Here is a 288,358-nt window from a genome sequence, read left to right on the forward strand (position 1 = left end):
CCTTCATGTATTTGTAAAACTCCACATATGATCAAAGTAACAAAACTCGCCTGTGATACTGCAAGGCAAATAATGACAACCTAATCAAATCCTGTTAATTCAACTTAGGCAAAATCTCTGCTGAAATACACAGGAGAAATGTGGATTCTCCTGGTACACAAATCATAGATTTGGATTTTCTTATCCATGTTAATTCATGTTCCTTGCATAAAGAGAACACCTGAAGCCTTTTGTCAGGTATAAAGACAGAGGTGATAAGAAGTCTTATTTTCTTTCAACGAGTTAAAGGTATTACTTATCTTCAGATTATTTAACACATTTTGCCTGAGTAAAAATTTATTGATGAAGGGTATCATATAATTATTTAATCATATAATTATTTGGATCAGAAGGGACCTTAAAGATCACCTAGTTCCAACACCCCTGCATGGGCAGGGACACCTTCCACTAGATCAGGTTGCCCAAAGCCCCATCTAACCTGATATTGAACACTTCCAGAGATGGGGCAGCCACAACTTCCCTGGGCAACATGTGCCAGTGTCCAATCACATTCATAGTGCAGAATTTCTCCCTAATGTCTAACCTAAATTGACTCTCATACAATTTAAAACCATCACCCCTCGTCCTATCACTACACAGCCTTGCAAAAAGGCCCTCCCCAGCTTTCCTGTAGGCCCCCTTCAGGTACCAGAAGGCTGCTATGAGGTTTCTCTGGAGCCTTCTTTTCTCCAGGCTGAACAACCACGTTTCTCTCAGCCCCCGTCTTCATAGGAGAGGTGTTCTCAGCCCTTGTATCATCATTGTGGCCCTTCTTTGGCCTTGCTCCAAGAGCTCCATATCCTTACTGTGTTGGGGAATTCAGAACTGGACACAACACTCCAGGTGGGGTCTCACAAGAGCAGAGAGAGGGACAGAATCACCTCCCTTGACCTGCTGGCCATGCTTCTTTTGATGCAGCCCATAGCTCAGGGAACAGCAGCTTTCTGGGCTGCAAGCACACATTGTCTGCACATATTGAGGTTTTAATCAACCAATATTATGAAGTCCTTCTCCTCAGTGTTGTTATTGATCCATTCTCCCCTCAGCCTGCATTTCTGCTTGGGATTGCCCCGACCCAGGTGCAGAACCTTACACTTGGCCTTGCTGGACTTCATGAGGTTTGCATGGGCCCACCTGCCAAGCCTGTCAAGGTCCCTCTGGATGGTCTTCCCTCCCTCCAGCACATCACTCAGCTTGCTGTCGTCAGCAAGCTTGCTGAAGGTGCACTGAATTCCACTGTCCATTTAACCAACAAAGATGTTAAACAGCACTGGTTCCAGTACCGACCCTTGAGGAACTCCATTCATGACTGATTTCCACTTGGCCACTGAGCTGTTGACCACTATTTATTGAGTGTGACTAGCCAGCCGGTTCCTTATCCACTGAGTGGTCCATCCATCAAATCCATATCTTTCCATTTTAGACACAAGGATGTTGTGTGGAACATTGTCAAATGCTTTGCACAAGTTCAGGTAGACGATGTCAGCTACTCTCCCCTTGTCTGCCAACGCTGTGACCCAATCATAAAAGGCCACCAAATTCATCAGGCAGGATTTGCCCTTGGTGAAGTCATGTTGGATGCAACCAACCACCTCTCCATTTCCGTGTGCCTTAGCAGAGCCTTCAGGAGGATTTTCTCCATGATCTTGTTGGGCACAGAGGTGAGACTGTCTGGTCTGCAGTTCCCCAGGTCTCCTTTTTTCCACTTTTTGAAAATGTGGGTTATGTTTCCTCTTTCAATTCAGTAGGAACATCACTAGACTGCTTTGACTTTTCAAATATGATGGATAGGGGCTTAGCAGCTTTATCCCCCACTTCACTCAGGAGCTACAAATGCATTTCATCATGTCTCATGGACTTGTGCACTTTTAGTCTGGTGTTAACTATTGTATATTACAAATGACAAGTAAGAGTGTGCCTCACTGTTGCACTCATATTCAGTAATAAGATAATTTACCAGCTGTGCTCTTCTGTGGACCTCACACTATAATTAACCTGTGCATCGGAAATCAGACCACACCTCTTGCCCTTTAATTTCAAAATCTCAGAGTTCTGTTCAAGTAACTAATACCTCAGTGGGCCAGCTACTGACATTTCATCCATGGGTATAACGGAAGGAAAAAATCCATCTTTGCAGCCTATGCAATAGCACAGGTCTGAAGGACAAAGATTTGGTCTCCTTTACTCTGGCAGGAGAGAGAATTATTCTTCTCAACAAGATGAGGTGAACATTATGAAGTTCTAGAGTTCACATTTCAGGTAATGGCTGTTTTTTAAAAGCCATCTACATGGAATTTCAGCCTGTTTTCTATTCCCTGGGTGAGTATGCTGCCTTATGTATAAAATAACTGCAGTCCAACACAGCCTACCACTGGGATTTCGTGTTATATCCTTACCTGTTCTCACACAGTCAAAATCCTACAGCCTTTGCTTCAGGCTTTGGAAATTTTCCTAGGGTAAGGACAGTGAGTTTGGTGAGCAATGGCCCATCAGACACTGAACTAGAACTTGAACAAAAATTTTAATTCCTTTTCCATGAGCTCTGACACTTTCGTTCATGTTAGATCAGATCAAAAAGCTGAAAGAGCAAAATAAGGGCTGAAAACAGATCTAAACACTGTCTCAAGTTTTGGTGGGTTTTTTTTAAACGTTCAAATTAAAGGTTTTGCTGTCTCCAAATTGAAAGGTTTTATTTAAAAGTAAGAGGACACTGAAGTGCATCTGCCCAAGGAGCCAGGGCACACATTACAGTTGTTACTGCAATGACTGAGATCCTCATTCTCCCCTTGGATGAGGTTACTTGACGGATTATGAGAGCCCTATGTACTAAGATGAGACACGGTGTTCAGTTAAAAATAAGATTTACACCTTGTTTTAACTTCAAACTGCTTGTCTCAGAATATTTCAGTGGATCACAATGCTTTATTTTTTAATAAAATCAGTTTTGACTAAATGCAATATATCTGGGATGTACTTTTTTCAGAAGAAAATCAGGAAGATAGAAAGGTGTAGCAAGACAAGCCAGACTTTCTCACAAAATTATTTATTTCACTGAAACAGAATTATCTCTAGAAAAACCCTTTCAGCGGAAAATTTACAATATGCAGAATGAGGTAGATTTTTTTTTATGCTTCCTTCCCTCAAAGAAATGACAGACTGATTCATTCCCGAGAGAACTGAAGAGATTTGTTGTTTTGTTTCAAAAGGAGGATATATATACTTAGTCCCCCTGGAATTGAAATAGCATCCCAGACCTGAATAAAGAGGAAAGCTTTTGCAGCACCTGCCTCTTCAAGAGCTTGTTACAGGCAGTGCTTTCAACCAATAACTTTAGTAATAGCTGATTTTATACACAAACATTAGAAAGCAAATAAATAAATAAATGGAGGGTGGGGGGGATACGAAGAGACCTTCTCAGCATTTAGTATAATATTATGAGCACAGCATTACAGAAAACCATGCACTTGTTTTATAGTTGGTTTATATTCTTCTCTCATGTGTGTATTTTATGCACATAAAAATTAACAACCTTTGACTATCCATTTGTATTTATAACATCTGCAGTACCAATGGGTATAGTTCTAGTTTCCTTGTTCCAATCTTTCTAAGTATCCTAATTTGGAAAGAAAATGCCAGATAACTCTTCAGGGGAACATTTGCAATGTCAACGTTTCTTGATTCCTAGACATCCTAATGCCACCAATGGGAAGTTTATAATGAAGGAAATCTCACTGGCAGTGAAGCAGGGTACATATAGAAATGCTGGTCTTTGCTTTTTCTGTTTGAATGAATCGAGGTATCACTAATTGCAGACTGAGATTGGAGAGGTCTTTCTGCTTTGGGGTAAAGAATATTTTTGACTATGTAAATAAAGAAGGCAATTGAACTGTATTCAGGCTATGACTGCTCCCCCAAAGGTCCTAATCAGAGCTGATTGGATTACCTCAGAGACCTGTTGTTCATGGGCACCTGAACAGTAAGGGCTCTCAACTCCAATTCTTTCTCTAGGCACACTGGAGTTCACCTCTGCCTTACAGAAAAAGAAACAAACAAGCAACACAGAAAAAAAAAAAAAAAAAAAAAAAAAAAAAAAAAAAAAAAAAAAGCCTCCAGAGAACTGCTGGTGCAAATCCCTGAAATCAGCTAGTGGAAATATTATTTTGATATTTTTAAGAGAGACAAGAAAATGATAATTTTCTCCTCCTCTACACATTGCTGCAGTGAAAGTGTTCCAGGTGATGTGATGTGCAGCTGGTTCAATTCAACTGTTTCCATTTGCAGATAGATTCTTTAGCTGTGAGGAATTCGCTAGCAGTTTTGCTGATAAATTCAAGATTTCTTTTGAGCCTGCTGTCCTGGGGGGGGAGCAGAGGAGTGTCTCCAGACGGAAAATGAAAAATTTCTGATGAGCTGCATCCAGTAATACAGTGCAACTGCATCTGTTTGGGATTGCCAGCAAGTGCTTTTGACATTAGCCCTTCCTCACCAGGAACAGGCAGAAGCAAGTTAGTGGGTCAGGATGGAAAGCTGTTTTCAGGAAAACAGTGGCCAGGAAGAGGTCATGTCATGAACTTCAGGTGAACATTGAGCCAGTTGAGCTGGGAAACCCTCTTTCTAGTCTGTGGGGAAAAGTCCCATATATCCCAAAAGGGCATTGTACAAACCAGAACATTTGATAAGGGTGTCTTTTAGACAGATGTTGAGACTGGCTGTGCCCAATCCCTGTGCCTCAGGCTCTGGGGAGCATGCTGGGGCCGTCCATGAAGCATAGAAGGTCTCAGAACACTCCAGAGGAAAAGCCAAACTGAAGGCAGACCTTCATAAGTAATGAGGAAATAGCCAAGGCATCCCTGTGACAGAGAAAAATGAATTTGGGCAGAATTTCTTTCACTTCAGTCCTTTTTGTCAGCCGAGAAAACCCTGCAGGTCTACTAAGTTGTTACAGAAACTCTCCTCCACAAGATCAATGTTGCCTTTGAAGATTTTACATTAGAGAAATAAGAACTATATTTCAGCTTCAAAATGTGTTTTGCCAAGCAATGATTTCTGTTTGTTATTTGTTTGTTTCAGAAAGATAATGGCACCTAACTTAAGGGAAAAAGCAAAAAAAATAAAAAGGAAAAAAAAGCAAAAAAAAAAAGCACCTTAAGCTTCATAAATTTATTTTGTGCATGTTTGCTGCACTGTGGAGTGAGTTTACATCAGCTAAGACATGCTCACAGGAAATGAAATAAAAACTCCAAAATGAGCAGAGCAATAGAGATTGCTCTCAGCAATCAACACTAGTTGTATGTAACTGTAGAAAGCAACTAGGGCTTGGTGCTACTGTGTAGCTTCTTGCCTTGGTCTGACTTAACAGTTACTAAGTTACAGGAAAAAATACTAAAAGAAAGAAATAAAGGCATTTTTCTCACAAAGAATGCAAATGGCTTGTTCGATAGAGGTTGAATCTCCCATATTATTAAGTAGCAAAGAGAAATGGCTGGCAAAGGGACAGAGCCAACAGATGAATTGTCAGTAGCCAAAGTCAGAAGTCACAGATGCATTCTGAGGGTGCTGTCACTAAAAGCTGGAGTCTCATCTCACCTACCAAGCCTCTTGTTCTCTTCCCTTCAATTCCTCATACCAAAGTATACTCCCTTTTTTCTTTCTATTTCACCACGTTAGTTTTACATTGGAGGAGATCCTTCCACCCCTCTTGGACCCAGACTGTTGCAGGGGAAGAGGGATTGCAGGGCTATAAGCGAGCAGCAAATCTTGTTTTAGGCTGGACTCATCTACACTGGCTTAAAGTGTTTGGCAAGCAGAGCCTTACTTCCAAAGTTTTGCAGGCTTGGACTCTGACTCCTAATTAGCCTGTGTTCCCTTCAGATATCTCTGGCAGTGCAGGGCTCCTTTGCAGAGTCAGGAAGTCATCAATGGCAGTTTATTCAATGACAGAGATAGAGAAGTATATCTTTTCCCCAGTACTGGAGAATTCAGGTTTTTCATTATAACAGCATTTTCCAGATAACATTAGTGCAGTAATTTGTGTTTCTAGGAACATTAGTTTCTGACTAGGCCTTAGAGAATACTAAATGTGTTACTGTATAACAGTCTTCAGGAAGCAGGAAACAGTTGCTGAGACAGTACTTCATATTTTATGAGGAGCTTAGTAGCTTGCAAAATGTATACATTTATAAAATTATAGATCAGTTACCAAAAAGAGCAATTGTCAGAGTTGACCTTCTCTGTGTTACAAAATACATCTTTGGAGGGTGCTAGTTAAATAACTTCAGAGAAATCCCACGTTCATATTTCTAGTGTAGCAAATGAGGTCAGACTCTATCTGATATGATTTTCATTGCAGTATTCTAGGAGTCCCCTTGAGAAAACTTTTCCAACTCTGCAGAATTCTTACACACAATTACAAGGCATAACAGCTCTGCTTTTTGCACTCACTGTGTTTCTGAAACTATTACAGAATTACAAAGTTGCATGCGTTAACCAGCAAATTTGGTCACATGCATACAGCTATTTCACTGTAATTTTCACCTGTTGTCCTCAAAATATTTTCTTTAGATTGTAATATGTTGTATTCTGGTCACTGATCCAACCAGTCAACCAAAGTCTGCTTTCAGTTCCCAATTTTAAATGACTGAGATCTTTCTTTTTAGCCCTTTGATATCAGTTTTAGCTTCTTGACAATGAACTTGAAAAGACTAAAAGAAGTTGCTCATTTTTAGAGAACTATCTAACTTTTTGCAATGTGCCCTTTCCATGCTAAGCCAGGATTTGGGGTCTGTAGTCAGCAAAACATAAAAGCATTTGCAGGGCAATTCAGTGCCACTAAAATTTGTTTCTTGACTTGCTACTCATACACAACAGAATAAGAAGAAATGACAGCTCTATATTTCTCTTTCTATCCTGATATTCTGACTTCATTTTAGTTAACAAATATTTCAGTAGTCTGAGATGAATACTTAAAACATGGGCAAAAGTTCTTGAAAGGAGAACCAGCATCTTGTTCAAAACAAACAAGCTTCAAAAAATCTTTTTTGGAAAAAAAATAACTTATGTTAGTCTTTCTTATATACTCGCCCATGCTTTTGAAAAGCTGTGTTGGATTTTCTCTCTCCAGTGCAAAGCTGGTTAACTTTGCCTGGCTGGAGTCATAGAACTTTGCCAGCACAGAATCATAGAACAGTTAAGGTTGCAAGGGACATTAAATATCTTCAGGTCCCAACCTCCTTGCTATGAGCAGGGTCATCTCCCACTAGACCAGGCTGCACAAGCCTCATCCAACCTGGCCTTAAACACCTCCAGGGAGGGGGCTTCCACAACCTCCCTGGGCAACCTCTTCCAGCACCTTACTACCTTCACAATGAATACTTTCTTCCAGTGTAAAACCATTACCCTTTGTCCTATCACTACCCTCTCTGGTAAAAATCCCCTCCCCAGCTTTCCTGTAGGCCTCTTCAGGTACTGGAAGGCTGCTGTAAGGTCTCCTCACAGAATCACAGAATATTAGGGATTGGAAAGGACCTCTGAAGAACATCAAGTCCAACCCCCCTGCCAGAGCAGGACCAAAAAAACCTAGGGCAGATCACTCAGAAAGGCACCCAGACAGGTCTTGAGAATGTCCAAAGAAGGAGAACCCACAATCTCTCTGGGAAGCCTGTTCCAGTGCTATGTAACCCTCACAGTAAAGAAGTTCTTCCTCATGTTGAGGTGGAACTTCCTATGCTCAAGTTTGAGTCCATTGCCCCTTGTCCTGTCACACAGCACAAGTGAAAAGAGCTTGTCCCTGTCTTTTTTATATCCAGCCCTCATGTATTTATAGACATTAATTAGATGCCCCCTCAGTCTTCTCCTCTCTAGACTGAAAAGTCCCAGGTCTCTTAGCCTTTCCTCGTAAGGCATCGTTCACTTCTCTAGGCTGACTAGTCCCAGCACTCTCAGCCTGTCTTCATATCAGAGATGCTCTAGGCCTTTGATCATCTTTGTGGCCCTTCTCTGGACCATCTCCAACAGCTCCATGTCTTTCCTGTGCTGAGGGCTCCAGAGCCCTCAGGTGGGGGTCTCACCAGAGCAGAGTAGAGGGGCAGAATCACCTCCCTGACCCTGCTGGCCACATTTCTTTTGATGCAGCCCAGGACAAGGTTGGCATTAGCCCACCTCTCCAGCCTGTCAAGGGCCCTCTGGATGGCATCCCTTCCCTCTAGGGTGTCAGCTACCCTACACAGCTTGGTATTGTCATCAAACTTGCTGAGAATACACTCATTCCCACTACCCATGTCTCCAACAAAGATGTTGAGAAACACTGGTCCCAGTTCTGATCTGTGAGGAAAACCATTTGTCACTTGACGCCGCTTGGACACTGAACCAATGACCACAACTCTCTGGGTGTGACCATCCAGCCAATCTCTTATCCACTGAGTGATCCATCTGTCAAATCCATGCCTTGTCAGTTTGGAGACCAGGATGTCACATAGGACAGTGTCAAATGCCTTGCACAAATCCAGGTAGATGACATCAGTTGCTCTGCCACCATCCACCATCTCTGTACCCTTGTTGTAGAAGGCCACCAGATTGGTCAGGCCTGACTTGCCCTTAGTGAAGCCCTGTTGGCTCTCACCAATCACCTCTTTATTTTCCATGTGCCTTAGCAGACTTTCCAGGAGGATGTGCTCCATGACCTTGCCAGGCACAGAGGTGAGACTGACCAGCCTATAGTCCCCTGGGTCTTCCTTTTTCCCCTTTTAAAAAGTAGGGGCTATGTTCCCTTCTTTCCAATCAGCAGTAACCTCACCAGACTGCCATGACCTCTCAAATATGATGGACAGAGGCTTAGCAACTGCATCTGCCAGCTCCCTCAGGACCTGTGGATGGACCCCATTAGGTCCCACAGACTTGTGCACCTTCTGGGTCTTTAGATGGTCCCAAACCTATTCTTCTCCTATAGTGGGGGTGCTTTGTTCTCCCAGTCCCTGCTAGGACTGCAGTGGATTCAGCTAGACTCTTTGAAAAGACAAAACTGATATGCTTTAAACAAAGAGGCTCAGCCCAAAGGTTGAAATTTTGCTGGAATATATGCCTGGTGTTGACTGAGATTCTGATTCCATGCAATTTGGAAGAAACTTTTATGATGTTTCAAAGGTCTTCTCTGTTCTGGCAGCACACTAGATAAGAGAGTGCATTAAAATGAGTGTGAAGTTCTGTGCATGTTCTGCAACATGCAACAAGTATAGTTGGCTTTTGGTTTACCAAAAATGATTTTAAAAAGTCATTAAAAGTGTTTTAAATCTAATCCTTTTCAATACTAAAGTCAAGGGAAGGTCCTTTGAAGCAAATCACCTTTTTCTAGAGGAATGAAAAATAAGCAAGTAAAGCCCTTTTAAACAGAAAAAAAAGTACTGTAAACAGGGGCTAGCCTGACAGGGTGGGATAAGGCACTGGTGGGTATCCCAGCTTCAAGGGCTGCTCTTACACTTGCCATCAGATCCAAGGCATGCTTCACCCATGCTAGGCCCAAGTAAACTCATCGTTCTTTACCTGATCCTGGCTGTGCTTTCAGCTCCATCACCTGAGAAATGTAAGTAGTTTCTCTATATTCCCTAAGAATAATTATAATTTTGAATTAAATTCAAGTGTGGACACAAACTACCTGCTGGTTGTACTCCCTTTCCATTTGCCTTCCAGGCCCCTGTCCACTTTTGAGCTCATAGGGGTTTTTTTCGTCATAGTTTTATGTCATAGTTTTAGTCATAGTTTATAGTCATAGTTTTGTGGGTTTTTTTGCAGTCATCATCCTAGTGTCACTTCAGCCTCAGCTTTGTTTATCTAGGACTCTCAGATTCTTCTGCAAGGACAACTGCCTGTGGTTCCTCTCCAAGGATTTGTCCCTTTTATTGCTTGAGGAAAGCTCGTCCTTCCTACAATCCATCAGTTCTATTTGTTTTATCTCTTTGAACCCATTTTTAAAGATTTTTTGAATGTTAATCTTCTCTTCCAAAAAAAACCTGCAGTCTTTCTCAGCTCATCTACAAAATGTCACAGTCCTGCTTTATAGTCCGTTATACAGGATACCAGTGAAACTTTTAAACAGATTCTGGGATGTTTCATTGCAGAGCCCTGATCATCCTGCCTGACAGTGAACTATTAAAAATACTGTCTCATGTTCATAGTACACTTTTACTCCCAACCTGCTGGAGGATCTTGCAGGCTATATTCATTAGCTTTTTTTTTAGAGTTGAGAACCCAGAGCTTTGGTATCTCAGTTTGATTTTCTTTTGGCTGATCTGTGACCACAATAAAGCCTCTACTTATATCTGTCTCACTCATTGTAAAAGAAAAGTGGGTAATGCTGTTTTCTCATGTGCCTCACAGTTGTGCTGCAGGGCTTCATCATGTGAATGAAAGATGCTCTGAAGAGAACTTCAGCAGTAAGCGCTCTAAATTGATATAGGTCCTGGTGGAGAGCATCCATCTCTACAGAGGGAAAGAAGATTCCCCTTTCAACTCGTATGAAAGATGAACTCTTTAATTTCATTTCTTCAGGGAGTACCAGCAAGAAAACAAACACTAAAAAAATTCTTAAATCAAGGCAAGATGCATGCCCTCCTTTCCAGCCACAACTCAGTTCAATTGTTGAGTTTGCAGAAATCCTAAATGCTTTCCTTTGACTCAAAACACCACTTCTTTATCAATTTTATCTCTCAGAACTTTAAGGTACTCCCCCTCAGTGCACTTCCAAATGGTTTGCACTGGACTCCTCTGCCGCCCTCTGTGTCTGATTCAAAGCATAATTTCATGAATGACAAGCAATGACCTCTCTCTTGCTTCCTGTGTGGGCTGCTCTCAGCTGCCTTGTTCAGTACAGTAATGGTCTTTATTGCCTAGTGCTTCATCTTTATAGCTGTTTTCAGACATTTATATCACTTCCCTTGTATGCTGGGTAGTATTGGCAGAGGGTCCATTGTACAGTGCATCAAACATATTCTGGAGAATTGCTTTTGGGAAAGGTTCTGGCTTTTATTTTTGGTTCAGCAGTCAGGCTGTAGCACACGTGATTTATACTTGTTGCTTTGCATCTGCTTGGGACTCAAACTGCAGAAAGAGAACCATGCTCTTCAAAACAGAAGTCTGGAATTACTCCTCAGTATTCCAGTCTTAGACTGGTACGATTCAGAATGGGATGGTATGACTCAGAATGGGATCAGATGTGTCATGTAAACATCTGATACCTCCCAAAATATCTGCTGTATAGATGACAATTTTAATACACATAAGGAAACATTCTTTAAGTACACATCCTCATCCTCTTGTAAATCAAGAACAAAACCACTGAAATTATACCTGATCCTTCAGCACATCTATCACCTGCACAAAAGAATTTGTTGTCCTGTTTCTTCTTGCTCCCTTTGACACACTGAGGATGAGAAGAACATGTACATAATATCACCTTGAACACCGTGGACACATGAACACACTTTCACAACAGATTGGACTCCTTTTCTACCAGAAAGGCTCTACCAGAGCCTTAGACTATGACTTTGGAGGGAACTTAGTAGATGACGTGGCTAAACCTTCTGAGTAAGGCACAAATTGTCCCTCACTTCCCCTCCTATGTGAAGTCCTTCACACAGTCTTACTGAAGCTTGCTTTGGACCGAAACACCTTTGGAAAAGTCAAAAGCAGACTTTCCCATGTATGTTTTTTCTAGCAATTAACAATCTTGGCTGCTGAAAAATTGTGTTTTACTCCTAACTTGAATTTGATTTGCATTAACAGCCATACATTGGTTTTTATTGTGTCTTTCTCTGACAGGTTAAGAAAAATAATAATAATTTGAGTATTTGCTTGTCATATTAGAATGTAGGTTGCTTCTTGGTATTGTCTGCAAGGAGCAAAGGGATGTCTTAGCATCTCTCATTAAAAGGGATTTCTCTATTCCTCAAAAGTTGTCACTATTCTCTGCATTGTTTCCAAGTTTTCACAGCATCTTTAATGCATGAGCTACTTATATGGCTATTTGGTTTTTAAAAGCATTGTTTGCAACTCAGGCACTGTTACCTATTTTCTGTCATCACCACCATCCTCATTGCTGTTGACTGAAGACTCCTAACTATTAAGAAGTAGGTCATAACTTAGTTTGGGGATTTCATTAATCTAGGCTTTATGGACTGCCCAGATGAATTAGGAGGGACAAGGATTTCCTTCCATAGGTCTCCATCATCTTCCTCTTCTAACAGGTTAGGCACACAGGAAGAAATTAGCCACTTATTTTCCCCTACTCTCTGCCCTTTCCTCAGAAGGGAATGAGCTTTGTATCCCTGTCCCACCTGGGAAGGAGACTAGCTCCCATGTCTACAAGGTAGAGAGTCATAAACCACAATCACAAAAGATCAGTACCTACCTAGACGGAGAAATGACAGACAATAATGCCTGTTTTCCCAGTACTGCACTCTACCGAAGTCAAAGAATATAACAGAATTTGGCTTCACACACTGCAATACAAAAAGTTAACAAAAGCAATACACCTAAAATATTCTACTAAGTTGTGTCTCAAGCTGCTCACTGTTGCTTTTTCTCTGTCCTTAACCTGGTCATTCCATTACTTGGCCTACTCTAAATTCTGGTCATAAAGTCTTTGGGAGAGTTGCTTTTTATGTCTTTGTAGAGTAACCAGCACAATAGATCTGTCTGATCTAAACAAGACCTTTAAGTGATACTGCAAGGCTCATGAATAGTGATTATCACTTCCAACCACTGGAGAACTCAGCAGCTCTTTCAGAGAAGATGACCTAGTTAAATTGTATATTCAGGTGGTGCTTGCAGCATTTTATTGAATTGCTCTAACAATCAAAGAGAAAACTGTGGAGGATACCCAGCTATCCTGCAGGTCAAGATGTGTACCAAGAAATGAAAGTCCACAAATACAGCACAGGATTTGTACTGAGACACAGTACTGATGGACTAAAATAGCTGGGAAGTAAACTATTCAGGGCATGTCTATCTTGTCAAGCATTGTGAGTTATGACCCAGATTTAGCAAAGACCCACATAGTTTGACGAGGATTTGGCTTCAGCTCAGTATTTCTCTGACTCTCTGTCACTCATTTCAAAAATTTCAGACTCCTAGTTCATCTTCAAGGCCCTGGAAGGAGCTTCTGAGATTTTTGGAAAAATTACACAGTGGTCCAGATCAAGGGTTTTAAAATGCTGCTAGACAGCAAATCTACTTACAGTCTTTCTACCTGCCTTTCTATTCCTGTATCAGAAGACATGGAAAAAAAGGATAAATAGTAACCAGTAAAAAACCCTTTTATGAGCAAGAAAATTTTCAGAAAGGCGGAGGTAAAGAACAAACATGAAAAAGAATAGTCAAACACTTGCTTTCCCTCAAAGCAAAGAATATATATTAATCATTCTTGTGCATACTTTATGTAAATTCAATGGAAGAAAGAAATGAGACAGATGTCATACGGAAAAATAAACCACTAGGGTGCTTATCAAAAGTGACAATACTCCTACAGAAAAATACTGCTGCTCCACTGCAACAGACATTAGACAGTGTTTCATAAGCAAAAATAATTGTCTTGGCATTTAATGTCAACAATTTACCACCTCCTACAGAAATGTCAGCAAATATATACCTAATCCAAAACATTTTACATATGAAAACAGAAAGCCAAGTTAGGAAAATAAGTATTTAGCCAGCTGAAATGCAATAGATAAACACTGTTAGAAAAGAGCTGTTGTTGAACCAAACAACTATATTTGAACTCACAGGAGGAGATGCATGGGCTACATCTATGCTAGAGAATAAAACAGGTTAAGAAGACAGGGGGACAAGGGGGATGACACCCTTAGCATTCATGTGACAGTAATCTCTTCCTCTCCTCAACCAAAAGGTCCCATCCACTCGACCTGTTGGCAAGACTCCTTGGTCTGTGCTGATTCCTGAAATGTGTCTCAACACTGCCTGGGACAGTCTGGGTTGGTGTGGCCAAAGATGGGCCAGGAAGTGTGATACCCATCAACAGCACAGATGTCCATATGCAGATTTTCTGACCTGTTAAACTTAATATTGAAGCCGCAATAAAGGTAGGGCTGCCTTCTTCTTTGTTTCAATCTTCTCTGGCAAGTGCTCCAGCCTCAACAGAAAGGCCACGACAGGTGAAAGCAGGGACTGGGAGAGTGAATTACCTCCCATCGTAGGTGTAGAGCAGGTTCATGACCATCTAAAAAACCTGAAGGTGCATAGATTTATGGGACCTGATGGGATTCACCCACAGGTCCTGAGGGAGCTGGCAGATGCAGTTGCTAAGCCTCTGTCCATCATATTTGAGAGGTCATGGCAGTCTGGTGAGGTTCCTGCTCATTGGAGAAAAGGGAACATAGCCCCTATTTTTTAAAAGGGGAAAAAGGAAGACCCAGGGGACTAAAGGCTCGTCAGTCTCACCTCTGTGCCTGGCAAGGTCATGGAGCACATCCTCCTGGAAAGTCTGCTAAGGCACATGGAAAATAAGGAGGTGATTGGTGACAGCCAACAGGGCTTCATTAAAGGCAAGTCTTGCCTGACCAATCTGGTGGCCTTCTACAGCAAGGCTACAGAGATGGTGGATGGTGGCAGAGCAACTGATGTCATCTATCTGGACTTGTGCAAGGCATTTGACACTGTCCCACATGACATCCTGGTCTGCAAACTGACAAGGCATGGATTTGACAGATGGGCCACTCAGTGGATAAGAGATTGGCTCGATGGCCACATCCAGAGAGTTGTGGTCAATGGCTCAATGTCCAAATGGAAGCAGGTGATGAGTGGTGTGCCTCAGGAGTCAGTACTGGGTCCAGTGCTGTATAACATCTTTGCTGGAGACATGGACAGTGAGACTGAGTGTATTCTCAGCAAGTTTGCTGATGATACCAAGCTGTGTGGTGTGGCTGACAGCCAAGAGGGAAGGGAGGCCATCCAGAGGGACCTTGAGAGGCTGGAGAGGTGGGCCAGTGCCAACCTCTTGAAGTTCAACAAGGCCAAGTGCAGGGTCCTGCACAAGGGTTAGTGCAACCCCAGACATAAATACAGGCTGGGGGAGAATGGGTGGAGAGCAGCCCTGAGGAGAAGGACTTGGGGGTGGTAGTGGATGAGAAGCTCGACATGAGCTGCCAGTGTGTGCTGGAGCCCAGAGAGCAACTGCATCCTGGGCTGCATCAAAAGAAGTGTGGCCAGCAGGGCCAGGGAGGTGATTCTGCCCCCTGCTCTGCTCTGGTGAGTCCCTACCTGGAGTGCTCTGTACAGTTCTGGTGCCCTCAGCACAAGAAAGACATGGACCTGTCGGATAGGGTCCAGAGAAGGGCTATCAAGATGATCCAAGGCCTGGAGCACCTCTGCTATGAAGACAGGCTGAGAGAGTTGGGGCTGTTCAGCCTACAGAAGAGGAGGCTCCGGGGAGATGTTATAGCACCTTCCAGTACTTGAAGGGGGCCTACAGGAAAGCTGGGGAGGGGCTTTTCATTAGAGAAGATAGTGATAGGACAAGGGGTAATGGTTTTAAACTGAAAAGAGGGAGATTTAGGTTAGATATTAGGAAGAAATTCTTCACTAAAAGGGTGATGAGGAACTGCAATGGGTTGCCCAGGGAGGTTGTTGATGCCCCATCTCTGGAGGTTTATGAGGCCAGGTTGGACAAGGTTTTTTGCAACCTGATCTAGTGGTAGGGTTCCCTGCTCATGGCAGAGGGGTTGGAACTTGATGATCTTTAAGATCCTTTCCAACCTTAATGATTCTATGATTCTGTGATAATGAGCATTATTCTGTGTTTCACCAACAGAAGAAACCACACACAATGTTAAGGAGGTTTACTCTAAAATAACATAGTGTCCCAAATATATTGAGTCTCCTCCCTCTCAAAAAGTGAACTATGGCAGGCCACAAACAGTTTGAGCATAAATTTTTCACAAGGTAATAGTAATTTTCTATGTCTTCAGGATAAAAGAATATAAAAATAATATCTGCATTTTATTAAAGGTTGAGAGACGAGGGGTGCTTCAGTCTGGGGAAGAGAAGACTGAGAGAGGATCTTATGAATGTATACAAATACCTGAGGGGTGGCGGTCAAGAAGGAAGGTCCAGTCTTTTCAGTGTTGCCCTGTGACAGGATGAGGGGCAACAGGCACAAACTAGAACACAAGAAGTTCCACCGGAACATGAGGAAAAACTTCTTTACCATAACGGTGACAGAGCACTGGAACAGGCTGCCCAGAAAGGCCGATCTACTTCTCTGGAGACTTTCAGTACCCATCTGAACATGTTTCTGTGTGACCTGCCCTAGGTGATCCTGCTTTGAAACAGGGGTTCGACTCGATGCTCTCCAGAGGTCCCTTCCAACCTCTACCATTCTACTATTCTGTGACCAAGATGGAGCACAGGTTTAAGTGGTTAGCACTTTGGTCCATGGACTGTGTGCATATACCTGCAAGGCAAGGTCAGGTTTTGTTCTAGTGGTAACTGGAGCTACTGGTAACAATTACATGGTACTACATGTTCAGCTACAGATCTGAGTTTATGGTGTAATAAAAAAGGGTAAAAACAGGCCTCTGAGAAGTCAGGCTAGATACCCATGGTAATGATTTTGGTTCCCTCACTTCTTTAGTGTCCAATGCTTGATTTTACGGGAGTGGGAATTTTAAAGAGTTTTTGGTCGTTAGCAAAAACCTGAGAGATGAAACATGGAAAAATTGTTGCTTGTTTCTGAAAATCTTATTTCAAAGCTGTAAGTGAAATGCCTCTCTTGTGCATAACAGGGCTCCTGAGTTTCCGTAATGTGACAAAATGTCGGACCTATATTTATACTTACAATAATTTGGCTGTATTGCATGTATGGTGATATGTCAGAACGTTTTTTGGTCTTGTTTTTGTTACAGAAAGAAGGAAAACCATACTCAGCAGCAAGAGATAGAAAATATTAATGGCAGCAAGTGTTCAAGCTCAACAGAAGGGTACTTTTCTACCTTCTAAATATGCAGTTAACATACTAATCACAAGGCTATGTGGCCTTTGGCCAGGTTCCAAGGATGGAAGATGCATTACTTCAGCCAAGAGGAACATCTCCACTTCCCCTGGACAGGAATGCTACAAAAAGATGCTAAGGATGGTTCTAAGAGTATTAAAAGCACCATGGTTATAACAGATTTAACATGAAGTTCAATGTGGTAATTTATAGAAATTTCAAATGATGCTCCAGGAAGATCTCCACATTTTCTTCTATTTTATTATTAAATCATATTAAAATATATATATATACACATATACATATATATATATCTAGGTTTTCACTGAGGACTACAGATTTTATGAGAAAAGCTGTTCATTTTTATGTTTTAGAATCCCATGTTCAACTCTGATCAGTATTAATTTAATTGTAATTGGTTTTAGGTTTCATTAAGAAACAAAGCAAAGCCAACACTGGTCTAAAAGCTCTGCAGATTTATCCTTCTACTCAGGTCAATACCCATTTTCCTCCAGAGACATCAAGGTCCGTGGGAGAAAGCCAGATCTGTGCCTCTGCAGTCCTAGAATTTCTCAGCTTTAGCTTCTGATTAAAATCCCTCAGGTCCACTTCTAGGCCTTGTTTGAAGGAACTGAAGTATGCAAAACTGCTGGTTGCCAGCCAGTGATTTCTCTAAGCTCTTCTTTCTGCTTCTATCCAGGGCTTGACTTCTATAGGAGCAGACTTTCTCCAGAAAACCAGACACAAGATACACTCTTGAATTGTGTGAGGTAATAGAGGGAAGAGGGGAAGAATTTCCTTCTTGGGCTTGGACACTAGTCTCTCCCGCCTATTTGTGATGTTTGCTACCCAAAACTAGAGAGAGGGGAGGCAGGGAAGGAAGGGAGGAAATAGAGAGGGATCCTGCTGGGCCCTTGGCCAGTTCCTTCAGCTGAGTATAATTGTTATGCATATCCTGTTAACTGTGGCATCTATCCTAGGAACCGCCTACTGGAGCATTACAGAAAATTTAAAGTCAAACATTTAAAATATATTGACCAGATCTGGCTCTAAAACTCTTTTGAAAGGGATCTGGATGGCAATGTGATGTGACACCATCTGGGTTTTTCTCCTGTTTGGACACAGAGTGGGTGGATGCTTTGGCACTGACAAAATAAGAATGTTATTGGAGCAGTCCATGTTGACACTTCCCCAGTGGAAGCCAATGCCAAATTTCTCCGGGTGCAATCCTGGCCCTCTTGACATCAACAGAACCTTTGCCATCAACTTCAAGATGGCACACATTTTCCTTCTATTTTGAGTTAACATAAGCTCAAACCTCATATCTGGAATAATCTCACAGGACAGAACCTACAAGGAAGGGGTCATGGTACAGCTTATTACATGGTCTTCTAACACAGATAAGACATCAAGGAGCACTATTCTCTAAAACTACACAAGTGTAAAACACTTACTTGAAATCAACTTACTGTATAGTCCTTCTGCCAAGCAGTTCATTGTGTGCACTAGCTTAAGAAGAATTGAAAAGCACCACAAATACCTGAAATGCAAATATTTGGGTTAAAGCCTTTCACAACATCAGAACTGGTGAGTCCACAAAATGTACTTACTTAGCACGACTGCTGACAGAGTAATCTCCAAAAAAAGATGTAACCACCCAATATTGCAGTGTGTTCTGCTTCTCTAGTTACATTTTCTGTTTACTTTGGTTATAGTCACTTAGCACCAATGAACTTGTGACAGAGAAACAGTGATGACTAATGGATGCTATGGCAGGTGGAACACATTTGAACTTTCCAGACATCAGGCAATAATCGCTCATATAGAGCTGTGAAAAATACAATAAAAGAGACAATCTGGAATGTCCAAAGATCTTATATTCAAAGAAAAACAATCAAAAACACACACCAAAAAATTAAGATTCATGTGGCTTTCATACTGGTAATAAAGCTGCAGATGTGATCTCTGAATACGTCAACAGCTAATTAGCTACACCATGGCAACACAAATCGTCTGCTGCAAAGTAATGCATGAGAAATCTCTTGCAGTATTGTGGGAGTTGTTAAAAGTATATATATCTTGAGAAGGCAATATCAGATTTCTGTTCCTCAGTGACTCCTCTTGTCAATAAGAACACACCATTAATGCAAGCATAAAAGCAAGGGAAAAGAAGACTTTAAAATAGAGGAGCATATTCTTCTAACACCAAACCTTAGTCAGATTTTTAAATCAAAATCTTCGTGTACCACACTTCATTTTACACAGCACTTTTCATCCTGGAGGATGCAAAGTGCTTTCTGCATGAGGCTTGTAGCCACAACACAAGCCCAGCAAAAATTCTAGCAAGTGTACAAATCTAATCCAAATAAAGCCAGTAAACAGAAGCATAAATTGGAGTATGAAATCCAAGGTGGTGTTCAAAGAACAAACACTGTGTAAAAAGAAAGAGTAAACATCAATAGGAGACAAATTAATTATAAGTGAAGCAAGAAGCCCATGTAAAATCTGTGAGTCTAGTGGCTAGGAAGGAGCCACTAATTAAAAGGAGTAGATTGATGAGAATCTGGATGCACACCTCAAGTTTAACCACCAGAACAGTGAGTGGTTCCCTGCCTCTCCTCCCGGACAACCAAGATGAGATACTCCCGAGGAATGAGACGACAGAAGAACAGGTGCTGGCATAAGCACAATACGTACTCTGCACTACCAGGTGTATGTGATTTACCCTTCAGACCCCTTCTACAGATGTTCATGCATGAACTAGCTGAGTTGCTGACTGCATTTGTCACAAAATGCAGCCACTTTTCCAGAAGACTGGAAAGCAGTAGGCATTGCATACAATTTAAAACTGATTCCAGAAGTGATCCAAGAAACCACAGTTACTGATTTAGATGTGAGAGTTTGGTTGAGCTGATCATGAAGCACAGAAGGCCACAGGCTTATGGACTTGGCCACCAATTCTGCACTGTCAATACAAAAGGTGGGAGCAGGTCATGGCTTACAGCTCTTGTTGATCCCAAAACAGTGTCCCAGCATTGGATAAAAGAGGTACAATATCATGACTAACACAGAACCAGAGCTTCTGTTCCTAGTCCCTCATGATCCAAGGATGAGAGATCAAGGAAAATAACAGGTGAGAAATTCAAGTGTTATTCTTTGCACATCTTTGAAAAGGCTGCCCTGGGAATTTGCAGAGCTCAGGACTCCTGAAAGGATCCAGCATACTCAAAGAGCAGGAACACCCAGAGCATTCCAAATTAACAACACTGCAATATTTGTAAGGTGTATTAAGTATCATCCTTCAGAACTGAAGCTGATAGCTGATCCTGAAAGTCAAATGCAAGTGAGATTTATGTTGGCAGACAGTGTTCATTTGCCTCTTTCAAGGATTTAATGCCACCTGCTGAAGGCACCAATTGTTTTCCATGTCAAAGCCAGGGCTAGAGACTGATCAAGGGAGAGCAATGGTCAGATCCACTGCAGTGCTGCATCTGTGTGCCATACACACTCAGAAAAGCTATGGGATGCCACCTGCCAACATCTGCACTCCACATTGCTCAGGTGATAGGGAGTTAAGGAGAGGATTGTGGGTCACCATTTTTCTTGGACAAACCAGTGGCATGGTCAGAAAGACCCACACAAAGGGATGCAGAGTTCAGTGTGTCCAACCTCATCAGATGGAGGGCTGCTACAATTTTATCTGTGTTTTCAATAAATCTAAGCACATAAGGAGCCATTTCTAGGCCCAACCACCAGCATCTCCTCCTCCAGCACAGCTCCTCTCCCTTAAGTGCTTCTCTGCTCCGGTGTTATATCAGTTCTTTTGTATGTTAATTGCTAAGGCACATCTATTGTCCCTCTAATGGCTCCTTGGCTGGGTTTGGAGCAAGGGGAGCTTCTCAGCTTCTTATGGAGCCACTCCTAATCTCATCCTATGGTAAGGACCTAAATTAGGATCAAGCCCTTGGAAAGCCTATTTCTCTTCACTCGTGTAAAAGAAAATTAGCTCAAAAGTAAAACATCTGTAACTCAGACACTTAGAGTTAAGTGACATGAATCTGACTGTAATAATCAAAAGTTTGTGATTTTCAGAACTGGCTCCAGTGCTGATATTGCCTCCTACTACTCATTGCTTTGTCAGTTTACCTATCTGCAGCTGGTAGGGCTAGGCAGGGTTACATCCTTCTGCAGCATTGGACCATAACAAAAATCAGTTAGTGCATGTGGCTAACAACAGTTTTGCAGAGCAAAGAGGTTATTAATCAAGTATGATACCTAAACCAGGTCTCTCTATTGTGGTTTAATGATAAGAAAGTACATAAGCAACAAAAGGTAGGGGAGTTGCAGACATGCCATCAGCAGCTACCAGTACACATCTGCTCAACATGCTCTCTTAGTGTCACTGCCTCTATCCTTAATATGTGCTCCTGTTTTAAAGGTTTACCTTGTCACCACATTGTATTACCAAGCTTTGGGCTTCTGCCTCTAACTGAAGGCATCCACTCTTTTTAACCTGACGTCCCCCATCCACGTACTTGTTGGCTCTTCCTAATGAACCCATGCATTTTTCCCTTGTAACAGTTCAAACATGCCAGTTCTTTGAATAGGAGGAAAGATCTTTAAAACATTTAGGAGTGATTTCAAAGCACTATGATATCTTCACTGAGCTAATAATTACCAGGCTAGTTTTACAAAAGAATCAAAGGAAAAGGAAATGTACATTTGCAGACAATAATATCTCAAATTTTTTACATCTTTGGGTAGGAATGTTTTGGGTTTTTTTTTTCTTATTTTAGTTAAAATTAAGAATTATTCTAAAACATTTCCTGCTATTGGAAAGAGTGAGTAATCCTTAAGAAAAATATATGGAATATAGATGTATTTGTGTACCTCTTGTCACGTATGGCCCATGAGTATGAAGAAGGTGGTAACATTTGGGAGGAGTGGCAGAGGCACTGCATTTTTCAGTTCCACTGAAAGGTCCAGCTGCTTGGTTTTGGAGGGCATTTGCTCTCGACTATTCGCAGAACGCTACCATTTGTCCCGTGAGGATTTGGCTGCCTTTTCAGAAAATAGCCTCAGTCAGAAAGCAGAGAAGAAATGGGCCCGGTGTAATGCGAATAAAATTTTTGGAAAGACTTCACTGGGAAAAGGCAGAAGATGGACAGACAGCTGATGTTTTAAGAGGTGATACAGGAAGAACACTTTGCACATGAAATTGTTAGAACAAGTTATTTAGCAGCACTGGCTAAGAAGTTCAATAAACAAGATTTAGTGTTTTGTTTTGAGCATGGGTCAGTCAGGTGCAAGTCTCCAGGAGATTCAGCTTGTCCAGAAAAAGGAGGTCTAACTATAGTGATTACAATATGGATATGTACTTCCATAGGTTGCTTACACTGCCAGTGAAACTTCTGTGCCAAGAGTTTCCTCCTATAAGGCCTCTAATACACTGCATTATTAAGAGATGTTTTCCTCTGCAGCATAATATGTTAATGTACAGAATCTTCAACAAAATGAAAAATACAAATCTAATTACCTCTTCTCATACAGAAGCAATCTGATGGCTTAGAAGAAAATGTGATTTTCTGTCTTAAAATACTGTAGGACTCTGTAAACTTTACTGATATTTCTGAAGTCATAAAGAATAAAGACAATATTTTATTAAGTCTTTTAAAAGCTAAAAATACCTTTTTATTATCAAGTACTTGCAGAGAGGAGGAATCTCAATGGATATAATAATATTTTATCTATTCATTATTATTATTGCTGCTGTGTTTATTGCTATTACTGCTGTATTCTTATTCCTGTGTCTATTTTAAACGACAGTCAGGACTGAGGTTTCACTGTAATTTGTATAAGTGATCCATAAAATCTACATAGTAGATTACTGGTACTGCAATACATTAGAGTTTGCACTAAGAGAGGTGGGGGGAGCTTTTTGCAGCTAATGTTCTCTCAAAGGATTATGAAAAAGATCCCATTAATAAAGTGTGAGCAAGCCTCCTGCTCCCATTGCACAGCTCTGAGGCTGCACAGTGGTCGTGTGGGACAGCTTGTTGGGCAGTGCTTTCTTCCCAAGTTTTCCAGTCATTAAAAAGGCTGTGTTTCATGTACACTTGTACTAAGGTGGAAAAGACAGACATCTTCTCTGCCTGCCTGAACACACACCAAGGTACTAGTGCCTGGGCTTTCAGTGAGAGCAGGGTCTTCTCTATGGCTTAACTCTTTTTTGTACTGGCTATAAAACCTGCTTTCATCAAGATCTGTCAGCCTGAGCTGCTGCCACACACACCCAAGTCCTCCTGTCTCAGCCTAGTCTGGCACCTGGTCAGTGTGCTGTGGCTCCTGTTTGAAGGTTTGTGTGAGTTCATTTAGTGTGGAAGTTAAAATACTTTGGAGCAGGGGAAGGGTGGGAACATGCCTGTACTTGCCCCAGTATGAGGTCAAGACACAGCTGGGATATCTACATGGAAGGGAAGGTGCTCCCAGGTACTGCAGTGCAGGCAGCCACTTCACTGCCAGTTATTCACCAAAAACGTTAAGATAGAGGACTTCTTCCACAAATCACTTTCTCTCTATGCAAATCAAACCACACCAAAGCAAAGCACAGCAAAGCACTTGTCTCTTACCTTGCTGCCAAAATTTTGGTGCCTGTGCGCTGAGCATGTTGTATTCTCCAGTAGGAGGCTACGGAACAACCAAACTTTTTGCTCAGGTGTAGGCTGGGGCCATGGCCCCTGCAGCAAGAAAAAAATGAAGAGGGGAAAAAACAATTTGCTTCCAAAACATCTTGACTCTGATGCCAATATTTCAAATGGGAACATATAGTAAGACCAGTTTCATTTTGTGTATCACTCAGCCTTAAGTCATGTAAAAACCCTTGCACCTAGGTCATGTAAAAGCCCCAAATCCCTGTTAAGTCTAATGAAAACTTCTCTGAGACAGGTGAATCATATTTCTAGTTCCTAGGTGAAAAAGCTGTAGTATGGAGATTAATTTCTAACCATGCAAACAGAGTGAGGAAAGATTAAAACTGAGAGACTTAGCCAGCCTACTCATCTCTTTGAAGTCCAGAATCCCCAGGCTAGCTTCTGCCATGAATCCAAACATCTGCAGCATTGGTTTAGCTCCTTTTGACCTCCTAAGGGTGGCAAATGAATCACCACTCCTGTGTGATGTTTCTGAATGAGAATCTGTGTCCGTTTTATTTCCAACATAGTACAGATGCCTCCATGGCACTCCTTTTGGTTACTCGCTTAGTCCAGATTTCCCTCCCCTCTGTGTGCATCAAAAGACTGGCAGAAAACCCTGAGACAAACAGAGGCCCTCACTGACTTGCCAGGGCAGGAGATCAGCCCATCCTGGAGATGAATCCCACCTGCAGCTGCAGGGCTGCACACAGAGGCAGGACTTGCCCTGCCATGGCCACACAGACTCCAAAGCATGGTGGAGAGCACATGGTCCTCTCCAAGCACAAGCCCATGTGTGATCACAAAGGGAGCTGTTGTTCTTTTCTTGAGTGACCAGGGACAGAAAGGAAACAAAACATTGAGAAATGACAATCATTGTCCATAGGAGTTTTTTAACAATGAGTTCTTCACACTGCTTCAGCAAATTCATGTTGAAGCTGGAGACACAGATGTGTTTCCTGACAAATACAGAGAAAATATTCAGAGCACAGCCCAGTGTCCAGCTGGTATATTGGAAATGTTTAACAGATGTCACTGTCACATTTTTCTGGTTTCATCATAAGGCCTTAGCAACTCTGTCACTGTCTGAAATACTGCCTGTGTCCTCAAAGAAAAAGGCCCTGGGGAATGACAGTTCCCTACTCCAGCCATTGTTATAGGCATTTCATTTTTCAGTTCCTTGGACACTAACCCCAGAGCAGACACCAAAAGCTCTCTGTTAATAGCTACAACCCCACAGTCTTTCCAGGTCCTCAACTCACCTCTCTGTTCCTCTCTCCTCAGTGGTCCTCTTCCAGTATTTTTCCCTCCTGAGTGTTCAGACAGTTTCTGACAGAGAAGAAATTCCAGGAGATCCAGTCTGATGATGCAGCTCTGCTGACTTGGGAGCACTCACCTCAACCAGCAGCACAAAAAAGATCCGGTAAAATACCCACAAATCCATTGCTGACAGTGTAGGTCATACCACAGGCATAGCACTCACTGCTCACAAAGACAGTGCTGGCTCTGATCCTTACCAGACCCTGAGGCAAAGAAACATGATCAACAGCGATGACACAAAGCTAAGTAAACATATCAGCTGAGGGTTGACCAGAAGGACTTGCCTTCACTTGGGAGGCAAACACCAGGAAAGAGAACTCTATGAACCTGTTTCTTACTTACATGGAACTCTTTCTGTCATGTGAAGAAAAGCTAGTTTATAATATTCATAGAATCATGGAATGGTTTGGATTGGAAGGGACCTTAAAGGTTGTCTCCTTCCAAACCCACTGCATGGGCAGGCACACAACATGAATCAATAAACACTCAGCAATAAATTTTTGCTCTGTTTGAAACTTGGCTAGACCAGACATGGGAAATAGTTGCCAGTGGCACCTGAATTGCAGTGAATTCTGAGCGAAAAAATGATCTGAGAAAGAGCTGACAGTGGATGGTTGAAAGGCAAAGAAACACAATCCTTGTATTTGCTGGCAGCTGAAAAGGCAGCAGGAGTCTTCATAAAACAGCTTTCCCCCTCCTGAGTTGACGCAGCGCTGTCGGATCCAAAGGGCACAAGCACTGACTGCGCTGCCTGACGTGCTTCAGCAGGGAGAAATGCTGCAGCCTGGGCTTGGCAGGGTGATTTGCTGTCAGAGAATTTCATAGCCTTGGGGTGCAATTACCAGAAACTCTAGTGCCTGCTGTGTTCAATCTGTGTTTAGGTACAGTTGAAAGGCAGGTACACAAGGGGTGCCCAGTGAGAGGCAGGAGGGCAGAATGGCAAGAGGACAGGGTAACTCTCCTGCCCCACACAGGGGGACTGAAGTCAGCACCAGGATTTGGACACAGGGCTTGTGGAGAAGGACTTTTTACAAGTAATGCTAGGATGAGGGGTAATGGTTTTAGGCTGAAAGAGGGAAGATTTAGGTTAGACATTTGGAATAAATCCTTTAGTGTGAGGGTGGTGAGACACTGGCACAGGTTTCCCAGGGAAGTTGTGGATGCCCCATCCCTGGAAATGTTCAAGGCCAGGTTGGATGGGCCTTTGAGCAACTTGATCTAGTGCGAGGTGTCCCAGCCCACGGCAGGGGGCACTGGAACTAGATGATCTTTAAGGTCCCTTCCAACCCAAACCATTCTATGATTCTATGATTCTGTGACTCAGTGGTGCAGGGGCCATGAAGCAGGCAGGGGAAGCCATGGGTCGGGTTTTGCCCAGGTGGCTGATAAGCCTCAGCAGCTGCATGAAGGGCTGGGAGAGAGGGGCTGAGCAATGAACATATGGAAAAAAGGCCAGCCTGAAGGTAAAAGAGGAATGGGGGAGCAGAGCAGGGACTGGCCACCTTCCAAGAGAACAGGGTTTAATCTGGGGCTTTTGTTTTTTTCAAAGGGCTTTGATCCTCTGGTGGAAAACAGATAAGGAGACTGCAAGGTTTCCCAGGCGTGCTAGGCACCTGGAAGTACATTGTCAGCCCATCTATCTCAGCTGTTGGGCTTTTTAACTGCTGCCCACCATTGGAATGGAAAGGCTGCAATGGAATTAAGAGGCTGGAGCTGTGCTTGCCATAAACTGGGTTATCACTGTGTTGTAACCATAACATGAGGCTTATCAAAGTGTCTCTACTTTAAGCTGGTTAGATACAGCTGATCCACTGAGGTCCTATGAGCTACCTTGGCCTTTCACAGGTGTAAGGACTCCCAGGAAGACATGAACAAAATGCAGTTTACTTTGTAAAGCTAAAATAAATCTTGGCTTTCTTTTACACCCTGCTAGGTGGCCTCAGGATAAAACCAGTGCTCTGTCCTGTGTTCACATTCTCAGTTCCACTGCACACAATCCTAGGTTTATTTAAAATCAGAAATAATATATCAGAATATTTCAGTTATTTTTTCATCTGGGGTTCAGGAAAATGTATGCAAAATCAAAATTAAAAAAGTAAAAATGAAAATAAATCATCACTTGCTTATGAAAACTCAGTAGACTATTTTTCTCTGCAGTCTATGCATAGAAAAAAACATAGGAACAGCTGACAATCATTTTTAGACTTCCTTTACTGAACAAATCCTGCACTGATTAGTGATGTTACTAAATATAAAAGTGGATCTCTAAACTGGCCACATTAACAGATTGCTAAGTATTATGAAGCAAAAGTGTCAGAGTTTCAAAGAGCAGAAGATAATGGAAGCTTTGGAATCAGATAGAAGTGACCAGTGGGACCATGAGTCAGTAGTCACAGTACGTGGAGTCAGAGCCAGCACAATCTGGAGGAACCAAAACAAACACTGCAGTATTTCTGGAAGGGGAAGGCTGGCAAGCACAGCTTTACCTGGGCAAGATGAAATGCAGCAGATGGGAAGATCCGGAGGCAGAGAGAAACTCAAAGGTGGGAAATTAAGCCCCATGCTCTTTGCCAGTTAACCAGGACGGTGAGAAAATTCAATTGAAACCACAGGACAACAGCAGCAGTTTCCCCCCATACATGCACACTCCAAAGCCGTGCCCTGAGCCAATGCCACCGTGTGCAGATGCAAGGGACCCGCCTCAGTGGACCAGTAGCCACCATGTTGCTCACAGGACTTGCTGGCAGCAGTGCTGGGCAGGCATCCCTCTCCTCCTTGGCACCGGGAAGCTTCTGAGAAGCTCTGCTCACTGTGATAAATTGAGGAAGTCACAGTCCAGAAATGACAGTCATGGGAGATACTTATGTTCTTTCCAAGATCCACCCAGCTTGCCAGGAGTTAGGCAGAAAGATACTTGCACAGCTGACTGTTTATTTGCAGGGCAAAGCTGTAGTTTTGGAGGGGTCAGTTTTGTCTTATGGTTTCTGGAAAGGATAGAAGTGGGTGAATAATTGTTTCTACTGTTGGTCGTTATCTCAGCTGACTTCCTCAGTAAAGACAGGCTGAGATCTACCCTGAAAGTTAATTTCTGTTGACAGTGGGGTGGGTAGAGTTACAGAACTGGGGAGTCATGAAAGTGCAGGGATGAGCAAAACATAAATGAGCAGGCAAGGTACCTGAGTCAGATACTCAAAACCAGGGACCTGGGAAGAGAAGATTAGCAAAATGGTGTCCTTTGCACCGTGGTGGTCATTCAAAGCATCCAAGGAGATAGTCAGCTTTGCACAATGTGGCTTTGCCCAGAGACATGGCAATTGTAATGAGAGCAAATGGTCACTAGAGTCACCAGGATGAATTCCCTGCTCTGCTGCATCCATCTTGCATCAGTTTCCTCCCCTTGCTGTGAGTTGAGGGCAAAGAACTGAGTCAAAATCACTATGGAGAGCAAAACAAGCAGAGGGTAGAACAAACTGACTGAAGGAAGGAAAGTTATTAACATGCAAATCAATGTAGATAAGCTGGGGGGCAAGGGGATCTGAGTTTAATTCATTTAATAGAGCAGAGATGTAAGTACCAGATCTGAAAAGAATTTAACACAGAGAGAAGCCTGTGTGAGTGTTGTGTGTGTTTGTGGGCTTTAAAATGGCAACAGGGGCTGGTGAAATAATATATATCCCTGTGGACTATAACATTTGCTAAAATGACTTCTCTCAACATCTCTGAGTGCCCACTCCTGCACATGCATGAATTTTCCCAGCCCATCCAGCACCCTAGTTCACATCATCAGATAATTACCCAGCAGATTTTTTAGGAGAAAGGTTTATTGTAACTAATTCCAGGTAACAGCACTTAAGCTACATTTATTTGCCAAGTAACACTGACTTCCTGATTTTTATGTGAAGGAGTTTTTATTTCAAAGGCAAGCCATAAAAGTAGATTCCCCAGTCTCTCTTCTTAGCAGCCCAAGCAGTACAGCACTCCAAATCAGTCATAGACTGAGGTGGGAATATATTTTCTGAAAACCTGTTGTTAAAATATTGGCAGCACAAGGCTGTTTTAACATCACTGATTCCAAACAAAAGGAGACACAGACATGAGAAGATTAAAAGACTAAAAATAGAAGCATATTTTGATTTCCCAGAGAATACCAGACATGCAAGAGTTGTGTTTGTGGAGGACTGGCAGGACGAGGATCCACCAAACTGGGAGCAGCTGTCATAGCAACCCCATCCAAGTGGAGAACTGGCATCAAGTCAGACATCACCTGGAAGGAAATTTCCCCACTGAAAGGAACACTGTTACAGAAGGAAAACTTTGGAAGCTGTAAGCTAAGGCATTCAAAAAACCTTTAAGATGGAGGTCCCTACCAGAACATAGTGATGCTTCTTGGGAAGGGTAGTGATTAGAAAAGGAAACCTGACTTACAGACCTGGTTCTGCCTTTGACTTGCACAGGCAGCTCTTTGCAAGAGTATAGAAATATCTTCCTCATTTTCCCTATCTCTCAAATGATTAGAGTCATTCATCACCTTAGCAAAGCCCCTTGAGATCTGCTCATAGAAAAATGCTGTATATACTGACATGAGCACCAGCAAAGACAACACTCAAGGTTCATTAATAACTTCTGTTTTTTTACCAGGTGTATATGAGGACATATATTCAGCAGGCTCCTTTGTCTCCCTGATGAGATGACTTTTGGACTGTCCCACAGGGTAGTGACCCTAAGAGCTGCTCAGCAGTGACTGCAACGTGGGTTGCCTTGCAGCACATCTGCTCTCTGTTTAATGGCATAGGGCATTTCTACAGCCTCAGCAGGCCTGTTTTCAGCATGGACTGGCTGGGCTAAGTGACACAGAAGGAAAGCCATGAGCTGGACACCACTTCCCAGCACCCATCTGCACCAAACCCACCAGAGTCCCATGCCCTGCAAGAGAGGAGGGCAGAGGCTGGTTGGCTCTGATGACACCCACTGTAATGAAGTTTTCCTCATGGCATGGGAGGCTGGCACTGTGCTCAACAAGAGAGGGACAGAACATGCTGGGCATGCCTGGCTACCCTGGGAACAAAATCAGCCTCAAATCAGCTCCAGCCATGCGAGGTACCATGTTTGTGCATGCTGCCCTGGCTGTGCTTGCAGTGGTGCCTAGATCCTGACACTGGTGTGGGTTGTATCAGCCCAGACTCATAGACTGACTTTCAGTTTGCATGCTGTTGACCTCTTGCAATGCCAAACAATAAATACATACCTGAATGGTGCTTCATCCAGGCTAGTTTATCTCACTTCTCAGAGTGCACACATCCAAGGCCTAGAGTCACTGTTCAGAGATGTCTTGGTAATGTTCATTTAGTATTTTTAGTTTAGCATAGCTGAGTGCATTAGATAAATTATTATGAGGAATCTGGTTGCTTGCATTTAAATTCAGCCCTTTCACATTGAGAACAAAAATGTTTTCACAGCACTGAACTGTAGGATGCTAAGAATAAGTGGGTACTTTGTCACCAGCAGTAACACTGTGGAAGGCAGTCCAATTTTCCTCTTGCCTCCTTCAGGTTGCTCCTCCACTGCTAAAGCTCCCCAGTGTGCCCCTTCATCATGTTCTGCTATTTTTAGAAGCTACTTCACAGGCAGTTGATCCACAAATCAAACATAGCTATGGAGGCTCCTAGTGTTATGGAGCTTTTCAGAGGTTTAGTCCTGAACTGAGATCAGACAGTTGAGAATTCCCTGACTTTTTTTTCATTAGGCATGGCTCACAAGAGGAAGCCCATGCTGTGCCTGTAATCCAAAGCTGTCTTAAGAAACCTCAAGTTCTGTCAGGTCCCAGAAAAGAAACCTTCTCAGACCTAAGGAGTAATAATGCAACGGGGCCAATCTTCCTAAAGCCAGCTCTTATATTCTGTGCAAAAAGTATGCAAAGAGTCTACCAGATTCTGAGTTTGATACTGGTGAAGACAACAGCTACATCCTTGAAACACAATGGCATGTTTAACACATTTGCAGCAATTTTCAGTTTCCCTCATACTAATTTTCAATACAGCAGTGTACTAATAAGGAGCCAAGGTACACAATGGGACACTGACAATGTGGGAAAGTCATTCTGATATCCTTCAGCTACTTGAGGTGACATTGTTTTCCTACAAAACAAATTGCTTATCACAGACTTCATTACTCAGGAGACAGTAAACAGATTCCACGATGCATGCCTCTTAGGCACTAAAAGGATCTTCAGGACATTTGTCAGTTTGACTTGATCTTTTGGGGGACTTTTTATTTTATTTTTTTTTGCAGATAAGTCTAACTTCATGGAATATGCTGAGCAACATAGATGTGTTTCTTCTTCCTATTTTAACTCACCAAGAAAACATAGGTGGCTGTGGATACTAATATGGATACAGACAATTGAATTAGTAAGGAGATTTGTGAGGGGTAGATAAGGGCAAAGCTAGACTTCAGTAGACTGGGAAAAAAAACAGTGCTAATATGGAAAACATAGCCTACGTATTTGGAAGATGATCTCATTTTGCTGTGTCCTGGAGGTCAAGTGGTACACAGGGAAGTTTAGGGTGACAGTCAAGGTCCAAGTCTTTTGCCTTAGCAGCTTAGCTGCTGGCACTGGTAGAAATGCTGTTCAAGATGTGCAGAAAAGTTCTGAATCACCTATTTTATTTGCTTATCTCATATGTGACACAGTTTAATGGTCTATAATCACTAGGTGTCAGGGACTTGGTCTCTCTTCAAGCCCATCATGTAAAGCAGAAAAAGATCTCAAATTTACCACTGTTCCTGAGATCTCTCCCCATCCACAGTGTTACAGCTGATTAAAGCATCATCAAAAGGTCAGCACGAAGGAGAAATACCTGTGCTACCTAAAATACTGGACAGCTTAAAACCACCTGTCCCAGAAGCTGGGTTGTGAATTGCTGTATTTCTTGAGCAATGCAGTTAAGGTCTCTCAGCACCTTCACTCTGCACTGCTATGAAAGGAAATATATGTTCAGTTTGACTGAAACGGTTCCAAGCAGCTCAGAATATTTTATAATTGTGCTGAAGGCAGCTCTGAATGGTCCTGCTGTCCTAGTGGCAATGAAAAAGGAAGAGCATGCTTTGCTACTGAGTACATTTGCTACTTGACTGTTGAAATAATCTGTCTGAATAAGGCTCAGGCAGCAATGTTTCCTAATTATGAAGGCCAGTGAAGTACCCTGCACTGAGTGTTGCATTCACAGGAGTTTTACTGTGGCTCCCAAAGGAAACTGTATATGAACTAATCAGCTGAGTCTTTCAAAAATACAGCCCTGGAATACCCATGTAGGGAGCAAGGGTATTTACACCAGTGAATATGATGGCTTCCAGCAGGAAGATCAATGTCTTGTAGGAGCAGAATTAGGGGAAAAGAGAAAAAGGGAGAAATGTGAAGCTTAAAAACGTTTAATTATACCTCAGTCTTGTTAATATTGGATAAGTGGATGACAAAACCTACTCAACTGCCTGGAATAGAAGTCATGGAAAAAACGAGCAGCAACCATCTACTTATGTAGATAAGTCTTCTGAAACAGCACTGGGGATTTCAATACCAATAATTTTCATTCAAGTGTATTGTCAATATTACTTAAAAACAGGTTTTCAGCTTATCTTATTAACAGGACCCAATCATTTTTCAGCATTTTCTATCTAGTAATTTGTTAGGTGTCTCTGATTGCATTTTTGATAGCTGCATCTTAAGCATAGCTACCCAGCAAGCCACAGGTCACATAAAATCAGCTCCTGAAAAGGTATGCTTCAGTGATCTGACATCATTAGCTAAAATCTCTTTCAGATTCCCCTTGAGAGACAGACTGGCCTAGAAAGCTGGCCTATAATTCACATTACTTGATGTTGACAGTATGTGCAGGCAAAACAACCTACAGACTGAGGGGCCATGAAACTGCTCACCTGTACATGACAAAACAGGTCAGAGAGAGATGAATACCACTTCTACACATTGACAACAAATGCAGATTGCTCAGTATTTCATTACACATCTAAAGAGTTCCTGTGCTTCTTCTTTGAAATGTCACTGCCCATCTGGGCATGGCTGGCTTCATTTTCTATATGCTGCTGCCTTGTGGTCAATGGGACAGAATCTAGTTGGAGGTCAGTGACTAGTGGAGACTAGTCCCCTTCTCAGGGGTCAGTACTTGGACCGGTAATAATATATTCATCAACGACCTGGATGAGGGAACACAGTGTGCCCTCAGCAAGTTTGCTGATGACACTAAACTGGGAGGACTGGCTGACACACCAGAAGGCTGTGCTGCCATTCACAGAGACAGGCTGGAGACTTGGGCGGGGAGAAACTTACTGAAATTCAACAAGGGCAAGTGTAGAGTCTTGCATCTGGGGAAGAACAACCCCATATGCCAGTACAGGTTGGGGGCTGCCCTGCTGGAGAGCAGTGTAGGAGAAAGGGACCTGGGGGTCCTGGTGGACAGGAGGATGACCATGAGCCAGCAATGTGCCCTTGTAGTCAAGAAGGCCAATGGCATCCTGGGGTGCATTAGAAAGGGTGTGGTTAGTAGGTCAAGGGAGGTTCTCCTCCCCCTCTATTCTGCATTGGTGAGGCCGCATCTGGAATATTGTGTCCAGTTCTGGCCCCCTCAGTTCAAGAAGGACAGGGAACTGCTTGAAAGAGTCCAGCGCAGAGCCACAAAGATGATGAAGGGAGTGGAACATCTCCCTTATGAGGAAAGGCTGAGTGAGCTGGGTCTCTTTAGCTTGGAGCAGACTGAGGGGCGACCTCATCAATGTTTACAAATATGTTAAGGGTGAGTGTCAGGAGGACAGAGCCAGGCTTTTTTCAGTGATGTTCAGTGGTAGGACAAGGGGCAATGGGTACAAACTTGAACACAGGAGGTTCCACGTAAACATCAGAAAAAACTTCTTTACTGTGAGGCTGACAGAGCACTGGAACAGGCTGCCCAGAGAGGTTGTGGAGTCTCCTTCTCTGGAGACATTCAAAACCCACCTGGACATGTTCCTGTGTGATGTGCTCTGGATGATCCTGCTCTGGCAGGGGGGGTTGGACTAGATGATCTTTCGAGGTCCCTTCCAACTCCTAAGATTCTGTGTGATTCTGTGATTCTGTTGTAAAAATGTAACTTCTTCCCTCTTACCATAGATGGGTCTGTCACATGTGGTGTGACTCCTTCTGGTATTGTGGCTCCCAGGACCTGAAAGAAAAAATCAGGAAAGGTATTAGTCATGACTACTGCTACATTAACGTTGTTGCATGATCTCCAAGAGAGCAGGATGTAACAACAAGGCTGCAAATTAAACAGTTTACTGTGATGTACTGTGGTATTGGTAATAGATTATCCTGAAATGAGGTATTCTGATGGCTCAAGTGAGAAACAGCTTGAAACCTTCCAGAAGTGACTGCCATGCTCTGCAGCAGGGAGTTGTAGCAAAGGGCTGGAAAGTGTGTTGTGGAGAACAGTGGCAGATATCCCACTTGCAACAGACTTTTGAGATCAGGCAGGGTCAGGAACTTCCTAGGGTGGCTGTAGGGCACACAGACTTGCTGAAGTCAACATGCAGGAGTAGAGTGAAACAGTGTCTGTGCAAAAGGAGTTCTTATTTTAGCCAGAGAGGGAGGTGTAGTAATGCACTCCATCTTTTTAATTCCCTTGTCACCATAATTAGGTATTAATCCCAGAAGTGTAAAAAACAGATGATATGTTGACAGCTACTTGAAAACAAGTATCTCACACTGTAATTCTTAATGTGGCCACTGAGGTCCAGGAAAGAAGTATTTTATCCTTCAAATGTATTGTCCTAATTATAGCTTGTGTTTTAAATGAGATTTCCATTCTCTGCTTCACCATTAAATGATATAACCATTCAGTAAAATCCTTTACTAATACTTTTGCTGTGAAGTGGAGTTACTTTAGGATAGGACCCAGGAGCCCTACTGGGAGGTCTGGAATTATTTGTCCTAGATGCTGTACAATCAGAAAGCTTTCTGATACTCTCAGAGGTGTAACATGGAGGGGAATAAGCCAGATGTTTCATATAGAGAGGTACTGAGCCACTGTGAGTGATAGGTGCAGAGCATCAACTACCACCCTGTAGTAGGATACTCAGCAACCCCCAAGTATGAGGCCACATTTGTACTTTCTGTCCTTTGTCCTTTCTATTAGGTAGTGGAAAGAGTCCCTTTGGACCCACCCAGCCTCGTAATATCTGCTAAGAAACTCAGCCTTACATCGTAAAACAGACTTTACTTTATATCCTTTGAAACGTTCATTATACTGGTTAATCCACTTTTCATTTTCTTCCTGTGGAACAGGCAAGATAAGGACACACAGCTGCCTTGTTTCACAAAAAAAGGTGCTTTATTATCCAAATCTAGCTGCTTTTTTGTCTGCAAAGTCAATACAAAATACTATTTTTTTTTAAGCTTCTGATAGTTGAAGACGTAACTTCTAAACAAACACTAAATGCCAGCATTACGTGCAACATAGATTTTGGATTTGTAGGATGTTACTTTAGTGAATTCTCAGATGACAAGGAACATTTAGTTAAATACAAAACCAAGAAAGATATAGGTTGTTTTTCCACTTATAAAATGTGTGTGTGTGTGCATTTTTTCCATAGGAAAAAAGGAGGACAGTTTACTGGAATATAGTACAAAGCCAGATATAGAATAGTTATGGCATTTTGCCCATTGAATCTGTGCCTGAGTTAAGCCAGTGGACTTTTTGCCATTGGCTCCTATAATTTTTGGATCAGGGTCATGGAGTTTGGTCCAAGCCCACTGAAGTGACTGGAATCCGTAATAGAAAAAAAATATATGTATACATTCACATGAACTGCTTACTTTCCCTTTAGCAGCTACCACGTTTTGAAAGGCCCAAGGTTTTGAAAAGTGGCCACATCTGACAAAGACTCAGGGAACAGAATAAAATTATTTGGTTTAGGGGCAGGAGAATGTTTAGAAAACCACCCATTCAGAAGTTCTGTGTAGGAAGATGCCATCCATTATTTAATGAAACATTTGATCCTTTGGTGATGAACTGGAGCAAAAGTGCTTTGCAGCATGACTGTCTACACAGCCCAGCAACATTTATTTATTTATTAAGTATACATAAATATTCATTTTTCTGGCTGGTGTAAAGAGAGTTAAAGTTACCTGTAGCTCCTGGAGAATGAAAAGAGGATGGAGACATTGACATATGCAGAGCAGGGGTGCATGTTGTTTTCAAAAGCACATGGAGGCCACTGTCTTTACTGGCTGCTCCTGGAGCTGAGGCATAGTGCAGGGGTCACACACCAGGGATGCTGCAGGAGCTGGACATGAGTATTTACCTCTGCCCCAACAAGCAAGTCTCTGTCTTTAATGTGTTCTCTTGGGAGCTCAGGCAGAGGCTTCCATATGTGTCCTAAAAGAAAAATGTCTGGAAAATTAGCTGAGTGTTTACAGACTTACAGACTCACTCGAACTGCTAAGTCTTGCTGCAGACAGGAGCTAACATCTGCATTCTATGGTGACAGCAAACTTTCCTCCCATTCCTATATAGTGTGAGGCAACAGCTTTCTGCCTGCTAACATAGACCTGCACTTGGTTTAGGCTTTAGGGGAGAGATGTTTGTTCTTTACTTTAGAATTGCTTTACCATTCCCACTCTGACTAATTTATAATCACTGGGGTAACAGTCATGCTTGGGGTATGCCTGGAGATGATCATACTTCTAGTGATGCTCAGTATGGCCCACAGTGCCCATTGAGGAGGTATGTGAGTACCACGAGATATCCCCGTATGATGGAGGATGTTTTAAAGCAGATTAATACATAATTTATCTGCTCTTATGCATCCAGGAAAGCAGGCAACAACGTGCTTGGCCCTGGTGTTGTAGATACATATAATTAAGTTGTGCCACATGTTCAAATTATCATTTTCCATGTGATGGCTTAATTTAATATGCTCAGCATAACATACAATACCCCTAACATACTGATATTCTTAGCATATACTTCTAGCAGAATAAAAGGTCACAAAATTGTTCACAAAAGGAGGCAGCTACAATATCCATACAAATTTAAATGAACATTCTTTCTTGGTGAGAAACATGAAAAAAGGCCCCTATTTACATTTAACCTAACAAACATCACTCCTGCTACTAAGACAACTGAACATGAAACTGTTTCAAAATTTACCTCATTTTCTCTGATCCATCATTATTTAAATAATACTACTAATAAAACCACTTATACTTACTTGGAAGCATATATTTAAAATCTTGTCTGCTTAACAGATTACACTAAAATGTCACTTCTAAAAAAAGACTTATCTAATTTCACCATTGTCTCTCTGAAAGTTTAAGTACGTAGATTAGAATTAATGCTTATGTTGATGTAGAGATTACCTGTCTTGTCATTCCATTTGATATTTTTCATAGACTATTTCAAACTCTAATGACAGACAAATTGCATTTGCAACTGATTTCTGAATTTTCTATCAAGAAAAAGGAAATAGAGAGGTTAAACCACCTCAGGAGCTACCTAATCCTCATTTCAAAACATTTTTAAAGTGTTGGGGTTTTTTTTCTAGACATATGAATTTGTATTGTGGGGAGGGAGCAAACTCTACAGCATGTAGTGAAAATCGGAGTCATTTGTTAACATGTAAGTCTTGAAAAGTAATTACTTTTTTTTTTTTTTTTTTTTTACAGAAATAGCATAATGCCTTCTCATACTCGAGACAGGGCCTTCACATGTCTCATATTTATGCAGAAAAGCTTCTCTCTGACTTACTGCTTGAATGACAGAATTTGCATTTTCCTTCTCAGGTAATACCGTGTTACTTCTCAGAAGAGCCCTGGCACTGCACATTGCTGCAGAGGCAAAGAAAGTCCACAGCTCTCTGGGGTTTGGGTGGGAGAATTTCCTCCTTAAAACATGTTCTCCTGAAGTCAATCCCAAAGACTAACTTTACATAAATAAAGTATAGCACCAAGTTCTTTGACCTCTACTTGCCTCACTCAGACTTCTATATGAAGTAAATTCCCAGCTTCCAGAGCTCATTTTTTTCCCTACCTTTCATATTTCTAGATTTGTTGACAATCCCTTTTTTTCTCTATTTAGCCATGTAAAGCAAAAGTTAAGCACAAAAAGGTAACAGGATCCCAACACCTTATTTCCAATGGTAGACCCATACAACATGGTTTAAATGACTGGGAGCAGAATGCATTTATCAAGAACAAACCATGCCTGATGCATTAGGTGGCCTTCCATGGTAAAATCATTGATTTGTGGTTGAGGGAAGAGCAGTGGTTGTCATTTGCATGGATTTTGGCAAGGCTTTTGACACAGGTTTCCACATGTTTTTGTTTGTACCCAGGTTGGGATATTATGGTCTGATTGGATAGGCAACTAGATGGGGAAAAGCCTGGCTGGATGATGAGGTTCAGCAGGTCATGGCTCCTAGTGAAATCACTCCTGGATTCCTGTAGTGACTAAGGTATGGCAGGTCTATCCTGCAACCTGTCCTGTTTCATGGTTTTCAGTGACCTGTAAGAGATGGAGGAGTGTGTTTTCATCAAGTTTGCAGATGACACCACACTGGAGGGACCAGTCAATATGCTGCAGAGTAGAGCTGCCATTCAGAGAGACTGATATAGGCTGGAGGAACAGGATTACAGGAACCTTGTGAAATTCTACAAGGACAAATGCCACGTCCTGCACCAGTGAAAGAAGAAGCCCTGCAGTGACATAGGTCAGGAGCTGCCTGGCAAGGAAGCAGCTGTGTGGAAAGGACCTGGGGGCTGGAGGGCTTGTCTTGTGCAAGAAGAATGAGGGTCAGGGCTCATTCAGCCTGGTGAAAACATGGTTTTGGGGGGACAGGATGTTAACTCAATAGTAGCCACCCACTACCTATGGAAAAGTGACAGAAGATGGAGATGAGCTCTTCTCAGTGATTCTTTGTGGGAGAATGACAGTGGTCATTAGTTGGAACAAGAGATCAGTTATAGGGAAAACTGTTTCCCCATGAAGAAAGTCAAGCAGTGGCTCAGGCTGCCCAGAGGTGTTGTGCATCTTCATTCTTGGAGGTTTTCAAGATCAGAACCATGGAGTACTGTGTCTAGTTCTAGAGCCCCAGCACAGGAGGGACATCAAGACCTTGAAGCAAGTCCAGAGGAGGCCCATGAAGATGATGAGAGGGCTGGAACACCTCTGATATGAAGACAGGCTGAGAGAGTTGGGTTTGTTGAGCCCAGAGAAGAGAAGGCTCTGGGGAGACCTTATAGCAGCCTTCCAGTACTTGAAGAGGGGCTACAGAAAAGCTGGGGAGGGACTTTTTATAAGGGTTGGTAGTGATAGTACAAGGGGGGATAGTTTCAAACTGAAAGAGGGTGGATTTACATTAGGTATTAAGAAGAAATTCTTCACTATAAGGGTTGTGAGACACTGGCACATGTTGCCCAGGGAAGCTGTGGATGCCCCCTCTGTGGAAGCGTTCAAGGGCAGGTTGGATGGGGCTTGCAGCAACCTGCTTTAGGGGAAGGTGTTCCTGCATGTACAGGAGGTTTGGAATTAGATGATCTTTGAGGTCCCTTCCAACCCAAACTATTCTATGATTCTGTGATCCAGTGATTTGTTTCTGTATAGCTCCTGTATTTGGAGTGATGGATGAAACTTGCTGCTCCCAGAAGATTAGCCTGAAGTGGACTGTGACCTCTGACATCTCTGTTGACAAGGAGCTCTAGGATACAGAGTGTTCTGGAACTTAGAAAGTATCTAATCATCCAAAGAGTGGGATTTTTAAACAAATTTTCAAAGGTAGTTGTGAGGGGGAGAACTGCTTAAGTAGTTTTAAAATACAGCTTGATGAATTTATGAACAGGATTATGTGATATGATTGCCAGCAATGGCAAGGACAGAATTCAGTCACCTAGGAGTCTGTGTAAGCTTATGTCTTTTGTTTTGACAAATGCAAGGCCAAGCTCCTCATCTTCAAGAATAAATAAATAGAAAATTAAACGTAGCAAATATTGTAAATATTTAATTTAAAAGTTCATACTGTGAAATGGAAAGCAAGCTTTTGCTCAGTCCAAAGTTATTAAAGTTTGTAGCTGTGAGGCTTGATAACCATGATAATAAATGGTATTTATATACTAGTGGAAAATAGATATCAGAACCAAAATGTAAATATATGGATAAACCTAATTAAGCTGAGATTGGTTAATTCATATGACAGCAGCTGAAGGCTATATGATAAACAGCCACAAGGCAGGTGCAGCATATATCATTGGCTTGATTTTTTTTTTTAAATGGCATTTTATTCAATTCAAAATTTAAAAAAGACATTCTATGCAAATTTAGTGAATGTCAGTCATGTTATAATTGCTTGCATAGTAACAAAAAAACTAATTTTCTTCATTAAGTAATTGTGTGGTTCCAGTTTGTCATGGTAAATCAAGCCCAAACCTCAGAAGAGAAAGACCTAAAAAAATTCATAATGTTCTCCATGATGCATGGGCCAGGATATAGGCTAGAGCATGTCAAATTTAGAATAATAGCATTTATATTTTTACAGCCAACTCACTGAAACTCTATACAGCAAACTACAGTTTCAGTGGAAGGAAAGGCATGTTTCCACAGTAACATACTACACAAAGGCAGCATTTTTCTGTTGAGATTCCTGCCATAGATCTTACTGGAGTCAGGGGAATCACTGCCAAAGTTGTGTTTATGTCTCCTTCAGTATTAATAAAACAGCAATCCACAACTCTAACAGTCATGTTCATACGTACTGTGAAGGTGTATATGGAATGTCACAGACCTTCTGCAGCAGGTTTGGGTATGGCCCTGAGTACTCATGAGAAGGAACAAGCCCTGGTACCTGGAAGCAAGAGGGAAGAGTTCTGTGTCCCACTGCTGTTGGTGCCACTGGAAGAGCATGCAGGGAGGCAAACTTCCACAGTATGCTTGGTGTGCTTCTCAGCAGAGCTGCAGTCAGGTGTGATAGGGCTGTTATGGACCATCTGCGAGGGGTAAGGTACAATTTTGTTTTCACTGCACAGCACTATAAAGCAAATAAATAGTGCTTAGCCTATAATGAGACTCAATAAAATTCAGTTCAGTGATTTCAGGATTGATCACTGTAAATTGACATTGCTATTCCCACGTACCTCCAAAAAAGCTGCCCAGTGTAATGGGTACAAAGCAACTGCACGATTTCAGAGTTCCAGCAGCTCTAAGTGTTGTGGACCAGCAGAACCACAACTAGAACAGAGATGGTAACTTAGAAATACATGACAGGAATATCATATCGGGAAAACAAAAGCAGAAAAACAAATCTGAAAGAGAACAACTTCAGTTAATCTCATGATTGAAAACTCCTTACAAGGTTCCATGCTCCGAGTTCACTTTTTGTTTCTTGAAGAAAATAAAAGACTGTCTTTTGAGCTGTGTGTGCACAGAGCCAGTGCTCTGTGCAGGGCATACTGTCTAGTAGGCATTTGATCAGTATTGATGCTATTAAGAAAGTAAGAGCTTGATTCAGTTGCCTAAACAGGGATATGCAGCACTGTTTGAGATGCTGAGTCTGCAGTGGCCAGGCCAGAATGGAGAAGGTCTCCCTGAAGTCCTGCAGGACACCACAAAAGTGTGGGATACATGAGAATGCCTCAAATGGCATTAGATATCTATCTTCAGGCAATGTAACCAAACCCTAAATGTATGTGTTTTACAGGGAGAAAGGATACAGCATGGTTATAAAAGACATCATTGTTTCTGAGGGTTTTTCCAACGGGGATTTGGAAAGGAACTTTTCCAACCGGGCATTGCAAGTATTGATCAAGGAAAAATTTATTTACAGAGATTTTTCAAATACAAACATAAAATAGCACATATTATATATATTTTTTACAAAAATGAGTATTGAAATAATAAACATGGTACAGCACAATACAACATCAATGAGCTAAACATAACAGCAACAGAAATCTATGTCTGGAATAAGTTTCCTGTTAGTTGTACATAACCAACAGAGCTCTACAGTACCATGAGTGGAATTTCCAGTGGACAGAAAAACGTCCATTGACTGCACTTCATAAAAGTACTATAGGGAAAGGCTACATATGCCAAGTAATTATGTTGCATTTTTGTAATAATGCTGAAAACACAGAGGCTTAATAAAAGTTATATAGGGCTGAATAAGCAGTGGGTAAATGTTTGGGGAAGAAAAATGTGTAGAGATTATACAAAATACTGATAAAGTGGCTTATTGGTCCTTTTATTAAGTTCAATGTATAGATTAAAAAGTGTTGCAACACTGAATTTTAAACCACCGGAGAGAAGTAAAAAAAAAAAAAAAAAAGGAAAAGCAAGAAGAAAATGTTTCCTCTCTACTCATTTTGTGCCATGGTCAACACCTGTGTGTGCGTGTGCTTTCGGGAGCGCCGCGCTGAGGGGCTGCCAGGTACTGCCCCAGCCCCCTGGCACAGCCACCCCCTCATCAACCTCTCAATTAACAGGTGCACGCAGGATTTCACCACTTGCCAAAGCAGAGTTTTTCTTGCTTACATTTTTGCAGAGCAGACCACGGGTGGGCTTGGCTGAGAAAGTCTATCCCTGTCCAGCCTGCCCTGGTGGCTTTGCACCACCGTTCACATCCCTGCCCACCCCGGGGCCACCCGCGGTCCCACCCCACACCCGCTCCAGAAAGAAAGCACTTTAAGAGTTCTCATTCATCATGGTTATCCAGAAGATGTCGGCAAGTCCCTCGGGTGTCTGGCAGTGCCCGCGCCCGGGGGCTGGCTCAGTACGGGTACTGCTTCTGCTTCTTGCCAGAGAAGCAGGCCAGCCAGGTGCACACCAGCATGGCAGCCGCCGCGCCCCCGCCCGTGCAGTAGTAGGCCCAGCCGATGTGGCAGGTCCCTGCAAGAGAAACAGAGACACGGCCCAGCATTAGCCAGGGGAGGAAGCGTCGCCCCCACCATCCTTCCTGCTCACCGAGGAAAAAGCACTCTTCTAGGTTTCCGTCCACACGTCCGTCCACCGCAGGCAGTGAACATGGGGTGCAACTCAGTGTAACTCCAGCAATTAAAGAGGGCAAACTGTTCAAATGCCTCCTCTTAATTTTCTATTAGAGCTCAGCAGACAGGATCCCCAGCTCACTTGCTTGGCCAGTTTCTATTTTCTACACAGGGGAAATGCCACGAGGGAGCAGAAGCAGAGGCTGCTGGCACCACAAGCATGCCAGCCATGGGGTGGATGTCCCTCTGACCCCCAGCTCAGGGAGTGCCCACCATACTGCTCTCCACAGCAGCTGCCATCAGAAGAGGGTTTTTTCCACCCTTTTCTTTCTTCTCCTCCTCCAGGCAGCATCTGAGGATTTTTAAATTTTTTTTTTACAGAGATTTGAGGGTTTGCATAAAACGTGGGCTAGGGCCTGCTCCCTCCAGACAGTGCTGGGTGGGTCCACCTCTACTATCACAGTGACAGGGCTCGAAACTGGACCTGGCAGGAAGCCACCAGGTAATTATAATCCAGGACACGAGTGCAGGGAACTCATTCATCTCTCTCACACACAGGCATCAGTCCTGCCTGACCAGGAGGCTTCTGGTGGCAATGGATAATGGCTTTGGGGATCCACCTGCATGGGGGCTGCTGTGGGATTGGAGCCCACAGATGCAAAAATAGAGGAATTTCCCTATCCTCACCCAAGGTCATAACTGATTGCTTAAACTTCACTGACCTTTTGTCTAATGAGTTTAATCATGTCATATTATGGACTTGAATACATATAATGGCCACAGTATTGTTATATAGCCAAACTCATCAGCAACAAGTGGTGCTGGGGAATCCCATGGTGGACCATAAAGTGACTGCTCCCCTTCAAGGCACCACCCTGCCTGCAGCAGTGGAAGAGATCAGGAAAACAGCAGTTGCAGCTGGGAGGAAGCCTCCTCACAGAAATCTCTGAGAACAAGAAGATGGCTACTGTTACTCTTCAGTGTCTCCTTCACTTGGGCTGCAATATCTTGCTCATTATAATCTGGAGTGCTTGGGACTCATTACAACTGAGTTTCTCCCTGTGTTGCTACTTTAGGTGATACATCCTTGCTCTAAGCAATGAGTACTCTCAGTAAGACACAAGCAGCACTACAACACTTCCATCCCACCCTCTGAAAAAAAGTAACAGAAATCATTCTCCCCTCCAGAGAACAGAAGGTAACCACACAGTTTCCATCTAGAAAGACAGAGCTGAAACAGATGGCATGTCCATACTCTGTCCCAATGGCATACTTGAAGGCCAGGCTTCTGGTTAACAGCAATTACCAACTTGCCTAGTCCTGTCTTAGGCACAAGACACAAAAAATGTCTGTACATCTCAACATGTCCAAAGCATTAGCATTTCTCAAGGCAGACAGCATGTCCATCGACTGTCTGCAGGATATTATCAGGCCAGCTTTGTGAGGAAACATCAGTGGGAGGCAACACTTTCGCTTTTGGTCGCTCTAAAGGTCTGAGGTTGACACCACAGCAGGAAGCATAGTACTTGTTTCAACTTTTCTTAATAACTCTCAAAACTTTCTTATTTTAAAAAATGTCTAGTGAAACAAAGATCCTGATCTGAGCAGAGGACTTGAGGAACTGTGGCTTTGGCTTGATCTTATTAGCCTGTCACCTTAATGTGCTGGAGCAGAGAGACTTGGTTTTGTAACCTCGTTATGCTCTGTAAGTTAACACCATTCTTGGCTTCCTCACACAAGACTACACAGAGAGTCTGACTGCCTAAAGAGAAGAACATCAGAAACCATGGAGAGCCGCCAAGTGCCTGGCAATGTCACCAGTGCTGATTTTTGCCCAATTGCACAGCAGACCCTAGACAGACCTGTCTCTGGACCATCTATTGCTTGCTTTGCCTTTGTACACACACTGTCTATAGCTTCTGCTGGGCATTTCAAACCAGACTCAAGCATACACCAGGTGTCTGAATCCGCTAGGTTGCTTTGAAAATTGTGTATACGCCAGGGTGTGCATGTGTGCTAAAGCACTTCTAGTGATAACATGGACACCAACTGATAAGTCTTCTTAAACTGCTAGGTATTCCTAAAATTACTAGAGAATTGTAGTTGCAGCTTGAAAAATCTCATCATTATGTTTCCAGGTAGAGAAAGTGGATGTAAAAATACTACTTTAAAAAGAGTTTAAAGAATCACATGGTAGCACTGCCCAAAGCTGTGACCTAAGTGGGACAGAATGAAGTTAATTTAAACTTTTGCATGGTGTGATTTCAACTTTCATGCATTGGCACTGGGAGAGGGGGAGAGCATATCTGATACGTATTAAGAAAAAAGAACTGTTTAATCAGTGTCAGAGATGTGCTCAAGAGATACAACATGCACATTCAGTCTTGGCAGAAGATAATAACATTTATTTCTCCACATCATGCTCCATTTATCCCAAGGACCACTGCCCTACTTAATGCTCTGAGGCACGGCAGGCAGGCTCTTGATCTAACAAATCCACTGTAGTTCACAAGTGTGAGCTGGGTCAAGATGAACAAATGAAAGAATGGGAGAGTGCAGGAGAACGGATGAAAGAGCCGGGAGTCTGACCTTAGAGCAATAATAACACAGCAATAAACCTGGCCATTATTTCCAGTCTGTGTCAGGAGCAGCGGGAGGCCTTGGATAAAATAGCTTGATCTGTACTTGGATGATGCTGAGCAGAACTGCCTTGCCTGCTATTGTGCTGAAGAAGAGCCTGCAGCAGGGAAGGAATCTGAGGGTATAGGAATTAACTATATTTTTCATTGTAAATACAGGTAAGTTCTAGATCCATAGCTAAGTATAGCTATTATATCCATCCCAAAGCTTGCTGGTGCAATGAATGATTGCCTACACCACATAGCCATGCTACTCCTTTTATAATCCTGCATTGCACAAGGAAGAAAACATTTTGGAGTTAATGTTTCTGCTCCGGTTTTCTCATTTTACTATATGTACGAGCTATTTTAATCCACTGCACCCTAAAGAAAGATTCTTGGTTGTCAATAATAGGGTAATTTAGTTGCAGTTTAAACTGTAAAATTACTTCTGCTTCACTTTGATATTAAACACTCATTTTACAAGGAACAGGAAGCTTTAAAATAAAGCAAAGTTGATGAGTAATTAAATTTAACACCAAATGAAAAGAAATAAATGCATAGAAATGTTATATGCTAGAGACTTTGCTTTTCATTTTCTCTTCTTTTTCTTTCCTTTATATTTTTTGTATTATAAGGGGTACCATAGAAAGACTCTTTGTCGTGGTCAAATTTTATTGCACTGACAGCAATGGGACTAGTCACATATTCAGAGGTAAGAAAATGGTTAAGAGCTTTGCTGAACTGGGATTTAAATTAAACGACCAAGCAGAGCAGTTTGCCTTCATGGAGCCCATCACATTAAAGATGCAAAAGGCTGCATTGCAGTTTCCCTTTTTTTTTTTTTTTTTCGGTCAAAAATCTAAAATGAAGAGCAATACCACCTAATTACTTGACAGAATTACAACAACTAGTGAAACCATGTCAGTTTTCACACACACACAAAGACACAAAAGCTGTTCTTTTCCTTATGGATGCACAGGAACACATGTATACAAGTAGAAGTGTGCCAGCCCATCGAGGGCATGGAGACATGCACAAGAACAAGTATGTGCTCTTGTGCGTAAGATGGCCTGGAGCTGGTTTCTTGTCAAAGCAAATTCCCCAGAAGCTGAAGTACTCTTCCAGCTGATAGGGATGACATGCATTACAGCAGCTCCTTCTCTGCACAGAACTGGTGTTGCTGTTAACAAATCAGTCTTTATGCAACAGGTCAGTATGGGCAGAGAAGCTGTGCCTTCAGTGTTTTGTTAGCTCTGGATCCATTGGCTTTTTAGTGTGTGTCAAGGAGAGGATAAATAACTGGAGCTCTTGATTGCTTAGTGAAGCAGGACTGTCCAAGTTGGCTCAGATAGGTTTGTAGCCAGCCATTAAGAATTTAGTTTTCTCATTTGTTTCACTGGGATTGGCAGCAAGAGAGTGTCAGCATGAACTCTGAAATCATAGAATAACAGACCTTGCAGCTATAGGGATGGATGGCCATTTTCCAAGCAAATAAAAGACCAAAGAGTGGAAACATTACACTCCTCTCTTTTGTAAAAGGATTTAAGGAAATTACAGTCCCTGAGGACAAAGGACAAATGCAAGGTGAGTGAGGGCACTATCAAAAGAACATTCAGCAGAAAAGAGTCCCATAGAACATAAGACAATATTTGCCAAAGCAAAAGAAATCAAAGAATGTGGAAGGCTAGTTTTGCAGTGACAGATGAGCTTATTAGAAAACACTTCCACGCCTTTTCCTGATTTCAAACGTGATCCTCACGGCCATGATACGTGTCCCCTAGCTCCCTGCTTCTCTTGAATATGTAAGGCAAATAAAAATGAAGACAAATTTGTGAGTGAGTGAAATCTGGCAACAGAAAATGTGAGGATACTTGATCTACTGTGGAGCTGTGCCAGGATCCAGTTGCCAAAATGGGGTTTCACCAAGATTTCTACTCCTTATATCTTATAAATAATTATCACATATAGCTATCAAGGTCCTGGAAATAACATATGAGTTTCATATAAAATAACCAATAATTGACACTTACTAAAAAATATCCAGAATAAGAAAGTGTCTTGGATGCAAACTTATTAATTGCAAGACTTAGTATCTTAAATATTTGTACCTTCTTTGCTGTTAATGTTAAGACTATCCTGGGCTTGCAGCCTGGAGCATTTGGCAAATTCCAATCATTTAAGCTCAAGTACAGCCTATTTTCCAAGAAGGAAAAAAGGTTTCAGAATTAGCTGAGCTGAAGGATAAAAATTATATATCTTCAAAAATTAAAACTGTGATTTCTACCTGCAGGAAGTTTTGCAGGAACTCTAATTAACAGCTTCACATGAGAGTCCAGTACTACAGGGAATGTGAATTCAAATAATCAATCAGGGCGCTGGAAATATAATAAGAGAAAAAAGTAACGAGTGTGATGTTAAGGGATATACAGGGATTTGAAGATATTAAAACCACAAATGAATATAAAAGATAACTGGCTAATTAATAGAAGGAATTATTTTGAAGCAAAACCAAGATATATTATAAATAGCTGAAGATTTTTTTTTTCTTTACACAGTTACAATGAAAAACCATCATATGAAGTCAGCTACAAAACCAGGAAAAGAAGTTAAAACTTGGAATGAATCCAGAAAGGATTCAAGCAGTTATGGGAAAAAAAAAAAAAAAAGAAAGAACACTATATAAGGTAAAATTGCAGCCAAACAAATAGCTTGAAACAAAATAATTAATTTAGTGGTTTGTTTGTCTGTTGCATGGATATCTTGGAGTGCATTAAGAGGACTGTCTCCAGCAGATCAAGGGAGGTTCTCCTCCCCCTCTACTCAGCCCTGGTGAGACCTCACTTGGAGTACTGTGTCCAGTTCTGGGCTCCCCAGTTCAAGAGGGGCAGGGATCTACTTGAGGAGTCCAACGGAGGGCTACAAGGATGACTAAGGGACTGGAACACCTGCCTTACAAGGAAAGGCTGAGAGACCTGGGGCTTTTCAGTCTAGAGAAGAGAAGACTGGAGGGGATCTAATTAATGTCTATAAATACATGAGGGCTGGGAATCAAGAAGACAGGGACAAGCTTTTCCACTTGTGCCCTGTGACAGGAAGAGGGGCAATGGGTTAAAACTTGAGCACAAGAGAACTTTACTGTGAGGGTTACAGAGCACTGGAACAGTCTCCCCAGAGACTTTGTGGAGTCTCCCTCTCTGGAGACTTTCAAGACCTGTCTGGATGCCTTTCTGAGTGATCTGCCCTAGGACTTTTTTGGTCCTGCTCTGGCAGAGGGTTGGACTCGATGATCTTCGGAGGTCCCTTCCAACCCCTAATATTCTGTGATTCTGTGATATGACTTTCTCAAAGCATTTTTCTTTTATAAAATATATATTATTCCTTATGCATGCACAGATGAGGCTATTTTGGATCCTTAATATTGGACAAAGAAATTGTATAGATATTTTGCCCTGTAACTAAATGCATAACATCTCATAAAGTTCAGAAGTGTAAAAAAGTGGAAAAAGAAGTGCCAACAAATTATTCAGTTCTGCTGAATACAGACACTTATATGATTGAATTGTTCTTTCTTTGGAGGATCACATAATTCTGTTTAATCAAACTTCAGATTTGCTATAGGTGTACATTTGTCATGGAACAATGAAGGAGAAACCAATAGTTTGTGCCAATTACAATGCTCACATTCCCAAAAGCAAATAGCTTATATCTGGCTAATGAGGAACTCTCCCAGCCTCCTGGAAGAAGTCAGCAGAAACCTCACGTATTGCAGGAAGGGATGATAATTTCATCTCTCTTTGGACATCCACAGTGCAGAGATCCACACTGGACTAGTCCCTCAAACTCTCTCTGGAGATAATGAGGAGAAAAAGCTTTTTTAATATCCACTGCTTTCTGTGGGGGTTTTATGTTGTTGTTTTAGTGACTGCACTGTTAGCTTTTAAAGTGCTTTAAAGACCATTTACTTGAATATTTCTACAGTAAAAGTGATTATCAAGTCAACAGTTCTCTTAAAAGATATTTCAAGCCCTCTAAAAGTGGCTAAGGGGAACCTGAATAATAATGATCTTTTGAAACAAATATCCCCCAACACAGGACTTTCTGAGAGCTTTTGAGAGCATTTCAGCTGCATGTTTAGTTCAGGATGGAATTCAGCTTTTTAAGTTTGTCCTCCAGACAGCCACTTAGGCCAGGAGAGTCCTGTCACAGTGGTTCACAGATGGATGGACCACCACAGAGGACAAGTGAAGGTGTGCATTTGGAGCCATCTGCTTTGGTTGCTGCTGCAGCTGTGCCCCCAGACCTAGGATGTCTCTGTGTGTGACAGGTAGTGATAGAGTGTGACAGCCAGGGAACACAAAACAACTGGAGAGGATCTAAGAGAACCTGTGGAAAAAACAGGGCAGGAAGCTGTTTCCAGGCTTGTAAGGATGGCACACAATCAAACAAGCACAGAATGCATTTAGACAGGCTGCAGCAGCAGCTGCCAGGGCACAGTGTGCCAATGGCCACACCTGAGCCATGCATGCCCTTGCTGACAGACCTGTGATTTTCACTGCTTTTAATAGCAAAGAAAAGCACAATGGAACCAAAAAATGAACTGTATAGTTGTATACAGCAAACATTGAGTCATGTTTGTAGGATGCTTCTTAGCACAGATGATGGCCCAGGAGAATAAAAAAAGTAGGTTCTAGGGAGGAAACGTATGACATAAAAAGTAATCTCTCACAAAAAGGGGTAGGACTAAAAAATTCTGGAACATTGATCATCCAGGTTGAGCCCTGACTGTCTAAACACACCCTATTTTCTCAAAGGAAGACAATGTTTTTCCAAGTAGTTCAACTTAAAAATTGGAGTTTATCTTAAATCTAGTGTTCTCATTCTTCCAGGTTAATGAGGTAAGTACACAATATAATTTCATACATCTGGTGTCAGGGAAGTAGCAGCTGGAGGCCAGATGACATTTCCTAGGGTACCTCCAATGGCATGAGTTATCTACATTTAGAAAAACTAATCTTAATCATAACCATTTTGCTGTTCGGTCTCTTATAGTGCTGTTTCAACAGAAGCCAACTGAAGCTTGACTTTTTAAGTTAAACTGAACATTCTCTGTCTTCTCTGGAACCTTCTGTGGGATTTAGCTGCCACCACACCCATCGCATCAGAAATGAACACACAATAACTGGGCGGCCTCTACATGCACATCTAGGGACATCAGTGGCCTAAAATGAAGGTTCTTATTGGTTTTAGACATTCAAAACAATTGTACTCACATGTATATACCCACATAGAAATTAAAAAAAGACACAAGTTCAGAAGGTTTCTTTACACAATGTAAGTTTTAGAAAATGCACAAGTTTTTGCAAATGTCCGGTGCAGTCTACACTTTAACGCACACTTGCATTTTAATGAAAGGTCGTTCACTTAAATTTCCTTCTAAATCCCTCATTTTTCAGCTGTTATTCTTGTGTGGTATATTTAGAAATGAAAATAAAATGGTATTAGTGCCCCTAGCTCAGCAAAACTGAATGTGTGCTACATGATATGCTATAAAGATACTTGCTTTTGGCAAATGGCCTGTTAATTCCTTTTGCAGACCTTGGGATTGTGTAGCTCTTACTTTCACACCCTTCAGTCAGCAGCTCTGTACTGCTGTGCCATGCCTGTACTGCTGTGCTATGCCAGGGCCATCATGAGTGGCCCACAGGCAACTCCAGGGTGTAAATAATGCAGCATAACAATAACAGCTTGTGTGGTGACAGCAGATTAAGATGCTTTTGATCCATCCTCAGATATTTGGTAAAAGTGAAAGGCAGCCCCTTCGAGCACTGATAATTTATAACTCCAGTCTCCATCTCAGGCATTAGCCTGTGGCTAAATGCTAACTAGATGAAGGACTTTGACTTGGTCACTTGGGCAAAGAAATATGCTAGTTTAAAACATAAGCATCTCTTCTCTTCTACCATCATTTATTTATATTGCCCTACTTCTAGGAGTTACGACCATAAAAACAGCAGCATAAGATTGCTCCAGCTCATAGTCTGGTGTTCTGGTGGGAACTCTGTTCCATCTGTGATCTGAGACGGGATTTGGAGCAGGGTCTCGAGGCCTCCATGCAGATCCTGCTGACTGCCAGGGAGCTGGGAACAGCAAGTGGAGGTACACGGCAGAGACCTGTCATGGCCTTAACCCTCTAACAAGACTTGCCAGTTGTTTGTCAAAGCCCTAATCTATCACACTGTTTTATTTTTCATGGTGGCAAAACCTGACTGCTTAGAGAAAAGCAGACAGCAGGCCCCTCTACAGGTGCACCAGTCTCCCTCTGTCTATTTATGGAGGTTACTCCCCATCTTCTCTAGTAAAACAGCTCATCTATTGAATGCAACTTAATCAACAAATGGGGTTGTCCTTGGCAGGGTATCTTCAGTTGAAGAATGATTCCTCTTTGTAGAGATGGAGTTGTACAAAAGCTTTCATTTGATTGAAAAAAAATTAGTCCCATTAAAGACATAAATGTTTAAGTAAACCCTCTGGATATAGCTCACTTAATAAAAAGAAAAATAAATATCCAATTTAAAGGAAAGCAGCAAACTGCTGGGCATTTCACAATGTCAGCTCCGGTTTTCTATAAAAGAATACCCAAATCTACTTATACGTAAATTAAAGGCACAGTTGTTTTTCCTGCAGCCTTTAAAAAGATTGCTTTAGAATGTAAAGAGAAATGTGTGTGTTTGGTGGGGACAGAGGGAGGGGGTCTCATCTTCACAATATGGGCTATCTCAGCACTATTTGGAGTGCCTATTAGTCTAATGCCTTTTCAGAGTGCTTGAAGACATAGAGAAACACTCCTTATCTAGCACAGCCACTACGGATTAGGCTTTTTAAATGGGTTCCTAGCATTGCTATTTATTTATTCCATCCAGTTATAAGCATGTTATGGGCTGGAGATTTCTCTTGTTTCAGTAAAGCAACAATTTTCATTTAATTGCTAATTCTGGAACACTTCTGGTTAACATTACATTTCACAGTGCACAATTCAGCTGCTTCTCAAGTGAGTTTCTGCAGGCCCTCCTCTGCACCTGCCTCTTGTCTTTCTCATCTCAATGCAGATTGTAGTTCCTGGCTTATCTTTTCTACGCCAACCTTACAATTTCCCCCCCTTACATTTTATAAGTTCAGAACGAATCACAGTGCTGAACCTCCACCTCTGCTGGCTCTGTGGTCAAACCTAGTGTGCTTTGATCTTCCTTTCTTAACCACACATCCAAGTTCCCTGTGGTCCAAGTTGCAGCAGTTGCTCTGCCATTCTTGAAGAGTCTGAATGCTGCCTGCTGGTCAGCATCCCTTTGAACACCCTCTCGTTTGCAAGCAACCATAGTTCATCATGTGCTGACTTCAGGCTCTCAGTGTCACCCTCACTAGCACCCACAGAAGCAGGAGGTGCAGGACCAGGACTCCCGCCACCACCGTTTCACCCATGAGCAAGCCAGTGCAGGGCTCATTTCAGCTCAGCTTTTCTGTGAGAGTCAGAAATAGAGAGCGTATCATTGTGGCTTAATCAAATTAAATATTCAAATGAAAGCAATCATTATTTAAATTTGTCTTGAGACTCAGTGGATTAAGTCTTTGAAAGATCATTTTTGGCCTGTAGGCTATAATGAGTAAGCTAGTCTCTAATGATTCGGAAAAGACTAGAGGGTTTGGCTTATCAATGACCAAGAGGTATTTACGAGAGACAATGAGCAGTGTGGTTATTAAACGGCCTTTGGACAGCACCTCTTCTGTGCAGATGATTTAGCTAACGCAGCATCAAACAGGCAGCGACATTAAGTTAAAAAAAAAAGTAACCCTAGCCAAGCATTTACATTCACTGCCAATGTATGTGGAAAATAGATGTTTAGTGGCAGAACAGCCTGGTAGAAATCACTACAGCAAATTTCAGCTCTCATTATAACCTGTTAATTAATGTGCTAGCATACGATTGCAGCAGATCGGCGAGACCAGCTCTCCTGTCAAGTCTAGACATGCACAACACATGCCCTGCATGCTCCACATCCAGAAAATACATGAAGAGTCCATGCCTTCACAGATAATGTGATACATCTCAGGGTCCTTATGTGTACCTGGAAAGAAAGCTGCCAGCTGAAATTTTTCATATTGCTTTCTTAACTGACTTTAAGGGCAGAGTGATTCAATTCATGCACATATCTGACTCATGACTCAAGACTGAGATGGTGAAGGTGGTCTCAGAGATTCTGCTCTGACTCTGGGTATGACTGTGTTTAAGGTCACAGTTTGCAGCTAAATGCTGTCTTCAAAGCGCTCAGACTGGCACAACACCTACCTTCTTGTGAGTTTGCAGGGAAGTAACCTTGAAAGGTAACAGTTTCTACACTCTGGGGAGAGCAACAGCTGTAGCTTGGAAACATGCAGGCTGTCAGGAGACACAAACAGGAGTCACAGAAGCAGAGCTGCTCACATGCTTAAATGGTAGAGCAGGTAGCAGCATGCACCAGCAAGGGCAAGCTGGCCTTTCAAACAGGGGTGCTGCTAAATGTCTGACTAGGAACTACTTCAGGCTTCAGCACAGGATTGACCATGGGCAGCAATGAACCCAGCTACTCCCTGCAACAGTTACTGCAGTGTTTTGCCTTGTCCTTCTACTACATCCTTTGAGACACCTTTCCATACAACCGGGAATCTCAGTTCTGGGACATTTTTCTTTTTTTCCTGATAGTTAACTATGCATTTCTGTTCTCATTGCTATCTCTCCTTGTTGTTCACATCTTCTAATTATTAGGTGAATTTATCAGTTGCTGGAAATTTTTATACTTCATTGAAAAGAAAATCTAGTATCAATAGCACAGAAGGGTATTAGAGATCAAAACAAGAAGTTAAAGTTTCCACAGCATGTCAAACATTCCTTCGGCAACACCCTTAGTGGCTGCTGATAACAACATCAGTAGCAGTGATAGAGATGGGTGCTGATACTGGTAATGAGAATGTCTGGTCCCATGCCAGATTAAATGCACTCCAAAACACCACAGGAATGGTGGAAGGGAGGGTAACCTGGAGTATCTCTGCCAAACCAATATTTTTTTACCTTTCAACCTCAATTAATTTGCATAGCTTCACAAGAAGCATCTCTGAGATGGAAACAGAACTCCTTTCTCCTGAAGCCTGACAGAATGATCATTGTAAAATTAAAAGATAATGCAGTAGGCTTGTGTTTAACCCTAGGAAACCATTTTGTCCACTGTTATTTGCACAGGGATTACTGCTAGGCTACCACAAGTCCTGCACACACAGCTATGGAAAGGGCTTCTTGCACTAACCATAAGGTTTATCTTGCAGGGGCTGGAAATGGGGAGCTCTGTGTGTCCATGCTTTGGAGTGAGAGCTCTCAAACCTGGTTGGGCTCCTTTCAAGAGGGTCAGAATGCTCAGTCTCTCCTTCAGAAGGATTCCAGATCCCCCTCTTCCTCAGGTGAAACAGGATCAGAGAGAACTTACAGAATAGGGTATCAGCAGCTGCATCGATCCTTCTAGAAAAACAAGGACCTGGATGTGCATTCAAACATCAGATCCTGATCATTTGCATTACTTAATCCTCAGGTCACTGCTGGGCCCTTGTATTCTAGAGCCCTCCCTAGAGGTGGTTCACCCCATACTGCATGGGTGTGAGCCCAGCCCAGCCACATCTCTGGCTCTCAGTGCTCAGCACAGTCATCAACAGTAGAACCAGTAGCTTGTTTGGAAGAAGGCTGACGTAGAGAGTAAGTGTTATCAACCAGCTTCCCAAGGATGTGAGTAACCAAAACCATACTCTTTAGGCTTGAGTTAGAAAGCCATAAACATGCCAGATTTCAGAGACAACTAATTGTACTCATTGTGAATTACACCCACCTGTGCTGTGATGCCTCTGCCTACCCTGTAAAGATCTCCAGAAGTGTTACTGCAAGACTATTAAATCTGATGTCTTAAATACATACACATATACATACATACGTACATACCTTTATTTTCTAATGTTCTTCTGGAAAATATTTCCAGCAGATCTATCTGAAATCCCCTGCCTTAGCACCATACCAGAATGATGCAAGATGAATACCATACACAACTGGGTCGCTTCTCCAAGCCTATGTTCATGTCCTTGTTTGCTTTTATGGACAACACATAGAAGAGTCTAATGTGGCTGAAATGCCCTGTTGATGACTCACCCAATTCAAACTGGCTTGAAAGGTTACCACAGGTTTGTCTGACTTCTTCACTGTCCCAGCCAAGAGGATAGAGGGCACAACCAGAGCCAATCAGCAAACCTATGGAGAGAAAAGGAAACAGAATTTTATACCAGCAATTGCCATTAGTTTAAACACCGGCTGCCACTCAGGAATTAGTGTCAAATTGACAGTTGGGAACTTCAGAGAAAAAAATAAGTATCTTCTCCTAAAAACAGTAGCAAATCATTTGGACTTCAACTGCTGCAGTCTGCTACACTGTTTTACAGCTGCTCTGTGGGCTGGAGGCAGCCTCCGTGGTTCAGCAACAGAAGCCATCCTCAGCTTCTGGAGCTTCTACTTGAGAGCTTTTAGCCTCCCCTTCTACTCTGCAGAACTGCTACATACACTTGTTTCAGAAAGCTCAACGTGGGGTTAAATAGAAGCTGTGTTAATCACAGCATTTACGAGCTGATTGCTTCTGATTAATTAAAACAACAATCAACCAGCATGTGTTAAGGTTCTAGCAGGAAAAGTAAATTGACAGTTGTGCTAATATGTTGCCATTTTCCCGGTTTTTCACACTTTCAAAAGCCAGGTAAGAATGGTTTTGTGTCACCTGATCAGTTCATACCATAGGTACACACTCTACAAAGTTTTCTCAAATCATTTCAGCTAAAAGAACCAAGGTCTTGAAACACTGACCTATTACAACGCTTGGCTTAACATTCACATTGTGCTTTACTTTCTCCAACCCCTATGCTGCCCCAAACAGATGTATTTTGGCTAAGTCTTTCTCTTCACAAGATCTTTCTGGGAAGCACTCAATGGGCCATGATTATTTTGTAGAAGTGGCATTTTTATCATATTGCATTCTCAGCTGTCACAGCAGCAGCTGCCAAAAAGCGGGTGTAGCTGGCAAAGCTTCTTACATGAGCAGTCTGGAGAGAACATTTCAATGCATGCTACAGCATTTAAATGTTACCTCCTTTGTGTCAGAACTTATTGATGAGATTGGAAACGAATCACTATGTAGATAATGAGCTGGGCATGCCTGACACTTTACAGCCTGTAAAGGCAAGCAAGTCTTCAAAAAGTTTGCAGCATGGATTTGCAGTGGAGTCTTTTAACTGTTAGGTAGAGCACAGGACTGGGACATGGTTTCAAGCCCTACAGCTGTCACTGGCTGATTTTGGGCAAGTCTCTTGACCTCACAACACCTTGCTTTTCCTCTCTTGACAACAACAATAAGGACTATCTACTGCCTGGCAAAGCACTTCTGCTGCCATGCTCCTAGTGCAGAAAAACCCTGGGTGTGGTGACAGAGGAGGTGTGGACATCACACCTGTCTAACAGGAGTCCTGACAATGATTCTGACTCAGAGCCTGGAGCTAGCTGTGAATTTCTGCTGTCTCTATCCTCAAGATGCCTAAGCTTCTTCTATTTCTGATGGCCCTGTAAGACACAGAAATCACTCTATTACGCTTTTGACTTACTCAAAGACACACCTGAACAAGGCACTTAAGTCTAGAAGCTGTATCTCATCTTTCTCCAAAAGATGTTTAATGCTTTTATCATCTTAGCTCAGTAACTCCTTTGCTGCTCCTGCAAGCACGTCTGCCCCTGTTTAGGCCCAATATTAGCTCCTTAGACCTTCCTCCACTAAGTTCAAATTTCTTCTTCCTGCTCGAGTAACCTTCATCCTTTCCTTGTTGAGCAGTCAACGCCTGCTCCTCTCTCCATATCTACATCACGTAATGGAAAAGAAATCCCTGAGGCAAAACCCCTCTCAGATGACACATTCATCCAACAGCTGTAAAAGGAGAAAAGCAATTAAGGACACATGAATGCTAGGTATTTTCAGAATTTTGCTGGACCTGGATATGGTTTCTTCTAATGTCCTTGCTAATGGCCTTCTCAGTTCATCTGAGTTTTTCCCCTCGGGTCTCAGAGCTGATGGCAGCTGGTAGAATTCATGTAAATGAGAGCTGCTTCTAATTAAATTATCAGAAAAGATGTTTCTCAGACAAGAGAAAGAGGCAGAAACTGGGTCTACATTTGTTAAAGGCAGCTTAAGACTCTGAAAAGAACCTTACTGATTCTTACTTGAATTTTTAAAGGAAGAAGGGCATTGTAAAGCACTGACAGCACAGCTGATGTGCTAGGAATGGGCAGGTCCCAATGGGGCAAGGAGGAACATCACCCCTGATGATGAGAACAACTGGTGAATGGAGGAAGAGCACCTAGGTGCCCGAGAGAGCTTCACAGACTGGCAGACTGTGGCAGCTCCAGCCTGCTCTGCTGTGGTGCTGACCCCTTCCCACACTGGCTGTGTTGTCCATGACCTGCCTGGTGCCAGCCCGGTCAGACCACAGATCCCAAGCTGCTCTGCTCAGATGTGAACCTCCCCGGCTGGGCTGGTTTCAATCAACTTGTGTCTTTGAACAGACTCTCTGGGAGACCTCAGAAATGCTCAAAGAGCTCCACTGCGAGGGGCAGGGAGATGTGTGCGGGGGGTAGGAGGGAAGGCAGGCTTGCAGCCACCTGCATTGGACCAGATGAAACAGCAGTGAGCCCTTCCTCACAGATAGGTCCTGGGAAAGTCTCCTGCCCCATTCTTCCAGGAGAGTACAACAGCAGCACCGCAGGCAAGGGAAAGGACTATTAGCATAACAATGCTGCTCCTCCAAACCCAGAACAAGCTCTTACTCAGCACTTCCCAATTGCTTTCCTCAGGTGGCAAGAGTGTCTAATGCTCAGTGCCTTCACTGAGGGCTGTTTGATTTCAGCTCTCATTAGGTTTTGGTGCAGTAACAAGTTGTTGTTGGGTTTTTTTCCCCCAAAGTATTGCTTACAGCACTTTCCACTGCTACCCTCCAAACACAGCTCATCCTCTTCCAAACGCATCTGCCTGTTCACACTTTCTGCCTCTGAAGCTACACTGGATACAGTGGCTGCAAACCTTAGCAACTTACTGCATTCCTTAGCCAGACCTCTTCATTCCCCTTCTTTCCCATTTCTGTACATTCAGCTTGTAAGTCCAAAGTTTCAGTGAAAATAAATTCTGGCATTCAGACGAAAATTCATTAGCAATGAATATACTGTGATGTTAAATTGCTCCAAAGAAGCAGCTGCCTTACTCATACGTGGATGCTTGTCTTTAAAGCCAGTCCACAATTCCTGTTATCCAGGTCTCAGCACCCACTGCTGTGCCCCACCATTAGCTGTGTCTCCTATAAAGAAATAAACCAAATAAGGGAAAACTAGTGTGCTATGTCAGAAAACCTTCCTGCCCGGTGACAGCTGGCTTTCCAGTTGGGTATGGTCTTTAGCAGCACTTAGTTTCTTTTATGTAGTACCAGCCATGAGCACTACAGTGTCATCTCTGCTCGCAGCCTGCGCTGACTGCGACAATGAGATTAAACAGGACACTGCTGCCTAGCACTGGTGCCACCACATGGTCCCAAAGCACAAGCAGCAGGATGTTTACATGTGAAGGACATGGTATAAAGCCATGGGAAAGCTCACACACTTACTTAGTAAACACAAAACCTGCCAGAGACCAAAGGTGCTGCCAGGAGCATGGGGCTACATTCCCATCTGGCAAAAAAGGCTTATGCCTATAAATTCCAATTTTTTCACAGGTACCAACTGGCCACAAGTCTTGGAGCTGTTGTTTTGACATCTCCTTTGCTATCTCTGGTTTTCTGCTGGTTTTGATCACCCTTCAAACATTTCACTGTAGTGGTGAATATATGTTTGTTGTGGATTTAGATCTATTGACAAAGCAGGTGTGTTCCTCAGTACTTCTTTGCAAGAAAGGTGTGGGCCAAACTCAGGGATTTCCCTTCAGTGTAAGACTTCCACAAAGACATAGAGCCTGCTACTCAGAAATAAAAAAATCTCATAAGTTTTGCTTTATGCTCTGAGGTGTGTACATATGTATGAGTCGGTGTATGTAATGTCCCATTGCTTTCAGCAGTATTCTGCATGACTGCAACAGGATTGATACTGCCTCGGTCTGCATGAGCAGTGAAGTTGGGAACTGGCATTTAAGCTCCCTTATTTTATGCACTAGAAGTGTGGAGTATGCCTCAAAGTCCATGGTGTTAAGAAGACTTGGACACAAGCCCCTCAGTCCCTTCCTTCCCTTCTAATCAATCCACCTTTGCAAGAAACTATATGTGGATCAGACCTTGCAAAAGCAAAACCACAGCATACTGTTACCACTAATAATTCATACATGCTCACAGCCAAATTGCTTAATCACAGAGAATGTAGATCCTGCCAAACAGCTGTAACCTCCATTTAAACACCTAAGATAAGTCCAAGGGCTGCAAACCTAACCGAAGTCCTTAAGATAATTTTGCAGCTTCGGTAGAGAGTAGTTACTGCTTGAGCTCAAGAGTCACATCCTGGGCTGCCCTGTAGTTACTGTGTTTAGCCAGATGCTACACAGGGCACCACAGCCATCTTAACAGCTGCTTAAAATGCTTAAGATGCCTAGAACATCTCTTAAGAAAGCAAAACAAGGAAACAAACAAACAAAAAACCCCAAAACTCATCACCCTGTAACTACTATAATCTGTCATCTTCCATTATCCACTACAGTTGTTAAAAGAAACAGTAAGTGGAAGGAAATGTGCAGGTCCATAAATGGCAGTATCACAAAAGGGGCTGCAGCTTGGAGGTGCAAGGAAGCCTGTCAGTGAGACGGGTCCAGCCAGCCGTGGAGGTGCTGGTGGCACTTGGCTGCTGTTTCGGATGGTGTGCCATGAACCCGTGGAGATGGTAGCACTACCAGAGAACAGCTCTTCTGGAGAAGTTCTGCTTTTGGGAATGAGAGGGGCTTCTTGCCCTGACTGTGAAACATTGCTGCTGCAAGTGCTGCAGCTGGCTGGATGCACCTGCGGAGCATGGGGGAGGGAGTCACAGGGCTGACTGATTTTATGCAGCCAGCTTCAGCAACACAAAGTGGGAATCAAGTGCTTGGCTATGGTATTTAACAGGGTCTCATTTAACCACTAGGCTCTTTGCATAGTACGTGCAGAGATCTGGACACCTTCAAAAAGTGACCTAAAACCAGCACGTGTGCTAAGAGAGGAGCTGCCCTGACCTACAGGTTTCAAAACTACTAACGTGCAGGTTGCAAAATTACAAACCTGCAGGTTGCAAAATTACAAACCAGAGAGTCAGAGGGTGGATGCCTCAGTAGTAAACTACCCAGAGGAATCTCGTCCCTGCCAGAATGCCTTCCTGTCACTCTTGCTAAGGGTACAATGTGTGATCATATTTTAGTAACATTTAGCACTTGAAAGATGATCTTGCCTGTCTGGAGTGGAGCTTGTGATTGAAGTAATTGCATATAACAGGTTCTGCATATGGTGTATGTGGCAGGGAAGGGACAGTAATTACATCAGTGGCTTGGCACAAATCTAGGTTTCATCTTTGAGGTGATAAATAAATTATTTGTGGCATGCAGCAATCAGCTTAGTCCAAGAGGTAAAACATTAACCATTATTAATATTTCCAAGAACAGGAGATATTCTGGATATATCTCCTTGGATATAGGCAAGTCTCAAACAAGAAATACAGAAGGATTAATAAACCAAGATATATTGACCAGATTTTTCTGTAGGCAAAATAACTGCACTCAGAACGACCAAGATGAATCAGCAAAAGTCAATGCACAAAAAAGAAAGCTTGCAAATCCCCGTGGTGGGCAGTCCTGAGACTGCTGCTGTGGCTTCAGTGGGAGGCACCACCCAAAGATCTGATATGCATTAAATAACTCATGTAGACATCACACCATAAATTAATCGTAACGGTCCTGACAGTTCATAGCTAGTAAGCCCTGTTGTATGGACTCAGTTCTTCCTCTCCCTTGTTGAGGTCACAGCATGCCCCTGATTGCTACATGGCTCATTCTTCATTTGTTGTCAGCCCATTTGATCATTGCATCCTCAGATGTATGTTAAAAAAAGCCAAACCTTCCCTAATGTCACCCTTCTCCCTTGCATAGGGTAAACATAAGCCCATAATTCAGATATATTCAATGAGGAAGATCATCGCTTTGATCAATAAAGTGAGGTAGTGGTGGCAGTAAATGAGACACTCTAGCTTTGGGTTCAGCCTCTGAATCTTGCTTCTAGAAAATGCATTCTCAAATGGGAACCAAACCAATGGTGGCTTTCCTTGATTATAGGCTTTTTAAGAGCCTTCTACATGGGCACTGGAAATTACATTCCTTTTTTTTATACAAATTCAGCTCCAGCCAGTTAGGCCCTATGAACAAACTAAACCACTGCCTGGGCACCACAAAGGGCCTCCTTGGACAGCAGTTAGAGGGGGGCTGTAGTGTGAGAAGGGCTAGGAAGCCTCTCAAGCAGGAAGGAGCCCAGTGTCACTGTGAAAAAACAATTTGTACTTCTACTTGGAAAAACAAAAAAAATGGAAAAATAAAAGGAATGGGTCTGGCATGATATCACTGCAGAGAGAAAATAAAGCCAGAACTGAATACTGCCTTTTGTACAGTCACTTTTTAGTAAGAAAAATCTTAAAAATATCATCCTTGTTTCTCTCCTCCCCATCTACTGTTTCTTCCCCTTTCATTTTTGGACTTGACGAAAAAGAAACCTTGTTTTTGCTAGGCATTTCTAATGAATACTGCTCATCTGACAGATATTCAGGCCATCTGGAGAAGCTGACAGACAATGATTTGGAAGTCATCTCTTGCAAGACCATTTAAATGATGATTTTTTTCCTTTCATGTTTTTTCTCTATTAGCCTGTCTGAATCTTCAAGGATGATAGAAAGTGTTCACATTCCCATCTGTCAGTTGAAGGTACAGTAATCTCTACAAGCAAAACAAAACCAGGTTTTAAACGCAGCATGGACTTCAACTCTCCAGTTCTTGTGATTTAAAAACTCTCCTTGCTGGATTGGTTTTAAAGCATTTACCTGCTACAAAAGTGACCCTGCAGTGTGAAAGTAAAATGGACCTGGCTGCTTTCAGACATACCTTAGCCAAGAAACAATGGGGTTGAAGAAGAATTGATTAAATACCATCATGTGAAATACTTCAGCAAACACAGGTTCTTAAGTCCCTGTTCAAGAAACTCTCCAGGAGCTGCAACCAAGCAGCAACTGCAGAGTGATAGAAGCGGGTCAGAACAGGTTGAGACAAACTCCAGGGCCTTGGCAAACCAGCAGGACCCAAGGGAGCGAAGAGAGGAGTGGGAGGAGCAGGGTCGTGCCAGCCTCAGGCAGCCTGGCTCCCATGCCCATGGGAGTCCAGCCTCAACTCAGTTAGTGAGGGACAATGTCTTTATACTGACAGCTCCCAGCCATTTATCCAGAAGCATCTCTTCTTTAGGGTCACACTCCTACTGCTTCTCTTGATCTCATTGCTCTGGTTTTTTGGTTTCTCAGTTGTTCTTTTGTTAGAGAAACATTATCACACTAGTCCCTTCCATTGCTGTTAGCACCTAACCCTCAGGAAACACAGACATGCACCTGACCTTGGCTTTCATCAGGCTTAAACATGAGATCAGCACTTTTGGCAACAGTTCTCTGTTCAATTAGTGGTCACTGAACATGGGGCATTTGACTGGTTCCTTACTGACCTGAACTGAAAGTGCATCATTTGAGAGAGGGTACAATTGCCTACAATTTGAATGAAGGCAATTGTCTGAGAGACTAGCTAGTGGTCTCCAGAAACACACAGAAATTGCATTTAAGCAGTGCCAAATTTCCTTTCACTCCTCCTCTCAAGGGTCATGGCATAGGAGAGACCAAGTCAGTTCAGGGCTCCACTCAAGGTAAAGGTGTTTGTGTCACAGACTTTTCTACAGGAGGAGAAGTTAGAGGGACTCTAGATAAAAAGCAAAATGAAACCTAAGAACAGCAACAGAAAACAGAGAGGAAAAAAATGCTAAAACCTTCAACTTTGCAGATCTTGCCTCCAATAATGCTGCTTCATCTTCTCATGGGGTTTCAGCCCCACAGCCCTTGACCTTCTGGTTCTGATTTCCAGGTTTTAATTCAATGCATTTGGCTTTGCTTCGTTCCTTTCCTTCTATCAAGCCCCACCTCTCAAATGAGAGATTTTGTATTATTTTGAGTTACTCCACACCATGAGCACTCACTGCTTGGCAGCTGCTCAGCTCTGAACCTCAGTGAAAAGTCACAGTGCTGAGCTGCCACATGCCTGCTACTGCTTCTCAGAGCTCTCAGAAAGCAGGGCTGGTGGCAAAGGAAGCCTAAAAGAGGCATTACAAATATCTGCCAGCATCCAGCATGGTAAAGTGCTGTGTCACAGGAGAGTCACAGCCCTCAGCTTCCCCCTGACTGTGGGGAAGGGGCAGTGGATGAAGTAGATGGGATTTAGCCACCCAAATAATCATAGAATCACTTAGGTTGGAAAAGACCCATAAGATCATTGAGACTCTACCAAGTCCAGCACTAAGCTATAATCCCAAGCACCACATCTAGATGACTTTTAAACATATCCAGGATGGTGACTCAACCACCTCCCTTGGCAGCAAGTTCCAATATCTGACAATGCTTTCAGTGAAAAATTTCTTCCTAATGTCTAGTCAAAAATTTCCCTGGGGCAGCTTGAGGCCATTCCCTCTTGATCTACCATCAGCTACTTGTGAGAAGAGACCTGCACCTACCTCTTTACAACGTCCTTTCACGTAGTTGTAGAGGGCAATGAGGTCTCCCCTCAGCCTCCTTTTCTTTAGACTAAATAGCCCTAGTTCCCTCAGCTGCTCCTTGTAAGACTTCTTCTCAAGGCCCTTCACCAGGTTCGTTGTCCTTCTCTGGACATGCTCCAGCACCTTGATGTTCTTCTTGTACTGAGATGCCCCACACTGGATACAGTATTCAAGGTGTGGCCTCACCAACGCCAAGTACAGACGGACGATCACACTCCTGGTCCTATTTGCCACACTATTTCTCACAAAAGCCAGGATGCCATTGGCTTTCTTGGCCACCTGGGTGCCCTGCTGACTCATATTTAGCTACCTATCATTCAGAACCCACTTTCTGCTGGGCAGCTTTCCAGACATTCTTACCCCCAGCCTGTAGCGTTGCCTGGGGTTGTTGTGGCCAATGTGCAGGACCCAGCACTTGGTTTTATTGATGCTTATACAACTGACTTCAGCCCATCATCCAGTCTGTCTGAGTCTCTCTGTAGAGCCTCCCTACCCCCAGGGAGACCAACACTCCTTCCCATCTTGGTGTTTGCAAACTTACTGAGGGTGCATTCCCTGGTAACAACCAGTCTGACTGCTAAAGACTGAGGCAAAGAAAGCACTTAGCACCTCAGCCTTTTCCTCATCTTTTGTCACTATGTTTCCCCTGCGCCTAATAAAGGATGGAGATTCTCCCTAGTCCTCCTTTTGTTAATAATGTGTTTATTGAAAGATTTTTTAATTGTCTTTGACAGCAATAGCTATGTTGTGTTAAAGCTGGGCTTTAGCCCTCCTAATTTTCTCCTTGCATTGCCTTACTACATCTTGGTATTCTTCATGAGAGGTCTGTCCTGTCTTTCCAGAGGCAATAAACTCTTCCTTTCTTCCTGAGCTCCAGACAAATCTTTCTATGCCGCCAGGCTGATCTTCTTCCAAGTTGTTCTGGTTTGGTTTGGTGGGTTTCTTGGTAGTGGGGAAAGGGCCACAGGAGTGGCTCTGGTAAGACACTGAGAAGATCCCCCTGCTTCCAAAACTAACCAAGGAGCCATTAGAGGGACAATAGATGAGCCTCAGAGATTAACATACAAAAGAACTGATACAACACCTGAGTAGAGAGGCACTTGAGGGGAGAAGAGCTGTGCTGCAGGAGCAGAGCAGTGCTGATAGTTAGTGAGGAAGAAGGGGAAGAAGGTGCCCAAGCAGAAATTTCCCTGCAACCCATGGCGAGATGGCAGCTGTCCCCCTGCACTCATGAAGGAACATAGTAGAACATTCCCTGAAGCTGCCAGGAGGGGTGAACTTGGCCAGTGGACTTGGATTTTGTGGCCAGAGGATTTGCTGCCTGTGGACTCTGATTATACAGCTTTGGAAGACCCCAGCACCAGGGGAGTTTGTTCCCGAAGCAGCCTGTGACTCTGTGGGAAGCCCAGGCTGGAGCAGCTCCGGACCTCGTGGGAAGGACTCATGAAGGAGAGGTTCGTGGAGGACTCTCTCCCATGGGAGGGACCCCGTGGGGAAGCAGGGAAGGACTGTAAGGAATCCTTCTTCCTGAGGAGGAAGCAGCAGCAGGAACCACCAGCCTGTGAACTGACTCTAAACCCCATCCCCTGTCCCCCTGTGCCGCTGGGGGGAAGGAGGGAGAGAAACTGGGAACAAAGTGATTTGGGCCCGGGAAGAAGGGAGGGGTGGGGTAACATATGCAAGCCCTGCTCTGTGTGTTGTGTGTGTCCTGTGTGTGTTTAGTGTGAAACTAAATTTTTTTTTTTTTTCCCCAAGTTGAGTCTGTTTTGCCCAGGACCATAATTGGTGAAGAACCCTCCTTGTCCTTTGTCTCAACCCATGAGCTTTGTCCTCCTCATCCCAGAGCTGGGGGGGGGGGGGGGGGGAGATGAGTGAGAGGCCACGGGGCTGTTCCTTTCTTGTCGTGTTAGGTCCAAAACCATGACACCAGTCACCTTCTGTCAGTTTAAGTGCTGTTCAGTATCTTGCTTGGCCTCCAGCTGCTTCTCCAGAGCACTGCAAGTTTCCCCTAAGTCCTCTGTCATACCTGTCAGCCCACACAGAGGTCTTGCAGACCCTAGGGCATCTCTAACAGTGCAAAGCAACTACATTTAGGCTAGTGAGTTTCACCCGAGTTATCTTAATGTAAGTTTAGAAACCTACCTCAAGGGAAAATAATGTATTGTAAACACCTTGAAAAAGTGTATGAATCCATAATTTAATCTGGCCCAAAGTTGCCTACAGTTCATTTTATCTCTTATCTTCTACCCTCCTGCCCTCATTCAGCCCTTAAGATGCTAACGTCTCAATTTCTGTCATGAATTCTGCATTCCTTTATGGGAAATTACCTGAATGTTAGGGAAGAAAACAAGACTAAAGGAAAAACTGTCTTTCTCCTGAGTGTAGACCTGTATGCTCTACCTTAATAGGAAGTTATTTCTATGGAAAAAAGCTGCTGCTTCCAAATGACATTGTTCTGCCCCAATTGCTACCACAGGACCAGTCAGGACTACCTTTGGTGAGTCTCTGTGTCATTCCTCTCAGAGTTTGTCACACAATAAAATGATTGACACCACTTGTTCTGAAAAGGATGTGACATAGTCCAGTTGAAGGCAGAGTGAATCTGCAGAGTGGAACTGAAATGCTTGAAAAACTCCAGAAAACACTCTGCAGTTTGACTGTCAGCTCATTTTTGTTTGGCAAGCCACAATCACTGCTCATAATGTATAAGCTTTAAGGGGGGGGAAAAAAAAAGCAAGTCTGAGTGTTATCACATGCCATCAGACTTCTTTATGTGACAACCCATCTGTGTGCTCACCCCATCATTTTGTGGCTCAGAAGCAAATGCTTGACAGTTCAAAGAGTCTAGAGCAGCATATGGCATATGACATAGTGTATTTAAATAGAAATCACTCCATTAGAAACACAAGAGTGCCTACTGTAATTAATAAAAGGTAGCTTAATAACTAACTTCCCAAAATACATAATTCTCCATGTAGTTATAGTAGATAAGGCATATTCCTTTTCGTTAGTATGTATTTGAATAGCAACTGGAGAATGGATAAAACTAGCTAGAGCCTTTGCAGAAGCTCCATGCTTGAAGGATTTCCCAGTATGTGAACTGATTTCACCGAGGACCATGAGGAGGAAATGAAAGAAATACATTCTATTAGTAAAGAGTCTAAGCAGAAAAATGGAGAAAAAGGATAGTCATTGCCATATTTTTTCAATACAAACAGACATACTAAGGTTCTGATAGGCCTTAAGGAACAGTCTGCAGCAGCCTGACTCCTGATCATCACTCCAGTGATTTTGCCTCTAGATTGTCCCAGCCTTTGGAAATATTCAGACATGGATTAAATACAAAAAAATTTGCTTTTCTATTGTCTGTTAGTTCACTGATCTGTGAAAAACAATAGTTTGTAGATGCTGGATAGAGGAATGAAGATGTCCAGCCAATTCCTTCGCTTTGGTGGCATATCCCCAAGTGACAGGGGAACTGGAACATCTGAAACATACATCCAGTGGGGGAATCCTATCCTGCATATAAGGCTTTTGACTTTTTTGGTTTTGTTTTGGTTTGTTGGTGGTTGCTATTTTTAATGATTGGGTGTTTATCTGTTGTTGTTGTTGTTTTGGGTTTTGTGGGTTTTTTTTAGTTTGTTTTATTTAAGTTGAGCTGTTCAGAGATTAATAGATCAGCCACTGCACGTCTCAGTAAAACTTAGCCATACTCAAGACTTCAAAACAGACTTCAAAGACTTCAGGACATAGTCTGCAGACAGTCCAGTAAACCAAGGAGTGCTTCCAAGCAACTACATGCACAGTATTAGGCAAGCTATACTTGGAAAAAGATAGAAGGGTCAGCATTTCTACTGGCGAGACTGTAAGACCCCTCAAAACAAATTAGTTTGGAAACCACTTCTTTAGATAGGAAATATAGTAAGATAAACTGCTATAATGCTGTAAAAGTCAGTGGCAGTTACCAAACACAGCTGAGGATCACTTTTCCCCTTGTACTATTTTCCCTGATGCTTCACAGGTTTGAGCCTCCCCCTGCTCCACAAAAATGTAACATACCAGCTTAGTTGATACACAGCCCTGCAGCCTCTCTCCATACAGCACAGAGCACTCTGATGGTTAAGACAGATAAGTATTGTGAAATACAGAGGAACTGATGAAGGAAAGGCCAGTTTAATTTACTGCTTGCTGCTATAGCAGCAGCACTTTTTAGCAGCTTTTAAAATACCCTTTGCATCCGCAGGGCTATTTGCAGACCATGCACATTAATCTATGCATGAACAAAGTTGTACTCAGTGCAGCTTCCCTTTGTGCTGAATTACAGAGTAAAATCAAAAGAAATGGAGTAAAATCTAAGCAATAATAGACTCCATGTGAAATCAATTGTTTGTATGGCTTCCTCAGTGAAAATAAAAACTATTATTACCCGATTCCTGGTTACTTTATTTGCAGTAGGACAGATAAGGCTCAGCACAGCTCCAGTGAGAACTGTGACATTCAAAATACTGTTTCCATATTGTTGGACTGTCTGTTTTGTTTTGCATGATTTTTACATGATCTAAGGTTTGCTTCATGTGGTATTTAATAAAAAATATTTTAAAACTAAATTTACAAAAATGAATTTTCTGTGCTTTCTATCCAAAGGTATTCAAACTCAATAACTGACCCAAGTTGTAGAGGAAAAAATACTCTGTCAAGTCAATTTCACTCAAATAGGACCCATTTTTCAGTTTGCCGCACAGTGTGATAAATCATAATTTTGGATAGGAGCTGCAGTTTGTTACAAATATATTGCACATCTGCAGCTCAGAAAAATTTGGCACTGTTGCTTATCCTCTCCAGAGAGAATCCATATGGACAACCTTACCAAAATCTCAAACATACTTAACCCTTTCTGGTAATGAAGACTAGTGTGAGAGAGGGAAGAACTGAGTAGAAGGTTTGCTTATCCCATGATGAGCTCATGAGCCCACCTTTCATCTCATTTTTAAATCCTTCTCTCCTCAACCACTTGTGTGTTACCCCAAAGCAATGGGATAATACCTCAGCACTGTCCAGCTTTTTATGATAAGAGTCTTTGTCTTTTAAACTTCTTTCTGTATCATTTTGTAATTCTTTTTTTTTTTTTTTTAATGCAGAAAGCACAGTTAAAAGACAAAAAGAAGTATCGGATACCTGGGTTGGAAGGGACCTCAGGAAGTCACTTAATCTGTCCTTCAGCCTCAAAATCAGGATAAGCTCTATTTGTACCTTCCAAGATAAATATTTGTTTAATCTGTTCTTCAAAAGCCTCTCACAATAAAGATCCCACCACCTTCTAAGCCAATCTGTTCTTGTGGCTCTGCTTTTCCTGTTGTCTGACCTGTACCTTCCTGGTGGTAATTTAAATTCACTCCTTAAACCATGGGCTTTGCTAAACTCCTACTAGGGCAATCCCAAGCACAAATACAGGCTGGGTGGAGAATGGATCGAAAACAGTCCAGAGGAGAAGGACTTGGGAGTGGCAGTGGATGAGAAGCTCAGCATGAGCTGGCAATGTGTTCTTTCAGCCCAGAAAGCCAACCATGTCCCGGGCTGCACCTAAAGAAGAGTGCCCAGCAGGGCCAAGGAGGTGATTCTCCTCTTTTACTTGGCTCTTGTGAGACCCCACCTGGGGTACTGTGTCCAATTCTGGAGCCCCCAACACAAGAAGGACATGGAGCTCATGGAGAAAATCCAGAGAATGGCCACAAAGATGACCCAAGGGCTGGAGAACCTCTCCTACGAGGACAGGCTAACGAAGCGTCACTAGCAGGGTTCAAAGGGATCCATCTTAGGGCCATAACTCTTTAATATATTCATAAATTACTTAGATGCAGGACTTGAAGGCCTACTTACTTATTAAGTTCACGGATGACATCAAACTGGGGGGAGCAGTTGACACTCTCGAGGGCAGAGAGGCCCAGCAGAGGGATCTGGACAAACTAGAGAGCTGGGCAATCATCAATTGCATGATGTTTAACAAGGAGAAATGCTGAATTTTGCACCTGGGACATGGTAACCCTGGGATATACATATAGTCTGGGGAGCGAGAGGCTGAAGAGCAACCCCGTGGAGAGGGATCTGGAGGTTCTGGTTGATGGCAAGTTGAACATGAGCCAAGAGTGTGCCCTGGCAGCCAGGAGGGCCAACCGAGTCCTGGGCTGCATCAAGCATGACATAGCTAGCCAGTCAAGGGAGGTGACTGTCCCACTTTACTCTGCACTGGTGCAGCCCCATCTTGAGCACTGTGTGCAGTTTTGGGCGCCACTGTACAAAAAGGATATAACTGGAGAGTGTTCAGAGGAGGGCCACAAGGTTGGTGAAGGGTTTAGAGGGGAAGCTGTATGAGGAGCAGCTACAGGCACTTGGTCTGTTCAGCCTGGAGAAGAGGAGACTGAGGGGACACCTCATCACAGTTTACTGCTTCCTCATTAGGGAAGGAGGAATCACAGAATCACAGAATCACAGAATTACCAAGGCTGGAAAAGACCTTTAAGATCATCAAGTCCAGCCTATGATCAACACCACCACATTGGCTAGACCATAGCACTAAGAGCCACATCCAGCCTTTCCTTGAACACATCCAGGAACGGTGCCTCCACCACTTTCCTGGGAGGTCCATTCCAATGTCTAATCACCCTCTCCGTGAGGAAGTACTTCCTAATATCCAACCTAAACCTCCCCTGGAGCAGCTTGAGGCCATGCCCTCTTGTCTTGTTGCTAGTTGCCTGGAAAAAGACCCCAGCCCCCACCTGACTACAACCTCCCTTCAGATAGTTGAAGAAAGTGATAAGGTTCACTTAAGAGGAGGAGCAGGCACTGACCTCTTCTCTCCAGTGACCAATGATAGGACCCAAGGGAATGGTAGGAAGATGTGCAGGGGGAGGTTTAGGTTGGACATTAGGAAGAGATTCTTCATCCAGAGGGTTGTGGAGCACTGGAATACGCTCCCCAGGAAAGCAGTAATGGTACAGAGCCTGACAATATTCAAGAAATACTTGGACAATGCCCTCAGGGACATGGTGTGAACTTTGGGATTGTCTTGTTCTGGGGTGGGAGTTGAACTTGGTGATCTAGGCTGTCTGAGGAGGTTGTTGAGCCACCATCCCTGGAGACATCTAAAAAGAAAGATGTGGTGTCAGGGGATGGGGTTTGGTGGTGGATGTTGCAGAGTTAGGGTAGTGGTTGGACTTGATGTTCTTGAAGGTCTTTTCCAAGCACAACAATACTATGATACTATGAGAGAATTGGGGCTGTTCAGTCTGGAGAAGAAAAGGCTCTGGGAAGACCTTACAGTGGCCTTACTGTACCTGAAGGGGCCTCCAGGAAAGCTGGGGAGGGGCTTTTCACCAGAGGATAGTGATATGAGAAGGGGTAATGGATCGAAACTGGCAGTGGGAAGATTTAGATTAGACATCAGGAAGAAATTCTTTCATGTGAGGATGGTGAGACACTGGAACAGGTTGCCCAGGGAAGCTGTGGAAGCCCCATTCCCGGAAGTGTTCATGACTAGGTTGGATGGGGCTCTGAGCAACCTGATCTAGTGGGAGGTTTCCTTGCTCATGCAGGGGTGCTGGAACTAGACAATCTTTAAGGTCCCTTCCAACCCAAACCATTCTATGATTCTATGATTTCCTTCCCTTTTCTCTCCAATGGATTAGCACCTTTCTCTCAAATGGGTTAAGCAGTCCAAATTTATTCAGTTTTTCCTGCTAGAATTGGACATTCTATACAGTCTTCCCTTCCAGAGGATTTCTGCAACTGCTGGCTTCAACAGTCTGTTGGATTTTTTCCTTTAAAAAAACAAAAAAATGCCAAAATACTACCAGAGCAGCTGAATAATTAATCAGCTGAATAATTAATCAAATTCGCTGCTTTCACTTGAGAGAAAACTAAAGGAGAGTTAAATCAAGTTAAATGAAGACCTTGAAGGTGGTGGCAACACCAACCAGCAAAACCCTAAAGTGAACTGTGTGACTCTTGGAGCTCATCACTGTTGTTTCTTCCTAAACACTTTTCAGACATTATGCTTCATGAGCAGCAGAAGAGTCTTCAGGTACATCTTTGCTATAAAGGCTGTCCTTGATAAATGCCTATCAGTGCCGTGACACCTTCCCCAGCACTTAATATTTCTGCTCCAGTTTACAAGATCATTGGCTTAATGGATTAATACTTGGTGACTGGAGCATGCAAGTGCTAGATACAAGAACGCATTCTTATTTGGACCTTGCAAAGAGCAATAGTAGCATTGGCTGGACCTCCTGCAAGGACTGAGAGAGAAAGTAAGAAGAAATGGAAACAAACAGAAAATGGACAAGCTATGAGATGAATGTCATACGGCTGCAGAAGTAACTAACAGTGGCACTCAGACTATTTATAAACTCTTCAAGGAAGAAGACGAGAAGTCCCTTTTTTTCAACTCTCCTGGTATACTAACCATTATTATTTACAATCTTAATTCAGAACCAGATGACTGCTGTGACACATCCAGCCCCTCATTGGCCACTTTTACCACTGATCCTTGCTTGAATCCCCTCAACTTATACTTTAGATATTATATGAGAGACTTGTGTTTGCTGTGATGCAAATAAAACCATCTGCAAGTGTTCCCAAGCCAAACACATTTGATGGAGTTTTGCATTTAGTGAGCAGCCCAAGACTGGAGCTGGGGTGAGGTTCATGGTGTGCAGGCTGGCCTGAATTCCTGACAGAGGCTGCAATCCCTCCGCTGCTCTTGGTCCCTGCAGTTGGCTCACAAAACATGAATCACAGAATCACAGTTCACTTTATGGCTTGGACAGGGGTCAGTGCAACTATGGCACCATAAGGGCCATGGGACGTATTTTTACACTTATGGAAGTATCACACTTCATATGCAAAAGCCCATGTGATCTTGCAGGCCCAGTCTTGTAACCTTACCCATTCGAGCAGATCTACTGGGGGACAACTGGCCCCTCTGAAATCAGTCAGTTTTGCCACTGATTTCAGTGAAGCCAGAGCTTTAGCCACAGTCTTAAGCTTGCTGTTTCTACAGGTAATTTCCACTGCTGGAAATGGTTCAAAACCAAGCTTATTGTACCACAAAAAAACCTCTGTCCTTTCTTGGCTTTCTCTTTGAAACTAGAATAACACCCAATAACTGTTTTAAGGTAAGGGATATTACCTCCCTCCAGGATCTGACAAGACATTTTCTTGTCTGACTTATCTACTCCAGGGGCACATCCACTGGAGTACAATTTATATCCAGAAGCATTAGAAGACCCCTATAACTAAGTCAGAAACACAGAGATCCCTTTCATCGTGGCTTTTCTGAAATGTAAATGTTCATTAAAAAATGATACTATCACAGTTTCCAGGACCAGCTGTTTATCCTTTTATCTATCTATCCATCTATCTATCTATCTATCTATCTGTCTATCTATCTATCTATCTATCTATCTATCTATCTATCTATCTGTCTGTCTGTCTGTCTGTCTATCTATCTATCAATTATTTTTAAATTTTACTGCCACTGAATCCTTGTTCTGAATTACAAGAACAACAATTAGATTTGGGAAAGGGAGGGCCAGGCATTCATATCCCCCTGAGAAGAGATAAAAGTTTCATTTCTGAAAGCTGATGTGCCAACAGTGTATAGTGGGGAACTGGGATTCCTTCTTAAGAGTTCAATAAAGTTTATGAATAAAAAATTTAGATAAACTCCATTTATGCATTATTTGTACAGGTATCTCAGCAACTGCTTATTTAGCATCTTGAACACATGAGGAATTTTAAAAAGGTGAACTCAAATCTTGCCCCGAACTTTGACAGCTAAAAGCTTTGACAGAAGTGGGTTTGGGAAGTAATGAGGGGATTTTTCTTCTTCTGCTTCTCCTTCTTTTTCTTCCTCCAACTAAAAACAATTTTCTAATATCCTTGGCATAACTACTATAATGAAGCATAATTTATTTGATCCTTACACAGCCCCCTTAGGATTACTTCTTGCAGATAGCCAATTATAAACTCTTACATACTTTATAGCCCTCATTATGTGTGACAGAGGCACACTAATAAATAATGCAAAACCCCTTTTATACTCAGTCTACCTTGTGAGAATACAGGGGTCTGGTATGGAGGGAAAAAAGCACATGGTAATGCATTCTGATTTCCAAATTGACTGAAAAAGTTTCTAGCTTCAGCTTGCTTCCTTGGGACACTTTCTTTTTTTCCCAGACTGGACTCCCATGGCTTGATTCATTACTGGATAAAAATCAAGTTCAAATAGAAGTGGACCATGACACACAGTCACTGCCCTGTCATTTCCTCGTGACATCCTGTCAGCTGCAGACAAGAAAGGAGGTCTGGAAGCAGAACAGCCAGGTTGAATACAAATTAATTGAAATTCAGTTGTAGGCTTTTCACAGTAATGAAGCAGAAAGGGACAAGACCCTAAGAGCACATTTCACCCTGACTGCTCTGCCTTTCTGGTGCAACTTCCAGGCACTGCTGGTGCTCAGGTCAAGGCTCTGGAGGAAAGCAAAGCTGCTCTGGCTGCCCCTCAGCTGGCAGGATTCAGAGTGAGCAACTCCAGAAAGACATGAGGTTGAATATACATATTTAAGGTCCTCGTGGACTGATTTATTTTTGTCTCTAATTGACATAATGCTTCTTTTTGAAGCAAAAGAGCTACAATTATAATGACTGAAAAATGTTAGCAAGATCACTAGGGAGACATGAGGAGTCATGAAGGCTACAGATGACTTCAGTCCCCACTAGAGAATTCTGTTCAACCATTGTGTTACTCATATTGTCCCTTGAAGTCTTCTTTTTCCCTGCCTGAAGAAGAGAGGATAATAGTTCTAAAAGGCTCAGGGTTTTCTTGCCTATGGTGCTTGGAGACCTTGAGGGACAGAGGGAAGGAGGGAAGGCATTCACACAAAGTTTGAACTATTGCAACCCAAAACCAAAGTAAAAAAAACAAAACAAAACAAACAACTGAGGGAATAATGTAATTTTATTGGCAGAGTTAGGCTGGACTCAAACTCATTCAATTTTGTTTCCTTCTGTCCTTCTATTTAACAGTGAAGCATAATACTGAAAAAAAAAAAAAAAAAAAAAAAAAAGAAATCCAACAAGCACATGAACAAGCTCAACTTCTCCAAGGTCACAGACCTTCATCCAAGAGGAGCCACTTTCACAGCCTGTGATATGATCTGCAGAAGCCTGAACATACACCTCTTGGCACCAAAACTAAGCATTATGCACTAAACAACGCATCTGTCCTGCTAATGTCTAGATGGCAACAGATAATTGCACTGCCTGAGATTCCAGCAGATTTTTTGGGACTACAGCATCTTCCAAAATGCTATGAAGACAGGCTGAGAGAGTTTGGGCTGTTCAGCCTGGAGATGAGGAGGCTCTGAGGAGACCTTACAGCAGCCTCCCAGTACCTGAAGGAGCTACAGGAAAGCTGGGGAGGGATTTTTTATAAGGGCTTGTAGCGATAGAACAAGGGTTAATGGCTTTAAACTTCCCTATCTAGAAAAGTTGTGGATGTCCCTCCCCCGGAAGTGTTAAAGGCCAGGTTGGATGGGGCTTTGAGAAACCTGGTCTAGTGGGAGGTGTCCCTGCCCTTGGCAGGAGGGTTAGAACTACATGATCTTTAAGGTCCCAAGCCATTTGATGATTCTATGATCCTGAAACTCCATGAATGAACAAATCCACAGTGTCTTTTCCATTTTGTATATTTCTCCACTGACAATAATCTCAGCAGCTTCCTACCTCATTTGGGAACATGACCCTGGGAAAAAACGTAAAAGTTTCAGTTAAAATATGATACTCTATCTCATGTTTTATGAATGCATCTTTTTTCTTTTTCTTTTTCTTTTTTTTTTTTTTTTTTAGGAAGTGAAATAAACATAAATTAAATATGAGATACTTTTTTGCAGTTTACATACAGGCAGCAACAAAACCAAAACTTTACAGTGTAAATATCTGCTATTTTTTGTTAAAATGTCCCTGGAAATCAGCTTTTACATAAAAACAAATCAAGACAAGGTTTTGATGTCTATAGTCCAAGACTGAATCTCTTCCCTGAAAACTGTGTTAGCAGTGTCAGGATAACTTCAACAAGATCAGCAACAGGAACCAGAATAAGGTCACCTTCCCACCTGGCTATCACTGAGCATTGGTTTGAAAGCCTTCCTTCTCCTTGTCTGCACCCATCTGCTCATAAATCTCCCATCATCACTTCTTCCCAAACTGCCCCAGCAGGATATTGCCACAAGCATTTATGTGGCTGCTTGGGAATTGATATAGTAGAAAATCAGCATTTTTTTCCTGAGGACAAGGGGCAGCACAGAGTCATGAGTGAGAGGCTGGCAAGTGATAAACACTTAAAGGAGCTGACACTGTACTCTGCAGCAGATCACTGTGTTCCAGTTCTCTGAGCCTAACAGACCAAGCAGAGCTGCATAAATTGGAGTTGGAAAAAGACAATCTGCATCCAGTTCCTCGCTCATGAGGGGAGGTTCATTCCCAGAGGAAATCTGTTGTACTTTGCTCCCTAGAGCACACTGCTTTCATCTATGCTGAATATCATGGTGTGTCCCAACCAATTTGAAAGGTCTCCAAGCAATAAAGGTTTATGACTTTCCTGGGCAACTGTTACACAGCCAAATGGATCACTCCAGTCTGACTTGAGGGGAGCAGTTAAATGGAGGCTTATATCTATGGTTGACCAGGAAAACACATCTGTGCCTAAGAGCTCCCCTAGAACATTTATATATATATATATTAAAAAAAAAATAATATATATATATATAAAGACAATACTGTTTCCCAACACTGCATGACAATTTTCTGTCCCATCTCATTAATCTTTCATTCCCTCTGAGGGGAAAAGACTCAGCTTGCCCCTATCTTTATGTTTACTAAACACCACACTGTGAGGACTAGCAGCATGAAAAAAACTACCAACAGCATCCCCAGGAACAGCAGCTTCTTCTGGAGCACCATAGCTTGGCACTGCCTTTGGGAAATGTTTGGTGCCACTTGCTATGATGAAATGGAGTACTGAAGAATGGGACTTCTCCTTCCCTCAGTCTGATTACCAGGTGCTCCAGCTCACCATGTGCAGTGTGTGATCAGCTGCATTAAGAGGCAGAGGGGGAAACATGAGGGGCATCCAACAGGACTGCTCCTTCCCCAAGCAGTCTGCTCTTATGTTAGTCAATGGGCCACAAAACATGACTTTGGGGTGAACTTCATGTCACAGCTGAGCAGATCTAATGTTGTGCCATCTCAGACAGGGATAGTCAGACATTTATTCCCAGATATGTCTTTTTGCTCCCTCTTGCCCCTTCCCTTGTGCAATTTCAGGCTAATGTAACCAGTTCAGGGAGCTACACTGATGAAAAAATAGAAAGGAAAAAAAATTAAAAATCACTGGTTTTTATAGGGTGATTATTCTGCTGGCATTGACTCTCCATATTGACATAAATGCCATGCCAAAGGCAAACGGAATCTCCTCCCAGGTAGCCAGCAGATCAGCCTGGCCAAATTATCAAACCCTTCTCCAGGTTAGTTTGCTTTGAGCCATCCTTGCAATGACCCAAAAGAGTCAGGAGTCCAGTCTAGATACATCAAGGGAATAAGGGGCATCCAAACACTGGACTGCCACCTGACCAAGTCCTGGAAAAGTAGGCAGAGCTAAGGAGACCTGCAGTGCTGCCAGTGACTGAGAGAGGCTGTGGAACAATGTAGTAAGTGGGGCTGAGGATAAAGTCTTCGAGATAACTGCGCAGACGTGAGACAACAAGGGAACTGAGTGCTGCAAATGTGACATTGAGGGACATTCAGAGACATACACAATAGAAGCAGGATGAAAGCTGAAAGCTGAAAGAGTAAACTCTTTCAAGAAGATGGGAATAGATTCTATACTAAAGGCAGTTAAAAAGCCAAGGAGGAAAAGATTGTGATAGAAGCCATAAACTTCAGATTACTTGCATCAATAAGGGAGAATAAACTGTTGTGTAACACGAAGGGGCCCTGCAGTCAAAAGGCAATTGGTGTTGGAAGGACATTTCTTAAGAGATAATCCCTTCTCAGTTCTCTGATACAGAACCTTGCTACTGTAATTTTTGCGTTCGTTCGTTCGTTACAAGGACCTGCCCAATGGCCTCATACGCATCATTGCGTCTGTCATCGGAAAAGGAGTTCATGACTGCAATAAAAAGCTTGGATGCAGTTCAGCAGTCCAAAATGCCAGGGCTCTAATTTATTCATTCATTTAGTTTTCAGTGGTCCTATGACACTGGCCACCATAGTAATACATGAGGCTGGTTTAAGTATCCAGGAGAGCTCAGGGAGCGGAAAATTCAATTCCCATTGCCATGGTGAGCGATGTATACCAGTGAAGGGAGCTTAGCTCCCAGGGCAAGAAGGGTGGTCTCCCTGCAATATTCCTTGTGAGCACAGGCACTGTACTCACAAAGAGCATTATCAAAACTTAGAACTCATTACTCTGACCAGGGGTGAAGATCCCTCCAAATCTCATTTGGGTAAAAGCTCCACCCAGAAGGAACAGTACTGAAAATATACTGCTGACAATCATCTAACAGATTTACTGAATCGTGCATTGAAAAAGTCCTCTACAAAGTCATGCAAGGGTACCATTTTCTAATTCCTTATGAACTATCACAAGACAGGTCTTCTGAGGACTCCTCTGTCATTACCCTGCCACTCTGCTGACACTAATTCAGCTGATTTTGGATATTTCCCAAAGATAGGGTGGTGCAGGCACATAAACAACTTACTTTATTGACTCTTCACACCATATAAAGGGGTTGGGTGGACAGTATGCCATGTAAAGTCCCTGTGGTAGATACAGCTTTGTTTCCATTGGTAAAAGGTGTTCTTGACACTCAACTTCCAGTGCTCATCATGACATGGTGAAGCAGGGGTGCATGAAGCACCACACAACACTAGTACTCGCTGCACACCCAGAGCCTCTGGTGCTGTAAATCAGGGGGGAGCTGCTTTGTACCCAGCTTTACATAGCCCCTGACAGGCCTATGAGTGCAAGTCAAGACAACATTGTTCATATGATTGTAAAAATAACAGCGGTTTGCAAATGTTTACATGACCAAGTATATATAAGCCTTCCCCAGTGAGTACATCTGTCTCTTTTTGCTTTCCTCTGTCAGTTAAAATTCCTCTTGAATGCAGAAGGTGAATGCTGGAAATTACTGGTGAAGATGAATGTCAGTAAAATTCTCCTGTTAGCAAGGTCCATGAAAACTGAGGACTGAGAAACTGGGATTTGTATTCTCTCATGCAGGGCTCTCCAGGCTGGAATTGCCTCAGCTTGCCCTTTTTAAGAAGCCCTTTTTCTTTGGTGAATGCTATGCTATGATTTTTTTTTCCTCCAGCATTAGAAATCAGAGACACCCCTTGGTCTTTTATCACTACCTAGAGTAAATCCCCCCGCCACACCTCTCCCTCACACAGATGATGCTTTCACAGGCAGAGCCATAACACTGATGCTTTCTGATGGAAGTGGAAAGAGAAAAAGGTGACATGATGTTTTACTAAAAAAATACCAGTTTGAATCAGAAGGTAAGAGTGAGCTGCCAGCAGGAACAATCTGCCACCAAGAGAGACAATGAGAGAAGGTCAAGTTAAGTCAAATGTTTTTACATTTATGGCAGGTGAAGTGCTTGCCATGGGGCTACCACAGCTCTGTTGATATGGGTTAACTAAAGCCCTGCATATTTAATGGTCAATGAGATTCCTTTGTTTCATGGGTGTTTCCAGAGAGTTCATTCTGCAGCCTCTGCAGACATTAGAGGGGGGCTGACAACACACAAATCCTGTAGAAGACAAGAGTGATTTCTATGTCCTCTTGTACCTTCTCATTTTTCACTCATCATCCGCAATTATTATAGGGGAGATGGGAAACTGTATTGGCTATTTAACATCATTTTCCAGATGAAATTTCAAGGTGGAGGTGGAGGGTGGGGGGGGTGGGTAGTATCAGACACTGGTGGCTGCTACTCATCAGTAAGAAATGAAAGGCTTAAAACATTTGCTTAGCAGAAAGTCATGAAAAACTCCAGTTTTTATCAGTGTAGAAGACAATGAAAATCAACACAAGTTTTCTTGCCTTAACCTGTCATTTTGATTTTTATAACACTAGTTTTTCCTGAGTTTCAGTGCAGGAAGATCTTAGGTGACACTTTTCAGGTCAGCCAGGTCAGCCAGTACAATTGATTTAATACAGATGGAGGAAGGTATGGATGAAGACTAGAAAAAATAAGACATTAATATATAGGGGAATCCTGGGAGGAATATTGCTTTCTCCAAGGAGCAAATGAAATGCTTATGTCAGGAAAAAAAAAAAAAAAAAAAAAAAGATTCTAAGACTTTATTTGTGAGTCTCCTTCCTCACCTCACCAGCAAAAAAAGAGTTAATGCTGTGCTTGGTGTCAGCTTTATAGTTAAGGAGATTATCACGACCCTCTTATGGATGTGGAGCACAGCAGCACCTTTCCTAAGAGGCAAGGGTTTGCAGGCAGTGCTGGGATGGGACAGGCTTGGTGAGCACCCCTGCTCTCTGCCTTGTGAAACCATGGGTAGCCCTTTGAGGCACAGAGCCAAATTAGGTCAAATCACTGCATCAAAGCCAGGCAAGAAAAAACCAGTGCAGATGAGGAGCAATGGCTGTGTGACCAGTTTTAGGGGATGTTCCAGTGTGTGTGGCGGTTGGGTTAGATTTTTGCCTGAACTCTTGGGAGAAATGTATTGTTTATTGGCATTATTTTGTCAATTATTTTAACACAATATTTATTACTAAATTAAACAAGAAGTCTAAGATATTTCTCATGGAAGAGGAAGACATTTCTTGGTCTCAGGCAGAACACCCAAGCACAGCTGGGTCACACTTGTCCTCCCCAGAAATTCATTAGTGAATGAATTGCTCCCAACAACTCTCTTTCTTTCTTTCTTCCCTGCCCTCCCCCTTTCCCATCTTGAACTTCCAGCAGAGAATCAAGTCTTTGTTATCACTCAGGCTGTTGGTGAACTATAACCCTCTCCAGCAGCCTCCTGTGCCACATGGACCACACTCCAGTCCAACGGTGGGTGAAAATGGCCCCCCGCCAGCCTGCCTGCAAGATCAGGACCCAGGTACATGCTTGTGCTTGGGTGTGTTTCAGGGCTCTTCAGCACAGAAACATTTCAGCCATTGAGATGGTATCATCAGAGAATATAAGCATTGCTAGGAGGAAGAATGGGTTTAATGGATGTTCCTTCATTGCAAGGCTCTTTCTCCATCGTATGCAGCCCAGTCTAAATGGTACACTGGCAACAAAAAATGCAAATAGAATCAGCTTTGGTGACACTGAAGTTTCTCATTATTGGAAGGGGTTTTTTTCCCCCTCTGATCTTCTAAAGGGCATTAAAAAATTACATTGGGTCCAAATCCTTTTCTAGACATGAAAAATGCTGTGAGGGGTACCTGCCATGCAACCCAATTACACTACTAATGCACCTGTGAAGTCTAATTCACAGGAATATTTTCAAACACAAGTTAGAAGGATCAAAACAAAATAATAATAAATGTTTAATGTTTAAAATTTTACAAATGTTTAATAAATAAAAGTTTATTAAAGCTGTAAGGGGAACATACTGTGGGGCCAGTCTGTATGTTGCAGTAACTTCAAGGATTCTGTAACAATGAGCTGGACCACAAGGATGGAGAAGCTTTTGTCGAATTTCAATGTGCTTTGGATCATGCCTGCATTAAGAAAGAGATCTCAATGGTTCTCATCAATGTTTGTGGAAACCAGATGCCACTGTTTGGTTATTGAGGTTTTATTTCCAGGAAGCATGTATTTTATCAGTGCATCTCCTTTTTATAATATGAGTGACAGATGGAGGGAGTGGGAATTGCATAATAAAATGAGCAGAAGCAGATATCAGCTTGAATTTGTTCAGACACTGATGATTATCTCGTGCTTTGAATAAGACATCTGCATGCCTCTCATTAAAGCAGGAGTCTTTGAGCTACCGTGTCACAGCTGTGAGTTTTCCTAAGTTTTCCAAATAAAATAACTGGTTTAACCACCAAAAGCTCAGTGTTGTGGTATCTCAATAAAATTAAACAGCCTTGCTTTTTCAGGACTCACTGGCTCCTTTGCATTAACATCAAAGTCCCACAAAGGCAAAACCCACTGTGGGATTTATAGCATGTGAACAGGCAAATTAATCTGGAGCTCTGTGAGAGATTAACACAAAAGAGCAGAAAGGTGCAAAGCACATTTTAATTAGACCATTATATTTCACAATTACCAGAACATGTATTACAAAGATTCAGCGTTATTAAAGTCCTGGACTATGCTTAGTTTTGTAGAGAGCTGGTATTCACCTGTAGTATCAGGTTAACTGACTAATAATAAAAATTGTTATATGGCCCAGGTCTGCTGTGATCACCTTATGCAGGGAAGTACCCACATTTTACATTTCCAGCACTCAAAAGCACTGAGTATAAATAATTTAGCTAAAGTTAGAGCTAGTGTTTTGAGACAGGAGAGAGAATCACCAGAGTGATCCAGTGCTAAATCAGATCTGCTTATGGTGAATCTGGGCTGGATGAGGTCCAGCTGGGGCTGTGATCAGTGGCTGACAGGTAATGTGCTTAATCATAGAATGGTTTGGGTTGCAAGTGACCCTAAAGATCATCTAGCTCCAACCCCCTGACACGGGCAGGGACAGCTCCCACTAAGAATCTTACACTCCCCATCTCCTGAGGGCTGCAGGCTGTTGGGGCTGGTCAGTCAGGCCAACCTGCAAGCTAGGTGGGCTTGCTGAGCAATTTTAAGAAGAAAGCTCTTCTTCAGAATAGCTTTAACAAAATGTAACAGAAGTCACCTAAAGCAGATACAGTTTGAGAAGGAGTGATGGGGACAAAAGCCAAAGGGATGGCTGAAATAGGAATGCTTGTAAACTAGTAAATGCAACTTTGTGAGCTAAATAGCAATGCAATGTGAGATAACTGGTGTGAGCTAGGAAGGACCTGGAGTGATGGCAAGGAGAATTTGTAGGGGAACTTGCAGTGACTACACAGGAACAAGAGATGAGCACAAAATGTCTATTCAGTAGATTAATGAAGAGTCAGAAAATTAGAAAGCAAAGGATGGGGTTTTTTTGCTCAGAAAGGTAAGTGCAATTGTCCCAGAGGAGTATTCACAGGCCTAACTGTGTTGTTTAATAAACTCCATGTCAGGATGCAGGGGCATTGCACGGTGGGTGTCCACACCATCCACCACTCTCAAATTTTAAACCTTTCCAACTGGGCCATGCTGCTTCTCTTAGCACTAACAATGCACAGCTCGTAGGGAAACCATCTATCCAGAAGCCTGCCCAACAATTTCTTAAAAGTCTCTAGGTTCAGGGGTTCTTTTACCTGATCATAGAGGCCCTTTATGCCTAGCTCACTGCTCCTTAACTCCATCAAAATGGAGGAAAGTATTTCTAATGCATGTAAAAATCAGGCCCAGAGCTTCTTCAAGGACCTCAACAGCTTAGTTGCTATGTATCACCCTGTTATGAGTGATCATGAAATCTGAAAGGCTGCTTTTTGTGTATCTAAGAACAATCAAAACCTTCATCACAGGTCTCCCTGTGTGCAAGATCAGTTGGCGTATTGAGCAGTTGCATATTGTGACATGAAAAATTTTTCTGAGAATGCTTTTTCTTGTAATAGAGTATTAACTACATTTTTACAATACAGGAGTACATTACCAGGCAGAAAAAAACACTTATCATTCACAAATGTCAGTTCTGAAACATAATTCCAAGGCACAATAAATCATACAACAAAAATGCTCTAAGAAAGCCCCTTACTGCTTCATTCATGCCCTGGAGCTTGCTGATCATTACATTTAAAACACATGCTTAGTCTAATAAAATGCATTCAGATTTTATGGCACAGTGTCTTGAAATCACTCAGAAACAACCTAGAAATGTCATTAGTGGGTGACTGTGCCCTGTGAATTATAGCTTTTGCCCAGTATATTATTTCATACTCTGAGAAATTTGATTGACTCAAATAATAATTATTTTCTTTTTCATCTGAACATTAACCCTGCTCCATCTATGGATGAGTGACTAACGTGGCTCCAAGTTCATTCCCCTCAGAGAGCAGAGCACGTGCCAGCACACTAGGAAAACAAAGAGCCAGTCTCTGTTTCATGTTAAGCTGAAAACATCTGGTAAAATAGTGCTTGTTATATTTGGTACACCCTGAATGGCTACTTCAAGATAGCAGAGCAAACACCAGTATTTCAGAGTAAAAAGGGTAATAATGTGTTATTTTCTCACTTGGCAAAGAAGATGCTAAATAAATCATGCAAATTATTCAGCGCTGAGGGAAACATTATATTTTCTGTTCCTGCTCTGTCTGACATGACTTTAGCACACGCAGAGGTGAGAGAAAAAGGCCTTTTTTAATCTCTGAAGTGTGGCTTCTTCAATACTGATTATGAATTGGGTTTTTGTAGGTGAACAGTCCAAATCTGGGGCAGCTGAAGTGACTGAGAGAAATGACAACACAAGGTTAACTCAACATCTCCTTCATCCTAAAGTTCCCTCTACAGCTGGACAGATCTTCCCCCTTTACTCCTTTTTCTTACTGCATCTTCCCAAATGGTGTGCTGTGCTGAACGCTTGTGTTGGCAAATCTCTCTACATGTTTATGTAACCGCAGAATTCCCAGCAGGGTCAGTTGCTGTACTTACATACAGTCAAATCTCACTGGAGAGAGCATGTGGAGCTAGCTGATCTGTGCCGAAGCAGCCTTCCCCAGAATATTTATGCCTCCCCACTTGGAGCTCAGGTCTGACAAGAATTATGATACCTCAAAATGCTCTATCAGAATAGCAATAAACATTCACTAATGCAACAGAGTGCCCGATTTCCATGAAGCCTTTCTTCACTGGCACTTTCAACAGTCCCCTTGACGTAGCATAAATCCAGGGTGACATGTCGGATGCCATGAATCAAATCCACTCTCCAAGAGCAGCTGCCAGACAGTGGCTGGCTCCTTAAGGCAGAGGAGAGGAGCTCAGGAGGAACACCCCTTCCCTGCCTCGCACGGCTCCTTCAGTGCGAGAGCTGTGAGGCCGTGGAGCTCATCACCATCATAAAAACGTGACGTCAGTGTCCCTAATGTGTGACAGTGATCTTTGCTATGCTGCCCTGCTAATTTGTCTCAGCTGCCTTCTTTGGTCTTCCACACTGTGAGATATACTAGATTCATGCTCAGCATCTCAGGCAAATCAAACCTCTTGGGATATTTGCCTTTTGTCCTGGGACACGTGTCTGTCACCAGCTGAACCAACTCATAACTCCATTCACATCTGTCTGCAGATCCATGCTTTGACCACAGGACAACGAGGAGCTTCCAGCTTTCCCCTTCTCTGTGTGTGACTTTTGCTGTGTCCTGACTGTATGCTGGGATGAGGATGGGTATGCACGTCTCTTAGTTTAACCCAGGGACACAGGCAGGAAGGGTAATTGTTGGTCTAGGACCTGACAGTGCATTGAAAACATCACTCATCAGAGAGGCTAATCCCTGAGAACTGAGGGGCACTGGGGAATGAGATGAGATTTTTATTGTTTCACTGGCCTTTATTGTTTTCTTCAGTGTACCCAACCACATTCACAAGCCCATATAGGCTTACATCTGGGGAAGGACTCAGTCCCCTTCTCAAAGGTAAGCATTTTATGTTACATGCAGCACACACTTTGAAATGGATTTGCTTTGCTTTGAATTGAAAACTAGATCAGATGTAAACTTGGACCTGGGACTGTAATTTCAGCTGAGAAACACATGCTTTTTTGGTTTTAGTGTTCTCACTACTCCTCATTTGGCTAGCTCTTTGGCAATGACTGCAAAGCAGAATTTTTGCAGTAGATAAATGGAAATAATTCCAAATAACAGAAATACAAATTGATCAAGTATAAGTTAATCAAATATGAACAGAAGATTGCATTTTGGGAAAGACTGCTTGTCTTTCTAAGAGGTTGGTTACAGTATCAGCCAAATTAATATTTCTTCCTTGAAGCCTGATTGACAAAGAATTGAATAATGGCTCAAAATACAGCTCAAAGTTATACTCGTATGGTTTCTCTATAAATTATAAGCTTAAACCTTTGAGACATCACAGAGGTACCATATACCATATACTTCTGCTGTGAAACCAAAAAGCTTGTTTAGTCTATGTGGATATTTGCAAAGCATTAATTTTCATATTTCAAAGGTATATAGCCTTCCTAGACGGTATGCAGCCTACTTGATGTTACAAAGACATAACCCAAGTCTCTTGTAAACTACAACGAAAGAAAACATTCTAAGGAAAAATTTAAATGGAGGAAATTACTCAAAGAATTGGAAGAGAATCTAAACAGCTGTAGTATCACAAATGCAAAAAAAATAATTTCAGACATAAGAGAAACATGGTTTACAGTGATAGCTATACAGATGTGTAGATATAAAGATGTAGAGATACAGAATTCATATAATTATGTCTTTTCCACTTGGAAAGATGCAGTTAACTTATGTCATATTTCTTTTTTTAGAATAATGAAAGTAAAAACAAAAAAAAATATGTCTCTAAGAAAAAGCAGTGCTTAAATATTATCATTTTAGGTGAAAAGTAAGTAAGGAAAAAGTTGAAGAAGTGATGAGGAAGGACAGAAAAGATGCTAGAAGAGCAGACTAAGTTTAGCTCAATAATAACAAAAGATTCATATTGATCTGGAAAAAAATAAATCCATTATCCAGTTCTTCTGTGGTGATGGTACCATGTTGCTACAATAACCTTGGAGCAAACAAGACCTGGAACTCAATTACAGATGGTAGAATAAAATAGATTGAATGAAATGGTTTTATACTGAAATCTGTCATTTGTCAAAGGGGAAACCTTTTTTCCCCTTCCATTCTAAAATGTTTCTTAGACTGACGGTGGAACCATGGCCGTAGAATGAGGTGAAGGGCCTTCTGCTGCAAGGTCATGCTCCATGGTAAATTTATAGGACATGTGAACCCCAGGTCTTCATAACAAAAGCTTAAATTTTCTGTCTTAGGGATGAGTGTCCCATCAGTCAGATTAAAGACTTGTATCAGACTTATTCCCTCTTTTTAGAGAGCTTGAACTTCCTGATCCACAATGTAAGTCTCACACCACCATCCACTGCTCACAGCTCATCCACCTTTCATTTAAGTCATGGTCTTTTTGTTTTATGCAAAATCTTGAAAAAATATTCTATTTCAAAGTATGAGAATTGTTTTGAATTCTCAGAAATGGAAATGAGGAAAGCATGTTGCAAAGAAGGAAGACTTTTTACCTAAACTCTTCCATACAGCAGCATGAGATGGCTGCAGTTTTAGAGTGCATCCTTCACTAACTGAAATACTAACAGAGAAGTTATTTCTAAGTTCAGCACTTAGAAATAAGCATCTGTTCAAACCGTCATGTAAAATCTTTTTCCTTTAAGTTTTGTGATATCAAAGTTTCCATTTATACTAGAGCTACTAAGTCAGACTGATTGTCAATGTTAGAAATGGACAAGTCCTTTAAAAACTTTCTCCTTTAAAATCATTTTATGTAGTCTTCAAAGCAACAACATCAGACATATTAACAGCCCTGGAGGCTTTATTTTAAAGACCACATAGAAAAAAGGAAATATTTTAATATTAAAAGTCTTTTACATAACTCTTCCCAGTCAGCAAGCGGGGGAAGAATCTCTGCTAAGCCTTTTCAAAGTAGCTTGTAATTCAGCTTTTGCTGCAGATCCTGTGGTGTCTCAGGATGAGTGTCAAGTTGTATTAGCTCCCCTTCCATTGCTCCATCCATGAGGAGGGAAGTTGAGGCTGTTACTGCTGATGGCACATGGACAGCTACAGCATCAGTATAGGAAGGTCTATCTTGGAAAGTGCAGCAGTCAATATGCAAAGTAGAGATCAATTATATTTCTTTGTAGCTTTAATAGCTGCTGCCTGCCAGACTGAAGCTGTTCAGACTTGGTTATGCATTCCTGATAGTGCTTGGATGATGTAGTAGGACTTGCTTTCAATAGGCATTACCTATCTTCTGTCAAATCTTTCTTCACCTGTCTGTGAAGCCATTCACACATCTCCACTCCCAGTAGCCACCAGCCTTTGTGAGGAAGCACACCAGCTTCTTGCAGGCTAACTTCCAACATGAAATACTTCTTCATGACCAAACAGTTAAGCAGTACCCAAAGCAATGCCAACAACTGAGAATGACGAAAGATTCCCAGAACATTCCTTAGGCCTCTCTCATGTCCGGTGACTCACTTCTGGGGCAGTCTGCAATATTTTTGAAGTTTGAGCATTGCCAACATTCAAGTGCCCCAGATCCTGAATCCAAACTAAGCTCTAACTCAGCCACATTTTCCTTGATGACAGGGTGGGAGATGTGATGTGTTGAGACTTGCTTCGACATTCAAATATTTTCAGGAAAAAGAATGAACTAGTAAGAATCAAAGCAAAAAGTAATTTCCATCATAAATATTGGCCTGAGAAAACTAAAAGGAAGGTTATGCTGATTTCCCAACCCAATCCTACCAATACTTACTCTTTAGTACATGTACATTTCTAAGATACCCTCAGCAAGCTTTCTGGCTAATACCAATAGATGTTACTATGTACAAGCAAGAATGCAATACGAGATACAAGGATATTGCCCTTAACACTTTTTCCTCAAAAAGCCATGGTGGAGCCCATCATGTTGTTAGGAAAACATTTCTCTGAAGCAGCAGATCTCAAATGATGCTCACTGATCTCAGCCTGTGTCCTTACCTGACACAGATAATAATCTGCATCCGAAAATGAGGGCAGTGCTATACAGAGACCCCTTCAGCATCCAGATCGAAGGGCCTCCTCATTTGCCTTATGATTATATGGAAACTCACTCACTGTTGACTTGTAGTTCTCTCATCTCATACTAGGTCTCACCAATCCATAGCAATTGAACAGGATGGCTCCAGTCCACTTTACTGCAATGCTCTAGTACCTCCTTCCTGCTTTTTCTGACTGAAGCCACCCGTGCACAGATTTATTTCATAAAATCATAGAATGGTTTGGGTTGAAAGGACCTTTAAAGATCATCTAGTACAATTCCTCCTGCAAGTGAGCAGGGACACTTTCTACTAGACCAGGTTGCTCAGATACCCCTCCAGCCTGACCTTGAATGTTTCCAGGGATGGAGCATCCACAACTCCTCTAGGGAACCTGTTCCAGTGTTTTCTCCTGCCCTTATTTACTTGAAAGATGTGCAGTTATTATCATCTAAAGGAAGTTCTTCCACTGTTGTAATATATTTGGCACCTTCGTAAAGCAGCACATCTTGCTGGACCACAAGAGGAAACTACAAGCCTGTAAATATCTCAGTCTTGTCACTCTGCTCTCCTAGGATGCATTTAATCTATAGGATGAAGGCAAGAAGCCTGCCAAAATCTGGACCTGGGCTGGACAGTGGGGAAGGTGTGGGGAAAACCCACTGTGCTACCTCAGGCATGTTCTTGTCAGAGCTGCTGAACAAGCAATCCCCAACTTCAACTGTATGCTCAAGTGACAAATGTGAACACACAATTTTGTTCCTTAAGTAAGCCATGTATTATGTGGGTTTGCTTTGAACTGGAATAGAAAAATAGGGTGCTAGACTTCCCACTGATACAGCAATACATTGTCTGGACCTTTCACTGATTGTTTTTTATTTTAACTCTGCAAATCTTAAAGAAAACTTCCAGTATATTTCTCACAATCCATCTGCAACAAAAGAGCTCCCACCTGACCACCTCTTACTTCGAAACTGAGCTTCTTTCCTTTTCCTTTTGATAGAATCATGGAATCACAGAATGGTTTGGGTTGGAAGGAACCTTAAAGATCACCCAGTTCCAACCCCCATGCCATGGACAAGGACAACTCCCACAAGACTGCGTAACCTTTCTGAGGCTTTGTTCATGCCAGAGAATGTCACAAAACACCTGCAAATCAGACATGGCAAATACATTTGTAGAAATGCTCAGATAAAAGCTTCTCTCTAGCAAGTTAACAGTTTACTGCTGAGGCTTGAAGGAAAGCATCTCCTCCTCTCCACCCTGCCCGGTGGGGTAGTGGTATAGTCCATGTGCTGGGTGCAGATGTCACAAAGAACAGTAGGAGCTGTGTGTAAGTAAAATGCTTTTTATGAACATTCCCAAAAGAGAGAGAAAATATGGTTCACAATTATGCAAGAAGCAACCTGCAGGCCTTCCCAGCCCCTTAAACTTTGATCCAAATGCGAATAGTACTCTAAAAATCGTAGACTAAAAAGAAGGACTTGGAATACAATAAGCTTCTATGAAGAGCTTTAAACTTAGGTTCTACATTTATGACACTTTAAATGCAGCAGATGGATCAACATAATTAGCATCTTATCTGCATATACTCATAGATAAGAAAAGAACACTCTTAATGAGCAAGCGGGAAGCCTGTATTTTCCTAATACTCCAAAGTCTTTGGGCTACAGCTCTATCTTTGCACCAAATATACAATTTTTGTTGGCAGCAGTGCAGGTAGATTGTGTCTTAATCTTTTAAAAGTGAAGGCGACTTTTAGAGGCCCTGAACCTCTCACTGCCCCACCCCCTCACTTCCTGTAGTTCAAAATTTGAAAAGAAGAGCAAGAACAACTTTAGGAAAGAATTAACCTTACTTTAAACACTGTTAATCCATCTAGACTTAACTTTTTAAAACCTCCGCTAACGACATGGATCCTGATGGAGATCCTGCAATGAACCTGATGTACTTAGGTTTCTTCTGGGGCATTGAGCAAACTCATGCAGTGGAAAGTGTCCCTGTCCATGCAGGGGTATTGGAACTAGATGATCTTTAAGGTCCCTTCCAACCTAAACCCTTATATGATTCTATGATTGTAGCCAGTATTTTTCAGAAAAGACAAACCATTTCTGCTTCAATGACATGCTGGATGCTACAGGCACAAGAAATGCCAATGACAGATCATCTTATTTCTTATTTCAGAGATGAAAATTAAACTTTTCAAAAAAGGAAAAAAAGTCGAGATAATATGTGCTTATAAAACATGTATAAAGTTTAAAGGAGAACTTATCCTTGATTTTTGCACATTCAACTTTTGTTTTGCTTTAAACTGACCAGAGTTTAGACTCCAATATTAACAGCTTTCATATGTCATTGACATTCATTTATCCCACCTCAAACTGTTGAAGCAACTGAATGAAAAGTCATACATCAATAAAAAACAAGCTAGTGGAGAGATCAGAAAATAATGTTTTCCTACACTTGCTCAGATAGAAGGAATATCCACCTTAATATTGTTTTAGGTCACTGTTGCTGAATTACTTCCCCATAAGCACTGTGAAACAAGCAAGTATTGAAGGAGACACTGGAGGTGTGGACTAGTGAGCAACTTCCATGAGTGAAAGATATGATGGAAACACTCCTGCTAGTTGGCGAAAGATGTGGGAAGAAAGAAGTGGAATCAATTAAAAAATGAAGACCTATCACTCTCGTAAATCCTTTTAAGGCTTTTTGTTTGCTTTTACTCTCTGTTGTCTCTTTCTGAACACTTTTCGTATTTTAACTTGGAAACTGGACAAGCCTTTTTAACTGATGTTTTAGTAAAATCTAATATACATACTTGAAATTGTGAATTGGATAGTTTCTGACAAACTTCAGAAGGACAGTCCGATGTAAAGTTCAGATTTTAATAATGCAAGTACTGAGCAACAGGAACAAGCAGTTACAGATGTAATGTCTTGAAGATGATAGAAGTCAGCAAGATGTGTCAGCAGCTTCAGCATGGCAATTCTTCTGCTGTTTTTTTTAATCTGAAGAAAATTAAAGCAGGCACCGTAAACCAGCAAGAAGAACCCCAATAGATACATGCCTAAAACACATAAACAATTTTGTTCTTTTCTTTCCTTTTTCTTTCTTTCTTTTTCTTTCCTTCTTTCTTTCTTTCTTTCTTTCTTCTTTCTTTCTTTCTTTCTTTCTTTCTTTCTTTCTTTCTTTCTTTCTTTCTTTCTTTCTTTCTTTCTTTCTTTCTTTCTTTCTTTCTTTCTTTCTTTCTTTCTTTCTTTTTCTTTCTTTCTCTTTCTTTCTTTCTTTCTTTCTTTCTTTCTTTCTTTCTTTCTTTCTTTCTTTCTTTCTTTCTTTCTTTCTTTCTTTCTTTCTTTCTTTCTTTCTTTCTTTCTTTCTTTCTTTCTTTCTTTCTTTCTTTCTTTCTTTCTTTCCCTTCCTTCCTTCCTTCCTTCCTTCCTTCCTTCCTTCCTTCCTTCCTTCCTTCCTTCCTTCCTTCCTTCCTTCCTTCCTTCCTTCCTTCCTTCCTTCCTTCCTTCCTTCCTTCCTTCCTTCCTTCCTTCCTTCCTTCCTTCCTTCCTTCCTTCCCTTTCTTTCCTTCCTTCCCTTTCTTTCCTTTCCTGTCTTTCCTTTCTTTCCTTTTTATTGTTTTATCTTCGTCTCTGATTTTATCTCAAGACACAAATTATAATTGTTATATTTTGCATAGTAAATTATTTAATTGTACAGGAGGACTAAACACATTGACAACGATATGCCCTTCCCAAAGAACAGACCTAATCCACCACAAGAGCACACTACTGAGCTCAACAAGGGCATTAGCTAACACATGATAGTGAGAGAGTGCTGCTTCTGCCAAAATAAAATTAAGGCACCTGTTTTGAATGAGAATTTTTTGAACAAAGCCATGTAAGTGGAATACAGACCTATTTCTGGACTGTGCCGAGCTGTACCTCTCCCTGGATGCAGGGCAGACGGAGCCAGGTGATGGGAATGGAGGATCCCACAGGCAGCTCCCACTCAGTACTAGACTGGGGGAAGAGTGGCTGGAAAGCAGCCCAGCAGAGAGGGACCTGGGAGCACTGGTTGGCAGCCAGTCAAACATGAGCCAGCAGTGTGCCCAGGTGGCCCAGAAGGCCAAAGGCATCCTGGCTTGTATCAGGAATAGTGTGGCCAGTAGGAGTAGGGACGTAATTCTCCCCCTGTACACAGCACTGGTGAGGCCTCACCTTGAGTCCTGTGTCCAGTTCTGGGCCCCTCACTGCAGGAAGGATATTGAGGTGCTGGAGCAGGTCCAGAGGAGAGCAACAAGGCTGGTGAAAGGACTAAAGGGAAAGTCTTATAGGGATAGGCTGAGGGAGCTGGGGTTGTTTAGCCTGGAGAAGAGGAGACTCAGGGGGGACTTCATCACTCTCTTCAACTACCTGAAGGGAGGTTGTAGTCAGGTGGGGGCTGGGCCCTTTTTCCAGACAACTAGTGACAGGATGAGAGGGCATGGCCTGAAGCTGCTCGAGGGGAGGTTGAGGTTGGATATTAGGAAGTACTTCCTCATGGAGAGGGTGATTATAGACATCAGAATGGACTTCCCATGGTGGAGGCACCGTTCCTGGATGTGTTCAAGGAAAGGCTGGATGTGGCAGTTAGTACCATGGTCTAGCCGATGTGGTGGGTTGGTCATAGGCAGGATTTGATGATCTTAAAAATCTTTTCCAGCCTTGGTAATTCTGTGATTACACCACCTGCATTGCTTTGCCTTTATCTAACAGTGCAGCAAACGGTTCTCACACAAACCTCTCTGACATCAGAAATTATGACTAGAGTAATTTTCTTGCAAGAAAACCCTGTAAGAGCTCGAATGACCAAAATGAACAAACCACTGCAGAGACAGGGTGTGCATAGAGTGCTGCACCTAGGCTGGAGTTCCACACCACACTGCACAGCTCAGCAACCACAGCATCTCAGCCAAGATTATTTCTGCAATTACCTTTCTCTTTATAGTATTGGATTGAACAAATGGCACCTGAAGTGATACTTTGCAGTCTCAGTGCCTTTCTTACCAGGGTCGTAATGAGCCAGCACCTCTCAGTACAACACAGGCACCTGTGTCTATGCCAAGAAGGCATATTCTCCAAAGAAGGCCTTCTGTCTTTAAAAAAGTGGTTTTCAATGAAGTTATAGTGGGTCAGTGTCAAAGAGCAGAAAGGACAAAACTCTTCAGTGGTCTTCTATACACATGGGTGATGTTCATGTTACAAGCCAACTTCAAAATTACTTGCAACTAGTGTAAAGATCACACTTACCACTTCATCCTCTGCTCTAAATTCCTATTATTTTTTCTTATCTTTTTGAAAACAAAAGAGAGAAGAAAAATAGCAGTCATTGAAAGCTAACATAAAGAAAATAAAGAGAAAACTTCCCTTTTCAGAAAAAATAGCAGAGATCAAGCTGCTGAAAAAAAACCCAACATCTGCTGCTGGGCTTCATGTTGACATCTCTCCCCACAGGAAAAGTTAAACTCTTTCTGCCAGGACTCAATGAGACACAAATAATGGTTAGAGGAAAGCTGAGAGTCACTGCACTATTTCATTTGGCAGTAACAATTGTGTTACTCTCCCTAGTGACAGTAAAACACCTGGAGAGAGGTTTGCAGCAGAAGAAAGACCTGGGCTCAGCTGCCCCGCAGCTGCGTGTACAGGTTTTTAGGGTTCCAGAGGGGGTGGATTTGGTGGTAATTCCTGAGGATTGGGTTACAGCTTCCACAGCTGTACTCATCTCAGGGGATCTCAAATCAACAAATGCCCACAGCAAAAGGGGAAAGCTGGCTGATTGCACTGGCCAGCAATCTGCTTGTCAGGGTAGGTAAATAAACATTACAAAACCGTATCAGGTGGCTCATTCTGTTGGTGGATGTTCAGCTAGGGCTCCAAAGCAGACACATCAAACCCACACCATGTGTTGCCACAGCTACCACATCTAAGACCTGGACCTTGTTTTTTTCCCCCAGATATCCTCATTTTGTGCAGGTATGCACAGGATATAACACAGGAGGTAGAATAACATTTTGTGCACTTTCCAGCTGATGTTTGCCTGCCTAAACTAGGTCTCCTTGTGACTTCATGTATCTCTCAGTTTCCTGGTCTACTGTCATGTGAAAGTGAGCTGATTATATGGGGGCAGTTTCAGGAGAACCCTGTTCCAGCAACGATGAATGCCTCTGAGGATATTCTGATTCTCATGAGGGCTACTGATACCTTCAGACTTAAAGAAGTGACCTAATTAAGCAGGCTTAAAATCACCTATAATTAGAGTTCATCTAAAACCTTCCCTTTACTTCACTGAAAACTCCCTGCCCTAATACTGACCGAGTGACACTACATCATTCCCACAAATCCACACAAAATCTCCATCATTCATGAAAAATCTAATTGAAAAAAGTTTGCCATGAAAACATGAAAGAGGTTAGATTCACTTGATACTTCATCTATGACACAGATGAACTGCATCTATGAAGCAGAGCTCAAATGACTCACAGTAAGCAATTTCCAGAGTTTCCATTTTTCATTCCATTTTCCAGCTGGTCCAAGTCAGGTTCAAGAGGCACAAATGACTTGTCAAAAGGGTTCAGACATGAAGGAAATCAGTAACCCAGGCAAGGCTGAGAACCAACTCATGAAGAGTCAGAGTATTCATGAAAAAGAGGAGTTGCTACATGAAATACACCTAGTAAAGATCTTTCAGGCTATAGAGTGTTGTCCAGAATATTTAGCATACATAAACCCCCTAAAACTAGAGATGCTATTATGTTTTAACAAATACAGAGATAATTTTAGCAGTCTCTTGCTGACTGATATATTTTCCTTTCAGCATTAGGTTTCAACACGGACTGGAGAGCCATTAAACATCAGGAGAGATCCTGTTTTGGAAATGAAGAGGTCTGTGTGGGTGTAAGATTAAATGTTCCCCCATCTTTCAAATGACTCAACGTCTGTAAGACCCAAATGCAGTATTTTGGTTGAAATACTGCTTAGTCCCAGCCTAGCCATAATTCTAACCATTCATAAAGATCTGCAAATGGGCAAAGTATGCTATCTGTCATTTTACTGAATTAGGAGATTTTACGTCCCTTCTGTTCAGTGCTTGGTTGTCTTGGATTGTGTTGTCAGGATTAAGCAAAACAGCACAGACAGCAGGATTTTATAATATCCTTGACACAACTGCTGGCACCTTCACTTATTATTGGAAAGCTATTTGTCTGAAGTTACAATCAGTTTAGTAAACAATAGAAACACAAAGACAGGGGAGAGGAGAGCAGGAGGGTATTTTCAATAAAGAGTGCAAATTGTGGTTATGGGGTGCAATTGTATATTCAGAATTTGAAGTATTCCGTGGGATTAAATGTGGGCATGTGTCCACAAGACTGTAGTGTCTTGTAACAGAGCAAAAATTGTAACAGCAACACCACATAATCATAGAATCATAGAACTATTCAGGTTGGAAAAGACCCTTGGGATCACCGAGTCCAACCATCATCAAACCTACTCTACAAAGTTTTCCCCTAAACCATATCCACCAACACCACATCCAAACGACCCTTAAACACATCCAGGGACGGTGACTCAACCACCTCCCTGGACAGCCTATTCTAGTGTCTAACCACTCTTTCTGTGCATTTTTTTTTCCTAATGTCCAGTCTAAACCTGCCCTGTTGCAGCTTGAAGCCATTCCCTCTTGTTCTGTCACTGATTACCTGTGAGAAGAGACCAGCACCAACCTCTCTACATGATCTTTCAGGTAGTTGTAGAGACTGATGAGGTCTCCCCTCAGCCTCTTCTTTCTCAAACTAAACATTCCCAGCTCCTTCTAGCATTCTTCATAAGATTGATTCTCTAGGCCCTTCACCAGCTTTGTTGCCCTCCTCTGTCCTCGTTCCAGCACCTCGACATCTCTCTTGAACTGAGGTGCCCAAAACTGGACACAATACTCCAGGTGTGGCCTCACCAGTGCTGAGGACAGGGGGACAATCACCTTTCTGCTTCTGCTGGTCACACTGTTTCTAATACAAGCCAGTATATAAATTATATTTTAAAAATATATAAATATATATATATAAATATATAAAAATAAAGTACTGAACAGGTAAAAACTCATCACAATTATTCAAATTTGCTATAAATTTTGAGACCATTACTTTTTCCTTGATGATTTTGTTTCAAAGGACCTGAAACACTTTAAATTCAGGTTGGCCCATCTGTCAGCTGTCACCCAACAGCCAGCACAAAACTCAATGTGCACCTTGGGAAATTCAATAGGTATAAGACCATGACTTAGTGCCTGTCCTGGATCCCTCTGGTACAGCCAGGTGATCTTGCAGTGCAAAGATTCCAAATTAATGAACACAGAATGGTGACTTTATTTCTGTCCCAATAACTAACTGGTGACAAGAAGAGCTGTTCCCCCAGAGCTCACCCAGAAACACACACTGCAGAAGGTATCACTAATGAAATGTGGGAAGCTTTAAAATGCTTTAGCTGAGTCTATCCCTGACATTAAGCACACAGCCTATGAAATTCCATCTTCTGTAAGATGATCTCCTCCAGCAGTGAAGCAAAATAATCACTATTAACTTTGGAAGTTATTGACCATGGGTTATGCCCTCTGGATTTTAGAAAAAAAGACCTGTGATTACGATTTGTGGAGAGCTTCCTTTACCAAAAACACTGCAGTTCATGAAGATTAAAGCAGCACGCCTTAGAAACTCAGCTTTTAACCCTCAAGTTACTTATCCAGTGTATTCTTGTGACTACAGTATGGTGTTGAGTCACATTCACCAAACTCCAGCAGCTACTATTACTTGAAGCAGAGAAGAGACGACAGAAGTGGGGTGAGACTTTCCACAGACAAGAAGAAAGCCACGAAGATGCCAGGGATTTGAGGCAACGTTGCTGCCCCAAGGAGAGACCCTGGGAGCTGCCACCACCCACCTTTAAGCTCACAGCCCATCCTGATGGATGCAGCCACGCAGCAGCTCCAGGGCTGCGCTATGGCTCCTCTTTCCCCACTGGAAATCTGGGGTTGTGCTCCAGACTCTCCTTGGGGCTGAACTCAGCCTGCTGTGGGAAGACAGCAGGGAGAAGAAGCTCAGTCCCACAGACTGTGAAGCTCAAAAGTCATCAGGCAGATGCATTATGGAAACAATTACAGTTTGCTTTCTCTGGGGAACCAGGCTCTCAAATATTGTATTACCTTTCTTCTAGCAAACCCCATGGTATTTATTTTCTGTTACACAGTGTATACATTATCTGCATGAATCATTAGTGCTAAGCAGTATTACAAACTGAGAAAGCAGATGACAGTGTTGTTCAACAGCATTAAGCTATAAAATGAAGGCTGCTTGTCAAGTTGAGTAAAACACAAGTTGAAACTGAAACAATTCAGCCATGAAAATATATACAGAAATAATATTTCTAGCAGGGCTGTGTCATAATTGGTCTCTGCATCTAAAATGAAAACAATGTTGGCTTGGAAAAAAAAAAATCAGATAAAGCAAAAAATGTTTTTTAGTATTTGTCAATTAAAAAAAAAATCCAAATAGATTTATTTCTGTGGCAGCACTTTGAACAATGACTAAAGCCACAAAAAGCTCATTTTGGCACATGTGCACCAGGGCAGTGCCAATAGCCCATCAGTTCATGCATCCATCCACAGCACCTCAGCAGAGGATTTTGTTCTCTCCTTGCCTCCCCTGACTCACGTCAGGGTCATTCTAGCCAAGTCCTGGGGCTTGGACTTGTCCCCCTTTGCATGGAAGAAATAACTTTTCAGTGAGGCAAAGAGTGAAGGAGCCTGTAGTCTGCTTGGGAAGGGGAACTCCTATTTTTCCATCCTAGTGTAATGACTATTTAAGTAGTTTATACTTAATAAAATAGCTTCCACAAGTAGGACTGAAACCAGCCCCCCAGAAAGCAGTTTAGTTCTCGAGCTCTCAGGTCCTTTCAGAGAACTCCTGCTCCACACCATCCTCCTTGGTGACCCTTCTCCTGAAAACATCTTCAGCAATTTCAGGGCAAGCTCCCAAATACTTTCAGGCTGACTAAAAGCCCTGCTTTTCAACACAGCAACGAAGGGGAAGGGGCAGGAGGAAAGCTGCTCAGTGCAGAGGCTTGCACAAACCAGAGCAAGTGCTTTACAAACCTGGTTTTGTCATTGTCTGGTTCACTGGCTGCCAGGGCTTCATTAATCAACAGAAACAGCACCTTTGGCTAACTTGGAAAAGTCGATTTGTTATGAGCTTTCACTTGCTAGAAATGATCCTGGATGAAGAGATCAGTGTGGATAAAGTGAGTTTTAAAAGAACAGACTTTCAGGAGTAACCTGCGTTGTCAGGTGTCAGCAGAGAAGTCCCCTGCTAATGCACTTTACCAGTAAATCCTCTCCTGTTCCCACAGTGCTCTCACTATAATATCTATCTGTATCACTGATATTGTTTTCCTAACAATTCCTCTAGCTATCCAAAAAGAGACTTTAGATGTCCAACTGTTCCTCCAAGAGTTTCTCATTCCAAGTACATTAAATCTTACTCAGCTATGTGTACCTTTGAGAAAATAGACTCTTATGCCATGGTTAATCAACTCAGATCCAAATATACTTATGAGGCAGAGACGTACCGAGAATGGCTAAAGACTTGAAGAAAGAGAAATATAAAAGCCTTCATTTACTATCTGGAAGGGGGAAGAAACAACCAAAATCCAGGATTAATAAAAAAAACAGACACACAACCCAAACAGAACCTCTTCCAGCTACTCGCAATACGATGTCACTGAACATCTATGGCTCTTAAGGAGAGGGTGGAACTGAAAACACATGACAATGATTAATCACATGGAGGAAGACACTTGGCTACTATTGTGATGAATACTGTGTAGGGAAGGGAAAAGGAGAAAATTACATGATAAAATTCTGGCACTTAAAAAGAAGAGGGAATAATAGCTATAAAGATCAGATTCCTCTCCTTTTAAAAAAAGGGCTTGGTTTAATTGTGCTTGGTTTTTAAATATTCTGCATCCAAACCACAATCATCCTAAATGACTTTGAAATTGCATTTTCCAAGTAAAATCCACTGTTGTAACAGGTGCTTCTGGAAAATTTATGTACCTGGAATGGCATATACCTGCCATGCATTTGCAGTGGCAGCAACTTAGCAGGAAAGCCACTGTGGAGTGAGACCAGATGGTAAGACAGAAATAGGAAGTTTCTGGATTATTTTTTTTTTTTTAATAAAGAATAACTGAGGGAAAAGCAGAGAAACTAGGAAAAGGCAAAGTGCAGAGGAAGAAAGAAAAGAAAAATGAGAGCAAAGCCTGGTGGAGAATGGAAGGGTATGCAAGTTGAAATCACGGTAAGATAACCACTCCTGATTCACACACAATTAAAACATTTCCTACACATAACGTGGACATCAAAGGCATACATGCTTTTCGCACTTTACATTTGTTTATTAGTACAGGAGTCTTCATTCAGTTACTTTTCCTCAGTTTGACTCCTCAGATAACAGCCTATGGCTTTAGTACCATATATCTGAAACTAGAAATCACTAAATCCTGCTTTTCACTTATGAGGTTCCTCTCACCTCACTTTCCTTGTTAGGTTGTTTTCCCACACAGGTTTCACTGCCACAAGGAGTGCTGCTAACAAATGGTTTAAAGAGTTTTCTATATGACCAGGCCCTGAAATATTATCCCCACACACACTATCACTGCTATGGTGTTGCCAATATCAGACCAAAAAGCCAAGAAAGAGTTCAAAAGTCAAATACAAACCTCTGCTGAGCTGCCATGACCTTGTCTTCTTAAATTCTGTTGGTTTACCTCTAGGGAGAGATCGCCACCGCCTCTTGTTTTTACAGTTACTTTGTAAACAGCGTCCAGTGGCCCCAAGAAATCCCACCTCAAACCAAAACCAAGCTGCCACTGCTCCCAGTGAGAGTGGCAGCAGTGAGGATCAGGGACAGCCACTGACCGTGCCATGCCTGGCACGGCACCAGCACCTTCTGTCTTGTTTTGTTAACTTCACAAAGGACCTGGGTGCCTCTCAGCTGCAGAGTCACGTCATAAAATAAGAGCAGACTACAAGGGTCAGGACTGGTGCCAAAGTGATATTCAAACTATTCTTGAATACCTGCAATCAGCTTAAATATTATAAAGCAGCAAGCTGCATCCTAATCTCTGTCTCCTCTCCCGCTGTATTTAATTTACATTAAGCAATAAATTCCTTTAGTTACTACTGCAATCCTTTCTCTGAACACCATAGCTAATTAATCCCTCTGCAAATGGACAGTGTTGTTCTAGAGGAACTGCAAATATGGTGCTTGTCAGTTCATTTGACAGCACTTGATACATGTGGCAAAGCCTCAACTTGATGATCAAAGTTGCATTGACACTCAAATGAAAAACCTCTTAGAGTTACAGAGGAAATAGGCCCAAGGTTAGAATATAAAAATTACTCTGATTTTATTGATTCTCCAAGCTGGCACTCAGTCCCACATCTTTCACAGGCACACTGCCATTGCACATGACAAAGATTCCTCTTCTTTGGTTTCACCTTCCCCTCAACAACAACCTCCTTGGCAGTGAACAGAGGATGTAAAACATGAATCCTATCACAGCGAATGCACATCAGGAAAAAGGTATTGTCCCCACTGGCTGTCATGTCACAACTTTCAAGAAGTCACAGGAACAACAGCATTTTGAGGCCAAGAATTGCTAAATGATTAAAACTCAACCAGATGTACCGTGCAACAGCAGCAGCCCCTGTGGAAAATTCACGAAGGTTATCCTTTGAAAATGCTAATCAAAAGAAAAATGATTTGCTTTGGTACCAGCCACTCTTTAAAATAACAAAGAGCGTGCTCATTTGGATTGCAAGACTATTTGTGTAAAGACAGGAAGAACATCGGTTTAGCATAATGATGAGGTCATGTTGTCAGAAGCCAGCCCAGGCAAATGTGTCCCGAGGGGCCACCAGTTTAAGGCAACAGAAAGAATCACGATCTTGGACTGCAGGGATTACTTTTCCTCTGCAAACAGCACACTTCACTCTGCATTAGTGAAAACTAAGGTACAGAGCACTTTTTCACAAGTCAACAGCACATGGGCTTCAGTGTTGCAGAGTCCACATCATTTTCTAAAGCTCCATGAATTTATTGATAGGCATTACAGAACTACACATACACTGTTTTCAACCAAATGTATCTGTTTTTGAAATCCAGGAGAACACATACTGAGAACACATTCCAAAACATGCAAGATGTTATCTTTGCTTCCTCCTTCTTCACCAATAAATTCCCAACTTTTTCCATGCTTGTTATTCTTAAAGCTCCTATCAGTCACTGAAAGAGAAAGAAAACCCTGCTCACAGATCACAACTTGATCAATATTTGGAAATTACTTTTAATACAGAGCTGCCACTGAAAGTATGGGTTGGTAATTCCTTAGGTAGTGCCCACAGAGGCATGAGAGAGCCAAAGCCCGACTCCACTGATTGTTCAGGGAGGCACAGCAGGTCAAGTCCAAAACTATTAAAATATGTTACTGTACAAGGCAGTGTTGCTGAGAGAGTGCAAGCCTCAAGAATACATCTCTGCAGAGATGAAGCAATGTCAATTCAAGATGCAGGTTTCCCATAGAAGTTGTGGGATCTCCGTTCTTGGAGGTATTCAAAACTCGCCCAGACATAGCCTGAGGAACTTGCAACTTGGATTGGCTTGAACAAGAAACTTGGAGTAGCAACTTTCAGAGATCCCCAACCATCCACGTGAGACTGTGGCACTCTTAAACCAGCTTGGAGCACAGGCAGAACGGGCTGCAAGCATCTGTACTTGTGCAGATGTATCTATTTAATGTGGGAAAAGAAATAGAGAAGAAGGTGCCATTTCAAACAGGAAAACACAACCTTTCAGATTCCACTCAAGCAAGGTAGGCATTAGGTGCACTTCACAATTCAGGGAACTGAGTCACAGAGGGCTGGACTAATGTACCCAAACCAACACAGTAAATCAATGGGTAGGTCCCAGGTCCTGGGGCATTTCAGTCAGTGACCTTGCCCTGATTCCTTTCTTCCATGCTACTTCTCAGAAGAATGAGGAATTACCAAAATATGCCAGTTAAACAGAAAACGGTTCATATTTTGACCTCATTCAAAAGAGTTCTTTGAAGTGATTAATTTGTTTGTGCATTGTAATTTCATTTACACACAGTTCAAAGGTGCAGCATTCTGCTTTTTTATGGAAGCAATTAGAGCCTGTTCTTTTTTCCAATTATGTGACCCCCCGTCTTCTTCTACAGGGTTGTAAACCAGAATTAAGATTATTCTTGGGGGGGGGGAAATCTATAATAGTAATTCATGCTAGTTGGCCCCAGATGAGGTACTGAATTCATATGATGAAGTGAATTCCTCTATCAAAGGGTCTTATTCAACTGAGGTGTGGGAATACCCTCCTGTGATAAAAGCACATATTAGTCAAGAAATAGCTTTCAAGGATGGCTGCTGCCAACCAGCATAAATCAAGGGCTGCAATTGATTAACTAATTTAAACACTAAAGACAGCTTTGGTTGCTATGGCAATAAAAGAAAGGTCAAAACCCTGATGACCTTGGAGGCTCATGATCCTCTGGAGATTTCAGAAACTAAAGCCTGGAAATATATTAAAAGATATAATGGTAGCCAGATTGCCTGGTAATGGCATGGCTGTTTTGTCAGCTGGAAGGCAGACTTCGCAGCATGTTTCGCCCTAGTCTCCAGTGTGCAGCTCTCTCTGACTATCTGCTATCTTTTCAGCATCAAAAATCAGCTGGGACATCTGAGACCCTCAAACATTTCCTTTGAGCTCCACTGTTGGCCTGTTACTCTCAAACATCAGTTCCCTTTCTCATTGAGTACTTTATTAGCAAGTCCTTATTGCTAAGTTAGCTTCCTGGGTAGCTGCTCCTAAATTCACTGCACTTTTCATCCTATGCAGAGGTTTGATTCAGAGCCTTTTAATGCATAAAAAGCCACTTTAAAAAGTGGCAGAAAAGCAGTACATGAACACCCCAGGAGAAACCAACACAGCCCAAGGAGTTCAGTCCAGCCACGCTGATTTGAGCACCTGAGGATGCAGCCAGTGACACTTATTAAATATCTGACCCAATGTTACACCCAACTGCTGTTTTGTCTCTATTGTCTTCAGCAGAACATCATTAGGATCCTCCTGCTTTTACACACCCAACCCAGAGAGCAGCAAGGAACTTAGAAACTCTGCCTGTATCAGGTTGGAATTTAGCTGTCATGTTTTATTGAAAGCATGTGAGAGAGGCAAGTGAAAATAAGATGCCTGTGTGACTGCAACAGCCCTATTGTATAAAGCATTTGCCAGAAATGCTTCAAATTTTAATAATTACATGGACCAGTCTGTTTGCCTTTTTTGGAAAACAAGTTCTTCATTTCAAGACATACAAAAAAGTCATATGTCTTGTGCTTGTGTACAAACCTTGATTTCTTTTGTCCACATGGTAGGCAGTTTTTCTGAAAACAGGGCTCCTGTGCAGAAGGGCTTCTCTGTTTCAAAGTAAATGCTGTTTCCAACAGAAAAGCCTCAGAACATCAAGATGACCTGTTACTCCCTATTGCATTAATAAAGATTCAGATTACATTCCAATCTTACTTTCTAGAAAATATCTAAGCATGCTTTCCACAGTTTTTAATTAAGATCTTTATCTATAATTGGCACTACATTGGTATTGTATTGTACGTTAACCAGGGTAGCATCCACACTTGCTCTGCCTAAAACCACAGCCACCAAAATTACCTGCAAACTGGCAAAAAATTAGAAATAAAAATATTCTTGAGGATTTATTCTGTCTTTAGTTATTTAGGCTTATTTGTCTGTTTACTAGTTTTAAAATATTTTAAAAGCTAATCAATAAATTGAAGGTACATGCTTCTTATCCAGTAGGGGATTTTACAGACTTCATGAAGAACTCAGAAAGTCATCTTTGCCTGGGCATCACAGAAGAAAGTAGGATGAGAAGTCAGTTCACTGGCTTAAGGAAAGTGATAAGATCCACAGATTGAGGACAAAACTTTAAGTTTTGTGTTACAATGACACTGTAGACAGTGCCCTATTCATCTTCAGCATGACAACTATAGAAACCAGGGAGTATCAATTCTGCTACAGTGGTCCCTTACTTCGCAGAAGGGAAAGCATCCAATTGGCTGGCTTTACTTTTCCCAACAAGAACACACTCTGGGTCAGCTCCACAGGACATCAGGCTCATTTGAATATTAAATATTTTAATTGCCACATATCTTTGTCCTCTTTTTTCTGTCCTGAATCCATGAAAGCCTTTGTGACAGCTGTATGTTGTTTATTTATGTGAGAGCAGATTAGGACCCACTTGGGAATGTCAGTCTTGATGCACAGAGCCCCCTCTGCATTGCTCCAACAAGAGTGGAGGGACTCATCCTTCTACTACAAAAGTGGAGGGTGCTGGAAACGGTTTCATCTGGAAACTTCATAGCTATTGGCATATCTATGACCTTTGACCTTACTGTACAGTGCTGATATATATATATATATATATATTATAAATCTCCACCTCCATCCACAGGAGAGTGGCTGTCACCCAGATATCCACCCCTTTTCCTTTCTGGAGAAGGAGGAATGGTAGACCCCGCCCTGGTCCACCCCTGTACAGCACATCCACCCAAACTTAGTCTCAGTTCACTGTCAAACTGTGGCAATAACCAGACTTGCTGACATTTTCACAAGTGGAAGTGTCAAATGAGAAAAACTTGGGGAGCTCAGTCCCTAAATTCCCTATGCTCTTCCAAGGCCCCAGCCCTGGTTCCTCTTCTCTCTTAACACTTCACAATCCTCAGCTGAAAAAACTAGAAAAAAAAAAGAAACAGAAGGGGGGAGGGGGGGAAAGAAAAAAAAAAGAGCCTCTGGATTTTTTTTTTCATTTCTAAATCTTGCCTTTTTTTCCCCATCAATAGAAATATGGAGTAGAGACAAGGGAATCAGCTTCAGAGGAAGGGAATCACTGCCATCCCTGTGCAAGTGGCAGCCCACGTGCCTCTCTGCCTGCTCCCCGTGGGGCTGGGGTGCCAGGACGTGGGGCAGTGTGTCATCCTCATGAGTGACTGTATCCACACCTGGGGGTATATAATGGTAGAAAACATAAACAAGCCAGCAGTGAACTGCCTCTCCTTAGGATGCCCTCTCCTCTACTTTTCCAGATCCATATTTTTTCTTCCTCTTGCCTTGGCTCTCCTCCCCTAGCAGCAGCAGATGATGCCCCAGCCAACTCATGCTGTCTTACCATCACAAAATAATGCATCTGGGCTTCTCCCTCTCCAGCTCTGTGGCGCTTGCCCAAGGTTTACGGCAGAGGAATGTTAATAGGAAAACCCGACTGAACCAGGCAGACATTTAGCAGATTTTCCGCTCTGTGCTGCTGGCAGGGCTGAGTGTGGAGCTGTCAGAGCGTGGGCTGTGGATTGGAGCTCATGGATAGGGGCAGCCTACATGCAGTGTGCTCTGTCTGCTTGTGCAGGAGCATGGTGGCAGGAAGCGATCGCTGCCTCCTGCCCGCTGCTCACAGGAGCTGTATGGGCACCCCAGGACTTCTCTGCCAGACTCCTATTGTGCATTCTGCATCCTCAGTGAAACTTCTATAAGAAGTTTAAACAACACAGTTTTACAAAGTAAAATCTGAGCTTGTGTATCTTTCTGTAGCCTTAGTAACCTTTTTCAGTATTTTTCTTACAACACACTTGGTCACTGTAACTGTTCACCTGCAAACCAGTGAGTTTCATGAAGAGCCTTTGCTTATAATTTAATTAATTTTACTTAATTTCAGATTACAGAGGCGTTCCCTCTGCCGAAGTTTGCACCCAGTTCAGTGAGCTTGTCACCTGAAGGCTGAAGTCCACCTGCAATCCCAGACAGCCCTGGCCCAGTGTCTCTCTTCTGTGGTGGCCTCAGTGAGGAGGAGCACTCAAAGCCACTGTACCTGCATGGTTTAAAGAAATGGGGAAGATTGTCTAGCTCATGTCTCATGCACTTTTCTCTGACTCACCCAGTTGAGTGCCACCTCACTGTCACCCTACCCCTCTCCAAAGCTTGGGCCAAACAAGATGCTTTCCACAGGGGCCAAGTGGAAATGCTACAGAACAACTGGGAGACACTTCTTACAGTGAAGTAGGAGACATGGAAAATGTTATAACAGGGGAGGACAAGGGTAGGTTGTATCTTTGGCCTGGGCTCCAGCTTTAAGGGGACAACAGATTTTGTTTTAAACATTTTCTCTTTTGCAATTTTCTTCCCCTTTGGTTCTTTTCCTCTCTCTATCCTGTACAGGAAAGCTAAAAATGCTGGTTTTTACCATGGATCACCTGATCGTTTTTATTTGCCAAACACCACCTTCTCAAGAAGTCAGACCCAGAAGGCAATAATACTCAGTTGTTCCCAAGTGTTTAAAAGAGCCTCCAGTTTGATGAAGGAAATACCAGTGCCACAAGCCTGCTTTTATCCAGCACATTGATTCAGTCCCACCAGCAAAACTGGTTCATGCATATTATTCTTCACTCCGTAATTTCCTGACATGACTCAATAACCCTAAGCAAGGGCAACACGATATAATCCATTACTAGCCCTTTCCCCATCAATGCCAAATCATTATAATTTGTTACTCACCCCAGGCAGTCCAAGTTTATTCTGCTTCATATGCAGACTGTCATTCACAGTCCTGGGATAGCTGATGATTTTTGCCTGAGTTTCCCATTTTCAGAATATGTGTGGGTTATATATTCAGCTGACAAATACAGTAATAATATTAAGACGAAAGTAATCTGATGCAGTTTGGGTACAGGCCAATTTATATAGCAGAATCTGATCTACCTAAGCCTTGATTGATGCTCTCTCCACATAAATCCCCCCGGGTAATTAACCTGGAGTAGTAACTCCCAGCCATGCTTAGGAGACCACCCTCTTGCTGTCCCCAGCTAGACTCATCATTTAAAGTCAAATGCCTTAGTGGCCGTTCCTGGCAGGCTGGGGAGGAATGAAAGCATAAACATATCAGAGAGTGAGAGGGAAGGTGGGGAGGAGGGAAATTACACATCAGTGGGTTCCCAGTTGATATTTTTTTAAGGATGCATTGTCTTGTGAATTTTGCTGATGTGAATTAGGGAAGCGGATGCGGGATGCAGCGGTTGAGCTGCTGATGATAATGAAGGATTTCCAAGTGACAGAGACAAAGGAGCTCTAGAAATTTCTGAACCAGTGTTAGATTTGCCTGCAGCAGTCTAACAGGCTTGATTTTCCATTATGCTTGGAATTTCATCCTACTCTGACAAATTAAAGTGAGCTTAGCTCACCAGCAAGATGTTGCATTTTCATAAATAGGAAAATCCAAGAAGAAAGAAAAATCCCAAAGGTACTTAAAATCAGGAGAAATTACCCTCCTGCTACCTATGCAGGACTCCCTTCCCTCCTCCCTCTCTCCCTTTTGCTGTGCCTCCTCAAGAAACAGAGAGAATAAAGGCTGTCACGCTTATGGTCCTCAGGATAAGGAGTATATCAAGGGCATAATTGGAGTGTGCTGCTCTCCTGTTACTTGTTTCCCAAAGCCTGTAGAAAGATAAGCATAAATTGGAGCAGCTCTGAAGTAGCTATCTTCATATCAGGAGCTGGCAGGCCTTGCAATACATTCTGGAAAACACTGGACCCAAGAATTCCCCACAGTAGCTTATGTTTATCTGTACCTTTCCATGTCTTTCCCTAGCACAGAAAGAGACAATTAAACCCAGTGCACTTAGCTCATCAGCATACAGCTGTGTTTTTATGATTGGAGAAAAAAAAAAGAGCATAAAGAAAAAATATGCTTTAAAAAGCACTCCAAGCACACTTTAAAAGACTAATCACAGGATTTTGTTTCTTTCTGCACACCAGTCTCACAGGCCATAGCAATAGTAGCATGGACTCCTTGCAAGCGACAAGGAGAATGTGGAAGAACATCTTTAAAAATGTTTCAAGCTGACCCTCCCACAGGTGGGTCTTTGGAAAAGATGCAGAGGGGCAGAAACTCTTCCTGCACTTGAAGACTACAATTAGGGATTTATTGGGCCAGATCAAAGATCCTTCTAGTTCCTTATCTGGCCATCTGAAAAAAACAGAGTAAGCATGTACAGACACTTTTCCAGACCATTCCTCCAGGATTGCAGGCTTTGCAGCTCAAGGACTTTCCTGGCCAGAGGCAGTGTCCTTATACTCAATAGCCCTTTGGGGAATTTTTCTGCCATGAATTACTCTTAAAGAATAGGCAGTTCAGCACTTTCAGCAATTGCTATGGATGTTGCTCACTATCTGTGTGAAGAAACACCTTTTGTTTGTTATGAACTCACAGCCTGCTGATATTCTTTGATGCCCTTTAGATTTTATAATGAATAGGAGAGTCTGCTATTCACTTTTCCTTATAACTCACTATTTTAAAAGTCTTTCACATAACCTTTTCAGTAACCTCTTTTCCAGGCTGAATAGTCCTACCTACTTAGACCTTATGTAGAAGCTATTCAGTAGCTCTTAGCAAATGTTACCTTTTTCTTTTTTTTTTATTCTCCCACCCCTGCTTCTATTACATCTTTTTAGAGAAGAAGGGGAAAGAGAACCAGTGTTAAGCACAATATCCACAACCTGTGGAAACTACAGTATAAGTGTCCTGGCATGTCCTGGAATCTTGCTCCTGGAAAAACCTGGACAGGACTACCCCAGCTCCTGCATCATAAATATGCTCCCAGGACCTCAACAGTCAATGGTTCTTAAAGAAAAATAATATACCGAGCTATCCCAGAGGTTTAATCCACTTCCCTCTTGGCTCCAAGCAACTGTCTGGTACCCTTTCCCCACAGGCCTTTGGTCCATTCCCAGCAAAGCTCTGAATGGACCTTCAGGAAGCCTTAATACTTCTCTAGGTTCCATGTCACAGTTCAGCACCTGCTTGTTTGCTCTATGATGCAGTCAAGCTGTTTCTCCTCCAGAAACCAACCACCCAGCCCATATCTCTTCTATATGTGTCTATCATCCAGGCACATTTGCAGTGTTTAAGGGATAAGCAGCATGGAGCAGTTAGAAGGAGACATGTTTTTTGACTTTCAGGTCAAAATATCAGTGCACATGAAGAGGAAGCCAGAGTTCCTGGTAAACATAGAATTAAAAGTACAAAGGGAAGATCACCCCCAAAGAGTGTTTTCTGTCTCTCTGCACCAGAATGTAACACCACAGCTATCATGAGCACACTGCTTCTCAGAAACATCATCCTGGGAAGCTGCTGGACTGTGCCCTGCACAGAAGCAATCAGATCCTCTGAGCAGAGGTAGACAAACACACCTGGCAATGCAGAGTGCCTATGAGCCCATCCATAGGACCTGCCCCTCTCCTTTTGCAAAGGTTTAAAAAATTATTACAATCTAATCTTATATATATATATATATATATAATACTAGATTACATGCTAATTATATTGCTGCATTTCATTATACCATAGTATAATATATTATACCAATATTACATTTCAGGATGTCTCATAATGAAACAATAACATGATGGCTTCAATGAAATCTTCCCTCCCTCAGGCCACATACTCTCCCCCTCTTGCCTTCAATCCTTACAGCAGGAATCACTCAGGCAATCTTCCTTACGAGTGTGTGAATGTCTGCTGAACCTGTTCCACAGCACTATGGAGAATCAGGGATTAATGAAAACAGAAAGTGCAACAAAACACTATAGACAGCATTCAAAAAGGCAATCTTGATTATGGACCTGAGGCTAAAATATTTCAAAACTGTGTTCTTTCTAGGCTTGGAAGTGCCCAACACCTAATTTTGATCAAAGCTTTTGCTAGATATCTTAGTTCAACTTTCTTCTTGCTGTTTGTGACCAGCTATTTATGGTTGTGTTCACCTTAGTGCTGGCTTTCAACAAGAGGGATAAAAGCTTGTTGGAGCATTAAGTATTATTACTTAACTCTTTGTCTATACAAAGAGATTTGAGGGCCCTGGGCTTGTTCGTCTTTTTACATTTAATGGTGTTCACCTTGAGAAGGAATTACACAACCACTCCACTGCCATGCAGATGGGACTCACAACTTGTGAGCAGGAACTAGCACTTTTGGGGGCTTCATCTGCATAAATCATAGAATCATAGAATCATAGAAGCCTAGAATCCTAGGGGTTGGAAGGGACCTCGAAAGATCATCTAGTCCAGCCCCCCTGCCAGAGGCTAATTAATGAAAGCAAAATCAGTTTATCAGAAAACTGACATCCTAGCGAAGGCAAATTTGGGCTGCAAGTGATGTGGATTCCACCTTGACAGATCACCCACCTCCCTTCTGGTCGATTTAGCACTGTATTAACAGGCAATGGGATGCTGATTTTTTTTTTTTTAAATATTTTTATTTTTTCCTTCCCACTGGGTTCTAATGATTTGCAATTGCTTTTTTATTTCCTTTCACACAGCGCCCTGGAGCTGCCTCCAACCTTTTCCCCATAAGCACTAAGAATTTGGATTCTTTGTTCCAGGGGATTAAATGTAATATTCACAGCCCCGAGGTGTGCTAACTGGTGGGAGGCTGCCCGGACACAAGGCAGCCACTGCCTTCCCTCCTCACTTTGAAGATGGGTCTCCTCGTCTGTGTCCCTGGCAGTTTGCACTGCGGGAATAAAATCATCCCTATCTCAAAGGGACTGCTCTCTCCTCAAACACAGAGAAACCAGGAGGCACTGGGAAGTGCCCTGGGAGCACTAATAAGTTGCTAACTTGTCATTAACTCATTTGGAGAAACTGACAGCGGATGGGCACCTGGAAGCCAGAAGCCCTCTTCTTTGCAGCAGCTGAGTCTGGAAAGCCAGCATGTTCCCTGGGGGACTTTTGGAGATCTGAACCTCAAAATTACTTCCTGCTGCTGTGGATTTATAGCTGGTAAAGGAACACAGATCAATCCCACTGAAACCTTTGGAGCCCGATTTCTGGTGGGAGTTCCAGCTGGAACTTAGATGGCAAGTTCTGATCCAAATACATAAAGATAGTTGCGAAGGTCACCTCCCTCCTTTTAACAGGCACCTGTCCAAGCCTCGCTTCTAAAAAGTCTCCATGGAATCTCCTTATGCACTAAACAAAGCAAGGCCTCCATCATGGAATCACACCAGACAGGGCAGAATAAATTATCACCTTAATTTGTATCAGTCTCTCATCCTACCTCTCCATCCTGTCATTGAAGTCAACAAACTTATCACCATTAGAAGTCATCCATTTAAATCAATATTTAAAACTCAAATGAAAAGACTTGACTTTGCAGTAGGGACAAGAATTAGCGGAGGGGGAGCAGACCCACAGATCTAAATATCAAATGGCTTTGATTTTTGGGTTTGAGGAAATGTCAGATTTTGGATTAAAGGTGCCTGAGCTAATAAATTCTGCAGATGAAATATTCTCGCCAGCAAACAAAACAGAGGCAATGGAAGAGACCATGCACCTTCCTGCATAGTGAAAAAACCTTGTCCCTCCCTGTATTTAAAGCCTGATACACCATTCCAGTGGTAAATAACTGTAAAATCTCAAAGGCATACCACTCAAGATAGGAAAAACCTGCAGTTCTACTGGAAGGAAAACCCATATTCAGCTCTCAGAAGACTGAGTATGGAATTGTTCCATAACACTGAGTTTGCAATATTGAAAACAAGTTAATCTCACGTACAAAAGACATAGCTACAGGAAGGCAACTCATCCCTGTGCTGTTACTAATGATAAATGTGTGTGCTCTCAGCCTTGGCAATACAATGCACTGTCCCCAGATGAGTAATACGCTCAAACAAACAGCCCTGGACACAGAAAATGGGGTAATTTATTTCATCTTTATTTAATGGTCAGCAAACAACACATTATAATTAAAGTAGGTCCCATCTTCTATTGCATGCCCAGTGATTTTAATCACATGGTCCTTCCATGGATACACTGTAAAGCAGGAGGGAAATTTCTGAGAAAGTTCATTATAAAAAAACAATTTTTACAAATTAATTAAAATGTATGTGTCCAGGCTGAGCCTACAGCTTGGGACACATGCTCTTGCAAGGGAATAAGAAACTTCTCCACTCCTTATTTCCCTCCTGTGGCTTATGTAGGCACAGAATAATACCCCCTCCCTCTATAGGGCTGGTAGACAGCCAAGAATTGGAACACGTGAAGACTTTAAGCTTACTGGCCAGCAATATGAGATGCTTTACTGCTAGTTCAGGGCAGCAGCAAATTGTTTTGAGGGTGCACAAGTAGAATAATTGCTTTTTCTGGGTAATGCTGCTGGAAGCCACAGGCACATGCTCACAACACCATGGATGATGTCCAGATCAAGGTTAGCATGGAGAACAGAAGTAAAAGGCCAGGCATCCTCCTCAGCACTGACTTTTAGGGTCTGTACTTCACTTGGAATTTGTTTCTTTATTTCATTGTATAGCCAATAAAAAGAGTACCTTCCTTCAAGATTAATTTTAGCCATTTCCCCTTTTTTTTCCAGCCACTAGAATAAAATAAAAAAAAAATTAAAAAAAAAAGGATGGGTTACCAGTTAGCTTTGGCTGCACTGGTTTCACATTTGTTTTTGACTCTCCTCCCTAAAACTCACTAGGAGAGACACAGGATGAGCCATCCTGTACATGTCTCCAGATTAAGTGTTACAGGCTGGGAGACAAGGTCCACATTTATAGTCTTTGCATGTACACACTGATGAGATCTTCGCACACTTAGTTAACTGAATTTAACTGCAACTATCTGAAATCAAACTTTTAGAAATTTAGAATTCAGGTGCCCAAACACATATATCTAGTGCCATTTTAGACATTTTCATAGAGTTAAGATATCTGCAGAGGCCTGGCAGCTACCACTCAGGTCTCACCCTCCAGAGTGTCAGCCAGAGGCCAGGAATACCCTAAAGTACACGATGGGTAGCAGGCACCTATGTTTTGGCACCTGAATGGCTTCCTTCATCTAAGTTTCTTAACCTGTAGGTATGGTCAGCAGATAGAGATAAGCACCTCGGAAAGGTGATTCACTCCATGCTGCAAGATGTGTATCTTAAGCATCAATTTAGTTTTGGCATTGGCAGCACACATCTCTTCTCTGGTGTCCCCAGACTTCACAGCTCCTCAGAGATGTTGGCTCAGGTTTTTGAGAGGACATTCTGTGAATCAGATGACACAACTAGTCCAGATGAAAAACAATGGGGAAAATAAATATAAATATTGTTCTGTATGGTTGTTTCCCTCCCCCTTGAATTACGTTAATGAGTTTCAATGCATAGACACATGATGAGCAGTATTGATCCAACAAAAGAAGAGACATGGGAGCAGGAATGAGCAGCCAGAGCAGGAAGTGCTTTAAAACAGCACTGCTGCCAAGGGAAATATTCAAGGAACTACAACTTTAGGGCAGATGTTTGACCTTTGGGGAGCAAAAGTCACCTGAGACAAAGTCCATGCCTCTTGTCAGGAAGACCTCACTTATCCAGACACTTTGGCCCATAGAATCATCGTTTTGCCACTCAGAGTGAGGGCTTTCCTGATTAAAACAACCTAGCAACAAACAAACAAACGTGTAAAAAGCACAGCTTTTCCTACAGCAGCAATGGAAGCTGAGGCTTTCCAAGCCATTTGGATGGTTGTTGTGAACAGATAGGTTTCTAGTGTCATTGGTCACCTGAGAACTGAACACTTGGGCTATGCTGCTATTTATCAATGAAAACATGAGCTTCCCCTCAGTGATTCCTCAGAAATCCCAATTCCTTCAGCACCAAACAAGCTGATGAAGTCTGACTGTGTCACCTTAGAGTCTACCTACTTTGCTTCTTAACAGTATGAACTTCTCTTCCCACTGTACAAGCAGTCACTGAAAACGTGCATGAGCAGGGTGTCCAGGACCTAATGTTTTATCGTAAGTTAACAAAATTACATCAGCAAGTACTGACAGGCTAGGGACTTTTTTTGAGAACATTTTTTCAGTCTTTGATAAAACAGAAATGATTTTGTTAACCTGCTGTACCACAGTCCACAGAATCAGAGTAGTCATGCTTTGAAAGGACCACACCCCAAAAAAGCACGACTTACAATCTCAGCCACTAGAGCATGCCCTAAAGTTCCTCATCTACATGTTTCTTGAAAACATCCAAGGATGGTGACTCAACCACCTCCCTGGGAAGTCTCTTCCAATGCCTGACCACTCATTCAGTAAAGAAATTCTTCCTAGTATCCAATCTAAACTTCCCCTGCCACAACTTCAGACCATTTCCTCTGGTCCTGTCATTCACTTGGGAGAAGAGGCCAACAGAACCTCCCTACAACCTTCTTTCAGGTAGTTGTAGAGGGCAATGAGGTCTCCCCTCAGCCTCCTCTTCTCCAAACGGAACACCCCTAGTTCCCTCAGCCACTCCTTGTATGACTTGCTCCCTAAGCCCTTTACCAACTTGGTGGCTCTTCTCTGGACACACTCCAGCACCACAGTGCTTATGGGTTTGTTTTCCTACACAGGCTAATGAGAGGAGAGGAAAATTAGGTTTTTCACAATAACATTTTCCATAGAAAGTTTACAGACAGCAAAACTATAGACACAATAATACCATCTCAGGTGTAGATGAAGCTTTGATTCCATTTATATAAATGGGGACAATGACACTTCAGCAGAAAAAAAAGTGAGAAGAAAATTCCACTCAACTACTCTTCTCTGCAGAACTTGCTAATTCATCATTTTTTTAAAAGTTTCATTTAGGCAAAGCTTCAGAAAGGTTCAAGGGACTCTGCAGAGGAGTCTTAGATTGGGGGTTTTTTTGGTCACCAGCTCCTCTGTGGTCTGCCATGAAAAATGTCAGGACATAAGGACCCAGCATCAATAGTGAAAACACATGGTGAGTAGTTCAACATACAACATTGTTTGTGATGGGTGGCTTGTCTGAAAATATCCAGGTTTTGTGAAAGCACAAAAGTCAGTATTAAAAAAAAACACAGCAGTTATTTGATTATTTTTTTTCTGACAATAGAAACCAGGTACTTCCTGAGGTTGACTGTTTTTGATATTGCTACATATTAAGACAAACCGCAACATTTCTAGCACTGGTGCAAAACAACTGGTCCTTCAAAATCCCACAGAAACGAAAAAGGTACCTTAAGTTTATCTCCTTTGATTTCCTGTTAATTACAGTTTTTCAGTTTTACTCAGATACCAATGCAGCATAACAACAAAGACTCTGCACAAAATAAATATAGTGATATTTACAGCAGAAAAGAACCCATTAGAAGAGTTCAAATCTCCTCTAAAGTTTAAACACAGGACTTTAGCACTGGACCACCACCAATTTACAGATAAAGCAGACCTCAGCACACTAATGACAGTTTTATTTAGTTCTTTTATACAACAATCAATATGAAAAAAAAAAACCAAACCAAAACAAACTACTAAAAAATGTACAATATCACAAACACATTTCTCAACCCCACAGAGTAGATGCCTACATTTCTGATGTCTCCATCTCTCCGAGTTAGTCAGATATAATCTGGAAGCTATGTATCTCCATTAATCTGGCACAGTGCTCAAACTAATTATGTACAGAGACGTGGCAGTTTTGCAGTTTCCAAGTACAGATGGAGATCTTCAGTTGGCTCAGGGCTGTGTCTCCTAACCTTTCTGCACATTGGTAAGATACTTAGAAAAAGTGGAAAGTGTCACAACATACACAAACAGCAGAGAGGAATATGAGTTTGAATGGCTCCACATTGTGCAGAAGCTTAAAAGCAAATATTTCACCTGGCAAGGGCTTTGCATTTTTTAGTGGAATGCTCACAGGAACAACAGACTGGACCTATTTTGCAGGAGACTTAAGAACAGGCCAGCAGTTTTATATTTGTCTTGCTGCTTTTAAACCAGTAACATCTCCTCCTTTATATTCTTCCTCCAGCCACACACTGATTTCCTCATGTCCTGAAAGCCAGCTGAATTCAAGGTTTTATTACCTTTGTTGGGTTGCAGCAGTCCGATATCTATGGAAGAAACTAACCTTTCCCACAGAGTCAGGAAAGTAGACTACACACACATATGTGTACTGTGGTTGATATACACTAAGAGAGGGCTCATCTTGCCTCCCTGTCCGTGCCCTCATCTGATCTGCTCACCTAGCCTTCCTGTATAGTGAACCCCTTTATAAGTTACTGCTCCAAAGCAAGAGAAAATCAGCCAGATGAATCACAGCCCACAAATGCCAGCTTTTTCCTCTTGAGTATAAAGGGCATCTAGACAACTATTTCAGACATGATCTTTATGCTGTAAGCATTCAAAGCTGGGATTATGAGTCCCAACCCTAATATTTTAGCCCTATATTTTTGTAACCTACTTAGGCTGTTTCTAGGGCCATTGGTTATCAGTTTGACTCCACCTCATAAATACGTGAAATGTTCCACCTCCCTCTGGTATTAGAGCATAAGAAATCTGTGAGGGGGTTTGTCATTAGACAGCAACACATGGATTTAATTCTAATACATGTCTGGTTTGGCAAGAAAGCAAGAAAAATTATGATTGAGGCCTCCACAGATAAAGAAGACAAGGGCACTTCTTTTTGGATCCTCCTTTGCTGTGGATTACCACATTTACACGCTCTCTAAGGAGGTCCCAGTTTGTGGAAATACCCTGAAGAGAAGCAAGTCATTGAGGTGGTGTGGAGAAGATAGGCTCTCGGTCCTGTTCTCTCCAGGACACTTATCTAGGAACCCAGTTCATCCCAAAAGATGTAACAAAAGGTAGGTCATGTAGAAGGTCAGTTAGCTACCTTTTGGCCTTCATCATTCAAGAGGTATGTACAATACCTGGGCATCTGAGGATGTAGAGGAATTTATGTAGGGCTTTGGTGACACCTGAAAATAGCCATTCATGCAACTTAGAAAGAGCTTCCAAAGCAATCCCTCCAAAGTTGCAAAAGGTTGGAAACTTTTCCTTTTGAAAGTCCTTCTGAAACCATCTTTAGAAAGTGTCATCCACAGACTCTAATTTCTTGATCACATTAAATGTCTGTTTGCAACAGCATCTACAACTGCTTTCTTAAGTGCTACCCATAAATAATGGATGACTCACCCATCACCTTCACTCTTTTTAAATAAGAGGCTCTGAACATACCAAAGTACCACACCACTTGTGATGTCCTAATGGAGTCTTTACTTATATAAGTAAGAGACAGGAAATTGGGAAAGTGCAGTGGTCAGCTGAGGTTTCCAGGCACAACATTAACATAAAAAAAAACAACAAACCAAACCAAACCAAAAAACAGATCCAGGAATACAATGACTTTACCATATGACAAAGGCTTTCCCTGAGCTCTCTGAGGCTACACTAGCTAACCCTCCACAATAGCTGCAGTCTGGGCCTCAGGTGGAACTGCAATGTAACAGCATACAATGACACACCTCTTTGCCAAACTTCAGTCATCTGAAAGTTAGCTGTCTAGTCTAAGCTACTCATCAAGGCTTCTCCTATAACCAGTGAAGTGAAACAGGTGCCTGAGTGAACAAAACTACCCCAAATTATCTAAAGGTTGTTCAACAAGATGGTGACCGCAGCAGCAAAAATATTTTATAAAACTTCTGTCCCTTACCACCCTCAGTTAAGTTTTCAAACTCTCCAGTTTGCCTCTTCTCAATTGTACCATTACAGCTGTTTATGGGGTCAGGCTTTAAAGCCTACTACTGCTCTGACAAATATAAAAAGAGCCTTTGTAGGGGCTAGTCTCTAATCTTGGAATCATAGTACTGTTGAGGTTGGAAGGGAACTCTTGAGATCATTTAGTCCAAACAATCTGCTCAATCAGGGTTAGCTAGAGCAGGCTGCCCAGGCCTGTGTCCACTCAGGTTTGAGTATCTGGACAACCTGCTTTAAAGCATCACAGAGCCGAACCTCTCACTGTATCTAGTAGTGCCTGGTTTCATGAGTCATTTTGCATCTATGGAAACACGCAGTATGACCAAATGGTCTGACCCAACTTCCTCCTCACTGTCTTCGTTCACCACCAGTGCTACCATTCTGGCATGTGCAATGACAGCAAAATCAAGGACACGATGGGGGGGGGGGCAAAAAACCAACCAACCAACCAAAAACAAACAAACAAACAAACAAACAAACAAAAAACCACACACACACAAAAAAACAGTTTTATATTTTCTGTTTTATTATTTCCCTGACAAGTTCATCATGCAGGTACAAGATCATTGTGCTGACACAGAGTGAAGATGGAAACACATGGTTGGGCATATAAGGGAGGACAACACTATCCTGTTAGATAGGAGGGAAGATGACCCAGACCTTCACCTTTCAGTGTTAATGAGCCATTAAAGCAGCTCAGCTGCTTGTGAAACCATATCCTTAATTTCCATAAGAGTCTCTTGCAAGGTTAAAAATAAGCCAAATCTATTCAGTTTCCCTCTTCTAGCATGGTCCCAGCAACAGCTGTAGCAGTACATCCAAAGGGAGGTGAATTGCAAATCCAGGAGCAGAAGCTACTTAAGCTGGCTTTGCCATTCAAGTCAGCATCTCAGAAAATGTAACCCCTAAACATACCTTTTCAGGATGCAATAAATTGCCCTTTGGAGATGTCTCTTTCTCTGTACAGTGACTCAAGACTAAGATAACTAACTTGGATTAGACAGCTGGCATGTAGACAGCTACAGGAAGCTGAGATGAATCCCCCTCCTGTGGTCATATCTTGCTGGTAAGAAAGCTTAGCCATCAAATACTCTTGCACTTGGCACATTTCACACGGAGAGCTGAAATACCCTGTCCCCTAGCAACCACCAGAGGCCATTTATTTAAACTTGCAAAAGCTTTTTACTAAGTCCCTCACTAGAGACTCTTATGAAAAATGAGCAGTCATGGGATGAGAGGTAACATTTCGTCATGCATTAGAAAGTGGCTAGGAGACTGAGATCAAAGAACAAAAATAGTCAGCTTGCTTTTACTGAAAAATATTAACAGCAGGATGCCCACAAATTTATCTGTAACCTTTCAGCAGCAACCAAGATATGGGAAGGAAGGCATAAATGAATGTGTCACGTATATGCTCCCAACTAATACAGTTTTGAAAGTGATCTTGCCATTAGCACCAATACAGAGAATCCAGAACCATTTTCAGAAGCAGTAATCATTACTGGTGAGAGCAAAATAGATTAAATTCACTGACAGCATCAGAACAGACAGTTCTTTGTCTCATGACCAACTTCAACATGACACAGGAGCAAACAACTAAGAATTTGTCCTGGGAAAGGTACTGAGAAACACTCCACAGACTGTCATTCTAGGATTTATTATTTAATGGAGTACCATTACATTAAGTAATATTGTGATGTCTTATATGAAAGCCAAACTGCTTTGCCTTCTGCTGGCTTGCCATCTAATCTAGGTGATTGTCATCCATGTCATTCACTATGGCCAGCATCTTCTTTTCCTTTTAGTGTTTATCTTTAGGTTTATCTACTCTGGGAGAAATAATTAAGTGTGGCATATGGTGGTGTATATAGGCTGGGCTAGTCTCTAAAGCTCATAATACGCCTGGGACCCCACAATGTAATTTTTACAAATTAAATAGCCCATCACAAAGAAAATTCACCTCAAATTCCTGAAGCTGCAGAACCATCACTACATAGCAATGGCCAGTCTACTGCTGAAAAATGGCAAAGACAATGTTTTCCTCCCTTAATATGACTGGACACCTCTAAAGCTTTCCTTTCAAAGGCAAAGATAAAAGTTGCAGAGTTGCCTATAGAGTATAATTAATCTTACATCATATTAAACCACAGGTGTAACAAAGTTGTCCCAGAACCCAGAATAAAAAACTGCAAGCCTTTCAAAATGCAGGCTGCAGGTGGCTACCTGAAACCTTTGCACTAAAGTGATAGGGCTTCACCATCTGAAATGAACAAGCCTATACAAAATCTAACTACCTGCTGTAAATTGAAACACTATAAAAATAAAATTGAACAATTACCTTTTGTGGGCACTGTAGATTGAGCTGTATATTAGCTTTACCATGAGTCCAAAGCAGTAAATGCCCCCACCAAATGCAGCTGAAAGGGCTCCAGCCAATTCATTATTGAAACTTTGGGCTGGCAGTACAGATGAGGTTCAGGAAACAGAATTATCAGAAGGATTGTGGCAGTGGCAGGGGGCAGGGAAAGCTATTGTGTCACCACAACTATTCAAAAGCTTGAAATGACGGAAGGAATTTGAAAGTGAAAAACAACAACAAAAAAATAAAACAAAACAAAACAAAACAAAAAAACCAAAAACCCACCAACAAAACTACAGAGAAGCTACAAATTATGAGAGCCAATTCTGCTGATAGATGCATTCACAAGACTACTAGAGATTTCAGTGTTCTCTATGAAGGGAAATTAAGGTGTTCATGCTTACAACAGCTCTTCTCTCTTTCACTCCCTCCTTTGATATCTCTCCCTAAGCAAAACTGGGACTGAACAAAGTCATTCTTCTGGGAACAATGACAGGACTTCAGAGATAGGTCTCTATTGTTAGCTAGCTCTCCACTAATTCAGAAGGTGTCTCAGTTTGTTCTTTATCTTGGTTTGTAAATTATACTGCTTAAGTAGAGTCAATTGTGGTGGGGAGTGGAGGAGTTTAATCAGGGATAGGATTTCTGCTTTTGGACTCTGGGAGAGTCTCAGTGGAATCTGACCTAGCTATGTAAGAGAATTTTGCCACTTCAGGAGCACATATCTTTCAAGGCAATGATGCTAGCTGCAGTCTTGTCCAATCACTAGAGTTATAAGCTGAGCAGACTACTATATCATAGAATTACAGAATCATTATGGTTGCAAAAGACCTTCAAATCATCAAGTCCAACCATCTGACCTGCACCCCCATACATGACCACTAAGCCATCTCCCGAAACACCACGTCCACCTGTTTTTGAACACCTCGAGGAATGGTGCCTCCACCACCTCCCTGGACAGCCTGTTCCAATGCCTCACCTCTCTTTCTGTGAATAAATTTTTCCTAATACCCGATATGAACATCCTCTGGCACAACTTGATCCCATTTCCTCTTGTCCTATCACTAGTCATGAGGGAGAAGAGGCCAACACCCACCTCACTACAACCTCCCTTCAGGTAGCTGTAGAGAGCAATGAGGCCTCTCCTCAGCCTCCTCTTCTCCAGGCTGAACAGCCCCAGCTCCCTCCGCCTCTCCTCCTAAGACCTGTTCTCCAGACCCCTAAACAGCTTGGTTGCCCTTTTCTGCATCCTCTACAGCACTTCCATGATCTTCAAGCTCTTACAGCCACATGACTGAAATAATGTTTAAGTTCAATCTTCTTGCAAGCCTTTGAGTTAACATGCTATAAAACAAAGCATGTTAAACTCAAACACAACCTGGCACTAGAGCAGCTTTGCAGATCCTGAAGCCATTCAAACCACAATGAAGGTACAAGACCTTGCCTCAGCCTGCTCTCACCTACATGAAAATGTTCTTCCTACCCACTGAAATCCAATGACAGACAATAAGCCCAAGGAAGGCTTACTCGTAATAGTAAAGCTTGGCAGAAATAGGCCTTGTGAAGCTGAGATGGCAGCACCTCTATCACATGCCAGCATGGAATATTTCTCACCTTGGTCCTAACAGCCTACCTCCAGCTGGGAAAGCCCCTGATACCCAAAGGACTTTGTCCAAGACAACCACCAAAAAATAAACAGAAGCTACCACCCATAGTCAGCTGCAGGCAACTTCAGCTTCTGCCCACATTTATAGAAATATTTCCATGCCAAAGTATGCAATAGCTTTTGTTGTTATATATCTTGGCCAAAGATAATCAAAGACAGGGAAAACAAAATCAGTGTGTGCGTGTTACCACTTAACATCATTTACACCCCTTGCAGTACCTAGAATTCCTCTCTTTCCTAAGGCTTTTGGCTGTTTAGGTTTAGGTTGATCTGGAAACATGTTTTCCCACCCTCAAAAATTTCTGGGATTTCAAAAATTCTTCCTGTTTCCTTTTGAATTATCTCACTATTGTTTCCTAAAAAAAAAAAAAAATGAAATGCAAACCCTTAATCATTCTTTTCCTAGACTAGGTAGCAGGTAGGTTGGTTAGAGTTTCTGTATTGGTTAGAAGGTTGTAATTGATGTCCCAAAATCAACTGATTTGACTCAAGACCCAAGCCACAGCTTCTCACATATGATTCTTATGAAAGGAATGTGTGTTTCCTCTGAAAGCCCCCAGTCACCTCCATGTACTTTGCCTCTCATGTCATGATGGAGGCAGGCAAGTGTTTTTACATCTCTTTTATGAATTAATCAGGCAAGATGCAAGATGCAAGATTTAACTTCTCTAGGGTTATCTTGGAAGACAATGGTAAGGAGTCTTCTCAGCTAGAGAGATGCTAAACATGACTTTGTGACCCTTTTAGAAACAATTGCTGCTGGTAAGCATTGTATGACAGTGACCTCCAGCTGACCTGCCACCAAGCACAGGTTGACTATGTCTCCATGACTGAAAAAGCACTGTTGAAGGTCACTGTAATGAGCCCAGATCGAGGAATTTATGTTCTAACACAGTCAATGAAAATGGTGCCATCATTGAAGGGCTTCACCCTGAGGCTGGGGTTGGACAACCTGTAGCAATTTCATTTAAGCCAATGGGCAGCTCCTCTCCCTCACCTCCAGTGACTTGTCTCTGTTACATGGAGAGCAAAAGCAGGGAATCAAATCATATTTCTTTTTTCTCTCCTATCCTGTTGGGTTTTTTTCAGCCAGACCAGTTCCCTGTCTCAGTTGGCTAGGAAGCTGCATAAACACTTGCACCAGGACAAAGCTGGGGCCACCAAGACCTGTGGATGGAGACTGCTTGATGCTGGTGAAAAAGACTTATGTGAAAGAGTTTGGTTCGGCTGGAGAGCATTTAGTGCAAGAAGGGAATGTTAAGGCCTGACAGGAAAAACTTTTCTACAAGCCTATGTTTTCCAATGTGGTTGAGGCACTTAAAGATACAAGACTGATTATTTCTCAGTATATCCTCAGTACCAGGGGAGCTGATGGAGCAGACCATCCTGAGTACTGTTATGCGGTACATGCAGAACAACCCGGTGATCAGGCCCAATCAGTGTGGGCTCATGAAGGGAAGGTCCTGTTTGACTAACCTGATCTCCTTCTGCGACAGGGTGACCTACTTATTGGATGAGGGAAGGGTGTGGATGTTGTCTACCTTGACTTTAGCAAGGCCTTTGACACTGTTTCTCACTGCAGTCTCCTAGAGAAGCTGGCTGCTCATATCTTGGATGTGCACACACTTTGCTGGATAAAAAACTGGTTGGAGAGCAGGGTCCAAAGAGCTGTGTTGAATGGAGTTAAATCCAGTTGGTGGCCGGTCAGGAGTAGTGTTGCCCAGGGCTCAATGCTGGGACTGCTCCTGTTTAACATCTTTAACTGATGATTTTGATGAGGGGATAGAGTGCACCCTCAGTAAGTTTGCAGATGACACTAAGCTGGGTGGGAGAGTTGATCTGCTTGAGGGTAGGGAGGCTCTGCAGAGGGATCTAGACAGGCTTGATTGATGGGCCAAGGGCAATTGCATGAGGTTCAATAAGGCCAAATGTTGGGTCCTGCACTTTGGCCACAACAACCCCCAGCAGTGCTGCAGGCTTGGGGAGGAGTGGCTGGAGAGCTGCCCAGCAGAGAGGGACCTGGGGGTGTTGATTGACAGGCAGCTGAACATGAGCCAGCAGTGTGCCCAGGTGGCCAAGGCGGCCAAAAATGGCATCCTGGCCTGCATCAGGAATAGTGTGACTAGTAGGACCAGGGAGGTGATCCTGCCCATACACTCAGCCTTGGTGAGGCTGCACCTCAAGCACTGTGAGCAGTTTTGGGCACTGCAGTATAGGAAGGACAGAGGTGCTGGAAAGCGTGCAGAGAAGGGCAACTAAGCTGATTAGAGGTCTGGAGAACAGGTCTTAGGAGGAGAGGCTGAGGGAGCTGGGACCGTTCAGCCTGGAGAAGAGGAGGCTGAGGAGAGGCCTCATTGCTCTCTACAGCTACCTGAAGGGAGGTTGTAGTGAGGTGGGTGTTGGCCTCTTCTCCCTCATGACTAGCGATAGGACAAGAGGAAATGGGATCAAGTTGTGCCAGAGGAGGTTCAGATTGGATATTAGGAAACATTTCTTCACAGAAGGAGTGGTAAGGCATTGGAACAGGCTGTCCAGGGAGGTGGTGGAGGCACCATTCCTGGAGGCGTTCAAAAAACAGGTGGACGTGGTGTTTCGGGAGATGGCTTAGTGGTCATGTATGGGGGTGCAGGTCAGATGGTTGGACCTGATGATTTGAAGGACTTTTCCAACCTTGATGATTCTATGATTCGGTAGCAAGGTAAACTCTACAATTTAGTAGACTCTGGTATTATGTTTGGCTTTGGGAGCTAGCTTGGAGGTGTTTTTCTTGTACAATTCCCTAAAAGCCATTAAATCTAGTAAATGGTGGTAGAGTCTATGACCTGCTCCTCAAAGAATGGGGTGCTTAACAAAGCTTGTCTGAAGTGCTATCTGGTTTATTATGGGTCTAGGCAGAAATTCACAGACCTATAATAAATACATTCCAGTGATTGTGCCCTATCACAGTTTCTTTTGAAGATACTTTAACAAGAACTAGTAGGTAACAATATTATCACAATTATTTAAGATTGTGTTTAAATGCCTCAAGGTCAGGCCTGAACTTTTTCTCTCATGTAGGAATGCAAGACTCAATCACACCCCAGAGAGAGAATGTGCTTTTCTCCCCCTACTTAAAAATCCATAATGCCATTAAAAATGAATGCATTGTTGTTAAATAAATGTATGAAGCTCAGATTAAAACTGTTTGTATTTCCTGCCCTCTGTCAATTATTAATATTGCCCATAATAGAGAGATTAATACCTCCACAGTGAGGGATAATGATAATCCAGTAAACAATATAAGTTTTCTCTTTGGAAGGAGAGTTATTTGCTCAGGTTTCACACCCAACAGGAAGCAGTTCTGAAGGTACGAACCTGCTTTTGCACCAGTCAGCACTTGACTGAGCAGAACAAGTTGCTGCTGAAAGTCTGGTCACAGAGAACTGGCAAGGGCATGGCCCATCAGTGGATAAAACCTGTGTGTTTGCATCCACAAAGTCAATGTGGGAGGATAAATGTATTTCTGAGGACAAGAACTGGAGTCAGAAGCTAAGCAATTAACATTGCTTTCATGCCCCTCTGTAATTAACGCAGATCAAAGAGGACCTGGAACCATCGATTTCACCAGAAACAGGAGACAGCAGAGGAAGCACCAGCACTAGAAATTCCACAGCAGGAACAAAGGCACCTATTGCAGCCACAGGCACGAGGTTGTAACACTAACAAAAAGCACTCAGAAAATAACTTTGAAATGAAAAGAATTTTAACTCACTGAAGTCTATCAACATATAGGCAGTGTATTAGAAAAGCTGTTGTTTTACAAACAAAGTTAGCATGTAGGGTTTATGCTAATGTAACTTGTATTTGATAGTCAAGGATGTTATGAGGGAGAAAACAATATGAGATGCTCATTCTGTGGGCAAAGACAGTAAATACAAAATGTATATATTCACAGAGAGAAGGAGGGAGAAAAGGAAAATGCATCCTAGTTTTTTTGATTGCATGTTTACAAGCTGATTTTCTTTATTTGCATGCCTCAGCTGTATTGGTAGCAGTCTTTTGTTTCTACAAAGAGCATTACATTTAAATACAGGAGTGATGAGCTGTGTGCTTGGCAACACTGGGTGAATGTGTTTTGACTTTCCAATTGTTTGCCCATGAGAAACAAACAAATACAGGTTGCTTTGCAATTAAGAGGCATAAAACTAAGAAATTACCTGGAAAACAAAGCACTAGGCAGAGTAGAACACAACTAACAGGTGAGAAAGACTAAATCAAAATGGTGAAAGTGACACTCAACAGGGACATTTCTTTAATGACAGGAAGAAGAAGAAGCAAGTACTTGTCCACTGCATCCTTCCATTTCTCCAATTGCATTTGGAATTGTGTGAGCTACACTCACGGATTGTATTAAGGGTAATGAAAGTGCCACAACTATAAATTAGTAAATCAGTATAGTATATGTGAAGCACAGAACAGGAGGGAATTATACAGCAGGAAAAATTCCCACCAGGACATAAAGGACAATAAAACAGAAGCTGCTTTTGCCTGTATCTGTTGTTCTTCTGTTTATACCATTTCCTAGTGTCACTTTATCTTTCTGCCCTTTTTGATCTGCAAGGTAAAATTCTCAACTAGTCCACTATAATTTTCCACTAAATTCACAGAATCATGAAATACCAAGTTGGAAGAGACCTAAGATACAATTCAACCCTCGTTCTGAGGCAGGATCAAACATAGTTTATAATTTGTGCTAATTCCAGGAGACTTTGGATTAGCAAGTAACTTTGGGGCTGAACTTGATACCAACCTTTTATGTAAGGCAGGTCCAATCTGTGGGGACTTTGTTTAAACACAAAGAATCACAATGGACATCAACACTTACTGATATAATTTCACTTCAAGGATCGTTATTAGAGTCTACTATTATGGAGCTGTATTAGCTGCTGTACACCATGTTGGATCAAGCAGTGGGCTTTGTTGGCAGCTTATACCCTTTCCTGAAGATCAGCCTATTGGCTGAATACACCAGGAGATACATAGAATAATCCTAATAATAGGGTTTATATTAAGTAAATAATACGCTGTTGGACACATCTACAGACTTCCATGTGCAATAAATACACATCACAGCAGTAAATGATAAATCAGTCAGATTAATGCTGTGCTTTGCTCAAGCATCTTGACACAGATAATACTAATAAACAAGATAAGAAATAGAAAGATATGTAAAGCCTTTACATTAATTCCTATTCATTGTGCTTTAAAAAGGACTCTGATTAGTTACAAGCTGAATTTTATAGATTTAGACATCAGTAGTGGTTTCCTTTTGACCAGTCTGCCTACAAATGCATTCAGACCCACTGAAAGGCTTTAGTGGTAAAGCTCCTGAAATTTCCATTGAATGCTGCTGCTGAATGTTTGCACGTATCTGATCAAAAATTACCATGAAATATTTCTGATAAGTGTTTATTAAAAGCTGGACCATGGTAAATTGCTGCACCTAGTAGCTTAAAGCAGTTCAAGCAGAATATGGCTTCTTGTCAAGTGATACGTTCAAGCAGCTATTCCAGATGAAGAGACCAGCATAATCAGAGAGGTTCAGAATCAGAGACCAGCCAGTTGTGTCACATAACCTCTGCAGTCCTGTCTGCTGCCTGGGCTAAAGACAAATGCACAGCAGTCAGTGTGTGCCTGCCCCTGCCAATGGCCGGCGCTTTAACTATCAAGTGCTCAGCCACTATTTTTCCTATTAAACTGTGTTTCTTTTTTACTCAGAACAATGCTGCCTACTTTTATGAAAAGCTTGAAAGAGGCTTCATCAGATACAGCATAGTCAACGTGCAGCTGATTCATTCTTGTCTCTTGTGAAGGCTAGCAAAAGAGGCAATTTTAAGGCTGCAGCAGAGAGTCATTTTAACCTAACCTGGCTTAAATCCAAGCTACACAGTCTTCTGGCACTCCCCTTCTTCTCTGTAGGGCTGTGGTCCTAGCTCTAATATTCATTTAGCTGCATGGTGGGGCTCATCAAGTCAGATAATATTCTTTTTTTTTTTCTTCTTTTTTTTCTGGCCAAGTTATCTTCCAGCAGCATCAGTTACCCAGTCTACCTAGTAATGCAAGTGTATGAAAGCTTCTGCTGCTCAAGGAAGGTGGCAAGAATGAGCCATCTGAGCCAAAAAAGGAGGGTCCAGCACTCTTGGAGGCAGCACGGATATCTCCGGCATGAGAGAGACTGAATAACCACAGCTTAATGTTAAGAAGGCAAAATCCCATAATGAACATAGCATTCTCAGTGATGTATTTTCCTAATTTAAGGAGGCAATCAGCTGTCTCAAAAGAAAATATCTGCCTTTTAGGTAAGGGTGTTGTATTATGTGATCATCTGCAGTAAAAGAAGATGAAACTCAGCAACACAGAATTTTCATTTTAGTTTTATAATCTTCTTATTACCTATTCATAATATACCATTACTAACTTCAGGATTGGTGCTTCATTTTAGTAAAGACTGTACAGTCACACAAAGACCAAACATAACTGCAACCTACTAAACAAACGAGAGATAGAGACTAAGCTGAAGCTCTGGGCCACTGGTTGTCCCCTTAACTGCCAAAGTTAACACACCTTTCTTCTCAGTTTTTGCCAGGTCCAACCATCTTTCTCAAAAATAAACCTACTCTAGAAGTCCTAAGTATCACAGAGAAAACTACTCAAAACTATTTAGCCTGTGGGCCATGGATTTAGCACACACAGAGCCAGAAAATCCCTGCCTGAAGAAATTATGATCTGGGATTCCTCTTACCTGACAACCTGTCTGAAGTCCTGGGAGTCCTGTGGGGGTAAAATGAGGTGTGGGGTTTGGAGCAGACCATTAAATGAATAGCCTATAAATCTCTGGGGATTGACAAGCTGGTTCACAAGGAAGATTTGAAGGAAAAAGGAATTACACAGAATCACAGAATCTCAGGGGTTGGAAGGGACCTCAAAAGATCATCTAGTCGAACCCCTCTGCCAGAGCAGGGGGGTTAAGAATTAGAGGAGAGAAAGGAAGGGGGGAAAGTGCCAAGAAGCAAAAAATGAAGAGGCAGGAAGATAAGGTGTAAGACACGTGAATGAAAAAAAGGAAAGGCTTAGGGAGAATACAAAGACAGATTTCAGCCAAAATGTTTGTCAGGCACTCTGAGGAGCACTAAGACTTGACAGTAGTTTGTAAGATTATAATGCAGCAATGTGGTAGCGTGGATCTGAGAACAGCAATGAGATCCCAAAGAGGGTGAGCATCTGCCAAAGTCAGTCTCTGTCCAATTTCATGCACCAGAGAGGGTAGGGAAACTCAGGCCACCCCACTTTCCACCCAGCCAAATCAGGCTGACACCCTGTGGCATGAAACTTTCCATGTGGTACTCATTTATCCCTTGAGCTTGTCACCCTGTAATGAACAAGGACCACAGCTAGTCATCTGCTTATTTGATGGAGTGCCGGGATCCTGACAGCCTGTTAAGCAAACGGCAAAGTTAGGGAGGAGTGGAAAAGGTGTGGAAAGAAATGTGAGAGATCTCACAGATAATGTGGAGTGGAGGCAGCAATGTAATTAAAAACCTAGTTTTATTTCCACTTGACTGCACAAAAAAGGAAGGTGAGGAGAAGCTTTTAAATGAAACATGACATTGTCTTATTAAAGTCTGATTTAGACTTCAGCAGTCTTGCTGTTTCATATACATTCCAGTGCTCCCACACCATGGGTAGCCAAACAGTAGAGGTTTAATACAATAAATTTAAATGGTAATTTCCCTGAACAATGAGGGCTTGTTTTCTGAGAAAACAGTCCTTTTGATGCTGTTATCAAAGATGACAGAGCTAGCCATGTTGTAAATATGAGGAGAGATATGGTCTCATTTATAGACTTAGAAGTCCTGTTATTCATCTTTGGTTCCTGAGCAAACAAATCTCTTGTGGGGACTGCCTGGAACAATCTCACTATGCAGTTATATGTGGGTTACCCTCACTGGAAATGACTGCATAGATGCCTGTTTGTCAAAAGCACCATTGTCCAGCATGGTCTACTGTGGCCCTGCCGAGTTCCCAGTATCCACCACTGCAGTCCAATCTCAGCAGCTTCCATTAATGACAAAGTGGTGCACAGTCAGCAGTCTCTGCCACATCTTCGGGTGAAGTTATGTGGCAAATCTGCTGCATTTCTGGTCTGCGAACCTGGGAGTCACAGGGATTGTTTGGGTCCAGAGACAGCAGTAAGTAATCCCTTTAAGTCTTTCACAATAATCTCTCTTATGCACCATGAAGGACATCCCAAGCAGAGCATTTGTATTAAATAGGACATATGGCAGGTGGCCTTACATTTTAGAAAAACTAGAAAATAACTGAACAACCCTCAGGAACATTATTAAGAATGCTTTCAGACAAGTAAGTCCGTGTTTCTATATCATCAGCCTGCCACTGCAGCCCTAACAGGATTCAAAGCTCCTCCTGAGATAGTATGTGCCCTCAAGGGTAAATAAAGTCAGAGCTGGAACTTTCTGACACAACTTTGTCTCAGGCTTATTAATGTTGTCAGGCAGTGACCGGAGAATGGGCAACACCAGCAGCATAGCAATTTTAAGGAAACATTTCCTCTAATGAAAGTACCAGCAGTGGCCAGTAATTGCACAACTGCTGTTGAGAGGCTTTTCCTCAGTTGCTTTTCTCTGGAGCCCGCTCTTCTCAATAGCGCATGATGGGAGTCTGCTTTGTTGTTGCTGAGTTCAATGGAAATCACAAAGTTGCCACATCATGTAATATACACATTTAGGGCCTGATCCAAAGCTGACACCAGTGGCATGACAGCTACTCTAACTAGTTAGGACTGTGGTTTGGGTGCTTCCAGTGGGGTGTTCCCAAGCACAAAGCCTTACAGAAGATTATCAACTAATTAACAACAGCACTGGAGGGATACTGTTTGGAAGGCAACATTAAACTTTCAGTATTATTCACTTTAAAAACTGGGGTTTGGTTCAGGTTTGCAAGTCAGCCTCTACTTAAGGAGAGCTACGAGCGTTCTTTAATCCATATAATCCCTTCCAACTCACACACTTTTCTAAGGATGCTATTCTGGTCTCTCCTCAGAGAAACTGTTGGGCCTCTCCCAAAACTGCAACATAGTAAGTGCACTGCTTTGAAAAAACTCTCAGAGGTCATGAGTTTATGACTAGGTAGATATTTTTAAATGCCTCATTATTCAGTGCTGCAATAAAAAAGAAGTCTAATGGTTGCCAAACTAAGAACATAGCTCCAGGTTTATAATGCTACCTGCGGTGTGGATTAAAAAGCAAGCTACCGTAGATTCCAAGCCACCTCCCCTGCTGTAGCAGACTCTGCACATGTTCTTCTCTCCATGGCAGTTCCCTGGGGTGCATCAGAGTATTTAGCTTTTCAGGGAACAAAACAAGGTACCTCAATGTCACGGTCAGGTACAGAAGTAAACACAAGTCTGTCAACACAAGTCTGGGACTATGAACAGGTTTTCCTTCTGGCTGACCAGCTATGGAGACTAGAACGCAGGACAGTACTGTGGCAAAAGTGACTCTGCCACTGCCTCCGAATCCTGTTCTGAAGAGCTTGATCTGCCAAGACTAGCAGCCCTTTCAGATACGTAATTATCTTCATAACTGCATAACACAACGTGTGCTGAGAGAGGCAAATGCTAATTCATCCCAGCATCATCCAAAAGCTCATCAAAGCTCTTCCATTAGTGGGTATCCTTTGCTTCTTAGTTAAGGAAGAAGCAAGTCCCTTCATCCAATGGGATTAGACAACAATGTCTTCCACCAACTTCACTGGAACAAATAAGCTGTTTTCAGAGCAAATGCTTTGAAAATCAGGAAAGTAAAGAATTTAGTATGCTGAGATATGACAGCTTTTGCACTAGCAGCCTGATAAGAAAATGATTTAATATAGATACAGATATGCACTTGCATCCTTTGAATTCCCATATACTCTTCAGGCAACTATGTCACACAGAAGCACAGCTTGAAGCCTGAATGCACTGAAGACCTTGAATGTTTTTTTCCTGATGGCTGTTTGGATCTTGGCCATGTGTTTGGAATTAAATGCTAGGGGTGTGGGGGGGACTTTAAGGATGCACAGGTATTGTGCTAGCTTGAATGCTAAATTTCTCCCAGTGAGGAACCCTTTTTGAATGTCTAAATATCAACATTTAACACAGTTGCTTCTGAAAGAAATCAAAGGTCTCCTGGAAGATTTCTTTACTAAACAGATATCATCAGTGTATAATAAAGTAATGTAAAGGGTTTCATTTTGTGACATTTGTTACTAATCCCTCTGTGCAATGTAGTTTGCAAAGAGTTGTGTGAGGACTTTGAAGGATATTGAACCAGCCGTTTGACACTGGTCTTCCTTGAAAATTGTAACTCAGACTTCATCAGGCTTCTCCACGCTCCAGCATTTCATTCTGCCACCATACCCAGAAGATTTGGGGCCCACAAAGATGGAGGCCTTTCCCAGAAAACTTTGCAGGGAAGTTTGCAAAGATACTGATGGCAGAGCTGCAGAGACATGATATCTGCTGTAACATTTCCCACAGATTCAGGTGCCAGCAGCCCCACAAGCTGCATCGTCCTGAACTGCTGCATCTTTTTTTTTGGAAGATAATAGGAGGCTTCTGCTTCCCCAGAGATATAGAGGAAGGAGGTATATGCTGTGCACTGAATGACCTAAAGTAATTTGGGCACAAAGCAGCTATTAATTGATTTTATTGATAAACAGTAGCTTTATTAATAGAAAAACTGCCAGTAGTGTCAATTATTCATACACATACGTATGCATATTCTATACAAAGAATGGAAAACAGACTTCCACCTTCAATCAGATCTATAGTTGGTAGAATAACTGCAGCAGTTGGTGTGATTCAGACACTTAGACCTTTTTCCTCCTACAGCTGTGAGAAATTACCATGCTTGAGGGCTCTGCCCAAGACCCCTGTGGTAGGATAAGTGGGTTGGAGGAGGTGGCAGGGATGCTTCTGAGTCCCAGGAAGCTGCTGTCCTGCCCCAGCAAGCCCTCTGCATCCCATGTCCTTTCCCTTCCTGTGCCATGTTGAGGAACCAATACTGCCAAAGGATCCTACAGGGACATTAAGAGAAAAGGTTCCCTCAGTGTTGGTGTCATCACAACAAAGGGGTGGATTTGATGATCCAGGTCCCTTTTTGTTCTCATATAAGAGAGGAATTGACTGTCACGGACTGAGAAGATCATCTTGCCTGGTTAAACACTTGATTTTCAAATGCATAAATAACGCTAAGAAGTTCCACAATGTAGAGGTTCCTGAGGAACTAATTATGAGCTCTTCTTTGTTCACCGTAGGTATTTTTCCATTAAAGTCACACCAAGTTTTCCCTATGTTAACTTAGATGCCCCAAAAGCCCAAATTCTGTGGAGGCTTAATTACAGTTTCACGCTGCCAAATCCCTTTGGTGCATCTTCGTGTAGGTTGCACTTACGTTATCAGCAAACTTAAGGCCCTGCAGCAACAACAACAACAAGGAGGCTGAACAACTACCCTGCACATCTAGGAGCCTCCAGGAAAGGAATACAAAGCATTTCCAGCCAGTTTTCATAACATCCAAGTGATGTAATTTATTTACAATCTACCTTGCATTCTTCTGTGCCTGCCACAGATACCAGGCTGCGGAGAGGAGGTATCAGCCCAGTAACTGGTGCTTCATGCAAGGACTCCACCTCCCCCACACAAGGCTATGCACCCTTTGGCTACCTATAGGCCATGTTGGGAGCCACGTGACTTTTAAACCTTTCTCACCTTTGGATAAAACAAAGCGCAAAGCTACAGCATGTTGAGACAGTTTCTCTACAGGTGACCCTGCCTTCTCAGCAGAAAGAGAGCAGCTCAGGTGCTCTTTCACAGACTGAAGTATCCATAATATCTCTACACCCGTTGGAAGCACAGATCTCATCTAAGTTGACATATTAGGTCCCCATGTTTCCTTGGCAAAGTCATCTGACCTCCTTAAAGCTTAGTAAACCAAGTGAGACAAAATGACCTGAAAGAGCTTTTTTAAAAATATACATGTTTCTAAATTAATCTAACCAAGCTTTCTTATACAACTTAAAAATTTCCACACGGCACAGAATAACATAATTGGGAGGAAAAACACCTAAGTGAAACAGAGGACGCTTTTACTGAGCTGTTCAGCCCTCCAGAAGAGAGAGACCTGGAAGATCAACACGGTGCCAGATCACTCTTCATTTTTATTATCTTTTGTATCTCCAGAAAAGGAGAAAAAATTGATGGTTACACATATAATCAATCGAAAAGTTCCTTTGTAGCAGCTGGAGGTGGATCCTGGCCATCTGAAGCACTAGTCTTATCCCATATGATCATAGTGACAAACTAATACGATTTTTTACTGATGTTGTTAACATGAATACCTGCCTTTAAATTTTATACAGCATCCATAATGAGGATTTGAAAGCAGCATAGCTCAAGGGGAGTCAGTAATTCTGAAGTCTCAACATGCAGTAAGAAGTAAGTTTCCTTCCTAGAAAGTTAATTTCAGAAATCCCACAGTGAGGTTAACAGGATTAGTTCTCCAATTGCCACTGACTTTGCAAGAATAATACAAGATGAAGACTGGAGGTAGAGAAGGAGGGGGGGAAAAGGAACTGAAACTCTTCAAAATGCTGGTTAATTGCAAAGAATCTGCTACTGCTTAAGATGTGACTTGCTGACAGGGGGAAGAATATATCAAAGCACACAGGAGATACATCACAATATCAAAATTCAGCTGAATAAATCTCAAGGTATGACAAAGGATTCATTGCTTAGAATTTATCTAGAAGGATTTCTCATCCTGCTTGCATTAAGCAGCCTTTTTTTCCTCTATGGCTTTTTTTTTTGGCTTTTTTTTTACCTTTTTTTTTTTTTTTTTGAGCAGTTGAGTCCTATTCCAACAAAGTGTGAACAGGTTTTTTCAAGACAAGTCAGAAACTATTCCATACATTCCAGGAGCTGGGACTTGAAGCTAACCGTTGGTGCAGATAAAATATCCATTAAAATAATGTTAGGGAGTGGCATATCTAGTAGGAATGGGAGATGGCTGATTGCCTACCTTTGGAGGTGCACTACGTTTATCCATGGTAAATGTTACTCTGAAGGCAGATTAACTTCAGCAGTCCAGAAGCAGTTGTTTTAAAAATATGAATATGTCATCTTGTTTCATTTCCTGATGTGAGGGCTGATCCCCCCCCCCCAATGAATTCCCCACCTGAGGCTAGGGTGAGGCAGCAGGCTCATGAAAACCTGCTTCAGAGACCAACGGAAAGAGAGGCTGAGAAGTTTTCCCTAGGGAACTGCCTTTGCCAAAGAAGCACCCAGCTAAACACTAGCTAGGAAATTTCCACTGGCCCAAGTGACACTTCCAATAACCTGAATCAGCTCAATTTCTCTACGCAAAGTTCCAGTTCAGCCTACTCATTAGCAATCAGCAGAAATCAATACTCTGCACTGGCAACTGACATTGCCTGTCTAAAGGACAAACTCATTGCCATGGTGGCTCAGTGGCATCTGAGGCGACAGCAACAAAGAAGATGAAAGCATAAAGAAAAACTTGTTTATCTACAAATGCTGCCAAAAAGCCTTTTCTTAAATAAAGGCAGGGAAGTGATGAGCTTGGGCTTGCTGCAGAAGGGCATTTGCTATCTGGCCCCCACCCCATTTACCCTCATGCCCAGGAAAGAATCTGCACGAAAGCAATCTTGCACTTTGGAGGGAGCAATATGGAAAAAGCTGGCAGGGAAGAGTAATTTCTGGCACTGGAGTTGGTTTACACCCCAACAGCCTCACTCAGTTTCTGGGAGCAGCAAACTCTGCACTGCGCATTCCTCTAGAGCTCCTACCTGTACATCACTCTGAGGGCTTCTGCATAACTCTGTGATCCTTCTCGTTCTAAATGTCTCTACCAGAGAACACCTGGGGAGGACGATTTGTTTCTGTCACCTTAGGCTTCCAGCAGTCAGAGTCCAGGTGACAATCCAGAGACACAGCAGAGCATTCAGATACACACTCAGACACCCAGAGTGAAACACCTGGTGCAATTAATAAAAAAGATGGAACAAGCACAGGCCATTTGGTTCATCAAAGTTCACTGAGTTTTTCTGTTTAACGCTCTATTTCCTCCAAGAAGGCAGCGTATGATTTACCAAATAACACCAGTGTCTTTCTACCTTGATAGCTTTTGCTTGAAAAACCAACTGAAAACATGTTTTATTCCATTTGCACGTGCATAGATACCTAGTTTTGTGGTGAAGACAACTAGTATGCACCACCTATCCTTCGATTTTCTACCTGTCCTTGTCCCTGTTGGGGGCTACCACCAATTTAGGTCATACAAATCCTTACTTTTACGACCCTTGCCACTCTCTGGCCCAATGCTACATCCCACTTTAGAACTGCTTTGGCACCAGACTAAACAAGAGGAATGCGCAGGTGCGTTCCTCGCTCAGCCTCCTCATTACTACTGAAACTTGGCACCCAGTGTCCCACCCACTGGGAAGAAGTATCCTGAGGTTACTCCTGAACTTAAATGCCATGATCTAGAAATAAGAAGGAGAAAAAAGTTTGCACAATTTTCCATTTAAGACTAATATCCCTAGTTTTCCATTCTTGCTTTCCTCTGTCAAATCCCAAAGGCCTTCTTGGCCTGTGACTGCCTGTTCCGATTAGGGTGTGCATGCAGTACCCTAAAGCCTCTCACCAGGTACCAGGGAAATTTGCCTGCTTAAAATCTGCACTGTTTCCTCCTCCCAGACCCCTGGAGCAGCCAACGGCTTTGAACAAGGAGTTCTTTGTTCGATCAAGCTGATATTATCAGAATTTTAAAAATGAATGCTTTAAAGTTCGCCTTGTTTTATTGTAACGAGGTTTCTCCCAAGGCCTCCCAGGGTCCTTTCCCCTTTCCCTAATGGACACAAGCTTCTGCAGCTCTCCCCGGAAAAAAAAACACACCTAAATTCCGTTCTTCTCACATCTTCAGAAGACTGGCTGCAACAGCTGAAAATCGGAGCAGGCATCAACCACACTCTGCTTCTCTGCTCCCTGACCATAGCCCATCTGGTGAAAACAATGCTCCCACACTGAAGAGCCCACTGCTGTGGTCAGGTATCTTAGCAGTTTCTCAGGTTTTGATTTATTTCCTAGAAACTGCTTTCTCAAATGTTCAGTTCTTTTAGTAAACCAGGCAACTACTATTCCAAAGGCTTGCTTTGTGATCTGTTCTCATTAGCTTTCATGGGTTTACCTACCATTTCCTTTATATTTCACATTAAATTCCATTTGCTGTGCAGTGACCCAGTTTCACAGTACATCTGACATCCCTTTGATTTCTTTTTGCTGCCTGCTCTGCACTTACAGGTAAGAGCAAACGTAAGAAGTCTGCAGCTGGTTTCTTTGTGCAGGTCATTTAGACAGATTAAAAGCACTGAAGGAAGCACTAACTCCTCTTCCGGCTTCAATCAATATTTCCCTCGAGTTTGACACAAGTCCTCTCTACTTTTAAGCAATTCTTTGCTATGTGATACATTGACTGCCTGATCCCTTCAGGTTGAATAGAAACCTGGCAAGTGGCACTTCAGTAGGTTGCTGCAGAACCCAAACAGCATGTCATGCCAAGTCTCGTCATTACCCAGCCTTCTTTTTTATGTATGTGTATATGTGCTTGTTATGACAGAGGCAAGAGAAGGGAGAATAAAGCTAACAGAAGGGAGAGGACGTGTCAGCCTTAACCGCGCTTTCTGTGATGGTAACAATTGAACAGTTTCCAGCAAAAATATTTGGTTACATTAATTGTGTGCAGACTTCAGTGCTGTACTGTCTCCACACTTTTGTTAAAAAGTCACCACAGTAAGTGAGTGCATCTACATATTTATTTAATTTTCAGGAGTCTCAAGCATTAGTGATGATCCTGAGGATGCAAAATCCACCTCCTTTGTTTCCTCTGCACTGCCTGGGGAGAGATAGGAGCCTCTGAGGCAGCAGCGGTGGCACACGACTCAGAGATGCCCCTCAAATCAGCCCTGTGGCAGGGCAAGATCAGAGGCTCAGTCATCTCAGGGCAAAGCTGCAGCTGGTCCAAGGTGACCGATGCTGGAAACAGGAGACACATGCAGCCACTGTGATTCTGATGAGCCTGGTAACCTTCCCGTTCTGCTTCCCTCTATGCTCAAGTGCTGTTTTGGAGGTCACCATGCTCGCCTGCCATGTTACTGCAGTTTTGTCACCCACGAGGCTGCCCCCCAGGCTGCCATTCTGAGCATCCTCCACCTTCAGCTCTGCACACTGGCACAGGCAGCAGACGTGTAGATGATCCAGGGCACCAGTCATCTTGGGTTTCTCTCCTCCTCCTCTACCTCACCTTATCTCAGAGCGGAGCTTTAAGCTCTCCCCCACTTCCACATGTTTCCACACCCCCTCGTGTGTGTCATCCCTCTCTTCAAATCCCTTTTGATCCACCACATTTCTGGAGCGACTCTTCTCTGCTTTGTGGATCAGCATTCACTGGCACCAGGATCCTAAAAGCAGGATAACACCACATCACAGCAAAAAGCAGCTCTGCCCTTCCAAGCATTTCCTCCAGGGCTTTTCTTTCCCTGCTTTCAAGATCTCCTATCTTCTAAAAACCCCAGGGCTCTTTTAGCTCATAGCCCCATACTCTCTCCACTTTTAACTTAAGCATGAGTCAAATTCTGTTCTTGTCACTCCCATCTCTAGACCCAGAGTCACAGAAGAGTTCAACAAAGTTACACTGGATTTACACTGGGATAATGAGAGCAAAAAAATGGCACTTTGTATTTTAACTTCTTCCCATATTTTTTTTTTTATTTGTGGCAGTGTTATTGTTAGATTTACTTTGATGTGCTAGTTTGAAATTCATTAATCTCCAGCACACTCTAGGAAAGCTCTTTATATTTGTTCTCTACTTAGAATATAAAATTACTTTGCTTTACAAAGTTTATTATAATATTCTAAATTTATGACATTACTATTATCTGAGGAATCTGCAGCTATTCATACATATTCCCCCTTTGTTTCAAGCCCTTCAAAGTTAGTAGAGCTAATTCTATATTTTCTTTTCTTGGCATCAATTGCACATTATACTAAATGCTATTAAATTACAGATCCTCTCTGCTTTTCCTGGAAACCTGCTATTTGGCAGAGCAAGATTAGATCTGGATATTATGTGCAAGGTTTTTAACAGCTTAGGTTTAGGATGCAGATAGTATATGAACCTTCAGTGTGATCACATACTTAAAAGCATTAAAAAATTACGTTAAGCTAAATTACGTCACTTCTAATCAGAATTTTTTATTCCTTTCTTTCCTGATAAGTGCAGCCTGTGCAAATTTACTAAATAACTCTCCTAGCTCTAACATCTTCACCTCATGACATCTTGAGTCAGCATTTCTCGCAGCAAGCACTACTGTCAAGTGAAATTCATAATGAAAATCACCATTCAGCACTGGGACTGAGGAGGTCATCAGCAAATGTTTCCAAATGATGTGTGGCAATCCCACCTCCTCACCAGGCCTGCTGTAAGAAAAATCTTATCAAAGAATCATAGGATGGTTTGGGTTGAAAGAGACCTTAAAGATCATCTAGTTCCAGCCCCCTGCATGGGCAGGGACACCTTCCTCTAGACCAGGTTGCTCAAAGCCCCAACCAACCTGACCTTGAACACTTCCATAGAGGGGACATCCACAAGTTCCCTGGGCAACCTGTTCCAGTGTCTCACCGCCCTCACACTAAAGAATTTCTTCCTAATGTCTAACCTAAATCTACCCTCTTTCAGCTTAAAACCTTTCCCCCTTGTCCTATCACTACACGCTTATGTAAAAAGTCCATCTGCAGCTTTCCTGTTGGCCCCTTCAGATACTTAAAGGAGGCTAGAAGGTCTAACCAGGAGCCTTCTCTTCTCCAGCATGAACAGCCCCAACTCTCTCAGCCTGTCTTAACAGGAGAGTTGCTCCAGCTCTCTGATCATCTTCCTGGCCCTCCTCCGGACTTGCTCCAAGAGCTCCATGTCCTTCCTGTGTTGAAGGCTCCAGAATGGGACACAGTATTCTAGGTGGGGTCTCACAAGAGCAGAGGAGAGGGGAAGAATCACCTTCCTTGACCTGCTGGCCACACTTCTTTTGATGCAGCCCAGGACATGGTTGGCTTTCTGGGCCACAAGAACAAAGTGCCAGCTCATGTTGAGCTTCTTCACCCCTAAGTTCTTCTCCTCAGGGCTGTTTTCAATCCATTCCCTGCTTAGCCTGTATTTGAGCTTGGGATTACCCCGGTCTTAATTATCCATGGAGGGATGGGTGAAGAGCTTCCTGGTGTTCAGCTTCAAAGCTGGGCAGAAGCAACAGCAGTGGCCATGCTGTGCTGTGCTGGGCAGGGTGGTGCCCATGCCAGCATGTCCTACTGAGGGCTACATCTACATTTCTCCTTGCCCACTGGTTCCTGACAGCAAACCAGGTAGTCCAGGGGACACAATGGAGGACACCTCTCACGCCTGCATCCTTCAGAGAAGCAAGAGCTGATACCTCCCACCCACTCCCCAACAGAAAAAAGCTGGATGACCCTATGTGTACTTTGTTCTTTTCCTAATTCAGTAATGGGATATGCTTAATATAAATTATAGTATAGACTACAGTAATTCAACTATACACATGTGACCTGGTGCATTTGTAAATTATTGGACTTCTGAGAATTTTCTCTCTAATTTCACGCCTGCATGCTGGCGTTTGCCCATGTCAAAGCTCATATTTGCTACCTAACTGACAAAAGCAATAAAAACCTATTTACAAACTTGCAGCCTACAAATTCATTGTCTCAGAGTTTCTTATGTAAAGTGCAGGCAGCTGCTTTTATGGTTTTGTTTCCTTTGGAAAAAACTGAATAAATTAAAAATTAATAATTATATGCAAATATAATTCTATATTTTTAAAAAAATACCTCTTGAAATATTTCATACTAGAAGTGAGCTCATTAGCTATTATTTGCTTTCCTGGGAAATGCCAGGTGAAGAGCAGATTGTTATTTCTCACCGAGCCAGAACAAAGAGTAAAGGCTTATCTAGCCCAGGACTCTGTCAGCTGGGCCAAAGGAGAATGCTGACAGACTAGTATGAGCAAAGAGGAAACACAGAGAGATATCTACATAGAAAACATCTCTTTATCCTGCAATGACAGTTTGCACCTCAGGGATTTCCTGAGTCAGGAGAGTGTTAATGTAAAGGTTTATATGGTAACCTTGTGCAGCATCAACTTTCCCATACCCCTTGTGCAGGTGGCTGTGGCTTCAGAGCTACCCCATGCTGCCCAGAGGAGCAGGTGCTACGTAAGACCCTGTGGGGTGTGCAGAAGGCAAGAGAGAAGATAAATGTGATTTCTCATGGGACAAACTAAGGCCGATCAGGGCTTCCTGTGCCCTGCTGAGCTGATGACAGCTCGGCCTCTGTCAAGGTATACACTGCCGGGGGAGATTCTTCTGGTGTGATCTAAAATAAAAACACTCTCTGTCTACCAGCAGCTATTTCTCTGTGGTGCCCACACCGAAGAGCCAGCCCAGAACAGTGAGCTCCCAAAGGCAGCAGCACTGGTGGTGGTGAGGAGAGATGGCTGCCAGCTCACCTCCTGTGCCAAGCATCCCCGTGCCCCACCGCTGCCAGTGCCATGGGAGCTGCTCTCCCCAGGGCTTCTCATTCACAAGGTGGGGATAAAGGCAGATTTAATTTTGGAGGCTTCAGCCACAGCCCTCGTTTGAAGCCCATGCCAGCCGCGGGGGTGGAAACTGTGCAGGAGACAGGCAGCAATTAAAGCTGGATTTTGAAGCAGAGGGATTCCTCCCCTCATCCTCCCCTCCAACCTGGGCCCTGGGACCATGTTCCCAGAGCAGAGATAAAAGGGCAGGTTTCCTTCCCTGAGTTTATTAAACAAATCACAAAGGTGGTAGGACAGGACTGGTGGTGTTGCTGAGCTGCCAGATCTCATGGGCTAGCTTCAGGACTCCCACACATGCCATCTGTCCATCTGTGCAGGACCGTGTCTCCACATGTATGCCGCATGGCTCTGGAGCCTCTCTCCCACTCTAGAAACATCAGAAGGACTTGCCACCCAGCTACCCACAGGGCAGGCAAGAGGCTGCATACCCAGTAGCCTTACCTGCTACCCTACAGTCAGGACACAGAACCCAAAAGACTGCCCGAGTCCGAATTAAATGCAGAAATTGTATGGAATGATGCAAATGAGCCTGTGGCTTTGAAGGAATATGACAATTTCAGGCAGATGGCAAGATAGGAATTAACACTTCTTGCAGCACCCAGCCAGAACAGATGCAGTACATAACGAGGGTCAGACACCAGTGAACAGTATAATTCCCTTTGCTCTCCCCGCAAACACAGAAACACCAAGTCACTGTGTCACTACAGGTTTTGTTGCTGGAAACACGACAAGTGTCAGTTGTCAAGGTAAATTAGAAACGCTGCATAAGCAGAAGCTGGAGGTAGAAAGGGAGCCATGAAAGAGGGAGCTCTAGCAACACAAGGCTTCTCAAAGCAGTTTTGCTAAACTCTTTCTTCTCCCATATGCACATAGCTCTTTGTGAGGGGTCCATAAAATCAATAACTTCCTCTGAAACAGCTGTTTGTTTTGGGTTGCTGATAGAAAATACAGTAAGTTAATTAAAAATTGTTACAAGGCAGTGATTCATGAGGCATCCAACTACAGAAGAATAATGCACCTATCTGACTACCTGTCTCGTTGGTCCATTTCTTTGTGAATTACAGTATTTTAACTCATTAAATAGTAAAACATCAGAGTAAAGCAATGGAAAGCTACTCTGTGCTTAACTGTCCTAGAATTATATTGGGGAAGAAAAAAGTGTAGGCATAATTTGTCAGCAGGTATAAAAATAGATCTTCTTGAGGCATTATCTGAACTTGGGAAGTTTAATTGGCTGCCTGGGGGCCTCCAGTATTTCCATTTTTCTAAATGAATTATAGTATATTCATTATACAATAGGTGCCTACAAGTATGGAAGTGTTTCTGTGCACTCATTCAGCAGCTCGTTCACAATTTGAAAAACAAAGCCAACCAGGTGTAACGAGGAATCTCTGTTTAGGTGGTTGCGTTTCTTCTTTGTTCTCCTTTTTTTCTGGCAGTATTCAAAACCTAAATTTGCATGTGTGAAAATCTTGCTTGGGAAAGCTAACTCACAATTTGGGGTTTGGCTGTTATGCCATATAATTCCAGCTGCTTAAACGGATTTCCAGGGTGGATGCTCAAATGCAGATTAAAATGAGAATCCGCTTCCCAGAAAATCATCTAATGTTTAAATGAGGAATCTTCCCACCTTGAGGTAGCCAGAGTGACTTGGCTTTTAAAGGAGATTACTGAGAAAAGGTTCTGGCTACCAATCTGCTGGAGAGTGGCTGTACAACTCTTAAAAACTCAGAACAAAAGATCAAAGACTGCCTCAGTCAAGCAAAATATTCCACTCCTGGATAAATAACTTCTACTCTGCTAATAGTGTTTTCCCAAATGTCATATCCTGATTTGGATCTTTTGACAGGTGCAAACAGAGGATGGAGAAGTGTGAGAAAACATGTCCAGTGACTCACCAACTTGTGGTAACCTGAACGTACTCAGCACCTTTGGAAACTGTGACACAGGGGCCATAAAGCATGTGAGAGCACAGGCATAACCTTAACACAGGGCAGTGTTAATTAATGGCAGCACTTCTAAGGCAGGAGCTTTCAAGGTGGAGCTTTCAGCTGTCCAACCACTATCCGACCCTAAAGGGGCAGCTCACCACACCTGCCCCCAAACCATGCCCCCGAAAAGTGCATCTTCGTCTTCTCACCAAGTCCCATACTGCTACATGGGAGGTTGTGTTCCCAGATGGAAGGCACAGGCAAGAAGGGATGATGCAAGGAAATGCTTACCCAAGCGACCTTCCCAGTGGGCATGGGAGAACAACCTCACCCTCTGAGAGAGGCAATGAGTACCCAAAGGTCTCACTGTCTGTAAAGGCTGTCTCAGGGGTTTTGTACTGTTCTGCATCATCCCACAACCATACAGACAGACTTCTGGGGGCAGATTCTCACCAAACTCTCGATGATGGGGTCAATTTTTGCTGTGTAAAATGAGTTCCAGGGGGGATGAAAATTTATGTGAGATTGCAAATAGCCCAGGAAGGCATGAAGGAGATTACAACATCTGGCCACTCATCTTCTTCCATCTCTACCTAGAACCAGATATAATTATAAGGGCAGATAATAAATAGACAAGAGTAATATGAGAGGAAATCTCTTGAATCCTGAACATGAAACCACAACATCTTCATCCTTCAGAGGCCCAGGTGGTACAGTAAAAAAAAAATAACAAAACAACACATCCAAGAGGCTTTGAATCTGTCTCTTCTGACATGTGCTATCAGCTTAGTACAGAGCAGCAGGTCTCAACATGGAAAACAGTTATTTTCCCTGAAATCACCACCAAGTCATTGTAGATGAGAACTGGAGAACTTCGACTGAAGAACATTAACTGGAGAGCTAAATCATAAACTCCACAGTGTTGACACAGTCTTCTTGCAACCCCTGAAAAGCATATTTTGCATTCCAGCTGACTCAAGGCATGTCCTGGGTAGTGGATAAGAGCACTCAGCATGCCACAGAGAAGCCTGACTTTGAAATGGCAAGCTCTGATACTCACTGGAGAGCTAACACATGTCTCTAGGAGAATGAGCACAATGGGGCCTTTCTGCACTGTGCTGCTTTTTGCGTCCTGTCCACTAGTGATCACAGCAGTGGTGGAGGGAGTGTGGGGGGAAAAAGGAAGAATTAATTAATTAAGTAAATGGCAGCCAGCCCTGCAGTGTCAAGATTCTATATAATCCTCACATCTTCCTACAAAACCATGAGATGTGGCTCAAAGAAGCCATTTGGCCCACTGCACCTACTGGCTTTTGGTTTGGTCTGTATCCTTAAGGAGAAAACAGAGAGCAAGAGTACTTCAGAGAAGCATGGCTTACAGTCAGGTGTACAGGAATGGGTTAAATCCTAGTGTAAGATAGTGCAGTGGTTGCACATTATAATGATTTTTTTCATGTTTTTCTGCTGTCATTCGCAACACCTTCCCTGGGGAAATAATTTCATCACCTCTGTGGTGGTGGGATGAATCAAGACTGACCCCTGCCTAGGAAGCCAGATTTATTCATGTTGGGTGACTGCATCCATAAAATAAAAGACATCTTTTGCCAGGATTCCTGCATGTCACATTTTTATTCCCTCTTATTACTTTTTAATTTTTCTCTGTTGGTACCTTAGTAAAATAACTTTTTTTTACCTTTGTTCTGGTATTATTTTATTGGAGGTTTTAATATAAATCTAACTCTCGGATTTTCAGGCTGCATCTTCTGTATCTCTGTGGATATCAAAATTCTATCTTTATAATAATTACATTAGTATATATTAAAAATTGTAATAAGTATAATAAGCAACCTTTGGCCATTTTAGGCCAAAGCTATTTTGTTACTCCTATGCAAATCCAAAAAATACACCAATAAGCAAAATATGGCCCCTAGACTAAGCATATCTGAAAATACTTTGGTGTGAATTAGTTTTCACAGAAGCAGTGTAAAAGTAACTGCCTTGTCCAGAAGATGAAATTCATTTCTCCTACACCTAGGTAGCAAAAGTTTTGCCTTTGAAGGCCCCCTATGTAGGGAGTAAGATGTGAAGCATCACAGACCAATTATCCCCTCTTTCCTATCACAGAGGTACCCATTTATCCTCATTGGATGTCAAGGGAGTCTATACTAAACAAGATCTACACTTTTATATGTGCAATACATCCCACCAGTAAAGAGACAGTGTGGAAAGTTAGTACAGAGTATCGAGAACACTGTAAATTTGTGCCTGAGCCTTATCTTACCTGGGCAGACAAAAGCTTTTATTATAACCTCCATTCCACCCGTAAGTTTTGCCTATAAATATTCGTCACACAGCACAGAAGAATCAATTTTTATGATGAAGACAAACTAAAGCACCAAACTGACCATTTATATGCAGGTTGCCTTTGGGACATTTGATGATTCACTGGTTAGTCCTGAACCTCCTGGATATCACTTTTAATATTTCACTTCACATGTTTCTACTATTTCCAGCGCCCTTTGACATAGCTGGCATTTGATCTGCCTGCCACTAGGAAATTACTTAATGTAGCCTCTGAGTATGGAAAAATAGATGTTTTCAATAACAGATTTTTTTAGTTCCTGTATTCTTGAAAGAAAGATTCATTTAATTTAGTTCCATGTTGTAGGGCCGGATTTCTTCACTTCTATTCAGACCTAGTAGTCTTTTATTTTCTAAGTAACTCAGTTAAAACCAAACAAAGGTTGTTCGTCTTTGCTCTGGTTGAAACAGAAGCATGCTGGATAACCTGAATTATGTTGTTTTCACATATAGCTGTTCCTTCTAATGGCATCATCTGATTCTTCCCATTGTACTAAACCACTTCACTTAGAACCATTTATGTTACACTGGAGTTCAAGATGTATCATCTTGAGTGTGATGCTCTTTGCTGGAAACATGATCTGTCACCCTGCCTTACTTTTAGGGTGTTCTGAGTGGGGTTTTGGCAGGTCTGAAGCCTCCTTGAAAACAGCAGCAGCTTCTCTGAGTTTCACAGTTTGGCAAGAAATAAACACAGATAGGATATTTGTCTTTCTTTCAGAGGGACATGATCTCTTTTCCCTCTCTTTCCTCCACAGAGCTGCACAAGTGCAAAGAGATTTTGAGCGCATGCTTGGGGATAAAAGATTATCAAGGAATATTTTGTTTGGATTTCTTGCTAAAAACTTTGTTTTCAAGGATACAGGCATTTAGGATATACCTGAAAGCTTTTTCCTGCTCACTCTTGCTAGGTATGATAATTTTCAACCTTTGGATCATGAGTTCACTCCCTAATCAGGGCTACAGCATGTGTCAAGCTGTTCACTTTGAATGAGAAGCTTTTCGAGCCTGAAAACTCAATTTACCCCTGCTAGTGACATTAAGATAAGCAGTCCCTCAAGGGGTCCCCATCCTTATCTGACATACTGTGTTCTGCGCAGGCTCTGGCAGAAATTAAGTGGAGTTTCATGTATACACAGCTGGGACATGTGTATCCTATTGAACAGGACCTTTCATTTGCACATCAAATGAAGCTTTCCAGTAGCTCAGCTGAGCTCCTGTCACTTGCTGAATATCACCCCACTTACAAGAGCCTAGGATAATGACATGCCTATATATCATAAAGACAAAAGATAACTGCACCATAGGAGGTGGCTATCAATCCATTGCTCATCACCCTCTGTAATGAGTTCCCTATAACAAAGTGATACTTTTTATATCTTTTTTGACAAATGAGTTATCCCCTAGGAAAGCTTCATTAGATGTTCTTCACAGCCTCCCATCACAATGCTGAGATCACTTACTTCTGTTAATAGCACCTAGGAATTTGAGGCAGGATGCTGTGCAAACCCAGAACATGCACCCATGCACACTCTGCACACATCTGCTATATACTTCATTGGTGTGTGCCTCCTACTAGTTCCTTTGTCTCTCTCCAGCTATTTAACCTGATTCAGTCCTTCTTTTACCTTCATGCCATGAAGATGCATGGCTGCTAAGTCTGAACAAGGCTTTGTGCAGACTTACTGGAATCAAATGTAGGCAATTCCATATGAGGGCAAGATTTCCACTCATGGGAAGCAATTAAGAACATTAATAAAAGTATCTGAAACTGCTAATTGAAATTGAAGTCGTTAAACTAAATTAAACGTACATGTAGGAGCTGCCCTTTACATTGGAAATGCCTTTCTTTCCACTTAAAGGAGAATTAGCTGTAATGGCTATCTACCAACATACCAAGGGAACCAAGAGTCCAGAGAACATTAGACTTAGGAAGGTTTTAAAGGTCTTAATAGGGTATTTCCACTTTGAAAAAAATCCACTGGGTACCTGCACTAATGACACCTACACAGTTTTGCACCAACTCACCTCCTGAACAATACTACCAGAAACACCTAGAAAATATAAGTGAAAGCAACAACATTTTTCAATGGATTTTTTAATAATCTCCCTGCACTGAGGTTGATGTAAGACTCATGTCATGATGAAAAATTGAAATTTATTTTTTAAAAGGTATTTCCATTCCTTTAAATAGCCTACCCATTTTAGAATAATTTTTGTAGAATCCTATTAGACAGCTTGTGAGTGTGTTAGCTTCAACCCTACAGAAAGTTATATACCTCTCAATAAGGAGGCGAGGTCAAATGTTGTGTGGAAGCTGAGCTTGGCTCTACATTAATAAAGTGAGTATTCCTGACAGTGGTGGGAATCAATGTCCTTTTTGATAGAAGAACTGACTGTGCCAGGACTAGATAATTTGCATTAACTTGTCCATGGGAAATCTTGGGCTCACCCTCTAAGTGATTTGTCAACTGGAGCTCAGGACATGAACTGTAGATCATGACATCTCCTGTTGGAAGAATTTCTGAGTAGTGGAAGAAACACAATAGGTTTCCTAGGTAATCAGGAGGAGACAGAAGTAGTAAAGGATTGAACCATGGCAGAAGGAACAGAGAAAATTAAATTCTTATTCAAGATGGCAAGGACTTCTCTAGATCAATGTCAGACTTTTATATATGCTAGATCGAGCTTTATGACAACAGCACTACGGATCAGTAACAACCATATCCTGAAGAATTTCAGTGTTTCTCTTCTAGCTTTGCTTACAGTCAGATGCTGTGATTTGTTTCTCAGAATAACAGAATGCAGCATCTTCTTGCTAGAGAAGAAGATCATGCATCCACGTGAAGCTGGAAAAGTACATACAGGACCTACTTCTTCCATGAAATATCCCAATACAGTTAACACAGTGCCTCTTCAGAGTATGAGAGATTACAAGTACTCCTCAAAATCAAATATCTCACAGTCTTTTCCATAACCTGTCAAACCTCCTGAGATGGGATGTCAGTGTCACGACCTCCAGCTATGGAAAAGGAAGCTGAGGTACAGAGCTGTGAGGAGATTTGACAGGGGATATCTGGGAACTGATTAGAAAAGCAAGAAATCCTGATTTCCAGGCAATCCTTTTTTCAATGCTTTGCCTTGTATCCCAAGCACCTGGCAATATAGAAGAATGGAAAGGGAAGGGGAACGGTGAGGAGAAGAGGAAAGCAAAAGTAATCCACAGTATTTTTTAAGATCTCATTTGAATCTGTATTCTTGCCCTCCTATGAGCTCACATCTAATTCGATGAGAGCATCCAAGACATGCCTAAGTGGTCTTATTAGCTACATGGGTTAGCCTACAGTGACAAAAAATCAGTTGTTCTTCCTTTATAAAAGAACTAAAGGCTATACTCAGGCTGCCTATAACAAACTTCAGATTTCCCTCATCTCAGTTTACTCATCCAGAATTTGGGAGTCCGATTAATTAGAGCTTGAATTAGTTGGCTAAACACAAGCATCTGGTGCCATCTGAGATTCCCTAGGGTGCCTCTCATGTCTGCACAGACCTGGCATGTATGACATAAGATCTATGGGAAACCCACTCAATTCTGGAGTGGCAGCTGGAGGCAAGGTAAGATTCCTTTGAACATCTCAAATGATGCTAAACACCTGTGTTAAAGCACCTGAATGGAGCTCTTTAAATTGGAGCTAGGCAGAGTTACCTGGAGATATTGATTCAGCACATTTTAGATGAGAATTACCCATTGCAGGTGGCCTATTTCTCATCACCGACTACAGAGGACACCTCTGGCAACCATGAAAAAGTTCAGTTTCGTGGGGGCCTACGGCTGGGAGGGATGAGGCTGGGCCTGGCTCTCTGTTGCTTGATCCCTTCTGCACTTCTCAGCTCCTCCAGCAATTGCATGGAAAATCCTGCCATCAAGGCTTAGAAGAAATTAATATCCACTTTGCAGAAGCATAAATAATTATGTAAGGCAGGAGGGAAACCAGGTCTGTTTTCTTCCCGCCTCACAGAGATAAGAGAAAAGACACGGTGAAGAGTAAAATAGTTGAGTCGGATTAAATTTACCATGTCTGCAAAATTTTCTATTAAAAGGTTACCTTTGATATAATGCTTCAGCCTGCAGACTTTTGCTTCCCAGCCATTAAATTCTGTTGTAATAAACTTTTACAATATGCATCATTATAGGAAACTTAAATAGGCTTAGCTTTTGAGGGAGACTCACAGACACAATAGAATAGAGGGAAGAAACGCAAGGTGCCTGGCTTCTTGAATAGTTAAGAAAAGGCTCCTCTTTATTAAATAATGCATATGAGGAGATGGATTTGGAATTCCAGATTTTCAAGGTCAGGGTGGAAGGAAGTCTGCTCAGAGACCCATGAAACCCTGATCTCAGCCCCTACCTCTGCCTCTGCCCTTGCCTTACTGCCTCATGCAAATCAGAAGACTACCCAAGGACTGAGCCCTTTAGCTTCACCTGGGATTGAGCCATTAGGGCAAATGGGCCATTAATACTCACACCCCTCAAAGAAGAGTCATGGCAATTGCTCTTCTTATTCTTCTCTGTATTGTTCTCGTAGCTATGTGGAAAGACTTTGAAAATACAAATGGCTCAGTGTTATAGCAAAATGGCTGCTGGTGGCTGGAAAGTAAAATCCATGGCCTCTCTTCTGCTTATAATGAGCACTGCAGTGCAAAATGGGTAGCTGCAGTGACAGGGAGGATCAGTCTCCTTGTTATTACAATGCTTTATGGAGACATTTGGCCTCAGGTATATTATCCTTCCTATTCTGCTGGTAATTCATTTGTTTAAAGTAATATATATTGTAATATAATTGTCCACAGAGATCAAGCTACACTCCTTTCTAGAGCTCTAAGCATGCTGGCTATTTAATAGACCACCTGTCACATATGGGTGAAATGAAAATTCCTTCCTCACAGAAGAGTAACAATACTTTGTACAGCTGTTTATGAAGAAGAGGGTATTTATATTCTGTTTTGTTCTTGTATTCTTGGAACATCACCTATCAGCCTTAGGGTGGCCAGGGAACATACATCAGCTAATGTTGCATTTCATGGCCTGGTATAAACACAAAGAATGATAACTGATCCTCATCATGTATAATGTGGTGCTGTCCATACAAGGAGCAGAGCAGAGGCACTGCACCGCATCCAAAGTCTTCTGAGAGGCAGAAAGAGGCGAATATTAAGACAGAAAAAAATGCCCTGATATACTCTTTTTGCAATTACTATTCTGCTTTCCCCTCCAGCTTACAGAGGTTCCCTTTAAAAACAATGTCTTATGCTCAATGAATATTAGATTCCTCAGGATTTTCTCTGTTCCTGTCACTCAACAGATTTCAGCTATTCAGGAGTCTGTGGGCAGGCATCTTGCCTGGCTGTTTGTGCCTCTGTGCATCTCTGGGGGACCTGATTCTTTCTGTTGATTAAGTGAGCACAGAGACATCCCTGGAGTGGCAAGAGACAAATAGAATAGCCTGAAACATCAGCTCATTATTTGCATTGCAGTGTCATTTGCAATCAACAAGAGACTCCGGTGCCCTCTGTTTAAGACACTGGCTCTCTTCCCACTGGACTCAATAATACACTTAATTCTTACAACACCCTGACACTTTATTTTATTTCTGGCAGTGCCTATTCTAAAGGTCAAAGGCCTCACTGGCTTTCTTAACTGGCAATACTATTTTATTTCATTATGTTTAACTGCAGAAGGCACACCTCTCATCTGGCCTGAGGCATTTTTGCAGACACAAAGGAACTACAGTCCATAGGGCAACCTGTGTTAATGACTGCAAACAGGGATTCCCCAAATTAATCCTTCAAAAAAGCAACAGTAAATGAACAGACCTGCTCAAGACTGGTCAAGAGACTCAAAACTCTGACTCAGACACAGGAGCTAGAAGTCCCACAACTTCCCACCCAGGAAGTGGTGTGAGTGACATTTATTAGGTTTGGCCCTGATTAAGGGAAACAAAATCAAGAAGAAATGTTCATTAAGGACTTCACTCTGGTTTTTCAACTTCATTTCAAAATACTGTCTGTCAACAGACAGAAGGAGACTCACTGAAAAGTGGACTATGCTCTGTTCTTAGATGTATGTGAAGTGCTGCCACTGAAGTCAACAGGGGCCAGAATCTGGCCCTTCAAATCCTGGCAGATCCTAAACTGACATATTAATTACAGTGAAAGGAAAACTCCATTTTCCCTTTAGCTTTGGAAAAGGAATAAGGGCTGGTGGCCATTGCAGATCCTTACATGCCTAATGGTGGGATCCAGCAGACTTTGACCCATGCTCATCATTGCCTGTACTTCCCACAGACCTCAATTTTGATGCCTTCTGACATTGATTCACCTGAGAAGGGTAATAAACATTCAAAGAGCATGTACACTGTAATAAAAGGAAAGCCACTGAAAATCCTAATTTACTCAGGCAAATTGAATAGCTTTGGTTTAGTATAATGTATCCCTGAACATTACCAAGAGCACTGTTCTAAAAGCTGAGGATGGGGATAAAATACCCTCAATGCAATATAAAATATAGAGGCCCCTGTATGTGCAGGTAAGGTTTCCCCCAGGTCACTTTATGCTCCCATGCTCTCATTGCTTGGCAACTTTTTCCAGGACTTTTGGTTCATTTTGGAGGTGCTGTCCCCAGTAAAGGAAGGGGAAGCTCTTCTTTTAAACACATGGGGGAAAACAGTTCCTCGCCCTCAGCCAGGTTTGCAACCCAGTTCAGTGTTTACCTTTGGCAAGGGAGGAAGGGAAGAGTGCTTGCAAGCCTCTGTTTTAGCACATTTGCCTACCTCACAGTTGGGAGGTGCAGACTTTGTTCTGATTGTGGGCTGGGCAGTGGGGCACAGGTTTGAAGAATGCCTTTCTTCTTGGCCGAATTTGTTGTTTGGAAGCTGGCGGCTGCTGCTGCTATAATTGCTAAGTTTATTGCTGCCCAAAGCAAATGAATGAGTAGGAAGAAAAGTAGGAGGAACAGAAAGTGGCATTAATCTACTCTTTGCTGAGTATGTGGGAAAAAAAAAAGACAAGCATAATTCCTGTAGGCACTCAGTATGGTGATGAGCGCAGTGAAAGCAGTTGGGTATATTACATACTAGTGTATTAGTAGAACAAAGAAGGCAAAGGAGGTCTCATGTCTTCTCAGCCCAGGAAGTGTCTCACCAGGCTGGTCTGTACTGGGGGTCTCACTCAGGGCTGCACTGACTTCGTGTCACCTTGCAGATCCTGGGACAGCATCCGGTCCTGCACTTACTCCATCATCAAGGCAGGATGTGGCCCTGCCTCCCTGCAAAGTTAGAGCTGCCTTCTGCAAAGCACAAAGGGTCAGGTCTAAAATACGTGTATTAAATAAAAGCAAGAACTATATAGGTATTCCCTTATCTGTAATCATCTATGCTCCTAAACACATTTGCTCAGAAAGTATGAGATATATTATGATCTCAAATGATTTTCTTAGAAAATCAGCATTCTGTAGAAGAAGGAAAAGGCAAAATGTAGAAATCTGTCTTTTGCTATAAAGGCCACTGAAAATTATTTTTCATATGAAGTGAGGTTCATAAAAAATAAGAACTCATTTTAAGATCAAACTACTTTATGGAAGAGTTTTATAATAAGCCATTGATAGCCTTCCTGCTCCCCTGGCCATTTTTCAACACCATTCTACTAGAGCAGAGTCTATTGAAGGATAACAGAAAGGCAAAGTATGCAGGAAGAAACAAATTTCTTTATTAAAACAAGTGATACAGCAAGGGATGCATGCAAGCTTTTGAGTATCCCAGCTTTGCTTCAAGTCATCTCTAGAGAGAAGCAAAGTGGTTAGCAGTGGAAACCCTACATGATAAAAGAGTTGATTCCTTTGAGAGAGAAGATTTGTGCTGATTAATATGGAAGGAAGACTGCAAGCCCACTGTAAAGTTATTCAGGGATGGGAATGACAAAAGATAAGGTGGGGGAGCAGGGGTAATTTCTTTTTACTTCCAGGGAAGGAAATCATAGGTAGAAGTCCATAATCCAGTAGGTTTCAGATTCCTATCTCTGTGTAACTTCTAATTACATTATTTATTAAGGAGTTTTTTCTTGTTTAAGTTGACAGAAGGTGATAAGCCACGTCACTGAAACTCCACAGCCACTTCATGCTCCAGGAGCACATTGGGAGTTGTGGCAAAGGAGACCAGGCAGAAAGGAAGGAGAGTTATTTGTTTATGTTGTTGCTGATTGGATCTGCTGCTGGGATCACCATTTCAAGTTGGAAGTGTAGTTAAAGTGGAATTGACTCAACCAAAACATTCAGCAAATCCTCCCAGATAGATATGAAAAACAACAGTGGCAAACTTCCAGCCTGCCATAGCAAGCGTTCAAAATCCTTTGGAAATTAATGACTTCAAGGCTTTAAAAGGACAAAAAAGGACAGCCAAGCCAGACAGATCTCAGGGCCTGTTTCTGAAAGCCCCAGACTTGCATAACTTCAGCTGATTTCCAACTGTGCAATCTTTCCAGGATGGGCATTAAGAGACTGCACAGAGAGGACAAACATGATTGCTTTCTACCCCAGCACTGTGGTTTACCTGAGGATGGATGAGTGGACATTTTAGTTCAAAGGGTCTACCTAGCCCACTTCCCACCTTCAGCACTGGCCACAAGCCCATGCCCAGTGAAAAATAAGAAGTGGGCAAATGTTTACAGTATTTTCCCCACATACTATCTCAATCTCTGACTATCTTCTGCAGAGCAGATTTCCAAAGACTCATGTGCTGTGTCTGCTTAATAAACCTCTGTAAATCTTTTCCAAGTTCTTTCCCAGTCTCTCCTTGAACTTTTGCATTCGTAACATCCTTAGGCAGAGTGTCCCGTGGATTCACTGGCTGTTACACAGAGAAATACCACCTCCTGCTACTTTTGAACCTACCTCGCAAGTAGCTCCATCTGATGGACCTTCATCCTTGCCCAGGATGAAACAGTGAATGTTTAGCCCTTACCCACCTTCTCCATATCCAGAATTCTGTTGTTCTTTAGTGCATTCCACCTATGGTGACTTTCCAGGCTAAAGAGTCCTAACAGCTTCTCTTCTATTCCTTGGCCAGAGAGCCAGGCAGAGCCAGTTATTTTGCCCTGGCATCTGCCAGGTAGGTACCAGCGGTACAGCTGAGATTAAAGATCGAAAGAGGCCTCAACACTGGCCTACTGCAAAGGAGGAATGATCAAACCCAGCTCCATCCTCTGAAAAGCCCTGCTAGATGGCATGCACACCTGCCAGGACCCAGCTCTTGGTCATCCCTGGTGATAGGATACAGAACTACGTATCTCCTGCCTTGTGATGGAGGAGGCAAAGGTGTTATCACTGCAGTATGACCCAATGTGGCCCTTCTTCATGCAGCTGAAGACCTTTCAGAAACTGGGCATGAGGCAGCAGCAACCTCTAACAGAACTGGGAGTGCTGTGAGATGCTGTTGATAAGCTGAGTGGTGAGATGGTCCCTTTTCCCAAAGACTGTACAGTCTAAAGTGACAAATAGCAATGGGTTGTAGTTTACAACGGAGTGAACGACATTGCCTATATCTCACCTTACATTATTTATATAAGCTATAACATAAATATGACATGTGTCATGTAGATACATCTCATACATTTCACAGATATATTTTGCATTCCTGACCTATTCTAAATACTTTTGCCTTAGCATAATCATCTGTGTTTGTCCCATCTTATGTTTTCTTTTCGTAATTCTGAAGAAAATTACATAGAAAACTATTCTTATTGAACAAATCGGCATTTCACATTTTAAAAGAAGGCATGCATTTTCTATAATACAAGTTTTCAGAATAATTCTGTCCCTCGTTTGTAAAATGATTGCACTTTCATTAGACAAGACACATTATCTAGACCCCCAGGAAAAATTAACTTCATGGAGATGTGAAAGATTGAAGACCTATTGGTAGAGTACAATATAGGCTTGGCAGATGTCCCTTGCCTAAGGCATGACATGGCCTGACTATTATCTTCTCTATGGTTCAAAAGTAATTGTACATATTGCACACAGAGCAACACATGCTCACAGAGCAAACACATAGTGATGACGGATATCTCTATTGATACAATTCACATCTAAAAAGTATAAGGGCTGGGAAAAGTACTGTAAATTTCAAAAGGGTAGCATAAATTAATTAAATGCAAAGAACACACAGTTGCATTCAAGGAGTAGAGCTGTGACAGCAATTGCTGAATTGAATATTTTTTAAAAGCCCTTTTGTTCTTATTGGCATCAAAGCTATTGTTGAACTGTGCTGTACTGTCAGCAACATGAGTATTAGGGGTTTACATCCATGCATGTGAAAGATCAAAAGCAGTGATGAAGGATTCTGTAATTATTAGTAATTGCTTCCCAAGTGACCATCTTTTTACAAAGATTCTTCATAACGAAGTGTTAACTAAAGACTATGGGTTGAACTCATTTTCATAGCAAGAAGATGAGTCCATGGAAATTATTTCACACATTATCATCATATCTGGAAACCACCATTAATAAGAAATACAAATGCTACATAAATTCTGGATACCCTAATTATGATTATTACTTGTAATTTCAATGCAGATTATAATGTTACTTCTTCAATTAGAAGAATTCAAAGACTCACAAAGAAGAAGTCAGTTAAACTAGTTTCAGGTTGAGCAAAGTCTTTGTTTCATTAATTCTGTGCTGAGAATTGCTTCATTCAATTAAAATATAAATGTTGCATCAGCTGTGTATAACACTGACTTGTAAAAAGTGCTTTCTAGGCTCCAGTCTCTATCCACTCAAAAGGATGTAAATCCTTACATAGATATATAACTACAAGCACAAACACTGAGAGAATTACAACAAAGCCAAAAAAAGGTGCAAGAGCTGAGTCATGCCCACTTTTCACATACCAGCACCCATCCCATTGCCAAATGAGATCATATGTGTAACCTTAGAGCCTTACTTCATATTCAATCCTAAATTTTGTCTTGGAGCTACTCCTGCTTATTCCAGGACTGAATTTGTCCTGAATAAATAAAAATCAAAACCATGGCACTATTAAAAACAACTCGTCCGTGACAACAGTCCACCATGTCTCATCAGAAAATACTCAAAATATTTATGGAATTGTGGTGTTCTGCTGTCCAGATGTCGCATGAAGTGGCTTTCTCCTGTCCTTTTCTGAGGATGGAGATCACTTGTGAGTACATGACCTACATAACAGCTGCATCTCAGGCAAGACAAGCACTAGGAGGGAATATCTCCACCACGAGCTTGTAACTTCTGCGTGTTTCCTAGTGGGGTGTTTTGGAGTGTGCAATTGCAGCTGTACAGCTCTAGTTCTTCCTCCTTGCACATCAAAGTCCCTATGTAAAAGGTCAAGAGACCACAGAGTAAACAAGATGCTGACGGGGAAAGGAAGGAGCTTGGGAGAAAAGATGCCACAGCTTTGCAGGAGTAATCCCTGCCTCTCCTCTAGATCTGCTTCTAGAAACAAGTATTTAATTTTAAGTGCCTGAAACAGTCTGTTAAAATCACTGCTAGGACTAATTACACTCTTATGCTCCTTAGGGAAAAAACCTTACTGTGTCTGTCTGCAAAGTGCCTGTTTGGATGCTATACAAATTGATAAAGAATAATAACAGTGGTGCCAGCATGAAAAGCCAGCCGTTATGAATCGATCTGGTTCTACTGAAACCAGTGGGACAACTCAAAGCCTTCCACTACATACAAAAAAAACAATATTCAGTATGTGATTTGTTTGTGACGTCTGAAGAAAAACACATAGAAACCCCCTTCAAGATACCCTTCAATGTGGCCCTGGGGTTTTTTTTGTTTTATTTGAGTAGCTTTGTTCAATATGTTAAAACATCCTACTGAAGTCTTCATGTGGCACTGCTATTTCTTTTATGAAAATCTGTTTTCCTTCACAATACAGCCTCCTTTAGCATGCCAAATGGCTTAATTCCCTTGTGGGTTCTTTTCTGTCATGGTTCAGCCTCCCATCTTGCTCATAAGACACACTGATACCATAATAGATGTCTGCTGCAGGATAAATACTAATTTATCAAACAGGGGAAGTGTGAGTTCTGCCCTGACATACACAAGGCTGTAACAGGAGACTAAACAGTCAGCCCAATAGCTTCATTATTCTCCAACAACTCCCTCAGTATCATCTCTCAGAATCAAGCCAATTTTTCTTAACTTCCATCAGTGCGAATCAGGAGTAACACCACTGAACTTCATGCTTCCCCTCTGGTAAGGAAGAGTCAGGGCTGGTGTTGCCTATTCATGAGGTAAGTGCGGAAACAAGTCATGTCACTGTTTTATTTATGTTTCATCTAATTATTCAAGGCACAGCTCTCATTCATCCTCCTTCGTGACTGTATTCTGCACCTCCCCACCCCAGCTTACCCACTTTTCAGTATGGATTTTGATACCTATTTAATGTGCTGTGACTTGTGCCACATTTTCCCTGCAAGTTGCATGTTCTCAGCCAGGGGGTGAGGGCCAGAGGAAAGCTCAAAGGAGAAGCACCAAGAAAGTATTTACCAGTCGTTGACCCTTTATATAGGTATAGCAATACAGATTAGCAATACAGATATAGCCATATAGATAAAACGCAACTGCAGCTGTGGCAGGAGTAACCACAACAGAAATATCATTGGCTTACACAGATAATGTATTTTTAAATGGCTCTAAGACTTGAGAACAAATTGTCAGTGGGGAAACACCTCCAAAGCAGGGTGGCTTTCTGATAAGTCTTTGACATTCATGCAAGAGCCCCATGCAGCAGGAGCACCAAATACTGGAGCACAGACAAACAATCAAGCCTCTGTCATCTAGGTCAGCCATTTCAGAGTAGAATTAATAACCTGTGATCAATGAACTGGTCTCTGCTTTGACTGTAGGGAGAGACCAGGTAAGCAGCTTAAGGCAACAACTATGCTTGCAGGTGGATAAATCCCACCCTAAGTGACTTGGTCAGGATCACAAAGGAAATCTCTGGTCTGAGCCACAATCTCAGGCATCTCCACAGCTGCCTTGTTCGTCCCCTGATCTATTACAATCCTCTTTCACATCAATGGGGCTACATGAATGTTAAGTAGGAACTTGGGCCATTGTATGCAAAACAGACGGAACATAAATCAGGAACAACCTTCCTAGTACAAAATGGAGACCCCAGCTAAAATACTGATGAATCTTTGTTCTGTAGAAGAAATATTACTGAGTCTAAAGCCTCTAGCTGAGGAAGCACAAAGTAAATCCAAGTTTTGGGAAGTATAAATTATGAGGAAACACTGATCAGATGTTGCTTCTATAAATAATAACAGCTCATTAATTTTCACTTTGCTAATCCACACATATTTAAAGAACTCACCAATCCATTCACCCCCAAGGGGATGCATCCCACTTCTCAGCGGAGCTTTAATTTATGTTAGTAGCAAGATCTCATATTTCTAAGAATTCATTACTTTTAAAAAAACTATTACAGTATGTTTATTGACAGGCTAGAAGATATTATCATAAATAACTGTAACTCAACTACAGTTGTTCAAGGCATTAACAAACTACATTGGCAAGGCATCACACTTGAGTCTTTTTTTTAAAGCACATCCTTTCATTCATGGCACAACTTTATGCCTGTGGAGAAGGTCCTGAAAAAGGTCTGCTTCATCCAGAATAGGGGCTTACATACTGCACAGTGTTCTGAGTGGTTTGCCATGCAGACAAATGTTTCACATTTAATTGCCAAGCTTAATTAGTGAACAAAGGATGCTGCCATTATCCATGCAAGAAAATGCACGGTCTCCCATCAATTAACCATACGGACATGGGGTCATCCAGTGAAGATCTTGAAACCTAAGGAAGAATATTAGTAATGTGGGCCCTGATATTAAGCAAGGCACAAACTGTAGTGCCAGTGTTAGCATTCATCAGGCAGAGCTCTCTAATGCGGGGATGATCTGAAGTGTGAAATGCAGCTGGATAATCAATCAGGGAAACAAGCCTTCCACATGGATGGCAGGCAACCACTTCCTTCCAGAGTTGTCCTATGGGATGTACTCAGTGTAGTGGAGCATAACAGATCATAAAGGATTATGCTGTGGTGTCATTGAACTGATACTAAAAAAGATTGTGAGATGTTTTCATGCCCTACAAAGCCAGCTTGAAGAAGGAGAACCACATCGATAAGTGACATGGGCATACGATAGATCATCCCCTAGTTTTACAAGAGATTGATTGCTACCACATAAGGTTCTTCAGAGGGGGCAAGATTCATCTCAACAAACATTAGTTAACCTATAGTTAAGACTCTTATATGAGCTAATTGCTCAGGCTCACTCCATACTGACCAGAGGCATCTCCAGGAGACTATTTATTCTCTCTTAATACATGTGGGATCTCCCACAGGTAGGATCAGGCTCCTACCTGGGGTGCCTGTCTCCCTTCACTGAACATAGAGAACCTCAACAACTGGTGAAACCACACCTGAAGAACTGACGGCTTCCAAAATTAAAATAAGAGAAATAAACTTGTGCAAGTTTGTGACAAGGACTAACAAGGTGAGACAAATGACTGCAAATTCTCTTATAAGAGGAGGTAAAACAATTCAAGGCCAAAAAAAACCATAATTAATGCAGTGGAAGTTAAGTCTGAGTTGAGATTACTGTCTGTATAAATACATCAGAGCAACTTACAGCAGAGAGGGAAAACAGCTATTCAAGTGAAGGGTCAATGTTGGCTCAAGAGCAAATAAGTACATACTAATAATATGTAAATTCATCCTGGAGATCAGAAGAAGACATCTAAACATCAAAGGACTGAGAATCTGGAGCAGCCTTTCAGGGTAATGAGACTTCCTATTTTTGGAATGTCATTGCTTGTAGAGAAGCTGCTCTACTGTGTTGATGTCATGCTTAAAGATGTTATCATGAAGTATTTAAAAAGACTTCTGTAAACCTTGTTTTAGTACAGGATACATAAATATCAAATCTGAACCAGGAAATTACCCGCTCCAATGTGAGAGATGGTGCGTTTGCCAAAAACAACTCCATATTTAATCCTAAGTGTTAGGATAATTCAGCATGGAGGTTTGAAACTGGGCTCTTTTTGTTTGGCTGCCAAGTTTCAAGCCCAGCTTCCCTGCATGTCAGGATCCAACACTGCATTGTTATCACTGTCACCGAGATCACGAGTTTCCCCTCGTGCCCCACTGGTTCCATAGAAAAAGCAAGTGATCATGGGCACTGGTTTCACAATGGGCAGCCACGCGGTACAAGCTAACTTCAGCAGCCCAGTGCAAATTAGAGATGGGAGGAGAAGGCTAAAATAGAGCACGCTGAACTTCAGCTATAATTTGGGTATTGTGGTTTTGATATTTATGTTCATCTTAAAATTACATAGTGGCTTGGCACTGTCAGATATAGACTGGACTTTAAGCAAGCAAACATAGAGCAGACCAAAGGGAGAGATGTGTAAAAAAAAATACCATTTCAACACTTTTTAAAGGAGAAATTTGACATTCACTGGGCATCTGGAAAAGGGTCTCATGTTTACAGACACTCGGAGTGTAGTGGTCCTAATTGGTGGTGCATGGTAAGACACACCGTGTGGATTCAGATCACTCTGGGATACCAATGCAGTTCTTTATAACTTGGTAGCTTGGCATCTGACACCTTCTGCTCCAATATTTAGAAACCAAAAGCTTTCAGAGGATCAAAGTCTCTGGGAACACAGACACCTCTGCCATTCTCCTTTCTGTAAAAAAAAAAAATCTTTAATATTGAAACCCTTGGAAAACTTGTTTCTTGTGAATTTTACAGCCTCAAAGAGAAGATACTTACATGTGGAGGACCATGTCACAAGTTTAAAATGGAAGACAATGAATGCAAGGCAGATTAAGTAGTGAAACTACTAACATGACGTGATGGATCAGTTTGGTGCAGCATGTAAGGTGGATGCTAACAACATCATAAAGCAATCAAGCATAATAACAAAAACACTTCAGCTGACATGGCTCTGAAAAACGCCTTTTTTATGAGTGTACACTTTGCAGAGAAAAAGCCCCAAAATTCTCACAACCTGGTTGCAGGCATTAAATAACAATCAGCTCTCGGATAAAAGTGCTGTGATGTATTACAGCATTAGGTCTTGCTGAGGAAGACAGACTGTATCACAATTACATGCAAAATTAAACCTGAAAAACTGCATTAGAAATATCCATTACTTTGAATTTCAGATCTATTTTCTTCCCTCCAGAAAGTACTGTTTAAATATTAGGTACAGGAATCCCACTGACAAGCTGAGTACAAGCTTCATACCATCCTGGAAAGAAACAATACAATTGCTTCACTGGGCTCATTTAAGATACGGTGCATAAACTCTGGCTTTGAAATTCTCATCGGCAGGAGGCTTCTTTCTTCCTTCTTTACCCCACCCCTTGAGGATTACTCAAATCTCTGCATTATGCACTGAATAATGACAACATTCTGTGGCCTTGAGCTGTTACTAAGGATTTGGTCATAGACGGTACGAGGTAAGGCTGCCATTGCAAAAATGCATTATAATAAAATGCATTTCCCTTCTAAACAATGAAGCCCCCAACCTTGTTTATCCCATCTACTTCTCACTTGCAGTATGTACTCAGAAAAATCTGGCTATGAGAGACAACTTGCTGTTTTTGCAATGATACTGTTACGCTCCTTTAAAAAAATCCTCAAAGGTTCAGCAAGGCTCTGTTAAAACTTCTTGCTCTGTTACTCCAGAAGCCGCTTCTCAGACTCTTCTGGCTGCCTCACTTACATGAAAATGTTCACCTTCCACATTCATCACCACCTGCATTTATATTTACTGTTACTTTTTAATATTAGTACTTTAGGACTCCATGGATATTCCCTTTGAGCTCAGCGGCAGGGTCAAGCTTTAATGGTACGAGTGCATGGACTTCTTCTTGGTAATGCATACAGTTCTTGGCTTCCTCCTCCTCTTATCTGTGACTGCTCATTCCCACTCCCACAGCATCCTTTCACTTGTGCCAGCACAAACATTTGTGCAGCCGTGCTGGAAACCAGATAGGGGAATTGATCCAGCCGAAAATAACTGGTTGTTTTGGGTTTGTTTTTTTCCCCAAGTCCATTTTCAGGCTTAGCAGTTCCTGATGAAGGTCACTTGTGGCAGAGTGGTGGAAAGCTGGTGGGCAGCAGGATCAGGAGGTGGGACTGGGAGAGCAGGATGACTTTGTGGCACTCCACCATCTGGTTAAATTGGCTTAAACTGACAGGGACATAAGGTATGAGTTTTCAGGATGTTTTCTGTTGTGAGAATACTAGAATGATTCTCACACCTGATATCCAGGGACTCTTTGTGCCCTGCTCCAGCCAAACACAGTTACTGACTACACTCACAGAATACAGACAAACATCAAAACTGGCAGAAGTCCTCGGGCCTGATGCAGGCACTTCAAATTCCCTCACAGAACAAAGCTACACCCAGCACTGAGTCTTATTAAGGGAGCAGAGGGGCTCAGCAGCAAGTTACCATGTAAGATGAGATCCTCTTCCAGATTTGCTGGTGTGTGGACCTTGCTATGTAGTGCAATGCCCCATCATTATGTGGTGATACCTATCGCGCTGGTCATTCAAGCAATAAATGGCTTGAATAAAACAAACAAATGAAAACAACAAAACAGAACATGAGTAGAACTACTAGATGCCCACAATAATTTTCTGAAGCATTACAAAGTAATTACAAAGGAAACACAGGTGTGGCCTGAGGTGCTTACCTCTTGAAGAAGATAGAAAATAATGAAACATATGCCATAATCTGGAGCATATTGGTACAAAAGGAAGCAGGTGACATTGCTGATTAGTGCAAAGACAGGGTTAGAAATCATAGCTGCCTTTAAACACCTAAGGAAAGGCTCAGGAGAAACAGCAGTAGAGTAGCTAGTGGATGAGGGACAGAGGAAGTAAAACAAAGGTGGAAAATTACCAAGGCAAGAGTGAGCAACACTGCAGGTGCTGGAAAATGTTCCAGCAACAGTGGGGGGTGAAGTTTTGGCAAGCAGACGTGATGCCAACACTTCCACTAAATGTTCCCCACAAGGCTGGTAGAACTGGGCTGAAGTACCAACTGGTCTGCCACCCTGTCCTGTGATCCCAAGTGCAAATACTGGTGACAAAAAAACCTGAAGAGACAGATAAGTATTAAAGGAAGGATTTTAGAGTCAGTCTTGCGCAGTACGGAAAAAGCTGGCGTCTTCAGATGCTGACAGGTCTGCAGCATTCCAGGGATACCAGACACTCTGACGACAGAGAACACCTTCCACGTTATGAGTCTTGGGGCTCATCTTAGCTGCCAGTTGCTAAGTAAGCTCCCTAAAAAGCAACCTACTAGAACATCAAAAAAGCTGCCAAAGGAGTGCATCCCTTCACCAAGCAGCTTGCACAAGGTCCTCAGGTAGTGTGTTTGCCTGTCTGCAGATTTGGGCTGAAATACTGTTATCAGTGGGGTGAGGGAGGCAGCACTGGTTTGTTACTAAATGCACCAGAAGAATGTGACAAAGAAGAAAGAAGCTTTAACATTCAAGAAATTTTATAATTTCTTATAAATTATTTTTTAAAAAGCAATTTTTAAAGGAAATTTTTGCTGTCTTTCCCTCTGGCAGCTGCCTTTTTATGTCCCAGTGGGTATCTGATTGGTATGATGAGGATAAAGGCAGAGCAGATCCAAGTCATATTAGAAACCGTGAAATAAGGCCAGTTCATCATTGTTTTAAGTTAAGTTTAAGGAGTTTTTCCAATGTTTTGATCAAAATGAACAGATTTTAACCTACTTTTAAATTAATTAAAGTGTTTCATTCTTTAAATGACAAACAGCACACTTTCGGAAATGGTTAGTGGCTCAAAGTCATAGCACTGCTGTAAAGTGCATTGCTCACAGAAAAAGGTATTTTAAAAATAAAAAAAGCAAAGTGTTATATTTGTGGACATGCACTACAGATATTTCCAGGGATAAAACTGTCAATAAATTCTTAACTTAGGATTTTATTTCCATTTTGCTTACGAACTGTGTACATTCAAGTTGTGTCCGTGAAGAGTTAGGATACACACCAGTCTGAGGAAAAAAACACCACATGGGTCAAATGCCTTCCCTTGCAAAGGAAACTGGCGTTGTTCCCGTGCACCTCAGAAAACAGGAAGGTGCGTATCTGGATTTCAGTTACACGAGGCATGAACCTGGAGATATCCCACAGGAATCACAGAATCATAGAATGGTTTGGGTTCGAAGGGACCTTGAAAATAATCTAGTTTCAACCCTGCTGCGTGGGCAGGGACACCTTCCACTAGACCAGGCTGCTCAAAGCCCTGTCCAACGTGGACTTGAACATCTTCAGAGTGGGGACACCCACAGCCTTCCCGGGCAACCTGTTCCAATGCCTCACCACCCTCACAGTAAAGAATTTCTTCCTAATGTCTAACATAAACCTACCTTAAATCTCTTCCAGCTTAAAACCTTTCCCCCTTGTCCTATCACTACACACCCTTGGAAAAAGCCTCTCTCCAGCTTTCCTGTAGCTCCTTCAGGTACTGGAAGGCTGCTGTAAGGTCTCCTCAGAGCCTCCTCATCTCCAGGCTGAACAGCCCAAACTCTCTCAGCCTGTCTTCATAGCAGAGGTGCTCCAGCCCTTGAATCATCTTTGTGGCCCTTCTCTGGATCTGCTCCAAGAGCTCTATGGCATTGTCCCAGCAGTAAACAGGTGTATGAGTACAATTTTAGTTGACAGGCATACAAAGACTCTAGTCACTCCACCACTGTTTACAGTATCAAAAGGTTATTAAATACAGTAGTGTGATAAGGAATACCTTTATTCTGCAGTAAACCCTGCCTTACAGAGGAAGTGAAAAGCATTTTTTAATTTTAAGCAGCAATAACTTCAAATAGGAGGTTCTCTCTGGCAACAGTTGAAAAGGCTGAAGAAGACATTCACACAAAAATGCATCAAATCCCAGAAACTTGACAAGTCTGGGTTATGAAGCTGAACAGGATTTTTGAAAGCAGCTGGCAACTCTATAATTTATTTCACCTGTCCTTTTCATACTGCCAGGCAGAGTCTGCCACACGTGAGAACCAAGCGACATCACTGGATGCCTGATAGCACGCCAGCCCTCGTGAACAGCCACAAAAAAGTCTTTTCCATTTAATTGCCAGGTGTCAAGCAAACTCATTGTAGTGCATGGGAGGTGCTCTGTGCAACCACAGAGACTTAGCTTTGTGGCTGCTGTCTATATAGTCATAATTAAATAAAAGCAGATAGAGGAGTCATGGAATAATTATGATTGTAAGATAAATAAAATACTGGGTAAGTAACTTCAGAAGTATACATTAAGCATCTTACATAAATAAAAAGCATCAGCATCTTCTGTGGTATGTTTTTACACTGAGGTAGTTCAGAAAATTAAGATAATCAAGAAAACAATGAAGTGAAGTATTAACTAAAATAATCAAATATATGTGACACTCATAATAGGCAACAGGTTACAAAGTCATTCTGACTCACTCTTCCCACATGGAAATGCAAATTCTCTCTGTCCTCTACTAACTGCATGCACCAATTAATCTTGCAGTCACATTATCACAAAACTCTGTAGTTTGGCACCTTTTCTCATTTCCTAACACCTAAAGGAGCAGCCTCAGTTCTGCACAGGCACAACTCCATAGAGACCCCATCACTGGGATACATCAGAGGGCCACTTTGGCTGTGCTAGACCTTGCCTGACCAGCCTGGCTACACAGGATTTCCTGCAATTTTGCCAGTGAGGTGTATCAATGCCTTGGTTCTTCTCAGGTATCAGATGTAGACCCCACGTCACCGTGCCACAGAGTGTATAGAGGTCCCACTCCTACAAACAGTAGAATTTCCATTGACATCCAAGCACTGCTGCTCCCCTGCCGCTGCCCCAGGTGCAGACACTAAGCCATGGTGATTGGTCATGCTGCTATGTGCCTCACACAAGAAACTGGTGGGTTAGGAGCTGCCAGCCTGGCTGTGGGTTACTTGTGCTATCCTGCTGTCCCCCAAAATCCTGTGAGGGAAAAAGTTTGCTTCTCTTTGCACCGGCAGGGAGATGTGGGGACATATTCCAATGAGATTGTTCACCCCCACTGAGGTATACAGCTGAGCATCCCTTCTGAAATCAGAAGAAATGAATGAAAGAAAAACTTCAGATTCCTGCAGCTTGAAGGTTAAAACGCGTGGAAGGCAGTGCATGGAGAGAGCTTTTGTGCAATGTTTTGTACCTATGTTTCCCTAATACAGGTATATCTCAAGAGTATTTAAGAACACATAGGATTTGAAGTAGGTGCAGTGCCAACCTAAAAAGCATATTGAGTTCTCCACTGGTCTTAGATGTTTCCTTCCCTGTGAGTATGAAGTCGTGTAGCCTGCTGCAAAGTACCATTTGTTCAGTGCCACGTAATATGCAGAGGTGTTAATTGCTCATGTGAAAGACACAGCAAGTGTGGCTAATAAATCTTTTGAAAGAATATATAACATACATTTCATTAATCTTCTAAATATGTATTTGCACAACAGACTAAAAGTGCAGAAAATATGTATGTTACATATGCAAAAGATGACCATGTAATGGCTCCATGAGATCTTTGATCTAACATTCCCTTTCTGATCTGTGTGGCAGAGCTGTTGCTTACTTGTTTGTTTGTTTGGCTGCTTGCTTGCTTTCCTGGCCAAACAGACAGGGCTGTTGTTCGTTGCACACAGGGAGAACAGAATGTCCTTAACAAAACCCATTAAACACACCACAGCAGCTCTAACCTACAAATCTATCAATGGAAAATATCACATTTTTTACAATAGTCTTTCAGTGGGTTTGAGTGCGACCCAAGACCGTAGGAGGTGTCATGGGCCTTTGTGAGGAGTCCACAACCAGTAACTATGGGACAGCAAGCTTAGCCTTGCCTTTCAGCATTCTAGGGAGTCAAGCAGCTAGGAAAGGTTGAAAACCAAACAAGCATATATAATCTTTGTACATAAAAGAAGCTATGACCTCTTTTGAACCATGGGATACCATTTATTATTACAAGAGGAGCATGACAAAGAAAAGAAAATTAGCTGTGTCTTTCAGTTAGGACGTGCCTTCTGCACAACTAGACTAAAAAAAGCCATTTAATTATGTCAGCAAGGAGCTCAACAGGGTGAGCTGCCTTGAGAAAAAGTATGTGAGAGCTTGTGAACAACACTGTCTGCACAGTCACCCATCAGTTCACAGTATAAATTTCTGTCTGCCTCAAAAAGGCCAGGCAGATAATTAGTGCAAGGAAGAGACACATTACTACACCTGTGTATTTTAGTACTGTTTACATATGACAACTGATTCAGTGGCTGCTCATGAACCTGAGACTTGGAAGGCCTCTATTCAATACTTCCTTAAGTGTAAGTTTCATATGCAACCTTCAATAAGTTTCTAGCCTCCTATCTGTAAAATGGAAATAAGGAATATTTCTGTGCTAAGAGACACTGTGAAGATAAAAATTTTATGGAAAGGTACTTTTATAACTTAGAATATTGAATTCTGTCAATCAGCTTTCCAGAGATTACACTGAATTGTGTACTTAAATAGTGAAGGAAAAAAAAACAACCCTCAATTATGCAGTTTTAAGCTCCCTCAAATCTTCCAATTTTTGCCATCCTGTTTTGGCCTTGTAATCCATCTCAAAGACTTATTAGCTTTGTTAAAGACGCACCTTGCTTCTCAGTTTTACTTGTGAGTATTTGGAGACAGGCTGCAATGAAAAATCTGATTGTTACTTGTGAATTAGCATTTAAACCTGCTGAGTCCATAGCCCTGTGCCAATATTTGCTTCCCATTCTCATTTATGTACTGCTCAAGATCGCTGAAAAACACACCACCTCTCTCTTTGGTTTACAGCAGTCCCACTCTATTTTCAGAGCAAACTCGTACTTTTGATCTGGAAGAAGCACCCGTCACCACCTGTTTGCAAGACAGAAGATTCTTCATTTTCCTCGTATCTCTAGAGGTTAAGAAAAATCTCTGATATTTTAAAGAGAATCTGAGCTGTCTGAATTTAAACGTGAACAACCACTATCATGCTGACTAAGGAATACTTGCTGGACATGGCATAAAGTACTTCAAAGAGTGTTCTGGAAGGAAAGGGGGAAAATGTGAATAGGAATCAAAGAGATTTCATGAGAGTCACAGGAATGGTTTCCAGATGCAAGATGATATCCAGGTGGCTGTATCAATGGATCAGTACGTAGGGTCACCATGTGCCAAACGCAGAGGTAAACAGAAGCAGTGGGGGCTGTTACACTCTTGCCAAAGATAACTTTAAGATAACTTTCACAAGTAAGCAGACTAATATTAAATGGGGGGAAAGGAAACTAAACCAGTCCAACTCTTCTTCCACTCCAAACTTGTTCCCCTCCTAGGACTTCCTTTCTCTACCTTGGCTTTAGCATTTGGAGTAGCAGCTGATTCTATGCAGATCAATTTTATTTACTTTTGCGCGGTTCACTGGGTGATTTAATCCAGACTAAAAATAAAGATTTGCAGTTTCAAACTGATTTAACAATTAGCTTATGCTCCCTCTCCACCTAAAAATGCTGGCCACCACACCCAGAGGGGCTACACTGTCCTGCTGAAACACAGAGACCCATCTACAGAGACACAGGCTATCTTATCTTTCAACAGATGCTAGGCGTTATTAAAACAAAATTACTCCTTGTTCCCTCATTTAGGGTTTTATTTTACAGAACAAATAAAAAACCATTCTTTCTTAAAAGGCAGAGAATTTCATCTGATGCTTTTCAAACTATGTCCTAACAGCTTTCATTGCCGCTGAATTAGCAGTCTTTTGAAATGCAAAAAGACTATTGCTGACCTATTTAAAACAAAGATAAACAAAAAACAAGAAACCTCTCCATGACAAATTCATTCTGCTTTCTTATTTTTACTACAAAGACAGCCAGCTATACAGCCTAAAGTCACAACCAAGTATAAATTTTGACTGTTCTCATGAGGGCTATTGAAATGAAAACATTTGTTTGCTGAGCTTCATTGACTGAAAAACATCTTGACTGGGTACATTTAAAAATGTTGCTTATCTGAGCTGTTTCAAGAGATTAGTTTGTATATTTAATATATTAGTGCTTCACAAGTAAGAAGATTTGCAAGTGACTTATTGCAGGACAAATAACTTGGCAGAGCCCTGTGTCATTTAAGCTGGTACCTTAGTCAGGTAAATGCCAGCCACAGCATCGCACCTCACTTCAGAGTCTGTCCACAGCAGTAAGCCAGTTCTGCAGATCCCCTTCCAAAATCCAGATTAGATTCTGTCTTTAGCAAGCTATTTCTCAGTACTGTATATTTTCGCTGTCACCAGCATGTCAGTAAGACTGCTATCTTTTCAGCTCTGATTAATTTTGCCTTGACACTTTGAAATGCCAAATATAAACTTTAATTCAGGTTCAGAAATGTTAATCAGTTTTGAAATATCCATGGATTGTATATATACCGAGGCCCATAAATACTCAGAGATGTCTCTCAGGATACAGATGGCATTAGCAGTCTTGTTTCTTTCTAGCTGAAGGCCCACCACGTCAGGTGTTCTTCAGCACTGATAATGAAATATATCATCTTGAAACAAAAGGATGCAGTCTTGTATTAAAGCGTTCTAAGATGTAAAATATGAAGATATAACTCTTCAAGGAATTACATTTATTTGCATTCTCAAATAGTCTCTGTCAGAGCTGCCACTGGCCACATGGGTAAAACATTTCTGTAAACAATCCTGTGTATCCAATATCTGCATAATTAGATTATAATAAAATTATTATTATTGTGGTTTAAACCTCTACCATTATGCTAGGTATAAAATTTATAGGAATCTCCAGACTTCAGGATATAAACTAATAATTAATTATGTGAAAGAGGAAGAAACTTCCCCTAGAGCAATTTTATTGCTGAACAGACTGCTGTATTAGGTCTTCTACTCACACTGGAGCATTTTGTGCTGGAAACACCAAGTAAAGATCCTGAACTTCATGCCTACATACTAAGACAAAAAATAATCTGTATCCTTACATTTAGTTTGGTAGGAAAAAAAAGCTCACAGAAACTATGAGTTATGCCTTCATCCATAAACCAATGTAGTCAGCCAATCTGGAAAAATCAAGCAAGACTTCAGTCTGTAGCCAGAGGTCCATGCATTGAAGCTACACTCTGGAAAGATATTTTCTAACCCCAGAAGGAAGGGTGAGGCTCCGTTTTCCAGTTGGATTCAAGCCAGGGCAGATTTCAGCAACACTGTGGCAATTTGCACTGGCTGTGTACCCAGTTCACTGTTCGGAAGTGGCACCCCAAACAAACAACAGCCACTGCCCCCAGAAACATGGGGATGTTTGGAGACACTGTTAGCAAGACACCCGTGCTTTTTTGGCAAAACTAAGCCTCCTCTCTTCCAGGAAACTCAAGCCATTGCTCAAGATGTAAATTACAGTCAGCCTGTTCATCAAACCGTTGTTACATATGTGTATGCATATAGCTGACCAATCCCATCCCATGAGAATCCTCCTAGGAAGAGGGGGATCCTTGAGGAAAATCCTCAGTGGGTCTTCTTCCATCAAGAGCTCCAGAGCACAAAGGTTCCCTCCTGGGAAGGAGGTGGGGAGCTGCCCATAACCTCCAGCTTTCTTGAGGTGTTGCAGATTCTGGTCAAGCCTGTGTGCATTTGGAAATATTTTGTCTATGAAGGGACTATGGAGACCTTCGGGTAGAGGAAAGCAAGATGCTCCATTAGTTAAAACGAAAGAGCTTGAGCTAATATCTTCTAAAGGGCATTAGGAAAAGTTTCATAAATCAGAGCTCTCATTTTTAACATGATTTACGGTCTCCTGAGCCTGACTGCTCTTGGCTTGCAGTGAGGCACAGGTTTGTCAGTCTTTGAGCTACCTTTGAATGCAGAGCTCACTTTTAAGAAGTTTTTAAGCTTCACTTTCAATTCATTTTTAATAAGGTACTTCTTAAAAATTTTACTGAGAAACTATAACACATTATTTTTTGATGTTCTGATTATCCCAGCATACTTTAAAAAAGGGCCAGCATTTCAGAAGGGCTGGCACTCTGCAAATAAAAGCCTCTTAGAGTGCACCTCAGAACCACTTACACTTACACGAAACCACTTATGCTTGCACAAATCTGCCCAGCATCTGTCTTAGACACAGACTTGAGCAAATGCTGCTCTGCACTGGGGAGAAGGTAGCAGCGATGTGGATGAGAGATGCCAGGTCCACACTGGGGTGCTCTCGTTCCCTTGCTACACCCACCATGGACTGAGTATTGGATACTGGAAGGAAAACAACCACGTTTGCTCTCTGCATTCCTCTACTCATACACACATACACACTTTCCTAACAAACTGTCCTGGTTTGAGCTTCCTTATCTAGTTTTGAAATGAAAACTCAGACAGACTCGGCTAATCAGCCCAGGTTGCAGAAGGCTTGCCTTGCAACTTTGGGTTGTCAACCCAGCAGCCGTTCACTATCTCTGGTTTTAAAATAAAGCTGTAATTAGCCTGAAGGAAATAAAACTTGCCCATAATAGCAAGCTCTTTAACTGCACTTTTGTCAGTCTTCAATGATACTACCAGAGAAGGAAGGGAAGCAGCTCCTTTTTGTTATCATTGCATGCAAAAAACACTTGCAGGCTGACCTGGCTTCCCATATATTAGATTTCTACAGATTTGCTATGTTTTTTTAATCATCTTCCCCCACCTGCTCTGCAAATTATTATGGTACAAGCACTTCACAAAAAAAAAAAAAAGCACAATTGCTTGAAATTACACTAGAGTCAAATGTTGATAAAAGGTATCGCAGAGGGAATGAAAACTAACTGCTGTGAAATTCAATGAAACCCACTGTGTGCCAAGGGCACAGGCAGCCAAATTGAATTTTAAAAGGTGCCAAGCAGAGAAGCTTGTAATCAGACTAGCCACTGTGTTAGATGAGATAAGCAGAACGACTTTTCTCTATCACAAGATCAAAACAGACTGCAATTCTTATGCATGAGATGAAAAGTTACAGTATTTATCCTCCCAGCTTCCTGTGTTCTTAGCACCGGATCTCCAGCTTAGTGGCCTGAAATGGAATTTGCCATCTCCAGCATAAGGCTTGTCCCTTGCAGGTCACCGAGCTCTTTCCTGACACAGTTTTTATTGCAAATTGTTATGGAAAAGAGGAACAAGCTAAACAGAGTTGTGAATGGCTCAGCAAAAACTATCTTCATCCATGGTGTCCCCTTCCACAGCCTGGGGAATGAACTGAAGTCAGTGGAGAGAAAAGGAAATAAAAGATAACGCTACCACAGAAAGAAGCAACAGATTCAGTTCCACAGCTACTTCAGTGCTTCCAAGGAGAACAGTTTCCAAAGCATCACTCCAATTTAACCTGTTAAAAAATAATTCTACTCCTTAATTATTATAACAGCATTATTTAGAAAGACTGTTAACAAATAATTCTACTCCTTAATTATTAAAACAGCATTATTTAGAAGGAGTGTTAAGAAAAGCCTGATCTTGCAGACAGAGCTGTGCTCACATTCATTTATGGGAGCAGTCCCTTCAATTCTGTTACCACAAGGGGCAATAAAGTCGTGCACTTCATCTTCTTTGTTGGAAATAGCTCTGGTTATAATGACTATGTCAGTGGCTTGGGGAGTTATCAGTAGTTTGGCAGGCAGATGGGAAGGGCACACTGGTGTTTGCCTTGGCCCTGGGCCACACAAAGAGGCTCGGGATCTGCACCTTTGCCTTGCTGATGGGTTTCATCATTGCAACCTGCTCAAGCTTCCAGCCTGGACCAAACAGCTGGATTCTGCCTCGCCAGTCTGCCTGTGACCCTGGAATACTTTCCAGAGAGAAAGTTCCTAGTTAAGAGAGATTTCCGGCTCTGAACAAAGCTCTCCAAAGCTGGCCATTAGGTTTCTTGTAAAAGAACTTTGATAAAAAACTCCTCACTTCTGTAACAAAAGCTTGATTTTCTAGAATCTGCCTGTAATGGTTTGGAGGTTTGTGTTGGCTGTAAAGAGCTTTATCCCACTATTTAGTGCCATTCATCCTGTTTTTACTGCTGTAGCAGAAAAAGAACTTGAAAACTAACAGAATAACTTGAAAGCTGAACTATGCTATTGCACAGAAGTCTTACATTTTTTATTTTCCTGCATGTAACCCATACAACATCTGAAAGACTGTCTGTGTAAGTTAGCAGTAGCAGAGGATGTGTATGTTTGCAGGCACCAGCAAATGGAGCCTTACAAAGGGGTGAAGCTCCTCTCCCCTTGCAGGTCTCTCATGTCCCCCCCCCACCTGCTTCCTTCCCACACAGCATCCTGCTCTCCTTGGCCAGCTTTGCCTGCTGTAACCCCAGCCTCTGATTGCTCCCACCTCTGCTCATACCTTTCTGAGGATGCAGTTGAAGTAAAAGAGCATTTAGAGGTCTGCAGGTTATCTAAAGATGAAACTCTACCCATAAAAGTAGTACATTTGCAATTTGTTACTAAGCCAACATTTAGAGGTCTCCGTTTACCTACTCCTCTACAAAGTGCACAACAGATTAGTCAGCATCAGTTCTTACTAAAAATGCAGAAAACTCAAAGTACCCTCAATTTCCCAGTCTGACTTTGCTTCAGTGAGGACTTCTTTGGAGCAGCAGCTGCCTCAGTCTCCTCCCCCAGCATGACGGATTTCTAGAATTTCCTACTATGTAACAACCACCGTAACAGAAGCAGCAATGTACAACTGAGGTTGGCTGTGCAAATTTGCTGGGCAGATGTACTAATCTCCAAGTGATATTTAAAGCTCATAGTCAGTCATACAGCAGCACTTGGGCTGAGTCAGGGGAAAGTCTGAAATTAAGCACAAAGAAATTTCCTCTCACACATACACTCACAAATATCCCTCAGCATCATGCTACCCAGTTCCTATAGATTGGCAAAACTAAACACTATATTACAAAAGCATCTTTATTGGGAGACAATACAAGATAACTGAACTGTTAGATTGCAAAGGAAAGGGTCAAATGTTTATATTACTACAGAAATGATACAGTGTTTATCAGAACTCTGCATTTTCTGCTTCATTCTTTCTGAAGCCTTTTGGGTCATGTTACAAGATAAAAATAACAATTATTTGTAACAGGTAATTGTTTAGGCTTCCTTTCATTAACATTTTCTTTATATTCCTACAAACTACTGCCAAGCTTATTTAAAAGTCTGTTAGTTCTGTAAAGAATTGTACCTGCAAATCAATTAAAAACAGTCAGTTCTCATGAAAGACTGGGGTTTATCAGGCTTATGCAGAAAGTAGTGGTCTCAGCTCACAATACAGCAGCCCTCTCAGGAAAGAGTTTTCTTCTAGGGCAACAGTGCTCAGTTCATATCCTGCCATCCCCTGGGTCCTGTGGAGGAACACTGCAGCTGCTTTCAGCAGGTCAGGCTCTAAGGACAAGCCCATCTGGAGGGAAAAAAAGTGAGCCTCTGTTCTCAGATGCACCTGTAACATCAGGGGACTGACAGCGGAACAAACAATGTAAATGAGATCTAATCAAGCCTAGTGATTCAGCCTTACCACCAGCATGGTCAGGGTGCATTGACCATGCCCTGTTTTTCATGCCTGAGTAGATACAGGACAGCTACTAGAAAGGATCTGTCAAATGCAATATTGCCCCTCTGACCTGTGATGTCTTGTGGTGGCAGTGTCATCTCAAGATGAAGGGCATGTCCTTCTTGGTCCTCTGTGACTTACGGCCATCTTCCCATGGTATGAATACCACTCAGGACCTTGCACTTGGACAAGAGAAAAAGCTTAACACTGCTGAAGTCAGAGGTGTTCCAGAGAGCCAAAGGAAACCCTTGAGCCAGCCAACATGACAGCCACCACAAAGCACGCAGCTGAGAGTGGAGTTTTGGTTATACAAACTACCTGTTTCTTAATTACACTATGCTCCCCCTGTGCTCTATGCACGGAAACAATACATTGGTTTCCCTCAAGTTCTATGCTTGATTTCATCAAACTTATGAAAGAGATTGAAAACTGTCATATTGTACCTTATAAGCCAGACTTAAAGAGCTTGGAAGGTAAAAATGTGTATTGGAGAAGTAAAAGGACGTTAGCAAGGAAAAGAAAATGTAGGTTGAATACAGAGAAAAAATTCCAAGTGGAATATCTAGTAAGCTGAGTTTCCTGAGAGAAGTGACAAAAACACACATTACATAGATATTTAACACCAAATTGGACAAAATCCTGGAAAAAAAATATGCCATTGGGAGCAATCCTGTCCTGTCTGTAAGGCATATGACCTCAACTGCACTGGAAAATATTGGAACATTTTGATGCCTAAATGCAGTTCCCAGCAATATTAAAATACGTCATGGAGCTCAGGAAGCAAAACAGGCCAGATCTTTCAATGAAGAAACAAAATGGCTAACTCCAATCCAGATTCTGGCCTAATCAACACAAATCAGAGGATCTGAAGTGAAGTAATTCTGAATTTACTTTGACTCTACACCAGCAAAATAGATTATTTGCTCCCCTGCCTCACCTTTTCTGAAGTGTCATTAGGTTATGCAAGCAAAGCCTTTTGAAATTAAAAGCATCACAGAAGTGCTGAGCATCATTGTTCCTTTCTAATAGAAGAGAGAGAATAAAAGCAAGAAGTCTGAACTTCATTTTACAGATAAATAAAACAGCACTCTGGGACTTCTTTAGATCAAAAATTCTGTTCTTCATCCAAAATTCTGCTTAAACCCAACACAGCTGCAGCAGCATTCAGAACATCACTTTTATATTCAACATCAATAGGAAAACAAAGAGAAGTAAAGTGAGCCTTCCCAATACTTTAGCAGCATCTTTCATTATTTTTTTTCTAATACATTAGCATTTCCCTTTTAAATGTGCTTCCCAGGCACTTAAAATCTAACTTGCAGAATTTGCTCCAGGCTGCAAGTATGCATGATTTTTTTTTTCTTATTTTATTTAGCCAAAGTTTATATTAGTTGTAAATATAATGGAAAAAAACGAAACAAAACAAAAACACCACACAAGCGAATAAAAAATAAAAATCAATGTGTGTTTCAAACCACAACTCCATATAAACAATCTAATTCACTCAGGTAGCTTTTCAAGAAGAAATTCAGCCTTGGAACCACACCCATTTTAGGCTAATGTCCTAATCAAATCATCTTACCTCTAGGATAGAAATATTGATGCCATTTGTACTAAGTGTCACTGCCTTCAAAGGACACACAAAAATTTGCAGCCTATAAGGGCCCTGCTTTTTTAGTAAGATCATGAAACACCTGAGGAATCAGGATAACTCCTATAGTTGGAACCAGAAAGTGAAAAACAAAGACAGGTAAGTATGAAGGCTACTCTCAGCATCATTTGTCTTCTTCAAGTTGTATCTCTGCTATTCCAACAGCATTACAACTCCTTGCTTTCTGTGCCACTCATGACCTTGCTGACAGGGATGGCCTCCACCAAGCTACTGATTCTGCACTTTATGACCAGTGATGTTTATTACTGATTTTTCCTTGCTGACCTGCTTCCTTAAAAGGGTTGGTGTTCGCTTAAATAGAAACTCAGGTCTCCTTCAGCAAGACTCCTTAGGGAACAATCACACAAAAAGCTGTGCTGTGAGATCTGCTGGAGCAGCAGCCTCTAGCAGGGCTGCACTGGGGACCTCTGTGAGCAAGATGAAGGCAGTCATGGGAAACAGGATCCTTGCTTAAAAATATGTAGAATCTAAGTCTGTACCTTTTTTGACCTATTGCAGGTAAGTATCTGCTAACTTTGATTCCTCTCCAGTCAGATTTGGTGGCCTAACTGTACAGGAAAGATTTAAGCAATACAGGCTACATCTGATTAAGAGAGTAGGAATCTAAGTAATGTCATTTATGAACTGGGAGTGACAGAGGACATATGTTGCATCAGTTCGGCTTCAGTCCTGAATTTGTCTTATATTTTAACTCCTGTCTAAATACAGCAGAGAGATAGCTAATCTTCAATAAAACATATGCTACAAAATCTGTTAAAGATAGCATCACTGTTTAAGTCCCCTTGTTCTGAACATTTTCCCAAACAATAACACTACAATGCCTTACTCAGCTGGACTCCAAACCCAAATCCAAGCATTTGGCTCTGCACTGTACCACAGTATGTGAAGGCACCTCATAGTTCTAGGAAGTGGACACTGAACACAGGCATTAGCAGTCACAGAATGCAGTTTAGCAAGTCAAAGTCAAACCAAAAAGGGACGAAGCTGCAAAACTATACACTGCATTTAATCTTTTGGTGGGTACCTATAGAAAACTGGAGAGATAACTGGTGTGAAACATAGCTGATGTGAAGCAGCTTCTATACAGGTCGTTTTGGTAAAGAAACCACAACATAGCACAGCTTAAATGGATTAAAAACAACCTAACCATTGGATCTTTAAACAATATATATAATGATCCTCAAGAAAATGTAACTTTGCAATGACGTATTCTTGGGGCTACATTTTTAATACTTGCACTAATGATCTGGAAAAAAAGCAGTCAGGGTAATTCACTACTGGAACAACTTATGAAGACCTCACTTTTCTCAAAGTTTATTAAATTCAGACTAGATTTTTTTAATATTTTTTTTTCTCAGAGATACATTCTTGTTCAAACTTAAATTATATGGAGGCTGTCCTATGACCTGTGCTACAGCAGACCTCAGACTAAATAGTCACAGTATTCTCTGCTGACCTTATTATAGCTGAATCTGTGCACTTATGACATGACATGCAATCACTCACTAGCAGCATTTAACAGTGCCATGTTCCTTGTTTATTCTTCCTCTCTTACCTCCAGGTGATGTATTTCATGTGCCCCTCTTTCAATGTCTTTTCATGCCCATGTTGACACTGGATTACTACCTAGCTTGCAGCTTGTACTTGTCTAGGATGAGAATTGCCTTGTCACATGTCTACATGAGCACAGCAAAGAAGCTGAAGCTTTGCACCTGACAAGAGGACAGAGAGAGGAAGATGCAATGAAAAAGCCCTGAGCAACTAACTTGAGGGTGAAGAAGAGTGGTTGGTATCGGACAGAAGCAGATGCCCCTTGCTGGCCTCTCCCCAGAAGTTACCCTTTTGAAAAACAGTTTAGGCTAAAGAGGATGAAGGAACTAAAAGGCACTTTTGCATGGCTTTATGCCCATTGTTTTCTTCAGGTACAAATTTCAGGAGTTAGGAAGAATATGTATAACTGGGGAAAATGGATTAGATAGGCTCGGAAGAAAAAACGTCTGGGATAACCATTTCCTTCCTGCAAGTCTCTTGACCATCTCAGATCTTCCCTGTCCCCAGAAAGGCTCTTCTCAGCTATGTTTTCTTCCTACAGGCAGAAAAGGATCCTGACCTTAGTCTTCCAGGCAGAAAGATGAGCTTCACTTCATCTGTCAGACAAAATAATGGTTACTGTCTGCAGTTCACAGGAGTCTCTAGTCCCTGTTGGCAATGGGAACTACCCTCACCAAAACCCCTAATGACTTTCTCTTAGCCAGTCTCATAACTGAGATTACCTTCACTCTCTCAACCTACGGGTTGCCTTTGACTGTCAGCCATGTTTCTTGAAACAGGACTGTCCCTTAGGTTCAGTGAGTCCACCTCTCCCAAGAGCTCTTCCTTCTTTGTTTGCCCAAGCCCTTTCTTTGAGGGACAGCTTCTCTACACTGTCCCACACTGCTATGACTTTAGTGCTCTTCCCTCCTCTACCACCTACATTTTGGATTGTGATTATCTCACCTGAAAAGTCAAATTCAGCCATTAATATGCTAACAACTTGCAGATCTTCTCTGGATCTCTCTCTTTTGGATCTCCAACCCAAAATCTTGAAGGCTTTCTCTAAGATTTCCTCATAGACAACACAGAGCCACCACCCCACACTCAGTGTTCTCCTCATCTTGATGGAATGCTCCTCATTCTTCTGCCCTCTCCACCCCGTAAACACTTGCCCTGAGCAACCTACAACTGATGAAAACTATTACGGCCACTATTAGCACAGAACACATGATAAAGGATTTTGCAACCATTTTGTGTGGTGATGACAGCTTTTCCAGAAGGTCACTCTTTTTTTCTTCCTGAGACAAAATCAGAAGTTGTTAGTATCTGTGTTCTCTTTTTCTCAAGTAATCAAATGCTCCTTTCATCACCCCTGTACAATTCAAGAGTTCTCCGGATTTTCTAACCACCAATACAAGGACCATAGTTTCAGGAGTTATAGCACTCCCATGAGATACAAAGAAAACAAGACAGAGAAATAAAGAGAGAAAGAGAAAGCACTGCTGAACATTGTACTCCGTCACTGAAGGGAGCAACAAAACTTGTGAACTTACTGGGTGCAATCAAAGAGCAGTCAGTACTAAAGATGGCAGTACAAACCATGTGGCTACCGGGAATCATGGAGAGGCCTCACTTCTCACACGTCACTCAGAATCAAGGCCAAAGTCTCAGGTTCAGGGAGGTGTCTAAGTCAGCAAGTTGTCTCGTGCTCTGTTCCCTTGGACTTATACCCCTCTAAGCCTGGCTTAGCTGGCCTACACAGCCAAAGAGAGTTAGTGCGGATTTCATCTATAATTCCTGTACACTGACTATTTTAATGAAAAACTTCACCTTGCCAGCGTAACACTCTTTAAATTGACCACCCTTGCAATACCTGTGTCTTTTGATCCACCGTCTCCCATAAAACTGCCTAAGCTTTAAGTTCATCATGTTCTTAAAATTATTGCTACGTTCTTAAGGTCGTTGCTCTGCATTCAGAGGGTGAAACTGTTCACCAAATTAGTATGTCATATCTGAGCTCCCTACCTGCAAATTTCTAGTCTCCCCACTTAAGTGGAATTGACTAGTCAAAGCACAATGGAAATAAGATCAATAATTACAGACTCAAATTTGCCATAGATTTGTTAAACTTCACTTCCTGCTATCATGCCCCCAATAGGTATAGTCAAAGATACATCCCTGCAATCTGTTCCAGATACATTATAAACGCCTTAGTCTTCGGAACACTGAAACGAAACCAGCAGGAAACACTGCACTTACTGTTATCAGTGAAGACTGTATCCATCTACGTAACTATGCCCTCAAGAGGTTACAGACAGCATAACTTTCACCTCAGTTGCCAGTTCTTCGAAGCAATCCAACAGAAATGTCTGTGAAGTGTGTGCTGAGACACTACAGCAGCAGTTTGCCAGCTGTGGACTGCAGAGCACTGACAGCCATTGCAGAATTTCTGGCCTTGGGGTGTTGGCTACTTCTTGTCGCCCCTTACCAAATTGCCTTAGAAAAAAGCTAAATATAGCATTGTTTTTCACATAAGCAATTGCTGTAATGGCTACAGAGCTGGCATGTAATCATGCATGGGAAAGGAAGCAGTTCCCATAATTGCACGTGAGAGAAAAAGTCCATGATGCAGTTTTCCTACTAGGAACAGAAACTCAGCATGTACCATCCCAGAGTCATCTTAAAATACATGTACGCTTTGTAGCCAGGATTATCTGAAATAGTAAATATAGACTAAGTACATAAGATTAACCCATACCTAAAGAACCCTTCTGGTTCTGCACGTATCTGCAGTTTCTTGCAGGTTCTGCCATTCAATTTTTTATGAGGAAAGCAGATTTATGGTATAAGCACTCATGAATAATTCACTCCCCAGGTTTGCCACATACAACTTGGGGAAATCCCAGCTGTAAAAATTTGGCACCATTTAGCTAGTGCAAGCTGCACCACTTTTATACAGGTGTTATTCCACTGATCTACTTGGAGTTAGTCTTCTTTTGCCTAGAAGAGTAGGATCAGGCTGTTCGCTTATCACCTCTGGTAAGCAAATCTCTCTGTCGCCTCTTCACTGCAGTAAAAATGCTTCCAGTGTTGGAGTAAGTTAGTTTTAGCAGCCTTAGTTCTTTGGCTCACCACAGCTTCAGGAGCTTGTATATCTCAGTCACTTGTGGGCCTCACATAATACTCCGTTCAGTTCCTCATCTAATCTGTGTTTTAAAATCATACTGAGAAAATTACTTGGATCCTAGACTAACAGAACACCACTAAAGCCATAAACTAGCTACACTGAGCATGTCTTTATGCTGGTTTCTAACTTCCAGAGGAAAAAAAAAGTTAATCCCAACATTTATCCTCCACCACTGGAGCAGGACCCACACCAGGATGGATGTTGGTGCAGATGACTCAGATGAAGAGAAACAGAAAGTGAAACAGCCTGGCCATCTCCATGCTCTGACAGTGGAGGAGGAATAAAGAGTATCACTCAGTGGACTGCTTATTTCCCCAGACTTTTTCTTCTTAAAAAGATAAGAGAAGGATCTTTTCTCTAATTAATAACAATAATAAAAAAATTACATTGTGAGAGTTTTATTTGGTTATATTTCCAAGTGCAGGCCAATTAAAACTATAATCACTATACTGCCACTTAGCCACATTCGAAGCACAGATTGCAGTACTTAACTAAATCTACAACTGTATTACAGAGAACAAAGACATGGCATTTCTGGGTTGTAAATAAAGTGAACAGCTTGTGGCTATCTTGACATAACCTGATAATTATAGTGCCTGAGTTAGACATCTGAATAAATGTAGCCATGTCATTTAAACAATGAAGCTATACTGATTAATAGCAGCTAACGATCTGATTAAGGATGTAAGGACCTGATCTTTACCCTAATACATCCCTTCAGTTCATCCAAATTATTGGCTTTCACCACCTGCCCTTTCCCTTATGTCCCTACAGCTGGGTGTAAGCAGGTTAAGAAATGACAGGTTTTCACTTTGTTCATTTCTTACACACTTCCAGCAGTGCTGAGTGAAATTAGAGACAACCATAAAAACCAGTAGAGAGGAAAATTAGACATGCTGTGTAACTAATTTCTGAACTGTAAGCAAAGTTGTTGGCAATTTTAATTTCACATCATAAGTTCACATTTCTTCGAATTGTCACTGAGGACAAGCACTACCTGCTCACACCCTTCCAGGTGGGATGGGATGCTACCTACCCAGCAGGTACAAGATCCAGGGACAGCCATGGTGTGGTCTGAAGGGACCTCTCACCTCCTCACACAGGACGCACCATCCCACCTGTTAGAAGGGTGCACACCTTCAGCCCACACCAGTGTCATGGGGAAGCAGGGTTCCTCCCAAAGTCCCTAGCTGACTGTCCACTGCTGGAGCTGCCATGTTTGCTGGGGTGGCCTTAAGCAGCCACAAGCATGGTGCGCCCGGCTCCCTGGGCTGGCAGGGGAGCACAGCCTCGAGAAAGGGGCTAAACGCAAATTAAAACCAGATGAGCCAAACCAGCAGTTGGAAAGAGGGGGGTGGTTACAACAAAAGCCTGTGATGGCTGTAAGTGAGAATAGCCAGAGCAGGCAGGCTTGCAGAGTGCCACCGAACTGAAAATGCCCTCCACCCCCCAGCTGCCTGGCTGGAGCTGTATAATGTAGCAGGCTTGAAGAAGCTGCAACTCCAAGCAGAGTTAACTCTCCAGCAGCTGCTGCACTTTCAAATTGTCAGCCAGATTAAACAAAGGAATGCCTGTGAGTTGCAACGCTGAGGGTGAAGCGACAAGGTCGGCTTGCTCTAAAGTTCAGAAGCTACTCCAAAAGCTGGAGGCAGTGCTCCCCATGGCCAGGAGGGAGCTGCACCAACATCACCTGGCTAGAGGCTTGGCATGAGGCCCTTTCCTTGCCTCGGCTGTCCACCCTGACCTGGACAGTAGTGTGGGTTTTGTCTTATTCTTCCTTAGGTCTGCAGACTCAGGATATATCCAGACTACCCTTGTGGGGCAAGTTTCTGTTTGGAGGGGAGAAAGGTGGGGTTCCTGCTGCAGCCCACTCCTCTGGGTGCCTGACTGGGACCAGACACTGCAGGGCACCTGAAATGCTGGTGCCTACACTGCCCTGGCACCCAAAGCTCAGGCAAACACGTTCCCTGACAGAGCGAGCGCACGGGCGGTGGAACACTTGTTCCAGGCGAAAGTGAGTGCCACTGAGTCGCATGTCACAGATGACAAGAGAGTGATGATTTACTGGGAAGACTGCTCTATAAAAAACACACTCAAGGATCCTGTTTATTGTCTCATACCCTTCAAATACTCCACGGTTACAAACGCTCCATGCAATTACAAGCTAAAAAAAGGAGAGAAGGTAATTCTCCCACATGCTGTCTAGCCCATAAACTGAACAAATCCATGGCCCATCAGCAGGCAGCACTGGTCAGACAGCCCAGTGGGGCTCCTCCTGAGAGATGGTGGGCCACCTCTGACCAGCATAAACAATCCCTACTTCAAACCTGGGCCACAGACTTTTTGCCAGATTCACACAGATGCAGAGGTGGAGGGAGCTGTGCCAGTGATGGGGGTAGGAAGGAGAAAGAAGAGAGGTTGTTCCCAATTAATACAGTCTTTCCTCTGCAAAACCATGATGCTCTGCAGCTCTCAGGCTTCTCCAAATACCTCCATCCTAGCTGAGCTCTGCTGGAAACAACAGCCCACAAAACCACTGCAAAGATGCTGGTCCACAGAAGTCAACTTTCCATGCAGCTCTCAAAGGCTGCACAATGACTGAGCAGAGACTAAGCACAAGAGAGTGACCACAGGCAGCTGCATCTTCGGGCAACATTCAGTCCTCAACTGTTGAGGAAGCCAAGTGGTCTCCCTCACTAGCAAAACCTTTGACTCACCCCCTCTTGTTTCCAAAGCACCAGGGGTGTCTCCACACATGTAAACTCACAACCTGGGTGTTTCCGTCCCCTTCCCACATCAGCACTTACCCCCCAGGAACTGGATGCCTCCTGCCACCCTGCCCACGGTCCTGGAGATGAGCTCGGACACGCAGCAGCCCATGAGTGCTGTCAGGGCCACCAAGAGGAGCAGCCCACAGCCCAGGCCCGTCACCACTGTGCAGATCCTCCACTCAGCACTTGGGATGGCCTGGAAGGAGGCATAGCGGCCACACTGCTCCACCATCACTGTTGTCTGGCGGCTCTCATCGCGCACCGGGTAGGAACACCTCCGAAAAGTGCCAAAGGAAACAGACTTCTCCAGCTGAGAACCCAAGAGCCAGTAGGGCATGAAGAAGCCCACGCAGGAGGCGGCAGCACAGAGGAAGGAGAGAAAGGCCCAGACCACACCAGCGCAGGTGAGGCTGGAGGCCATTTTTGTATCTGCTCCAAGACTCCTCACGGTGGTGAGACAGAAAGGCAGCTGTGTGTTTTAGGGGATTTTGTGAATAATCCGGAGTCTCTCAGCCTCGACAAATCCTCGCACTGGGAGAAGGGCAGATCCTAATGCAGATGCTAACAGCCAGGGGGATGTTTCCTCCCATCATGAAGACAAAGGTCCCTAATTAAATAAAAACACACACCCAAAAAAGGAGAAAAACACAAGTTCAGTAATACTGACATTAAAAAAAAAAAAAAAGTTTACCTGCCAGAGTGTTTTTCCTTCCTACAGGACATTTCACCGAGACATCTCACTTTTCTGTCCACCCTAGCAAGGAGCCGCTGGAACTGCTGTCAGCGGTACCGGCTGCCGGGGACGGCGGCGGGAGGCGGCCCGGCCGGCACAGCCTGCTGTGCGCATCCAGGAACCCTCTGCAGCCACCTTCAGGGGCTCCCTGTGTACTTTCCTCGTCACTTTTCTCCACCGTATGTCTTGATCTATCCCCATAGGGTTAGAGAAAAAAAGTGAGATCTCGTTTATCCTTAGCTAGTCGAGCTTTTGTCCTGCAACATCTGGGGAATGTACCTCACATTATACATGGCCCCTCAGCTTCAAGTGCAAAACGGCTCACAGTGCCTAAGGCTTTTCAAGACCCCTCTGGCAGAGGTAAGCCTCATTAACACACCCCCCAGAGAAGAGTTATGAGGTGACTTTTTTTTCCCAGCACTGCCTTAAGCTGTTGGCATCCCTGTGCTAAAGCAGCCCTTTATCACTTGATGTCCAGAAGTGCCAGGAACCCCAACTCCAAGTGGACTCCTGGTAGGTGAAGACTTAGCCACATCATTTGGATTCACCCCCAAGCAACTGCAAGCAGCACATAATTAAAACACAGGGGTCTCTTAATTCCTTAATTCTTAATTCCTGCTCACACTCAGCTAAGCTGCTTCTCCTCTTTGCCTCTTCCCAGCTCAAACCCAGGAGTCTTAACCCCTCTGCACCCTTCTTAGACAACTCCCAGCCTCTAAGCTCAGTACCAGCGTGACCAAGTACTTTCAACTGTCATAGAAACCTACACACTTGCTTCCCAGAGGTTGGGGGTATATTTCTTGTTATATCCATGCAGGATCATTACTCCAACTGCATTTGCAAACTTATGATCATTTGTCACAGTTGCTGCCAAATTAATTCTGATAGCTATTTACAGGGACTTTTTTTTTTTCTTTCCTAAGCATGATTAGACACCAATCAGTGAATTCAATTCATGTACAGGCAATAAAATTAAGACTACTTCAATACAAGGAGAGAATGTAGAGAAAGAGTCTGTAAGTGAAATTAAGCATGTGCGCTACTCAAAAGTTTTGTTTACTTTTAAAACACTCAGAAAAAGAAGTGTCTTCCATAATGTTAAAAAGGCCTATACTGCTTTTCAAGAAGTATATACGTATCTACTACCCACAGAAATGCTTTTCAACCTGCAAAACACCAAACCTCTGGGGACAAAAACTGACAGAGGGGCATAGGGTGCCTCTATCCTTCCAGAGGTATCTTCTGGGTAAGGATCTGCCTGTGCCTTGGCGTGGCACAAAACGTCTAAGGCAAAGTGGGTCACGGCACTTGGGGAAGATCATTCCCTGAATGGGGGGAGGAGGTACGGCTGGAAATGGGGGGACAACATGGAGGCTTCCAGGGGCAGGACCCTGCAAACCCACCGGCTCCGGCGGGGCAGCAGCTTTGCCCCCCACCAATCCCGGAGGCTGTCAGCCCACAGCCGGGGTGCTCTCCGGAGCGGCGGAATCGCCCTCCGGCCCCGAAACCGCGCTCCCTTCCCTCCGGGGATTGGAGGGGGCGGCGGAGAGATCCGGCTCCCACCGAGGGAAGGCGGTGGCCGGGAACCAGCCAGCCGGGGTGATGAGAGGGGAAAGCTGCGGGACGAGGAGGCGCCGCGCCCGCGGGCAGGGTGCTGCGGGGACGGGGAGGGGCGGGCTGGGGTGCAGGGGGTCTGGGAGCGGAAGGGGCTGAAAGGACGGGGGCCTGGCAGGAGCAGGCGGTTCGCGGGAGAAAGAGCGATGCAGAAGAGGAAGGGCTGGAAAGGCAGAGGAGTCGGGAGGGCAGGTGATGCGGGGGGACAGGAGGACGGGGAGAGGGGTCGTCTGGAGGAGCGGAAAGAGAGAACGGTCCGGGGTGGCAGGGAGATCCGGGAAGGACGGGGGCCCGGGAGGGGTAGGATGCGGGAAGGCAAGGAGATGGGAGGGCTGGGGATCCAGGAGGGGAAAGGGAGAACGGGCAAGGGATGCGGCCGGGAAGAGTGAGGGAGCGGTCGGTGAAGGGGACCCGGGAGAGGAAGAGGGTCCTGGGGGCGGCAGGGGATGTGGCCGTGCAGGGTGGGGAAGCAGGTTCTGAGGGCTCGGGGATCCGGAGTCTTGCGGCGGACGCAGCGTATAGAGAGTACGGGAGGGCAGAGGTCCGGAAGAGTAGGGGGGTACCGGGGGTTTGGGAGGGGCAGGGGATGCAGCCGCACAGGGAGTGCGAGAGGGCCGGGGTCTGGGAGGAGCAGGGGTCCCAGGGGTGCCGAGATGGGGCCGTGCAGGGGAGGCGAAAGGCTACTTACTGAGACGCCGGGCGCGGGGGCTGCCCGCCGCGGCTGCCGGGAGCACATGGGGGCTGGCTGGAGGGCGAGTGGCGACCGCCCTAAGCGACTCTCCCCGCGGTCCCGGCGCGGAGGCGACGCGGGCGCTCCGAGACGGGCGGGACTGGGACCGAGACCCTCCCCAGCCCAGCCCGTCCTTCCTTCCCTTCCTCCGCACGTTCCTCTCTCCCTGATTTGATTCCTCGGGAAGGCAAGGCACTCTGCCGCCTCTCCTCCCCCTTCCTCCGCCACCGCCTCCCCGGGCGGGACCCGCCGCCGACGGCGCAGTTGCGGTGCTGCTGCCGAGCCCGGGGGCGAGAGCCTGGAGAGCGGCGAGGAGAGGGCGGGGGGTTGGAGAGGCACCTCCCCGAGCTCTCCCGGGGCAGGGCGAGAGGTCGCGTCTCCCCGGGGCCAGAGAGGGGGGTCCCGGCTCCCCGAGCCCGGCCGGAGCCGGAGCCGGGTCGGTGCGGGGGAGGCGAGGAGCGCTGCGGCGGCGCTGGGCTCCGCTACGCCGGCCGCGGCTCCGCGGTTGCTTGGCGGGGTGCGTGGGGCGGCGAAGCCGTGGACGGAGGGGAGGAAAGGGCAGGACAGGAGGGAAAAGCCGGCGAGGAAGCAGTGTTAGAGGGAAAGGGGGAAGGCTGCAGCTCTTACATGGGAAAATCGGGGCTAATCGCTTGATGATGTGCATGTGAGAAGAGTGTGTGCGTGTCTGCGTGCGAGCTGCTGATCCAGCATTTTGATCGCAACAGTTTGGGAGCTTGTCTACAGAGTGAGTAAATGTGACCAGAGTACCAAGCAGCTCATCCCGACTGGGTTAGGTCAAGCGGAGACAGAGGAGCTCCAGCCCTTTCCCAGGGTGTCTTAAGTGGGAAAGTTTTGAGGTGGGGTTGCCTTTGGGGGGTGAGGAGGGATGGTGCACACAGAGCCTCTGGGAGAGAGATTTCCTCTTCTGCTTTTTCCTCTTTGCCTTGCAGGTTGAATAAATTCCATCAGACAGAAGACAATTTTATACCAGGTTTAAATTATGTCAGCACCAGACATGCAAAATCTCGTTGGTAATGTTTCTTTTACAGTCCTGGAACATGGCATGTGATTTAAGTACCAATCATTAATATTATTAACGCTAAATGGAAGTGAAGTTTATTGCACTCAGTGGGTGTTTACGCCCTTTAATAGTAACAACAGTCATGTTCAGGACTAAATTACAAAGCCACTTTATTTGATTTATTTTTTGTTTTAAATAAGACTTTCAATTTTTTCCCTATAATGCATAGTCTTAAAATCAGAACACTACTGAAAATGTTTATTTTCTCAAGGGATAAAAAATGGATTGGAAACTCTCTAGCAAGATTGAGTTTTCCATCCTAACATTTCAAGTGTATTCTTTAAGGGAAAGTGCTTCATACAAGAGAAGTAGGTTAAATACAGGCTGAGGGCTAGAACATATACAAGAATGTGCTTTATGAGGAAGACAATGAAGGCATACCCCCAAAACAGTCATGGCTCCCTGACTACCTCTAGGGTACATCCACCTGGTATACATCTATACTAGCAAATAACATGGATCAGTCCGATCCAATCAGTGCTGAGGACCTGAACAACGTTCACACATTTCCTTTTTTTTTTTTTGGTTGTTTCTCTTTCAGATTCACTCCAGCCCAGTTCTGTGGCCTGAGGGCCTTGAGCACTCAGCATGTATCAGATATGCTTCTGGTGCCTGTCTTCTGCTTTAGTGCCACCTGCATCCACTTTGTGTACACACCACTGCTGGCTGCTGGGTAAACCAAAATGTGGTGAGGATGATCTGGAGATCCACTCCAAAAGAGTGCCCTTGATCCACACCAAAAGATGAATGTGGATGAGCCCACAGGGTGGCTGAGAGAAAGGGAGCTGGTGTGACTTTCCCAAGGCTGAGAGCTGGAGCCTGCTCTGCAACATGCTGTTCTAGCACCCTCTCCTCAAATCAGCTTTCTGCTGGTACCAAGCCTCCAGCCCCAAGAGTTCACCTGGTCTCAGTGCTCCATTTCTGCAAGCAGCTATGCACTTCTTGATGAGTGTAGACAGTCTTCATTTACCACTCTCATGCCTTCACTTGTCTTAGTCAGGTAAATTCTGCTCTTCATTTTTCCAACACCTGAAATGACAGGGATACTAAGCTAACATTGTGATATTTGAACTGCACTCTTGAGAAGAATTGAGTATTGTTCTTAAATCTGTAATTGTCTGAAGACCTGGTCTTACATTCTTTCATTAGACAAAAGCCTCAGTTATAAGGAGACTCTGATAAATGTGTCTAAATTGGGCATGTGTTGAAGATTAGACATGGACAGAAATTGCTTGGCATTCAAATTAATGTGGAAAGACTTCTGTTTCACACATGTAAAAGTTTCTCAGCAAAAACTGGCTTTGTAAAGCTAGCAAGAAGCAAACAAGGATGCATTTATTCATGCCATATATCTCTTCCATGGTATATTCCGAGGTCCCCAAGTCAGTGTTTGCTTTGCTAATGGTATCTCTACAGCAGTTCATTTATTTCCCTTATATGGCCTTTACATTCACTCCCTGAACTGCTGCCATTCTGCATTCCCTCATGGAAACTGTACACTGAATTCTGCATCTCTCCTGAAGCATCTTATCTTGCCAACTGTCTCTGAATGCCCCCATAAGCTGGCTGAATGGCTTAGTCACTTGTAGGAAAATAGCTTTTATTTCACAAGCCATTTTCTGTCAGAGAAGGAGTTTTGTTTTGATTAGAAACAAATTAAACACATTGTGTGTATAAGTTAACATCCAAATTCTTATTCCATTTTTTCCCTAATGTTTACAACCCAACATGCTTCAACTGTATCAACATTTGCTGCCCCTTTCAGGGTACACTGTGCTTAGAAGCATTTTTACTGGGAAAGTTAGCCAAAATATTTCAGTCCACATCTAGCCTGTCTGAAAGAAAAAAGGAGTTATTACATGGTGCTTCAGGATCTGCAGTCTCTCTTATAACCACAAAAGCAGAGAGAGCTCCTCAGAGCAGAGTGATTACAAAAGTCCTGGTCCCCAGGGTCTTGTCTATACTGAAATAGCAGCTGGTTTTAAAATTGGTTCTTGTGTTTTGAAATTTCAGAGAATTCACTCTTGAGAAAGCTTCAGATTTGATTGAGGGAACCTGAGTTGCAGATTCCCCAGTGCTGGAACCACTGGAAGTCAGACTGGATCAAACACCCACAAATAACCTGTCAGAAAACTACCCTAGCAAGGAGATGGGGAAATATGCCTATAGATTTTACTATTTCTCTTCTCCCCAATCCATTGACAAAGCTGCTGTTAGAGATGGGGCCCTACAGATTTAATGGAGCTAATCAGCAAAGCAGAATAAAGAGAAAATCCTGTCACGGGACCTTAATCAATCCTGGCTAATAGACACATCACAGGCTCAGCCACAGACTCTTTCATTACAGCATATCCTGTAAGACAGTCCCCTGTCATATAAAATGCCATAGGAGAGTATATGTTTCCAAACCTCAAAGAAAATGAACTGGCTAGCAAATGTCCATCTCATTCTTCAGTCTTTGACAAGAAAAAGAAACATGATGGTTTTTATCTTGCATGCCACTGTCTAGTTTTCTCTTGTGTGGTCTGCAGGAGAGTGATCATGTCGACATGGTTCTGAGCATCTTACAAAACTGGATGTTCAGGTCATGTCTGTACTTGATTTTAAATAAAAAAGAAAGGTGTACCCACAACAATAGACTTGAGGCTATGTACTGGGAACAACAGAAAATCAAACCAATTATTCAAATAGTCATTAAAAACCAAACAGACAGGTACTGTAAGGGAAATCATCTGATAATTAATACATTTGCTGAACATATGGTCAATCTACAGCAGACAGGAGCAACTAAACCAGCAGAAAAAAAGAGAATTCCAAGTCTGACACCTGCAAATTTCTCAGAGGAAGGTAAGAAAACAAGTTCAAGTCACTAGATCCTAATATATCTACATGGTGCCTCTGCCAAGTCAAATGCATTTTTTTACTGTAGGAGGAACTATACTCCTGAGATTTTTGACTGTCACATCTGAACTTGAATCCTGACCTAAAAACTTAGCTCTAAACAGAACAATCTCTCTCCAGTCCCATTCCAATACTGTATTATGATTAATATTTATGGTGGTTCTCCTGGTGGTAAATTTTACAAATCCTATTGCTCACAGTTCATGAACAGATCTCAACACACTTCTGAAGGACAGTTGTCTCTACTAGATATAAAGCTGTTGCTGCTAACATCAGTCTTTTAATCTCTGGACACATACAAAGTACATGACAATGAAAAATAAGAGAAGCATCCTTTATTATTTACCATAAACCCTCCCTGTGTTGTTTCATCTTTATAACATTATTACTTACCATCTATTCTATAAAATCCACCAGGTGGTCTGTGTTTTGCAAGGCTCTAAAATAGCAGCTACAACAAATCAAGCTACTGATAATCTCTTTTGTGTCCTGTTGCTGACAAGCCTGGTGGCTGTGGGAGAGGCCAGAGAGGTTTATTCTGCACCAGTCCTGTGGCTGAAGGGAGGAATATCTGCTCTGCCCTCACAAGCCCTGCCAAGGTGACAGAGTTCAGGTATGACAGGTCCCAGACCCATTGTCCTCCTTCGACAGGGAGTTGATTTAGTCCTGCAGAAACTCAGGAAAAATACGTGGATTATTTCATTGCTAAATTTCCAAGCAGACTTAAAAAATTAAAGAGCAACTGGATGATGAGTGGGTAATTTCCCTGTAAGAAATGCTCATCTACTGACAGCCTGTTTTCTGTGCATACAGACCCAATACAAATAATTTAATCGTGGCATCATATTTACCAGGGGAACATCTGTCTATATTCCCTGGATGCTGTTAAAATGTACAAAGAGCAGGTCTTGCCACCGTGTTCTCTTGCACTTTGTGGTGTGCACGTTCGATGAAATAAGATTGGTCAACGTCACATGCAACAACTTTTTTTTTTTTTTTTTTTTTTTTTTCCTACTTTAAAGCCTCATTTAGGGGTGGGCTTTTAGGTGGGCTTTTAGCTGAAAGCCACAGTTTGGAAGCAGGGCCAGAAGCGTGCGGGTGCCCAGGTCAGGGCAGCGGCGCCGCGGGGCAGGGCAGGGGCGGGCGCCGGAGCGGAGCTCTGCGCTGCTCCACAGTGACACTCGCTGGGAAGGGAAGGCAGGCTGGGCCCGGCGGGAGGCTCCGCACATCCCGGGGCTCCAGGGGACGGCACGACTCCAGTCCTTGCTTCTCTGATGAGTGTTTGATGCGGGCTAGAGATGGAGAGAGGTGTGTGATGAGGGCTGCAGATTGGGAAAGGGTGTGTGCGGGAAAAGTGGGGGCTGAGAGCAGAGCTTGTTCCCATTCTCTGTAAAATTTGTGTGATTCTTGATCACTGTCTTGAGATCCATGAGGCCCATTTGCAGAACATGCAATGGTGACTTTAGTGGCACTTTGCATAAACTGTGTGCATCTGTGTGGATGGGACACCAGGCAGGATCCTGTTCCTTCCCCCAGCCTTTTGGCGAAGAACTGGAGCTGAGCTGCCTCTCCCCCTGAGCTCTGGCAATCATTTGCATCTAGGTCACCATATTAGATCACATTCCCAAGGATGAGGCTAATGATTTCTGGGGTTTTTAGAAAGGAAAGCTGAAAATCCCCTTGTTGGGGACAAATGCCAATTCATTTTACAAGTGGAAGCTCATTTCCTCCCCATCGTACCTTGAGGTTCTTGGGCACTCTGTGAAGCTGCAGCCTCTGAAATCTCACATGGCTTCATTCATGGAGAAAATGTAACACCACCTCTGTGAGCTGAAACCCAAACTATCCTCACTGTGTGGTGTACCACCTTCCAAAACACAGGGGATGTTCTCAGCAGATCCAAGCTCATTTTTTGCAAACGTCTCTAAAAGGCTTTTCAATAGAAAACCCAGTACATATATAGCCTACCTGAAAGTAATATACATATATACCCATATCTCCACAAGGAGTACCTGACAGGCAGGCTGGACTGTAGAGCCCAGGCTACATTTCCTGTCTACATTAATCTTTGGTCCATGTTACCCTTCCAAATGAAAGTTGTTATTCCTATGTCATTCAAATGCAGCATTTCCTGTTGCCATCAAAAGCTGCATGCTCTGGAAAGAGCTCTTAGCTGCATGTAAAAGGGTTCTCTCTATATTTCATTGTAGCAAAATAACTAGTCATAGATTTCTTCACTATGAGGGTGGTAAGACACTGGAACAGGTTGCCCAGGGAAGCTGTTGATGCCCCCCCCGGAAGTGTTCAAGGCCAGGTTGGATGGGGCTTTGAGCAACTTGGTCTAGTGGGAGGCATCCCTGCCCATGCAAGGAGGTTGGAACTAGATGATCTTTAAGGTCCCTTCCAACCCAAACCATTGTATGATTCTGTGATTTGCTTCTTCAATATAACTACATATTTCAATATTCATTTTCCCAATGAAAAAGCTAATTAGTAAGGTCGTTACAGTTGCCACTTATAAAGGGGAAGGTAGTAATTCCATTAATGTGCTCAGAGGAATTTAATTTATATTACCTCTTAACCTTTAGAAGGATATTATAATTTCAATAATTAATTGCTTGTTGCCATTTAATTTGCAGTTTACCATTTTCAAGGGAAATTACCCATTAAACTGAGGACTCTTCTAAAAAAAATAAAAAAACTTTCATTCAAATATAGACCACAAGCTGTCCTTAGAGAAGCTAGATATTTGGTAAGCTAGTTTCATGTTTGAGAAGAGAGGACTCTGGTAACTCAGTATATTACAGAACTGCCTATCACTTAGGCCTTTAACCATCTGAGAAAAATGAGGCAGAATGGGGCTGAGACAGTGATGAGGGGGGGAATTCATTCTTATTCTCAAAATTCAGGAAGGCAATGCGTTCTTCCTCTCTGATTGATGCAGTGAGAGTTTTCTTTCCTCTTTCTTCGCAACCATCTTGTTTCTTCAGCTGAAGCTAATTTAATTTTTTAAAAATATTTAAAATATTGTGGATTGAGAGCTGGCTGTGTGGCAGAACTCAGAGAGTTGTGATCAATGGAGCAGAGTTGAGTTGGAGGTCTGTAGCCAGCAGTATTCCCTGGGGGTCAGTACTTGGTCTGGTCTTCTTCAACATATTCATCAGTGACCTGGATGTCATCACAACAGAAGTGAAAGCAAAGAACGTTACTGGGAGAAGTCAGCATCGATTCACCAAAGGGAAATCAGGCTTGACCTGTCTTATTGCATTCTACAATGGCTTCACTGTCTGCCTAGATGAAGGGAGAGCAGCAGATGTTATTTACCTTGACTTCAGCAAGGCTTTTGACACTGTCTCCCATGATATCCTCATTAGGAAACTCAGGAAGTGTGGGCTAGATGAGTGGACAGTAAAGTGGATTGAGAGCTGGCTATGTGACAGATCTCAGAGGGCTGTGATCAGTGGAGCCGGATAGAGTTGGAGGCCTGCAACCAGTGGTGTCCTCCAGGGATCAGTACTCGGTCCGGTCCTGTCAACATGTTCATCAATGATCTGGATGAGAGGACAGAGTTTATCCTCAGCATGTTTGCTGATGATACCAAACTGGGAGGGGTGGCTGACACTCCAAGGGCTGTGCTGCCATCCAGTGTGACCTGAACAGGCTGGAGAGCTGGGCAGAGAAGAGCCTAATAAGGTTCGACAAGGGCAAGTGTAGAGTCCTGCACCTGGGGAGGAAGAACCCCAAGCACCAATATAGGTTAGGAGTGAACCTGCTGGAAAGCAGTTCTGAGAAGAATCTGGTAGTCCTGGTAGACAGTAAATTATCCATGAGCCAGTGATGTGCCCTTGTGGCCAAGAAAGCCAGTGGGATCCTGGGGTGCATAAGGAAGAGTATGGCCAGTAGGTTGAGAGAGGTCATTCTCCCTTTCTACTCTGCCCTAGTGAGGTCACAGCTCGAATACTGTGTCCAGTTCTGGGCTCCCCAGTTCAAGATGGGGAACTACTAGAGAGAGTCCAGTGAAGGGCAACAAAGATGACTGGGGGACTGGAGCATCCCCCTTATCAGGAAAGGCTGAGAGAGATTGGACTCTGTAGCCTGGAGAGAGAAGGTTGAGGGGATAACTTATTACTGCCTGTAAATATCTAAAGGGTGGGTGCAAGGAGGATGGAGCCAGACTCTTTTCAGTAGTTCCCAGTGACAGGATGAGGGGCAACAGGCACAAGATGGAACACAGTGATTTCCATTAAAATATGAGGAAAAACTTCTTTACTATGAGGGTGACAAAGCCCTGGAATAGGCTGCCCAGGGAGGTTGTGGAGTCCTCTTCTCTGGAGATATTCAAGACCCACCTGGATGCAGTCCTGAGTAACGTGCTCTAGGGGATCCTGCTTTAGCAGGGGAGTTGGACTAGATGATCTCTAGAGGTGCCTTCCAACTCTGACAATTCTGTGATTCTGTGATTACACTGCAGTACCCATCCATGAGTGCTTCCATTCACTTCAGTGACTGAAAAAAAAGATAGGAATTTTGGCTCAGTCTTGTAAAAGACAAAAACTCTGGCCACGAATCACCAAGCCCTTACACACATCTTCAAGCCATTGCCTGACACTTTTGAGAATGGAGCTTAGCACTTGGGTTCCTGCTTACACTCAAGTCTCTATTAAAACAACTATTCATCTCAGTGAATAAAACACAAGCCAATATCCCTGTGGTGGTGTGCTGGCATAATATCCTCACTACTGACAACAGAAAATGTGTCCAGATCTCATCATGCTAAAAGAAAACTGGATTAATATTGGTATCTCAGAAGATGAGTAATGCGTCCCAAGTAGGCATATCTCTGATAGAGTGAAAAATACACCTCTGAGAGATGGATTTGTATGGGAAGATAGAGAAGTGACAAAATGAATAAAGAAAGGAGGCACAGGAGAAGAGGAAACAGAAGGAGCAGGTGTGAACTAGACTGCACCATTGATTTATGAATGAAAATCTAATCCGATTCATGTGCAAAAATTAAATTAGCCCTTGGGCAGTTCTACCTTTGCAACTGACAAGCCCATGATGCATCACCCAAAGCAATATGTGTCTGGATGATATATCATATACCTACAGGCACCAAATGGATAATTTTACTGAAAAATTAAGACATTTTATTTATTTAATTGTAAAATCAAACATCCTGGTTTTTTTACCCCCTTCCCCATAGCTGTAAGAAGAGTCTGGACTTACACCAGCATTCAAACACAGTATTTAATTTCTGCAGCACTGGAGCTGGGGGTCTTGGTATTATTTGCAGAGAAGTCAAAAGCCACAAGCAGAGCAATAGGGGTAAAAAAAGTTAAGTGTCTAGTCAATGGTCCATCATACAAATTTTCTATGCAGCCAGTGGAGAGGGCTAGGTAGAAAACATTGCCTTCTGCAAGTGCCTTTCTTTCATTCCTCTAATAGGATTGTTAGCTGTGGAGTTCACCTCTGACTTTTAGATGGTAGAAGACTGGTGAGATGTATCCCACCATATGTACTTAATTTTGTCTTCAAGTCTTCAGGTATCTAAGTTGAAGAGAGTGGGAAGAGATTCAGGCTCAGTACTCAGAGCTCCCTATATCAGCAGTGGATCAGCAATCACACCATTAGTAAAGCAGCAAAATAGTCTGCTTTTTGACACCTGAAAGGAAAGCCTAGTTCCATGCCAACACGGGCATTTCTTGCCATAACCTATCCATAGTGGGGCACAAATATTGATTGAAGTCAGTCTGCGGATTTCTGCCAGTTAGCTCTGTAATCTGCAATCTGGTTAAGGTACCTGATCCTTCTCTTTGAGGTGTTACTGTGCCTGTATTGTTAGGGTTCTGGACTTTATCACATAAAAGGCCATGTATGAGACAGAAGTAGAAAGAAGTCATGAGCCATTCCAATTAATATTGAAATATCCTTTCAAAACCTCCAGACTGGCAGTTCATTCAGCGTGACATTTGTATCTTGAAAGGCATGGGCTCTGCATTCACAACAATGTTTTAAGATGTCATTGTTTCAGAGACGTTGGCAGTGATGGGTGATGTATAAACAGACTGATGATATTCTGAAGGGAGCTCTACCTGCATGGACAAGAAAGTCCTTGCTAGTTTCCAACCAAAAGGAAGCTTGGGGCCTATTCTGGAGAAACTTGATAGTCTCTTGTAATTAATACTGTAATTGGAGGTTGCTGGAAATGCTCCTTGAGTTCCTGCCAGGGAATGTGAGTGCTTCACAAAGCTGTTGATGCTGTGCAGTACAACAGCTGAACCAACCTACTCAGCTGCAGTAGATGCTGACACAGAACTCCAGTGTTGGCAAAACCTTCATCCGAGCCGCAAAATGCACAACTCATTTTCCTTCCAATGTAATCACAGAGTGACATCAGTACTATCCAGCCATCTGAGAGCTGCACCACCCAGGGTGACAAGGCTGAGCTGTCTTCCCTCTGCTTTTCAAAGCAGGCAGCCCACCAGCACAGTGCTGCTTCCTGCTGTCCTGCAGACACCCAGCGGGGCCCAGTACAGACCAAGTAAGTACCAATCTGTCTGTTCTTGGCAGAGCTGTCCAGATGCATTTCAGCCTCAGTATTTGAGGTTGCAAAAGGTGCACACTCATATGAACAAGAGATGCTGAAGCTTAGAAACAAATTTTCTTCCTACCGCCTTTGCCATCCAACAGGGATATAATTATATGCTTCCACTGCATCAGTCATGGGGGCCCCAGCCCTGTCTTAACACCATGAAGGCAGAAGTGACCACCAGAAAGGAATGGCAGATAATTTTAGCAAGAAACTGCAGGCTTAAACGTATTTCTTCTGGAGGTGAGCAGATCTTTGCAGAGAATTTGTTTGCAACTCATCTGCAGTGACTGCAACCAGTGTCAGCTGTTAAAGAATAAGTTATTTTTATCCACTGCAGCTCTCCAGCATCTCTGAGGGTGTTGGCATATTGCCAGGGCTTTGGAAAGGCTGCATGAGCTGACACACAAAGATGAATGGTTGAGGCAAGCCTGGAGGACACTTCTGAGTCAGCTTTACAGAGGGAATCAAATCCAAATATACCAGGTAGCTCCACATTGGAGTTGCTGAGAAATTTTTGCTTCCTTCCTGACAGATGACAGAGAGTGTGATTTATCCTGCCCCTCCTGTGCCAACACGAACACTTATGCAGAATTTGCCCAGTTATAAAGGTGAGAAATCTATCATCTTATGCCACTACACCTCAAGAAACAGCTACCAGATTAAGTATAGCAATTATGAACTCCAAGGACTGTACCTTGAATAGTGACTATGGTAAGGAAATTGGCAGGAGCTAAGAGAAGCCAGTCATACTCCTCAGTCCACACAGCAGAAGTGTGTCAGGGGGTAGATGCAAAAAAGGCAAAAGTTATACAACAAAATAATCTTTCAAGTTTGCAGCAGTTATGGTCTGTGATCAAACTTGTGTTGCTGCTGTACTCACTCAAAAGGATATTTTTTTTCCCTAATGCCATAATTTCCATTATTTATTAGAGCTACCTGTGGCATCTCATGATCCATGTCATCATGATCATAGAATTGTAGAATCATAGAATGGTTTGGGTTGGGAAGGACCTTAAAGATGATCTATTTCCAAACCCCCTACATGGGCAGGGACATCTCTCACTAGACCATGTTGCTCAAAATCCCATGCAACCTGGCCTTGAACACTTCCAGGGAGGGGGCATCCACAACTTCCTTGGGCAACCTGTTCCAGTGTCTTAAACCCTCACACTAAAGAATTTCTTCCTAACATCTAACCAAAAGATATGATACCATTGATGGCTTTGTCTTGATCTGCTTATGAGAAGGCACTGCCCAGTAATTTAGGTCTCATTCTCTAGATTTTCTCTTCTGGAAACACACCTTAGCTGAGATTACAACATAGTGAAGGGTACCATTTATTTGCCTGATGGTGCATAACTGTATTTTTAGTTCAGGTTTTTTTGTTACCTTTAGTTTATCTGTAAAACAGGACACATTCCAGAGACTTCTTGCCAGCAGGACATAGGCAGTCATTGCTTGAAGAGAAAGGATAGCAAGTGTGGCACATACTATTAGTGTTTAATCATGTGTTACTCATGTCCTGCTTCTACTTCTTTTTACTTTTTTCTTTTTCAAAAATATTCCCCTTCATTGCTACATTGTTGCTATGATTTTAGCAATAATCTCCTAGACTACAGATCCCATCAGCATACCAACAGGCATATACAAAGGCAGAGAAGCTTTACACCTCAGCCACTGAGACACAGTGTCCCTGTGATGAAGCTAGTCAGCCAGAAGTCAATATCAGTTCTCCTGTCTCCCCCATCTAAGCCAGCTGTTTCTTTTCTGAAAGAAAGGTGAAATGTGTGTCCACACTGAATGAGTGGCAGTGCCATGACTAACACTATTGAGTTTGCCAGAGTTGTGGCCATGTAGTTTAGATTACCATTTCTTCAGAGGAGTCCTGTATTCTATAGAGTTCTAGAGGCAAATACATTTAGACCAAATCCTATTAGCTTTGCTGACACAAGACTTCCCTTGCAATCACTGGTTAGGTTTTTTTAGCAGGAGATGAACAGGAAGATTTCATGGGTTTGGTATGCATTAAAGTGCATACTGTACTGCCAGTGTTGTCTTTTCAGTGAGTTATAACAAACAGGAGTTTTACAGCTCCTCAACCAGGCAGCTGATTCAGCACCACATATATTACAGCCACTGCTGCAGACTGTGAGGCATGACAATAAATCCTCAAGTGAGCTAGCACCAGCTAACCGAAAACTTCAGAACTCTGCAATCTTCTGGAGCTTCAAGGGTCACAGCCAGGTTTCACTACATGACTACAGGTTGCTGTCATGGTGACCTTTGGCCAAATCACTCATGGAGCTTTTGAAAAATTGTTAGCTCAAAGAATGGGGCTGGTTTGGTGTGCTGAAAAGTATCTACAGTATTAACCTCTCAGAAAATTAACCGTCAGAAATCTAACTCCAATTGACCTAAAGACACAGAACATTTTCCTGAGCTCCTGCCTATCAGCCGGATTTTCTAGCCCAATCACAGCACAGAATGACATAAAAATGCTGGAGAAAGCTGATGAACACTTTGATGGCAGAGGACTAGCACAGAACATAAGACAGTAATGTCCTGGGAGAGCTGAGTTCCACTCAACTGTTCTTTTCTAAGGGCTGCAACACAAAGAACTATTCCAACTTTCACAGGGATGGAGTAGCTGAGCTGCAAGTTACTAGAGCCAGCTTCCTGCAGATACTCTGCTTTGCTGCATCTGAAAGCACCAGGACCTACAAACTGTATGTGACTGTAGCATTGTCAAATAATTTTCATCTATTACACTGTAAGAAATACAACTAATTACAGGCATTTGTTATATGATCTTTCACATTTGTTATATGCTCACCATTGTTATATGATTTTTCCTGTTCTTATGTCCTCCGTGCATCAAACTGAAGTTCTGCGTTAGTTCTTCCCCCTTCCTCTTTCTCTTTCCCTTCCCCTTCTTCGAATGTAATTCTGTATTTTCTTCCTCCTTAATCACAAAAATCCTCCTTCGTAACCCTCATTTGTCTGTGATGACACCCATAATGATGGCTTTTCCCCTATCTCTGTATTTAAGAAAGCATTTCCTTTATGTCGTGCTCTATCACCCCTCTTTTGTCACAGGGTAGGGAAACACTAGCTCCAGTCATGATTTGACCCCATTCAACCTATTAATCCACTGGAGTTTTATTCTTACTTAGCATTTTGAGGAATAGATTCAGGTGACTACTACAAACCTTTTTGTCTTTGCCTTCAAAAATTACATGTACCTCCAAGCATTTGAAAGTACAATGACATTATTAGCGCGGGCTCCACAGATGATAAGTGTAATTCCACAGACCACACACTCCTTGTCCTGCAGGCTAAACTGTGGTCCTGTCTGCAGTGCACCAAATGGGTGATTTGTGAATGCTTTCACTAGCTGCATAGTGGTAACAGTTATTTTGCTGTCTCTTCCTGGAAAGACAAAACCCCCAACATAATAAGGAACTGAGTTAAGAAAATCAACACAAAACACCATGTTCCAACATTTCTTTGCTGACACCTGTAGTTTTGCTGCCGTATCTACCTTTGGTAAGGGAGCTTGAGTAAATGACACACATTACACAAACTGTCTTCCACTGAGACACAGAAACTGATACCTGAATTCAAAGCCCCTGCTGGCAGTTAACAGATCACAAACTCCCAACTGTTTCATCCCACAAAGTACATCCAGTTGACTTCACAGGAAAATGTCTGCTGGTGGACAAGCTAGTGAGAACGTTTTGTCAAACCCACCTTTGTGACCCACACAAGTTGTGACACAGCAGCTGAGTTTTAGATGGTGATCTCATTGCATGATCATGTTTGCATTTTTGTTTAAAGTAATCTGTTCTGTTGAGAAATCTAGCCAACAAGAATTATCCACATCAGAAAAAAAAAAGGACTTTTTTTTTTTTTTTTTTTTTTTTATAGCTGCATCTAATATTCCTCAAAGAAGAACAAAAGATAAGCCCCAGTGCCCTCATACAAACACTGCTTTCAGCTGCAGGAGATTAAGAAGTGCTCCCCTGATTACTTCTTCTCATTTTCCGGGCAGAACACATGCACAGATAAACACATGCAGTTTCAAAATCCTATTGGTTCCTCTCAGCCCAATGTGTTACATTAGCTGGAAGCATTCTGGCTCATGAAACACATTCTTGAAAAAATGCACACCCATCAAGGAGGCATCTGAAAGCAGAAGTGAATGCTTCAAAAGAAAGTGCATGTACCAACTGATAGAAGAAAATCTTTGTGGCTCCTTGTATGTTTGTGGTATAACTTGCTGGAGGAGACTTGGCAATGGTCTTGACTTATCTGACACTTGTGGTTCAGATGTCCAAGTCTTCCTGACTTCAAGGTGTTCTTTCAGTCCATCAACTCACCCAACTGGTTAACAGTATTTGAAATGTTCATGACATTGAACTTATAGTTGGGAGAGGATCTTTCTAATAATAGGATTTTCTTGCCATGCTTAAATAATAATTGCCCGAACCTGTTTTATGTCTTCTGACATGGAGAAAGGAAATCCTGGCTCCCGGAAGCTTAGTCAGAAGTAAAGGAAAAGTAGAAGATAACATCAGTGAAACAGGGTGGAGGAATAGAAACTAAGAAGGGAAACAAGGTGTCTGGAAATACTTGAGAACCTGCTTGATGACTAGCCAGGAGCAGAAACAAGGCACTTCACAGGCTGTTTAGAAAAGCTGGCCTGTTGTGTAGAGGATCCATGTGAAGATGCTAACAAAAAATAAACCTAACACTGTTCTTGTCATGTTAATGCTTCAGGATGGGGAGCTCTGGTCATGTCATTTTTTCTTGAGATAAATGACTCAAACTAAAAGGAAAAAAAAAAAAAAAAAAAAGAAAAAGGTTAATTAAAACATTCAGAACAGTGTTCCACATTGGGCATAAAGGCAAAGGCTACTCAATTTGTTTGCAGTTCTTTTCAGCAAGAGCCTACAGATGAGCAATATGAAGTCCCCCACATCCCTGAGGAGTTATGCTGCCGGGTAAGTCTTGCTTTTTGATCCATCAGACATACAGAAGCAGACTTCCAATTGCATACGCAAGGTGCCGTCCTTTCCAGGGCTAGCATCCCGGGGTGGGCCTCCTGTCTTCAGAAATGACAGCTGTGTGGTGCACACAGCCATCCTCGTTCCCTGGCATTTTCCTTTCCCACCTCTACCTCCCTTCAGCCCCCGGAGCAGCTCACAGAAGCCCCTCCCTGGCCGCTCCCTGCCGGGCAGGGGACGTGCCACGGGGCAACACGGCGGATCTTCCTTGATCTGACACGCTTCTGCTGCGGAGGCAACACTCTGGGTGACCCTGCCCTGGCAGGGGGGCTGGACTAGATGATCTCTCGAGGTCCCTTCCAACCCCTGGGATTCTGTGATCCTGTGGTCCTCTTACACAGCAAAAAAAGTCCATTTATTTTCCCTTTTGTAGTGACGCTGATAACTAAAGCGTTTATTCAATGAAATAAGCACAACTATCCAACCTCATGAAGAGAACATTCTTTCCTATCACCAACCCAAAACCTTTTAACGATGCCCCTTATCCCGGCTACCCCCCGCCCTGCGCCCTGGGCCGGGCCGGAACCATCGCCCGGGGAGCGCGTTTCCGCCGGAGCCGCCGCGCCGCCGGCAGGGCCGCAGCCATGGCCGACACGGCCTCCCCGCCGCCGGCTGCTGCGCCCGCTGCAGGGCTCCCGGCTGCTCCCGGCAGCAACCCGCTGTCCCGTAAGCTCAACAAGATCTTGGAGACTCGGCTGGACAATGACAAGGTGGGGCAGGGGCCGGCGGGGCGGGGGGAGGCGAGGGCCGGGGCCTGCCCGGGCCGCGGGCAGCGCCTGCGGGGAGGCGGCCGGATGAGCCGTCAGCGGCGGCGGGTCCCGATAGGTTCCGACTCTGGCGAGCGAGCCGTGTCATTCCCTCAGTTCCGCTGCGGCGTCGGACGCGGCCGTCTGCGGCGTTAGCGAAACATAAAGCCCATCCTTGGCTTCTCCAGGACGATGCCGCGCACCTGTTCGTTCCCTTCAGGTCGTAGGGAGGTTTGTATTGCTTAGCTCGAAGGGCAGTGCTCAGGGTTTTTCAGACGTAAATGTTTTCTTGCTGTGGTTAGGTCGTGCTTTAACCAAGTGTAACGTTACCGGCTGAAGTTGCTCTAAAATAGTAGACAAAGTTGCATGTTATACAAAAATCAGAGAGACTCAGCAGTTATTTAAGTTATTTAACAGCTGATCTGGAGTGTGTTTAGGTAGATTTTTCTCTAAAACCATGCAGTAGTTTGTGGGCTTTTTTTTCCTAAGACGATGAACTTGAGATTGTTCCAGACTGTGTAACCTGCTTGTTTTGAACTGTGTGCAGAGTCAAGGTCTTTTTTTATTTTCTAGGAAATGCTGGAAGCACTCAAGGCTCTCTCGACCTTTTTTGTGGAAAACAGTTTGCGCACCCGAAGAAACCTGCGTGGAGACATTGAACGCCGAAGCTTAGCCATCAATGAGGAGTTTGTCCACATATTCAAGCAAGTTAAAGAGGTAATGTTTTCAGAGTCTGACTAGCCAAACTCAAGAGTTACGCCTGTGCAGTTCAAATTTTTAAATAAGGATTATGAGATAATTTGAATTTCTAGGACAAATATCCTTTTATAGTAAAATTTTCCAGCATGTTTCGTTTGATGAAGATGCTGCACATAGGGACACAATGTTTCAAACAGATAGAAAACCCAAGTGAATATTGATCTTTAGATGTGTGTTCTCTTCATTGATTAGTCTCTAGAGGTGCATCCTCTCCGTTGATTTACAGGGTGCCTAGAGGAACTATGTTCCTTGTAACTTGGGCATCTCATTTTGGTGGGATGAAGCAGGGCCTGAGCATGGCATTTCTGACTTATTGAACTTATTTAGGAGCTTGAGAGTATAAACGAAGATGTGCAAGCGATGAGCAGCTGCTGTGAAGATATGTCCAGTCGTTTGAAGGTAATATATAAATACATGTGCTTTGTATATTTTTCCTTTTGAGGTGCGGGTGCATCCTTGTAAAAGGATAAATAATTATGTTGAAGGATTGACAGTGACACAGAGATGTTTCCATAGTACACCTATTATGTTACTTCAAGGTATTAATATCATTCTTTCTACTTATTTAGAAAATGTATTGAGGAGATCATTTTAATTTCTTCCAAATTGCAATTCAGAGTGCAGGAATGTACTCATTTTGAGGACAGCAACAAGATATTCATTTGTTTCTGAGCTGAGAGAAAGTATTTTATTAGATTATATTTGTGTGACATTAAAGGGTTAATTACATTTGTAGATTTCCATTTAGAATTTGTGTCTTCCACATTGGCTACGTCTGTTGAGTTCTGTGTTCATGTAAATACTTCAAGTATATTCATAAGAAAGTATCTTGTAATCCAAAGAGGGAGACAAATCAAGTGTGCCAACTTCATTCTGTTGGTTTTGTTCCATAACATTGTCTCAAAATTCGGATATGCAACAAAACCAATTCTGTTTTGTATTAATCCTGAACTCATAATTGTTTGAGGGGGGGAAAAAGCAAACAAACAAACAAACAAACACATTGTGTTTTATAATGCAGGACTAAATCTAGCCTGGGTTTAGTGTACGAGTTCAGTACAGTGGTGGGTTTAAAAGGTTTATGGATGCTTACGTGTAAATATTTTGCCAAACCAAATCTGTTCTGAATATAGCACATAAGTTACAGTATGAGAATAAAAATCTTTCACTAAAAAAATCCAGTGAAAACAGTTGCTTTTTCCCCTCCTAATGTGTGTGTGTGGATATTAGATGTGCCCGTACTTAGATAAGTAGATTTCATAATCATTGTATGTAATTCCCATGAGTGCTTCTGGTTTCATGAACTTGTTCCAAAAGGTGTGAAAGTGGAGTGTAGCCCACTGCAGTACTTCACTGTCAGTTTTGGAAGGCAATGGGTAATGCCCCTTGGAGCTCTCGGTTCTCTTTGAAAACTGTTAATGTGGATGTATTTCCTAGTGCAGTTCAGGAACTGTTTGATTGAACTTCTATATGTGGAAATGAATTGTGTCCATGCAGATTTTGCTCTTTACTGTCTTTAGATGATGCAGTGTAACTATTATCTGTGGATTTTTTTTTTTTTTCTTTCCCCAGAGTAGAGCCACCCTGCAGTGATTTCTTTTTCTATTCAAGTCAGTAGATAGTTTTGTTCTGTGCCCCACAGGAGGTTTCCTCTAGAGCTGTGTAGAACTTGTCACTTATCTCAATTCAACCCCTATTTTCTTTGTATGCATGTGAAGTTATTAAGCCCATGAACTAGCACTCAGTTATCAAATGCTCTGATGTTTTATCTGTAATAGGGCATGAAGACTTGCAAGCATGTGCTCAAGCTGAATAAGAAGAAAAAAATGAACTAAGAGTAGAGCAAATAGGAGATATAAGAGGGAGTACCTATAGCATAGAGGACAGAAAAGTGAGCTAAAACAGCTGACCATTAAAAGAGCAGAACAAATGCAAGAAAATGATTGTATATTGATAAGCAAAAAATCTTTTTACCTTTTCTTTTTGATTTATTAGTATCTGCAACTCAAAGGAAGCTGGGGAGGGAAATTCTGGAATGAGATTTCCATACTGAACAGTTCAGGTCCAGTCCTTTGCTGTAATAGTCTTCTTTGGTTAGCCTGAAGCATTGAAAAATCAATGTTATTTTAAAAAAGTTCAAAACATAAATACACTAAAAATCTGAATATTGTTATTCATATAAGACATAAAAAGCTTAAATATATCTTTATTTATTTTGGAACTACTAAATGTTGAGCAAGTTCTGATGTTTTTTTATTAAATTTGCTTGCTAGTTCATAATAATTCCCTTTAGAAAATTCAGCAGCTGGTACTTCAGTAGTGCCCACTGTTCATGAAACAACTCAGGCTTCTGATGACTGAAGTTGTACTGGACTTGCTGCAGTCCTTCTTTCACCTTTCAAAGTGTTCCTGTACCTTAACTGCTTCTCTATTTTAGCTAACGTAGCATGGTAGATAGTATACATGGATACAGATTCATTTCAGCCTTTTATTACTCAAAGGTTTCAAGGCTGGCATCTTCCTTTTGGCAAACACTGTAATTTAGACCTATTACAGTCTTGAAATTATTCATGCAGAATACATTTATGGCTGTTTCCACCTCTTTGCTTGCAATATTATTCCATACTGAATGCATTTAGATTTCAGGTTTGGTTTGGGTTTTTTTTTTCAGAATCTTCTTACTTTTCTGCCTAAATGATCAGTGATGGTATCCAGTGGGAAACCAACAATTCTGGATGTCTTTTATCTTCTTGCCAAGTGATAAATTTCAGAACTCTAACTTCAATTGCATAAATCCCTTTAGTCATGCAGCTGCTGTGTGTAGCAGAATTGGTTCTGCATGGATTCGCTTGCATGGTCATCACTGAACATTTAGGGCTGTGATGAACTTCTTAAGTGCATTGCACTTGGTCCTTACAGCCCTGTAAGCTGCTTGGACTGCAGAGCTTTAGTTGATAATGCCAGCACAGCTGTATTCATATTCTCTAAAATGGCTGGATGGACACTCGTACTGGACAGTTTAGGACTTTGTTACATTTTGCTTCTGCAAAAGCAAACAATTTATAGTCTATGGTTAAATAAAAAAGCAACAACAGAAGTATTTATAATGTTTTCACTAATGTTTTTGTATTAAGTATAAACTAAAATTAATTGTGTCTGAATATGAATGTATATAAAGATGAAAATACATATGGATAAGGATCTTAATTGTTTTTCATGCCTGAAAACAGGGAGAGTTAATGAATACTTATTCAAGAAGGCCTTTTGTTTCAAGGAGTAGACTCTTAAAACTTCTTATAGTCAGACAGCTTCAAAACTGTTACGTGTTTTAAAGGTTGTGTAATACATTCAGTATGTTTGTGTTTTTCACATGCTTAACCATTCTAATTGTATTCTAGGCAGCAAAGGAACAAACCCAAGACCTGATAGTAAAAACCACAAAACTCCAGGCAGAAAAGTAGGTATAACACCCTATTGATTTTTTGAAGGCATGACTGTACTGATGGAATTTTCTTTTAGGTCTGATTTAGATCTGATTCTGTTAACGACTGGGTATTTTATTTGTACTTTGTTTATAATACTATTAGTGTTAGTAGCACAATTGGAATAAAAACTCTGAACTCTTGGTTTATTCTTAGAGGATACAAAAAGATACGAACATGAGTCAGCACTTGTCACTAAAATTGATCTTTTAGGGGAAAGAATCAGCTACAGTGGTACAGCAAGCTGAATATGGATGTGCTTTACCTAATGTCAGTTGATAGTATAAGTTATGTTGTTTTGTAGCATATGTGGATCTACTCAGTGTCTCGTCAGTTTCAGAAGCTGCGTCTTCTTGTTGGTCCTTCAGGTCCAGTGGAAATGGCTGTCTTGTTCAGAGACTGTGTAAAGGACCAGGAAGTTGTTTTATAACCTACTTTTCCATGTTTAGTGCTAACTCTGAAATACAGAAGTGCTGTTTAATAAGCCTAGCACAGACCACTTTTTCCCTTGGTTCTCCAGTGGAATAAAAGATTTGTATTTTGGTCATTTCAGTATTTTTATTCGTGGGAAGGTGATAATAGCCTATGACAGATTCAAGTAATCTTTGTCATTTTTATGTCTAGGTCGTCTGGTTTTACAGCTTTAGCCTTTGTCAATGTTGAAGAATGAATCTCCTTGCTTTTTGAGCTTTCTTCTGAAAATTATATACAGTTCACTGGAGATTAGAAATAATTATTTCCAGTTATAAGTTTATATATGACTTTGGATAGTTCTGGGTGCACTTTCAAAATCAGTAGGTTCATGTGAACTTCAGTAGGAAGTGGATTATGTCCTGTGAGAGTCTGAATGTGAGTTTAGGGTTTAATCTGTACATGTTTTAAAAGCTGAATGTAGAATAACTGCATAAAATACAATACTGGCTGATATAAAATGAAGGATTTTGCAAAGTCACAGTTTAAGGGAGCACAAGTCAAATCATAGAAAATCTGGTATTTTAAATATGAGCATGTGAAGTAGCAGGACAGAGAAATGGTAGTCTTTTTCTGCAGTCTGAAGAAAAGGAAAGCTGCTTTGATTCCTTGTTCTGAAGCAGAATGGAAGATAGGAAGACCAGGCCCAAATGATGTATGTCTAATTTGCCTTAAATTCCATTAAAGGAAATTATTCAGACTATGCATCAGTATTTCTACAATATAGTCCTTACTTGAACAATAGTTTATATGTAAGTCTTTCTGCTAATTCCTTTAAGAGACAGATCATGCTCCTAGTGTGAGGAGAAAAAGTATTTAGGAAGAAGCCTGTTCTTCTGAGGGCCCATGTGACCTCAGAGTGCACACATAGACAAAAAGTTTATTTTGAAGGCCATTTTGTACGAATACATGAAGTACCCACTAGGCGAAGGTAAACAATAGATGTGATCTTACTGTATGATGCTTATAGAAGAATCACAGTGCCATTTATTAAGAAAGTTAACTCTTTTCCTGGGTAAACTTATGAAGAACTTAAGCAATAGATATACATATACTTTTATCATGGGGGACATAGGAGTCACCTTTTTCTTTCGACGGATTAAATGACTTTTGATGATGTAAACTTCGGTTTACATCAGGTACGTGAAGAGGCCTGTGCTACTGAATGTTAGGGGTTTCTTAAAAAGCTAAAATCTTGCCAGCAGTCAGACACAATACAGGTCTTAAAATGCTGAGTTCTTCAACAGAACAGATGACATTTCTTAGCCAACAAAGGAGTAAATGATGCAACTGGGAGGACACAGCTTCTCTGTCTTCTCAGAGTTGTCCTAAAACACTGCTTAAAGCGCAGAGATGAAAGCTGGACCCATTCAAAAAGAAGGTAATTGAAACAATGACTGTAAAGCAACAACAGTCTAGAACAAGGGAATAATTGCTAATCATAATCAGTTAAGCTTTTTTCAGTGATGACAAGTGATAGGACAAGGAGTAATGGATACAAATTGGAGCATAGGAGGTTTAAGGTGAATATCAGAAAAAAATTTTTTACTGTGAGAGTGACAGAGCACTGGAACAGGCTGCCCAGAGAGGTTGTGGAGTCTTCACTGGAGACATTCAAAACCCGCCTGGACGCGTTCCTGTGTGATGTGCTCTAGGTGACCCTGCTCTGGCAGGGGGGTTGGACTAGATGATCTTTTGAGGTCCCTTCCAACCCCTATGATTCTATGATTCTATGATTCTATGATCAATTCTTTAGAGTTTATCCTATAAAAAGATGTCTCTCTTCTTAGTATGCAAGACAAACGCTGTCTTCGTATTTCCTCAGTTCCAATTTCTATTTCTACTCTCTGTGGTCCTACTAGCTGTTTTATTTTATCATAGGCTTTTCAAAAGAAAACAAAAGTTAGGTAAAAGTGTTTTGAAGTTTAGGATAATAGGAATTTGTATATTATAGCACAATATAATAGATTTTTCTGTGTAATTTTACTGAACATTTTGTAACAGAAAGAATACATTCTGTCATCTTTGCTGAACCAGTTGATTACATTGTCTTTAAGGAAAGTTATTTTGACTCTGCCCTGCTAAGTGAGTACTACATTGTATCCCATTCTCACAGTTCTTAGCCATTTTTAAAAAATAACTTCATAAATTATTTTGGTTTGCAGTAAATAATTTGTTGTACTAGCTATTGGTAAAAAAAAAAAGGTCTTCTGTTATGCTTAGCTGTTATGGTTAGCATTTACCTGATTTACTTTAGCTGACCATTTCCTTGTAGGAGAAATTGTTTGATTCAGTGTTCTGAAACTGGAGCGAGACAGTAAGCTTTCAGATCCATTACTTGTGTTCATGGTAATTAGGGATTTACATTTTAAAAATATTTAAGTTTTGTGTTTGACTGAAATTTTAGAGAAAATGGATTGCTGTTTTCACTTGGATAATATGATGAAGATTAGAAAGTTACTTAAGCAAATATTTGAGTTACTATTTCATAGCTTTTTATTTACTTCCCTCCATTTTCTAAGAATATGTTATATCTGGTGTTAATCAAAGATGTTGAGCTGTCATTCTGTAATAGTCTTAAGATTGTTTTCAGTATGTGACAGGTGAAACCTCAGGCACCTCAGGCTTGGGTAAACCCTCTTCATATTGGGTCAGTTCTTGTGAAAAGTAAATTTTGTTAAGAGATTACATAATTAGTAAACTGCAGTTAAAATAATAATATTCACTTTCTAAACCAGAGAAAATGAATAGCCGAAGTCTTTAAATTGAGTTGTAACTTTATTCCCCTAGCTGTAGAAAACAAATGAAGGGAAGACAGAAATAGTAAGTGAACTATTTTCTTAGATTGAAGCATTTTTTGACCTTGCAAATGTAAATATTTCTTAAGAATTTTTTCTCTATGTGGCATTTGAACTTTTGTAGTGTTATATTTGTTTTAAATCAAGAACTGCATGATAACAGTGAAGAATAAAGTTTTCCAAAGATGCAGGGAGACCATGGGAACTTGAGTATGAAGATGAACATTTTAAGTAAGAATGCTTGTTTGTGCTTTCATCTTTGCGTGTATTCTTCTGCATTACTTGCAAAGAGGTGGCTGTCTCAGTGCTTCTGAACAGGTACTAGATTTATTATACTATGTAGATTTTACATTGTATTATCACCTATATCATTAGATGTGGTTACTATGATTTTCAATTTCCTAATCTTACCAGAACTCCTTGTTAGGTATGCTAGTCTCTCAAATTTGTGGTTTGAAGATACAGCTGTGCATCTGCAGTATCTTGTAGGTTATCCTGGTGAGCTATTTGGGACTTAACTGTGTTGGTAAAATGTGTGCTTTAAGACACTTGATTAAGTAGTTGGGGTAGAAAATAAGTTGTTAGATTTAGTTTAAAACTTTTGCGTTCTTAGGTTGTTGCTTTGCAGCACTGTTTTTCTTGTAACTTAGTTTGTGAGCTTTAGACCAAATTCAACATAAATGCTAAATGAGTGTGTTACTTGGATAACAATTTTTAAAAGTAATCTTCCATTAATACCATTGCATTTTTACATTTGTGGATATGTCAGAGTTGGTGCATTTTTTTTTTGTTTTGCCAGTTAGGTTGCTTGTCCTGAATATATTTTTTCTGTAAAGTCTAGTTAAAGTAACTGTGCTGTATATTAGGAACAGAACAGGTATCCTTCACGTTATTTAAGTTATGGAACTGCCTAACATAGTATCTTAATAGAACTGCGTGGTGTGATATAAAGTAGTCCTAGTCATTCAGCCCATCACTCTAGAACACGATTAATTTATTACTGTTCAGTTGTGTAGTCTTGAGTAGGATGTTTGTTTTAATGTATTTCATAACAAACTTTGATAATAGAGAAAAACTGAGGTAGTTAATGTAGGCAATTTCTGTGTATTCTTTAAAAATCAACTCCTACTTCAGTATCTTCACTAGATTTCTATACATTTACTTGAGCATGTGAATACTGCTTTCAGGTGACATTATGCTTTTTATGTATAGTCACAAGGAGATTAGTTTGTTTTCAAACAACATCTGCTGTGTTTTAAAAGATGTGGTTTGTTTAATGCCATTGCTAATAGGCTGACAGAAAAAAGATCTTGCTCCTTGAAGTGAGATTTTAATAAAAACTTCCTGTGACTTGTTGATTCTCTTGTTATACCTGGGCTTTGTTGGTTTTGTTCCTTTGTATGAAGCCAAAAGCCTACCTGCAATACCAAACTACTTCACCTAGCATTGGGAACAAGTGTCCTGGAGTTGAGTAGTTCCCAAACCAGAGAAATAGCAGTCCAGTTCCAAAATATACTGTATGCAGAATGCCAGAAGCCTGGCTTTGTAGTTCTACCAGCCACTTAATGGTAGGGTGTTGTGCATGGAAGCTTTTGAGGTTAGCCACAAATGACAGTCATGAATCAGAACAACTGAAGAAAGGGACAGAAGGTAATGGTTATATTAATAGTTCTTATAAAATGAAATAAGAGCAATTGTGTGAGTGGATGGATGTGCTCAGGGAGATCACAGAAAATAAGCCTGCAGAAACGGAATGTTTGTGAGAATCAGAAGTAGTTCTCTGGAAGTAAAGACCACCTCACTCTTAGAACTGTATGAAAGAATGGTTTAGAGACAAGTTCGTGTTTCAGAGCTTTCACTGTGCTTATGCATTTGAACGCCTTTACACATTGTCTTGCTTTGCTAGTTTGTATTAACTGCAATCTTAAACAGCAAAATGTGTGCTTTGATGTCAGAATCCTTATTAATTATGTTGATTCTGGAAAATCTGTAGTACTAGGTTTGTTTCACTTTTTAAAAATGCAGCTAAATCTGATTTCCAAACTTTTTTTTTTTTTAATTCAGCAGTGTGTACTTCAATTTATTTTAATCCCGTTACGTTCAGGCTTGCTCTTTATTTAAATTCAACAAACACGGTTCTTAGGTTTCATTGAATGGCTTGACAGTCACCTTTGTGCTCAATACAGGGTCAAAAGTCTTAGGAAAATGTGTCCCCATGAACATCTGCTGCTGCTTCAATAGTGCTACACTACAGATCTATCAAGTGTGTCTCCTGGTGATGCTTTTTTTAATTTTATTTTTTTAAGAAATATCTTTTTTGTCTTAGTAAATTTGGAAATGATGGAGGAAGCTCAGCAGTATTTGTAGCAGTTTAGAGAGGTTTGTTTTCATCAGTGTATGCTGAGCAAAGTGGTGACCTGGTGGTTTGCGCTGATAAGATGTATTTCATGTCTTGACCTTTTGAAACTTGTAATTACATTTATTCCTGTGGATATGCTTCATGAGGAAAAGCAGTGATTGCCTAAACTGAATTATAATTTGGTGTGGGGGAGGATGAAGGCTTGAAATTCTGAAGCTGATTTTCTTTCCTGATTTGTACCAGAGTAAAGCATAGGCAACAGGGCGTAATACAGGAATCAAAAGAACTAAAGTGGATCTGAAGAAAAAAAAACAATCTCATTTGTCATATTCTAGGCAGGACCAGCAGAAAAAGTGCAAGGCCTTATTTTCTGCAGGCTTTTCTACCTAGCAACCCTATATACTGTTGAGGCATGAAATAGTCTTGATCAATATGAATTGAAGCATGGTCTTGCACATTGAGAAACATTAATCAGAATTGCAGAATCAGTTACATTATATAATTCCTGACTGGTGTTTGTCTAATCTGCTCTTAGAAGAAAAGCCCAGGGACAGAGCACCCATGGTCTTCTCTGGAAATTTATTTTGGTTCTTTGTAGTTTTTCTACTGTCTGATTTAGATCTTCTTTTGCTGCTGGTTAAGCTCATTTGTTGTGATCTTGTTCCAGGTGGATGCAGACAACAGTGTTATACCTTTGGCAACATTTTTTAATTAGATGGCAAATTTAAAGCTAGACCAAGCAGTTCCTTTTCAAATGTCCTTGTATTAGATTGTATAAAAGATATACTGAAGATACCAGTGTGTTTGGTATGACAGCATCAACCAGCTCACCTTTACAAGATGGAAAATAACTTATTTGTTGGAAATACACTCCTTTTTGAACTTAATTTCTGTTGATGAGTTAGAAACCATACCTTGTATCTTAAGCATTGCTAAACACTGATTTACCTAGCAAATGTGTGTGTATCTCTCTCACATGGTTACTGTGAGGTTTTCATCCAGACTATTCTGTAGATAACATACCAACAATATTTATAGGAAGCTTGATTGGTATGTAAGAATTACTGAATTCTGTTAATTTATTATTATGTTAATAAATTATTAGAGCATGTAAGCTTTTGTAATTCTAGTGTTTAGTAAGCTGCTTGGCAAATTTTCTGTTATTTTAGTGCAGTTAGTATCCTCTGTTGTTTAACTTTGGATTTAGCCTTTTTCATTTCTACCTATTTCTTTCTAGGGCAGAATGTGTTATATGGCAGGACTGCAGCATAGCGGGTTAGCTGTATTTTAGATAGGGATTACAGATGGGGGAGACATCTTAAGTGCACTCTCCTGCTGCCAGCCATCATTTTCATGATGACTTTCATAAACTCATAAAGTGTTCAACATGTAACTAGTTGATTATTTTTGCATTTGTTTGTGTTGCTGTTCTTGTAACATGTCAATAGCTTGTTCTTTCTGTGTAAAAGCCTTTCCCTAATTTCCAACCTATTTCTTGGATATAAATTGGTTGTTTTCTCGTCTTAAGAGTTTCCTTAACCTCCTCTCATAAAGTAGGTTCTCCATTCCCATGATTATCCTGCTACCTCTAGTCTAATGGGAGTCTATTACTCATGAACACAGATGATCAAAATTGTGATCTGTTTTCCAGATGAGGTGTCACTAAAGTTTTCTGTAATATTACTGCTCTTCTGTATTCTAGGAATATTAGACAATTCAGTATGATTTTCTGTGCATTCCTATTTTTTAATTAAGGAGAAAATTTCATTATTAGATGATGGAATTGGTCACTCAATACCTTCTCACTGTTTTAGTTCTCCTTTAATAAAAGTTGTTTGACAGACAAAATGTAGAATAAAAACATTTATTCTTTGCATTTACAAATGCATTTTTGCACCTGGTACTTATTCTTAAGAATGGTTTCCTAAGTTACTTGAGTGTAGATGTTTTGTTGTATAGTCTTGCATTTTTGCCTTCCACAAAACCCATCACAGAAATAAAATTTTTCCAGCTGCTGCTGAAAAGCATTTATACATGTATTTTAAAGATGGCTGTTATTTTTTATAAGTTAGAAATACTCCATTTTTGAGACTATATAAATACGTTGAATCCACAAAAGTAATTTCAGAACGTGTTGCAGTGACTCATCCTAGGTAAAGGAAGCTAGCAGGTTTTTGTGCTGTACTTGGTGGCAAGATAAAATCAAACTTTGGAAAAGCCTGTTTCTCCTCCACCTAATTTTTTGAGCTGTCTAGGTGATAATCCTAACAAACAGTGCACATTTGTATTTGGTTCAAGGGAAAAGTGCACGAAGTGCGTAGTTTTCCCAGGCTTTTGAGTTCTCTTTCAAAAGAATTCTGTCTCCTTGGTAACGATTAAAACTGGGAAAATTGCTCTTTGTTGGAGTCTCATTCCCCACCCAAGCTCAGAAGTCTACCAGCACTTGGCACTTGCCAATTTGCATTGGTGCCATGTTCCCATGATCTGTTAGTTTTGTTCCTTTGTGCAGGGATAACTCTGGTAAAAAAAATAATAAAAAAGCTTTGGGATAACAGCAGTTTGGCATTTCCTCTGCTGTAATGCACATGCTTAGAACACAATTTCAAAATGCTTATGTTTATAGAAAGGCCAGGGGGTCTTGAAATGTCCAAGCGTCTGCACAGGTACCTATTGCCGTAGGTTTTATGTAGGATGGCTTTGCAGGAGCTTCTGTTGTTGACTGTGTTGTGGTTTTGTTTTGTTTCACTGCTCTTACTGCAGTGAAATAGCTATAGCAAACTTAAGTAATATTTTAATCAATTTTCATGCTTTAATAAGATTGATTAAATTCTAGTAAAATTGCTGTTATCTTATGTCTGAGGAAGTATCTTTAAATTCAATATCTATGCAAATATATTGGTCTTACTAATACTGTGTAGTGGCAGGTAGAAGTCAAGGGTACGCAGCACTTGCATGTTTTGTTCCTGATCTCTAGGATGTAGGATCTCATTCTTATGCAGATTGATAACCAAGACAACTTTCATAGCCAGCTTAAGCAGAGGTGGATAACCTGGGTTTTGAAACTGAGTAGCTTGTTGAAATCTCATGTTCTTTGTAAAGAGCCCAAAATAAATAGCTTTATCAACATTCAAACACATGCTGTTAGGTTTAGGTTAAGTGTTTCTCCCTGCTTCTGAATCAGTCTTAAGAGAGAGATATGAAACATTGCTGCCACCTTGAGGTTGTTATTTTGCCTTTATGTTGTGAAAATTGTAACTTGTCAGTATGCTATAGTTTAATATTTAGACTGTTTCATGAAAGTTAATTTATTTGGTAGTGTGCAGAGTGGGTTAGTGAGCACTTACGGCAGCCAAAGACACAGCCAGGGATGGAAATGGCTTTTTAAAGCACAGTGTTTTATTGGACCTTGTTCTCTGTAGCAGCAAGAAAGCAATGGAGGGAAGAGTATGCAGAGTGAGGACTTGCAGGTGGAGAGAGATTTAACTAGTGAGATGATCTGCAACTGTTCATTTTTATAACCCTGGGAGTGAAGGGGACTCAGAATTCCAGCAGAGACTAGCGAGCATGCTGTTTGTACAGTTTCTGAATCTGGCCCTTGTTCTTTGAAGGTCTACAGCCCTAATTCCAACAAATCTGCAAAGCAAATCGAAAAGACTGTTGTGCCAGATATATTGCACTTCTTAAAATAAGACTCTCACCTGCTCCTGCTTTTGGTGAAAGTTTACATGAAAAAAAATTGAAGAACAGCGGATAATAGTAAATGGAGATCTTCTGTAAGAGCATTTAAAAGTTTATGCACTCGGGAGGTACACAGGTTCAAAGAACAGAGAAGCTTCTCAACATCCCATCTGCTCCTGAATTTATGGGAGATCTTGTTTCAGTTGAAACCAAAGATCTTGCATTTGCTTTCTCTAGTCTCTTTCTTACCTTCCTTCTTTATCCTAAGGGGAGGGATAGTTCAGTGGAAGTCTTCAGCTTTGTGGTTTTATATTAAATTGAGATTTCCATCACAAGAGGAGAGACTTGGAGCAACTATTAAATAAAATTAATTCACTAGATTACATTGTTGTTTCAACCACATTCACTGATGATGATGTCAACAAATTAGACTTTGTCAGCACAATGGTGTGGAAAGGAACACACCGAGGAAAGCACCATCATTTGGTCCATTTGAGATTTTAAGTGTCCTTGCCAGATTTTCAATGTAAGTAGCTATGTATTGTTATTATTTATTATTAATATATCATAAAAATTACTTCTTCTTATACCACAGAAGAGTTCTGAAGTGTGGTTTTCGTGAGTGGTTTCATAGCAGCAGTGAACTAACTTGTTATTGCACCTTTGCCTCTGGGGGCAGCCCAGTACAGGGGGTGTGCCTCTACAGGATCTAGTATCCCACAGTCCCTTGGTATAGGACTATAGTAAACTGAATACATATACATAGAAAATACATATAAGCTTGGCCCCCAAAAATAAATAAAATAAAAACTTCTGGTTTTTTTCCTGCCAGATTTGGTGCCTGATCTGATTCACTACATGACAGTATAAACAACAGTTCTGGATTAGTGGACAGGGCAGTAGAGGGCAGGAACAGCTGAGGCAGCCTAAGCAGCATGGCTCAGCCATTATTGTAATGGTGCAATATATTACTATAGAACAGACCGTATGCATCTTTCAGCTGTGTTGTGAGAATGATGTCGTTACCATAAGAAGATCTCCCACAAGCCTAATACTTAATAAAAAGTACTCTTTGGTAGTACTCTACTGTCAGTTAATTTTTGTGAGTATGTTTTGTATGCAGGTTGCCTGAGCCATCTCTTTTTAGACTTCTTCCTTGTTCTTGCTCACTTGCAATGTACCACCAGATTGCTTGGAAAGTGCTATAATTGTTCATGGATGCATCTGCTGTGATTGCCTGTTCAGATGGCCAAAATTATTCTCCATCCCTCTAGTTCCTTCCCTGAGAAAGATTCAGTGTCATGGGCACCCTGAATTTGCAATTTTGGAGTTTAGTTAGAGAAAACCAAATAGACAGACCTGGATTTTAAGCCTTGCAAAACTGTCAGTGTAAATGGAAAACAGCCACACCTGCATAACGCCCTGGCTGGCTTACCAATTAAAGGTGTGGTATTAAAACCTAGGAGGCTTTGGTGTTGATTTTTAGGTAACTTCTGTGTAACTTACAAGTACTGGGTTGCTTTCCCCTTTGATTTTCATGAATTTTGCTGTTAGAACATTGTTGGATGTTACATTACCTTCATTCTCAGTATGCTACAGCACTGACAACTGCAAAACATTTCATCTGATCTCTAAAAGAGTTTGCAGAACTGCAGATGGAAAGGCCATCCATGTCTACAGATGGGAAGCCAGTTTTCTGTGATTCTTCAGCTGAATGCAGTCCAGACTTGAGTTGTATAGTAGAGAAGTGGTAAATAAGTGAAAGCTTACTTTTCAAGCTTTAATCTTGCAAGAAAATATAGTTATTGCAGTCAGTATTAGAAGTGTACTTTACTTGCCTGTCTTACCACCCTGTAGTAACAGTGTATTTATCTTGCAGTAATGACATTGGCAACTGAAATGGTCTTAAAGTAACTGAGCCTTCTACAAATAACTAAGTAGTGTCTTCTCAATGTCCTGAAAAAGTAGTCTTTATTTCCTGGAATGCTGTGTGCTCAAACCACAATTTGAGCACTTTTTCCATTGCTACAGGAATTCCAATCCTTTCTGTGGAATAAAACTACTCACATGGATCTTTCTGTTATCATAAGGTGTGTGACAAAACATGTGCAAAAAGATTCTGCCCATGAGGTGGTTGTTTGCATATTACATCCCTGCTGTGTTTATTTCAGGAAGAGTGATCAACAATAGAATTACCCATTAGATTTTTATTATTTGTGAAATTAATAAATTTTTATCCCTACTGTACCTTGTTAGAAAGAAATTGATCTGTTCTACAAAAAAGTGGATTAATCTAGTGATCGTTTTCTCATTTTGGGTGCTACAGCTTTTTGTGTCTCTCTGAAAACATGAGCTGCAACACCATTCTTTCCTTTATGACTTTGAAAGGAAGTAACAGCAAGCATTACAACTGAGCAAGCACAAATTGTCTGGATTAGGTAACTTGTGATGCAGTAGTTAAAGGATTATTTTTAAAGCAATTTACTAGTTTTAAGATATGATAATTTACCTTTGTGTTGTCTGTACTCAGTAATCTACTTGAGCTTAATTAGAAAATTGTATGTGAAGATGCAACTCGAGCGTTGGAGGGGAAGAATGTACTATTAGAATTTAATAACACTGATTTCTAATGCTATTCTTTCCAAAAGTATGAATATGCAAGATAAATCTGAGATAAGCGTAAAGAGGTAATGTCTTCATCGCTTTGTTTTACTACAGTCAGAGACTAGAAATGAAAGCACAAGTAGCAGACGCATTCATAGCAAAATTCCAGCTGACACCAGATGAAATGAACCTGCTTCGAGGCACGAAAGATGAGCCAATTACTGAGGTAACTCAATGAACATTAAAAGCTTTTGCCCTGAACTAAAATGTAGAAGAGTTCTAGCTGAATTGTACATGAGATCTTATTGTTAGTTTGTAATGTGTTTTTTGTTATGCACGAATGTACCTTTTAACAGAATGGTGAATTTCTGATGGGTTGGAAATGTGTGATGAAAGATTAAAGTAACAAGAAAGAAAATCAACATTGAATTCTGGTTTGTATAATGAGTTTAAGGGGCAAATGAGCTATCATGTGGTTCTACACTTCAAAAAGACCTTCGTAAAGCCTAGATATTCAGTAGAGATGTTTTAAAACTTCATCACACTCAAAGCCAATGGGAAATTTGTAGTGTTTCAGTAACATGTAGCACTACCCTTGTGCGTGTGTGTGCATTTTGCATACGCATGTGTATAGGTATTCAGGGACCTGAAACAATATAAGCTGACTTTCCCTCATTGGTTTATGAAGACGTTAGATGCTGATTTACTTTAAGAAACCTTCCAAAACGAGTTTTTGAATATGCTTATGTTTTGGACAAGGAGGCATATTGTTTTGCAGTAAAAGCACACTGAATAATGAGAGAATTGAATACACTTAATAGACTTTTATTATTGTAGTTGCATAGAAACCTTCACTTAAATGTGGACTACCTGCTGAGACATACTATCTTGTTTCAAGAGGCATCCTGTTTGCAGTTAAAGCATTATTAGACATGGAACAGATAACCATAAACAGTGCTAATGAAAGGATAAGTGGAATGTGTTAAATGATTGTGCCCTTGACTAATTGCTGTATCCTTTTGTACTAACTGTTACCATGAAAGAACATTGAGGTTTCTGAAAAACACGTTGCAGGGAACAGTTACAGCAACACTGTGCCATTTCTGGTGCTTGGTTCGTAGCAGAACAAGTATTTATCCATTTGATATGAAGAGCTGTAGTGAATGGAGCTAAATCCAGTTGGTGGCAGGTAACAAGTTTTGTTCCCCAGGGCTCGGTGTTGGGGTCTATTTGCTTTAATATATTTATCAGTGACCCTCAGTAAGTTTGCAGATCACACCAAGTTGGGTAGGAAGGCTCTGAAGAGGAACCTAGACAGGCTTGAATCAATGGCCTGAGGTCAACTGTATTAGGTTCAGCAAGGCAAAGTGTCAGGTCCAGCACTTGGGCCACAACAACCCCAGGCAACACTACAGGTTTGGGGAAGAGTGTCTGGAAAGGTGCCCAGCAGAAGAAGACGTGGGGGTGTTGGTTGACAGCCAGCTGAGCATGAGCCAGCAGTGTGCCCAAGTGGCCAAGAAGGCCAATAGCATCCTGGCCTCAATCAGAAAAATTGTGGCCAGCAGGCTGCACCTTGAATACTGTGTTCAGTTTTGGGGCCCTCACTACAAGAGGGACATTAAGGTGCTGGAGCGTGTTCAGAGAAGGGCAGTGAACCTAGTGAAGGGTCTGCAGCACAGGTCTTATGAGGAGTGTCTGAGGGTACTGGAGTTATTCAGTCTGGAGAACAGGAGGTTCAGGGGAAACCTTATTGCTCTCTACAACTATGTAAAAGGTTGTAGCAAGCTGGGTGTCAATCTCTTCCCAAGTAACCAGTGGCAGGAGAGGAAATGGTCTCAAGTTGTGCCAGGGGAGGTCTAGATTGGATATTGGGAAAAATTTCTTCACCTGAAGATTTACCATCGTTGGAGGTATTTTAAAGATGTGTAGATGTGGTCCTGAGGCTATTCAGGTGGAAGGAAGGGTGAGATGGAGGGAGGAGGGGACTTGTGTTTTAAAAGCAGTGCTTGGAACCTAGACCTGCAAGGAACATAAACACAGAATTGAAATGAAGACAACAGGCTACTAGAAATTTGAATGAAAAGTTACTGCTTTAAACACTTTTTTCCCTTTTTTTTTTTTTTTTTTAATTGGTTTAGGATTTTTTCAAGGCTTTGGGAAGAGTAAAGCAAATTCACGATGATGTCAAGATTCTGCTCCGGACAAATCAGCAGAGGGCAGGGTGAGTGCTGCTTAAATAAGTCCAAGATAAACATTTACTAGTTAAAGGAGAAGTTACAATACAGTCTTATTTTTTTATTTTGACCTACAGAGTGTTTCACATCAAAACAAAGAATAATAACATCTTTCTAAATTTTCATAATTTTAATAATGGTACGTTTGATGTGTGCATGTCTTTACTAGTATTGTCTAGAATAGTATTTGCAAATGATGTCTTTTTGTCTTGTAGCTTGGAAATTATGGAACAGATGGCTTTACTGCAAGAGACATCTTATGAAAGACTTTACAGATGGACTCAAAGTAGGACTAAGAATGTTTTTATATTTATGAATATTATTATGATCACTTTAATTCCTTGATGTGAATTGAACTCAGCAAAAACCCTTTCCAAGATTTGTTAACAAGGCTTTGGGTTTATTTCTTATGGAAAGGTTTTTCTAAAAGCTAGCTTTTGTGAACTAAACAGTTAATTGGAAATTCTCTCCTTTTTTGGGCCTACCTCATCTTTGTTTGTAAAACTGTATTATTTATTTTTTTATTATATATTGTCAGATGGTTTTCCACAGATGATAACAGCTACGGTTTCATAGTATAAGCAAATTGTTAAGTGTATTGCATTTTAATTTCTTGAAGGTCACAGGAAAATGCTTGTTTTTGACAATTTGATAGCAAGATCTGGTTTAATGTGAGGAGTGGCTTGTTACCTTTAAAAAAGGGGAAATAAGAGCCTTATTTTGTCTGAATGCTCTTTTGAATGATAATAGGTTATTATTTTTTCATATATATATACTCTGGATCCGAGAGTCACTGTTCAGCATAACATCTTGGTAGTCTAGGATATAGATGCTTCTGTATTACTTCTGTCTTCTCCCAAGACATTTACAAAAATATTTGGGGAAAAAAAGCTGCTGCAATGCAATATTATACTCATTAGCTATTCTTAAGTGGGTGCTGAAGCCTTAAATAATAGTTTGTGATTTCACTCTAATGAGAATTCATCATGTTAATTTAGTTTATGTGATTTCCACATTCTTGTATGGAGTGTACAAGATTACATAATGTGCTTAAAGAAAAAGAAGCAACAAACAACAAACCAAACCCCCAAAAAAACCCAAAACAAATCCACAAATTGCTTATGTACTTGCTTCCTGTTTTCTTAGTAGTTTAAATGGAATGTGGTAAATGGTTATAAAGGAACCTGACAGAATTCTGATGATGAATTATTTAACGTTTATAAGTGGATGCAGCCAGTACTGAGCTTCCTTTAGTTTTTATTGTAGTTTAGATTTGTGATGGGCATCAATTTTACAGCAAAGTACTGCTTATGGAGGAACTTAAGTTACATTAACATGAAATAGGCCCAGTAGTAATGTATTCTGAAAACTTGAATTAAAAATCAAAAACCTTTAAGTTTTTTGACTCATTAATTTTCTTGTTTGACAGCTTGTTATAAAAGGTATTGCAGTGTAAAGAATGCACTTTTATCTGTGTTCATATTTTATAGATGAATGTAGGACTTTGACACAAGAATCTTGTGACATTTCTCCTGTTCTCGCTCAAGCCATGGAAGCCTTACAAGATAGACCTGTCCTGTATAAGTAAGTAAAAGTTTGTAATTATCTCTAACAGAAACAAGTATTTCTAGCCTGTAAGACTTAAAGATGAGCATGAATTATAGTGCCAATGATGATTGCAATTTAGTCTTGCATCAGATTAAAAAAATAATAATATATTTTAACTTCTTTAAATTTCAGAAGCATTTTTGACATAATTATGATACAGTAAATGTCATTGGGCTTCATCCAACTTACTGGTTTCTAATTTAAGTTAAATGTCAGACTGTTTTTATTTTGATTTAAATGAATTGTGAATTTCTGCTGGTTTTGTAGGGTTTTTCTGATGAAAAAAACCTGCTGTCCAAAGCATGTGATTGTCTCATTTAATTTCCCACAGTAAAAAATGGATAAAGGCTAATTATCTTTCACTGAATTGCTTCAGGTAGTAAGAAAGTCTGTCATTATGGGTTGTTACAATTTTAACAGTAATCTGTTAAAAACAAGCTACTACAGATGGGCCTCTAAAGCATAAGGGTATTTTAATAAATATATGTGTGTAAAAAATATGCTGCTGTTCAGTTCTTGTTCAGAATTAGCTCAGGGGACTTAACATAAATTTAACAGTAGTTAGTAGAGACTACTTAACCACGAGATGGCACTGTAAGAACTGTTTTTATTGGATTGACCCTACCTGAAGTGGTGGTACTTCTATTTCATTGCTTTTTAGTATATATATATATATTTTTAATGCTCTCATCACATTTTGCAACTATTGGAAATTACTTTTAGCCACAGGTATCCAGAACAGCAGAGTACTAGGCTGTCTTTCAAAGGCTAGGCTCTTCTTCAGGAGTGTCAGATCTGAAAAGGTGTGGGTATGTGACACTGTAAATCCTCATGGAACAATTCAAGAGGAAAATGTGCAGTGCTAGTGGACCTTAAAAATTCTGTCAGTCTGAGAGAGAGTGTGTATTTTGAGCTGCTCAGTCAGTTGTGCTTGTTGATTCAAAGGAGAGATGGTGTCCACAGAGATGGTGTCCACAGCTATTGCATGCAGTGAGTTGCAGTACATTGAGCCATAGCTGGGGACTGCAGAGTCTTTGCATTCTGTCCTCCAGGCTCTCTTTCACAGCTCCAAAGGATCAGTCACAACTGTGTTCACAACATGGTATAGGATAGTTTATAGATAAAGTTTGTATTTTCTGCAATAAACATTTTGTTAAATTATGTCATAAAACCATTGTTTTGCTTTCTTAACATTTATGGACAAAAACCCCACATCGTACCTATAAACCCACGGCTGGTTAGTTTAAAATTAATCTGGAAAGAAACCTTTATTTTTCTTCTGACATATTTTTCACAAACAGCAGTACTGATATTACCAAAGTTGGAACTTGGTAGGTAGGACTTTTTGTTCTTCAAAAAAGGCAAAAATAAACATTATTGTAGAAGATGCAACCATGTGTCTCATCATAGATTATGATACTTAACTACTTGCTACAGCAGTATTGTCAAAATTGCAGTACAGATGCTTTGCATTTTAAATCTCAAGGTTTAGTGTATTCCCTTCCAAAAGTTTTTGTATACCTCCACAACGTAGCAAACTGCTGTGTTAAAAATGTAAGACTTATGTCACAGAAGAAAGCAATTTTAAATTGTTATTGGTTTTATGCATGTAAGTACCTCTGTGTGAGCTAAACACTTTGCCTCCAAATCACTTCCCTTGCATCTGATAAATGTTGTGATTTGATTGCATGAAAGTGAGTAAGATGGAGAAGGGGAGGAGTTCAGAAACAAAACTAGAAATTCTTGTTTTCTTATATTGACTTATGTCTTGCAACTTTAAGATGGCAGAAAGATTGCACTATGGATGAACTTTTGGGAACTGCAGACAACAAAGATCTGAAATAAATGTTTCAGTTTGGATTTCACTTCCTGTTTCTAACAGAAAAATTAAAAGCTATTTTGTAGAAAATGCAGAGAGTCATAGCTCAGAGCTGTGTTCCTCTTCTGTCTTCCACTCTGAGTTTCAAAGCTTTTTCTCCACCTCTCCTTCATCTCCCCACAGTGATCATTCCTTTACTGGGTTTTTGAGAAATTGAAGCTGGACTGAAAAGAATCCAAAGGTTGTTTTCTTCCCCTAACATGAATATATACAATACCAAAGTAGTAAGCACTGTGTTTCTAGTGTAAATAATAGTTATTATGGATTTTTTTAAGATGCAGGATTCTGATGTAGTTATACCCTGCTCTGCTGAGAGCAAGAGGAAAACTAGTAGTTTTCTTTTAAAAACAAATTACCATTATTAAATGCTGTTTGCAAAACTAGTAGCAAGATCACAAGGTGTGATTTGTTGCTATATTTTTAATGATTATTTTATAGCTGTTTATTGGGGGGGGAAAGCTTAGCTGGCTTCCACAAACACTGGAGATTTTTCACTGCAGTGTTGCTATTCCTTGATAGTCAGCAGATCCCAGATCTCTCCCACTTTTAATTGCATAATTTTTATAAATAGTAATTTATTAAATACTTTTTTCATAATATTTTTAATTGCAGGTATTAACTCTCTGAGTTAGCAAGTACAGTGTATGAAGAAAAAGATTTAAACAGAAATTTCAAGATTGTTCAGTGTGCTTTTTTCCCCTCTCTCTCAAATAGTTGTGTACATTAAAAAGAATAAAACTGAAGGATCCCTTGGACTTCTTATAGCATAATAGGAGTCTGATTGAACTTAACTTGGAACATATTTGAAACAGTGTATTGTTTTCTTTTGTATTTTGTTCTCCACGTCTATTTAATTGTGAATGCATTACACATTTAACTTTAGACAGTGAGTAAGATGCTTTGTAGTATTATTATTTTTGTATCTGTTCAGCTGCTGGGTATCATGAGTAAGTGACACTGTGCTTACTGTTTGCAATTTCTTAAATTGTTTTGTGTATTTTCTTTTTTTCCTTTGTAATTTATGTTTGTTAAAAATGCTTGAATTTGGTTTGTGGTTTGTTTTGTTCTTCTTCTTTTCCAAAGAAATAGACTTGTTCCATGGCTTGCAAAAATCCTGCTTCTAAGTAGCTTTAGCAGTGGTACTTCACTTGCTATGGTGCTTCAGCCCCAACAGGAAGGTAACCTGCTCCAAAAATGTGCTGTGTGTGTGTTCTTGGTAACTCCTCTACTACCAGCAATCCATTTGAGATTGTGTCATGGGCTGTAATTTTCCATCCATTAAATATCTAAGACTTATTTGATTAAAGCCACTGAACAACTATCAAAGGAAAATAACTTTTTTGCTACTAATCATGTGGTGGCCTAGAAGAATAAGGAGAAAACCTTGTGTTGCAGGGCAGTAGGTTGCTCCTTCTGTCAGTCAGCTGGACCACATGTGAACAGGAGTCCTGGACCTGTCAATACGTGCTTAGATGTACAAAAATGGAAAAACTGAATCTTTGTTTGCGTGGTAAGGGAAGGGGAGGTTCAAGGAAAAGTTATCTTTACTGTTTGTTTAAAGGAGTCAAGAAAATCAGAAGATATTGAGTGTTTTGTATAAGCATTGATGCAAGATTTCTAGAACTATGAATATGGTTACTTGTATTATCTGTCAAATTGAACTCGTAAACTGTGATGAGGTGAACTGTTTTGTTTTACCTGTTTTCATGTTTTGACAACAGGTACACTTTGGATGAGTTTGGAACAGCAAGGAGGAGTGCTGTAGTCCGTGGCTTTATAGATGCTCTCACTAGAGGAGGTCTGGGAGGTACTCCCCGCCCTATTGAAATGCACTCCCACGATCCCCTGAGGTACAGTACTAGCAAGAATGTGTATCAAACAGTCCTTCTTTTGCCTGTTGGCACTTCGAATCCTCAACACTGTAAACTGCTGATTTACACAGAAATTTCTGTCTTTGTTTAGGTACGTAGGAGACATGCTGGCCTGGTTGCATCAAGCTACAGCTTCTGAAAAAGAACACCTAGAAGCTATGTTAAAGCTTGTAACTATTCAAGGTAGTACTAGCTTTTAAACCATAAATTGGGTAGTGATAGAAAGTAAGCCTGTGATAAGCCAGAAAGTGCGATTAATTCCTTAGGCTTGGCTTCGGTTATGAGAACCTGAGTTCAGATTTTCCTGGAAAGAAATTCAGAATAGCTGGTGGTTGCATTTTGCAAGAAGAAAGCCCTTAATGAAGAAGAATATTTAAAAAAGCATTCTTTTCATTTTACCAGACTTGTGATAGATTTACACCGAATTTACAAAGGGACATTTTAGGCTGTAGTTGAGAGTTAAAAATTGTCTCTAATGTACATGAATACATGTATCTCTGAAATCAGTGTTGTAGTGTTGTTTATTGATATATTGAGGATTCCTATTGCCTTGCTTGTTTGTCTAGTAAATTTTTAAAATATCATTCCTTCTTCCCATAGTTCTCTTCCTTCTGTGCTACAAGCAAAATGGAATTTTCTTCTGTCGTGTAACATTTCATTATAGGTTTATGGAGTTCAAAGGAGATGTGAAGCTTTTTAATACCAAAGCTGCTCTTCATTAAGAGAATTACAGATTCTCAAGCTTATTCTTCAGGCCTTTTGCTCCCTTTTAACTGTATTGGACATACACTTCTATGACCTTTATCCTGTAGAATCTCTAGTATGATTTATGTCCATAGCTTCAGCTTCAGACTGTCCATAGCTTCAGACTCATTTAATAAATTAAGCATGTGTACTCAATCATAACAAACTTAGTGTAATAACTTACATATGATCTGTATCTGGTGAGCTCTTCAGATTGTATTCCTTAATTGAGTCGTGCTCTGGGATTTAAAGTTAATAGGAGTTCTCATTTTCCTTACTGCTGGAAGTATTAATTTGCTTTCCTAATTAACAGTGTATGAGCAAGGAGGCTGCTTAGGAACCATTGTAAATAAAACTGAAGGAATGTTGCTTTTTAACTGCAATTAAAGCATACTATAGAAGTGAATTTAATATTATTTACTGACAGTAATCTCATGGAGATGGGAAAGTAGGCCTCCTGATGGTGGAGAAAAAAACATGACAATTTTTTGAAGATCGCTATCTGGTATTTCTGCTGTAAGTGTGGACTCCTACAGGAGAAGCTGACCCCATGGAGTATGTTACTGTATCTACTTCTGTTGTAGCCTGTGGTAACTCCTGCTGTCTAGACCTGCTTTCAGTTCTGAAATTGTCCCATCTCTTCATGAAGTGCTTTATTTAACTGTTAAATCCCATGGCCTTCTGACAGGAAGTCAAGCTGAGATGGTATGACCACATAATTAGACACGTTTAGAGCATTTCAGCCATAGATCAGAGTAAACTACTTGAAATACAAGAATATAAATGTTTGGGGAAAAAATAAAATTACCAGGCCCAAACTTTTTTCCTGAGACTAGGACAAGCAAGAGAGTCAATATTTCTCTCTGAAGCAAAAATGTGGTTTTTTAGGCTCTCCAGGACTGGGCTTGCCTTCACTGTTGTACAGTTTTCAAGACATGTGAAGAGGGATTCTTAGCTTCATACTGTGGGAGCAGCAAAGTCTGGGAGATGCTGCCTTGTTAAGACTTAAGACTATATTGCTCTGAATCTTTGGAAAGCTTTTTTGATTGCAAGAAGGGTTATGTGATAAGATCTGTAAACCAGAGCAGTATTTAATTGGGCTACTTAATGGTTTTTGTTAAAGTGGGTTTTAACAGAACCATATATGACAAGTGCAACCTTAGGAGGTACCTTGAGTTTACAGATCCTGAGTTTGTAGTGGCCAATTGTCAAGTACAGTGTCTGGTTGCTCAGGCTGTAGCAGAGATTGAGTTATTTTCACATAGCCATTTAAAAAGTGGATATCCTATTTATTTGCACTTACAAATAATGAGACAGATTTTCATATCCAGAGAGCAGATCTTCCCAACAAAAGTTAGGTCTAACATAGGCATTTCTGGAGACTTTATCACAACTGTTTTATTTGAGTTTTTGTTCCATTCCCTATAGAGGGAGGCCGTGCAACTAGTACAAAGCAGACACATAACTGGGAATCTAAAGTTAGTTAAGATGGATCTTCCCCTAAAACAGGTCAGTTAAATGTTTTAACTTCAGTTTCAAGTTGAGTAACAGATGGAACTTATTTTATTATTTTAGTTCAGGAATCTCTGATCTGAGTTCAGATTTCTTTTTAAATTCTCATATAAGCTCTGTGTAATCAGGACCACAGATAATGTGGGGAATCACAGCTACACAAAAATTTATCCTCTTAAAAAGAAATAGAAAGCCACGTGTGTAGCTGTGAGTGAGATAAAGGTAGATTTGGTCCCAGTGGAAGAAAAATCATGCGAATGCCAGATTTTTTGATAAGTTCCCATCCCAGTTTTTACTTTAAAGACAACAAACTATGTAGCTCACAATTAACGATTAAAGAATAGCTTTTAAAAAGTTTAAAAACGTTAAGCTTGCAGATTAATCTGACCAAAAGCACTAATAAAATGTTATGCACTGAAAACACATGCAGAAATGTTAAACTATTTTGTATTATACTGGCCAAGCATAAAGCATCTGATTCTTTACTTTGGAGCTTTAGTATTCTGCTGTCGGGAGCCTTCCAGTCTTAGAGCTGTTACACTTGAAAGAAAGGAAGAATTGCAGGCACTCTATTTGAGAAAAGCAATGGAAAGCCATGGAATTACAGGAACCCAGCTGGAGAGCAGAAGCCAAACTAAGTGCAAGAAAGATCTCTCCCTTATAGAGAGACACACAGAGAAATACGGTGTAGCTGACATCCAGAAACATACCTTCAGTCATGAACTGTTTTTTAGAAGTGATTTTTGGGTCTTTAAGAACCAAAACACTTGCAACAGTTGTATAACCCACAGTGCTGGAAGATTTCTTTTTACTGTTTGCTTAATCTAAAATATTCTAATTGGACACAAAAGTATATGTGTAGGCACAAGCATGTGGCATATCAAGATTGTAATTCCATGTCCCTTGGTATGTGAACTTGTGTATTTTTGCAGCTAAAACTTTCATATGCAGGAATTTGTTGTGAAGTCAATCTGGTGCAGATAAACTTGCAAATATGTGCTAGGTGCTTGTTATATTGATGAACAGTAAAAGTGTGACTGTTCCTCCTAAAAAAAGTGTGAATTGTTAGGGAGTATCTGAGAGCTAGCCATTATATAAAAGACCATGCATCTTGTGGTTTGTAATCTTGCTTTCTTCCTTGACATCAGTGCTCAAATATAGAAACATATTTTGATTATCTTACCAATTTAGCATGCTGAAGTTCTTACAACCGTCACAATGAATTTAGTTGTTTCTGCTTACATGGCTTTTCACTTACCTTGGTGTAAAGAGACATTGGCACAGATCTCTGAACTTTTATAATTTTTACTTGCAGAAGTAATCTCTTTTAGTCTGAAATAAGATCTGCAAAAGATAGCTTTAGTTCACCTGATTTCTCTCACATGTCACAGTCAGTTTGTTTACTGTTCATTGCATGGGTCCCATCCGAAGATGAACTCCTGTTGACAAGTTTTAAATTAGAATTAAAGTATTGCTGTCTCCATAAATCTATTCTGAGTTGTTACTGAAGTGAGAGCTTGAAGGTCTGTTGCTTTCAGTTTGATTGATTTATGACAGTACCAGTTGCCATGCAACAATTCATTTGTGTTCCACGATAAGATAGGGCAATATTCTCTTTTGTATATAGTTCTGTGAGATACGAGTTTCAATTGCTGCTGGGGAGGAAGCATTTGCTAATGCTGCAGCAGACAGCAGTGTGGAGGTACATATGTGATTTAATTTGTAACAATGCCATGAGCATGTCAGTACTGAAGGCTGACAGACATTTATTTACGGTTCAGGCCTTTCAAAATGGTAGGTACTGGTGCTCCTTGAGCATCTTACTGGCCTTTTTTTTTTTTTTTTTTTATTCTGTTTAGTTTTAAGAAGTGCTAATATTGAGCCTTACTGTGACAGTTTCTTGCTAGATCATTTATTTTTCCCCTTGCTCCTTCTCCCTCAAACCCTCAGGCACTGTGTTTTACTGAGAAGCAATGGCACAGCATAAGATAATGACTCTCCAGGACTTGGGTTTGTCATGCAGCTATTTCTTATCTGGTTAGGTTTGAACTTCAGTGGAGGTGTCAACTAGTCTGGTGGAGAAAAGAGCATGCAGTTTATAATGCTTTTTATGGAGGAGTAGTTCCTAAATTTGTTTGTTTGTTTTATAGTTTTGAAGAAAAGAGAATTATATTTGCATAATCTTACCATGTGTTTGCATTAACTGTAGGTGTGGAAGAAAATATTCAAGAAGTAGTTGGGCATATCACAGAAGGTGTCTGCAGGCCTCTGAAGGTGAAGTATTTAGCTTTCCTCAGCATTCCAAATATAAGAATTGTTCTTTCATGCTTTTCTGTAACCCCATCTCTACAATCTATTTTCATCACCCTTGGTTGAGTGTTAGATTCTCAACTTGGAGAATGATAAACACTTTCAAAATTAAATATTCCTTAGTTTAGAGATACCTGGTTTAAATAATTGTATAGTGAGAGATACTAGGATACTAAACCTATATTTCTATTTGCTTTCACTTTCCCTAAAGGTCAGGAGACCTTATGTACAAAAATTTAGCTTTGGGATAAGAATATAGGAATGGCCATGGAGGGTCAAATGAAAAATCAGTTTAACTTACTACCTTGCTTTTATTAGTGACCATTAGCATATGCTTAGGGAGGAGTTTACAGGTTGTGCAGTTATGTCCTGATACTTCTGTAGAATAGTTTTCTCATGTTTGTGGACTTACTGAGAACTTACTGAGCCATAGCTGTTGTCTTTGTATTTAGTAGACCTCGATAGGTTTTTTTCTTACATGAATAGGTCAAGCTGATATAAATTGTTGATATTCATAACGTACCCTGCAGAAGGAAAGTGCATGGTTTAACTGTATGCTGTGTGAAATGCCAGCTCCTTTTCTTTTTGTGTTTTTTTTAACAACTTTAGCTCTTGTATTGAAAGAGACCATGAAAAATTATTTCGTACTTACCATCTTTGTGCTACCTTGATTTGCTGTATTCCTGTCACATCCCTCCACAGTTGTTTTTTTTCAGGCTAGAGCTTTAGTCAGTTTAGGGGAGCCATTTGACAGAAATCATTAATAATGATCCATACAATGACTGTCTTATTTATTGGATGTTGTTCACATAATCACAAAATAAAATAATGGACACAATAAAGCTGATACCAGTAATTGCCTCACCATGCACTATATAAATCCAAGTGTTTTTAAAGTAAGATCTAGTAGATTAAATACTGTTATAATTAATTTATTTTAGGATGCTGTAGCTTAACAACTCTGTCCAGTTGCCAGATGCTTAGTCTTGAATGTTAACAGGTAGATTCTGAATACATGACTTCCTGATAAGAAAGAGATAAGGTCTAATGAGGTAAAAATGAAGAAAGCGCTGTATAGAATAGCACAGAATCACAGAAGAATTGAGGGTGACAGGAACTTATGGAGGTCATCTGGTCCAAACGCCCTGTTCAAACAAAGCCACCTACAGCTGGTTGCCCAGGACTGTGTCCAGATGGCTTTTGAATATCTACAAGAATGGAGACTCCACAGTCTCTCTGGGCAATTTAAGCCAGTGCTCTGTCATCCTCTCACTACAAAAATGTTTCCAAATGTTCAGAGGGAACTTGCTATGTTTCAGTTTGTGCCTGTTGCCATACAATGATGATGGTCTTTCACAATCTTTAGTTTTTGACCTGCTGAAAACACCTGTCATACTAGGGAAACTTTCATCACAGCTTTTTTTGAAAAAAATTTCCAAGCTTTCTGTGTTTTTCTTGCATGCTTTAGTCCTGTTAAAACTGAATGCTGTATTCAGTGTTTTAATAGAATGCAACTTCTGTTAATTCACTGCCAGTCTAGACTTCCCAATGTAAAATCTGCAGTACTTACTGTTTCACCCGGGGAAATCTTCTGTAGTGAAAACGGAAAAAAAAACAGAAACCCCTAAGCAAAAAAGCCTTCATACAATCAAGTTAGATAGTTGCAAGCATCATGATAAGAGGACACACAAAAATAGACTTAGGAGAAGTCTTTACTGCAATGTATTTTTCTTTCTGAAGACTGTTCACAAGAAGAAAAAACACTGCAGTAAGTTCAGGGCGAGCAGTCTCTGTTGCAGTTGTGTGGGGCCACAGTGTACTGCTTTTCTACTGGATTTCTGTTGATGCTTGCAAACCTCTAACTTTGATTTGAGTTGATGCTGAAGTATAAAATAGCCTAATAAAAGCCTAGTCATAGAATCTCCACATACACCACTTTAAAATACTTACAGAATTAAGTAGAATTTTCTTCCTTGTTTATGCCTTTCCATGTGAATGTATAGTATGATAGTTTCCTCACTTTTGAAGAAGAAGGGTTAGGCTAATATACAGTATAAATAGTCTACATTCCTTACTAATAGCTTGTTTGAGTTTTAGGAATCCAAGTGCATCTTGCTTACTCAATAGTGATGGATCTTACCATAGGCCTCTAATTTCAGATAAATAAAAGGACCCTAAAAAAATATTTAAATTAAGCTCCTAATCCTTTCCATAACACTTTTAAGATGAAGTCAAAAGTAACAAACTGGTTTTGATGCCTTGCACAGACTTCAGATAGTGCTTTATAGTCAGCTGACTCCAAGATGCATAGGATTAGGAAATGATAAGAGCTTTAAATCCAGGACTTCCTTGAGCAGCTTACGTTGAGTGACTTGAAAATTTTGGTTCTCCTGTGCAGTGAAGACTTCTGTACGAGAAGCAAGAATGCGTGTTTTCCTGCTTTGTTTTTCAGTTCTCACTTTTGTTTCCTAACCCTAAAATCTCTGGCTTTTTTTCATCTCCTTCTGCCTATTCTCTCTTTTTATATTTCTTAATTTTTTAATTTATTTTCATTTATTACTGTTTTTTGTCAGTATTTTGATCTTCATATTTTTCCCCTGCCTTTCATAGAATCATAGAACTATTGTGGTTGGAAAAGACCCTTGGGATCACCGAGTCCAACCATCATCCCTACTCTGCAAAGTTTTTCCCTAAACCATATCCAGCAACACCACATCCAAACGACCCTTAAACACATCCAGGGATGATGACTCAACCATCTCCCTGGGCAGCCTATCCCAGTGTCTAACCACTCTGAAAAGATTTTTCCTAATGTCTTGTCTAAACTTGCCCTGTTGCAGCTTGAAGCCATTCCTTCTTGTTCTATGAAAAGAGACCAGCACCAACCTCTCCACAATCTCCTTTCAGGCAGTTTTAGAGACTGATGAGGTCTCCCCTCAGCCTCCTCTTCCTCGAACTAAACATTCCCAGCTCCTTCAAGCATTCTTCATAAGACTGATTCTCTAGGCCCTTCACCAGCTTTGTTGCCCTCCTCTGTACTCGCTCCAGCACCTCCATATCTCTTTTGAATTGAGGTGCCCAGAACTGGACACAATACTCCAGGTGTGGCCTTACTCTCTTTTGCTGTACACCTAGAGTATACTCAGTATCCTTGCCCAAATGATCTTTTATGCAACACTGGAGATAGGTATTTTTATAGATACCTCTGTATATCTATATGCATTGAAGAGGAAAGTTCACCTGCGTATTGAATGAAATCAACTGTGTACATTGGGCTTTGCAAATAAGCGTCAAAAACTCTTCTTTGCTTTTGGTCTCTGACTTGGTTGCAAAAGGAGGGGATTGAGGAAGTTCTCTTAATTAATTCTCCCTGCAACGGGCTCTGGCGAGAAGGCGCCGCTGCACATCTTGCTCCATTGAACAGCAGAGAAATAACTTGGGAGAGCGGGTGACAGCTGGTGATTTGTGTGTCACCCTTTCACAGACAGGCACATGGGAGAACAGTGTAGTGATAAACTCCTGTCTATCACTGCTTCATGGGTGTCCAAAGACTGACCCTGGGGCAGCCTTTTGTGAGTGGATTGAGACCGTGTATACCACAGAGACAAGACTTCAACCATTCAACTAGAAAGGCAGTTCAGCGCTGTTGTGTGGTCTGTGTGCTACACTGTAGTCTGTGTAGCTAGTATCTCCTGGTTGAGATAAACTGTCAACATAGCTGGTGGTCAGTTATAAATATAACTAATTAAATACCAGTAGGAGGTATATAATCTCTCCTGTAAGTGAAGGAGAGATTAATCCAGGTGATTTTTTTTTTTTCTTTTGAGTAAAATACTTATACTTTGGATGTTCTGAATTGCTGCGTGATGCTAATCATCAGTTGCTATAGTTCAGGGATTTTGCTGCTGTCCAGTGCTGGGGAGAATTCCAGTAGGTATTAATCCATGAAATGATGTCATTCTTTTGAAATTTTCAATAACAAGTTGCAAAAAAAATTTATATAGAAGTGGATTTTTTGGTTTTTGGTGTTTTTTTTTCCCCAGTATACACGCTGCTGCTTTTCTACCCAGAGGCTTGGCAACCAAGAAGCACTTTGGTTCAAGCATAATGTTACTGTTAAATGGACATTCTAATTTAAAATGTATTTCTGGTTAAATTAATTTCTCCAAAATCAGACTTATCATGCATAGAAAATCATAGAGGTTGGCTTTTGAAATGTATGAGCTGAGGGATGCTTGTATTTCTTTATTCTGCAGGTTAGAATTGAGCAAGTGATTGTTGCTGAGCCAGGAGCAGTTTTGCTGTACAAGATTTCTAATCTTCTCAAGTTCTACCACCATACAATCAGGTATGCAAAATTGCAAAGTATGTTAGAGATGTCTTCTTTTAATTGAATATCTAAAGATTAATATAGTAAAAAGAGTATTTTTGTGGCTTTGTTTTTACTCTGTGCTATGGAATCAAGAAGGAATGTCCATGACATCAGGCACATGCCATTTATTACTCCTTAATTCATATTGAGTCTGTTCTGGAATATAGCATCAGTTTACCACAGAAACTGTTTATTGTTCTATGTAATACAAATAATATAAAAATAATGCATAAAACATTTATGATGACAAAGTCAAGTCCCCTTTAAGAAACTGCTACAATTGAATTATCTCGAGAAATTAAATTTTACTTTTCTTCCTTTAGCAATTGTGTTTTGATACAATTTTTTGTAATGCACTTTCATCTTTTTGTTGGGAAGATGTTTGCCTTATTCCATATCTTGCTATTGAAGGCACATCAGCCATCTTCCAACATTCCAGATGCCACCAGGACACACAAACTGGAGTAAAGCCAGAGCCACTGGTTTTATACATAGTGGCATTTGCAGTAGTTCACAGAATTACAGAGTTGTCAGAGTTGGAAGGGGCCTCTAGAGATCATCTAGTCCAACTCCTCTGCTAAAGCAGGATCCCCTAGAGCACATCACACAGGACTGCATCCAGGTGGGTTTGAATGTCTCCAGGGGACTCCACAACCTTCCTGGACAATCTGTTCCAGTGCTTTGTCACCCTCACCCAATAGCAGAAGAATCTTTCTCCACAGCCTGGGACTGAACTGCTGAGAACCTGAATGACTAATATTACCACTTGAGCTTCTTTTCTGTCTGTAAAGACATTTAGATGTTGGGAAGACTTGGATAAGTGGTTCTCGGACATCTCCCACTGTATTTAAAATCCTCAGTTCTGATTATACTACAGGTCTGTGGTAGAACACGTAAGACATATTCCTAATTTTATTGTCAAAATAAGATGAAATATATTTGCATTCATTTTTCTGTCTCCAGAATTTGTGTTTCCCCCTGGTTATAAAGCTTAGTGCAATTGAAAATATAATGTTCTAGAAGGTCAAAGGCAGTCTAGTCTTGCAAATGATAAATTGTTTAAAGACCACTGAAGTACCTTCTGTCAGCTGAATAATTTCCTCTATACGGAGCAATTGCACCTGACTAATGAAGGGAAAATGCAGTTTGAGAAATTATCTATTAAATGCAACAAGATTATGATCTGAAAAAGAAGCTGTAAGTTTATATTAGCCTTGTTGTGATGCAGTGAATTTTTACTACCATTTTTGTAACTTAAAAGCACTTTTACTTGAGACAGAAGGTGTATTTGTGAGAGAACCATAGTCCTGTAGTGCCATTAAAGTTTTATGTGGTATTCATTCTAAGTATAATAACTTGACTCTTGGAATAGCAACACATGAATTCTTTTAATTTTGGAGATGCCTAACATAACAATGAAGAAGGAAGAGAGATGATACTATCTCTAAAGGACAGTGTGCCAGAATAGTTATCAACCTTTTTTGTTTATGTAATCTGTTTTCTGTTAGAATAGATTTACAGAATAACAAAACAAAAATCCAGTACATTTTAGAACTCTACTAAAAGTTTGTGCAAAACTTTAGATAGCCTGTACTTAATATCTACTTAATGACATAGTTCAGAATGCTTGTTCTCACAGTTATCTTACAACCGAATCTCTCAGATAATATGGAGAACTGTTCCCTGAAATTATTTGTTGTTAATTTTCAACTTTGAAAAAACTTGTATTTGAAATGCTGTCTAAAATATCTGAGCCAGTCATGTTCCCCCTCCCCTTCAGTTTATTTAATTAATCTTATTCTTTTCAGTGGCATTGTAGGAAACAGTGCAGCCACACTGTTGACAACAATTGAAGAAATGCATTTGTTGAGCAAGAAGATATTCTTTAATAGCCTGAGCCTTCATGCAAGTAAACTAATGGACAAGGTTTGTTTCAAAATCCTACAGCTTTCCTGTTTCAAAACACATTTTAATTTCCCTTTTGTCTAGTAAGATTGTTAGATGAATAGGTGCTTTATATGTCAACTGTTCCTAAAACTTAGGTTTTGTAATTTCTATATTGTAGCTACGGAACAACAAAAAACTTTCTGTCTGTGTTTTAATTCTCTTAACAGTTTTAGTTTTGTAAAAACATGGCTAAAACACTGTTGTCAGCAGTATTTGTTTACAGAGCAGTTTGCATACCTTTCAAATATATAAGAAGCAAAAAAATTTTGAAATTAAGTGCGACATAGCGTCATTTGGATCAATATTTTCTTATTCACATGGATAATTCCTTTCTTGAAGTTAAGAAGCATATACCAATATGGTAATCTAAGTAAAACCAAAACTTGTGCTTTTCTGTCATTTATAAAAAATAATTTTACTACATGAATATTCCTGCAATGAAAAGCAGAATATACAGTTGTTTTATCGAACAACTGTATCTAAGCCAGTATCACTTTCCTGGTACCAGTTTCCTCTCCTGTTGATTACTTTGAATTATGTTTCAGTGAACTTCCCATTGTTCTGAAACTAATACAGATTATTTTGCTTTGTCCCTGCTGTATTCATGTTGCTGTTCATGGGTCTGCCCATTAAATCTCACCTTCTTAAAATTGAAGCAGAGTCAAATAAAATTGTTAGGCTTTGTGTCTCTTTCAGTTTCTCAGGGATCTGATCTTCATCCAGCATCCATGTCTGAGATGTGACGAGTTTCCTGTGCCCTAAAACCAAGGAGAAATGTCTCTCTTTATTCCTAGTTATTGCACAGCCATGGAGTTCAACAAAGATCTCACATGAGTGTTTTTTCTAGTTTAAAAAAAAGTTTGCAAGTGGAAAACGGTGACTTTTTACAGTTTATTTCTGAATTACTTGTATTTGCAAAAAAATACCTAAGTTTACAGAAGCTGTTCTTTGTTCAAAGCCTTGTAGTTCACCAACCATTCAGTGGGCTATTCTGAGTTTGGTCAGTGATCTGTGGTCTCAAAGTATTTTTCTCATTCTATACAGATTGTGTCTGATCCCAATTTCCTGCCTTTGTGCAAGGCCTGAGGAATGACTTTCTCAAAGGAACAGCTGTTCCTCCTCATCTTCCCTTCTGTGTATGCCAGTGACTCCCTTCTGCCAGTGGTTTCATTCGTTCTTGGGTGACTCCTTAATTGTTACCACCCATGGTCCATACTTTTAAAGTCCACTTAGTACATTGTTTGTTGTCACAGGGCATTTTCATTTCAGTGTAGTGTCATCAGACTAGTAGTTCCTCTGCTACTTGCACTTCTTCAAGGGTCAGTTAAAGCTTGTGTTCATAAAGCATACAGTGGACAGGCACAGTATGAATTTACCAAAAAATCTTAAATAAAGCCCATGGCTTACTGTGGGCATACACTAGCTGTATATTAATTCCTCAGAACATTTGTTTCCTAGTATGTAAGCTAAAAGAAAAGATCTGTACTTTTTGCTTTTATGAAGAAATACCAGATGGACCCTAGCAAAAATATATGACTGCTCTTTAATTAGAAAGAATGTGCAAATGAAGAATTATTTACTGTGAGAGTAACGGAGCACTGGCACAGGTTGCCCAGAGTGGAGTGGAGTCTCCATCTCTGGAGACATTCGAAACTCACCTGGACATGCTCCTGTGATCTGCTGTAGGTGATTGTGCTCTAGCAGGGGGGCTGGATGAGATGATATTCAGAGGTCCCTTCTAACTCCAACCACTCTGTGACTGTGACCTAAGGAAAGAAAATTTCCTGGCTTCAAACTGTACAACAGCTCTGTATCAATCTCTGTCATATTTAGCTCTGTTGTATTTATCCTGCTGGGTCTTACATCTATACTCAAACAGGATCCAGCATAATTTTTCTACTCATGTAACTAAAAATCTTTGCATTTTTGTTTTGGATGATACCGTGTTTTCAGTTTGAAGAAAAGTAGAGTTCAGAAGAAGAAGGAATGATAAAGGAATTGTGATCTCCCATTGCCTAGTGTGTGTTCTTTGTATTGTCACTATGGGAAGGTTGTGTGATCCTCTTTGCCCTCTTAGTTCCCTTTCCCTCAGCCTCCAGCCTGGATGTAACTGGCTCTAGCTGCTGCCATTGTTTTATAAAGGAGTCAAGTTAGGTTTTGCTGATGTTAAATGAAGGTGGTGATAGCACAGCCACCTTCAGCCACAGGCACTGTATTATGAGTAATGAGTAGCATACCAAGGATAGTAAGTAATGTAAAAAAATGATAGTATAGCTCTTTCTCATGAACATGTTTTATAAGTTAAATCTGAAACAATGAAAATTCTATATTGCATTTGTGTCCCATGAAGATCCTTCCTCAGGATATAACTGAAGTCAAAAGAGTGTAAAGAGACTCAGAAGATTATTTATTAATTGCTGCACATCAGGAGTTAACAGGGTGACTCTCTAAGTGAGGAGGAGCCTCACTGTACTGATCTGTAGTTCTTGTGACTGAGAGTTTTAGACAGTCCTCTGAAACACCTCATTATTTCCCTTTATGAGTAGGCTACTGAATTGCTAGAGTGATGCCTTATCTCCTCATGACTGAAATTAATTTTACTTCACAAAAAATACAAAATTAATAGGCTGAATTACACTCAGATGAATGTTCATTTCCATGAGATACATTATAAATTGTATTCTCCTATTACTTAGTTTATTGTGTGTTAATATACAGATAACCAGCTTTTTTGCTTTTTCATAGGTCTTCATCGTTTTAGTAATGAGTGTCACAATACTTTTACATTTTGAGGAATCTCAAGGTTGCTTTTTATCATCCCTTTTATTAATGTGTACTTAGACCACATATGTCTGTGTGTATGTGTATTAGTGGGATTCTCTTCTAAGCCTTTTTACCAGCTTTTTGCTAACCATGTATGCACTGTAGCTGCTTTCAGTTTTATTTTGTTTTATTTTTAGAGAAGATAAAAGCACTGGAAAATAGACCCTTTGTGCTTACATATGCAATTGCAAAGGCTTCATTGCTGCTCCTGTTATTCACAAAGAGAATATTCGCTTGTAAAATTAGTAAATTACTTTTCCCTTGAACAATCTGCGAATTACAGTTCCTTATTTTCACTTATATTTGTCATCTTAAGGCATTGATGAGCCTGTTTCAAAGAACATCAGCTCTCCATTACTTTAAGATACGATTCTTAAGGCAATTTAAATAACTTTGGAAATAGATTAAAATACAAATAGGATATTCCTAAATAAAGATATTTTTAATATTGTGAACTTAAGTGCTTCTTTTGATCATTATAAAGTTGTGAAAGTGGCCTGTGTTATATGATCTTAATTATAGTGTTCCCTCAGAATCATCAGTTGCTGATAATCTGAGAATTGTAAGCAGGAAATTCTGAACAGCAATCAGTTCTACAATTTTTAGTTAATTTAAAGATCATTTAAGGGGTTTCTTAACTGCTGTTTGTAGCTACAAAACTCTGGAAGACTTATGAGTGAATTTGGAACTTGGAGTAAGTCTCTTGAACCCTATGCAAATTCTCTTGTGCTGTAGTGTGGGGAGAAATGTCTAGATACAATAGTATATTACTGTGTTACTGTGGTATGCTTTTTTAATGTCTACAGTCTGTCTAATAGCTGATGGACCAGAATAGTATTTAAGCAAATATTTCTCTTAAGTATAGCTAGTTGGGACTTTTTTCTTTTTTTTTTTTTTTAGATAAAGCAGGTTTCATTAAATATGCTAACTCCACAACATCTCTTCCTTTGGATGTGGAGGAGTGACAGGAGGGTAATCTTAACTCTGATGTCCTCATCAACACAGACAATTTAATTCCCTAGGTTATTGATTATGCTGAGGTAAGCACTATCTTCAAACTGCCTTCAAAATTTCTGAAGAGCATTGGGAAACTGAAACTTCAGGCTGTTATTTCTAGGAGAAGAAAATAGCTTCCTCTTCACATCTGCTTTTCAGAAGCATCCCGTGTTACATAAGGAGTGTCACAAGCACAGAGCTGTATGGAAACTTAAAGTCAGTCTTAGACTGGGATTCTCCCTCTTGGTTGTCAAGCAGTCAGTGTAAATGATAGGGAAATTCCTGGTTACTTCAGAGTATTTTCTGGCTTGCTTAAAAGCACTTCTCTATGAATGTTTTTTTTCCATTACATCAGAAAATCTCAAGCATACTGGTTGTAATCTGAAAAGAAGGTAGTCAGCAGTTCTCACCATTTTAGACTCTTCAGTCTGAAATCCTTTTTATGGTGTTCTCATCTATGCTTCTCAGGTAGATCTTTACCATCTGAGATCTATGAAACAAAAATATTCAACATACTGCCTGAAATTAAGTCCATTGTTATCAAAGAAAGGTAATACACAAGGGAATCTCTTTGGCTCTGATTCTGATTCAACCAGAATGCTACTTGGCAAGCGTTAGTTTCCACAGCACTGAAAAACTGTGTTTGTTCCTCTTTGGCTTTCTTGGACCCAGCCCTGAGTCTAGCAGCTATGCTAGTAAAGCAGTTGATAACTGTAGGTTTAGTCCTTACATATCCTTGTAGGTTTCCTTTGACCCTGTGTGAATAAATCAAATGATTAGGGGTTTAGGATTCTGCTTGTGTTGCTCACTGTGTGGATCTAACAAAGAAACGCCAGGTACATATTACCATTTTACAGATTATGATAAAACCAGGAGAAAATAGTAAATGGAAATAATTATTAGAACAACAGAAGCTGCTCCAATAAAACTGAATGCAAAGTTCAAAGCACCTAATGCACTGGAGTGGATGGACTGCTCTTTCCGTTCTCTCATACTAAGAGAATTGTAATTTAAAAACATGAGTCCATTGGTGAGGCATTTTAACAAGCCTGTTAGATTAACCTATGCCAGTCTGTTTCATTTGGTCAGCTAATACATTTAGAAAGTGGGATTTTTCAAGCACACCTGTCCTTATTCTGGCTTTGGTAGCACTCAAAAACAATTAAAGGGAAGAATAATTACAAACAATTAAACAGAATGAGAGTTGTCATAAGATTACTAAAGAGACATAATGCCAAACCAACCTATAATCTACTCTCTGAGCTGCTAGAAGACTATTAGTTAAGTATCCCATATGAAGGATGTTACTCCTTAATCACAGAATCATAGAATCATTAAGGTTGGAAGGGACCTTAAAGATCATCTAGTTCCAACCCCCCTGCCATGAGCAGGCAACCCTACCACTAGTTCAGGTTGCACAAAACCTCATCCAACCTGGTCTTAAAAACCTCCAGGGATGAGGCATCAACAACCTCCCTGGGCAACCCATTCCAGCTCTTCACCACCCTTATAGTGAAGAATATATTCCTAATATCTAACCTAAATCTCCCTTCTCTCAGTTTAAAATCATTACCCCTTGTCTTATCACTATCTTCTCTGGTGAAAAGTCCCTCCCCAGCTTTCCTGTAGGCCCCTTTCAAGTACTGGAAGGCCACTGTAAGGTCCCACCGACAGCCTTCTCCAGGCTGAACAGCCCCAACTCTTTCAGCCTGTCTTTATAGCAGAGGTGCTCTAGCCCTTTAATCACTATGGTGCCCCTTCTCTGGAGCCTTTCCAACACTGTTCTTTTTAGAACAGATGTATACAAATTTTAGCATAGATATATACAAATTAAATGTTAAGATTACATTATCTGTTTAGTTTGTCAGTGGTAGGTACATTAAAACATTGCATGGGAATAGCTAATGGTGTTCCTGTCGGAATAAAACCTGTTAGCATTCTAGGAAACCAGATATGGGAAAGATGCAACGAGACTGGTTGCTGTTGTGGTCTGAATGGATCCATGTGAACAAAACAGAGTAATCAAGAATTTTTCTGTTGTCTTTTCTTTCAACACCATCTTGATAGTTGAAAAGAAAAGCAAGCCATTAGGCTTTCTACTGTGGATTGTGTGGTGATCTCTGTAGCATCCTAATAGGGCTCAAAAGACTTTAGGACAGCTTCTCAGTGTCAGCTATAGCAGGCTGCTCAGGTCTGGTTCCACAACCTCACTGTACAACTGTCTCCAGTGTTTGACCTATCTCACTGTAAAAAATTGTTTTTCTGTGTTTCAATCTGTGTCCATGGCCTCCTGATCTGTCACTGGACACCACTGAGAAGAAAGTGTCTGTCTCCCTCTTTTGTATCTCTCCCATAACATATTTATACACATTGATAACAGCCCCCCTGAGCTCTCTCTTCTACAGGTTGAACTCAGCCTCTCTTTGTGTAGGAGGTGCTCCAGCCTATTCATGAACTTCATGGTCCTTTGCTTGACTTGGACCAGTATGTCCATGTCTTTCTGTGCTGTTAACTTTATACTGTTCAAGTAGGATAGTATATAAATAATTCTGATTGCTTGCCTGTAACCTATTTTCAGTATTTGCAGGTGCACATGAGACCTTCTGACAAAGCTGCTCTCCTTAATATCTGCTCCAGTCCTTAATGGAATTAACTGTATTTAATAGAAACAAAATTTGCACATATTTGTAAATGAGAAAGGGGAGCAATTACCAAACACTCTCTTCTTGATTGTTGATACTGCCTTTTCTTGTATTTTCCTTTGCTTTTTGTTAAATCCTTAAGGCATCCTTTGAGCTACTTGCTCTCATAGACGAGAGAAGCCTGCTCTGGATGGTATATTTGAAGGAAGATTACTGGCTTAGTAATTATTCCCCACTAATGGATATGCAGAAGTTTAAATGAAGATAAACCTTTTATACTAAACCTTATGTACAACTTCTAATGTCCATTGTAATTTTAGTTTGAGTTTTGTATGTTGGATTTTAAAAGTGGGGAATTTCTTCTTTTGAAAGGCCAGGCAGCTGGTTGGCCTCATTTCTGTGTGACTGAACTGCTGGTTAAAACTGATTAGGACTCTGTGTTTAGGTATGTTTTAATGCAGTTGAACTGGATGCTACAGAACTTCTCTGATAATTAGTTAGCTCCTATCTGGCTTGGATCTGAAGCCAGTACTTCAAAAGTAAAATTCAGCATGCATTTCAAATCTTTCTTTCTGGAAATAGGATCTATTTTAGTAATCTTTTATGGCACGTGAAACATTTGGGCATCAATCTCTTTTAGTACAATAGCGATTTAGCTCTCACGAATTGAAGTCAGTAGGTTCTTTTATAAATTAGATATGTCTGTTTTAAAATGTTCTTTTTTTAATTCTGACAAAAAATAATCCGTATTCATGTGCAAAAAGTTACAATTTTCAAAATTAATTTGGCACTACTTTGATTTTCCTTTCACTTACTGATAATTCTGCCTCTATTGCAGTAGTCCGGAATTTCAGGCTAGCCCCAATAGAATCTAATGAGCTAAACCTTTTTCCTTGGCGTGTTTTCTTCTTCCATAATGTTGTTCCTTGCTCCCATCTAGAAGACAGTGGAGTTTAAAAGAACACATTAAATGAAAGATGAATCTAATTTAGAAGCTTCTGACCATCAGCTACTTCAGGACACAAATATTCCGTTCAAAGAAGCTTGAAATTATCATTGCTATGATCTGTGTGTGTTGGAAGTGAAAGCCCCATCAAACTCTAGTTTCAAATTAATGCCAAAATATCCCTGAACACGGTCCAGTTCAAGTCAGAGAACAGTGTGTTCAGGGCACAATCAATACCCCTAATAATAACAAGAATAAACAAGAAGAAAGTCACTCAGTGCTGTAAATTTCAGTAAACTTTGCTACTAATCAGCACTGAATAAGTGCCCCATCTGAATTACTGTTACTTCATTACTAGAATATTTGTTTTATGCTTTCAGGATTGCTTAGGCTGAACAACAACTGTTCTCTGAACTTGCTAGCTTTAGTTCTCCATGAGTTCCTTGAATTTAGTATCCTGTCTCTTGGAAAGCGAGAATAGAGGAACACTTTGTATTCAGAAGGATGCAAAAGAGCTTTTGCTTTATATCTCTTCGTAACAGTGCAGGTACATGCATGTATCTCAAATGTTTTGAAGCACAGACACAGTGTGAAAGCTAGGCCTGGCTCCAAAGGAGTTGTTTCTGCTTTCTCTGGTGGCATGTTCAGTAAGTACAGTTTCATTTCTGAAATGCTCTACTCTGAAAATGCCTCTTAGACTCTCTTTTTTACTTTATCAGACTCTACCCCTTTGATATTTCTTTTATTCCTTGGAGACTCAGACATGTATATTATTATGTTTGTAATCAATGGTTCTCATTTGGGAAGGCATGGGGCATGTTGCCTGTGACTTGGAAGTCCATCCACAGCTGCCGTCTTTTTTGTTCAGTTGGAGTCTGAAGAGCAGTGCTGAAGTGCAGGCTGCCTTGCTCTGCTGCACCCAAACACTTCAAGTGGGATGCACAGGCCTGTGTCAGGCCAAATTTAGTTCTCCCTTCATCTGAGATTATGCCTTGAAGTTCATTTATTCTGTATTGCTGGGATTTTCCTTACTTCCACGTGATCCAGCCAGATCAGTGTTTGCCCTTGGGTAGGCAGGAGACAAGAAGGTGGGAAGAGGGTTGTTGATAGAAGGGGACAAGGCCAGCAGCCTGGGTTGTAGTAAGAGTCTGGAGGCAGCAGGAAGCCAGGTTGAGGCAGCATCAAAGCAACTGCATTTGGAGTGGAGCCTGAGGAATGTAGGTTGGGAAGAGATGTGCTAGGTTTTATATTATATAGACATTTTACAAAACATTTAGTGAGTATTTGCCTGTTACAAAGAAGAGCTAGAGTGTGTGAGCCTGTATTAAAATCAGCCTAGAATTTCTGTCCATTTCAGGTGCTTGAACTTTTCATAATTGGACTTTGAAAGCGTGTTTTTTTCTGTAAGATTTACAGACATGCTCTTTTTGGTTTTTAACCATCTGCAGTCCCTACTTCCTATGTTTGAGGGAGGCCTGCATATTCCAGTTCTGTCAGTATTGTTGCAGCTTATGTAGGTGTACTTGAGTCAGCTGTACGTAGTTCATTTGTATACAGGTACTTTAAGGTTAAAATTTGCTAGAGATTAAGACTGATACATCTGTGACTGAAGCTCTCATACTCAGCATAGTAGGGGGCTGTGCTTGTCAAGAAGATGCCTTCTTTCAGCTATTTCAGTATGGCCCTAATATCTCAGAGCTCTACCTTCACTAGATTCTGCGGTGTGTACAGGAGGTCCTGCTCAAAGCAAACTCAGTGGTGCTAACAACGTGGCTATACTTTGGCACCTAATTGAGAAAATGTTTTGGTTTTGTTTTTTTTTTTTTTTACTACCAAAAATTGTAGTCTTTGAGTTTTTCTAGATTATAAAATAGGCATAGTCTGAGAGAAAGGAGAAATTGGATTATTATTTTTTTGGTCACTGAATGGGATGGTTATTTTGAAAGTTGCAGACAATTACTATCTGAAACTTGCTCAATTTGTCCAGTGTCCAATTAAAGTTCTTCTCTGCTTGGCTACATGTAATGTTATTATTAGTTTCTTGCATTTGCACTAACAGATTGGATGGTGTTTGCTGTAAATGAAGTTAAAAAAAACCTCACAAACAGATCATCTTGTTCTTTAGGTTGAACTCCCACCTCCTGATCTTGGCCCAAGCTCTGCACTAAATCAGACACTTAACTTGCTGCGGGAGGTTCTGGCATCTCACGATTCATCTGTTGTTCCACTGGATGCCCGTCAAGCTGACTTTGTGCAGGTATAAAAATGTTAGAGTGCTCTGAAGAGGAAAAAGGAGGGAAAAAATGTGTGTGTAAGTCTCGGTACACAAAAGATGGGTGAAACATTAATCTTTTCTATCTGGAACTTTCATTTTGGATCTTTCTACCAAACCCGAGATTGCAATGTGAATAAGATGGTATGGAGTGCTACTTTTAACACAGTATCTAAATTCTGTTATCCAATTACTACTTCATTAAGTAAATACACCATCAAGATTGCACAATTACCAATTACCTAATCGGGGTTATTCTTCCTCCTGCTAGGTTAGAATCTGTTCTTCTCAGGTTTTTATACTTTTCCCATCACTATGGTAGCTGATCACCTGCTGACAAATCCAGTAGAAAACTACTTTCACAGTTGGAAGCTCTCATTTCTCTTTATTCTGCTTTGGGAATTAAATACATGATAGAGACAGAATGAGCTTAGGAGCCTCTTGTGGCATTATTTCCTTCCCCCCACCCCCTCTTCTGTGCTTTTTCTATTTTAGGTTCTGTCTTGTGTGCTAGATCCGTTGTTACAAATGTGTACTATGTCTGCTAGTAATTTGGGCACGGCTGATATGGCAACCTTCATGGTGAATTCCCTTTATATGATGAAGACTACTTTGGCTCTCTTTGAGTTCACTGACAAACGTCTAGAAATGTTACAGTTTCAGGTAAGCCTTAACAGCCCCAAAAGAAAATGAACTTATTGCTGATTTACAGACTGTAAGTTGTGATGACATCATATTTATCTTTGATTTGGTTTTGGGTCATTTATAAATTAAGGAAATGGGATGAGAGGGGTTCTTACCAGACACCAAAAGCAAATCACAGGTATCAGAGTTTATGGTACTCAGCATTTTTTATTTTAAACAAACAAAAATTATTAGAAGTTTTGGTTTGCTTTATTTGCAGATAAGCCCATGTCAGTAAACATATTAATTGTCCTAATGATTCTAATACTTATTTGCAAACTATGTGAGAAGCAGCAAGTTGAAAGCTCACCATGTAGTTAGTTACAAGATCGTCATCCAGTGCATACTTGATTATGTTATAGCTGAATTTACTACTGAAAGTCCTTTCTGCATTTCTATTCTCATTTGTTTGGTTTCACCTAACGTGCCAGGATAGTAGCTCATATGTGGTACCATTTTGAAATGGAAACGTGGTTTATAAGCCGTTGACTTAAAATCACCAGAGGTCACTTCCAACCCTTACTATTCTGTGATTCTGTGACTCGGGAAAACTTGGGCACCTCCCGTTTGTAGTTTTGCTACATGAACATCTCTGCAATATATCTCAGGAGAGCTTTTGGAGCTGGGGGGCTTGGAAAAAGTCACAGCTTTCTATTTGAAGGCACCAGTAAGGATTAGCTGTGAGTAGTTTTTTGCTTTCTGCTCCTAATTAGAATTTCTAGCATCTTTTAGCTCTGAAGCAAACAAACAACCCTACCAAACTGTCTGGGGCATTTCTAATTTCCATTATCAGAGCTGCTTTTTCACAGTTAAATGTTGCAATTGCTTTATTCTTCAAATAAGCAGTAGACTGAAGGTTATGCATTTAATAGCATTTTCTTATTCAAATGTTTTACAAATACATGAACAGACTGAAAAAATATCTTTAAGATTACACATAAGTAGGTTATTAAAGTGGATTTAGAATGGCATATTTAATAAGAGAAACATTTTTCATAGAAAGAAAGAGCTCTGTAAGACAGGTAAATTTTCCAAATTGAAATATTAAGATTTCCCTCATGATTTAAAAAGTGCATTTTACTAAAGAATTTTTGGAAGTAAAATGATGAATTCTTAAAATATCAAACATGGAAGTCTTACATTTCGCTAGAGTTTGATATAACGCAAAGTTTTCTTTAGAATTGAAAGAAAAATAAAAATGAAGGAGTAATGTATATATGCCCGATTATCTTTCAAGACTACTCAATCTGAGAGTGATTGCTACTGCTGTGACTGAATTTATTGATTAAGTTTCTCTGCAAAGTGAAGATTATGCTAAGAACATAAAATACGTTTATGACTTTTTTCATATGAAGATACAATTAAAGCAAAATTGAAAGCTGTGATTTCATTGTTGATTGTTGTTACAGTTAACTTTTTTCAAATGCATGTTTATCAGTATTGAATTTGAAAGCATTACTGATTGTGTCTAGTTTCAGTTTTATTTTCCTTGTGAAGGACTGTCATAAAACTGCCATTCTATTGTTAATAGTCTCAATAAGAGTTCAATTACTTTTATTACATATTTTCAAAGAACTATAGCAAAATATATAGTGATTTTTAAGATTAAAGCTTTGGTGTTCTTAATTTTTAGTACTGTTGAATTTAAAAATAGAAAAAAAAAATAGGTTCTTCTATTAGTCAGACATGAAAGAGTTATCAGAATATTTATTATTGGCTCCTTGCGATGGGGAATACAGAAATGGGTCGTATATGGCTGTATATATTTTTGGGTTTTCCTTGTTTGTTGATCACTTGCCTATGCTTCTTATTTGTATTTCTAAACCTTTTAACCTCAGAGCTTTTTCTATTTAATATTCTCATGCACATTTTATAAATACCTTATGCTTGAAATTTCAGATTGAAGCTCATTTAGATACACTCATAAATGAACAAGCTTCCTATGTGTTAACAAGAGCTGGACTAAGTTACATATACAACGCTGTGCAGCAACACAAACCAGAGCAGGTAAGCATGTATCATTACCATGTGGAGGAGGTACTGCATACCTGCCAACTAGAAGAGTTTTGGCAGTAATATTTTTGCAAATTAAGCTTCTTCTGAAAGCAAAAACTCAGTAATATCTGTTGATTTTTTTTTTTCCCCACACACAAAACTGGGACTATTAGACAAAGGCACCTTGCAAGCACAGATATACACCTACACTTTATATATATTCAGCAAACCTAGCAGGTTTGGTATGCAACAACAATCTGTGAATCTTATCTGTGTGCCATCAATGGGCTTTGTACACCACAGACATCCTGTACATTCTCACAATAACTGTGTAGGTAGTTTATTATGCCTCAAAGTGTCAGAGTCAAGCTGGCTGTAAAACACAAATACGGGGTATGTGTACCACTTTCATGACATCTAGAACATACTGGACCTACAGTGCATGCAGCATTGAGATTTCTTCCATTGCACACCATACACAGAGTGCATACCCTACATACATTAAACAATTACTGCTTTTTTCTTCTGTGAAAAATTAGTAGATGAGTTTAATAGTAATTGGTAATAATTTCTTCTTTTGTCCTTGTTTGTTGCTTTAGCATTCTAACAGTGAGATTCTAAAAGTGAAAACTTCATATTTCTTAGTGAGATGAAAACTGAAATTCAGTGCTCATGCTCTTCCTTCCTTGTCAACCTCAGTTATTACGTGATAGGTGTTATTACAACCCCTCTTCTCTTCATCTGTGCATGTGTCCTTTTGTGATCTTTTGTGAAGGTAGCAGAACTCTTTTGGAGAGCTTTGTGTTGTTTCTTCAGCCAATAATTTTGCATAAAGTGCCCAAACTCAACAGATTTTTATGTATGAAGATGAATAGATAAATGTATAAATAATCTGATTAGGAACTCAGCTTGTTTTCCTATTCATGAGACTATCTCCTGTTCTAAAATCAATTTCAAGTAGACTAGGGCAGATTGTGTAATGGAATGTAGCAATTTTCTTTTGTATCTGCCCACCAGCCTGGCTGCAGAGGTGATGCCATCACAGGATTTGCCAGGGGGTTAGGCAACATGCGTACATTGTAATGCTATACCAGCTCAGATGATTTACTGGGAAGCAGGCTTGAGTTCTGCACAGTCCTGGAACAGATGAATAGAGCCAAGATGTCCTTTGTAATTCTAGAAAACCAAGGGGATGCAGCCAGTTTACAGTTCAGTTTTCGTCCTAGACTTCATGGAAGGCTTTTTTGTGGGTTTATGATTTAATGGTGCAGAAAGAAGAAAAGGATTTGAAAGGACAAATAAGGACTCAGTGTTCTGAGTTTTTAGTTTAAGAGAGCGGTAGAATACAAACTGTGACAGCATCTCAGTATGGATGTTGTGATTCAGTTTCACAGAATCTTAGGGGTTGGAAGGGACCTCGAAAGATCGTCTAGTCCAACCCCCCTGGCAGAGCAGGGTCACTTAGAGCACATCAAACAGGAACGTGTCCAGGCGGGTTTTGAATGTCTTCAGTGAAGGAGACTCCACAACCTCTCTGGGCAGCCTGTTCCAGTGCTCTGGAATGTTGTTTTGAAACAGAAGATCCTGTAGCAGGACCAAATTACCATTTATGACAGAAGTGATTGTAGAATTTATGATTTCTTAACTTTTTCCATATGCTAATATACCTTTGTTTTCCACCCCACTTTTGGCTACTGATTCTTAGGGTCCTCTTTCAAATTTGCCAAGTATGGATTCCGTGTCCCTGAAGGTCGCCATGGTAAGCATTTTACAATTTCATATTATGGTGGTGTTGCTGTGACATGGGAAAGAGTACTGTTACTTATGTAATGTAGTAGATATTCATCTAACCAGTCACAGTCTTTAAGAATAGCTAAACTACATGTCTGGGAAGACTTTCTTCATTTGTAGTAATTTGACCACTTGAAGTAATAAATACATAAATTATTTATGAATGAGTAGTAACAAAATATTAGCTTCTAAGCCTAGAGAAACAGAACTTTACTTACGAGAATGTTATCCCGTGAGTCATCTTAAATTGCTAAAAGCAAATACTTAGCTCTAATTAGTTTTAATCACCAAAGTTGGGTTTTTTTGCCTTTATGCTTTGAAATATAGTTCTGCTATGCTTTATAATTTTAGTCTCAAGGCTTTGATTTTATGCAAATAGTTCAGCTAAACTCAGAAGTTAGGTGATGGGCGTATGTCAGAGTTATATTTTTAAGTTGAAAGCTACAATACCTTTTAAAACAAATCATCAGCTAATGTGTTTTCTTAGAGTGTGTGAAGGCTATTTTGCATAGAGATAGCAATATCACAGTTCAGTAGGCAGTAATATATGATCTGTCACTCTTCTTGCTTAGCCAAATTTAGCTTTAATCTGAAAGTGTAACTGTAAGGCCCACTTATCCAGCAGTACACATACACCCCCATGAAAAAAGGTCTTTTAAAAATAAATATATTTTTAAAAAGGTCTTTCAAAAAACCTGTATGTCAGATCCTTCCTGATTGTGTCAGTGTGTGTTTTCCTCTGCTCAAGTTTTAAAAAAGTGATTCCCAAGCTGGCTGAATGGACTGAGCTCTGGCCCAGAGCATTCAGTGGTTTACTCAGATCAGCATGCATTCTTACCAGTATTTATAAATTTTGCATTTAAAATATATTTATCATGGTCTTATAGACAAATGAGAACCTAGATAGCAGCTTGGGGACCATCTTTTAAAAATACATATATCTAACTCTGTTATCTATAGCGGTAGATACTCATTTCTGACTAAATAGTTACAGAAGAAGCCAACTGTTCTGTTTTGTTCACTACTTTGTCTTCTTGTGTGAACACACTTAAAAAAGAATGGAACCCAGGATGCTGAAATCCAACCCACATAAATCCTATCTATTAGCCTAATCTGTTGGCTTCCCAGGATTTAAACATGTGGAGGGAGTACTTGCAGCCAGATTCACTGCCACCCGACTTAGCCTGAAAGCTTTCTGAGTCCCAGCCACCTTTTAATTTGTTCATATGTGCTTACAATGCTGATTTAATAAAGTACATAACTCCTCAGCTAAAGCTCCCTTGTTTTCCAAATGAGGGCAAATAATCCCAAAGAGTAAATCTGTGACAACTGGGAGTGACTTCAGTAGTCATTTGTGCCCACTTTTTTGCACATTTAAATTACGGATGGATGTGGGTTTTAGGGCTTAGCAACTTGAGAAGATTCATCCAGTGTTCATAAAGGTTGCCGTCATTAGTTAAGACTTGCCTAGGACCTTGCCTGAGTGAGTTATTCTGAGAATGGAGAGTATACAGTTTTTCTGAGTAGCCTATTCAGTGTTTGATGACACTTTTCTGGATAACTGTTCAGTGTTTGGTGCTACTCCTGGTGAGAACTTTTTTCTATGACTATATAATGAGAAGTTTCCTCAGTGTATAGTATGTGTCCAGTATTCCAGTGTGTTTACAAACTTGAACACAGGAAATTCAACCTAAACATCTTCACTGAGAGTGTAACAGAGCACTGGAACAGGCTGCCCAGAGAGTTTATGAAGTCTCTGTCTCTGGAGACATTCAAAACCCACCTGGCCTTTTTCCTGTGTGATCTACTGTAGGTGATCGTGGTCTAGCAGGGGGCTCGGACTGGATGATCTTCAGAGGTCCCTTCCAACCCGTACCATTGTGTCATTCTTCATGTTTTCACCTGTGGGAAGACCTGGCTCTATCTTCTCTGTTGTCATTTGATCATAGAATTACAGAATGGTTTGGGTTGGAAGTGACCTTTAAAGATCATCTAGTACAACCTCCCTGCCACGAGCAGGGATGTCTTCCACTAGATTGGCTTTCTCAAAGCCCCATCCAGCCTGACTTCTGACATGGGGCATCCACATCTTCTGTGATAGATAGTTGAAGACATTGGTAATGTTCTTTCTTAGCGTTCTCCTCTCAAACTACAGGAATCAAAGCATTTTTTTCATTATATGGGGGAGGAGAAGTAGGCCTAGAAGCAGTTCAAGGAGCCTGTACTGTGTCCTTTGCTCTTGTTTTTCCCAACACAAGTGCTCAGTAGATAATTAAGCAGTGACTCTGCCAAAAAGGAGGGAAAAAAACCAAAGTACTCAGACAAAACCCAAACCAATCCAACAAAAAAAGACAGAAACACAAAAAAAACCCCACCAAACCCAAAACCCCAAATGTGTAGAAAGAAACACGTAAAAAGAAATGTGCAACATGTCTAAGTTGGACAGACTAGATTTCTCTCTGGAGGCTGTTGTATTCCCTCTGCACTGAACAGACTAAATCTGGCCTTCAAAGGTGCACGCTTACATGCTCCAGTTTCATAGAAAACTTAGATGGATAATTGTGGAAGCTGGATTCTCATTATTTGCCTCTCCACCTGTACTCTTCAGAGTCAGAAGCTTAACATTTTGCTGACAGAAGTGTTGAAGTTGGACATTTGGTTTGGACTATTAAGTTCAAACTTTAACATTTTTATAGTATGTTGGGCTCCGTCTTAAATACATATAAAAGGAGAATTTTTTTATCAAATTACAAGGAGCCATTTTAATGCAGTTCAGAGATCTGTATTTTTAGCTATCTTCATCTAACAGCAAGTTTTTAATATGTTGATTTCATTATTCTTTCCCCCAATCCTAGGCTCAGTTTGATCGGTATCTGTCTGCTCCAGATAGTCTGTTAATGTCCCAGCTGAATTTCCTTCTGAGCACCACTGTGAAGTAAGTACCTTACCTTGGAATTTCTGTGATGCCTGCATAATGATAAGAAAGATGAATTTGGTTAGTTTTTAGTGGATCATGATGAGAATTCAAGCTATCATCTGTGATCCTATTTGCATTGTCCTTCAGGTCACAATTCAGTTTTGTTCTGACTGTCCTCTTTCTGAACAAGCAGTGAGGAATATGTAATTTTGCAACTTTCTTGAAGTACTTATTTTTGATTCAGCCAACACCATCAAAATGAATTACATTCATGTATTTTGAACATCATCTGCTGTGTCGGCAGCTTTTTGTCAACTTAGTTGTATATTGTTTTAGAAGTATTTTGTAAGCTTTCCAAATGAAAGATGGAATATGAATATGCAATTCTCCACTCGAGATTTCTTGTATCTCCACTGCTTTGTCAGATCCAGAATTTTCAACTTTCTGGTGTTCTGCTGTAGAGTATTGGCATTCTGTCTCATTGAACATTGTGCTGAGATTGCTTTTATTTATTTATTTATTTATTAGTGATTTCTTCTTAAAAGTATGGAAGCAAGAACTTTATCTCTTCTCATGATACTTGAGTATAACTGAACACTGAGGCTAGGGAAAGTGCCACAAATTTCTTTCCAGTTGAATGTGAACCAAACAGACATTTTTTTAGTACTTATAACTCAGAGAATTACCTGCTGCACTGATCAAAAACTTCTCTCGACATTTTTCACACTTCTGTGAAGAATGCAGGTTACAGAATATATCAGAAAATGAGACTAGCACATCACATTTTATGTAATGCAACAATTTTTGGAGTCTCATTACTAAGTACCTGTCCTCAGCAGGATTGTATTACAGCATCTTGCTATAGTTCAGGTTCTGGTCTGAATTTAACAAAAAACAAATAAACAAGCAAACAAAAAAAGTCAGTTGGCTCCTTAGCCTCCAAACATGTAACTTTAAACCAAGGCCAGGTTGGATGGGGCTTTGAGCATCCTGGTCTGGTGCAATGTGTCCTTCCCCGTTGCAGAGGGTCATCATCAGGGTCTTAACAGCCAGTATTTTGTGTAGTAAATAAAACTTCAAAAAAACTTCAAAAAAAAAAAGTTTCTCAAGATTCTAGCAAAACATTTAACCAGTACTATAATTTTCATCTCTGGCTGCAGTAGTTGAAATTTTCAAGTTAGTTTTGCAGATTTTTTATGTCAATTTTGAAGACATCTTCCTTGAAACCACATAATTGTGATCGACTGTTTCAGTGGTTGAGCTGGAGCCCAAGAGTTACTTGGTTCTCAAAACCAGACCACATGTTTTTGATAAGGGACCAGTGTCATGTATACTCACTGGCAATATCTTTTAAGCTTTACAACTCTGTAAAACATTCCTTCCAACATTTGCCAGTGCATGTTCTTGTCTTTCAAATTCCTTTGCTCATTTAAAATTTCTAAGCTATTTATTTATGTGTTGTTGGTCTTTAAAAGCTTTTTTCATATGCATTGGAGCAGAGAAACTCCATGCTGGAATTACTATTTTTAGAAAGTGCTGCCATTTGTGTTAGTGATAAAATGTATCATGTTGTTATGGTAACAGAAATCAGTACTAATGTACTGATTAATGACACTGACGAGATGGAAGGAGCCATTTGATGCTGTTCAATCCTCTAGAATATTTTAGTGAACTTTTTTCTTTTAATTTAGTATTGCTTGGTGCAATACAGTTAATTTTATACAAATTCTGTGTGCAGTCCTTTCTTAAAAGATTGTCATGTTACACACTGTGTTCAGAGAGTTGTTTTACCTGAGCACCTTGAATATATTTCCCTTACAATAGTTTTTCTAAATTTGCTATTATAAGGCCAGTCTGTTTTTCAAGTGTGCTAATAGTCCACTGATACTTGCAGTTGATCCTGTATATTGAAAAGCTAGATACTTTGCATCAGACTAAAATGCCGATTTTGTCTCTTAATTTTCTCTCTCATAGCTTCCGTTTTTCAATATTTCCTGAAACAAAGAGATTCTACTTGGTCTTTTGAGATTTCTTTAACTTGCCAGTTCTCAGCAGCTGGTAAATTCAGCCCTGCTTTTAGTGGATGCGGTTTTAGTGTCTTTATTCCTTTGCTGCTTATTACAGCAGGGATGAATCTGGATTCGTGGTTACCTTGGTTTCCTCAGCTTCTCGTGGTGTTCCACTTGCACAGGTTTAGTTTTAAAGTAGCTGCAACTACTATTTATGATAGATAAAAATCCATGTGCAATTTTAAGTGCATCACCATGGAGATTAAAGTAAACTGGTTCAATGGGCAATGTAAAATAGAAATACTAGTTTGTCTTAAAAAACATTAAGCTTTCCAGTTAAATTTAGCATCCAATCTCTGTGCATTGTTGCTCATTTAGATACAGAAAAATAACAGGATACAGACTTCATAGCATTGTTCATAAAAAGCTGCAGTAAGTTTTAAATCTTATCACATTCAGCTCTTCCTTTTTGACTGATTATGGAATCGGGTGCTGTCAAGATAAAGCAAGTAGAATATATTTTCTGGTAGATTTACGGAAAAAAAAGGTGTCTATTTACAAAGGCGAGTAAGAAGCCACAGCAGCTAGAAGGTAGATACCTAAGACTATGAGTCTTAAAAAAATGCAGGAGACTGCAGGTGGAAAACTGATGTATGCAAATTAAATCCTTCTGCTATTTATTCATGATTGCAGAAATAAAGAGGCTAATTTCTTGGTTATCAGGGTCATTTCTGTGAGTTTATCCATGTACAATGCAAAGAGATGAGGAAGTCTTTTATTTTAAAACTTTAAGCTGTTTTCACAATTGAAGTAAAAGGGCTTTTTAATGTAACTGACACTGATTTTTAGTGTCTATTTTTACTGTAAATCTGTAATTCCTTGTATGTAGGACATTTATATTCCCTACAATTTGCAAATTACGTTTTTGTTTCATTTTTTAGGGAGCAGATAATAAAACAGTCAACAGAACTGGTCTGCAGAGCTTACAGTGAGTTATATGCAGCTGTGATGGATCCTTCAAATGAATACAAGGATCCTGAAACCATACTGCACAGATCTCCTCATCAAGTTCAGGCTCTCCTTTCATAGTCTGGTTTCCCTCAGATTTTTCGGAATCCATGTTCTGTGTGTGTTGAGTATTTGCATCAAGTTATTTTTCTGGTTTGCATTTTGATGTGTAACTGTACAGTTAAATTATGTAGGAATGTGCATTTTGTTTAATCTGCTTGGCAGACGTCTAGTCTTTCCTGTGTCTTTGAATACCTTCTATAGGCCAGGTAATAGAATGTAGATTAAAAATTATTTAAATGTATTCCTTTAATGGAAATGGACCTTCACAATATGCAACCTCTTTGAAAAAGGAAGTAAAGGAGAAAGAAGCTTTTTCCTTGCTGTACTTAATCCTTTCAACTAGAGATAGAACCAATGTATTTTAGGACCTTACCAATATTTATATTAGCTCCTTTCCCTTTTCTTTCACGCTTTTTCTCAGCCTATCATCAGTAAATGCTGGTAACTGTAATTTTAATACAACTGATATACTTAGAATGTCTTCAGTCTGTCACTTTTACAGCTCATAAATAATTTCAAAATATTCCATGCTGTTTTTCAAATCCAGTTGATTAAATCTTTGGGGCAAAATCTGTGTGCTTCTTTGGAATCTATTATTGCTGTTGCTAAGTCTGCTATTTTCTGTAAGAAAAAGAAACATTTTAACTACATGCATGTACATAACACAGAACTTAATGCTTTAAATTATTTATGTAATTTTGTTTCAGTGCAAGGATTTTGTTATAGTGCAGTTTTTCTATAGGGAACCTTGTATCCGTTCAAACTTGCAGATCTTTTAAGGCTGGGACCAATGAAAATGTTAGGTGAGGAAGATGGTTTGCACATCAGTGTGGCCACTCCTCCTTCCCACGTATATGTCTTTTGTTTTGCTTTTTTTATGTACAGAAAAAGTCTATCTGTTCTAATACAAGCATTTACTCTGTTCATCATCCAGCAAGAGATTTTCATTGTTTAAACGTCTGCAGTGGTGCTCCTAAAACTTAAATACAAGTTCACCTGTGGCAGCCTCAGGTTGTTCTGGCAATTGTGTGGGAGGGCCAGGCTGTGTAGTTTTTCTAGACTGTTATGTAGAAAGCCATGAGTAAAGGCTTATTTTTTTTCCTCCTGATTTAGAGGACATTTGCTTCCAGTAAAGGAGGAAAATTGTTCTCTGTTGGGCCTTACGATAATTTTTTGTAAATTCCTTAAACATATTCTTCTTTTGGGAAAGTCTTGTTACAGAGAAACATTCAGTAAACAAAAAGTGAAAGGAATTGTGGGTGTTTGGGGTTATGTTGTGGGGGTTTGGTTTGTTTGTGTGTTTTAAAGCATAATTTAAGCTGTTACGTTGGAAGCTTTTAATTTTTTTTTCCCCGAGTTGCTTCACAGGTGCCACCACAGGGTTGTTACAGTTGCCTGAGTTTACAGTCTTACTAGGTGTGGCTTCTTTATGTGCATTGAGAGGGAGATGAGCAGTCATTCATATTGAATAACTTAAGTATTTTATTTTTACCAGTAAGAATATTCCCCATATAAAATACATACTTGGTGCCAGCCAAGTCTGCAGTTTAGTGTATGCTTGCAGAAGAGCAAGAAATAGAGAGGGGAGGCAGCAATACATTTTGGTCTCTTGGAAAGCTCATTGCACAAGAGACACCCAGTGTGCTCAGAAATTAGCTTCCTTGGTGATACCACAATAAAGCAATAGCTCCTTTTCCAAATGGGCATAATTTTTTGGTATAATAGAAAAATATTTGAAAGTACAAGTGTCCTTGGATTGAGCATGAGTTCTTCTGTAAATACAACTGTTAGATTTATTTTGCTTAAAAACTCCAGAGCTGTAAGACAAAAAATTCTAGAAGCTTAGAAAAAGCTGTAATGGAAATGATGCTCTTTTACTGGGTAAGGCACTTCAAATTGCTCAAGATTTTGCATTATCATAGTATGTATTCAGAATGCCGTTTATTGTTGTTTAATAATGTTAATATTGCTTAATATGCCTATAATTATTATCTAATATGTGAAAATTACATCAATTGTGAAAGGATTATAAATTAGCTTATTAGATTAACATACTCATAAGAATGAACTTCTTCCTGAAATTACACTCAACCTCAGTCTCCAATAATCAGCCACTAGTTTGCATGAGGATATAACTATCTTTGAGTCCACACAGAAGCTCACACATGATTTTACCTTCTCTTAATAAAAATGCAAGAGTATAAGAATTGTAACTTACAAAAATTAAAGTCAATCACTAATTTTGATCTGTGCAATGTAAATGACAAAGGGCCACAAATGAGAATGAACGTCAATAAAAGCATTTGCTTTACTGACTTCTGTCTTCCATGTTGTTATTTCCTCTTGCTTGCCTTCCTAAGAGGAAGGAAAGGGTGATTAGATTTTTGACCTGCCTTTTCTATCTTGGTGTTTCTGACCCTTCTATTTTACAAATTCCCAGGACCTTCACGCCAGGAACCGTGAAGCTGCTGTACTGTAATTGCTCAGTTAGGTCGATGACCCATGAGTGTTTCAGTAAATGGAGTCATTATGGATGTCTGTACTGGGTCCCTCAGGCATGAAGGGACCCCTCACCAAGCTGGGCTGAGTTAGTTGACAATTCTGCTGTTAATCCTTAAACTGGATATGGAGGGGCTTGTCTTCAAAGAGTGAGTCCCCTATTCTGTGCTGGGACACGGTGTGCTCGGGACAACTGCGTAGAGCGAGGTCTCTGGATACTCCCTATAGTAGTATTTGGCATTTGACACTCTGACAACCCATGTCTGAGAACAGATGCATAAAAGGCCTCTTCTTGCATTGTTATCTGATTCAAGAGCATGGTCGTGAAAAGTGGGAGAGCTGGGTTCTGGGCCAAAGGAATTTGACATTGCCAGTTCCCGCCTTCCTGGAGATCACCCAAACCCTGTGCTGTTGTGTAGCATGAGGTGGGGCAGTTCTGTTACTTGTTTGAAATTAACAGCTGTGCATAAATCAGTGCAAAATACAGGAGGAATGAGAGATAATCATAGGATCATTAAGGTTGGAAAAGACCTTCAAGATCAAGTCCAACAGTCAGCTCTGCATCCCTGTGACCACTAAACCATCTCCCAAAGCACCGCATCTGCCCATTTTTTTAACACCTCCAGGGACAGTGCCTCCACCAGCTTCCTGGGCAGCCTGTTTCAATGCCTGTGTGTTCCAGTGCCTGTGTGTTCAATCCTATGGGTACAATTTTTTCTTCTCCTATTTATAAATATGCACACCCCTATGGAAATAAAATATAAAATTGTTTCAATTTTAGCAAGCCCAGCCACAGTGATTTTTTTGTTTTCCAGTGTAGGAAAAGAGAAGCGAAAGAAGGTTTTGAAAGGTGATAATACATTTGTTTTCTAGCATTTCAATGCTCCCCCCTATTCCCTGAGATTTGACTCTAGACCTGCATTTTGTTTGTTAACAGATTCAGTTGTAATTATTTCTATTAAAGTTTTTGAAATTTGTGTTGGAGGAAAATACTTTCAGAGCTGCTAAACTTTTCCACTCGTTTAAAAAACTAGCTGTTCTTTGATCCCTTGCTTGCCTTGCTGAGTCACTTTGCAGACAACCCAGGGGGTGGGAAGCTTATAAAATTTAGAAAATTAAATGAAGGAGTTAGACATATTTCCATGAGGAAAACACCCTCCAGAAGCAACAGAGACATGGGAGTGGGTTTGTTTGAATCCACTGCAACCTGCTTCTGAGGAAAAAGGCAGAAAGAAAGCCATTTGGCCATGATGAGGGCAGGGATCCAAAACAGCCAGGGTAGAGTTAGATGCCATAAATTGGTGTTACATTTGAATAGTTCTGAGAATTTTGAAGATGCAGATTAGGAGAAGCTGGCAGTGGAAGCAAATGGTATGTCATATATCTGAACTCCCTTGCATATTGGATTTACTTCTTAAAGGTTTCCAGAAACTCTACATATTTTCCCCACCACGCTTAAGCACTTTGCCAACTAAAATTTAAGACAATCCTGCAACAGTTCTCGCCCTTGGGTAATTCAGGGTAGAATGAGAGGCTTTGAGTCACCCAGTGGTATACAAAGCAGCAGTTGAACTCAGACCCAGTTTGTTTCTTGAAAGAACTTCAAAAAGTGGGAAATGAGTATAACTTGAACTGGGATATTTGTTCTGAAGGATAGGAGAGGCAATGACCTCTGTATGGCAGGACAAGCCTCTGCAGCCATCCGCTGCATGGTAGGAAGCCAACTTCAGCTTTTCAGAATTAACCTACTTCTTAATAAGTTTTTATAAGGCATTTAAAAGATGAGCATGTGCTCCTGTGCTGTACTAAACCAGGTGTTTGCTGCCCAGCTAGGTTCCCAGGCTGGTGCTCCAGTGGGGATGTTCACACTAACCCAGTATATGTGGTTACCAAATGCTCAAAAGGCACGTGAACTTCTTGTAACACACAGGTCTTCTTCCAATCCCCTAGCTATCTACATCCCTGTGTAAAGAGCCACTTTACATAGAGAGCTATTGTGGGGCTAAAATAGACCCGTCCTTGACCTTGAGGAGTACAGGCCCTCAAAGATAATAAGGGAAAATCTTCAGTGATCCGCAGAACCTTCTAGTGCAAAACTATGAAAAGAGAAAGTGCAAAGTAGCTCTTTACACCTGAAAATGTACATGTAACTTATGTACATTAATGTACATACCTTATGCATATTAAGGCCTAAATAAAGGTATGACCCCCTCACGGTAAATTGTCAGACTTTGCATACAATGAAAAGATGAATTGCAAAGGCTTTTAAATAAGAAAGTTTATTGTGATGACTTTGCTTTAGCAGTAAGAAAATCTTGATCAAGCAAGACATGGCTGAAAGGTGTTTGATAGATTACTGCAAAGCAGCTGACAAAAAAGAAAAAGACTGTTGCGAGTTCCGTATTCAGACAATGAAGCTTTCATTTGCTGCCTAGCTCACAGATGTGGTATTGTCAAATTGCAGGAAAATGCCTGGCAGACTGTATCATTGACTATATTTAGGGAGGAAAAAAAAAATCAGAACACTCTATTTATAGAAGCCACACAAATAAGCACAGAGTTCTTATCAGCCAAAGATAACATTAGTCGTGATTTATCAAAGTAATCTTTATTTTATGGAAAAAGGATAATAGGGTGTAATTTAATCCTTTGTGAATGTAATGTATATTTCAAAGGGTTCTTTTTTGTCAATAAAACCATTTGTTGTACTTGTTAAACTAATTAGTCTTGTTGCTGTTTCTTAGGACAGGATAAAAGATGCCGGTTAATGAAAAAGAGAAGAAGACAGGTCTGAAAGTTGGTGAAATATTTTGTACTCCTTGCAGGCCGGTTTTCTGATCAAAACAGGTTTCGGCTCTTTCACTGTGAGCCTACATTAAATGAATTCATGCAGACAGTACATTTCCATTTCCTAATTCCAAAATGGATTAACCCAAGAAGTCAGCTCATCCCTAGGCAGTTCACCTGCCACAGGCATCAGGGGCTCCTCTGACTTCCCTGGGTATTGATGCTGTAGGAGCCACCGTGCCTGCCGGCCCTGCAGCTCAGCACCGACAGGGAGGGTGACAGGGAAGGTGACGTTCCTGGCTGCTTCTCCCTGCTCCTTGCATTTTTTCCACTATGTGCAATCACATTCCAGGAGTCACAGAGAAAGTGAAAAGGGAAGAAAACAGAGCTGCCCGGATGCGTCTCGCGCTGGTCCCTGGCCGGCCACGCGCCTTTTGCTGGGCGAGGGCAGGTTTTGCAGGGGCAGAGACACTGTGCCGAGTCTTGGCTCTGCAAGAGGCCCTGGCACCAGTACCAGGCTGCAGAGGCAGGACATGAGCTCATTCTCTGGATCTGCAGTTGACCTTGAAAGATCAGAGTCTAAGAAGTGGGTAAGAGTCAGAAGAGGACACATATATTATGAATTTATTTATTTTTTCCTCTTGTGTTTTTTCGTGTCCTTGTTTGTAGCCTAGCAGCCTCATGAACTTTTAATAGGAATTTATGAATGCTTTTCAGAAGATTACTCTTAAATGACTGGCTAAGCTCTTCAACGTCCTTCTCCCTTAGAAATGGTTCAGAAAATGCCCTTCAGAAGGACCAAGTTATGGGGAAATCCTGTGCCTTTTCCGTATCTTTATAAAGCAACATATTCCCAATGTTTTCTGGGGTAGTCCAGAAAGTCCAATAGAGTACTAAGCTGAGACCATAGAGCAGCAGAAACAAAGCCAAGCTGTCTGGAGATGAGGCCACAGGGGGTAGAGTGAGAGCAGCAACCGATCCAGTCACGGATCAGTGGCTGCCCAAACCCCACCACCACTACTGCTCAGTCAGATCAAAGAATGAATCAGAGAATGTATGGGGTTGGAAGAGACCTTTAAAGGTCATCTAGTCTAGCCCCCCTTGCATTGCACAGGAATCTTTTTAACTAGATCAGGTTGCTCAGAGCTCCATCAAGCCTGACCTTGAATGTGTCCAGGGATGGGGCCTCCACCACCTCTCTAAGTAACCTGTTCCAGTGCTTCACCACCCTCATTGTAAAGAACTTCCTAATATCCAATCTAAATCTACCCTGTTCTGGTTTATGGCCATTGCCCCTCATCCTATCGCTACATGCTGTTGTAAACTGTCCCTCCCCAGCTTTCCTGTAGCCCCTTCAGGTACTGGAAGGCTACTACACGGTCCCCACGGAGCCTTCTCTTTTCCAGGCTGAACAGCCCCATCTGTCTCAGCCTGTCTTCATAGGAGAGTTGTTTCAGCCCTCTGAGGTCAAGGAGGTTGCAGCAGGACAGAGGCTTGGGATGCAGGCATGGTGTTTTGCCGCCACATCAGTCATCACTTCCTGCCTGCACGTGTCCAGCTGCCTCCTGGATTGCTAAGGCAGAGCATGGAGAGAGAGGTGATTGCCACACATGTAAGTGCAAAATCTGGTCCAATAACCCCTGCTGATGAAAACAGCCACCTTCCTTTTTACATTTCTTTTTCATTGAACTCTGTATGGTGTGGCTTTTACTTCAGGGAATTTGATACTGAGGGAGAAAATTGCAGAAAGGTGAGATGCTGTATTTTTTTGCCGTTTTGGGTTTTTTTTTTTTTTTTTTTGTTGTTGTTGTTGTTTTGTCCTGCAGAACCCCTAGTGTCTTTTGTAAACAGGTGAGGAGGTATCTGTGGCTGTGAACATGTTCTTCCCTTTTCTTCTTGGAAATCCACTCTCAATTAGTCCGGAACATTGGATAAACTGGTGCTAATGAAATAAAGGTTTATTAGGTTACACAACGGTATGTGGTGCCTTACGGGACAAAGTCAAATATTTACTCAAGCTAACTTTAGGAGAGAAAACAGCCTGGAAAACCACAAGTAAAACAGCTGAAGATCAAAATTTCCTCTATCAGGCAGATTCATCAGTTAAACAGGGGGATAAACAATGCAGGGGTGTTGTATGGAGAGCAACTTAGTGTTTTACTACTGTCTGTTGCAGGTCTTTGCAGTTACTTTCCCTCCAACCACTCACTACGTGCCTGAATCCTGGCATCAACACTGCAAAACTCTTCAGTGTATGATTAAGACCAAGTGACTTAATGGGAACATAAATATATCCTTAACTTTAAGTCCAATAGGTGCCTGAGACCCAAAGACAGCTGTTGTTAAGGGCATAGCTCCCAGCAATATTACTGGCACAGGACTAGGTGCTCAGACCAGTGAGTTCTTCTCTGATCAGACAGAGAAAACTGCTTCATAAGAGATGAACTTTGCTGTAAAAGTGCTTCTTTCTCCCCTTTGGCCATACAGTGGGAACCAGTTCAGGGACAGCCATCTGCACTGGATAAGTCTGAGCCCTGAACCCTGAGTCCCACCTTTTTCTTCTGCTTAAGTAAGGAAAAGGCAGAATCAGAGAAAAGCAAACTGAGTGATCACCACCTGGAAACAGAGTTGGCTTGGGTTGGTATAGTTTTAAGTAACCAGAGACCCCAGCATGGCCTAAAATACCCTTAAATGCCACAGTCACAACAGAAAGAAAATAATTCAATGGACGTTTAACTAGCCACATACTTAGAAACACTCCTGCTTGCCTTTTCCTGGACAGAAAGTGTAGCTTGTGACCTCTCCAAGCCTTTTTTGAGCACCATCTTTCTTGGCACATCCAGGTTGTGAGGAGACCTGAGTCTGGCTCCCAAGCAGCTGCTGCTCCACACTGCTCATTCAACAGGTGCCCCTTGAGAAGATCAGGTGCTTACATCAACTGCAGCTGCAGCAATGTGAGTACCTACAGCCAAAAATGAGGCTTAGACACTCGAATTGCTACCATCACCTCCATCTGAAGTGCCTGACAGCCAGTGTAAATCCCAAAGTCCTGAGCAGAGAATGCTTGACATGGGTTTAGTAGGTATAATTTCTCCCATTCCCTGAAGTAATATTTTCTCACCAGGGTACATGTTGCAGGGAAATAAGAATGGACCAGCATTAGCATTTCTGAGATGGATTTTACTGATTTTTCTGGATGCAGAAATGCAGGGGGTTTAAAATGTGTTGTTAGTGTCCTAAAATAGACATGTAATTTTTTATAGCTTACCAAGTGTACTTACTCTAGATCCATTTTCAGGAGTCATGATGTTCTTGATCTAGAAAAGTTCCTATAAACTGTTACCTCAGTGGAAACCAGAGTAAGCCCAGAGCCGTTAGAGGGGATTCTGAATTCAGTGGGATGGCAGAGGGTGAAGAGTGGGAGTGCCTGATTTTTTAACACTTTATTTCTTCAGTAAGTTCCTGATGCTATAGAAAGTCATGCACACATTTCAACACATAACCTTATTGCATGTACATACATTGCAAATTAAGCAAGTGATTTTAAAGGAAGGGGACATGTGCATACATGTGTTCTCCTGAGCTGCACTGCACAGGGATATGTAAGGCTGCAGCTCATTTGAAGTTTGGTCTCTCAGCAGAGGTACAGTCTTGGAATAACCACAAAGAGTGTCCCAGCACATCCAAGTTATTTCTGGCTGCAATTGAAGATGGAGTAATAACGTTCTTCTGCTCAAGGACTGAATTTAACAAAGGTGCTTAGAAGAAAACCCTCAATCCAACTCCCTCCATGCAGAAGACCACTGACAGGCCAAGTCTTTAACAAACCAATAGAAAAAAAATCATTCTTTCTCCATTTAGGTGTGATAAAATATAAGCAAAATTTTATACATGTATATTGGCCAGTATTTACACTTCTAACAAATCTTTCATTAACCTCATTTAAAACTAATCTGTTAATTGCATTTTTTTAATACACTCCTAAATGTAAAAAGAGGCAAATTTCATACTAAATTGTGTTAACTTGGATATTGATTCTGCTTGGTTTGTTAAACAAAGGAGCACAGAACATGGAAACTCTCAGTTATGGTTCTTCTCCATATATCTAATTTCCACAACATACTTTATAGTTGTCCATGTATTTAAAACATAATCTTCACTAAATATCCTGATTTCTCCTAAGCAAATGAAAATACACAGAATGCTATGAATTTCGATCCATATATCTATATGGTAACCATTCTTTCTAGTTTCAGGACATAATACATAGAACATTTGCAACTTCTTTTAGACTCTCCTATATACACATTGTTATTTCATGGTCTAGGTATTAAATACATTGCTTGTAACTGATTTCTTGTGAAAAGTCTTAACTGCAGCTATCATCAAGAGCAAGTTTGCTCCTAAGGATCAAGAAAAAAATGTGAGTAGAAAAAAGCAGGGGAAGCCAGCATATGCAGCATGTTCTTCGAGTGTGACAGAGCAGTTGGCTTAAATACTTTAATCAGAAGGTCAAAAGCGGATTGGTTTGGCAGTTGATACTACATTGCCTGGAGATCCTGGCTCCTGAGGACAGGAAACCCTAAAATCATAAGTCAGTAAAGATGAGATTCAGTAGGATGGGAGGAAGCGTGAGGGACAAGAGTAAAAAGAGATATATGGTCTGCAGAAAGACATGACATGGAAAATGTTCACCAGATGCAGAGATTACTTGAGGCAGAAGTTAAGATACAAGTGGCACAGAAAATATTACAGGAAGCTGCTCTAGATCCTGATGGCAGAGCAAAAGGACAGAGGAAGGGCTGGTAAGCAGAGATAAAGGAGGCAGTTGCAGCCCTGGCGATGGGGACAGGGACTGCGCCGGGGCTGCCGGGGCCCGGGGCGGGAGGGAAGGGTGTTTCTGCAGATAGCGGGAGGCTGTTCCTTCCACGGGTTTGATGAGAGGGGAGAGCGGCGAGATCAGAGGCTGCTCAGAAAGTCAAGTTGTTCTGAGCAATGAAGCAGAGAGGAGAAATTAATGGGGAGCTGGTGATCATTCCTGAGCAAAGGATCATGCTATGCATTAAATATAGACCCTGTCATGCTAAGCATAAAAGCTTTTCAGGTTTCAGGTAATGACATTTCAGACAGGCCCATCGATATCAGAAGTTAGAAACATCAATACACTTTTTTACAGGTGTTTACAAGCCAGACACAAACAATAACAACAACAACAAACAAACAACAGAACAAAACCAAAAAAGGATTCATCTAGAAAACGCTGGAGTTACTTTCACCTTTGCAAAAGCCTTGAAACCATGCAGCTTGCATGATCCTTGGCCCTGCTGCAGTGCAAAGGGCTGAATGGTGCAGGTGGCAGGTGGTGGAGACATGTGGGGTCTGTGCCTGCCCCTGTACAAAAGGTGGGGAGGCTCCAGAGAGCCTCGGGGGATGCCTGGGAGAGGTAGTAGGGATGCTACAGTGCCAGCAGGACCCTTTCTGCTTTAGGCACAGGTACCTGCAGTTAGTGAGCTCTGTGGGAAGAGAAAAGGAAAAGAGGTGGAACTGGACTAATGCCACCACGCCTGAGCCCCAGCATCCCCCCAGCAGTTGGTTGCTAATTATATGGAAGAGTATTCTAGGAGAAGGGGATAAGCAAAGGAGAGTTTTGCAGACTCCGTGGTGGGAAGGTTTGTGGTTAAAGCCCAAAATGGCACAGCAGGAAATCTGGGTTTCTGTCCTGATTGTCACCACTGGTGGGGAAGTCACTTAATCTCTGTGCTTCAGTTCCCCTCTCTGGGTGGTGTGAATAACTTGACCAGAGTCAAGATTAGTTCCAGCGGGGTGAGAGGAGGCTGAACACTAGAGTGTGTGAGGAAAGGGCCTCTTTGCTGTGTTTTCCCATCTGAAACCACAGCACTGAATAAGCAGATATTTTACTACCCTGATGTTGTCAGTCTAATCTGAATCTTTCTGCTCTGCTTGTGTCCTTATCTGGCCACAGCCTGCAGAAGGATGGCAAGGAGGAGGCTCTGCTTAGCCCTTCTTGTGCATCCCCCAGCACCCTTTTGCAGCAAGAGATTAAATCTCCTTATCTGCCCTTCTTACTCTGCCTCTCCAGCAAGTATCGTAGATGAATGCCAGATCACTGCCCTCATCTGAAATGCCATTTACCAAAGACTACGAGGTAATAAGGAGGTAAGGATAGTTGCATAGTTAAATGCCAGGTCAGGTCCTAAAGTTAGAAAAAACCCAAAACCTAGAATCAAAGTATACAGAAAGTAGCTCAGGTCTAAAATCCAGGTACATGCCTTTTGTGGACCATTACTCCAGTGGTAAAATCATCATCAGGGGCAGAGCTTTGGCCCTGCCTAGACATACACTTGAGGCACTTGCAGTTTCAAGGCTTTGTTTATTTTTTTACTGGAGTTCATGTTTCTCGGAAGAGATTATTTCTTCATTTTCCACCTAGCCAGATGAAAGCTTTCACCGAGAGCTAAGGTTTAAAGAACTGTTTCTTACACATTAGAGGAAGAAATTGCTTTCTCCAGCCCCACATACTGTAGACCCACCCTCCAAGGACACTGCAAAGCTGGTTGTGAGGAGTACAGATGGGGCATATTATGCAGATATTTACCCTCACTTTTGTTGTCCTCATAAATCCTTAAGATCTTTTACCTAACGACTGAAGATTTGTTCTACATTAAAAGCCCTTTTCCTCTTACCTTCTTTCGGCCTTATCTTTTCTATATCAGAATTACCTGACTATCTTTTCTCTTTGGCTCTCTTTATTTGTTGCTGATGCAGTTTCCCTCTTAAACCTCAGTTCCCTTGTAAAGTCTCATTGCCTTTGTGCTCTATTCCAGGAGCCCCATCTTCTATCGCAAACTGGAGATCGTATCTTTTAGCTTTCTCCCAGAGTGGTTGACTTTAATCCTTAGTTGTAGTCACTTGTGACTAATTAGATTGCTTTCATAAAATCATAGATATCTGCACTGGGATTTTACCCTGTGGAAATATGAATTTAAGTAGCTCCACTGTTTGTTGTGACTACTTTCAATCGGTTTCTTTTTACTGTGAAAAATTAGGTTCAGGGTGAATTTTCCTCCAAGTTCTTTACTTTGCAATCACTAAGTTGTATTCTTTATACCAGGGGATAATTTTTTTTTGTTTAACCCTCTCCTTTGTTTTGTTTTAACAGCCATGAATCCCAGGATACAAAGTTTTTAGTTTTTTCCCTCTCCTTCTGCACTAAGAAGTTGCTCAGGCCCTTTCTCATGTTTTCCATTTCTTGTCTCCTTGCCTACAGGAGCTCCTTGTGATTTCTTTACCACACTGCACCGCATCTTCATCAAGTACTTGAGCTTTCTCTTCTCTAAGGCTCAACATCAAATTTCTAATTACTCTAATAATCATATTTCCCTATGTTTAGGTTGATAAAAGCCAGGACCTACCCTCTATTATTCCTAATCCTACAACTGCTATGTAGAGCAATACAAGAACAACAGACCTTGGGTAGAAGCAAGATTTTTGTGCTTTCACCATAGCACCAGGACAGATGGACACTGATCTGACATGGGAAGGCATTTCCTGCACTCTCCTGGCTTTCCCATCTACTACTGTTGATCATTTGACAACAGGATTCACACTGTTACAGAGAGGAGAAATAACAGCAAAAGCATGGCCCTCCACGATGGATGAATAGTCAGAGGCTGACAGAGTTACCAGGAGTCAACATAATTTTGGAGGGCTCAGAGGAGACCGAGATGCCAGAACCCTCAGTGGGAGAAGGCAGGGACCTGCCTCTGCTGGTCAGAGACTGCAGCCTCACTCCAGCAGGTGCTGACAACAAATGCAACTCCTTCCACATGATGCTATCTTGTTAGATAAAAATTTCAAGACAGGAACAAATGATTTATAGTTTTGCCCCATTACAACTCCCTCTGGGTTGCAATGATAATAAAAATAATGCAGAAAGGAAATAGATATGATATTCCTAGCCAAACTGTTAACAAATAGAGTTGCTGTGTGCTAAAAGGAAAAACTGTTGCATACAGAAGAATAATTTGTGATTGAGGTCAGGTCCTGGTTTTACCCAGCCTTCCTGTATGGTCTGAGGAGGGCTGATCACCTCTTTTGATGTCAAATCTCTGCCCTTTGAGTGCAGACAATACAAAATTAGGGAGAGTGGCTGATAAACCAGAGGGTTGTGCAGCCATCCAGATGATTGGAGAGTTGGGCTGGCAGGAACCTCATCAAGTTGAAAAAAGAAATGCCAGGTTCTGCACCCAGGGAAAGAAATGCAAAGTCCTGCACCAGTACAAGCATGAGGCTGACCATCTGGAAGCAGCTTGGTGGAGGAGGACATAGGAGTCCTGGTGGACACTGAGTTGGGTATGAGCCGGCAATGTGCACTGGTGACAAAGAAGACCAGCAGGATCCTGGGCTGCATTAGCAGAAGCATTGCCTGCAGGATGAGGGAGGTGATCCTTCCCCCCCAATACAGGAGAGGCATGGACATACTGTTGAGTCTAGAGATGATGAAAGGACTGAAGCATTTGACATGCATGGAGAGGCTGAATCCGCACTCTGATTCTGTTAAATAATATCTGTTCCCCCTGCTCTTCAGCCTTGTCTGCTCAAACTGGGAGCAGTTACAGCCAGTGACCATCTTTTTATATATAGTACTTCAGAAATACAAGCTGAATTGAACATATAATACTATTATAAAAACAATCATTCCTTTGGATGAATGTGCTGTAGTGTAGGAGCATGGGAATCCAGTAAATGCTTCAATTGATGTTAAAAGGTGGGAAAATCATAACTGAGGAAAAACATTTTCATGGTGTGTGTAATTAAGCCATGGAAAACAGAAACACAGAGGTGGTCTGACTCAGTATCTCAGCAAGATTTAAAGCACAGTTGGGCATGTATAAGGCAAAAAAAAAAAAAAAAAATCAGAATCTTGTGATGGTGAATAAATGTTGTGCAGTACTTCTTATATTTAATATTTAGACAATCTCCATCCCAGAATGGGGCTCAGGACCCTGTGTGAAGCTGGACACCCTACTGTTCCTCTCTGTAAAATCTTGACACCTTCTTCATGGCCCTTCTCCCAGACCACTGTAAGCAGGAAGGGAGTCAGCTCAGCTTTAAGTCTGGTCCAGGATGGCAGATTTGCATCCTGTGCTTATTCATAACACAAAGAACCTCAAAACATGCATGCATAAAATTGGTAACCTAAGAATAGTCTTTTTAAAAACAAAGATTTTTTTTTTTTAAAAAAACCCTCTCTTTCTAGTGTCAGGATTTCTGCATGAGTTGTGTTTACCTTTTGCTGGGGAATAATTTCACAATCAGTTTCAGCTAGTTCATTTTCCAGAAACCCAAACTGAAGCTTAAAAATAAAATTAACTTCTAAAAACAACTCCAAAATATACCAAAATAGGAAAAAAGGAGGGAAAGGTTTGCCTTGAACCCTGATAAAGAGGCGAAGTGTAATACTGCCCTGTTCTGTATTTACCCAGTTCAGCAGGCAGCTGCGTTTGGTCCTGCCAAGTGAAAACAGCAGCAAAATGTTCCTGTTTATATTGGGGCTTCTTTAAATCTGTTTTGGCGGCTGTTTGCTTAGCTCTAATTTATCAAGAAAGAGACACCAGGAAAGAGTGGTTCCAGCAGAAAACCTTGAGGCAGGGATCTTTGCTGGCATCAGCAGTGCCACATGAAGTTGTCCAAAAAGCTGTCCAAGGCTCAACCAGAACTGAGCATTGCTGAACACTGCATGCTCAGTCAAGAGGCTAAAGCCTGGACACAAGCCAGAGGTTGTGAAAACAGGACACTTGACTCCTGCTTTACTGCAGATGCTTGTGTTAGCATCTTTCTCTCCTACAGAAACCTTCCACCCATCCATGTTACTTGAGGTCTACTGAGAGGAAGACTGATCCCAGCAACTAGTCTCTTCACCGCTGAAGCCTTCTTGTAGCTCTTCTACGATCTAAAGCTGATGGTGTCTTTTTAAATGTTATTTCAGCCCTCATGCAGGTGAGGAAAAAAACCCTGCAGCAAACAAAAAATCAACCTGAACCCTCATTGCTTAGGAAAGAAAAAAAAAAAAAAAAGAGACAAATGCTCCAAGTTCCAAGTTGAACGAATCTTCAAGAGGTGCTGCAATTGTCAGATCAAGGTTTTCTGAAACTTTTGAATTATTTTCAGATTAAAGGCTTTCTTGGAAAAAGATATCACTCTTTGCTGCTGGTCCACACAGGGCTGTAAAATGTAGCCTGAAATTCATTGTGGCTGGACAACAGAGAAATAAATCATCACTCCAGGATATCATTGCCCTTTAACCTGTAGTTTATAGCAGTCAGGACTGCATATATTTGTTGAGCTAAAGTTGCCAGTTAATCTTTGCACCTTCAGCTAGTCTGTTTTGTTATTGGGCTTTTGATTCTTTCTTGGTGTAGCCAGTTACAGTTGTGCATAATAGTGTGATTGCTACCTGCATAGCCTCTGTGATTTCAGATTATCTGAGGAACACCATGCTGTTGAGATACTGCTCAAAAATGCAAATATGCACTGTGGGAATGCCCAGAAAAGAAAGTTTCCCATCTGACTTTTATTTTTGTAAAGGAAGATAAGCATGAAACAGTGGAAAGAACAAAAACATGATGGGGATTGTGAGCAAGAGGCAACAGGGGAAGATAGAAAAATTATCCTGATGAAGGGTTTTGGAAAACAACAAATAGACTTGCCTTGAAATCACAGACATTGTTTTCACGTGAAAATAGCTCTCACACACGGTCCTCAGGGTTACTGCAATCTCACAAGGTATTTTTAGACCAGAGAGGCTACTATCAGAGTGTCTATACCTCAAATACCCATTAGTGTGCCAAGTACTTGCTTACCTTCTAGCTCTCTTGCCCTGGCCTTCAGTAGCAGCTTGGATATCTGAGTCTGTGTTATGAGCACATAGGAACAGCACAGTCTGTAGAGGGAAAGAAAACCTGTGAGTTCAAAGCAAGGTTTAGGCAACACAGATGCATACAAACCCAGAGATGAAAGACAGAAAATTTGGAGACCAATTAGAAGACATAATTATGAAAGGGAGAAATTTCACTACTACTTTTCTGCTCTGTGTGATTCAGTGTGAACATTGTCAACAAGGATATGTTTTAGCTATATTTCTGTATTTAAGGCCATCACTGTCTTCAAATAGTTGAGAGCTGTGGGCATGAAGGGTTGTGGTACTTCACCTAAAAGATACTTTGCAAAGCACTTTGAATTGTGTCAGGTTTGACATATATTCTTTTTCATATCCCAATAGTTCGTTGTATCAATGTGATAATCCTGCACTTGGAAATATTTTCCAGCCTATGCAGTAGTGTTAATTTACAGCAATATATCCAAGTGTCTTTCAGAGGATGCTGGTGATAAGGATGCCATCTGCCACAACAGGCTAGTTTGATTTCATCCATAACCCCAAAGATAGTTTATTTCAGCTGCCCGGCATATACATTTCAGTAGTCTGCAAATGGGTGCCTTGCCTCCTTAGTGGGATGGAATCAATGTCTGGGTCTAACATTATAGACCAGAGAGAGCCTTCAGAGGGTAACCCAGTGTTTCCAGACATTGTATGGGGTGCTGAGGACATCTAGGTAATGAAACATGGGTTGTCCATCAGGCCTGCTGTGGAGCACACTTTCTTTCCTTTTTATTCTCCTGATGTCAGGAATCCCGATGGATTTTCTGCATGACAGGCCAGCTCTTCCAGACCCTCAGAGGCTCTAAAGAGCTGATGCCAAGAAAAAGCAAAGGAGAGATGTGTCTGGTGCCACAGTGATCTGCAGAGACAAGAATGACTTACCTTTTCTTTCAAAAAAAAAAAGTGGGACATCACATTCCCTTGCTAATCTCAGAGCTTTGTGATATCCTTCTCCATTCCTATAATATCTCAAAATGTGTGAGGGTTGTTGGGGATAGCTTAAAAGGGATTCATTTTTATACTCTTCCCTAGGCATCACTACATAAGAAACAGGATCTCTGGGCTGCATAGGCCTGTCAATTTTTGTCTTCTTAACTTGCTCGTATCTATTTTCCACTAGATGAAAGAGCTTTTGGGTATTTTACCCTAACATATTCACAGGGAACAAACATATCTCCTTTCTGTCTTTCACTTGCAAGACTAAGGAAGGTGATGACTTTCCCTGTCCACTCATAGAAAATATCTCCTTTCCCTTGAGCATCCCACACTCAGATAAGGTGTTATGCTTGGAGAAGCAGGGGGATTCCTAGGAGTACACTGGTGTGCAGAGACAATTACCAGGAGTGAAACACTTCTGAAAAGTAGTGTGTTTAAAGACATCCTCTAATCAGCATTTTTTGTTTTTCCTCCTTAACACATTGAGGCTACCTAATAAAATGGATAAATGTGCTAATAATATTATCCCAAATTTTAAAATGAAACCTCAAGAAATAGGAAATCTATTAAATATACATAACACTTCTAAAATCTTAACATTTTCAGTAAAAACATTTTTATAAAACATACACCCTTATGTTACAAGTCAAAACAACATTGGTAGTTTCTAGGATACTTTAAATTAAGCCGATAAATACATGTGTTGTTTAATATTTCTAAGCAATATTTACTTCACTTTATATAGATTTCAGGTTGGTTTTGGCAGTTTATATATAGTAACTAACTCCTTAGCACATTTGTGAATCTGATTAATTTACTTCTAGTTGTTTATGACAAGTTAATATGTTTCTATAACTAGCAATGATGATAAAGCTCTCCCAAAGCATGCCAGTTATAGATGCAAGCATTATAAAGACTAAATAGTATGTATCATCTTATAAATGTGTCCTTTGAGATAATGCAGAATGAGGTACAGTCAGTTAAGATATTAATCGTGTATGTTTAAAGTCCCTGACAATGAAACTATTTTATGAAATAGCTTTTAAGGCAGTTATAAGAGCGGTTCTGTCTCCATTAACACCCACACACGTTTCATAAGCCTCCATTTCACTTTGATAATTTTAGAACTGGATAGCTTTGTTGTGAAGCTGAGAAAGCAACAAACTCTGTGTTCCTCCTCTGCTGCCTGCAAAATGGGGGAGTGGGGGAGATGATCTCTGAAAGTGGGTGTCTCTTTTATCAAAGAGAGCCACCAACAGCAGGGCTCACATCCCAGTGGTGACTGTGTCTCCTAAGGAGCTGTCATCATTTTACAAGGGGCAATCACTACTGAGACCCCCGGTGCACATTTTGAAAACTTAGAGTGGCACAAAAATTATCTGCTGATGACAGAGGTGTGACTGGGCACAAAACTGCTTCTCAAAAGCTGCCTCACAACTGTCCATTCAAATTCATCCTGAGGGGTGTATGTATATATATATATATGTATACATATGTACATATATATCGCTATATATATATATATATATACATAGTCATATCTGCTTTAGGCGTGGAGCTTTGGGGAGACACTGAGAATGGAAATGATGATCTGAAGAGGTCTGGAAAGGCTGTGGGGAAAGGCAGAGCTCCTTTAGAAGGCATGCTGTGACTACATTAGATCCTGCAAATGCTTTTCCTCCTTTCTCAGCACTGCATGCTCCTGCCAAGCTGCTCTGCTGCCACTGTGGCTCTGAAGCTGGGATGCTGCCGGTACCATGCCCACCTCCAGTGGAGCTTAAGCAGAAACTGGATCTTCAAATTTCTTTCCCTCTCCTTTTCATCCCCTTCCCTCTCCCCCCGCCCTCCTTTCCCCTTTCTCTTTAGCTCCTACAGCTCATTAGCTCAGCCAGCACGCTGTATTTCAGGATGCAGATTTCAAGCTCGGCCCCAGCAGGCTCTCATAGAGGATGATGAGCAGTTGTGGATCTGCACACACACATTTTTCTGTTATTCTCTAGAAAGGATTGCTGCTGATTGACTGACAGGAGGGTAAACTCAGAGCCAGTGAATCCCACCTATTTCTCTTTTTCCCTCATCCACTTCTGGGCAGTAAGAGGCAAATAAATAGCTTGTGCCATGCAAAGAGGATAAGGCACCAATATGAGTAATGAAAATATGCACAATTATACAAGATAAGAAGCTTAGGCATATCAATTCTCAGGCTTCAGGGGGAAACCCAGCTTGTAGCTCCTGGGCATTCAGAAGAGACAACCCCAGCGGGCTGCTGAGTTGGCCACTGTTTTCATTCACTTGCAACTGAAGCAAATGTTGCTGTAGCAGGAGACAACTTGGCAGTGCCAGAGCAGTGTGGCTGTGGGGAGGTGACCCATGGGGATCCCTGCCTTAAACACTACTTTTAGACCCCCAGACACCCCTCTGCTCCCTGCCTGGCCATTGTGAGGAAAGCCATCTTGAGGAACATACCTCTTCTACATTTTGATAAAAGTATTTTTTCTCTGGGTCTGCATCCATCTCAGGTTATCCAGCAAAAACCCTCTCCAGGGTAATGACACCCAGCAGTTCCAGCACTGCTGGGTAAACACAACAAGCTGGGTGTTTTTTTCAGCTCATGGTTCAGGTGCTTATGAAGACAAACATATAGACCCCAACCTGATATTTTTCTCTGCAGAAGGATGAGATGCCAGTGCCATGAGACATTCCAGCATAACCACAGTACTAAGGAGCAGCCATGTCTCTGGAGCATTAAGTGGCTCAAAACCTGTTCCCAGGCAAAGCATAAGTGTTATGGGTTCCAACCATTTCTGCTGGTTTTCATGCTGATGTCAGCTAAATCTTTTGAGGACAGCACAAGACGGATGGGTGAGGAGGGGAGCAGTTTTGCTCCACCAGAGTCTGGAAGGAGACTGCAGTAGAGCAGGGTGCCAATAAATAAAAGCAAATAAATTAACATCCTGCCCCCAATATGAAAAGTGTCCCCACACCATTCTCACAGTCTCTGCAGAAAATGGTTATTTTTGGGCCACTGCCCGGCCAAGGGAGGGATGGAGCGTGGCCAGCCCTGAAAGAAACACGCAGTGCCAGCGGCTGCCTCTGAGCAGAGGAAGCCCCAATCACAGTGGCCTGTGCTTTGCCCTCTTGTACATAATTATTTAGATTATCCATTTCCGAATGTTTGCTTTAGAGTAACAGATAGATGCACCACATGATATTCACTTGCATTTTGCCTTGGTGCCAAGATCTATTATCGCGTATTCTCTGTGTTGAAATGCAATAGGGGACACCACCTGTTTGCTGAAGCTTTCTCTCTCAGTGCACAAGACAGGCAAAAGACAGATTGTTTTCTGCAGTTTTACCCATGGGAGGATGAGTGAAATGTAGGATGCACTTCAGCAACTCTTAAGCACGTCCACTTCACAGCAACATGTGCCTAAGTGATTTACTAAATCAGGACCTTCAGATGGGGCCAAAGCCTTTCAGGAAAAAGGTCCCAGTGCCAGCTATTATGTGGGGCCTGGCCAAGGCCAAATTTTCTGTCTTAATTATAGCAAAGGTATTTTATGTATGAATGCATTCTTTCCAGTCATATATGTAACTCTTCCACAAGTAATCCAGGAGATCAAGAAAACATTTTTTTAAAGCTCCCAAGATGCAAGGGGACAATGAGAGGAAACAATTATTTTTTCCATTAAATGACAAAAACAAAAAGAAAGGTGCCATTTCTCTGGAAAGTCACATTGGTTCTCCTGCTTCTCTGCTGCTCTTCTAGGAAATTGGACTGGGTTCCTTCAGTTCCCTTTGAAGAGAGCAATGTCATTGAATTTCAAGCCATTCATTTGCAGAGACCAAAGACAAATATTTTCCTGAACTTTGACTACCTGAATCAGGAAAAAAAACCCTGTTTATAAACAGAAACTGATGTTATTGATTACATACTTGGCTGAAATCACAAAGGCTTATCAGCATGCAGGGGCTCCTGAAGTAGGGTTTGTAAATGTCTAATATGTGTGTGAGTGAGCAATTTCCTGTAAATCAATGTACCTTACTTTAGACTTCAGCTTAATAGCAAATCTACCCTCCAAAACAAATGACATAATCATTGCTTTATCTCTACATGAACGCTGCCCCATACCATTTTGCTGTTTTCTCCTTTTCTTTTAACAGAAAATTTGTACTCATCATAAGCTTCAATTATGGTAAATGAACACTATAAATCTGGAATATCTGAATGTATAATCAGCAAACAAAGGCTGATTTCTGGCTGGTTTTATTAAGAGGATGTACCTTGACAAACAGATAGCAACAAATGCTAGAGATGACAACAGCATGGCAAAATGGGGACTTGCTTTTTATGTTTTAAGAGTGCCTATTCTGATCATTTAAGAGACCAGAAAAGTAAAATGGAGCAAATGCACTGATTCAGAGAGCAAGCAAAGAAAACAACTCCATTCCTTCTTGGCCCTCAGACTGCAGAAGGCAGATTAGTAAAGTTTCTATATTCTGGATTTCTGGTACTAACAATATTTTCATGGCTGGTTCACCCAGCTGATGCAAATAGATAATATCCTGAAGTCCCTCGAGGCCAGACAGTTCACCAGGCCTCACGGTGGCCTTCTCTATTTTTCAGAGCTGCCATTTGGAAAGTGTGCTGTTGAACCAAGCAGCAGAAGTTAAGCAACAAGTTGAAGTAGCTTTCACGCCGCTGGTAAGCCTGGTCCAAAGCTCTGTCTTGCACTTAATTTCCAAGGCAGTACCAAGGTCTAATGCATATAACTTGTCCTACAGAGCTTCTGGAGTAGACTTGTTCTGTCATTTCTCAACCACAGAGTTGTCTGTCTGTCTCTTGCAGGGCTCAGCTTCCAAAGCAATGGCTCAGCATGAGCTTTCCCTTTAATACAGAACATGAGAAAAGCAAAGAGCCTGGCCTGGCTCCTCTGTGGGCATTGGAATGCCGCAGGATCCTTTGGGACACTGACCCTTGGGCCCTGCTCACTGTCACCTGCAGTGGGTGACGCAGGTAAATATGTGATCCTGTGCTCTTTGGACAGGTGCTGTTTGCCAACCTTTGGAAGAGATCGAGGCTCTTGTTTCACAACCAAAGTGGGAGTGGGGGGGAAACAAAGGCATTTGGGAGTTGGTCCTGCCTGAGCACACACATTTCTGTTGCTGAACGAGACATCTAAATTGCTAAGTTGTCAGGTATCCATTCCCATCAGCAGTACAGGATTACACAGAAATCTCTCACACACAGCAAGACACAAAAACCCCAACAATTAGGATTTCAGAACACTTTGAGATGTATGAATTTTAAAGTATCTTCTCAAATTCAGAAGGGTGGCCCAGGGAGAGGGAGGAAATAGCCTGGACCTTCTCACACAGCTAAGGCACTAACCAGGGACAGCAGAAGCTCAAACAGACCTCCCTGATCAGTGATGTGTATGAAACCTATTATCTGGCACCCCTTGCCTGTGTCGATTCTGTGGTGTCCAGACAATAGTAAGTTTATCAGCATTGCCTGACATGGTGCATAAGAAGGATCTCCCTCTTCCATCTTAATTCTGTAATCCTGTACCCCTTAAAAGTGAAGAATTAAACCACTGGTTTCACATACTATGGAGGCAGTATAGACATACGTGCCTGCAAGCTTCCTAAGATAATGTATTAGCCTTAGGAAACAAGACTAATTTGTCTGTTAGAGCAGAAGGGGATACAACAGCTATTTCTAGCTCTGAAAAGCCCTTACTGAGAGCCCCAGCAGCCAGTATGCTCTTAGCTAAGAGGAATCCCTGTTATGCATCTTCACCAATAAAAAAGACAAAGGATTCACCTTCTCATGCTTCTGGTGAGTGCAGACACATAGGACAGCTACCCACCTCATGATGTCATGGAAATCAAGGGTGAAATCTCCCTGCACTTCAGTTGAGCAGCCAAGTGCATATTGAGCTCCTGCCTAGCCATGCAATGTAGGAGTATGAGGGCATCAGAGTGGTGAACAAATGCTCTCCTTGTCTAAACCCCTCTCTCTGCACTTTTTGCAGGCTGGATGCAGGATGACCACCTTCTGGAGAACAGTCATCTGTTTGTGCATGGCATGGTCATCATCACTGCAAGATATCACATTGCCTTGCTGTGCTGGAGTTGCTCTGGGAGAGCTCTACATGCAGCACCATGCTACAGACTCCAGTCTTTCCACCAGACTACTTTTGTGTGATTAGTGTTGTTGCAGTGAAAGCCAGGGTCCTTTCCCTAGAAATCCCAGCTAGAACGAGATGTCCACTGTGCCACAAGATGCCCATAGTCTGTGGAAGCTCCTTTCATCATCATTGCTCAGCAATCCTGGCCATGTTTTTGAACAGTTCTATTGAACTTCTCCATCCTGGGTGGATGCCTGCAGCATGCTGTGCAAGCATAAGGATGCAGGTAGACCAGAACTACCCAGGGAGCTGCTTCTCCTAACTCCATACTGCAGACTGAACATTACTGCTTAAGCCATCCTGGGGCCTGGGAAGTTTTAATGCAGAAAAACCTGCTTGAAGCTGGGCAGCACTGCTCATGGCCTACAGCTCTCCTTTGTGAAGGATCAGTTACGTTTGAGGTCAGGCATGAGTTTTGCTGAAAGACTTAGGACTTCATTCTCTTGCTACAAGCTCGGTAGGGAGGATTTTCTCTGTAATAACTGAATCTTGCTTTATAATAAGAAACTAATTACCTTAAATGGAGTCTCAGTGCAACTCGTTAACTAGATGTAACGTATGACCATCCCTCATATCGACAGAATAGCAAGTAATTGGCTACTTTCCTGCAATCTTCACCTCAGCTCACCTTGGTATACAATCACTTCACTGCTCTGCCTCAAACTTCCCTTCTGAACCAAGTAAATAAGGGGTGCAATCTTTTCCATTAATTTTAAGAGGCTTGGGAGCAAGCCCTGCACATGTGGGAATTATGGCTGCAGTATGGTTGTACTGTCTGCCATCTCCTCTGAAGGTCTCATTCAGAGCTCATCATACCAGTCCATATGCCAGGAGCCAGAAATGATCTTATTACCTCCTTGTAAATACACCTGGGATGTAATTACAGCAGGAAAATGGATTTTTCTGGACCAGTATTCATAGAAAAAACTGATGCTTTTCACAGATGTGGGCCACTGAGTCTTGCCCAGTAAACTAAGGTGAAGTCAAACCATTCAACTCATAAGAGTGTTTCAGTAATGCTGTGTTTGGGACCATTTGGAAAAATGAAGCAATTAGTCTATTTCTGATAGTTACAAGAAGCTGGTATTTTCCTGTCTGCTCATACTCTATGATGTCTTGGGGTTTTCCTGGTTTACTACCTCTGCCTGCCTGGAAAAACTTAAACCTGTATTAGCTCTTTCCCTAAGCACTGTGCCAGCCATCAGCTGGGGACTACTTTCCATGGCTGATCCTGGTTTCTCTTCCTGAAGTGATTATACTCCATATGTAGTATTTCAGTAGTCACTGGAGCACAGCCTTGTCCCCATCTGACAGTTTATTGTTTCTATGGCTTTTCTGTCCTCATCTCTCAGTGAATGTTTAAATATTAAGCAGCACTTGAGCACTCACTGGGATGAGGACTGAAATTCAGGTGTACTCTTTCCTTGAGGTGTGCCTCAGCCATGTGCTTGCAGCCATGCTCACTTATCCTCCAAACCTCTAAGTTTCTGGGAAGTAGGACAACTTCAACTGAGAGGAGTACAACACTGGCCAAAAGGTAGTCAAGGAGGTTAGAGTACTGCAGGATGAGATATGCTTTCAGCTCACATCAGGCAGGGAACAGAAGTCTGTCCATCCTTTGGTCTATGAGAAGATAAGTCTGAGGTCACTTGCCAGCTCCTCACCACTAAGATGGGGGAGGAGAGGAGCTCGTAGAACGCAGCTTGGTTTCCTTTGAGTCATTGCTTGATACTGTCAAAATGTGGCCAGCTCTAGAGCTAGCCACCTTCAGGGAACAGGCTGCTAAATGGGATTTTGCATCTTAACTTTGTTCATGGGAGCAGATTAGTTGGTCATATTTTTGTGAAGTGCTGGTCCATAGTATCTCTCATAGTAAAAAAAAAGTAGGATAGTTCCCAGCTTTTGGGATTGTTTGGAAATGAACATTTCTTGAGAGGAGTTTGGTGTCAGCACTACAAAATGGACACTGGTGTAGATGCACATCTCCCCGAGTCCCGGGATACAGGTGCTAATAGATGCTATGGATACAATAAAGAAAAAGACATGTCCCCTGGTGCAGGGATATTTTTTCTTGATTATTTTTATTATAACACTATCAGCACAAAGGAGGTTATAATAATGAGGGCAGCACAGATAAGATCATATGCCTGCACAAGCTACTGATTCCTTGCACACAGCTTGATCCTATTCAAAGGCTTAGATGTACTTAAAACCTATCCTAATATTTTAAACCTCTTATGGCTTTAATGCTTAAAAAATGCATCCTAGCCCAATCAGCCTGACAAAATGGAAAGAGAGAAACAGCTGAGACTTGATGGCACTTGGGGCCTGTGTCTTGCACAAGCAGCTGAAGGGAGACAGGATTCCAGAAAATCCCTGGCAGCTAGGCAGAGTCCCTCCAGGCCCAGGAGGCAGGATCATGCTCCTGACCTGTGTCTCTGGGGAGCAGGATGGTGTTTTGGGGTATGAGCAAGGGAATACATCCCTTGCTGGGAGAGAGGAGAGTAGCAGGTTCATTGTGCCGTAAGTGAAAATTTCTGCTTGGCAGTGAGCTAATTGAAAGGGTGAGTTCCTCCTGGTGCTGACACCCTTCCTCTTGGAACTGGCACAGTGTCAGAGATCTACATCACTGGCATTTTAGGGTAGAAATTTGGGGGTAGGCATTCTTTTCTAATCTATGTACTCAAGGCTTGGCATGAAGGAGACCACACTCTGGCTGGAGCCTGTAGCTTCAACTGGAATATGAAGAAAGAAAAATCACAGCAGCAAAGACACTCTTTGGGAATGTTTTGTTGTTTTGTTTGTGTTTTGTTGTTTTTTTTCTACAGGGAAACATTTTTTGTCTGTAAAGTCTGAACATTGTGTGTTAAGGGAAAGGCATTGTATTATTTACCATAGCTCTTTTTTATGAGACAAAATAAGATTTTAGTACATTTGACATTAAAGGATGCTTTCAAAGTCTTGTTTGTTGTGTATGTTGTTGCATATATCCACCAAGTGTGGGAATAAAATGTTATACTTACGGGTTTACTCATCATGCAGCATCTCTTGTTTCAATGAAAATAATTGATCCCAGGCATGTCGATGGAATAGTGCTTTGCAAGAAGCCACATACTGTACCAAATGTTACATACTGTACTCACAGACTAGAACCTTGTGTCAACCCATGTGAACTATTTGCAAGGCAAAATACAGAGGAATTCTGTCCAGGGTGACACCGAGGTTACAACAGTTCATTTAGCAAAGAGGAATCAGCTTCTGGGCTGGAAAAAAGTGTTATATGATCTGCTTACGGGGTGGTTCTGGTTCAATTATGAGTGTGCCAGGAGCAAATACAAAAAGGAAGAGTAAAATGCGTAATACAGATCAGCAGGAGTGATGGCATTCCAGTGTGCGCTGCAGGCAGCCGGCCGCGGACGAGCTCCTGTGCTGGTGGCTCAGGACACAGCCCAAGGGAACACTGGGCTGCACCTCTATGCTGGTGACACAGGCTGGGCTCCCCTTCTCTCCCCACCACCTCTCCATCCCAGCTTGTTTGCAAATCTGGGTCAGTGTGCTCGAGGGTGGCAGAGCTGCAGGGTGACAGAGCAATGGCACCCACACACCCTTCCTGTGGGGAGAGAAAGACACACGGGAGGAGTGAGCTTGTTTTTAGGGTAGATGCTACCCCTCCGCCCCTGCCCACTCTCATGACAGCACAGCCTCTTCAACCTTTAAGTTCAGACACCCTGATTCACCGCTAAACTGGTATCATCCTGCAAAAACCTCTTATGTTGTCAAGTCAGCCCCCACTGAAATTGCTCTCTGTGGGTTAATGTGCAGTGTCATGCACATCAACAAGAGTACACGTGTGTCAGCCCAAACTGTGCACTTGCCAGATGTATCTGGACCCAAACTGCTATCAGCTAATTTGATTTCTTTTCCACATTACAACCCCTCTGGTCACATCTCAACCCTGTACAGCAGAGCCTGGCTTGGGAAACCTCTCTGGTGCACTGAAATGTTGACTCAGTGCAGCTCAGATTCCAAAAGCCATGTGGGGTGTATACAGGCTGCCTTGCAATCCTGCCTCTTACCCTTGTACCACAGTCCTTCTCACAGTAAAGACACAGTTTGATGTCTTACTCTCATTCTGCCCCCCACCCTGGTGGGAATTTCTCTCTTCTCAGGAAAGCCCATAAACTCATCTAGCTCCCTGACCTCTCCATGCTTTATAGGAGAGCAGAACATGTGAGAGGAGCTGCAGAGCCATTCAGGGCCAGAGTGTGCCTCTCTATCAGGGCCGGAGTTACTAGGGATCCAACAGCAACAGACCACAGGAGCTGCAGGATGCTCAGCACTGTGCAGCAGGCAGGCTTGATATGTTTCAGCAATGGCCAAAATGAACACATCCAATAATCAGTTGCAAATTTGGGGAAAACTAGATTTCCCTGAATTTTTTTACAGTTACATAGTCTTTCTCATAACATGTCAAGCCAAAATT

At 41.4% G+C, this 288,358-nt stretch overlaps 2 protein-coding genes across 5 annotated transcripts; one reads left to right on the forward strand and one right to left on the reverse strand.

Annotated features, from left to right (window-relative positions):
• Positions 1-41,870: 41,870 nt before the first annotated feature.
• Positions 41,871-189,504, reverse strand: LHFPL6 (LHFPL tetraspan subfamily member 6). Of its 3 annotated transcripts, none has more exons than XM_051644200.1 (4): positions 189,295-189,504; positions 186,296-186,866; positions 55,895-55,993; positions 41,871-42,959 (listed from the first exon to the last, which is right to left on the reverse strand). In XM_051644200.1, exons 2-4 carry the CDS (start codon positions 186,678-186,680, stop codon positions 42,841-42,843), a joined length of 603 nt encoding a protein of 200 aa, XP_051500160.1. In that variant the 5' UTR covers positions 186,681-186,866; positions 189,295-189,504; the 3' UTR covers positions 41,871-42,840. The 3 variants fall into 3 exon arrangements, with proteins under 3 accessions (XP_051500160.1, XP_051500173.1, XP_051500169.1); XM_051644213.1 differs by lacking the exon at positions 189,295-189,504 and adding an exon at positions 188,396-188,413; XM_051644209.1 differs by lacking the exon at positions 189,295-189,504 and adding an exon at positions 186,951-187,040.
• Positions 189,505-205,550: 16,046 nt separating this feature from the next.
• COG6 (component of oligomeric golgi complex 6) lies at positions 205,551-262,814 on the forward strand. 2 transcript variants are annotated; one of them, XM_051644179.1, is made up of 19 exons: positions 205,551-205,689; positions 206,299-206,442; positions 206,812-206,883; positions 209,883-209,941; positions 221,991-222,102; positions 224,015-224,097; positions 224,326-224,396; positions 225,601-225,694; positions 229,319-229,447; positions 229,560-229,651; positions 233,934-233,998; positions 238,291-238,382; positions 240,215-240,332; positions 249,886-250,017; positions 250,528-250,695; positions 252,616-252,723; positions 254,417-254,470; positions 257,358-257,437; positions 260,370-262,814. In XM_051644179.1, exons 1-19 carry the CDS (start codon positions 205,564-205,566, stop codon positions 260,515-260,517), a joined length of 1,947 nt encoding a protein of 648 aa, XP_051500139.1. In that variant the 5' UTR covers positions 205,551-205,563; the 3' UTR covers positions 260,518-262,814. The 2 variants fall into 2 exon arrangements, with proteins under 2 accessions (XP_051500139.1, XP_051500148.1); XM_051644188.1 differs by lacking the exon at positions 205,551-205,689 and adding an exon at positions 205,830-205,956.
• The last annotated feature ends 25,544 nt before the right edge of the window (positions 262,815-288,358 follow it).

Source organism: Apus apus, chromosome 1 (assembly GCF_020740795.1).
Source record: "Apus apus isolate bApuApu2 chromosome 1, bApuApu2.pri.cur, whole genome shotgun sequence".
In the NCBI taxonomy this organism is placed as follows: domain Eukaryota; kingdom Metazoa; phylum Chordata; class Aves; order Apodiformes; family Apodidae; genus Apus; species Apus apus.

Coding starts and splice junctions, on each gene's coding strand:
- LHFPL6 (XM_051644200.1), bottom strand. CDS start 186,680: ATGGCCTCCAGCCTCACCTGCGCTGGTGTGGTCTGGGCCTTTCTCTCC. Junction 55,994..186,295: donor AGGCATCCAGTTCCTGGGGG/GTAAGTGCTGAT, acceptor TTCTCTCCATAG/GTTTGCTGATTGGCTCTGGT. Junction 42,960..55,894: donor TTCAAGCCAGTTTGAATTGG/GTGAGTCATCAA, acceptor TTTCTCTTGCAG/GGACCTGCCACATCGGCTGG.
- COG6 (XM_051644179.1), top strand. CDS start 205,564: ATGGCCGACACGGCCTCCCCGCCGCCGGCTGCTGCGCCCGCTGCAGGG. Junction 205,690..206,298: donor CTCGGCTGGACAATGACAAG/GTGGGGCAGGGG, acceptor TTTATTTTCTAG/GAAATGCTGGAAGCACTCAA. Junction 206,884..209,882: donor ATATGTCCAGTCGTTTGAAG/GTAATATATAAA, acceptor ATTGTATTCTAG/GCAGCAAAGGAACAAACCCA.